Raw genomic sequence first — 283,135 nt, forward strand, 5'->3', positions numbered from 1 at the left:
AATATAAGTGACACGGAGAAGAATTGCATCCCAACAGTGATAAAAGTTCAATGTTAGCTCCAAATTTGCTAACTTATTAGCACATTGATTGTCTTCATATAAATATGGATACCATATACAAGTCATTTGGGAGGAAAGCAGTAACCAATTCGGCCACCTGTTTCTAAGATTCCAATGCAAAAAATTGGTATTCTTGTAATCTAAGATAGCCAACCGAGAATCAACTTCAAAGGCAACTCCAAATTTTTTGTGAGTAATCTCAATTGCTCAAATTTTCGGGTTGTTGTGTGTATAAATGTATCTGGATATACCCTCACCCTCTGAGCCAATTTTTGGGATAATATCTAAACCCATTTAACAAGGGCAATCGTCACATTACAAGTCGGTTTTGTAGTGTTGAGTTAGGTACAACTTCCTAAGATGGTATCAAAGTGTTGAATTTGCCTTTGAATTGGATGTTGAAAAGCATTGAAACAATGATGCAGAAAACAGGAAAAATGGTGCTGCTGCTAGAACTTGTGCACCATGCGCCAGAAACAGGATTATGATGCGCAGGTTTGGGGGCAACCTCTGCCTTCTGCGCCTGATGCGCCATAAAGCTGCGCCCCATGCGCCAGTTGTAGTATATATACTGCTTATATTTTTCTGCAGCCGCCAGGAAGAGAGAGAAAGTGATTGTTAGGGTATTTGAGCCAATTTTGAGTCTTGAGAGCTAGGTTTTGTCTCTTGGGCCACTCAAAGGGTTTGGGGAATAATTGTAAAGCCTTAGAAACACTTATTGTAAATCTCTTGATCACAGGTAGAGATTTGGGAAAAGGGTAGAATTTAGGGAATCACTAAATTCTTGTTAACTCTTGTATTATCTCTTTTATTCAAGTTATTTAATCGATAGTGGAACAGAGAGCTCTCTCTCCCCAAGACTAGGTCATTATTGGACCAAACTGGGTAAACAATTATTCGTGTTTTTATCGTTTTTGACAGTTTAGCTTTTGTTGATTTATTGCTCATTCATTTAGTTTTGGTTGCTTAATCGTTTGCTCCACACACTAAGTATTATTGGTGTGGTTTTCGGTTCGAATTCACAACACAAAGTATGGTTAACGATCCGCTAGGCCGTCTGCTATCAGGTTTTTGATCGGGTCATCCACCATTTATATCTGCATCCCAAGTCTCACATCAGTTGTGAGATAATTGAAGTGGCGAACGATGTACGTGGTAGTGGTACTGTTCACTCAGACTGTTCATGCAGCAAAAAAAGAAATAAAAAAGGCTCGAATATAAGTTTATAAGTGAGAGTAATCCTCACCTTACTAGTCGATTTTAAACACAATCCTCTCAAAATTTATTTATAGTTTGTTGCAGTTATGTATCCATTTTTTTATGTACTAATCATATGAAATTTCTTTGAGAACTATTTCTATTATCAAGATCTTCCTTTTGCTGATTTTATTCTTTGTAGCTCTGAACAAGATATTCTTAACATATTCTAATTTGTATTCATCTTAACTCTTAAGAGACTAAATCAAAGTTCTAAAATTTCTTTCTTACTAGTATAAGTAATGTATAACTTATAGCATGAATAATTCTGATTAACCTGAGAAGGGTTGTGATAGAAAATTATTATATTACTAAAATTACAACAAACAATCTCTTATTGAACCAAATTAAACACAAACAACTATATATGTATTCAAATAAAGTAACATGAATTTTATTTATCACAATACAAATAAGTATTGGCAAGAACCAAATTACTAAACAAATACTACAAATACTAGTTGTTGTCATACCAAGATTGGCCTTGAAGATAATCAATTATGCTTTTATCCACCTGAAAAGCTTTGGCAAGAACCTCGTCAGAAATGGCTGGATTAGATTTAAACAAAGCATTTGCAATAGTGATAGTTCCTGGATTTTGACTGCTAAGTGCAGCAATTGCAACAGCGTTGCCATATCCCACATTTAGTTGAAAATGAATTAGACCAATTGGGAACACAAAAACATCACCCTTATTGAGAACTTTGGTGAAAAGGCGATTCTTGTCTTGATTGGACGTGACAAATCCAACATAAAGAGTTCCTTCGAGGACTATAAGGATCTCTGTGCCTCGAGGGTGAGTGTGTGGTGGGTTTAAACCCTTAGGTGCAAAATCAATGCGAGCCAAAGATATGCCGAGTGTGTTAAGTCCAAACAATTGGTCTACAGCGACTGGAGTTACTTGAGAGCCCAAAGGGTTCGATGCATTCGCAGGTTCAATATGTTTGAAGAAATCTTCAGCCTTAACAAGAGCAGGATCTTTACAGAATTTTCCGTTAACAAATACTGCAAATTATAAAGGTATAGTTATTATTTTCAAAGTTAGTAAAAATTCTTAACATGAGCATACTTATAAACAAGAAAGAAAACACTAAATTTGAGTAAGATTATGAGGAATAAATATATACTTCCTCTGTCCCAAATTATAAGGGAAAATTGGTCAAAGAAAGTTGATGTATTTGGTTAAGAATTTGAACTAAATACATCGATTTTTGTTGACCAATTTTCCCTTATATTTTGGGACGGAGGGAGTATATATATATATATATATATATATATATATATATATATATATATATATATATATGCATACCACCATCTTTAGGGTCTTGGATTGCAACACAAAAGTCTTGGAGAGGGCTGGGGTCATATGCAAAGGCAACAGATGATGCCAAAGCCAAGATACTAACTAGGAAGCAGAGAACCTTCATTTTGAAATTCGCTAATACTCTTTAACTATTCTTCTTATGTAAGTTATTACTTGTGTGAATTATATTTTGTTGCATGTATAGCTTGCTATTTATAATGATGAAACATTGAAGTGGTTAGGATTTGATCTTTTCCATAATTAATTTTCTATTAACAAAGAACCATTCTTTAACAACTACATGCATACTTGATCATCTCCAAACCAAAGTCAACCAAAGTTTTAGGAATTACCGTGTCCACATGACAATGATTTCTTTTTTAAAATTGGATATTATTGGATATTTTTCCGCACATTTGTAAAAACTAATTCTCGTATTTTGTGAGACTTAAATTAATGGCAAATTTTGTTTAATTTTTTTAACGATGTCGCATCTTCAAATCAGAACTCTAAACCTTGGTTAAATGTAAAGAGACACACGTTATCTTATTTAAGTGATTTTGGTTGGGTCACTTGACAATGAATTTAATACTTCATAAAAGTAAAATGAAAAAAGAATCAAGTACTTAGTCTTCTAATGGTAATTATATATTGGAAATTAAGTGCCCGGGCTAAATCAAATTAAGATTAGTTGAGACTTTGTCTTAATTCTATAGGCTTAATTACTATTGTATTCTTTGCAAGTTGGTCTTTTGACGACTGCATATGTTACGATTTAAAGTGTAATTCAAATGCAATTCTATTACAAAATTTTAGGCTTTCTTTAGTAAGTCCTTAAGTTTATAGCTTATAGCTTATAAATTCATATAATCAAAAGGATATGTTCGGTAGATGTTTTTTCTAAAAGAGTTTATAGTTTATTTTACTAGCTTATAGTTTATTTTCAAATGCTATTTCAAATAGCTCATTAGCTTATAGCTTATTATTTTTTCTTTCAATTTTATCCCTATCATCTTATTTAAAAAAAAAAGTAAATATTAATCAAACATACTTTTTTATGTCATTTGATACTTATAAGTTAATTCAACCGTTAATTTTACAAACACTACAAATTCAAACCGCTAATTTATTCGCTATAAGCTCATCCGCTATAAACTAACTTATTAATTAGCTATTCGCTTTATTTACCAAACAGAGCCTAATTAGCATTAGCTTAAATTATAAAGTTTTTTTTTTGGTAGAAAAATTATAAAGTTTAATTGTTGACAGTAGTAGTTGAATGTATATAATATATTTTTTCTGGTACAATGAATGTATATCATTTTTCTTTGCGCAATTAGATCGCAAATACCATCGTGAAGTTAACAATTAAAAGACCATTTCTAATTTACCATGTCAACATCTGTCAAAAAAAAAATTCCCATGTCAACAAATAATTAACTATCACAATCCAAATTATTATTATATCATAATAACTTACAAAATACATGTGTATTCGCACCGGTCAAATGACTTTAAATAAGCGTTGCGTGAAAGGCAACTCATGATATTTTATTTATAATAATTTGTTTTGTAATTGAATAAAGGCGAGTGAGCTGTATTCACCAAAAAAAAAGAAAAAAGACGAGTGAGCTGTAGGAATTGTCTGGAAAAGAAATCTGATTAAGAAGTAAAACGAAAAAATAAAAGTAAAAAACTGAATCTTCCATGGGAGTATATAGTTCCTGATACCGAAAAAATTGGAGGAACCATTGAAAAAAATGAAAAAGAAATAAAAAATAAAAAATAAAAAATATCCATTTGCTCAAGTGAACCTTGTGTTTGGTTGGGGGGTTTTGGAGGGGAGGTGAGGGAATATTTTAAATTTTTTGTGTTTGGTTCAATTTTTAGAAGGGGGAAGGAGGGGAGGGGAGGTGAGCAAAATCCCTCCAAAGACCACTTTTTGCTTCCCCCCAAATTGGGGGATTTGGAGGGGAGGGGAGGGAAGCTTTTTCAAAGTTTATGAAACAGACAAAATTATCCTCAATATATTTTAGAATTCCAATATTATCCTTATTACCATTTTTATTATTAGGTCTTTGTTGTTTGGGTTGCCTATACTCTTTGTCTGTCTCTGCTTGCTCGTGCTGCTTGCTCGTCGTTGCTTGCTCGTGTATCTAGTATGTATCTGTTTGTTTTTTCAGATTACTTGCGTTTATATATGTATATATGTGTATCACATTTTCCTACGCTTATATATGTATATATGTGTATCACGCTTTTTTCTGTGTATATATTGCTTTGCATCACCGTTTTCCTACTTGTCAGTTACCCAAATTTGCGTTTATATATGTGTATTGTTTTGATCTTGTTACACGTGATATATACATATGTCAGTTTGTGTCAATTTGTGTATATGAACTTTTTATGTATGTAGTTTAAATGTTAATTTTTTCATAGGAGTATTGATAGTTTGTTAAACTATATAATATATGTGAAATTTATGTTTTTAAAATATTTTATTGAATTAGATGGATCATCAAGATCGAGAAATTGCTATTAATAGATGGTTTGATTTGCGCCGACGAGCTGTAGCTCAACTTATGTGTGTAATTGTTTATTATTATGTTCGGATGTCTCGTAAGAGAAAATTAAGTTATAGTATGAGCTCTGAGAGAGAAAGGGTGCGTGAAGAAATAATGTATCGAATTAGTAGAAATCTATTAAGAATGAGTCCTCAAACTTTATTTGCATTTTAATATGATTCTTAATATTTGGAACACTTGTTTGAATATTTACGAATATTTTGAAGGTTGTACAATGTACTTTGTTTGAATATTTTCTTCCGTGTTTTATTGAATCAAAGTTTTGGTTTTAGTGTTATGTAGTGAATTTCTTGGTGTGGTAGGTACTGAGTTTCATGTATGTGGTATTCTTTGAAAAGTATGTGTTATTTGTTTTGGTGTAATAATAAAGAGATATTGGTTTTTAAAATAGGAGTGTTATAAGATTTTAAGGGTAAAAATGTAATTTGTTTTTAAAATACCTCCCCTCCCCTTGCGAACCAAACATATATTTAATAAAAATATCTCACCTCCCCTCCTCTCCCCTCTTCTGAACCAAACACATATGTAATTAAAAAATTTCCCTTCCCTCCCCTCTATAAAAATACTTCACCTCCCCTCCCCCTATTTTGAACCAAACAGACCCTAACACAAGTCAAGAGTTCAAAGGTGTGTGGTTTGTATCTTTAAAAGGTTATTTAACGTGCTTCGTGTTGAAAATATAGCAAGTATGAGTTTGTGGAAATAGTCTCACATTGAATAGGAATGTGGTGACTTAAGCATTTATAAGTGGGAGAATCCACTCATCTTATAAGGTTTTGGGTAAATAAGTGATGTGTCTCTCACAAAGGTGTGCTGCTCAAAAGAACAAGTGCCACAAAAGTGAATGCTCCTCGCTCGACCCTTCCCGATTCTTGCGCTAACAGTTCAAATGAAGAAAAAAGAAATTTTTTATACATTCAATCTTTTGGAAAACAATGAATTTCTTATATATCCCACCTTGCATCCTTTAACCCATAGTCCCGTTACAACCTTTATAAAAGTACATTTTTGAATCATGCATATTTTCACAAGAGATGTAGTAGAAATTTTGATTTATAATCAAGTAAGATAAAACAATAACAATGTACCCAAAAAAAAGAAGATAAAACAATAACAACCACATCACCATAAAGATCGAAATAAATTTTACATTGGAGTCAAATAAAAATGTCAATTTTGAAATAAATAAAAATTAACGTACATTTTTGGAGCATTATTTATCTTAATAATCATCCTTCAACCTTTTGTAATATCTACGCTCATAGTATTCCAAATCAGATTCACCATGAGTATGTTCTCCTCCTCTGTTTGGATGGTTTCTGTTGTTGTTAACGTTGTTGTAGGCGTTGTTATTCAACTGAGTAGAAAACGCCGCTATTTGTGCGGTCAGAGCGGTGATGGCCGCGGATAAAGTCGCGTTTCCCCTTCGAACTTTGTCTTCGTCACCGGTTGATCTCCCATATAGCTGATCACGTTAGGAAAAGAACCGGAGAAACTTGCTCTGATACTAACTAAAGCAGTCGAAAACGGTCACGTTAGGAAGAGAACATGAGAAACCTGCTCTGATACCAACGAACGCAACACGGAAGCGTGAAAGAATAGCAAGCGCTAATCCTATTATGTAACACAGGTTTGCAAGCGACAAACCTGTCAGATAAAGTTCTGGAATCCACCAGAAAGAGTAATTTGGAATCCACCAAATTTGAGAAAATCCTCAATAATTTTATTGAATCAAAAGTTTTGCCTTCAAGGCTACAATAGTTTAGCTTAAATAGCAGTGAAAAATAAAAATAACAAATCTTCTAAAAGATTGTGAAAATAAAAATAACAAACCTAGCTAAATAAAAATAACAAATCTACCTAAAATATAAAAATAACTAATCTAGGTAAAATATCAAAATAAGAAATCTACCTAAAATATAATAAAACTAAATATAACTAAAATAATAAAATACTAAAGAAATCTTCTTACATCAGAAGCACGTAACTTATAGCATGAATAATCCCAATTAACATGAGAAGGGGTGGGATAGAAAATTATTCTATTAGAAAAATCTCAACAACAATCTTTTTATTTATTGGTGAACATATCAGCAACAACAATTAATCTATTATTACAATAAACTAAACTTAAAACAACCATGTGTTTAAATAAAACAACATTTATTTTATTTATTACAATAAAAATAAGTAAGTATAGAAGGTTGATTCCACTAGGTGATTGTAACACTAAAGATGAGATGAATCATCTATTCATAATAAAACGATTAATCATGTTCTCGAACTAGTTGTTGTCATACCAAGATTGTCCTTGAAGATAATCAATTATGCTTTTATCCACCTGAAAAGCTTTGGTAAGAACCTCATCAGAAATGGCTGGATTAGATTTAAACAAAGCATTTGCAATTGTGATAACTCCTGCATTTTGACTGCTAAGCCCAGCAATAGCAACCGCATTGCCATATCCCACGTTTAGTTGAAAATGAATTAGACCTATTGGGAACACAAATACATCACCCTTATTGAGGACTTTGGTGAAAAGGCGATTAGTATTGCCTTGATTGGACGTGACAAATCCAACATAAAGAGTTCCTTCGAGGACTATAAGGATCTCTGTGCCTCGGGGGTGAGTGTGGGGTGGGTTTAAACCCTTAGGTGCAAAATCAATGCGAGCCAAAGATATGCCGAGTGTGTTAAGTCCAAATAGTTGGTCTACAGTGACCGGAGTTACTTGAGAGCCCAATGGGTTTGAGGTATTCCCAGCTTCAATATGTTTGAAGAAATCTTCAGCTTTAACAAGAGCAGGATCTTTACAGAATTTTCCGTTCACAAATACTACAAATTATAAAAGTATAGTGGTTATTTGGAAGTTAAAAAAAATTCTTAACATGAGCAAATTCACTGAACAAGAAATAAAACACTAAATTTGAGTAAGATTTACGAGGAATTAATATATATGCATACCACCATCTTTGGGATCTTTGATTGCAACACAAAAGTCTTGGAGAGGGCTGGGGTCATAAGCAAAGGCAACAGATGATGCCAAAGCCAAGATACTAACTAGGAAGCAGAGAACCTTCATTTTGAAACTTGCTAATACTCTTTAATTATTCTTCTTATGAGTTATTACTTGTGTGAATTGAATTTAATTTGTTGCATGTATAGCTTGCTATTTATAATGATGAAACATTGAAGTGGTTTGGATTTGATCTTTTCCATAATTAATTTTCTATTAATAAAAGAACCATTCTTTAACAACTACATGCATACTTGATCATCTCCAAACCAAAGTAAAGAGGAACTCTCTCTCCTCTCAATAAAAACGCATAAACCATTAATCTTGATCGGTTTCAATAACATATCAAACGATTTTAGATTTTTGTAAAATTCAACATGAATGATCTATACGATATAAGTTTTCAATCCAACGGTGGATTTTGTAAAATTTGTATTCGTTAAAACGTTATTAAGCGGTGTAACATTACTCAAATGTTACACCGGTGTAATTTGATCCCTCCCCTATATATATATATATATATATATATATATATATATATATATATATATATATATATATATATATTGGAAATCAAGTGCCCGGGCTAAATCAAATTAAGATTAGGTAAGACTTTGTCACAAACCCTTTTTGAAATTCTTGACTTTGTCATAATTCTATAAGCTTAATTATTATTCATTCCGGTCGCTATTATAAGTAAAAAGATACTCTCTCTAATCGTTTTTTTTTATTTTTTATTTTTGAAATATACTTCCTATGATCTTTAATATAAGAGAAAATTTGCTTCTTAGATTCATTGGATTTTTAATGTATCTGGACTATATTATATGCTAAATACATTAGAATCAATAAATCTAAAAATATAATTTTTTTCTTATATTAAAAACTGAAGATATATATTTGGTCTATATTATTAATCAAATACATTACTTTTTACCAAGGTTGTCAGAACCGGACCGGTCATCGAACCGGCGAGCTCACCGGTTCAAGGTTCAATTGGTCGGACCGGGTTCAATCGGGGTCGGACCGTTTTTAATTAAATATATATTTTAATTAATATATAAATAAATATATATGAATAATTGCTCAATATTTCATAATTTCACACATTAAAAAGATAAAATATCACAAGTCAACATAAAATAAAATTTATAATTCAAACCAAATGAAAAATAGATGAAAAACAAAAACATTTCCTATTCCTACGACGTCGTTGTTTTGTTTCAGATTTTTTTTTAAAAAAAAAATTAAAACGACGTCGCCCTATTTTTTTTATATAAAAAAAAACTGCAAAACCGCTTGAACCGCCCGGCCGGTTCGCCGGTTCGACCCGGTCCGACCGTAGTTCACGCGTTTTTTTGCCGGTCGGTTTCCTATCCGTTTTTTTGCTCAAAACCGAACCGTTTTCATGACCGATTCACGGTCCATACGGTCCAGTCCGGTTTTGATAACCTTGCTTTTTACCAAATAGAGGCTAATTAGAATTTTCTTAAATTATAAAGTTTAATTGTTGACCGTAGTTGTTGAATGTCTATAAATTTTCTTTGAGTAATTAGATTGCAAACACCATCGTCAAGTTAAAAATTGAAAGACCATTTCTGATTTACCATGTCAACAAATAATTAACTAAGGCTATGATTCCAATCAAAATTATTATTATACCATAATAACTAACAAAATACATGTGTATTCGTTAGTTGGTTTACTGGTGATTGGTGCTGAACTTGGTAGGGAGGATCACGGTTCGATATCCCGCAATTGCGATCGGAAGGAGGCTGAAACTACTTGATGCTAGAACTGACTCCCGAACTAGATTAAACTGGTTGTAAAAAAAAATACATGTGTATTCGTACAGGTTAAGCTAATAACTTTAAATAAGCGTTGTGTGAAAGGCAACTCATGATATTTATTTATAACTAGCGGACCAGGCTGCCTGCCTGTGTCTAACTTATGTACAAAAAAAAAATATGTCTTATGTTATGGTGAGTTTTTTAATAAAAGAATTTTGTTGCTACTAAAAAAACAAGAGTATTGTTGATATTATGAAAAGTCTACATCAAAACCCATGTATTCTCTTCATATATAGTATAGATGAAAAAACCATTAAAAAAAGGAAAAGAGAGGTAGTTGGAGGAAATTAAGGGCAATTATGGAATATTGTTTTCATCTTTGTATGCTCGTGAATTTTTTGTTTTAGTCCCTGTATGTTTTTTGTTGCAAATACATCTATGAATGTGCAAATCTTGTTGGTTTTAGTCCCTCCCGAATGTGTTGGTAAAACCAACAAAATTTGCACATTCAGAGATATATTTGCAACAAAAAAACATACAGGACTAAAACAAAAAATTTCACAAGCATACAGGAATGAAAAAACGTGTGAACTAGAAATTGCCAGAAAAATCCGATTAAGATGTAAAGCAAAAAAATAAAAATATAAAGGCTTTGTTTGGTAAAATTAAGCTATAAGCCACTCGTAGCACCGTGCTACGACTAAGGCTTTGTTTGGTAAAATTAAGCTATAAGTTAGCTGATTGAAATTAAACTGATTGGTAAAATTAGCTTTTTAAATGATTGCTAAATATAAAATGACATTTATATGTAGTGGGTAGTTTTTGTTTTAGTGAGTAGTTTTTTATTTTATAAAAAATAATAAAATTAAATTAAAGGTTAAAAATAGAAAAAACTGTAAAAAAAACTATAAGCTATAAGCTCAGACACTACTTGAAATAACATATTAAAAAAGCTATAAGCTCGTGATAAAAACTTTTTACCAAATTTTATTTTTTCCAAACAAGCTAATAAGCTAGTCTAATAAACTATTATAAACTAACTTATTGGACTTATCAAACACACCCTAAATGGTCAGAGATCAAAAGTTCCTAGTCTTGATCCCTGAGCATGCTACGACCACCCCAAATGTTGTTTACTAGATAACACATCTTCTCACAAATGAAAATAAACATCTTACTGGTTGTTTGCTCGAATGATTTGTTGGGTCATCACGAGGGGGCAGCCGGGGGATCATCCACATTGGGCTTAAGAACAACTCTACAAGTGAATTGGACACCACACTCTTACCCAAAACCTTAAGGTGTTAGGTTTATAGGTCCTCTCACTTATAAACCATTCAACATTCACTGTTTCATCCGATGTGGGACTCAACTCACACTTGAAATACCAACATCTCCCCCTCAAGTGTGAGTCCATCCATTACTTTTATGGGCATGCTCCCCCTCGAACGGAAGCTTTCTTCATCCTACACTTGTACCGCCGTAAGCCACACTGCTCCACGGGACTCGCCGCCTGACCACCTTTGTCAGGAAGACTTTCGATACAAGGAGCCAGTTCAACCCTTCGTCGAACCATCGGCTCTGATACCACTGTTGGGTCTTGAGGGGGTCCGGGGGGTCATCACATCGGGCCTTGAACAACTCTACAAGTGAATTGGACACCACACTCTTACCCAAAACCTTAAGGTGTTAGGTTTATAGGTCCTCTCACTTATAAACCATTCAACATTCACTGTTTCATCCGATGTGGGACTCAACTCACACTTGAAATACCAACATGATTTAATGCATCTTTTACACAAATATTACCATGGATGCTGCTAGTTTAACGAATTTGGGACAGCTGCTCCCACTTAGCCTAATGATTTGTTTTGTTTGGCAAAACATGAATATTTGACCTCCTTTTTTTACACAAAATATTTTACATTTTTTTTCCTTTAAGAATTAAGTGTTGCCCCCTTTAAATTAGTAATGCTCAAATAATATTGGTAAAAAATAAAATATATTTTTTTTAAAACGAAAAAAATAAAATATATTGTGTACTATTTTCAAAGTTAACTTTCATTTTTGCATTTTTTGTCTCAATTAAATCTAATCATGCTCACAAAAATGTTTTCCATCTTAAAAATCAATCTTTTCAGTCCCTTAAGTGAATTTTAGTCCAGTCAAAATTTTAGACCCCAAAAAATTAGAATTAAACTTTTGATATGTACCCCACAAGTGATTTTTATTTTTTTTTAATCCGTTCATACATAATACCAATCTATGTTTTAAGTTTTGATCATTTTAATGCACTTTCGTTTCGTTTTATATTGTTTATTTTCACTAGTCTTTTATTGTTTTATCTTACTTGTATTATAAGTTACAAATTGAACATTTAAACCGATCAAATAAGAATCCAAAATGATCTAACTCAAATTATAAATTGATCATTGAATTCATTTGATCAAAGTGATAATATTTACTATCAAGATTCAACACTTAACGGTTAGAAGTGTAACTTATAACATGAATAATTCCAATTAACATGAGAAGAGTGGGATAGAAAATTATTATATTACAAAAACCTCAACAACAATCTTTTTATTTATTGGTGAACATATCAGCAACAACAATCTATTATTGAACCAAATTAAACTAAAATTAAAACAACCATGTGTTTAAATAAAACAACATTTATTTTATTTATTACAATAAAAATAAGTAAGTAGAGAAGGTCGATTCCACTAGGTGATTGTAACACTAAAGATGAGATGAATCATCTATTAATAATAATAAAACGATTAATCATGTTCTCGAACTAGTTGTTGTCATACCAAGATTGTCCTTGAAGATAATCAATTATGCTTTTATCCACCTGGAAAGCTTTGGTAAGAACCTCATCAGAAATGGCTGGATTAGATTTAAACAAAGCATTTGCAATTGTGATAACTCCTGCATTTTGACTGCTAAGCCCAGCAATAGCAACCGCATTGCCATATCCCACGTTTAGTTGAAAATGAATTAGGCCTATTGGGAACACAAATACATCACCCTTATTGAGGACTTTGGTGAAAAGGCGATTAGTATTGCCTTGATTGGACGTGACAAATCCAACATAAAGAGTTCCTTCGAGGACTATAAGGATCTCTGTGCCTCGGGGGTGAGTGTGGGGTGGGTTTAAACCCTTAGGTGCAAAATCAATGCGTGCAAAAGATATACCGAGTGTGTTAAGTCCAAACAGTTGGTCTACAGTAACTGGAGTTACTTGAGAGCCTAATGGATTTGATGTATTCCCAGCTTCAATATGTTTGAAAAAATCTTCAGCTTTAACAAGAGCAGGGTCTTTACAGAATTTTCCGTTCACAAATACTACAAAAATTATAAAGGTATCATTGTTATTTTTAAAGTTAATAAAAAAATCTTAACACATGTGCAAACTAAACAAATTAAGAAACAAAACACTGAATTTGAGCAAGATTTATGAGAAATTAATATATGCATACCACCATCTTTGGGGTCTTTGATTGCAACACAAAAGTCTTGGAGAGGACTGGGGTCATAAGCAAAGGTAACTGATGATGCCAAAGCCAAGATGCTAACTAGGAAGTAGAGAACCTTCATTTTCAAACTCACTAGCTAATACTCTTTAATTATTTATTCTTCTTATGTAAAAGTTATATATTGCTCGTGTGAATTATATTTTGTTGCATGTATACCTTGCTATTTATAATGATGAAACATTGAAGTGGTTTGCATTTGATCTTTTCCGCAACCAATTTTCTATTAATAAGAGAACCATTCTTTTTTTCAAACATAAAAGAACCATTTTTTAACAACTACGTACTACTTGCGTACTGTGTCCACTTGACATTGAATTTAATACTAATTCTTGTAATAGTAATATTTTTTTTCAAGTAATGGTAATTAATTTTATAATGGAAAGCTCTTTGGCTAAATCAAATAAAGATAAGTTTAGACTTTGTCTTAATTCTAAAGACTTAATTACAATTGCATTCTCTTTTGGACCTTTTGATGACTGCATATTTTACGATTTAAAGTATATGCTATCAAAATGCTATGCAAAAAAAAAGAAGTATAAACACCTAATATATGTGGCAATTTTTTTAGTAATTTGGTCACGATCATATACCATCACTAATATATGTTCATAAGGCAAATTTGAAAGACCATTTCTGAATTACTCAGTCCACAAATAATTATTTGAGACTCTCCTCATTTGAATCCAAAGTTTAAAATATAACATGAAACATCTTTATATTAAAAACTAGTGTTTTATACATTTTGGTGAGCGTAACTTAATTAGTATAAACAATACATGTAGTATGCAGGAACCGTTCAAACTCTAATACATTCATTTATTTACATTAAAAAAATGAAATTCTAATCACTGGACTAATTAATGATAAACTGATAAAACGGAAAACTAGTGCCGTATTAATGAAATTTTAAAATAATTGGAGGTGATTAATTATGGTAAAATCAATTGCCAATTGCATATTAGCAGCCTTTATTTGTAGTATTTCATTATGTTAAGATTTTGAGATTACATGTGAAGTAAACTAAATTTGTTGCTCTTCAGATGTTCGATTGTACTCAGCCGGTGTCGAGCCTCATTCTGATTGAGGCTTCCTCTGGAGACTAGGGGTTTCCTTTCTCAGTGTTCTTGATATACAAAAAAAATTTTAAGAAATTATAAGATATATTCAAAGTTAATATTATCATAAGTTTAAATATGATTTTGGTACCTGCAAATATGCCTCATTTTGATTTTGGTCAATCTAAAAAAAATTGATAATAATCCTTGTAAAATCTCAAAACTTTTAAAACGATCCATGGGCTGGATTTTTTGCTGACATATTAAATTTATGATGATTTGGCAGATGCTGGGTAGACTTCATTTGCTTCCCTTCCCAATTTTTTCTTCAAAAACAATAAACCCTAATTTTTTATTTATCTCTTTCTATTTTAAACTGACCAAATTCAATTTTTTTAATTAATTTTGTTTTTATGAAAAAATGAAAATTCAATTTAACAATGAAAATGTTATTAAAATATCCACGCAAGCAAAGGAAGTTTACTCAACATCTCTCAATCCATCAGAAATTTGACATGTCAGCAAAAAATTTAGTTTGGGGACCATTTTAAAAGTTTTGAGATTTTACGGTGAATAACAAAATTACAGAAACCAAAATTAAAACGGGACATATTTGCATGGACCAACAAAATTATATTTAATATTATCAATTATCATATATGAGATCTAGTGGCATCCTCCTTTATTTTTTTGATTAAATAAAACTTAGATGGAGCTGCTCTTCTGTCAATATGCATGCATGTGGTGGTGTGTTCAGACTTTAGAGACTATCAAGCTAATATTTTAGGTTGCTATGTTTCCTTTGCTCTCAATGCTAGATTAATGGTTGTTATTTTGACCATTGAAATTTCTTTTGATAAGGGCTAATATTATCTTTGGCTATAATTGATTCACAAGTTATTACCTTGGCTTTCAAGCAGTCTCACATTATTCCCTGAACTCTTCATAATAGATGGAAGAATTGCATGCATCTTCTTTCTCAAATGCTTTTTAAAGTCACCCACATTTTCAAAGAATGTAATAACCAACATTGATTTATCTACAAATGACTTCACTTGGTTTATCTACAAACTGATGGTAAAAAAAAAAAAAAAAAAAAACTCTTTTTAATTTTCCCAGACTCGTACGAGTTTCCAGACCCTTTACGAATTTGCGTAGACTACGAGTCTGAGAACCCAAACTGATTTAATTCAAATGCTATATTGATCGTTGAATTCGTTTGATCGAAGTGATAATTTTTACTATCAAGATTTAACACTCTAGTAAGTAGTGTAACTTTAACTTATAACATGAATAATTCTAATTAACCTGAGAAGGTGGGATAGAAAATTATTATATTACAAACACCCTCAACGGGAATCATTTTATTTATTGGTGAACATATCAACAACAACAACAATCTATCAATTATTGAACCAAATTAAACTAAAAATAAAACAACCATGCACGTGTTTAAATAAAACAACATTTATTTTATTTATTACAATAAAAATAAGTAAGCAGAGAATGTTTGATTCCACAAGGTGATTGAAGCACTAGCGATGAATCATCCATTCAGAATAAAACGATAAATCATGTTCTTGAACTAGTTGTTGTCATACCAAAACTGATGTTGAAGATTGTCAATTATGCTTTTATCCACCTCGAAAGCTTTGGTAAGAACTTCGTCAAAAGTGGTTGGATTAGATTGGTAATGACATGTACCTAGGAAGCAATATTTTTTAGTAAGAACCACGTCAGAAATGCTTAGAATTAAACAAAGCATTTGCAATAGTGATAACTCCTGGATTTTGACTGCTAAGCCCAACAATGGCAACTGCATTGCCATATCTCACATTTAGTTGAAAATGAATTAGACCAATTGGGAACACAAATACATCACCCTTATTGAGAACTTTGGTGAAAAGGCGATTTTTGTCTTGATTGGACGTGACAAATCCAACATAAAGAGTTCCTTCGATCGAGAACTATAACTCTGTGCCTCGAGGGTGAGTGTGGGATGGGTTTAAACCCTTAGGTGCAAAATCAATGCGAGCCAAAGATATGCCAAGTGTGTTAAGTCCAAACAGTTGGTCTACAATAACTGGAGTTACTTGAGAGCCCAATGGGTTTGAGGTATTCCCAGTTTCGATGTGTTTGAAGAAATCTTCAGCTTTAACGAGAATAGGGTCTTTACAGAATTTTCCGTTCACAAATACTGCAAATTATAAAGGTATTGTTATTATTTTCAAAGTTAAAAGTTAATATTAATTCTTAACATGAGAAAACAAACAAGAAACAAAACATTAAATTTGAGCAACACTATATGAGGAATAATTAATATATACATACCACCATCTTTGGGGTCTTGGATTGCAACACAAAAGTCTTGGAGAGGGCTGGGGTCATATGCAAAGGCAACATATGATGCCAAAGCCAAGATGCTAATTAGGAAGTAGAGAACCTTCATTTTGAAACTCACTGATACTCTTTAACTATTCTTCTTATGTAAATTATTACTTGTTTGAATTGAATTTTGTTGCATGTATAGTTTGCTATTTATAATGATGAAACATTGAAGAGATTTGGATCCTTTCAATCTCGATTTATTTCAATCTCTCTTAACAATTAATCCTAGCCGCTATTCAACGCAGAAATGGAAAAATGGGGATAGAAAAGAAACACGGGGGTGGGGAGAAAAATCTTCTGCAACAATAGCTTCTGGACATCTAGTTGTATTGGTCTCATGAAAGTACATTTTATGAACATTATCTCATGCTTCTTATACAAAAGATGAACGCGATTGTACTTTGTAAGTACGAGTGAATAATGACGAACAGAAGGCTCACATTTGCTCGAATATGAAATCTCTTGTTATTTGGAGATCGTTCTTGAATTAGGCAACATTTGCTCACATATTTTCAAACTCATCCATAAGTCATAACAGCCAAAATGACTTTATTTGAAGGCACATCTGTCATATACAACTCCCACACTTGGATATCAAGTTAAAGACATCATGTTGCATCTCATTGCTCTCACTTCATGATGAAACTATTTGGAGAACTTGCAGAATTGCTTTTTACGTCAACTGGTCGTGAGCTATCTTTTTAGTGCACAATGGCTATTCTAGTACCTATTGGATATGCTTGAGGACCAAGCTACACAAGGTCTTCTGTAAATATATAAATAACAAGGATTGATGCACTAGAAGAGTCAAGATTAACTGAGGTGTATTCATCTTGGATTAGATCATAGAAAAACTGTAATTTGAGATAGATTATAGTGGACAAACTCGCAAGATTTTGGGACCGGACGTACTAAAATGTTTAAGGGTGAGCCAAAATAAGTTATTGTGTGTTGATTCTCTTTTTTCTTACACTTTTTTATGGTATGTGCATACACTTTACACACAACTCACATTTTCTCTACTTTTACTACTAACAAGATTGTTCTCAAAACTTAATGTACTAACAATTTTGTTTTAAATCTTATTTAAGTTCATAACTTGATTTTATTTTAAATTTTAAATTAAAATTTTAAAATACTCTCAATTCAAATCCTCATAGTTACTTCACAAGCAATCAAAACAAAAACTCCAACTCTTTTGATATCATTTTTTTTTGTACTGACTTTCAATATCATCTTTAATAACATTATGAAAAGAAAAAAAAACCTTAATAACTAGCTAATGGGAGGTACAACAAAACTCTTTCAAATTTCAATGAAAAAAAAAAAGCAAATAGATACCTGCCCAAACAAAACAAAAAAATTAAATGCAATACAAATTCAAATTCACTAAAAATAAAAAGAATGTGTCAGCGAACAAACTTACAGTATCTATATTAATAGTATAAAAAAAATTGCATAAGCCTACGAATATGACTATATTGGAGTGTCTGGAATGTTCATGCCTCCAGATCTGTAGCATTGATGACATAAAAGTCGACATTGAATGAATTTGCATGTGAATATTTGATCAGAACTAATCCTTCAATCTGAAACAAATGTACACTACACAAAAACGAAACAACAAAATACACCGTACACCAAATATGTGAAAATTACAATAATTTAGTGACTAAAAATTCCAAGTGTGAAGGTAAGCTTGGGGACAAAAATGAAAATTTCTTCCAAGCTTCCAACATTACTTTGTTGAGAGAGCATCTAATAAACTTGAACACACTCACCATCTCCAACTAAGCAAGTTCACCATAACCACATTACCTTCAATTCAAAATGCTATAATAATATAATTCCAAATCACAACAACTAACTCACTCAACTTGGATCTAAATGGACATCCTCTTTGCTCAGATCCAAGCTGACCTCCGTTCCAACGACGCCCTCCGTCAATCAGGCGCACTCCTCCAAGCTCTCCAACAATCCGCCGCCGGTCGCGACATCGCCGTCATCGCTAAATCCGCCGTCGAAGAGATCGTTGCCGCTCCAGCTTCCGCCGTTTGCAAAAAACTCGCATTCGATCTTATCCGTTCCACTCGCTTAACTCCCGATTTATGGGACACCGTCTGTACTGGTATCCGTAACGACTTTCATTTCCCTGATCCCGATGTAACTGCCGCTGCTGTTTCAATCCTCGCCGCGATTCCTTCTTATCGTTTATCGAAACTCATTTCCGATTGTAATAAAGAGATCTCTGATTGTTTCGATTCACCTAGTGATAATCTTAGATTTTCCATTACTGAAACCCTAGGTTGTGTACTTGCACGTGATGATCTCGTGACACTTTGTGAAAATAATGTTAACTTGCTTGATCGCGTCTCCGCTTGGTGGGGACGCATTGGTGCTAATATGCTTGACCGATCTGATGCGGTTTCGAAAGTTGCTTTTGATTCGGTTGGAAGGCTTTTCCAGGAGTTTAGTACTAAGCGGATGAGTAAACTTGCTGGTGATAAGTTAGTTGATAGCGAAAATTCGCTTGCGATTCGTTCGAATTGGGTTTCGTCTATGGTTGATTTTGTTTGGAAGAAACGTAGGGCGCTTATGGCTCGTTCGTTGATTTTGCCGGTTGAGAATTTTCGGGCTACTGTGTTTCCGGTTGTTTATTCAGTTAAGGCTGTTGCTTCTGGTGGTGTTGAGGTTATTCGGAAGCTGTCGAAGTCTTCTAGTTTAGGTGGTGGTGGTGGTGCTGAGGTTGATTCTAATGCTGAGAAATTGGTTGGTGTTTCGGATGTGGTTACACATTTGGCTCCTTTTTTGGTTTCTTCGTTGGAACCGGCGTTGATTTATGAGGTTGGGATTAATATGTTGTATTTGGCTGATGTGCCTGGAGGGAAAACAGAATGGGCATCACAATCCACTATTGCCATTCTTACATTGTGGGATAGGCAGGAGTTTGCTTCTGCTAGAGAGAGTATTGTTAGAGCTGTTGTTACCAATCTTCATCTCCTTGATCTTAACATGCAGGTGATGATGAATCTATTCTCATTCAAATTAATGAATTGCATATTAGTTTCAAGGTCTCAAATTGCGATCACAAATACTTTTCGACTATCGTGTATGCATTGGAACCACAACTTCGATCACATCCACCATATTTGTGTGCTATTTTTTTTTTGTAATGTCAAGGATTACGGTGCAACCACCTTTGCAGTCTACCACAATTGCGATTCGTACCTTGATTAGTTTATTTAGTTCGCTCACTTGGTTATGCATTTCTGAAAATATAAAAGGTTTATTTTGGCATATGAATCATGAATGGCGTCAAAATTTCACTAGACATATGCAAATATCTATCATGTTAATTGGTTAAGCTTTCAACTCTGTAGATTTTCGGTTTCTCACCTTAATTTAGTAATTATGACATTGATGTTTTTTTGGTATTGCTGTCTTGTGCTTGAAATGTGTTTTATTCCGTATCTTTTGTGATACTGGAACTTCTAAAAGTAGCATTGGATGTTTGGTCATACAAAATTGCCTGTGTGTGATACAATAATGTTTATTATTGTCTATAAATGGCTTCATGTAGGTTTCACTCTTCAAGAGGCTACTTTTGATGGTGAGAAACCTGAGAGCAGAATCTGATCGCATGCATGCTTTAGCTTGTATTTGTAGAACGGCTCTTTGTGTGGATCTGTTTGCTAAGGAAAGTGTCCGAAGAGGGCAGAAACCTCTTGCCGGAACTGATATTGCTTCCCTTTTTGAGGATGCCAGAGTGAATGATGATCTTAATAGCATTACAAGTAAAAGCATATTTAGGGAAGAGTTAGTTGCATCACTAGTGGAAAGTTGCTTTCAGCTATCTCTGCCTTTGCCTGAACAAAAAAACTCTGGTATGGAGGGCAGGGTTATTGGAGCTTTAGCATATGGAACTGGTTATGGTGCATTAAACTGGACCGAACCTTCTTTAGAAGTGGTGGAAGTTTGTCGGCCTTGTGTTAAATGGGATTGTGATGGTCGCACATATGCAATCGACTGCTACTTAAAGTTGCTTGTTCGTCTATGCTGCATATATGATACTAGGGGCGGTGTAAAAAGAGTCAAAGACGGTGCTTCTCAGGACCAAATTTTGAACGAGACTAGATTGCAAAACTTGCAACGTGAACTTGTGAGAGACTTACGTGAGGTACACAAACTATAACACCTAATATTCAGCAATGTTTCCATATAAAGATTTATTTTTCTTTCAATTGCATGTATATGGCCAAAAGCATTCAAAGTGCGCTTATTATAATGATAATTATTGAAGTATTTTTAATTGATAAATTTAGAGTAAGCTGCCTTCAACTTTAACCTACGTCTCAAGATTTTTCCATTGTGGCTATTTAATTACCCACTATTAAAACATCTGTTGTAATGCCAATATAATTGAAAATGAAATTTTGTTGTTGGTGGGTTTGAATTCGCCAGTCATCACTCAGTTACTCACCTCCATGGTGCGCTGAATTATTTTTTACCTTGCTTCACAGAGATGGTGAAATTTAGAATAAAATGTGTGTTAAAATTATAAAATTTTTACATAACTTGAGTTTCCTCAAACACTTGAACTTTTTTTACTCGTACATAATCACATATAGGTGTTTTCTGGACTTCAGTTCTTGCATATTAATGGCTGTAAATGTAACAGGTCAATACACCAAGGATATTGGCCCGCCTTATATGGGCTATTGCAGAGCACATAGATATAGAAGGATTGGATCCCCTCCTAGCAGACGACCCAGACGACCCTCTTAATGTCATTATATCAAATATTCATAAGGTTCTTTTCAATGTTGATTCAACTGCCGATACAACAAATAGAGTTCAAGATGTACAGGCAGTTCTTATATCTGCTCAAAGATTGGGATCACGCCACCCTAGAGCTGGACAGTTGCTTTCTAAAGAGCTTGAAGAGTTCAGGACCAATGCGTTGGCTGATTCTGTCAGCAAGCATCAGTGCCGTTTGATATTGCAAAGAATCAAATATGCTTCAGGTCATCCTGATAGTAGGTGCGAATGTTATGAAAAATAATGTTCATTACTGCCATCATCATTAATCTAGCTACTCACATTGTCACCGATCTTTATTTTATTGGCGTGTTTCCTTGGTCCACTCTTTCTTTTTCCTTTAATGTGATCATTTAATTGAAACTATAGTTTATATTAATGTGAAATTTTAGCTGTAAAGGTGCTGGTTGTAGAAAAGTTTCTTGCCATTTGATTCTTTTCTCGAATTGGTGCTTAATGGACATTTATAATGTTAACAATGTTCTATGATCTTTTTATGTCAAATCATAAATTCAATTCAACAACAACCAAACCTTATTCCACTAAGTGGGGTTGTCTACATGGATCAAACAATGAATTCATAAATTTGATTCATTACATTATAACTTGTTGCAATTATGTTTCTTATCATTATTATTACCTTGTTCTCAGGTGGGCTGGTGTTACAGCAGCCAGAGGGGATTACCCATTTAGCCACCACAAGTTAACAGTTCAGTTTTATGAAGCATCTGCTGCTCAGGATAGAAAGTTGGAAGGGTTGGTTCACAAAGCTATTTTAGAGCTATGGAGGCCTGACCCCACTGAACTAACCCTTTTGCTTACCAAAGGAGTTGATGCTACTTCACTTAAGGTTCCTCCTACTGCAAATACGTTAACTGGAAGCAGTGATCCTTGCTATGTTGAAGGTTATCATTTAGCAGATTCAAGTGATGGGAGGATAACTCTGCATTTAAAGGTCAAGCCCTCCTCAATTATACCTTTTATTCTCAATTTTTAGGGTTCCTTGTGACATTTTCAAACATTTAGGCAGGGTATTTACATATAACTTCCAGTTTATTACTAAGAAAGTTTCATTAGTTCATGGATAGTATTCCGGTCAAAACAAGTTTACAAGTTAATAAAAAATTGGTGTTAATTATCTCATTCAGGCCTGCAATGACTTTTGTTGGAAATTCCGCCTTCATTGCGGCCCGCCCCCATCCACCTAATTGCGGCATTTGGGTTGCCTTCATTGCAGCCTCCAACACCTTCATTGTGTTGGGTGTGAAGGGGTGGATTTAGTCCCACATTGCTCAGAGATATGGCCTGTGTAATTTTTATATAGCTTGGGCAACCCTCACTTTATATCCCGGTTTTGTAGGGTTGAGTTAGGCCCAATATAAAATCTGACAACTTTGAAAGTCATAATTTCTTAGAAGAAATGCTGATGTTAATTACTGGTGCATTGGTATTTTTTTTCTATAATCTGTTGATGAACAAATTAAAATGTATTCTAGAATTGCTCAATAGTTTCATTTTTAAAATTTAAATCACATCGTTAGACAAAAGATATTATTTGTTTTATGCATAAATTTTATCAAATGGCTGTTGCGATGTTTCTCATTTTACCAAAAAAAAAACTGCTTCAGGTCTTAAATTTAACTGAGCTTGAACTAAATCGGGTGGATGTACGTGTTGGATTATCTGGTGCATTATATTATATGGATGGTTCTTCTCAAGCAGTGCGGCAGTTGCGAAATCTTGTTTCACAGGTTTTTCTCCACTTAAATGCATATTCCATTCCAATTTGAGATGGATATTTTGATTTTGCATCTTCTTGGCTATTCTTTCTCTTTATGTTTTACATGTCTAGAAAGTTTGAGGGGCATGTCTGTACTTCTGAGTAATATCATGCTTAGATTGGATTCAAACTGAGGTGTCAGACTGAAAGGCCTTATGAGTTCGGCATATAGACTCTTTCAAATGAATTAAATCCTGCCTGCTTGATTTGCGCCAATCATATTCTCCAGCTGTCCAATTTGATTGGACCTCTGAATACATGGCCTTGCCCAAGTTTCAGGCTAATCATGCGTGAATAGCATGATGGACTTCTGGCACCTCTATCAAGGGGGGAAGACGTACACTCTCTCACACTTGGCAAATATTCAATGCTGTTGAATAGCGGTTATGGCGGCGCTATAGCGTAGCAAAATTTGGACAAACCACTATTGTTCCACGATATGCTTTTTATTACAAAATGTTAAATAGCTGTTATAGTGGTGCTATAGCATTGTTGCGTAGCAGAATTTTATCAATCTGCTATCTGCAGTTGAAAACATTGCAAATAATACACTCACTTTATACTATTATGTTATAGAGTTCCAATCAGATTCACCAGAAATTAACTGCCAACTATTTCTAAGTTTGAAGAGGTCTAACAAAGGAAGGAGTAGATCACAGTTTTAAAAAAACATGATACACAATAACATACAACAAGAACCAACACCTAATGAAAATGACACCCATCCTTGTAGGAGTAGCTCTTAAGTTTTTTTATTTGGAGGATTTCTATCTTTCCTGTATTCATTTTTTCCTTCCTTTTTGTAGCTGTTATACTTTAGTTGATTCTGGCCCCCACCGAACTTGGTTTTGCATGCTGATCATGAACATAAGTTAGAAGTTGCCACTTTGTGATATTCCAATCGTGTTCCTTCTTTTGTTATATCTTTGCAGCCTTTAAGGTATTATTACCTGATAATTTTGAGTGTAGAACCTGACATTAAGTAAATTTTGCTGGACTATTTTAAACTTTGTGCTAATCATTTATTTTAAACATTTACACTTGTCAAGTTTTGCATTGTCTCTGTACAATAGTTTTATACCACTCATCTATTTGCAATAGCTTCTTGATCCATGTTCCTGGTGATTTTGTTACTTTCTCAGGATCCAGTGCTGTGCAGTGTAACAGTTGGTGTTTCCCACTTTGAAAGATGTGCCCTTTGGGTTCAAGTGTTGTATTACCCATTTTATGGTAGTGGTGCTGTTGGAGACTATGAAGGTGACTATGCTGAAGAGGATCCTCAAGTCATGAGACAAAAGAGAAGCTTAAGGCCCGAATTAGGTGAACCTGTGATTTTGAGATGTCAACCTTATAAAATTCCATTGACTGAGCTACTTTTACCACACCAAATATCACCTGTCGAGTTTTTCCGACTGTGGCCCAGTTTGCCAGCCATTATTGAATACACTGGTACATATACATATGAAGGGAGTGGCTTTCAGGCTACTGCAGCCCAGCAGTATGGTGCATCTCCTTTCTTGAGTGGACTGAAATCCCTGTCTTCCAAGCCGTTCCACAAAGTTTGTTCACATATTATCCGCACAGTGGCAGGGTTTCAGGTGCGGATTTGCCATCTTATCTTCTTTTCCTTTTTTATGCCCTTTTCAATCTGAAATAGTTAAAGAATGTTTGTTTTGTTTAGTACCATTCCTAGAATCACCTAGGGTGCATTTGGCTTAATAGTTTAATTAAGTGTTTATTGAGTATGTGCATATGTATAAATTGTTTCTATAATTCAAGGGTGTAGTGTGGTTGAAGTGTTTTCTAAGTTAATACGTTGTTTTAATAAGTTATCATGGAGAGCTTGTTGAAATAAACTGAAAATAGGATATAGTCATGTCTTAACTCTTGCCCTATTTTTATAAGCTCTCTTGAACACTTACACAAGTGTTTATGTCATAGGTAAACCTGTAACTAAGACCTGTAAAATGCAGTCCTCTTAAAAATAGCGGTGTTACTATTCAATCTCTGCTCTCTGTTTTTACTTGTATGTTTATACTTTTTTTCTGAACCAGTTAATATGTGCCCGAAGCTAGAGAAAGTTGACTAACATAAACTAGGATATTAAGCCACGGACAACCTATGGATTATATGCAATGCTTCATGTGAATTTACTGACCCTTTTTCCTTGGTCCTATTCTGGAACAGTTGTGTTATGCGGCTAAAACTTGGCATGGTGGCTTCTTGGGGTTGATGATTTTTGGTGCAAGTGAAGTGAGTAGAAATGTGGATTTGGGTGACGAGACGACAACCATGATGTGCAAGTTTGTGGTTCGTGCATCTGATGCATCTATTACTAAGGAGATTGGATCAGATCTTCAGGGTTGGTTGGATGACCTTACTGATGGTGGGGTGGAGTATATGCCTGAAGATGAAGTGAAATTAGCTGCAGCCGAGAGGCTTCGAATATCAATGGAAAGGATAGCCTTGTTGAAGGCAGCCCAACCACGACCCAAGACTCCAAAATCTGACTCCGAGGAAGATGAAGAAGAGGATACAGACAAAAAGGATGGGAATGAAGATGGCAAAAAGAAGGGACCTTCAACACTATCCAAATTAACTGCTGAGGAAGCTGAGCATCAAGCTCTTCAGGCAGCAGTACTACAAGAGTGGCATATGCTGTGCAAGGATAGGAGCACTGAAGTTAAATAACTTTTTTCCCTTTTCTGTATTGATTTGTTATGTTGTGTAATTTTTATTTTTGCTTTGTTTTGGGGCCTTTGAGAAACGAATGAGTATATTCTTTGTAATCCCTCTTCTCTTATTTTACATATACAAATTAGGTAGAAACCAGAGTTTGCCCTAGTAACTTTTGAGTGTATTCTTTGTATCATTCCCTTTCCCACTTTTTCAGGAAAGCGCTTTGTATATGTACCGGCTTTTGACATGTTATTTATGTATGAGCATTTGTTGGAAATGCTGTTTTCTGTGTGGTTAAATTGCACCTTTTTTTTTTTTTATGAACAAAAGGGACGTTAAAGCCCAACAAAACCAAAACTAAAATTTACACGGGAAGCTGATCAAGGAAAAGAACAAAAAGTAGGAATTACATCAAAGGAATGAAAAATCAAGAAAAGACTAAATCTATGCTTGATGTTTTTAGCCGCGCAGGAATATCTGTGAAGAATTTTATCTATGAAAAATAGGAATTTCAAGCTTCCATTACATTAGAGATGTTATTTTTTGTTTTTAGCCGCGTAGAAATATCTGTGAAGAATTTTATATATTACAATAAATTCATAATTATAACCCAAAAAACAATACATAATATGTGCACGAGTTTGGAAGAAACAATAAATTGATAATTATAACACATGCGTACGAGAAATATTTCATAAACAAATGTTTAACTATAATATCATTTATTTTGTGACCAATATAAACTACAAAGCATGTTAAATTAAAAGAGTAAATGGTGAATGACAAGTCACATAAGAAATATTTTGTCTCAACTTGAAACAAATTAATTACTCATATAAAGGATTTATTCATCTGCTTCCTCTTTCTTCAGCTCAGTTCCACTGATTACATAAAACAAACGAGTAACATTAAAAAGTATTTATGCATGTTGCATTTATACCAAAATCAATATCATCGCCATTATCATTTTCGTTATTTTTTTTATGAACAAAAGTTTTATTAGCTTGAGTAGACATCTTGAGAGATAAAGAAATAGAGAGAATGACGAGTTAAACATTATAGGTTGGAATGTAATAGAAAGTGAAAATAAAAGTTTGAATATGCGTCGAAGAGTGGAAGTGTTCAAACATTATATTTGATTAGAAGAAATGAGTGTTTTGAACCCAAATTTTTATGATGTCTATAATAATTCTATTTTCTTAATGAATGATATTTCCTACTTGTCAAGAAAAATAAATTGAACAAATTCAAACACGTTTAAGATCAATTGGCTAAATTGTACGATTGATTCCCTAACTTTCACAAACTTATAATTTTGGCCCTCCGATCAAGTCAATGCACATGTGGTAAGTGATCTACATGTCACGTCAGCATGTCTTGCCATGTGGACAATGACTCACATGTCAAGCCAACATATGTGACAAGTCATGCTGACATAGCATGTGAGTCATTGTTCATGTGGCAAGACATGTTGACGCGACATGTGAGTCACTTGCCACGTGTGCGTTGATTTGGTCAAAATCAGCGGGGGGCCATCGTTTTGCAATATGGCCTAAAGTTAGGGGGCCATTGTTTTGTGAAAGTTAGGGGGCCAAAAGTGTTATTTTAAAAGTTAAAGGACCAAAATTGCAAGTTTATGAAAGTTAAGGACCAAAAGTACAATTTAGTCTTTAAATATAATTTTATTCCTACAATTATAGTATTTTTTAAGTTTTAGTTATTTTATAAAAAATGTTTGAATTCAATCCTTACAAATTCAAAAAAATGTTACTTTTGCTCTCAAAGCAAACCGGTTTTTGAATATGTAGAAATTGAATCCAAACAAAAAACTAATACAAATACATTAAACTAAAATAAAATAAAATTATATTATTATGACAAAATATTTTGTGTATTTTAAGTAAGATACATTAATAAATTATACCGTTGAGCTCTTATCCACCTTGAGAGCTGATATAGTTGTACTGTCTCATTAGACATATGACATATCATAAGATGTATGTTTCGCGGTTTCACCACCCAAGCAAACCTCATGAATATTCCCGAATAAAGACACATAACTGCACATTTTTATTATTGTTAGAATTAACGATGAATTTTCTAGCTATAGACTAATTGACAAAAAAAAAATTAACGATGGATTAACTCTTTCTAAATCAGGAATTGAACCTAAAACTTTGGTATAATTAAGTACCTGTAGTCATATTGCCAGATATTGCTTCCGGTGGTTTCTGTGTGTCTATTGCTGCCTGCCAACAATAGCAATTTTGCAACTTGATTAAAAGTAAGTCTAAATATAAATGTGCTATGTTTTTTCCTTTTTTTCTTTTTTTTTTTTAAAAAAAAGGCAAACAAAATTTTATACACTAAATTATTACATAGCGATACACTAAATTAAAAGTGTTACCGCAATAGGAAGGCTCCAGTTAAAGGTAGGACCCCAGAAATGAGTTGTTTTGGGACCAATTGGACTGTTCCAAAATGACCGGAGGGCATTCATTTTATCTGTGGAGAAGAGATAAAATGTTAATTATTTTTGTTTTTGAAGCTGTATTAAAAAGGTTCTTAAACTGTTAAAATATAACAGTTAATTTTTTAAATTAATTTCTAACTCATTTAATATGATATCTGAAGGTCGAGTTAAAGATAACAATAATATATAAAATTAGACTCATGTCTCATACCATATGTAAGGATCAGTATTGGAGTAGATTAGGGTAGATATATATTGGAGTCTTACATTGTCGATATTCACGTATTGTTAGATATAACAACAAATATAAGAGCTAGAATTTTAATTTCTTCGAATGATTTTAATACTTATATACTAATCTGAAAATAAAGTTTATATTAGAGAAAAATAAAGTTAAAATGACTTCAACTAGAAATTAAACAGTACCTGGAGATTATAAGCTCAATTCATGCTATCTTCTTTGTTTGATTGATTTGCTTCAACTCCAATATAAAGGGAAAAAGTATCTTATTCTTATCTATCTAAGAAGATTTTTATCTTATCAGTTCATGTTAGTTTACTTTGGGATAAAATTACCAAATTATCCTTGTATATTATTTTATTTTATTGACTAGTCCTTCTATAGAGGCATTCTTACCTGGACACAAAATTATAAGCACAATATTTAGGCAATACTGTCTATGGATCATGGAAAAGAATAGTTATGTGAAGGGAGAAAAATATTGAGAGATGGGGTAGTTGATGCTTATTGCTTAATAGGTAAGAGTTGTTGGGAAAGGACAATAATAAGGGAATAAAAGGAATTATGAAATTGTAACTCAACAATAAATGAAAAATTGATTCTGAGGTTACTGTGAAAATTAATTTTTTTTTAGTTTTTGTTATTTTTTTATTATCTTTTAGCTCGATTTGTTATTTTTATATTTTAGTTAGATTTATTATTTTTTTATTTTTTCATATTATTTAAGTTAAACTATTGTAGTCTCTGGAACACTTTTTTCCTTGAATGGATTCCAGGATTTGATGGATTCCAAATTATTTATTATTTTTGGTGGATTCTAGAGTTTTATCTGATAGATTTGTCGCTTATAAACCTATGTTTTTGTTATAGGATTAGCGTTTGTTGACTAGCGCTTGTTAATCCTTCCGCGTCAAAATTCTATCTCTTTACCGAATTTTTTACTATAGTCGTATTGCTCTTAATTAGTTTTTGTTCCCACTAAAATATATATGTCCTATATATAAATAAAGATTCTTCTTTAGATTCAGCGAATAACTGTATCTGAAAAAGAATCCTTGCTTATTGTTTGTATATGAGATTAGAGGAAGTATATTATAACTTTGGTCCTTTTTATAATAAATACTTTTGAAAAAAATTTGGTCATTTTTATAAGAAATTTTTACCAAATTAAATGTTTAATTTCACTTAAGCTCTTATTTATTATGAAAGATAATATTAAAAATAAGTAAGTTAGTTAAATTAAGAATGATTAAATAATGATATATATGAAGAAAAAAAATTAAATTTATAAGAGTATTAAATGAAAATAACTATACACAATGTACTTCTTTGATCTGTATAATTTTTTAAAAGTGTTTATGGTAAAAAGGACCAGAGGGACTGTAATATTTAGCTTTGCTTATTCATCTCTATTTTCGTGTCTTTCCTTGGATCATAAATCGAAGCCAGCCTTGTGTATCATGAAAATTGAGCTATATAATATATGAACAGCTGAACACAAAGGTTCAATCCATGCGTACTGTATTTTGTTTATATAGAAATTAATTGGTATAAACAATAATAATAATTAACAAGAAATTAAGCAGTACCTGAAGATTATGATATGATTTATGAGCTCAATTGAATTTGAAGCTATCTTCTTGCTTGGATTTCTTCAACTCCAAAATGAAGGGAAAAAGTATCTTATCTAAGTAACAGAAGAAGAATATCCTTTGAATCTAGACATCCATTTATCTAACCTTATATATTATTTTATTTTTTTGATAAGTTCTTCTATATTATTATATGTTGTATTATTACTAGGCTCTGACTAAGCAAAAGAAATGCTAAGGACAAAGACCAAAATATTACACAAAGTAACATTATCCAAAGTTACCCATGTAGTGTACATCAGCAAAACACAAACGCCAAAAATTGTTTTTCAAGAGCATTATAATCTTATTTGACCAATTTTATTGTAACTACCAATTTTGTTCCATGCTACATTAAGACTTTGCCAACTATCTCAAGAAATTATTTCAATAAACAGAAATGCTGCTCAGTGGAATGTCCTAGGTAGAATAATTTCCGTGCATAGAGTTGGCTATTCATTCTTTATGTAGCTCGGCCGTACTGGGCGCATGGAATATGCGTAACTTATGTCACTTGTTTGTGCGGGATATGTGGCATGCGATGAAGCACTTTTCAGGAGACCACAACTTTCACTTGGACAATAATTTGAGGGAGAACTTGGTGTAGTTGATAAAGACAAAGTTCAACGTCACCCGAATGGCCAAGCTTAGTTAGACACCGACACATACCAGACATTGGAACACGTCTAATCCAAGAAATGTTAATGCTTCATAGTTGACAATAGCAAGGAACTCTTAGTCTCTCTCACAACAGCAAAGAATTTTCAAATATTTTCTTGCGACTAATAACAATTTTTAACTCACAGTTTGTCAAATTCTTTATATCTCATGTGTTTAAAACTGAACCTCTCAGTAAACCGGAATCTCTTGCGAGAGGGAAGGAAGCTTTAAGAGCGTTGAGCCTTTGAGAAAGATTTAGACTGAAATCAAATCATATTAACAACAGATGAGAAAGTAATGCAAATGACTCTGTCTCTGAGACTTTCTTTTCATACACATAAATAAAGTGTCAATGTTGATAACCCCCGAGACAAATTCACTAAAATCAAGCGTAACATTCTGTGACATTGGTGGAGGATAGGTCAAATCCTTATTTGAAGGAGATGGAGTGGCCATCAAGTTTATAGGCAAATGCCTAGACTTAGTTGTCTGATGGTGGCCCTGAGTGAGGGAGTTTCGACACTAGCCTATTGTGTATATGGATTGTGCCTTATCGTGGTTGTAAATGGTTAAGGTGTTGGGTAGATTGCCACACTCGATTCACTAAAAAAAAGGGAAGGGATCCTCTCCAGTGAGTTTTTCATTGGAGAGTGGCCAGTGTTGATCATGGCCGTCTCTTTCTATGGGACTCATTGGAGCAATAGTGAATCAGTGGCTGACATTCCACTGCATTTCAATGGAGAGAATCCTCTCCCAGTCTCCCCTAAAAAATATATCAGGTAATGTGACAAAGTATCGTACTTAAAATCATCCAATAAATTTTAAAACCAATTGTAATGTTACACGAGTGCCATCATTTGATGACATGTAATAAATATGAAGAGAAAATGTAGGAGATGATTCTCCTGTAAATTGGAGTTTCTAACTCTGCCATCACTGTACAAAGGAAAACTGTGGAAGAAATCCACACATTTGGCAGGCAAAGTACAAAGTTTTATCAACTTTCTGTTTCTAAAGTACCTATGTCCTCCTATCAACTCTCTATTTCTAAATGACCTCTGACATGTACCTATGTCAGATAAACAAACCATCAGACTCCAAAAGTTTGATCAAATTTGGGGAGTTTCCTAACTTCAATATCACCATAAGCATCCTTTTGTTGCACATCCACATAATTGGTAGTTTTCAAGACCTGAAAATATCAGGCAGCATACAAGGATTAAAATCTCAGCCATGCAGAGAAAATTCTCAAAATTGCTCGAACCTTTTCGTATACATGAACTTCTTAAAACAGAAATAAAAACATACCAGTATTTCATAAAATAGCCTTGCAGATTCTTTTCTGGTTCGCCCTTCTGAAACTTTTGAAAGGTTTACGGAACCCGCCTCCTTTTGGTTGCTCAAGTAGGTTGCAACCTTACTGTACATCATCATAGAAGACAAATATAAGCATGTAATACGAACAATAATAGAAATATCAGATATTCAAATAGCAAACAACTATCTCACCTGGTTTGCTCAGACCACCCAGCTGCCGCGAAAAGAATCAAGAAACCATGCAGTGTTAGGAAGACCATAGAATATTATAATTTAACAAAAAATATTACAATTTAAAAATGAAGATTTTATGGAATTCTTACACTTACACATATTTGAATTCTCAGTTTCACATGAATTTGTTTCCTGCAAAGAATTTATTTCCTGCAAAAAATATAAGCAAAGATCAATCATTTAGTTCATAGTACATGAGTAAACAGAAAACAAAAACAAAAGAGTGTTTTCTTAAAATTAACAGAACTTTCATGAGTTAATTATTCTTTACCTCTTCCTCCATATTATCACTACTTTCGGAAGGTTGCCCCCTCTCTATACTTCTACGGGGACTTGAAGGCCCTAAAGGAGGGGTTTCTGGAGCAGTTGCTTGAGATTCAGCAGCATCAACCTCCCCCAGAATTTCTTCATTAGCAACAGAATCTGAGCGCGTTGGACGGATTTCCGGAGCAATTTCGATATGCTCCGGAATGCCAACAGCTTCAGATTCTTGCACATCTGACCCAATTTTAAGGGAGGTTGATATTTCCAATTTGCTGTTGGAAAGCAAGCGTTGGAGCTTTGGGGAGTGATCTGCAGCAAAACAAGGTTAGTAAAGATGTAAAGTTTATGAACAAAAAAAAACGATAAATTCAAAAAACTTACAAGGAAACAAGGATTCATTGAATCCATTCAGAAGACTAAACATCTGAGTTTTTCTCAGCTTATCAATCAAAGAGATGCGTAATGATTTTCGAACAGAAACTACATCACTTGCATCATGTATGCGCTTTCTGAGTATCCTGGTATGGTTCAAAATGCAACGTGTTCAGTAATAGTTCAAAGTATCACCATCTTGAGTACGCATTTATCAACTATCTTAATTCCAAGTACGCATTTATCAACTATCTTAATTCCATGTACGCATTTATCAACTATAATGACATCAAAGTACTTTAGACATAAGAATTAATAGCAAAAGAGCATGGTTGAAAAGAATGCTGAACATTTTCTATATTTGTTATCACTTACTCATTAGACAAGGTTTGCGTTTCATCAATAACAAATTTTCTTTTCTTTGAAAAGTGAGCACCTTCCGTTGCATCTGGTGTAGGAATAAGCATAAAATCTGATTTCGTAGCACCTGCCAAAATAGAAATTTAAGTAGGAAAATAAATAAGTATAATAATGAACTACATACCAAGAATGAAGAAAAACATTCAGTAGTTGCGTTTTCAAGGATTCTAGAAATAGTGATTTTACAAACCTGGTTTTGGTCTTGCAATTGAACCACCATGAAACTTTTTCCTTTTTTGACTTAAAGCACCATGAAACTTAGATTGAGGAGTTTCATTAATGATTGTAGCCTCCGACGGATTAGTGCTGGATTGTCCATCTTCAAACGACACCTTTTTTTGAAATTCTAATTGTTTTTCAGAAGACCCTTCAATGAGATTATTTCGACTATTTGATTCCGTAGCACCTGCCAAAATAGAAATTTAGGTAGGAAACTAAATAAGCATAATAATGAACTACATACCAAACATGAAGAAAAACATTAAGTAGTTGCGTTTTCAAGGATTCTAAAAATAGTGATTTTACAAACCTGGTTTTGGTTTTGGTCTTGCAGTTGAATCATCATGAAACTTAGATTGAGGAGTTTCATTAATGGTTGTTGACTCTAACGGATTAGCGCTAGATTGTCCATCTTCAAACGGCACCTTTCTTTGAAATTCTAATTGTTTTCCAGAAGACCCTTCAATGAGATTATTTCGACTATTTGATGGAAAAACTTCGAAGTCGAAGTCCATCGGTTGAAATTGAAGAAAACTACTGTAACACATAACAAAATCAATAAGTTTCAATGGAGAAAATATGTAATGATTCCAACATAAATTTAACTGCATGTTATGAAGAAATTCAAAAAATAAAACAATTCAGAAAAATATACTTTTCCGCCATAAGTTGGTCAAGAGAGCAGCTAGTTTCTCCGAAACCAAAACCCTCAAACTGCATATCAAAATCCTCAAACTGCAAATCATAAAAACTAAGACTATGAGGATAGCCAAATCAAAGAAACAAAACAGAAATGTTTCCATATTTTCTAAAGTCACCAAATCTTTTCCAAAACTTTAAAACCATCAAAATCAATAATATGAAATCAATGAGCTTACAACATATTATAACTGCAATTAAGAAAGAATTCAATTTATCTGGGTGGATCCAGTCATCAATTGATGATTCGGATTCGCCTAATATACGCGGCAGATTATTTCAAACAAATCTGACCTATACGAGTTTACCATCTAATATATGTTTCCAATTCTATTGAGTACAAATCTATACCAAATTATATTTTATAGATGTTGTGAAAAAAATGTCATTAAATATTTTCTGCCTTTGTATTTTTATCAAAAGAAAGAAATAAAACACAACTGATAGACATTGAACGTAATGAAAAACTATGAGGTTGTTGTAAAATATGAATGCGAAGTACCAATTAACATAAAGTTTTAAGCTTTTAGCTGGAAACTCGAGCAAAATAGCATCTTGTATGCTGATAGAAACCAACTAGAGAAAATAAGAAAAAACTCAGAATTAGAATATACTATAATCTCATCACCTCCTATTCATTGATCCAAACAGAAACTAACTATATCTCTAATTCCGTAACTAACTATCTAAATAAGACTCTTAACAACAATAGAATAGACCTATCATATGCATATAATATCTGCTTGGACTCGGAAGCAATCAATAAGAGCATTCATTAGACTTTTAGACAGACATTGATAACTGATTCATTTGACATATTTGCAAAGAGCCAAAGATAAACAAAAAACAGTGAAATTGAGCATATAAAATGGAAGAAACGACATTCAGATAATTCTCAAAGGATTGAAAAACTATAATGTAAAACCAAGTAAGAATTATGGAACACATACCCTCTCTTGAGAAAACTGCGCAAATCCTCCAGTATTAGACAAAACTTCTGTTTCATTTCACGACATATTAGTTCAACACTAGGACAAAATTAAACATACTATGATAGCAAAATTTTGAAACGAATTATACCTTTAAGAGTGATTTGTTCTGGGGGAGCAGTATGATACCTGAAATTGACATAAGACATGTTATGAAACGCTTTAAAACCAACAGAAAATTCCCTAACCAATTAAACTTCTGAAATTAATGAAACATTACCCAGAAGTATCTTCGAGTTCACCAAGATCAATAGCATCCAACTCAAATGTGTCAGGCATAATAAAAGCCATACGCACGGCTTTGACAGGTGCGTTGTTCTTTGTATTTATCACAAATTTGTTGATTTCACTGAGCACGTCATTGCAATCATCGAGTAGATACTCAACCTTCTTTGAGTATGTTTTAACAACACCAAGAACAAGATATGCAAGTATTCTATAGGAAACAGCGTCCATTTCATAATGCATAATCTTGTCTGTAGAATGTAAAAGTTGCAAAACATATTAGCTCGATTCCGCAACAATGATTATAATCAGAATTTGAAACATCTTAATAGTTTTTGGAACTAATAGTTCTAAATACTAATCGATCTCACACATAATCCAGATTGAAGTTCTCTTTACCAACTTCAAATTACAATTAGATACAATAAATCAGTTAAGAACAACAAATAGAATAAATTAGTTTACGTTAGAATAGAAATCCTTGCCACCCTTAGATGAGATTGCGCGGATCGCTTCTGGCTTAACCAAGGTCCTGAATTCGATCCCTGACCTGGGTCCGCCCATTTGGGTCCCACAATGCTAGAGGGATTAATCTTTGCAGTTGCACGCAGTGGATTCATGGTTTACGCCAAAAAAAAATTTGAAATCCTTGCCGCTGCTGATGTTTCGAGAGAAATAAAATCCTACTTTGAAAAATTAGGAAACCAAAATGTATCTAAATATATGAAAATCAGATCCAATTAGACAGTAGTAACTAATTATTAACGTATCTAAGTCGTATCAAATCTTTAGTTCTTAAGAATTCTCTAAACCCTAGTATTTGTGTTGTATTGTACTAGTACCGTATCAAATATACGAGTTTCATAGATTTCATCAAATTTTTACCATAAAAGCTACATTCTTTTGCCTAGACCTAAAGGCCAAAACAAAACCATTGTGTTAAACCAATTACCAAAGGGCATTTGAAGATGATTAAAATGATTCAAAACCATATAAAAATTGCCTTCCACCGTCGATTTTTAGTGGCCAATTTGTACAGCTACATCACCAATTTTGCAAAATAACAACATTTGCATATTACCCTTTTGTGATCAACTTCATAAACAGTTTATAAACAACAAATTGAACATAATTAAACACAATCACATGAAGAAAATTGTAAAACACTGTCACTGATCATTATCACCTACCAATTAACAATAAAAAAAAAGCATTTTTACCACAAATTATCTAAATCAATTACAAACATTGAAGATCATAAGTAACACTAAAATGAAAAATGAAACACACACTAAAAACCTAAAAAAATAACAACCATTTTGTTGTGTCTGAGTTAAGACAATAAAAATGTGAACTTTGTGACAGAAAAATAAAATGGTGTTTTTTCAATCAAGTTTAAAGAGAAAGAGAGATGGAACAAGACTAACCTACAGAGGAAGAAATGTCAGCATCCATGATTTGAACTTTCTTGAGCTGTTTGAAGAAAAAAGCTGCAACCCACAAAGGATTTTTACATGAACATAAAGGAGGTTCCTTAGATTTCAACATTTTGTCCTCTAAGTTTGAATTTCAGACTGAGAAAATTGTACTATTTATCAGTCACCACTCTTTTCTGGTTTTTTCTGCTATGTTTAAGCAAAGTTGTATTGTATGACTAATAGACTATATATATGGAAACGGTCGAGTGAAAGTACAAAAATAAAATAACTATATAACATTAATTAATTCATTAATTAATTGTTGGAAAACAAAAACATTTATTCATTAATTAACCTCTATAAAAAAGAAAATACTTCCTCCTCCGATCCATCCTGTATATAGACTACAATATTATCTAGATACATCAACGTTACAATCAATCTAAAAATAATTTTTTTCTTATATATAGGATCAGAGAGAGTATTCATTAATTAACCTCTTCAAAATTCATGAACCAAAATGTATAACCAATCGTTTGTTGATCCAATGGTGATTCACACTGGACTTGGTAGGAAGGATTATGGTTCGATCTCCGTATCTGCGATCGGGAGAGGACTGAAACCACTTGATGTAGGAATTGATTCCCAAATTAAATTAGACGGTCCAATTGACCGAATACTAGTGGTAAAAACAAAAAAAAAATGTATAATAAAAAAATCATTTTAAGTCACTGGGTTTGGTTTAATGGCGAGAAATTTTGATAGTATGCCAGAAGTTCTGAGTTCAAACTTCGATCTTCAGCTCCATTGTAACAAAAAATATATATGTAACTTTTTTGACTAATTTTTTTATTAATAATAATTACAAGGAAGGCATCTAAATCAATTACATGGTCAATAAAATTATTTTATTAATAATGAACATTAATAATGATTTTTTTAATAAAATGATTTTATCTTTGACTAAATTTTTATTAATATTACAAGGAAGGCATCTACATTAATTAAATGGTCAATTAAATTATTTTATTCTAGACCAAAAAAAAATTTATTTTATTAATAATGAATTTTGTTAATAAAATTATTTTATTTTTGACTAACTTTTTACTAATAATTACAAGAAATGCATCTACATTAATAATATGGTCAATTAAATTATTTTATTTTCATTTTCAAAAAATTAAGATAAGTTTAAGTGGCAAAAGATTTTTTCTTAAAAAAAGTCGTAAAGATTTAAACTTTTTAAACATGTGGTAAAAAAATTGATCTACGAGTTTTTTTTTTTTGGAAAAAAAAATCAATTTTGATGGGAGAATCACCTTGTAACAATATGGTAACCAACAAAAAAATCTTAAATTTAATTTTCCTTTTTTTAATTTCATTTATTGTTATGTTATTTAATTATTTAACAAATGATTTATTTCTAAAATTTACATGTCCATTTTGTATTATTATATTATATCATTATTTTAATGCACATAGGGAAGGGATAAGATTGATCTAAAGTAAAGAATTTGGATAGGGATCACAATAGGTAAGGTATGAGTAGGGTACGGTAGGACTCATTCTTGTACTCGTAGTTTAAAAAAAAATTGTATCTCTGGATCCATATTCGTATGAGTAACAACTTTTATTCTTGTACTCTCTAGATAACTAAGTGCTTATACATGCACTCATTGCCCGCAATGTTACTAAAAATTAATAAATCGATCAATTAAAAATATTATATCATTTTTTTCACCACCAGTATCTGGTCCACTGAACCGTCTAATCTGGTTCAGGGATAAATTCTGACATCAAGTGATTTCAGCTCACTCCCGATTGCAAAATATTATATCATTTTAACATAATTGAAATTTTTTTCGAAGATTTTAATGTTGACTAATGAAGATTATAAACAAAATAATTATTAATTATAAAAAAGTTCATATTTTTTTTGATATATTCACATTTTGTTTGCATTATATTATAAATATTTTTTTATTAAAAATGTGTAATAATTTAATAACTAATAATGTTATATTTTTTGCGTAAAAAAAATAGTTTTATATTTTTTAAAATATTGATAATATACATATATTTTTATATATAATAATAAAAAATGTAAACATATATTATGCGGGTATGAGATGGGGTGTGTAAGGTACAAGTACCCGTACCCATATCTCCTTAATTATTTTAGCGGGAAATTATCCATGTCTATGTCCGTATCGACTATCAATCTATAAGGTGGTTTTTTTTTTAATGGCAAATTGTTAGTATATACTAACCATTTTTTGAATCCATATGTTACCTAATTGTTAGTCTACACTTATTGTGGGTATTTTTTTAGATAGTCATTGTATATGGATTTAGTTGTCATTCCTAAATTTGAAGTCTTTAAACAAATGGTCAAGAGCAAAATTTTAGTCGAAATCAGTTTTTTTTTACTAAATCTATCTTTTTTTTTAATAATTTAAAAAATTAATAGTTTTGTATAAAAAAAAAATAATAATTTTTTAATTAAATATAACCGGCAATAACGTCAAATATTGTTGTGACCATGTCATGCATGTTGGTAAACATTTGGATAATATTGAACCTAATTAAGTCATGGATAATATATCTACTTACCATGTCATACTCAGAATAATAATATTGAAAATAATGTCCCGTATGTAGTGCCATAATCTACCATATATATACCATACTCATATTATCGTGTAAATTTATTTAGCTAAGGTAAATCCAATTCATAACTCAATTACTATAGGTATAATAAGGTATGTATATAGTATAATATAAGTATTAACTATCCTCTACAACTTCTGTAAAAAAGAAACTATCCTGTATTCTATAATATGTACTCCATCCGTAATATTATATAAGTAAAATTCACATTTTTTTGATTATTGCTTTATTAATGTATCTGATTTATATTATAGATCAATAATACATTAGTAATACAATGAATTTAGAAAAATGAATTTGCTTATATAATGTTACATGGAGAGAGTATTATATATTGTCATTTGTTTGTACTATTTATTATTCCATTCTCTAATTAATCACACAAATTTATTATATTGACATACTACAAATCTTAACTAAAGTAAGTCATTTCATAATTTATTTCATGTTAAATTTTGTCTAAGGTTCCAATAGTTTGAGTTGGATATCGCATAGATCTATATAGAGAAAGTTATGGACAAATTATGACCGTATGTCAATATATATTGATAAATCAAGGAGAAAAAAAGAAAAACTAAGGCACGACTATAGAGGAACAGATTCCCTTTAAGTCTTTATCAAGAATAATACTAATATAAGCAGAAATTGGATATAGTATAACATGTGCGAAACCAATATCGTGGCCTTTAAACGCAAGAGCATCAACACAAGAGTTTGCCTCACGATAAATATAATTGACATAGATGGTCCAACCTGAAAGGTGGATAAGAGAAATAACATCGTGGAGAAGAGGTTGAAGATAAAATATAGAAGTAAACCGATTGTTAATCATATTGACGACATGAGTTGAATCGGTTTCTAGGATATAACATGAGTCAAGATCATGGATTTTATTGTTGCCGGAGAGAGTATACTTGACATTGTTTGATTCTTATTTTAAAAGCAAAATTGGTCGTGCAAGGATCTTTTAGATTTAGATTCTTAAATTATATTAAACATTTCATTCATCACTCTTCATCACTCTCCTAGCGTTAAAAATTCTTCAAATCAACAAAATCCAATGCATCCCATCCACCATGACCACCATTCTATTTTCATAAGCAACCACCTTCTACCGGTGAAAATTCCCACAACCTACAATATCTAATGTACTCACCACCATCACAATTCTACTCTCAAAATCCAAATCAATTTATGTATCCAAAGACCACCCAATTCTTATATGTCTCAAGTTGGTAGAAGCAATGTTAGAGTTTATTGTATACTAAGATAATCATGTAATTTTATTATTCTAGTTTTTTTTTTTTTTTGACAGTTATTCTAGTTTTTATTGTGTACTAGATGATCATGTAATTTTATTATTCTAGTTTTTTTTTTATTGTGTACTAATAATCATTTAATTTTATTAAACAAGTTGTTTTAAAAACTAGCTGTTGTTTTAGTCATTAGAAAAATCAGAACCTTATTTATTTATACATCTATTGTCTTCCATCAATGTGCTATATATCCTTTCATTCTCGCATCTTACATTCAATTGAAATTACTCCAAATTTACAAGACTTGTAGATTTGACATGCGTTTTTTGGCATTACGGGTTCTAACAATGACATTAATGTTTTAAACCAATCTAATGTGTTTGCCAATGTTTTGAACTGAGAAGCTCTCACAATGCAATACAATGTAAACATAACATTGTACGATATAGAATATTATCGCGGACTACATTTGTCAAGATTATCTCAATGCCGCAAGGACGAAAAGACAATTATTTGCCAAAAGACAAGAAAGAGCAATAAAGGATGTTGAACGGGCATTTGGAGTGCTCCAAACTCAATTTGTGATTGTTCGTGATCATCCTTTACGCAATTGGCATGTGGATAACATGAAGAATATTATGTATGCATGCATCATAATACATAACATGATTGTTGAAGATGAGCGCAATAGATACAAATGGTAATTTTGATTACGAACAGGTAGATAATAATTCAATTGCTCAAGTATTCAACGGCCCTCTTCCCAATTTTTTGATTACGAGTTGATGAGGCATATTTGACAGCAATTTTGGAGATGGGGACATTGAAAGAATTGCCTCTTTTTTTTTTTTTTTGAAAAAATCTATCATCAACTTCTTTTTTTATTTTTATATTTATTTGGTTCAATTTTATTTATAGCATATTCATTTAAATATTAATTATATCATAATGAATTAATATTTTAATTTTAATTAAAATTAGGTGGAAACTAATAATATAAATATATGTGGTATTGTAAGAGTGTAATACCAAATGAATAGTGTTAACTAAATAAGAATATGTGAATGTGGATGAAACAAAATTTGTCTGAGTTTCTTAAGAGTTGTTTAATCCAACGTGACACATTAGGTCGTATGTGAATAGTGTTAAGAATTTCAGTTTACGTACTCAAGGATAAAGATGTTCTTATGCCATAGAATTGAATACTATTTTGCCATTATACCCTAAATTCTAATGGATATTAATCATCGCTATTTAAATTTGGGATATTACACAACTCTCCGCTACAAAAAGTACTATCTCTCGATGCCCTTAGGATCTAACAACCTGCTTGTTGAGTTGAACATTATTACTGTTCTACAGGGTGTCAAATTTTTTGAAAGGCGGAGGGTATCACAATTAACATGACGATCTCGATGTAAATAATTTGTAAGTACTTTTGTTTGTGGTCTATAAAACTTGATGTATAGTGTGACATTGGTGAACCATCGGTTCCAACTTCCAACTAATATTTTTTTGTATAGTTTTTTTTTTTGGTATATAGACGAAATAATAAATGAATATAAATTTACGCACACAAGTGAAGAAGTCAGAGTTCGAACCCCAATCATAACGTCAGTTCTAACAATTTTAATATTTTTTTTGCCACTAATAAAATACTAACTAAATAAAATATCTTTACAAAAAAAATAAAATAAAAAATGGGTTAATTTCAAAGAGTTGAAAACCTCAGCTCAGTATGAATCTGTGAGCATTCATTCATTCCTCCGCGCGTAGACTAAACCATAGTGAACGCCAACTGAGTCAGAGATGGCCTCCTCTGCAAAAGATGATCATCCAAGTAACTAACTTTTCTCCTTTCTCCAAATTTTTTCATAACTATAATCAACAAAATTTGTGTTTTGGTTCATATTTAGTTGAGTAGTGTGTGTGTGTGTGACTGTGAAAAATGTGTGATTTTTTGGCATGTCTATAAAATGACTGAGAAAATGTGTCAATTAAGATGTTTATATCTGATTCCTGATGGAAACAATCCTTTGGTTTACTTGCTTCGCGGCCGAACTCTGAGGCTCAGAAATTAATGCCAAAAAATAATGTTTATATCTGAAATGCCTTGTATTTTTATAACCCTGGTTTGGTACAATTGGGTTTACAGGATCTGTTAAAAGAGTTGCTGTTGTTGGTGCTGGGGTAAGGTAAGATGGCTGGTTGGTTGGTTGGTTTATTTCTTAATATCTTTAATTTGGCTGAAATGATTACTTCCATATATATTCTTTATCAAGTTAATGATGATTTATTTAACTTTTTTGTTGTTAATTTAGTTAGATTGATGGTTAGGAGTTAGGACTATGTTTGGCTTAGATGGATTTAGAATTGAATATCGCGATTATAATGAATTTAAGTATAATTGAGAGAACTGATTGCATTGTGCAACCAATTTTGTATGAAATTTGAAAATTAATTTACAAGGAATTATGTAATGTCATTTCGAGTTGTTTAATGGTTGCTAGCTATATGACTGAAATAAGATGATTGTTTGTGATGAAACCTGATATGGGTTCCTAACATATTGACTCGTAACTGTAACAAGTAAACAGAGTGTATGGAAAGCTAAAATGGAAGTCAAATGGAGCTTTGCTCCTTACAGAATCAAAAGCAGAAAAATGATAAGCTAGAAGATGAAGATAATCCCTAACTGCGGCGAATACAGATCAGCTCTGAACTGTGTGTATCCAATACCACCGAAAACCCAATCAGGAATTGCCAACCCGTCCATACTCTCCCTCCTCTCTATAATATCATTTCCTTCCCTATTCTCAGCATTTTCAACCCAATTCCCTTTTGACAGCTGAACATTTCGGTTAGCTCCCCTAACTTCCTCCGTAACAGAGTTTACATTCTCTAATTTATCATGCACCACTCTTAAGACACTCCTCTTATGCCCAAGACTGGACATCTAGAGCATGACCTGAGTGGTTTGATAATGGTGACCTGATAGCAAGTGGTCTAACGGATCTTGGATAGGCTCTAATATCACATTAGAATTTGAGTTGGACCTAACTCAACCTTACAAAATCGACTTGTAAGGTGAGGACTTCATCTACTTATAAACCCATGTTCAGACAATATCTCATCCAATGTGGAACTCTTAACACACCAATCCTTTTTCTTCTTTCCATTTTATACTTTTATTGGACATCCAATAGACACCCGTCAGCTCATCAGTTTGTATGCTCTATTAGATTCCATGAATGCTTTTTGGCTGAAATAAGATGATTGTTTGTATGCTCTAATCTATATTATACTTCATAAACTTTGGGTGCTTGCGCTCTCCATGAAGCACATTATAACCATTGATGCATTTGAGATTCTAAAAATTCATGACGTTGACACTGTCTAACTTTGTTTTATGGTGTCAAGTGGGCTTGCTGCGGCTTACAAATTGAAATCACATGGTCTAGATGTAACTGTTTTTGAAGCTGAAGGAAGAGCTGGAGGGAGGCTAAGAACTATTTCTCGAGATGGGCTAGTTTGGGATGAGGGGGCTAATACAATGGTAAGTTTACTGGTACAAGTGTACATAGCTCTTTAAATTTACAGTACACATGTAAGTAAATGTTGACTAGAAATTCAGTTCTAAGTGTATATTTGTCACGAGTCCATGGATTTTAGATCATATTATCTAATAGGTTGTACTTGATGAAACTTCAATTCCAATTTTTCATCAATCACGTTCTGCACTCTATTTTCATGAGCATCTTTTGTTGGAGGAGAAGGATTTCTAACAAGTTGCATTTACTTTTGGAAAATTGTGAATGTTACACCCAATGTTTTAGCCATTTTCAAATTTACATCTTGAATACATAACACATATTCTGAAATTTCGGTTAAAATAAATTATATTTGATAGGTTTTGACATCCCATAGGTAGACCAGGACTAGAAATGAGTCAGCCTTCTACATTTGATGGCACATGCTTCCCACATGACTTATGTATGAGATGTGAAACTAACAAATTTTAACATTTTTCAATCTAACCCAAACTTCAGCGGTTTAGTACTGCCAAATGAACTTCATGTATTAAAATTAAAATTGAAAATGAATTATAGGAGTTTATTTGTAATTTAACCTTTATTTGGTACCTGCTTTTAACATACTAATATAATAAGTTCTTACTTTTCATGTTTTGTCCTCTTTGTGCAGACTGAAAGTGAAACAGAGGTTAAAGGTTTGATTGATGCTCTTGGACTTCAAGAAAAACAACAATATGTAAGTTTTTTTGTTTTGGTTAGAACATAGTATCAGAGACCATGTTTTACCAATTATATAAAGCAATTTCCTTTCATTTATTTTCCCCCGATGATTTCTTTCTAATCTTTGGAGCTCCTAGAGCTTTAGCTCTTCAAAATTCAAATTGAATTATAATATGGATTTTGTTGTTTAAATTGTAAGTTTAGGAATATTGGTTATTGATCTATTGGGGTTTGCATATTTGTTCTGTTTATAATATAGATCTTTTGTTTGTTGTTACAGCCACTGTCACAGCATAAGCGCTATATTGTAAAAAATGGGGAACCAGTTCTGGTATGTCTTGCTAGTAACTCTGTCTTTCTAAAATGTATTACTATTTTTTCAATTTTGAATTAATTGGACATTGAAATGGGTTAACTTATTAAATCAGGTACCCACAAACCCTGCTGCACTACTGAAGAGCAAACTGCTTTCTGCACAATCAAAGGTTTCTTCCTCACATCTCTAAGGATTAGGATCTTGCATTCCAGCTTTTTGTGTTTTTGTAGTTTTCTCTTTTATTGTCTTGAAATGCTCTCTATTTGATTAATGTGACTTAAGCATGGGCCCACTATCTTTTCTGTTCAATTTCTTTGGCAACTGTCAGCAGATAGGAGTCAGTATTTCATTAGAGTGAACTAAGGGAAGAATTCCCCTTATTACAATATAGATAATAGAACATTGATGGTTTGTACCTCCCATTGCCGAAAGCCCTAATGCTGTCACTTCAATTGACATCTCATTCTCTCCTCTCTTCAATTATCTATTTACATTGTGGTCCTCCTTAACCTCTCTAACTACACGAGTCATGACGGGTATCTATCTGTCCAAAGAAATTCTGGCATGATTGCTTTCTTTGATTTATCTATTCTTCCATAAATAGTACAGACTCGATAACTTCTATTAATGACACAATAACCCCTATTAACTATATATTGGTTCTAATTTGAATTATAATTATATACACTTCCTTGTGAATACAACCTATTGTTGGAAACTAATAATGGTAGATTCCCTTTTGACATCCCCCTCAAATTATTGTGGCTGGTCAGGAAGCATGAATATGCTAATGAGAAATTGATGATAATGATGAGAAACTTCCTTGATGAATATAATTCATTTATCCTGCTGATTAAAGATAGTTTGCACACTTACCTTTCTAAATTTGCAGATTCGGGTCATTTTTGAACCATTTATGTGGAAAAGAAATAACTCCTCTACTGTGCGTGATGAAAATTCCGAAGAAAGGTTTGATAAACTTCAATAATGGCACCTAGTTCTACAAAACCTTGCTTTCTGTATAATTTATATTTTACAATAGCACAAAAGTGACATCTTTAGCATTTTTTCTGTGTTTTCTTCTCAGTGTTAGCAGATTCTTCGAACGCCATTTTGGGAAAGAGGTATATGTCACATTACCTTGCCATCACTCATTTGGCATTTTTCTGCTTATGGCTAATATGTTCTATGCTTATAGTGCACATTACATACATTTTCCAGCATTTATTTATTGAATGAGGGAAAACAGAGACATAATATTGTGAAATCGTGTGTTTCACCAATATAGGGGAGTCCATTTTATATAGGATCAAGGCAATAAAGACTAATTAAATATAGGAGATAGTATTCCTTTTTGCATGATATGATTCAATAAGATATGTCTATACAACATATACAAAGATCAAAATACATTTTCAACAATAACGAAAAAGTAAAAGTGATCTAGATGCAAGGGAAAAACTATTGCTTCACATTTCCGGAAATACCACCTATTTGTTTATTTGTTCATATACCAGGTTCGGCATGAAATCATAAATAAGCTCTATCAAGGATTGTGAAGCATTGGCTACTGACTTTCCTCCTCTATTTTTAGTAACAAAATGAACCAGAAGTAAGACCAAACTACTGAGACTGAGCAGCATAAACAAAGAGGGATTTGTGAATGAGAAATACAAGTCCACTCAAGCTGGAGCATATAAATCATATGCATGGCACTTGTCACAAATATAATTGAATCGAGGACCTCTTAGTGATATGGTGCTAGTTGGTCATTAGTTGACCAAGCTCATGGTGATGTCTGTTCATGTGATCTTTTCCATGATGAAATGGCAATCTATCTCATATGTGTGATTGTCTCATGGAAAATAAGATTGCCTCAATAATGCTTGATTATCAGTAATCAGCATCATTTGCATAGCCTTACCTCTGAGTAACACACAGATGAATTATGACTGTGTCCAGCTGTAGATGTAGATCCGGAGGACTGACAATAAGCAAACCACTCGGAGGCCTTAGAAAGATCTGTAGTACCAAAGGAAGCCATGATTGGTCTAGTGAATAGAAAAAGAAGTCACGAAACAGTATAAAAAATGACAAATGCAAAGGCTGCACAGTCAAAGGCAGTCTGTTTGGACCTGAAGTTGTAGGACTTGGACTGCCGGAGGACGGAGTTTACTGCGTCGTAAAGTGCGAGAACAGTGGTTGCACAGGCTGTCATGTGAGTTTCCATGCTCAAAAGCTTTGAGACCCTCGTGGGAGCATGTAAGTGAGCACAACGAGGTGGTTTTCTGGGTTTTGGCCGGTCTGTACTGTGCGATTCTGATGGTGTGGTGCTCGGTTGGAAACATTTCCAGAAACAATGGGAGCTGACGGTGGCAGAGCGAAAAAAGTGACTGGAAAAGTGTATAAGTGCTGGGACGAGGTCACCACAAAGAAGAAAGGGCAAACTGAAGTTGGAACCGTTTCTGAAAAGAAATGAAAAATACCAAAACACCCTTACCAAGGACAGATTTAAGGTTACCTCTAGTGGGCTCTAGATAGTAGATACCATGTTGAAGATATATTATTCTACTTATATATGATATAATACAATATTATAAGCCTATACAATATATACAAAAATCATAATATATATACATGTTCGATAGTTTTTTTTATTTTTTTATTTTTTATTTTCATCAAGTATTTATTGCTTCTAATCTGAAAAAATTATTTGAAGGTTGTGGACTATCTCATTGATCCTTTTGTTGGAGGTTCAAGTGCAGCAGATCCTGAATCTCTTTCTGTGAGTTGCTTCTCAAAATTTTAAATATTTCAGTTTAAATTAGATGTAACAATTTTTAAATATGAATTTTTGTCGTAAAAACATTGGATAATCATATAAAATGTTAATGCCTTCTTTCATATGTTTCAAACAGGCGCGCCATTCTTTCCCAGAGCTATGGAATTTGGAGAAAAGGTATTACTTGCAACTTTTTTATAGTACTCCAAATTAATTTAGGTGATGGTATTCAAATATTTTAGTCTTAGTTCTGATGATTATATGATTTTTTTTTTGTGAGGAGCAAATAAATACAGCACCAGTTCACCAAGTAGCTTAAACCTACAAATAAACAACACAAAAGAACTCCACCAAATTAATTAGGAAAACTAATAGCGCCTTGAACTACCTAACCCAAAACACACCTCAGCCATGTATAACAACCTGCATCAGTTATACAAGACAGCCAAGAATTGATCTAAGGCAATTACTTAGAAATCCTTGAAACTACCCCTGCTCCACAACACAAAACCTGATACCACACCAGATTTAAGACCGCAAATCCCCATTATGAGAACAAAACAACTAGACTGACACTCACTTAGTAGACCAAAAATAAATTTGGGCATCTTAGGATCTCGGACCATGTCACTCACGACTAACGGACACTTGAAGAAAATGAGATAGCGCATTCTTCAGTCCAGAGTCAAACGGGCATGGAATTTGAGATGCGACCAAGACACCACAAATATCGATACCGACTGCAAACTCCAGCTACAAACAAAAATAATAAACTGTGCAGATTTATGAAAGCTACTTGGTCTAAGATTGAATTTAGTCATATTAAAGCCAAGATAGACTCTCTAGTCTCTATGTCACCATCAGACATCACATACCAGAGCTGAAAGCCTGCTAGCCAGCTCAGATCAGAGAAAACAACTTGTAATGATACCATATGTGAAGGAATCCGGCTGCAGACTGAAGCACAGCACCTCCATACTATGATAAACCAATATACAATTCTGCAAATGTTTATGTTCATCAGCTCAGCACCCCCGCACTGATAAACCGAGTTACAATTCTGCAAATGTTTCCATGTGTTATGGACCAATCAGAGTCTCCCTAGAAATATAACATATCATTTCTTTTTATAGTTTCTTGGTTACTATATGGTGGATCCTCTACGTTTCAGGTATGGCTCCATTATAGCAGGGGCTCTACAATCCAGCTTATTTGGCAAAAGAGGCAAAACTGTAGAAACTAAAGGTGGACCAAGAAAAAACAAGAACCAGCGTGGTTCATTTTCTTTTCAGGGTGGAATGCAGGTATTGAATCATTGTGCAAATATTTCTCGTTTGAGTAAACCTCGTCCTGTGCTTGATTAGAGCCACCGGCCATTTCAATATTTTTTTCATCTTATTAATACATATCTTCCATCTCATTTGTTTAACTGTGAATCCAGCACAGACACTGACTGATACATTGTGCAAAGAGCTTGGCAAAGATGACCTTAAATTAAATGCAAAGGTTTTGACACTAGCTTACAGTCATGATGGAAGTTCCCCATCGCAAAACTGGTCTATTACTTGTGCTTCTAACAAAAAAACACAAGAGGTTGATGCAGTAATTATAACGGTTAGTATAGTTTTCTTTCTTTTGCAGCTTTGTTTTTTCCCTGAATGCTTGACAAACAATGATTTTCCTCAATTTGGATTGAATAATATAATATTTATACATTTAGAATAGTAGTTTTTAGAGTAGCATTAATTATGAACTTATGTTATTTGTTTCTATTTGAACTTATGTTGAATTGTTTGTGATTTGAATCTAAATATTGAGTTGTTTGTCATGTTTATGCGATCTTGCGATCTAAATCGTGATCTCGATAACCTTGCTCGTAAGAGTTAATTGGAAAATTTAACAAACTTGAATCTCTATTGATGGAGACCTGGATCAAAGTTTTATTGCTGCATTTTGCAATCTGCATAGGCTTCTAACGGTTCCACTGACTTTTATGCAGCATTATTCAAGCACAATAAAAAAACAAAGATTGTATTATTCTGCTACATATTTTTTCACAAGCATATTATGAGCCTTTTGTTGACTTGGTTTCTTAAGTTTTATTTACTATAAGAGAGACATTCTTGTCTCGCATTGTTAATTTCTACTATTGATAACTTTTGACGAGGTTTTTCTTATAACAAATAAGTTTGATTTACTTCTCGTCTCACATAGGCTCCTCTTGATAATGTCAAAGACATCCGGATCACGAAAAGGGGAACCCCCTTTGCACTTAATTTCCTTCCTGAGGTATACAATATTTCAACTTGACCTAGATTTCAATTGATTTACTTCAAAATTCATTTGATTACATTTTTAAGATGGTATCTCATGCTCTTCTTGCACCATTACTGCTTGGTAAGGATCATAAAAAATGCTATAGCCTAGTAAAATCTGTACATGAATTTTGAAAGGTTGAATTTTAGCAACATCCATCTCTAAGGATGATAAAAAAAAAATTATCGCCTAGTTCTTGTTTTAACAACAGCTTCAACACCTAATGCAGGTGACCTATTTACCACTCTCAGTCTTAATTACCACCTTTAAAAAGGAGAATGTAAAGAGACCTCTGGAGGGATTTGGAGTTCTTGTCCCTTCAAAAGAGGAACAAAACGGTTTTAAAACCCTTGGTAATGATTCCATAAGTTTATGGCTCAAGAAAACTAAAATAGGTCAAACTGTTTCTGACACACCTGCTGACTTATTTTACACAACAGGTACACTTTTTTCCTCTATGATGTTTCCAGATCGAGCACCCAGTGATACGTATCTCTATACCACCTTCATAGGGGGAACTCGGAACAGGGAACTCGCTCAAGCTTCAACGTACTTATACTGTTATACCTCTATTTGTAATCATATACTCTCCACAATCATATATGTATCTATTGCATTCTCTATGCCCGTCAATTATCACTCTCATTTGACTAATTTTTATCTAAAAGCTCAAACTAATAGTTTATATAAATTAAACAGAAAATTGATTAAATAGGAATGGCAATAGATACATTGGAGTGACGATAGACACTCCCAAAAACCCATTTATGTTGTCATTCTCTTGTTGGCCTGTCTTTTCGTGATCACCTTTCGTTACTAATTTGCTCATTTACTTACTGTAGTGACGAGCTTAAGAATATTGTCACTTCTGACCTGAGAAAGTTGTTGGGAGCAGAGGGGGAGCCCACATTCGTCAAGTATATCATCAATTTATTTTCAATACTTCATCTACTTTTATTTTCAACTAATACATACGGGTTTGTATTTTGATGTTAAGATAACATTTTTCTAATTATACTCAACTGCAGCCATTTCTTCTGGAGTAAAGGCTTTCCTTTGTATGGTCATAACTACGGGTCAGTTCTTGAAGCAATTGACAAAATGGAAAAAGGTCTTCCTGGATTTTACTATGCAGGTAAGTCCTTATGACATAGCTTCAATTCCAAATTCACGCATGTCCCGTCATTTTGAAAATGGGTCCTACCACATGAATATGATATACATAAATCAGTACGACTCGCATGAATTTTAACCAATAATTGAACGGAGTGTCAATGATGTGTTGCTAGCATTTCTAAGTAGATAAACCATAAATCATTTTATCACAATAAGCTAACCTGTAACAATTACGCAACCTACTCTTTTAAGTTCAACTTTGCTTGCATTCACAAGTGTACCAGTGGCTCGATCTAAGTTAACATGATACTTTGTAAGTGGGTGGAGCGACTAGTCAGATGAAGGCATGAGTCCGCATATGTGAAGTTGTAAATGCTAAGTTTCATCGGAGACCTCTTTTATCTTATTCTACAAGTTAGAATAAGATTTCACAAAATGTGATGTGAGCATATATACTACAAAACATTAAATTATAAATATTTCTAGTACTAATGAATTATAAATATTTCTGCAGGTAACCACAGAGGTGGACTCTCAGTTGGTAGAGCAATTGCCTCAGGTTGCAAAGCAGCTGATCTTGTAATTTCATACCTCAACAATGCTTCAGACAAAACAGTGTCTGACAAATGATCATCTAGATGTACGAACTGCATGCTTTCTGTTTACCAGATTTCCTTGTTTTAGCATCTGTAGACAATGTAATAATTATTACTATTATTATCTTTTAATAATGCTGAGTCCCCAACTTAATTTTGAAATAAAGTCGTTTACTGCTGGATGAAATTTTCTTCTGAAATGCAAACATCAAATAATCATGGACATATTCTCTTGCAAATATTTTTTATGGTACATTTCTCTTGCAAATTAATTTAGTGGTCGGGTGACAATGAATTTGAATGTCCTTTTAGCGGATGACTGATAAACAAACCGGATGTCCTTTCTTAATGTCTGTAAGCCTCAACTATGGTATTTGTGAATCAACGAATTCTAAATAAGAATACGTTTTGCTTTCACCACCAATATCTGGTCCACTGGATAGTCTAATCTGGTTCGGGAGTTAGTTTTGACATCAAGTAGTTTCAGTCTCCTCTCTTGATCACACAGAAGGAAGGAGTAGTAAAAAGGAATCTCACTCCCACACTGAAGGGGTGCGCATGTGCTCCTCAAAACAATACAATAAAGCAAAGGAATGGTGGTCATTGGTCAGTAGCAGCAAATTCAAAGTTTGGCTTTGATGGAATAATAATAATCTTAAGTGCCATACCACATTCTGTGCATTGCAAAAAATGGTCCCTATCTATCCTTCTTCACAAACGAACAAATGCTAGTAGCTATCTACCTTTACATTTTATCACTTCATAATTGTTGACTTATTAACGTAATCAAATGTTTTCATGTCACTAACAAAAAGACATAATAGTAATTTGTCATGATCATCATCATGTATGATTATGAAATTATTAAACTCTTGGTTTTGTTTCTTCTGATTGTGAGCTCAATGTTTTATTTTATTTAGAATAAGATACGAGACATTATATAAGTTAAGATGTGAGAAAGAAACAACAATCACATATAAACATGCTGCCTTAATAAATCATTGAATTTTCTCGATGCACATTTTGATGGTGGTTTAATTTCCAACATTTTGACAAGTTGACTCATGATCAACCAACTTGTGAATGAATAAAATGTGATTGTGAACGGAGTATATTTTTGTCAGTTGAACTATAATTTATGGACGAACCCAACTCAATTTTACAAGTGAATAAGTGAAAAATTCGTTATACTTGTATATATATATTGAAGAAGGATCAACTGATTTTGGAAATAAATACTCGGCATAGGGTACTCCGTTTAATAACTCATTTAAGTATTATGTTTCATTAATTTAACAATAAAAATACATCAACTTTATAAACATTAAATCTAATTAAAATGCTCAATCAATCATGTCAAAATCTTTGGTAATTTGCATCTTATTCACTATACCATAAGTAATAGAGACAAAATATCTGACTCAATTGGTCAGCTAAATGTGTCAATATATAAACCTAACCTCACATACATACATACATAGTTCCAATTAGTATGACTTAATTTGGACTAATTCCAAAATCATCTTATTATGATGGCGACTGCATCCGAAATTCAAAAAGGAACATGTGAATGCAATGGCATTCCTACAATTACCATAAGAATCATGTGACATCAAGTGGAGGGTATCCACTAAATGAGTAAATACAAACAAATGATGAGAATATATTAACTAAGGATGTTGGGCACGAGAACAAGACATCACAATTCCCAAAACAAGATTATGCGGTGCATAAAATGACAATAGAGAGGCACACTCCCACTCATCTTTAAAATCTCATTCTAAATTTGAAAATTGGTTTTTTGTCACTGTCCAAAATGTGAGGTGTGCATGTTAAATTGCTAGGTGTTGAAAAGTTGAATATTTGTGTTTTTTGGCCCCTGCTGAAGGCTTACAAGGCTTAACATAGGGCATAGGATCTAAGAATTAGTTTGTCTAAAATTTTGTTTTTAATTCCCTCCTAAATAGAAGAATGAAGATAATGAATGAAACTTGTTTTCTTAATGACTCTGGATCTGAGAAGGCCAATTGGTTCTGAGAACTAAGAAGCTCTCATTCAAGCTTAATCATAGATGTCTCATTGATGTTTATGAGAGACCTAATAATGCCCAAACCTCCAATTAAACCTTGTCTCAAGTCACATTGACAATTTTCATGCTATTAATACCACATGTCTAGATGAAATTTCTGATCCATTTGTCAATGGTACTTTGGAGACTGATGAACAAAGAATAAATAAGAAAAGAGTAAATCAACATCTCGAGAAAGAAGGGAAGCCTTCCAAACACTCAAGGCGGGACAAGATGAATTGTGCTACAGACATTTTTAGAAACTTTTTTTCTTTTGGACTCAGATAAAAAATAGGACCCAGATCATGTGCAGCCACTGGCTGCATGCAGTCACATAGTCATGGATTTTTGCTCATTCGATCTAATAAAGGTATATTTTAATTTTATAAAATGTGAAATTTCAATTTTTAAATTTTAAACCCTTTGATTGAGATTTGATAATCAATAATGTTGACCGTACACATGAACATGACCCGGACGATTAGATTTCACAGGGCAGGATGATTAGATTATACGTTTTTTTTATAAGAGATATTTTATTTTTCTATATTATAAATAAGACACATTAATTATTTAATGAATTTATAAAAATAAAATATATTTTATAAAAAAGTATAGGAAAGATTAATATGTACATAGGAAGATGATATTGCCTTTTTTAGGTTCAATTTTTGTAACTACAACCTTGAGGACACTTGAAGCTGAAGGACAAATGTTGGTTCTTTTTCAAAGGGTTAGTAGTACTGTCATACGTCCAGAGATAGAGAGAGCCACGTGCAGAGCTGAAGTTGTTCCTAACTTCCATTAAGAAAGAACTAGTAAAATCCTTGCTATCGCACGGGTCGTAATGTTACGACGATATTTTTTTAAGTTGTAGTTTGGTAATTAAAATTGGTTGCAATCATAAATATTTAAATTGAAAGAAACAATTACATAGAACATATTTATATATCAGTTAAAATTTATCTCGTGTAAAATAATTTTTTTGAAATTTTTATTAATAAGAACTTGTCTCACATATGATAATTATTTTGAACTTTTTTTCAGTGATAATTTATCCCGTATATGATAGTTAAAATTTATATATCAATTAGAATTTACCTGTGTAAAATAATTTTTTGAAATTTTTATTAGTTAAAACTTGTCTCACATATACTGGATAAATATAAAAATATGTTTAATTTGAAATTTGAATATCATATTTTGCCTCCAAAAAATAATTCATGACAACTTGCAAAATAAAGAACATTGTTACATGCATTTGCTTTCAAAAGTAACTAAGTGGTTTGTGGCTTGGTTAAAATGCAACTATGTCTTTCAATAAAGTAATATTTGCACTCACAATATTGGATATGGCTTAGATGACTTGGTTACTTGTGTACTTTAAGTTTAGTTACCAAATTACTCTTACTTTGGACACATGGCATCAACGAAAGTAAAGACAATATAGAGTTTACCAGAACCAGCAACTTTCTTATATTATATTATATGGGTTATGTTAACTTGTGCCCTAAGGGCACATGTTAAGCTACCTAAAAATAGAAATATATCATTTAATAATAGAAAAAATTTAATGTTTAGAGAATTGAATATACCACAAGTTCAATAAATTTTTTCCACATTCATCTCCTTAACATGTGCCCTTAAGGGCACAAGTTAACATTCCCCATATTATATAGATATAGATGCATACAAACAATAAAGCATGGGAATGGAATGGGGTGGTCACTAAGCAAATTCAAACTTTGTCTTTGATGGCACGCCATATATCATGTGTATTATATTTCAAAATGGTACCATCTATTTAAGCGAACAAATGGTAGGTAGTTATCTATTTTTTTATTGGCTTAATTGCACTTATGGTCTTTATAATTTGGTCGGATGGTATTTTTGATTTTTTGTTTTTGTTTTTAATTGCATTAGTTTAGTTATAAATTTTGATTAATTAATGATTGTGACCATCTAATTTTATAATGTGGTAATAAATTAGGTGAATTGATAAAAAAAAAAATTAAAATTGGAGATTAAAATTGTAAAATTAAAAGTCGAGAGTTCATATTGTACCACAAAAAAAATGGGGAGTTCAAAATTAAAGTTTGGCAAAAATAGAAGGACTACAATTGTATGTAAGCATTTTCTAGGTATTTTTTGGAAAAAAATAGGAACGGTGCGAGGACAAAACAAAACTATATATTAACTAAATGTGGAGTCGAAACTCCAACATTGATCATCCTAGGATTTGAGATTTGGATGATAAGACTAGTGATAACTCTATTGTGAAGGAGGGGTGATACTTGCACACACTATTTTGAATCAAGTTAGTAGACGTCGAATATGAGAGGTATGTTTAGGGTTAGATATTGCATATCGACCCAGTTTCTATTATTTTCCGGTGCAGTTGCTTTATATCTCCGACACACAAGGAAGGACACAGTGGGAAGGAAGCATCCCTAGCCTCTGTTCAGCCAATCATTCCGCTGGCATTTTGCATTCACGCCTCCGTTTGACCGCCGCTCGAGGATAGATAGCAAAGAATTATGAATGATCTTAATTCAAAATAGTTTATTAACATTAAAATATCACCATGGTGATCTAGAGAGATATTCTCATCATGATTTTCTTTATTCTCCACATCCAAATATAGTGAGTAGTGACAAGCCAAACCCCAAAAAGAATTCCATTTAACATTTTTATCATACTCCAAGCTGCATTAATTAAGATTTATCTCAATTAATCGATTTCTATAGTGTACAATCCATTAACACATGAAGAATGGACACTTACAATAGGGATCGTCCAACTTCATAACGTGCTTCATTTGGTTAGTTAAGAGACTACCATAAGTCCATGACATAGCAGCCAAAATGAAATACCAGACTTTTACATGTACCGCTATGTGCCAAATTTTCTTCCAAATCGGACTCACCGTCTCTTCATTGCCAAATTTAGGAAGAGATGGCGAGTCCGATTGGAGTGTCAACGAAATTTTTTATGATAAACTATACTCCCTCTCTATTCAATTACATACTGACTTGAACATTATACTGACTTGAGCATTATAGTTTCTATTATTACTAGTAAGTAGTAACTATGAAAGGTGTTGTGTTTTTGTTTCAAGAAGGTAGAAGATGTGCATCATGCTTTTTTCAATTGCAGTATCATCTCACAAGTATGGCAAAACATATTCAAATGGTTGGGCATAAACAGCATTCCGTATGAAGGTGTTACACAGCATTTCACTTTATTTGGGAAACTAGCAACAGGAAGAATTAGCAATAGGCTTGTCATATTATTTGGTTGGCGACCACTTGAAGTATTTGGCGAACGCGTAATAATATACTATTTAGAGGAGCTTGCATTGATATTTACTCTTTAACGGAGCAAATTATGTACTTTTCGTGGTATTGGTTTATTGTCCGTATAAAGAACAATGCTAATTTGGTGTTGGTGTAACAATCTTTTAGCCTGTTTACAACGTGTCTAAGGTGATTGTTCCTGAATTGTAAGGGTTGAGTACCCCTTATACTCCTTATAATTCATTTTTTATTTATACAAAAAAACATTTCTTCACCATTCGCTTGTACTCCGACTGCTACCTCAGATCCTACTCGGATCAAGAAGTAAGAGACTTGGTAATTGATTATAGCAGGGTCGACCCTCTGCAAGTGCATCATTACCCTCCGCAAATGCCTAAAAAATAAGGGCCCCTCAAATTTTGAGCTTGTTGAATATTTTAAAAATATTCATTGGACATTTTTATTTAGGTCTAATACTCAATTCTAAGATGGTATCAAAGTCACCTCCACGATTCGTTGGGCCGCCTGCTATCAGGTTTGTGATCGAGTCATCCATTATTTATATTCGCGCCCCAAGCCCAATAATATTTGGCGCGAAGGATGTGTTAATAAGTCTCGGTTGCAAGATGACCTAAATATGAATCTCCACGATCTGTTTAGCCGCCTGCTATCAGTTCCTACCACCAAACCAACATATCAAATATCTATTTATATGAACATTGTATGTCTATAACATTTCAGATATAGTATTACTAGGTCATTGAGTTTTTTTTTTACGAAAGGTCATTGAGTTGTATCCTTCCATCAGCCAACAAGAATTTTTCTACAAAGGATAGTAACTTTTTTAGAAAAAATTGTGTCCCTTTATCTTAGAGGCATAACTTTTAATATTGACCTTTAAATTATTTGGATTTGGATGCATGCCCTGGTGATTAGGCTAAGGCTTGACCTCCATTATTGAATGACATATCTTTTGTCTATAGGGTGTTGTTTGTTGTTTCCCACACGACCAACCATAGGGTCTTCTTAAAGTCTCTTGTACTCTTCTATCACAATTCACAGCAATGGCGGTGTTGTCATTCTCTCATTATTAATAGTAACAATTAGGAGCAAGGATAAGGCCAATTCACATGATGCATTAAATGCCCCTTTTATATTACTCTCTTCACTCTTCATCTCAAAATACAGCATACTACTATGAATGAATTTATTCCATAAATCACAAAATGATTATTTGTTTAATAGCACTAGCTATTAGAATTTTACTCTTAAAATAATAAATGGTGTGTAACCTCGCTTATATGGTATACATGAGTCAGAAATCGAATCTTTAACCACATGTTTAACAGCACCAAAATCCGTACCATTTGGATCAATTTATTGTTGATTATAAATGATTCACTTATCATGAGATAAATGAAGTATTTTATTTTTGGTACCCTAATGTACTACTCCCTCCGGTCCTTATTATAAGAAACACTTTGACAAAATCACACAGACCAAGGAAGGTAAATTTTCTCATTAATGATTCTAACATTTTATGTTATATTCCAAAACTAACCTTTGACTAGCATGGGAAATAGACTTCTCTAATTAATGCACTAGCATTATAATGAATTATTTGATTATATTTAATAAGGGTACAAATGAAATTGTGTCAAAGTGTTTCTTATAAAAAGGACTAAATAAAAATTCCAAAGTGTTTCTTATAAAAAGGACCGGAGAGAGTATTATTTTTGATATGTTACGGTTTTTTCTTTTTTTAGAATTGTCAAGTATCATTGATATTTAATTGACTAATTTATATCATTAGATGTTTTCATTTAAATGTTAAAAAGAAAAACAACATAAGTAAGTCACTAGGTTTGATATAGTATACCGATAAAGGATTTTAGTAGTATGTCCGAGATCTTTGAGTTCAAATTTCATTGGATTCAATGTAATCAAGAAAAAAAAAACATGTTATACTATATATTACCGATAATGAATTGTTCTAAGTAATAAAGATTTTGAGCTTCTTAAATAGGTGGTTAGAAGTTCGATTTCTGCCTCCTATGCGTGAAAATATTCAGTTGAAAGAGACGAACTCATATTATATACCTTATAAATTTTTCAACAGAAATTAATCATTACTAATAGCAGGTAAACTTTGTATACGAAACAATAATGCCTTATATTTAGCTACCAAGGTAGGAGTAGTAGTAGTATTAGTATTTACAATTTTCTGTTGACTGAAAAGTAGCCATAAACATTGCTTTGCAGTTACTATCTTCAACACTGTTAAACATTTAATTTCCAATACTAAACTGTTTTTCCAACTACCACCATTCTCACCCTTCAAGTTTCCTCATTCTTCACTTTTCAACCAATAATTTTCACTGTATCACCATAAATTCTCTCCTTCATTGTTTCTTGTGTCAGCTTCCTTAGTTAGTTGTGGTGGGGATAGTTCATTCTTTGTTTTCCATTTTCCTTACAATCTCTCTCTCTCTCTCTCTCTCTCTCTCTCTCTCTCTCTCTCTTAATCTTATCCTCTTTGCTTAGTACTATAACAAACAACCTCATTATGCATCCTTGAAATTTTAATGATATTGTTTTTTTGTCAAGTCTTTTGTTAAAGATTACTTCAATGACATATTTTTATCTCAATCTTATTGTTCTTTCTTTGTTTTTCTTCATCCATAGTACTCATGAGTTACAATTTGCTCAAACACAAGTTCTGTTACAGTTAAGAAAGTATCTTGAATACCCTACCTCTCTGCAAATTTTTGAAAATTACAATTTAAACCTTTGTACCATTCCTCAATCTGAACATTTCAGCATTAAATGTGAGGGTAATTCAGTAACTGAGCTCAAAATCATAGGAGACAGTCATAAACATGCAAAGATTTCCAAATTCAATGGTTTTGCAGTTCCAAATCAAACACTATCCAAAACTTTCTCTATTGATTCTTTTGTCACAACATTAGCAAGGTTAACAAATTTAAAGGTACTTAGTTTGGTTTCTTTAGGTATATGGGGCCCACTTCCTGATAAGATTCATAGATTATCTTTGCTTCAAGTTTTGGATTTAAGTTCAAATTTCTTATTTGGTTCTATTCCACCAAAGATAGGTGCATTGGTTAATCTTCAAATATTAACATTTGATGGAAATTATTTTAATGCAACAATGCCTAATGTTTTTGAACCTTTGTTTAATTTAACTAGCTTGAGTTTGAAAAATAATCACTTAAAGGGTTCATTTCCTTTTTCATTATGCAAAAGTAAATCTCTTACTGATATTTCATTTTCACATAATGAATTATCTGGTGCATTGCCGAATTTTGTTGAGCTTTCGAGGTTACGTGTGTTGGATTTAAGAGAAAATAGTTTTGATTCTGAGTTACCTTTGATGCCGAAATCATTAGTCACGGTGTTGCTAAGTAAAAACTCGTTCACCGGTGTGATTCCTAGTGAGTTTGGTGAATTGAATCAGCTTCAACATCTTGATCTTTCGTGGAATCGTCTTAGCGGGGTGTGTCCGTCGTCGTTGTTTTCTTTGACAAATATTAGTTACTTGAATTTAGCAAATAATGATCTAAGTGGTTCAATTCCAAAGAAACTAAAATGTGGAACCAAACTTGGATTTGTGGATATTTCTAGTAACATGTTAAGTGGTTTTGTTCCTTCTTGTTTGGAAAGTACTTCTGATAGAAGAGTTGTTAGATTTGGTGGAAATTGCTTATCTGTTAACTCTCAACCTCAGAATCAGAAGAATAGTTCTTATTGTAAAGAATCTAGTTCAAGAAAGATGAAATTTTGGAGATGGGAACTTGATGTTGCAATTGCTATCATTGTTGTGGTTTTGCTTTTGCTTTTAGCTTTTGGAGTTTTCTTTTACAGAAAGTTTCATTCAAGAGAGATATATAGACATGAAATGTTGCCAAAGATTGTTCAAGATAATTCAACAACAGGAGTTTCCTCTGAACTTCTTGCTAGTGCAAGTAAGTACAATAATCCACTTGTGAGAATCTTTGAAAGAGCTTATAGAAACAGCTCATGACAAGTCTATAAGCTGTTTTTTTAGCTTTAGCATATTTGAAACAGTTTGATTTTTTATTATAGAGATAGCTTATACATAAGCACTCGTATGATAAGCGCTAATGCTATAAGCACTTAATTAAGTTGTTCATCCAAACAGTGCCTATGTTATGCTGTCTTGACTCAACAATTAGCTTTTACATTACTGAAAAATAGTAATGTGTTATTTTGTATTTATTTCAGGATATATTTCTCAAACAATGAAGCTAGGGACACAAGCTACTCCAAGTAGTAGACACTTTTCCATTGAAGAATTGAAGGAAATCACAAGAAACTTTGATTTGTCAACTTATATTGGTGAAGGATCCATAGGAAAGGTATCCTTCAATTACTCAAAATATTTTTTGATAGATAATGGATATTTTTTCTTTACAAGTTATACACAAAAGCATTTTTGTCATATTAATTTAGCTTAAATATGTTTTTTGTCTTATTTTGGTCGCATTTCTAAAAATTGTCAATTTCAGTCTCCTTAGCTAACTCTGTCATTCTGTGACGAACGACCAAAAAGTTAGCTACATAGACAAAAGTTGTCACATTTTGAGAAATAAGAGACCAAAATGAATCGCGATTTTTGGAAACCAATAGCGAAGTTGTCACATTTTTTTCAGCTGTACAAAGGTAAACTAGAGAATGGATCTTATGTGATTATAAGATCATTGGCTCTGAGAAAGAAATTCTCAATACAAAATCTCAAAGCTAGGTTGGATTTACTGTCAAAGCTTCACCATCCAAATTTGGTTAGTCTCTTAGGTCATTGTATTGATGGTAGTGGAAAAGATGGTGCTAGTACCAACAAGCTTCATCTTGTGTACGAGTATGTGCAAAATGGCGATTATCGTACACATTTGTCAGGTTAGTGTCACAGCATAATCTTATGTATATGGTTGAATGCATAAATTTCATCATAGTTGGTTGTGTTTTCCATGGTTTTTAGAATATGAATGCACGAAATTATTACATCGCACCCGTGCCTCATAAGTAGGATTGTATTCATTCAGCATTGGTCTGCTTCTGTCAAGAAAATGAAGCTTGTGCTTAAATCTCAATGACGATCGTATTCTTCATAGATCCGGCCCAGCAATGATAGTTCTTGCTATTAAGTACTGTTGTCACTAATGGCGCCACAATGTTTCCTATTGGATGAAGGTAATATGGATTTTGCGTAGGATCAGTTAATGCCGGAATCGGAACACTGCCTCCATTGGAAGCATTAGGTTGACTTGTCACCATTGTAGAGGATGGCATAGCAAAAACGAAGCTCACAACCGTAGCTCAGATACCGTATCACGAAATGAACTTCAATGAATCGGTTACAAATGTATCTGCTCCTATAACTAACTAACTAACAAACAGACTAACTAACATGCAACAACCAATAACTAACTAATTTTTTTATCAGTTTGTGTCATACCGTTCTGTATTAAATGCTCAAAAAACTAATCCTGAATCGGTTAAAACATGCAGAATTTTCGTCAGATAAGGCACTAAAATGGTCTGATAGATTGGCAATTTTAATTGGAGTTGCAAAGGCTGTGCATTTTTTGCATACTGGAATTATACCAGGTTGTTTTAGAAACCAATTAAAGACGAACAATGTTTTACTTCATGAACACCGCTTTCCCAAACTAAGCGACTATGGTATGTCCTTGATCTCCGAAGAGATCGAAAACATTGAGGTATTGTTTTGCTTTCTATTATTTTCATCAGTTTAACCTTGGTTTCTTATGCTTGATTCTAACATAAAGTGACTCGTTACTTTCTATGTGTTTTACAGGTAAAGGGAGTGATTCCAAAATCTTGGTACGTCGGTAGCTAGTTTTTTTACTTTGGTGCAATAACATGAAACTAGATTCTTAACTTTCTTTGTACTTTTCTTTCTCTTGCAGCCAAAGGGAAGAATTAAAGGATGATGTTTACAATTTTGGTTTCATATTGTTTGAATCACTTGCTGGTCCCATAGCAAGTGAGAAAGGAGAAGCATTCTTTCTTAATGAAAAGGTAAAATTCCTTTTGATCAATGAGTAATAATATATACTATACCTCGCGGCCAAACCTAGGTTACCGGGGCCTCCTTTCCCTGGAAATCAAAGGGTTAATACCAAAAAAATAATATATACTATACACATACAATTTTTCTCACATGTATGTTACATTAAAAATCTTTAACTGCTTAAACATTTTGTTTTATTCTCTGTTCTTTATCGATAAAATCCATGACTCGGTTTTATGAACCGTGCGCAGGCATCATTTGATAGTCATGATGGTAGAAAAAGAATAGTAGATCCAATAGTGTTGACAAGTTGCTGTCAAGAGTCTTTATCAATTGTAATATCTATCACAACCAAATGCATATCTCCACAATCATCGTCTCGTCCTTCTTTTGAAGATGTCCTCTGGAATTTACAATATGCAGCTCAAGTTCAAGCCACGGCAGATGCAGATTCTATATCCTAGCTAGCTAACTCCCTTCATTGCAATTATAAATGTATAGTTGTTGTAAATTTTCTCTCTTTTTTCTGTTTATTTCTAGAGTTTTATACAAAAAATCTAGAGGATTGATCCATCCCCGTAGGGGCAGAGAACTCATCGCTGTCTCGGCTGTGAAACCATACCTGAGGCTTTGGGGAAGTCAGAATAGGAGAGCACTCATCTTAGATACTTTTAGCAGTTATCCGCTCCACAAATGTTTACCATTGGCACGATAACTGGCACAATAGAGGTGCGTCCTTCCCGGTCCTCTCGTGCTAGAGGATATATCTTGAAAATATGTAGCCATTAATTTTGTTGACAGGTTTATGCCTTTAAAATAATTACAAAGAGAAAGCATTAAAAATATCAGGAAATGTTGAATATGTGCATGACTTCCTACAAATAAATCTTTCTAGAAAGAAAAAAACAAATTTCTTATTCCAGAAATAAATGATAGAAAATTTACACTTGAAGTGCCAATTCAAAGTCAACCCAAATATGCATTGATTATTGACCTCTTCCAAATAAAATGGCAAATCATGAGTTAATAAGATCAAGAGGCAAATAAATGCCATCTTAATTGTAGATATGCTCCAAAGTTAACCAAAGTAATAATGAATGAATCATTAGAATAAAGAATGGACTGAATCCACTTCCTTAAGTGGCAAGATTATGATTTATGATCATCTGATCTGAGCCATCAAACTCCAAATGTAACCTGAGGTCCTTTTTTAGGTTAATTTCTTTCCTTATACTCAAAGATCTCTGCATTATACAAGATATGCAATAGTTCCTACATCATTGCACATCTGTTTGGTCTTGATGATGTCTCTTCTGCGGGCACATTTTGAGGTGGCAAATTCGTGACCGGAGGAGGAGGTCCATAACTATACACGGGAGGTGGTGGTGGCGGTTGAGGTTGTGACGGTGCCCAAAATGGTCCTGCTGACGGAGGAGGCGGTGGAAATTGGTACGGTACCGGTGGTGGCGGATAAGGTGGTTGAGAAAAATGTGGATAGTAAGGATCATGATAGCCTTGATATGGATGACATGGCATTGGTGGTGGATATGAAGAATATGCCATGCCATCATAGGGATTATATCCATATTCACCATAAGAATTAGGATTTCTTTCAATAACTTCACCTTCAAACTTTACATGCTTAAGTTCTGCATGTTTTCCATATTTTTCAAGCACACTCAATAATGTATTTGGGTTTACTCTCCCAGTAACTTTCACTATCCCTTCTTCTCCATCAATACTTATATTGTAAACCCCTGAAATTAAATGTATGGTAAAAAAATTCAAAATCATATCTATAACCCCAAATTAAAATTCAACATTTTTTTTTAAAAAGTTTAGGTGAGTTGGTTCGCAAGGGCTCACTAGGTCAACATAGACCTCAAGGCTTGAAGAGCACTTACTGATCACCTACCAAAGATTCTACACGCCGGCAGAAGTTGAACTTACGCCCTTGTGAAACCAAACCAACCTTCATTCGCAATTTAAAATTTGACATATAGAATGTATATAACATAATATACATATTTTGGATAGTTTGCTACAATTTCAATAGAAGAACACAAATCATATTTTGAAGGAGTTATTATAAAAATAAATAAATAAATACCACGAATTCTTTGCAAGACCTGCATAACCTTTACTTTACATGCTTCACAGTGTGTATTTACTTTTAGAACACAACTCTGAAAATAAAAGATAAAACATACATTATATAATTGTTGGAAAAATACTAATGATAAAAAAAAAATGATTAATATATAGATATTTATATTGACTTCACCATTTCAGCAGAAGAGTACTCCATTTGCGTTCTTCAGAAATTTGTCTCCTCGTCCCAAGTAATTAGTGTGAGTATTAGTATCATATGTACAATTTGGTTAAATTAAGACTCGAAATTTCAACCTTTATGCTGCATAAAAAAATCAACAAAATTCAGATATGGAAAGAATGAAATGATGAGTTGTAATATATATAATCACACATTTTAATATCATACACGGTTTGCATAAAATTTGATAATTTGGCGTATATTTTGTTGTGAGATATTGCTGCATCAATAGTGAGGAGATAATAATAATATATTATATCGAGTGTATTTTCTCATTGATTATTTTATTTTTTATCAAATCTATGCATTTTTTAAGAGAACAAAAATGGAAATTGTCGCTGCTCCTAAAATATTTTAGGCAACTTCATCGACAATATCTCAATTTGTTTTTTTTTTTGAGATATTATTGGTGACGTGTCTTACCTAAAATATTTTAGGAGGAGCGGCAATTTTCATTTTTGTTCTCTTAAAAAATGCATAGATTTGATAAAAAAAAATGCAAAGATTTCCGTCGCACCTAAAAAATAAATTACAAATTACCTATATAATATATATAAAATAACAAGAACTTCAATTTTTAAGCAACATTTATAAAAAAAATTCAAAGGCAGAAACATCATGCTCAATGTCAATCTTGTGCTCTAATTTGAAAAGGAAATTAAAAACAAAAATGAATTAGAACCAGAAACAATGGATGTAGAATGATAATTAAAAAGGAAGAGAAACTATTAAACCAACAAATTCATGCTCAAAGCTATGAAACACATGTATAAACACGAACACCGGACACAACACAAATACACGAACATCTGTAATAATTTTAAAAAATGACACAATTTATAAGTCTTGGTCACAAATGGCATAAGAGGAAAAGAAGGTGAAGATGACAACAAACCTGAAACCTGAAAGGGAGGTGTCCATGGAGCAAATAAAGTGAAAGGGTTCTCTCTATACAAAACCGTGTGTGTGTGTGTGTGTTTTTTTTTTACTTAAACCTTTATATTATTGCATAGAAAAACCTAAAATCTCTATAATTGCAGAGATGGAAAGAATGCAAGTATGTGTTGTAATAGAATCAGACATTTTAATTTCATACGCATTTTGCAAAAGATTTGATGGTTTTGTGTTTTTTAATTTGTTGTAAGATATTTTATGCAAAAAATAAAATAAAATAAAAAAATTGTTGTAAGATACTCCATCCGGCCTTAATTATAACCAAATTTCAATTTTTTAGATTCATTGGATAACTAATGTATCTGGTCTATAATTAAGGTCAGGTACATTAGTTATCCAATGAATCTGAAAAGTTAAAATTTGCTTATAATTAAGACAGAAGAAGTATTGTTGTATGATTTCATTACAATTACAATTAATTATGATCAATATTGACTTTTTTTTTTTTACAAACCAGACAGATTGCGATATTATTAAGATATTGCTGACTTGACTTGGCATCGGCATAAAATAAAAAAAAATATATATATATATATATATATATATATATATATATATATATATATATATATATATATATATATATAGAGAGAGAGAGAGAGAGAGAGAGTATCTCACAAGAAAACCAATTAATTATCATAAGAAAAGTCAACAAACCATTCATTGTTGACTTTTCTTGTGAGATACTCCATATAATTTTTTTTGGGTACATGAGATACTCTATATCTAACTAGTCTTAAATATAAACAACAAAAATTAAGACATTATTATCTCTTGTAATTTTTATAAGTAATGGTTAATTTCTTAGGTTCATTGAATAACTAATGTATTTGATCTATATTATATATCAGATACATCAGTTATTTAACTAATATAAAAAGGAAGTTATTTCAAAGGATGGGAGGGGGTATAATGTTTAAATTTGGATTTAATATATTAGGGTAAAACATCGGATGAATTTGATCGAATTCAAGTCTAAAATGGCTCACTTGAGAAAAATCGAGAGGATAAAATTACGGTCCATTTCCAATCGTTTCAAAATTTGGTTTTATTGTAACAGAGAGAGTATTGTTGTTGTAACAACTCAGAGTTGGGTAATGACTGTGGTATGTGTGGGTTTATTTCGATTGGTTTTTTAATAAACCACGTTTGTTGTATTTGGACGGTTTGTATACCTAGTTGGGTTGATTATGTGGTTTGCTGACTTAGGTTAATATGTATCCCCAATATTCTTTTATTTTAATCTATCTAGAGTGTTGCAGAGGTTTCCTTTATGCACCGCATTTGCTCAAAAAAAAAAAAAGAAGAATTAAAATTACTGAAGGACTAAAACTATGAATTTAGTAAAATAGGAAGACAAAAATTGCATTTAAACCATAAAATATTTTAGGTTTTCATACAAAATAAAATGAACTCTGAATTATTACAACAATACTCTGGGTTCTTTTTCGAATTCAATCACGAAGGATTAAAACAAATTTAAAAAATATCCTCAAATCCTCTGGCTCTGTGGATGCAAACTAAACTTGAAAATACTAAAACTTGCAAATCTCAACAGATTTGAAAGAGAACCAGGAAACAAATCATGATAACCAAATGTCAATCCAACAAAATCAAAACTATCGACGACGGAGCGACGGTGAAGAAGAGAAATCAAGAGAGATGAGACTAACAAACTACAAGTCTACAATCCAAGAGAATAACGCAAAACACAACCAAGAACGTCTGGTGGACCACCATCGGAAACGGGACAACAGTCAAGAAACTAAACAAGATCCTCGTGTCGGATCACTACCGAATAAAGGTCATATTTGATCTAGGTACGATAATTAATATGTATTTTTTGTCTAGTAGTCTAATGACTAAAAATTTCACCTTAAAGATAAATAAATCGAGTATTCGTAATTTAAACCTCAGCTCCAGCTATCTGATGTCTATACCAAATACGCTAAGCTCATTTGACAATTATATCTTTAAAAAATTCATTTTATATTAAAAACTGTAAGAAGTATTTCTTAAAGTAATTTAGTTAACAAGTCCTACTAGTAGTGTAGTACTATACAGCACATTATTGTTGTTGTCCTCCACCATGTGTGTCGGTGAATAAAAGAGCCAACCAAATCTGAAAGCAACGTATAAGACGTTTGTGATTAGTTACGTGTAGTCACGCGCCTCAGGTAGTATTAGACGATGACTACTAGACAAAAAATATGAGCTTATAAGTTATAAGTTCAAAATCTAGCTCACAACACAAAGCTATTGACTCTGTTTGTTAAGGACATATGCATCAATTATTAAATAAATTTAAAAAATGATTAAAAAAATAATTAAAAATTAAATTGAGAGGAAATGAAAGTGTCTAATAACCTTGTCATTTTTTTTTTGGTAATGAGATATTCTTATAAACAAAAATTAAATTAATTAATAGCAATATTTAATTATAAACAAAAACTAAAGATTTAATTACATTTTTTATCTTCCTATTTTTGTTCATTCACAAAACTAACCATTTATTTTAAAATCACTTAGTTAAGTTAGTTTTGGTCTCTCTATCAAATTTTTATACTTAAAAATGATGATTCAATATATTTATTTTTTTGGTCAATGATGATTTAATATAGATTTATTCTGTAATTAATTATTTAAATTTAACTAATTAAATTATAAACATGAATAATTTCTAAATTTTAAATCGAAATTTTAAATGAATTTTCTTATAATTTCATAATTTTTTTATAATTTAATATAATTGAATTGTATGTCACATTATTTAAAATACATTAAATTACTATCTTTAAATACAAATTTTTTTTTTTTTTTTGGTAGAAAAAATACAAAATTTTAAAAAGGACCAAAATGAAGTGATTTGTAAATGTCTGCATTTTCCGCCGTGGCGTCACTATCACCGTTCAGTAACCAATCGTCATCATGTACTATTATTTTCGGAATGGCGTGCACCAAACTACGTCGTTTCCTCAGTAGCTTGAATTATACTTAGGGGTGGGAAAAAAAAACCCAAAATTATATCAGAGGAGTGCTAACAACACACTCTTTAATAAACATATTCTAACATACTTTCTTTTATTGGTTAAAATTTATATGGGTCCCATAAAAGTTATATGACTCCACATTTTTTTTATGGGACTCATGTGAATTTAAACCAATAAAAAAGAGTGTATTATAGTGTGTTTGTTAAAGAGTGTGTTGCTAGCATTAATCTTTTATACTATATTCTTCCCCAACCACAAGTCCACAAACAACACAAGGGGTTCATTTCATTAACTATTTTTCGTAAATATAATTCACTACAAACAAAATTAACAATGTGTTTATTTTATTTAAATTTTTTACATATAACTATATAAAAGATAATTATACATTGAGCGAATCTACACGAACAACAAGTTACGCCGCTAATTTTTTTTCTTCTTTCCTATAGGTGGTTAAAGACGATGAGTGCTACTTTAGTCTCAAACTACCATAGTTTTTTTTTTATAGTCTCAAACTATCATAATTGGTGGTCTAGTCCTCCATTATGTTTGGACTTGTATAATTGTTTGTATTTCTTTATGTGACTATTTGTAAACACTTTGTAGTCTTTCTTGGCACATAACATCTTGTGTTGATAAGGTTTTTTTGTTAATATATCTCATTTTGATTTGTTCAATTTTTTTATAATAGTAAAATTAATCTTTCAAAAAATTATATTTATAGATTTAGAGGATATAACATTGCTATGCATAATTTTAAACTCTTGTCATAAAGTCAACAACCCCTAATACTGAAAAGCCAAAAATGTTAAATGTAATTACATAAATAATATAAAAACATGTCGTGTCTTAATGTTAATATTTGTTTTAATAACAAATGTTAAGGTAGTATTAAATATGAAACCTTCATCTTATAAAATGTGATCCTTAATATGTCCTCTAAAGACACATTAACGAGACTCATAACATTAATATTTTTCTACCAAAATCATTAAACCAATCTCCTTGTATTTTTTTTCCTCCGCTAAACAATGCCTCCGGGTTTAACAAGTGCAATCGAAAGCACTATTTAGATTTTTTTTTTTTTTTTTGCATAAATGAGAGGAGGCATAGGAGCGAGGCGGGGACGGATTTTGCACTCCTCAAATCCAAAGTCTCAAACCCATAAAGTTCGGATTTCCCCAAATTCATCATAATTTCAAACGGAGATAAAAAATATAACCCTAAACTCATACCCAACAGGAATTGGCTATCCCCGACGGGGTTCGGATATACCCGTTACGCCTATTTTCACATGAATTTTTATTATATTTTAGTATTTTTTTTATTAAAAAAAATTAAAAGCCCAAAACTATTTTATTTCAACAATATTTTTTCAAACAAAAAAAATAGATAAAATAGTTTATTTATTACTCAAATTAAAAATAAAAATTAAACATAATGTAGTTTAAGAGATTATACGAGAGTTTCTAATTTAAAAAATGTAAAATATAATTTTAATATAAGCGGGACGGGTTTGGGTACAAGTTTGGGGTGAATATCAATGTTCTCATTACCTGCATTAACCCTATTTTTTAAAATCGGAAAAAACCCTATTTTCTAAAATCGGAAAAAATCCAAACTTGAACCCAAATCCAATCAACACCGATTTTCCTCATCAAAACGCATAGGGTTTGCACGGATACCGGGGATTTTATTGCCATGCCCCAGCCACCTTTTTTCCACTGAGTTATGATTCTTCTTTATCATGTGCTCAAACATAAAACGTTACACGCACAACACAACGGCAACAACAGCAACAGCAACAGTCCAACAACACAACAAACAATTAAATATTTAACTAAAAAATCTATGGCTCCAAATTTTGTAAATTAATAATAAAAATAATTTATTTTATTTTATTTTTAGTCAAAAAAACCCTGCATTTTTCCTGTTCATATATTATCATTAGTCTTCTTTTTTGTTTTTTTATTAAAATTAAAACATTCTTCTTCATTTTCTTTCACTTGCAAGTTGCAGCTTCTGAGTCACACTCAACAAGTCCATGCTACCTTTCAGATTTCTGATTCTGCCATTACCATCTCTCTACCTGCCACTGCTTTCTTGGTAAGTTTTCATGACTTAAGTTACATTGTTACTTTACTTCTATATCTAATCTTTTTTTTCTTGGTAAAAATTGTTTATTTAATCTGTAATCTTACTCTATAATCTGCATTACCAATTTTGTTCTAGGATTTAGCATCTAGATCTAATCTTTTTTGCCTCAGAAATCAAGAATATTCATTTGCTATAAAGCATAGACACTTCTCGGATTAGGCATATCCTGGTGTGTCAAACAGGTGTCTGTGTGTTGTGTCTGGTGTCCGTGTGTCGGTGTCTGTGCTTCATAGTTCATTTGTGTTTGTATCTTATGGTTGTTTTCACTGTATTTGCACAAAACTTGCTTTAAATAAAGTTATGAAAATATTGTCTTTACATTGTATGTTTATCAAATACTCAATCTCATTTCTTGCAGAGTCTTTTTATTTTAGAAGGTTTGTGAATATTTGTACTACAAATTCAACTGCATTTAAGGAAGTGTAAGTTTTTATCTGGAGGAGTTTCATAATCTTGAAAACCATGAAAGGAAAAAGTCGGAGAAGTGGCGGCACGGTTCAATTGGATTACTTGATTCACATACAGGAGCTTAAGCCTTGGCCTCCGTCGCAATCTCTCAAATCCATTCGATCTGTATTGATACAATGGGAGAATGGCGAACGCTCTTCTGGGTCAACTAAACCTGTTTCCCCTTCAACTGGTGAAGGAAAAATGGAGTTTAATGAGTCATTTAGGCTTTCTGTGACATTGGTTAAGGACATGTCTGTTAAAAGTTCCGATGCTGAAGTTTTCCAAAAGAATACTTTGGAGTTTAACTTGTATGAGCCTAGAAGAGATAAGATTGCTAAGGGTCAGTTGCTTGGGACGGCCATTGTAGACTTGGCGGATTGTGGCATAATTAGAGAGACTTTAAGTATTAGTGTTCCATTGAATTGCAAGAGGAACTACAGAAACACGGATCAGCCACTTTTATTCGTTAAAATCGAGCCTGTTGAAAAGAATCGCAGTAAGTCCACGTTGAAGGACAGTTTGTTGAAGGAGAATTCCAGCAGCGGTGATTCTGTATCGGCATTGATGAACGGTGAATATGCTGAGGAAGCTGAAATTGCCTCTATTACTGATGATGATGTTTCCTCTCATTCATCTGTGGCTGCAGTTATAAATTCACCCGAATCGAGTGCGTACATGCCTCCTGATCGTGAAGAGGTACTCATGTTTTCCCTATTCTATTCTTTTATTCGTAGCAGCAGCATGAATTTCTTTTAATATAACCAACAATAATGTGTCACATAAATTCTATTCCATGAATAACATTACAAGGTTTAGGACCCTTTCACATTCATATCTAAGTTATATAGTAATTGCTATTGAATCGCAGAATGGAACAGCTCAAAAAAATGGTAGAAAGGACAATGAACACCACTTGGTTTCAGAAACAAGTGTTGATAAATTGAATATGAGGCAACAGGATATGCATGTGAAACCCGAGAGGAGTCCAATAAATGGTCATAATTCTATGGAAAATACTCCCAGTCATGGTTTAGAGACAACCCAAAAGCAAGTTGTTTCTCCTAGTGCCGATTACTCTCCCATATCCTTGGAGGAAAAGTCTATGAGCAGCTCCAGAAGCAGTGATCAAGAAAATTTAGATCAGAAGATTCATGAAAAAGCTGCTAATGATATAAACGCAATAACAAATGTTCAAACAAACAATAACGAAGGTTCTTATTCAAGCAACACTGCTTCTCTAGATAGTAATGGCTTCATGAGCAAGAATCCAGGCTCAGTAAACTGTGATGGTTTGGAAATCGAGGACAAATTAAATGAGCAATGTGAGGAATCCGGAAAATATTGTGTGAAGGAAGGAGGAAGCGATGAATATTACTATAATTCCGTTGAGGACAAGCTTGGAAAAAGCGAAAGGTCGAAGTATGTAAAGTCTGTAAGATCATCAGGAGACTTGGCTAGGAGTGGATCACTTGGTAGCAATTATCATGCTGAGGTAAAAGAAAACGGCATTAATGGAGATGCTCAAAACAATGGAGGGAACATCAGAAGCAGTGAAAGAAAAGACAGTAAGATTTATCCAAAGGACGTCAGAAATAGCATTTCAGGCGGCAAGATTGAGCAGTTGGAAAACAAGATAAAGATGCTTGAAGGAGAGTTAAGAGAAGCGGCTTCAATTGAGGCTGCTTTATATTCCGTAGCTGCTGAGCATGGAAGCTCCATGAGTAAGGTTCATGCCCCAGCTCGACGACTTTCCAGGCTGTACCTTCATGCTTGTAAAGAAAATATTCCTGCAAGAAGGTCTGGCGCAGCTAAAAGTGCTGTTTCAGGATTAGTACTTGTTGCAAAGGCATGTGGAAATGATGTACCAAGGTGAGTCATTTGGGTTGCTATTTTTTATGATTAGCTACACTGTTTATTGCATTTTATTCTAACTATTTGGCATCGTCTCATCACTAGCTATGAAGTACTGACATGAACACCAGACACGATACTGATATAGACACAGCCGCTTGTAAGAATTTTTAAAAAATGAAAGCAATTGAGTGTAGCCACATGTGTCAGTATCTGATGGTGTGTGTCAGGCACCAACACCTGTCAGACATTGAACACACCTTCGATCTGACCTGCCTACTGATCAAAATCTTGCATCTGGATACAGGTTGACTTTTTGGTTGTCAAATTCTATTGTTTTGAGAACAATTATAAGCCAAACAAGAAAGGATGGGGCACCATCAAATCCTTCTGGAACTGGTGCAAGAAGGAAGAGTGGAGAAGGGAATGGCAAGATAGTACAACCATTAGTATGGAAGGGGTTCTCTCCTAAGAAAACCGAAAATATTGCAGTGGAATATGGAGGTTTTGTTAACTGGGATGACTCAAACGTGTTCACTTCGGCACTGGAAAAGGTTGAAACTTGGATCTTCTCTCGCATTGTTGAATCTATATGGTGGCAGGTAACTCTTTGATCACGTGCTCCTTTTGACAATGCTGAAATCGCCATACAAGTTGATCATTGATATCATAATATTTGATTGGCATCTAATACAATCCATTCTTTACATGTCCACAGTCTCTGACTCCACATATGCAGCTTGTTGATGCAAAGATTACTCATAAGGATGTTGGTTCTGCCTCAAGTAAAAGCTTTACGAAGACATTGAGCTCATCAAGCTCACATGATCAAGAGATGGGAGATTTATCACTTGATATTTGGAAGAAGGCTTTTAGAGAAGCTTGTGAAAGAATCTGTCCAGTCCGAGCTGGGGGGCATGAGTGTGGCTGTCTGTCTGTGCTGCCTACATTGGTTAGTTCATCAAGTTCCTTTGTCATTTTGTTTACTATGCTAAATGGTACCTTTTTTCATTGAAAAACATGCTTTTTGTTCTTTTTCAATTGTGGTTTCTCAGTAGGTAAGTAGGTTTAGTCACAGCATGGATAGTGTTCTCTTTTGTTTACTCGAAATCATTACAACCGATTCTTTTTTTTTTTTGATAATCATTACAACCGATTCTTTAATCAGTCGTTGAGATTCAAAAAATCAATTACAGTGCAATATTTGTTTAGCACTTCTCTTTACTAAACATTTATTTATTATAAATTGATAATAACTAGTAAATTTGAAATTTGGATTTATTCCAATATTGAAAATATACACGACAGCAGGAGTATTGTTCGCCTGAAAATGACGAGAACAGTTAGGGTAAGAGCTTTGAAATGGATGGTTCTGTAAATAAAGAATAGGTTAAAAGAAATTTATGCATGTCAACGAAACTTCTTGAACCCGTCTCTTCTGGTGTAATGGCTGATAATAAAAATTGTTCTTTTTTGTTCTTAATAAATAAAAATTATGAACAGATTCCATACATTATGCATTTATTATCAAACTGAGATGCGACTCACATATATCGTAAGATACTGTTAACCATGGTATAGTGGCAATACTGGCAGTTATAGAAGTTGTGCCTTTTATATCTAGTATGAACTCTCATGAACCACAGGGTTGACATTGAAAGTAACTTCGACTCGTGATTAAAATCTTCACTAGAGCTTAGTGTCTCCAATTGAATCCCCATGAGAGGAATAAGGGGTTCAAACAGTATGATTTGTTCAAATTTCTCAAGCATGAATATACTAATTAGTTTGTTCAGCTTAGGCGATTAAATTGACATTAGGGTGCATTTTTTTAACTTGTAGATAATGGAGCAGTGCATAGCCAGATTAGATGTTGCTATGTTCAATGCCATTCTTCGCGAATCTGTTGATGACATTCCATCTGATCCTATATCTGATCCAATTAGTGATCCCAAGGTTCTCCCCATTCCACCTGGTAAATCAAGCTTTGGAACCGGTGCTCAGCTCAAAACTGCGGTAACATTCTGATCTCAAATAATTTTGTCCAAGCTATAGAATGTAGTCATCCACTCATGAATTTAATTATAAAACATACAGGACCAATGTTCATTTACTACCTTGTTTCACTGGAATCTCTTTTTATCTTAAATGTGCCTATAAATTTAATCTTTTTTCATTTCTGTTTTGAATTTCTCAGGTTGGTAACTGGTCTAGATGGCTGACTGACCTATTTGATATGGATGATGACGACTCGCTTAAGGATAAAGATAATGATGACATTGATAACAATGATGGAATTGCATCCTTCAAGGCCTTCCATTTTCTTAATGCACTCAGTGATCTCTTGATGCTTCCTAAGGATATGCTGTTAAGTGCATCCATCAGAAACGAGGTTAGCAAAAGAACTTGTGTTTTTCTTCATTCAGTTTTTAAATGTCTTCTCAATCATGGTAAAATGATCCTTGTTTGTGAAGGTTTGCCCAATGTTTGGTGCATCAATAATCAAGAAGATTATAGAAAATTTTGTTCCAGACGAGTTTTGCCCTGATCCAATTCCCACTGATGTGTTTGAAGCTCTGGATTCACAGGTTAACAACCAAATCTGCATTTATCTTTTTGTATTCGTAATTTATTAATAAGATTTTGGTTTTGACACTTCACATAAGTGACATAACTACATGTATACATGATCACATGCATTTTACACACATTTGGGAGAAGCTTAATTATCTGGGAATTGTGAACTGTGTATAATAGATGCTAAATGAAATTGATTAATATACTTTTGATGCAGGATGATGTCGAGGAGTCTGTCAACAACTTTCCATGCATTGCTGCTCCCATTGTATATTCACCTCCACAAGCAACAACGATTGCAAAAATTGTTGGGGAGATTGAAATTGAATCTCAGCACAGTCAGCTGAGAAGAAGCAGATCATCTGTTGTTAGGAAGTCACACACCAGTGATGATGAGCTCGAGGAATTAAACTCCCCATTATCTTCAATTTTATTTAGCAATTCATCCCAGCCAGTATCAACAAAACCCAACTTAAAGTGGAAAGAAAGCCGCAATGAGTCTGCTACCAGATATGCACTTCTTAGGAATGTTTGGATGAACAGCGAGTGACCTCGCAAAAACATGATTTTACCCCTATCCTGTAACAGTTATCAGATGTGGTTGTAAAAAAGAATATATACAATAGCTTTAGCAGAGTAGTAGTAACAACTAATTATTCTTAAAACACGAGACGGTGAAAATGACATGTAAATAATAAAATTGAGCTTGTGCCTGTGCTTGTAATGTATAATAATGTCATGAGATGGTAGATTCTGATATGCCTTTATTTAATGACTTTCATATACTGTTTTTACTTTACCTAAATCTGAAATCCAAAGACAATATCAATCAAGTGTAATTTGCTTCGAAATTGAAAAGAGGAAAAAATTGCAGATTCAAATATCAACAAAGTAGCCATGAACTAGAAATAACAAAAAACAAACAAACTGGGTCTTCATTGATTACAAATTTGCAAAAAATAATTGGCTGTATTAATAAAACAAATCTGAGACAAATCTGAGACAGAAACATGTGATGGTTCTAACTTCTAAAGATTGAACATCACATGCTTTAAACTTGAAAGCTAATGTAACGTGTCCTTTGCTTTTGATTCTGGGACCAGACAAGTTACTAGAAACTATAAAAGAAAAAGAATGGAACACAATTGTAACAAAAATGGGCTCACACGGTCACTACTAGAATTTGTGGTCATACATACTCATACATTGTGTATTTGATTCTTACTTGGACACTACAGAACAAACTTACATTCTCAAAATTTTCAAAATCAAAATCACCAATAATTGGGACACTATCACAAAATTTCCATTAAATTCTACTGGCTCTCATATTCACATATACTATTATAATGCCGAGGATGGATGGATGCGGTGCGACATGGAAGATTGATGCCCTTTCTTCAGGCAGTTAACTTCTGTGAAGAACTAAGAGCATTAATATGCTGGAGATGTAAAGCAGCCAGAAGTCCCTGCCAGGTTTCTCCCGGACCACCTGCTACTTCGAAGTTTAGAAGCTTCTTCTGCTTCCTGTAGTAATCTTCCAACATCTTGGACTATAAAAGAAAGATACGAACAGACACAAAACAAATTACTACAAGTATTAACACATGGCAACTAGTATTCAAGAAGATATTCAAATGAAATATTTGAAACCAGTAGTAGAAAGATTATGTATAGTGAATCACCTCTTCTGCATGTTTGTGGGCATGTTCATCCTGTGATTGCTTGGTTGGGGTCCAAGAACTGGTCTTAAAAATTTGTTCTTGGCACGAAGTAAATTTTCGAAGTCCTAGTTTCTTTTTCATTAAATCCTCTTGCGGGCATTTGAAATTCACCACAAGATCAACACGAGCAATGTGATTGAGAATTTCCTGCAAAAGATTAAATAAGCACTTACTTATCATACAAGAGTTTATGAATAGGATTGAAAACAAAATGAGGGTAAACTCTTCAACTTAGCCAAAAACAGCTTAAAACAATAGTATTAGTAACAAAAACAAAAAATTTATTAACATTGTTTTAATTATTAATATTATGGTGAAATTAATAATGCTAACTTGCATCATTAAGAAATGTGGTGATTGAAACAAACTTACAGCTTGCATTCTTGTTCGAGGAATTCCATCAAGAATGAATCCGGTTTCACCTCTATAGTATCCATCTTCCAGTCGCTTCGATAACAAAGCAAAAATGATTTCTTCAGGTACAATTTTTCCATGATCCAAGGCACTCGCTATCTGAATTAGAACAAAGAATCCCACATTCAAACACTAATAACAGCAAACTTTAATTTTGATACACTATGGTTACAATGTGAACAAATCACGGTCAAATCATACATATATATATATATATATATATATATATATATATATATATATATATATATATATATATATATATATATATATATATATATATATATATATATATATCTGTGCGACTTTCAACATTAACTAATGAAAAACATCACAAAATCACTACCAACTCAAAAGGTAATTTTTTTATTAACCCTCAGGTTTCTAGGGTAAAGAGCTTTGGTAATCTGACTAAGAATTGTTCCCACCAGACCGAACGATTAACTTTGTATTATGATGATTACTAAATAATTACCACAAACAACCTAATTTAATTTAATTCTCACTTTTTTTTTCTTTTTCTTTCACTTTAATAAAAAAAATATATTCTTTTCCTTTACAACAAAATAATAAAGCTATAAACTTTAACCTGAAATTCTAATAGAGGGAACACAAAACGGTCGAATTACAATGATTATGAACAAATTAACAAATAATAAGATGAGTTAAACGTAAAATTAAGATTTTTTTTTCTTAAAATAAATGATTACCTGCTGATAGAGAGAAGAACGAGGGTTAAGTTCTTGATGAAGAAGTGAAGGCATAGAAATGTGAGGAACTTCTAGAAGCTTCGAGAGTTTTTCAGCGAAAACATGTCTCTTAGCTCCAGGTTCACCAATCATAACCCAATGAACACCACGCTCCGGCGAAGAACCTTCGGTGTCAAGCATGCCACGTGGCACACTCAGCTCAAACTCATCTTCTTCGGTGTCATCGTATTGGTATTGTAACGCAGCTGCGGATCCAAATGGACGGTGAGGATTGAAATTGAGAGATTTTAGCGACGGTGCAATCGCTCTTAACCGTGCGATCACGGACATGGTGGCGATGATGAAAAAAAGAGAGTGTGGCTGCGGAACGAAGAAGAGGAACGAACGTTTGGGGTTTTAAGAAGGGTATGGGGTTAGTGAAATGACACTGTTTTTGGTTTGGAATTACGATATTGCCATTCCTTGGTGCGTGGAGGGAGCGAACCCTGTTTTGATGGGTTTGTCAAGTTGACTTGTTGTAATTGGTGGAATCTAGATAGATATGTTGGACGGTTGTAAATCATTCTAGGGTTGTCCAATTTGGTAAATTGTTTGCGAGGAAAAAAAATTACGAAAATTGATGAATGAACTTTTATTAGTTTGCATTTTTTTTCTCCCACTTTATTTCCACCATACTAAACGGACCCTTAAGGTTAATAAATGTATGACCTGATTTTTTTTTTTTTTGACATAAAATGTGTGACCTGGTTATGATGCATAAATAAAATGTTTGAAATTTGAACTATAATTATATTATACGATGTCTTTGTCAATTGAAGAGTACATGGTCAAATTGGACCGAGATTAAAATTAAAGTTAGATGAAAAAAAAATTTACAAGATTATACTTAATTTTGCTCATGTGTCACTTAAATAAATTAAGTTAGTTTAGTAATTTAGGTTTGCATATTACCTCCCATATTTTGAGTGAATCGGAATTTTACCCCTTATTTTAAAATTCAGAATTTTAACTCTCCTATTTTGTAATTCTTTGGATTTTGTCTCCCTTATAATATTTGAGCATTTGATAAACATGTATTCAATACTTAATCTCATTCAAGAAGTTTAAATGCATATTTACCATACAAGTAGTTGAAAGTTACATCATAAATCACATTATGTACTTTATCTCAACACAAGTTTTGATGATTTCACCAAATAGAAATAGTAATTTCACTTGTTAAATGAACTGAAAATTAAAAAGTATATGATTTTGTCACCTGGAAACTCTACTAGTAACACTATCTTAAGCATGTATTTGTCACTAGAGTCTCACATCAGTTACATATAATAAAAAACGAGTTAAATATTATAGGGGCAAAGTCCAAATAATTATAAAATAGGATGGTTAAAATTCCGAATTTTAAAATAAGGGGGTAAAATTTTGATTCAATCAAAATAGAGGGGGTAAAACTGCATTTAAGCCTATATTATTTTAAAAAGTCAAACGTTGGGTCTTTATTTTTTATTTTTTAATAAATAAGTTCTTTTAATTTTTTCAACATCAAATTGGCCGTTTTAGTTTTACTAAGTATCATATTGACCTTTTAATTTCATAACAAATTACACTATTATCCTTTAACGATCAACTGTTACAAAAATGTATTTGTTGTCATAATCCTTCAACAATTGATATTAATTGTTACCGGCATCATTTGATCATTTAGATTACTACCAATATCTCCAAGTATCACACCACCATAATATGCATTTAAAAAACATCCATCAAACTCAATAAATTATATGCATTTTAGAAAACTCCATTCACAACTTTCTAGATGCATAAATTATCATAGTTAACGGTCATGTAACCATTTTTGTAACAATCATGTATGCATAAAATGTCATGTCACTCAATAAACGACAACATGAGCATTTTTGTAATGAATGGTCATTGATCGTGGAAAGAGTAGGTGTGTAATCTGTTACAGAGTTAAAAGATAAGTTTAAAAGACCTAAAAGCTACACCATTCTCTCTCCACGCTGTTCTTAGCGTCATGGCTGCAGGTTCAGAAGGCTCCACACTCGATGAGCTTATTTCCTTCCTCTGATTTGACTCCATCGACCATCTCAACACTTTCTTCTCTCAGCTCCTCTCCGATCTGCTCTCCAACATTGATGCCACCCGCCTGTCTTTTGTCAATGGAATGTGGGCTGATAAATCAGTTTCCCTTTCTCATTCTTTTAAACAACTTGTCACCACACATTACAAGGTGTCTTGTGCTTCAGTTAATTTTCGGACCAAGGTACTATCGCTTTTTCAACATCATCTTATTTTTTTTTTTTTTATTGACTAACAAATAGGTATGTTTGTTGAACACATTGGTGCAGATAAAAAAAAGGAAGGGTAAGTATGTAAGCATTGACCTAATGTCAAAGGACAGGGTAAGTAGTAGAAGTCAGTTTGCATCATTAATATCTGGTTATTAATTGTTATTATTCCAGGATAACTACAAACGAAGAGTACATTTTATTCAATAAATCAGGCATGACCGCAATTATCAAATTCACAACACAAGTAAACAATCAAACTACACTCTGAATGATGTGATACCAATTAATCCAATATATGTAATAGATATATAGATATATAGATACATACAAACATTGCAATAATTGAATAAAGCTCACATGTACCAAAGAATAACCACCAGATGAGTATATGGTTTCAAAGGACTCCCATATTGACGAGCCAACCCAAAATCACAAATTGTTAGCTCACCCCTGTTATTTAAAAGCAGGTTTGAAGTCTTCAAATCCCTATGAAGCACCCAGTTGTCATGAAGTTACTTCACACCTTCTAAAAGCTGGACCATGAAGCACTTCACTTCACTTTGGCTATATGGTTGCTTCATTGACTCCAGTAATCCTTTAAAGACGGGTTTTGTGGCCATCAAAATACTATCAAGGCTACTTCCAATCACTACTTCCTTGACATCAACTATGTTTTGTGGCATGAGATTGGTTTTGTGAAGGAACACATGAATCAAAAACCCAAAAATCTACTCTCAAATAGAATCAAATAAATCAATATATAAAGACGGTTTTTGTGATTCACTTACTAACTATTGAGAATGAGTGATACGACTGCGACTGTGAAGAAGCCCTTGAGCAAGAAAATCGCTGATGATTAGAGATCCGTCGTCAGTACAGTGGCTGATGGCGAGAGATTTGAAAGAAATCAAATAAGATCTAAAACACAGAATGATATAGAGAGAAAACGGAGAGAGGTGCGATCAAATGGTGTGACAATGGTTGTGGTCGATGTAATTGTTTGCAGTTCAGGGTGGTGGCTCTGCTGATTTTAGGGTTTCAGAGAAAGGGTTGGGGAAAAAGAAACCCTTGCTCAAATGAAAAGAAAGAGCTCGTACAGAGAAAGACTTGGAATAGGTGATCCGGTGGTGCAGGAGTGAATCAATTTATGAAAAGAAGGAGTAAACTTCGAATTAAGTGAATGAATGAATGAAGGAAGGAAGCCAAAGAAGATTTGAAAAATATGTGATCGAACGAAAAAAATTATATAATCTATTACCGTTCTCACCAAAAAAATATATAATCTATTAGCGACAGATTTGCCGACTGATTTTTCAGTCACTAAAAATTGGTCTCTAATTCAGTCACTATATTTTGTTAGTGACCGATTTGGTGACTGATTTTTTTTTGCATTTGTAGCTTAATATTTCGGTCTCTAATTCGGTCTCTATAGTGACCAAAATTTTTTTGTCTCTAAATCGGTCTCTAAAAGCAAAATTTCTAGTAGTGAATTGATAGTGAGAATTAAGCATTAGAATTTTATTGATATCCATTAAAAATAATAAAGAATTAACAACTATGTTTTGTTCATGGAACAACTATAGAGTCCTATAGCGGAGATAGAAGAGGGATAGAAATAGAGAGAGTCTCACTGGTGTAAAATGGAAAACGAGGAGTTTTCCCACCCGACTCTTAAAAATACATATTGACTAATTAAAATTTGAATATCGACTGCAAGGGTTGATCCATACATAGATTTTTCATTTGACGTTCACACGTGAAGATTGTTTTGTGGTACAATGATCAAAGTATGTTAATATTTAATTGAAAAATAGTAAGAAATTTACAATTATTTTTTATTGATGGAGTTCCGAGAGATTCCCAGGAGATAGAGACATGTGTGTGTGTGTGTGTGAGAGAGAGAGAGAGAGAGAGAGAGAGAGAGAGAGAGAGAGAGAGAGAGAGAGAGTGAGAGAGAGTATCTCTTAGTTTTGTAGAACATAGAATAAGGAATGAGAGAGTACTTCCCACCCCAGTATACCTCTGTACGTAATATCCTTAAACATATATTGTATTTTCATACTCAAGTAAATTAAATAAAATCAATCTTATAAACAATTGAAAGAAAAATATATACATCGAAATAATATAAAATGAAATAGACAATCTTCAAAAGAAAAAGAAAAAAAGAAAAAAAATATTATTAAAAAATAAAAATTATTCTGTGGGAGAGATATAAAAAATAGAGAGTGGGAGAGATAGATAATCTCTAACTGGTGCAGAATGAAAAATGCAAAACACTTTCTATTCCGGTGTTAAAAATGATCATTGACTAATTAAATTTTCATTTGAGAATCGAGTTTATAATTTTTTTTTGAAGAAACTAAAATGAGATATATTAACAAACAGTCTCCTCAGCACAAGGTGAGCCAAGAAAGACTATTAAAGTTTACAAACAGTGACATAAAGAAAGAAAAAAACTAATCATACAAGGCCCAAACATAACATAGGACTAGACCACCATCTATGGTAGTTTGAGACTAAAGTAATACTGGTCGTCTTCAACCACATATAAGAAAATAGCTCGATCTTGTCCAACATCTAAAGAAGAGTACTAGTCGGCCTATGAACAATCTATGATTTCTTTCCGTCCATACAACCCAAACGCTAGCAAGCCAAATGAGCTGAAAAAATAATCGAGTTTATAATTGTTTTATATTTATAGAGTCACTATAGAGTCTCGCGGATGAATATAAGAAAAATAATCTATCTTCTAATCGTGTAGAACGGGAAGCGAAATAATAATTTTCATCTTGCTCTATCCTTTAACATCGTTAAATTTATATCATGCAAAACTTATTTTAATTTTATTGTAAAATTATATATCAAAATACTCAAATAATATATCAAAATAAACACATAAATAATATTAAAAAAGAAAATTATTACGGACTAACATACTAGTATAGCCCTATTTTAAAAAAATAGTCAAACTCTTTTGTTTCTGCGTGTGCCTTTTTTTGGTTCTTGAGTGGCACCGACAATGTATTGGTGTATAATATTATAAGACCAGCAATCCAACATATCTATTTTGGTTTGGTATTGTACTTTTTTAAAAAATTTATTTTAAATCTAAATATTTAGTTTCGACTTATAATAAAATGGTGTTAAGTGGAAGCATCCGACCCGGCCGGGAATCGGAGGGTTTTAAAACATTAAGTGGAAGGAAGGTGTTTGTCAATTTGATAACAAAATAAGGGAGGTTAGTGTTATGTTAAAAATTAGAGAGAGTGTTTCTGTTATTTAAGAGATCTTGCTGTAATTTTTTCATAATAACAATAATAGACAAAATATTTATTGGATTATGATGAGATCCTTTGTTAGAAATTTGTTTGTTTGTTTGATGAGAATTAATAAAGAGGAATATATCATTCTTTGTGAGATTATGTGAGAAAATATAAAGATATGAATTATTTTTATTTTGGAAATTTAGTTGATAAATATAAGATAGTAAATATTTTTTTTAAAACTCAAGCAACTAAAATCAAGTACAACCAGTATATATATACCAAATCTAAAGCAACTAAAATCAAACAATCTCACTCTCCATCTAGGTTTATACGGTTAGCTCCCTTTGCCTTTTGGTCTTCCATCTACTACTTCATGTTTCTCAATTCAAGTTCTTTCAGTTTCAGTTTAACCTTCAAATTCATTCCACTATATGATTTTTTCTATATATCGCTAAGTTTTTTTATTTGTTTTTTGATCACGTGTTGTTTCTGTTGTTGCCTTGCGTGTGTGTTGTTTAGTGGTGGTGTTGGATTTTTATTTCTTGCATGTTGTATTTCTTGGGTTGTATCGTACCAGGGGTTTGTTTTTGCTTGCAGCTTTTAGCTAGCCTAGAATTGTGTTAACTATTTGTATCTTTCTACAAACATGTTTTATGTTTCTTTGAGTTTGCTAATAAATTTTTTGCTGTTAACGGTTTGATAATAAAATTCTGTTTGGTAATAGCCTAGGCCTAAAAAAATAAGCCTACACAAACCATAGACTAGACTTAATCCTTCAATTTTTTGCCATGCTTAGGCTTGGCAAAGCCTAACTCGGCCTACCTTATTTCCAATCATATATTACATGCTTAGATTAAATTTCATTTACTAGAAGAAGGGCGACATTGATCAAACTCTGGACAACTTAGTTATAGAGACTCTAATACATGTCAAACAACTATTTACTGCTTTTATATTTTATTCTAAATGGTGTAATTTTCTCCTTTCTGATTTATTGCTTATTTTATTAGGATTTTGACCATTGAAGTGAAGTATTGCTCATAGTTAGGGCAAAAATGGACCTCCGAAAATTAATCGCGTGCCAAACAGACGTTGCCCTCAGCATCACAAAGCATTTATTCTCAAAACAAGAATATCATGACAACAACCTCATATTTTCACCCTTCTCTCTCCACGCTGTTCTTAGCGTCATGGCTGCAGGTTCAGAAGGCTCCACACTCGATGAGCTTATTTCCTTCCTCCGATTTGACTCCATCGACCATCTCAACACTTTCTTCTCTCAGCTCCTCTCCGATATGCTCTCCAACATTGATGCCACCCGCCTGTCTTTTGTCAATGGAATGTGGGCTGATAAATCAGTTTCCCTTTCTCATTCTTTTAAACAACTTGTCACCACACATTACAAGGTGTCTTGTGCTTCAGTTAATTTTCGGACCAAGGTACTATCGCTTTTTCAACATCATCTTAATTTATTTTTTTATTGACTAACAAATACTTCTATTAAAATGTTTATGAAAAAAAGATTAATTATAATTGATTTTGATGCGGTTTTAAAGGGTGATAAAGTGCGCCATGAAGTCAATTCATGGGTTGAAGAAGAGACGAATGGCCTTATCACAAAACTTATTCCTCCCAAGGCTGTAGGCAAGTTAACCAGACTTATCTTTGCAAACGCACTGCACTTCAAAGGTGAGTGGAAACACAAGTTTGATCCAGCAGGCTATAATAAGTTTCACCTCCTCAATGGCAAGATAGTCTATGTTATCTTCATGAGAAGCAAGAAGAAGAAGCGGTTTATTAGCACTTTTGATGGTTTCAAAGTCCTACGCCTTTCTTATAAACAAGGTATAGATAAGAAGCGTCGGTTCTCCATGTACATTTTTCTTCCAGACGCAGAAGATGGACTGCCAGCTTTAATTGAAAAGTTGGCTTCAGAATCTGGTTATTTGAAAGACAAGCTTCCTCGGCGAAAAGTACGAGTATCTAATTTCAAGATTCCAAAATTCAAGATTTCTTTTACACTTGAAGCTTCTAATGTGCTACAGGAGGTGGGAGTGATTTCGCCTTTCTCCCAGGAAGCAAGATTTACAAATATGGTGGAGTCTCCCTCAGGTGAAGAACATGTTGAAAGCATGTTTCACAAAGCTTCCATCGAGGTAAATGAAGAAGGCACTGAAGCTACAACGGCCAATTCAACGGTCCTCATAAAGAAAGGAAAGCGTTTTACTCATCGTTCTTCTGGTATAGACTTTGTAGCTGACCACCCTTTCCTCTTCATGATCAGAGAAGATTTTACCGGAACAATCTTGTTTATTGGGAAGGTGCTAGATCCTCGTGATGGAGTAGCCACGCCGGTGAGGCGTAGCAATTTCAAAGATGATGTTAGTGACGATGATGAGTACCTGAACAAGCTTCCATCACTGAGGAATATGTCAAAGCAAGATATGAATTCGGAGAAATTCATTATGCAATTCAGAAAGCGGTTGAGATATTATTTTGGCTCAAGTTTGGATGGGGGGGAATGGTCAGGGTATGGTGATAGATCAGCGAGTTAAAACCTGTGATATGACAGAACAAATATCGTATGCATTATTTATTACTGATGCCCTTAAATTTTTTATGGTTTTGATAAATTGATGTCTTTGTCTTTGACTTATTTTTTCAACTATTTTGAAATTGAGTTTAAGATTGTGCTATGCTAACTTTCATATGCTGTAAAGATCAATACTTCAAATGCCCAACAACCTTAGCTTGTTGGCTTTTTGAGTATCTTACGCCCAACAAGTTATGTAGGGGTGATTAAGGGCCACCAAATATGTCGAATTTACAAGATTAACGGTATTCAACAAAAACGAATAAACCGTTAATTTTGATTGGTTTAAATAAAATTTCAATCTGACGGTTGATTTCAATCATGTAATTATACAAATTATTTCTTCAAAATAACTGAGATTTATTTAAAAAATTAATATATCTCAAACTGTAAATGTTTGTCAATTATTTTATTATTTTTCATAATGAAGACTTTGTAATTCAACATAGGAGCAACATGCTCAACAAAAGTAACAACGAAAGAAGGAGAGAATAAACAACAGCACTGAGCCAACATATGGGCACATTTATTAGTCTCTCTTCGCGAAAAACAAATAGAGCTTGTCCAATCCGTCCGGTGAATATGAGATGATATTTCTTTATGAAAAAATTAATTACTTGTGTCTTGTACAAAAAAAAAAAAAAATTCAACTTAATGGGTGAAATATGAGTTGACTGAGTTTAGGTTCGAGTGATACCCGTTACCACGAGTGTGGGTTTGAGATCACTCAAATCCACACCCGAAACCCGAACACTCACCTAAATATATTGTCATTTGCAAAATACTCCCTCTATGACACTATATAAGCAAAAAACTCATTTTTAGGTTCATTGTTTTATTTTTTTTTTTGAAAACTTGGTATCCGGCCTTAGGACCGACTAATCCAAGGGGACCAATCCCACCGCCCACTTGCGGGGACCGACTAATGTATTTGGTCTATAAATATAGACAAAAAATACATTAATAAAACAATGAACCTAGAAAGATGTTTTTTGCTTATATAGTGTTACGGAGGGTGTTTTTTGCTTATTTTTACTCAAAATCTTATTACTCTATTGACATTACCAAAGACAAACTATGTTACCAAACTATGCTACATTTTACATTTTATCAAACAGAATTCGAGCCGGGTTTAGGCAGGTAATTATTAATTATGTGTGTCTCTTGCTGCGGGTTTGAGTGGAAAATTAATATAACTATCTTTTAGTACTTTGTTTGTTTACTGCATTCATTTTGTGTTAATTTACTTGTTTTAGTTTATGAATCACAAACACTCATCGGAACGAGGAACCGTAACAATTTTTTCTTTTGATTTTTTATTAAAAAAAATATTACAGTAATGCTTTGGACCTAATATCAACCGTCAGATATATTTTATACACATGGCACTAATCCATGTAATCAATGGGGGTAAATGCAGTGTTTTAAAAACCGGACCGGACCGGCCGGTTGAACCGGTCGAACCGGGAACCGGAGTGTTCACCGGTCTGGTTTAATTGCTGGACCGGACATGCTTTTGAACCGGTGAGAACCGGCCAGAACTGTCAAAACCGGTAAAAACCGGAGAACCGGCGGTTTAGGAAAACCGGCGGTTTTAATGCATGAGTTTTTTTTTTTTTACTTATGTTTTTTTAAAAAATAAATAAATAGAAAATAGCAGAAACAAAAATAAAAAGCTGAGACTTGAAGCGTATCAGAAGACTATATTTTCTTTAGCAGATAAAGAAGAAAGGGATGAAATACTTTATAATAATTATATAAAAAATTGTACATATTATCCTATATTTTTTAGTTTTGAACCCGCTGAAATTTTTTTTTTTTGCACCGATAATAAACTCCTCATACACTCGCGAGCTAAAGATGAAGAAGAAGTATGTAGAAGTATCATGTTGTACACCAGTAGAAGAATAGAAAATGAAATAAAGAAAGAAAGAAGCAGGGAGATAAAAGATGCGGCGCAGCAACTATTCTTCAATTGATAAAGCACTAATTTAGGGTTATGTGTATGTATTTGAACCAAAAGAAAAGATTATGTATATTATATATTATGGGCTTGGGCCATGCGTTTGTCACTTCTAATTCCACTTATTATACACACAGTTTTGTACACATAATTTTTTTTTGGTACACAACCTTTTATTTGGACTGATAAATTATTATATACCGTCTCCGTTCTTAATTATAAGATTATGTTTGACCACTGCACGTAGGTTAATGCATAATTTTGATTACTAGTATCTTTAATGTTCTATTAGTAAAAATTATAAAAATTTAATATTTTAAAAATACTCATTAAAATAAATTGAACAAAATCTTATATATTAATATTTACATTTATATATTATTAAAAAAATACGGTCAAAACAAGGTAAATGAATAGTACTTCTTTGCCAAACAAATTCTTATAATTAGGGATAGAGCCAGTAATAATATTCTAGTAACAAAAAAATAAAATACAATGACTTTTTTTTTCCCGACACAGACTTCTTATTTTCTTTATTACTTGCTTTTTGTTTGTTTTGTGTTTCTACTTTCTCGATAAGTTAAAATTGGATTTTATTGTGTGTGATAATTATATTTAGAATTTAAATTTTAAAGAATAAACTTGTGAAATCATGATATTTTTACATTTTTAAGTTGATATGATTTTTTTTAGAGACCGAGTTATCTGATTCGACCGGTTTGATAACTATATAGTTTTATTATAGAGACCGGTTCATTCTACCGGTTTAATCCGGTTTAATTCGATTTATCATGCGGTTTGACCAGTGACCCAGTGGTTCGACCAATGAACCAGTGAACCAATACCCTCACCGGTTCGATGACCGGTCCGGTTTTTAAAACACTGGGTAAATGGACAATTCATCAACTGGAAAACGCAGCCGTCAGTTTCAAAACTTGCGTGTTTGCTATTCTCTCTCCTTCCTACCTCTTCTGGTTTATGTTTCCTCTTCTTATCTTTTCCTTTTTCTTCTTTTTGCTTCATCTAATATATGTATGCATATAAAACACCAAATGGAGGTGAATAATTCAGACAGCAGTCTCTTCGAAGCATCCATGAGAGCCTCTCGTAGTGATATGTATTGAGACAGTTTCAATATATATTATTCTTAAACAAAGATAAGTACTAAAAACCTTCAGATCTATCACTAAAATTCTTCTTAAACTTCTTGATACTAATATTTTTGTTGTTATGTTGCAGGTACGGTGATAAGATTCTATGTACACACAGATCGACCTTGGATCTAAACGTTTTCTTTAAAGTTTTCATTTTTAGATCTAAAGTTTTCTGCAAAGGTGTCAAATCGGACCTTTTGTCAAAGTTTTCTGTAAGTTTTTTCTTAATGGATCCACTTACATCTAGTTATTATTCATACAACCATAGGGTAAATGTGTTAATTTTAATTCCTGCATCATACAAAAATTGATTCTTTGAATGTATCCACTTACATACAAATGTTCCAGTCCAGCTATTCATACAACCACAGTAAAATTGGGTAATTGTGTTAGTTTTGATTCCTGCATCATACAAAAATTGATTCTTTAAATGCATCATACAAAAATTGACCCTTTAAATGGATCCACTTGCATACAAATGTTCTAGTTATTCATACCACCACGGTAAAGTTGGGTATATGTGTTGGTTTTAATTCCTGCATCATACAACTATCACTAGTCCAAGAAATGCCTGGATTTCATCTTGTTTGAACAGTATAAAACTGGCCACTGGTCAGTACCAATGTAATGTTGCTTCATCTTCATGAAAACCTCATTATTTGTCATTTTTTGGGTTTGGCATCTGATTATAGGAGCTAGTATCTTGTGCATGAACTCTCCATCATCAATTTCTTGTCCTTTTTGACATGCACCAAAAACGACAACATTTTCATTTCCATGGCCCCTTCGACTTTTCCCAAAATGGCCCCTTCGACTTTTCCCAAAATGACCCCTTCGACTTTTCCCTGTCCATGCCTTTTCCATAAATGCGCCAGCCGAACACATGTCCATTATGAAAGTTGTAATAACCCCTGAAGGAATCCTCTCCATTAAATTGTCAAAAAATGTTTCTGCAAATTAATAATATAATTTAGTCCTGCATCTTAGTGATAAAATAAAATCACGCAAAATGGTGCATATGCTTAAACAGTTAACCCTCAAGAAAATAAAAAAGTCATTATCAAATCCCTCTTAAGACTTATTTTGATCATATTTTAGCCATTAAACCTGATAGCAGATCATGTTCACAGTTCCTGACTTTTGTTAGTAGCCTTGGTTATGCAAGCTGAAGCATATGGGGAACAATTTTATGCAACTACAGTTTCCAAGTTACATACTACTCAAACCAGTGACTAATTATAGATATAAAATCTGCTGAATAACATATAAACAGTAGGTCAATTAGTTAAATACCAGTTATTCCTTTGCCTTTTTGATGCTTGTCATGTTTGATTGCTTCCAGGGCGGTGTTTCCAAACAACTTCATGGAGTGGCCACTGATATAGACACATTGGATATCACCAGGTATTCCCCCTTCAACAAATCTTTTTAAAACTGTTTTTATTGTATTTTTATCCCCATCTTTTATAGTTGTGGTATTTAGAAAGCCTAGATGTCTTTTTAGTATCCCTTTCCACACCATGATATCAGATTTAACATGTGTTAAATCACTAATTTGGCCTATTAACAATCCTTTTCTATTAGGAGCTGACTCATACAAGGGTGGCAAATATTCTAAAATAGACATTGCTGTGTTGTCTCGATCATTCCCAAGGAATTGTCTAAAAAATATTCTGCTCTTTTCTGCTAAAATATCTCTGTTGTACCTTTGATGTGCTTTCTGTAATTTTAAAATTCCTTTGAGAACTTTTGAGGTATCTCCAATAACTGGATCTAACATGGAACATAATGCCCTCAAACACCCATGGTTAACCAATGTGCTCAATTGCTCTTTGTTTGATCTGTTTACTGCATTTGCTATTGGGAAACTTGCGGCTTGTTTAATGCCAATATCATTAGATCCATTATAGAGTTCCACAATATTTCTTAATAGATTGTGCTGTATAAGTGCCTACAAAACAGTAATAAAAACGTGCTTTTACCAATATCCTTATTAAATTAATAGTACCTACAAGAAATCAATAATTAATGCGAGTTACCTGCAATTGCTTCTTTCTTCCTATTGCTAAGAGACTGATTAGAGCGCAAACATTAATGAGTACTTGCCTTTCTGAATTGATATTTGTCAAAATCCCATGTAACTTTGGAAGGATAGTAACTGCTCTGAACAATTCCTGTATTATGAGGAAATTTATTAGGACGTGATATGAAATTGGACAATTATCAATAAGGAAATTTTAGTAAAAAAAAACATGAAGGGCATATATCACGGCCTAAACATATATGTTCATCACATGCATTTTCATTTTTCATGGTAAGGAAAGTTACATGCATGTTCTATGACAATGTTTATTGCAATTAACTATTTTTTAATCTCTCCAACTCTTGGCATTGAAATCATGTTTTATTGATTAGTCGTGATTTGAATTTGAATCATGAAACTAGACCTAAATGTTTAATTGTTATCGGTGTAAATTAATACAGGTTCTTACAAATGGTATTGAAGTGAAGCTACAAAGGAATGCTCTTAGTGTGCTTGAAGCACCTACTGGTAATGAAGAAGATGATGACCTCGAATTTGATAATGTGCGATGGAATAATGGATCAGATATGGGTGAGTTTACACTTTACTGCCACTGGTTTTGTGTTTTATATTAAATAAATAATGGTTAGTACCAGTGGAAATTTGGAAACTATAGAATGAATGAAAAATAGTTTTTCTTTTGGTTAGTACTTTTTTTTACTTTCATTGCCATATCAATGACATTCCTTGACTACATTTCTTTTCTCTGCAGCAAAGAAGACGAAGAGAAAATATGAAGGGTTGAATTATAAATTCTATTTCTGTTAACTATGATGTTTTCTACATGATTTATAAGGTGCGTCAAAGTTATAAAGGGTTAATTGAATGTTTTACCTAATTGATTAGAATGCTATTTTACTGCTACAAGCTCCTCTCCCTAATCTAGGTTTCAAATTCAAATTTCAAATCCCCCTCAAAATGATTTTTGTGGCCTCTCTATTTGCACACACATATGAGTTTTTTGTGAATATTATAATCTGATTTGAGTAGTATTTAGAAGGTATGTTCATTTATACAAATTAATTGTTCCATTATCATTGAATACATATTTTGATTAAGTAGTATATTTGTTTACATCTGTTATTCCATTAGATTAAATTCAAGCAATGACTTCAAGGTATAACATTAGATTAAATTTGGGATGTTGTTTAATTGGATTTATAGGATTTGTAGGGATTAACATCATCTGATAACTGCTTACTATGTTTTATGATTGTGTTTTAGCAAAGTAGCAGTCCTTTCATGTAATTAGTTGGGTAGAAGGTTAATTATTTGTAGAGGTCAGACATATAACCATTGTTTGGATATGCAATTTCATAAATCAATTGAAGTGTAAATGTTGCTGCAGTTTTTGAATTTATTCTGTACTTAATTGGTGCAATTTCACATCAAACACTTTTGTAGCACAAGCAAAAGCTAGATATGATAACAATTTTAATTTGTTTTATTTGTTATTCGTAAAGGTATGGTTAATTTTTTTGCTATTTCATTCGGTTTTCCATTTTTTTGCTATCTTGATTTCCATTTTATGTCTCTTTTTCCGCAAAATTGGGAATGATGTCATGTATTGAAGAATTAAGGGTGATATTTTTTACTTAGAGGGTGTAAAGGTTATGCCCTTTACTTTTTGTGTCACGTTTCTTTTCTTAATCTTCTACCATGGAATCATCAAGCTTTGCAAAATAAGATTATTCAACAATATTTTCTGAATTTTCATTGTTTAGTTTTCAAATAATACATGATTGAGTCTTTAAGAAGCATCATACCTACAAGTACATGACATTATTAAGTCTCTTAATTATATTTTTAATCTCAATCAAATACCTATAAACATGATTGAGTCTTTAAGAAGCATCAAATACCTATAAGTACATGACATGATTGAGTTTTTTTTTTTTGCTGTCACACAATAATGAAGAGGTTTGGTTTCTTTCCCCTTTTCCTTATGTGCATATACATCAGCTATTAACTAGGAATAATGACTATTAGTTTGATTCAATATATTAAGATATGCCTTATTAGTAGGAAATTTTAGTTAGTGTTTCATTTGCATGAATAAACCTTCCTGATATTTTTAAGCCATAGACACAGAAGTTGATATATAGCACTTTATTGAAAAGGAACTAAATATGCATTAGTTCTGTTTTGGAGGTTGTGGTTTATTTCGTGGCTTAGTTTAATTTTAGGGGCTGCATCATTTAAAATTTGAAGGCTTTGATATTACTACAAGAATGTTATTATTTTTTTGGTTTCAGATTTACTAAAAGAGCTTATCAAAAAGCAAGTTATATATCAGCTTTCTTCCTTATGCTTCTATCATTACAATTTTTTACTTCATTTAAGGAGTCATTCAGATGATGATGTTGAATTAGTTAGCTGAGTAATTCACACCATTATTTTTCCATCCATTTGGTTAATTTTAAGGTTTGCAAATATATTGATTTCAGAGCCACTAGCTACTTCTGTCATTCAACAAGATTAACCAAGTTGGAGGACAAAGAACACAAGCGTGTGATGGATGGAACTAAAGAGGAGAAATACATGGAAAATTCATTCAAGAACTTGACCTTGGTGACTGCAAAATGTTGTTTTCTCCTATATTAAAAAAGGTAAACATTTCCTTTATATTTTTATCATTTAAAAATTTCCTTTATATTTGTATACATCAATTTATTTGACTATGTTTCTTTAAAATAAAACCAGACACTATACAATGTACTATACAATGTAAAAATGCTGTTCGTTATTTTATTTTTTGTCTTTGAAATTTGAAATGTACATTGTTGTTTGGCCTTTTCAAGATAAGTTGTTTTTTATTAGAAGTTTGGTTAGAAGTTTGCGAGGTATGTTCAAAACAAAAATGAATTTGTGACTTTGGATAGAAGTTTTTTTTATTATGATATGTATATATTTTGTTGTATTTTATTATTTATTTAGAAACAAGTTCTTAAAATGAAATGTGGTTTATCTGTGCAGTGTGTGTACTTGATCAACTGTTTGCTAATTTGCTTTGGTATCGTGTGGTGAAGAATAATTAAAGCCATATGTTAATTCTACTAACAACTGAAAGTTGTATGCTTTGTGGGATGATTCTAAGGATTTATGCCTATGTTTCTCTGTTGATTGCAAAAGGCTTTATGCCAGTTTTTAGATTCTAAGGATTATAGAGTATAGTCATTTGATGAGTGATCAACTGGAATTTTTCTTTTCGATTGAAGTTATTTCCTTTTGTTTCTCTAAAGTCAATTAGTGTATTAAGTGAATGATGTAGGAAACTCATACTTATTTGCTATTGGGATGCTCTTGAGTTGACTGGGTGCATGAGTTTGTGGTGACTAGTTTATTACTTTTCAACAGGAGTGTTAGAGATTCAAGAAGTTTGTTGTAGTCCTATATCAATTTGGATTGGTGTGTTCTAGCTTTTTGTTAGTTGATCTGCTAGAAATAAATGCGGCTTTTGAGTTAGTTTCTTTGATGTAGCTTGCAATCTGCAACAATTAGTAGGCAATGGCAGTTGGTTTTAAGATTGGAATAAGGAGTTGTTCTGTGTGAGCAAAGGGTGGGTGTTTTTTTTTGGGTTGACATCTTAATTTATGTCTTGATGCTTTGTTTATTGTTTTATTGTTAGTTATCATGTTTAATTGCAAGTTTCTACTATTTCTTTTGTTAGATAAGAAAAGGTTAAAATGTTTTCGGCACAAAGGAAGTCTGGTGGAGATTGAATCATTAATGAAGATAAACAGAGGTCAGAAAATTAAATGCAATGGGTAACTTTATTTGAGATTCTATTGTGTAATAAATTACATTAACCTAGGAAATTTTTGTAACTTATTTTATTATCATTAACATAAAAGCACATACTTGGGCATGATTGTTCGACATGCAAGCAATCGTCCCAAGCGTATTTATTGCCTGAAATGTAATAAAAAACATTAGTAAGTAAATAAAAGAAAAGAATTTAGAAAATTTGTTCCTTACCTCAACTTGAACATAAGAAGGGTATCCTTCTCCGAGGAAGTCACCTAGTCGTTGAACCACAGTTGTTGCCCTGACCTCCCTAATGTATGGTTCTGGTCCTAAATATCACATTTGGCACTTTCGATTTCAAATACGTCTAATTTAACATATAATAATACATCAATACATTTAAGTTATCATATAATACCCGTCGAAAGTTGTTTTTGCAGTTGTTTTATGCCGTTGATGTTAGAAGTAACATCATCTTTCCACAAATCATCCACTATCTCTGAAACTGCCTTTGACCACCAACCTTTCTTTCGTTTTTTGCCGATCTTTACCTGATAAATTGAAATTAACATAAGTTTTAATCTTAATAATATACCTATAATCACATTTTTGGCTTTTGCCAAATCATCATTATAAAATATTAAAGTTTTTGCCCTTCTGGTTGTTGATTTCTAAAACCCTAATTTTAGATTGTTGGTTCCCTATCTGATCATTTATGTTTATTCAACCCTTTTATTGCAGCTTAAGAAAATCTAACTTCGGTTTTATTTGATTTTCAGGATCCTTTGTGAGTGTATATTTTGCTCTGTATGTTTTCAGGTTGTTGACACCAGTCAAACCAAAGGTATTTTCCTTTTACACTTGAATCATATTATTGATTATGTGTGTAGTCTTTTATCACGATTGTTTCTGATTTTTCATTAAAAATTATTCATTTCTCCTTATTTTTGGAACCATTCATTAGTTTGAGGCTGAATCTTAATTTGTTTGTGTTCTATATATCGAGTTTTATTTGTTTCATTCATGTTTATATTTTTATTATTATAAAAGGAGTAACGCTGTTTTAGGTTAAACAGCTACTTCCCTCCTAATCCCACTCTTAATTACCTCCCAAACTACCTATTAGCTTTTCAATGCAATGCACATTATGAAGTGTTATTCACACTGCTCTATAATAACGATATACAGCCCACTTTCTGTGCCTAGAAAATCGATGGCTTTTTATTGTGCACATCTTTAAAACAGGTATTTTATAGTTTTTTATATTGGAATTATTAACATTGCTGATTTTATAGTTTTTAAATTGGCGTTTGATTTGTGTTTAAAACCAAAATAGAGGTCTATAATCAAGACATGGAAGATGTAATAATAGAAACCTCTATCTTTCTCTGTCTTGCAGATGTATTTTCTTTTCCAATTTTTGAGGTTTTTTGCTTTTCTCATGGCTTCTATACTATATTATATTTATCTGTGTTGTGTTCCTGTTTTCTATTTTGTAGATCCATTGCTTTTTATCCCACTTTAAATTGAATATCAAGTTGCTATATTGTTTTGATTATCACTTGGTGAAACTGCACTATTCATATATAATTTTGCTTATATTTTAGACCGGAGGGAGTATATGTTATTACTTACATTTAGTGTGCTTGGAATAAGTGCTATAATCCATGAGGTATACTAGTTTTTTCCTATTTTATTTTTCAAACTGTTCTGCTGTGGGATAGGAATTTGCTAAAATTGTGTGAAGGATAATTGTAGTTCTGCTTTAAAGATAATTTGACAGTAACATAGTGTTAATGCACTTTGTAATGTGTGTGAAAGATAATTGTAGTTCCGCTTTAAAGATAAATCAAGATATTTGTATAACCATTTATATATATATATATATATATATATATATATATATATATTAACTTCTCTTTGCAAACTTATTTTACTTGGATGCAAGTCAACATGCTAATATGACAGCTAAAAACCTTGAGAGCATGCCTTTCATCCTTTCCTATCATTGGTGTCTCTCACTATTGTGCCTGTCTCGCACTATTGTGCCTTATATTTGGAATGAGTTTTGATGATGCACTGCTTAACCGTAGATTGTATTATAAGAACTATAAGTTTATGTTAAGGAGGCTAGGAACACACTCTTCAAAGAAAATATTGTTGAAAATTAAATGTGCAAAATTTTCAGCTTAGTTTATTTTATCTATATGATGCAGGGCCTCTCTAGCAAGAAATCAGATTGATAACCTTAAGTTTTAAGAGCTTTAGATCACATATCATTTTCACTTTTGTGATCGAGTCTTGGTGTAAGGTATTGCCATTATAGTTCTATTTAACATCACTTTATATGTATACTTTTTGCATTACTTTGAAGATGACAGATGAAAACCTGCCGATGGGAAATCTGTGTTTTTTTATATATAAAAAATATGCCCCTTTCCGTGATAGATCTATTTCTGGTCTGTAAGTGTTTCTATTTGGAATATATGGCAGAGCTGTGTCATGTTTACCGACATCTGTGCCAACAATTTAACATCTTCAGTTTTTCTATTTACTTTGCCACAGTGGTGCTTTAATAACCGTTTTATTAGTTTCTAATGATTCTATTTTGTACGATCCATGAAATGATTTGGTGCAAATTATATAAGCCTTTTTGTTTGATCGTTATTGGTCTTTATATGTGTTTTAATTTTTTTTAGTTTGTAATTTGGTTCTGTAGAGAAACACTTACTAATCCCGATTCCCACCCAATTTGCTGTGGTTAATTGACTTGATATTGGTGATTTGTATTGGTAATGAAAGCAAATATGTAATTAAACCTCATTGTGCATTGAAAACACAAGAAGGAATTAAATGCGCCAATGTCACAGAAGGAAAAAAAGTCACTACTGTTGTCCAATGCCCCTATCTAATACTAACATTTATTAGTTTGCATCTCTCTATAATCTCTCCTATTTCATTATGTTGCGTCTCTCTGTCTGAAATTTCCCCCTCTTTTCTCTCCATTTTCTTCGCTCTTCACTTCTTTCTCCTTTCTCTTTTTTATACAGGAACAAATGGGAGGCTCGCATTGCACACGTGAGGGAGATCCACAGTGAGGTGGTGGCAGAACCTACAAATCTACAGTGATCGAGCTTGAGCTCTTTTCCTCTATTTCCTTTATGCTCTTTATTTAACCGCCTATTTTGCATTTTGAATTAGTTATTAAATAGGGATTTGAATCATTGGAGCAACAAATTAAGTTTCAATTGGAGAAACTTTAGGCAACACAAAAACCAACAATCTAATACAAATATAGTGTGCCACTACACTTATAGGAACTTTTGTGGATTCAAGGACTCATTAGTCTATTGGAAATTTATCCATGTGGTGTTTACACTTTATTTGTAAATCAAACATGTTTCTGTGTCTCTAAATTTTGCTTTATTTGATTTTTTTCAAAGTACAGGAATGTAACTGTACTTTAACATGGAGTGTGTGTAATTGCATGGGTCTTGCAATTGTTAATTGTATGAGTGTAACTCAATTTTGCTGTTAATATTGGGATGTTGTTGCAGTGGACTTTTGCCTATATAAATCTTGCCACTTTTTGCTATTGTCAATTCAAGTAGTTTATATGTTGATCTTCATGATTTTGCTATTTTTTTTACTTCTAGGGTGAGGGCTCAAGGTTAAGTGCTCAACTAAGTACCTCGTCGGTGTATCAGTCATTCTAACCATCAGATTAAGTAATCCCACATGATCTCATTCATTATTCATTAGACACCGGATCTAATCTCTCCTAAATAAGGTGAATGGCAAAGAGACACTCCATCGTCGGAATTCAATCTTCAATTTGTGTGGACAATTTTTTCTTCAAAATTAAAAATGAATTTGGGGAAATTTGTAGGGAGAATGAAATAGGTTTTGAAAGTAAAAAAAAAAGGACTTAACACTTTGTACTTCACTTATTCACTCTCATGGCTAGTAAAAATGCAATCTTCATTCTTACCCTGCTTGCAGGAGTTGCTGCTGGGAGATTTGAGAAACACGCCAACGTCACCTTAGTATCTTAAAATCCATTCTTTACACTCAGTTTAACCAATGAATTGATAAAGTAGAGCCTACAAAAGCCTATTTATCATTTTATCTTAAATCTCTTTCAAACACAAGAAGGAAACAATTTACTACCAAGGAAAAAAGCTAAAATCCAAACAGGTTTTTCCAAGGAAAAAGGCAAAAATTGTCCTTACAAAATTTTGTAGAAAAAATTATCCATACATAATCCAAAGAAAAAGGCAAGATCCAGTTGACATCGAGTAAACCAAAAGTCATATATAATACTTTCTTTAAGGTTGAATTTTGATATGAAGGTTAGATTTAAACAGAGGAGGATGATGGAGACGGTTTTCCAGATGCAAAAGTTGAGAGGAGAGAGAAGTAAAGTGCATGCAAGATCTATTGTGGTAGTGTCTAATGCGATCATGTAGAATTATTTAATCGGATGGTTAGAATGAGTGGTACACCGACGAGCATTACACTCTTATGTGAAATTTACTTGGAGATGATAAGCTCCCCTCAAAGAAAACACACAATCTTTCTATTAGCTAAAATGAGGTGTTTGCATAGCCTCGAGTTAAAATATTTGTGAGAATTGTTATTATACTTGATTATGTTATTAATTTGGAAAGTTTGAAATCGTATTTGAGTTTTGAAACTATTTCAAATTCATGCTTTGATTCTTTGATGATTTTAAGTATAAGTACCTTCATAGTTGATTTGATTTATTTTTAGCTACTTTTTAAATGAAGTTGATTTTTTATTTTTTTTAACTACCAAGAAGACTATCCAAGAATGGTCACTTCAGATTTTCAAGATCTAAGACTCATAATGCATCAATATGCAAATTGCATGAGAAAATAAAACAGATTGCACGAGAATCAAAACACAAGCAACTAAGCAAGCATATAACAGTTCTTATAACTAAGAATTAATATCTTCAAAACACTTCTCAGTAAAGAGAAATTATAATTTGGTTTACCTCCATAATCAGCACTAGTGCAGCTCCCGCCAACCTGCAGCATTTTTTCACAGAATCAGTAAAGCCAAATTACTCATAAACAACAATAAACATTCATAAACACTCATAAGCTTCAAACGATTTCACACTCCTAACCGTCAGATTTCAAACGATTTCACGTACTCCTAACCGTCAGATTTCAAACGATTTCACACTCGTAACCTTCAGATTTCAGATTTCAGATTTCAAACGATTTCACATAACCTTCAGATTTCAGATTTCAAACGATTTCACACTCGTAACCTTCAGATTTCAAACGATTTCACACTCTTCAGATTTCACACGCAATTGGTTTCGAAGAGAAAAAGCGAAGTTACGAGCGAATGTGAATGGAGAAAGAAGAGTGAACCTGAAAACGCTGCGTTGAGTGGGGAATGATTTGGATAGAGAAGCGTGAGTTGCGTGGAGAATGGAAGCGAAGTAGAAAACGAAGCGTGAGTTGAGTGAGTTGAGAATGGAAGAGAAGAAGTTAGGATGTGGAGAAAAACGCGGAGAATGGAGCGAAATTGAAAATGGATGTTTTGGGTATTTGAATGAATATGGGGTGCAGGTTAGGATGGAAAGCTACTTAATTTTCCCATGACGGGAAAAAGCCTAATCTCACCATCCATATTACTGTTTATATATCCAATGGCTTGAAATTATAAGAGAACTTTTGTTTTTACTTCGCTGGGATAAAGCTTTTCCTCTGCAGGGGCCTTGTGCAGTAAACCCCCTACTATTTTACTTAAACACATAATGTTTATTCTGTACTTTTTTTTTTGTTACATGAGATTAAAAAATGACTTGGTTATTGTGTATCAACTTTTATTCCTCGATACTGTTTGGCCTAACTTATTTCCGACTTTTCTACTCAAAAAAAGAAATTTGGGCAACCAAATTTGAAATATCATCAAATTAACATCCAAATACAGATCGCAACCACGTCGCGCGCTAGATCTATCACGCCGCGCGTGGTTGCTCTTCTTAACACTGTGCCGCGCATAATTGCCTTTCACGCCGCGCGTGATCAAGTCAGATGAGGTATTACGCCGTGCGTGGTTGGATCACGCCGCCGGCGTAGTTCACTTTCCTCCTTCACGCCGCGCGTGACTAAGTCAGAGACCAACTTCAATTCTGGCAGGGTATTACGCCGAGCGTGATAGCCATCACGCCGCGCGTAGTGAAAAGCAGGGAAAAACTTCTTTGCACAGGCACCACGCTGCGCGTGAAACAGCCACGCCCCCAGCGTAGTGCAAAACTTTAAACTTCTGCATAATTTCCCTGCTTTTCTTGTAATCCAAGTAATCTCATATCCGAGCTGATTTCTCTTGTTTATTCATAACAAAACTTCTTAAAAAGAGTCTAATGTCCCTCAAATAAGCATGAATTAATAGATGTGACAAGAGGTCATCAGGTATATAAGCTCTTTTAACCATAAAACTAGAAATAATTGTTTGGTAAATCTTACTTTTTTTTTTTATAAAAAAAGTTAAAAGTTGTTTTTTTTATTTATTATAATAGGGTTAAAAAATATGTTTGATAATATATTATAATTTTTACTAAAATATGGAAGCTTTTTTTTTTACTATATCTTTTAAAAATTATTGTTTCGCCTAACTTCTTACTATTAATGAAAAAGAAGAGTAAAAAAAGTTAGGCCAAACGGTACCATAATAAATTATATAAATTCAACAAAATAAAACCAATTTAACCTGATTTGAATTTTAAAAGTTTGCACAATTGAAATAAAATGTGAATGTATTGTTTAAAATTGACGGAGTGTGGTAGGCATCACAAAAAGTTCATAATTTAAATACATCTTTATGTGTCGTTGATTGAAAAATTTCTATCTCAGTCTCTATTATATACATTAGGAGATTCCCACGGAGCTCTTTCATGCATTCTCAATAGAAATTATTTAGGTGACATTCAATTAAAGAGTTTGTTTATGTGCATTCAATTGATTTTTTTTTTTTGTAAAACAATTTAATCTTCTCTAACCCATTATTAAAACCCAAATGATTATGTATCTTCTTTAACCCATTCAATTAAAGGCAACAACATGGTCTGATTTTGAAGATGAAGATGGTGACTCTTCGGATCTACAGAGCCCAATATCAAGTGAAGATGAAAGTGGTGAGAAACATTATCCTAAGTTTAAATTGAATTATTATTTTTTAAAAAAAATAAAAAAGAAAAAAAAGAGGAAAAGTCACGTGAGGTGTGACTATCACCCGTAATAGTAGCAAGATAATCACATATAACCAAAAAAAGAGGAAAATTGAAGACAATCACATATAACCAAAAATAACAAAAGATGTTTTCCTGTGATATTCCATTTTCTCAAATCCAAATCCTATCGACGATTTCGTTCTTTCTTCCTTTGATTTCGCAAATAATTACGTTTTTAAATCCTATATCCAAATCAAAAGTTGTGTTTTGTTCTCTCTTGTTTGATTTCAATTTTGAACCCTAAAGTTCAGCCGTTTGATTTTGTTTTGAAGATGAAGACTGTAATTGGTGCAACACTTGAAGGTTCAAGTAACATGAAGAAGATTCCTGACAAATATGTCTTAAAGTAAGTGTTCTTTTATCTATATACTATGACTTCTTTGGTTTGTGAGTTAAATATGGTGGGTGGAAAAATATTAAAGTGTTGCTAACCATGAATTTCTCTGATACCTTTCTCTGATTCCTTTGATACACCCATTTTCCTTGATACCTTTCTCTGATTCTTTCAATGTATGCTGGTGTGCACTCTTCTGTTAGTCCACAACATTCACATATTGCAAATTCAACTTCATTTTGTGAGACTAGTATGCTTGTTGATGATTGAGTTGTTTTGTTATTTAAATATGTTTTCTTTATTTCTTCATTATATTTGATTTAGGGAAACTAAGGCTCACATGCTAAAGATAAAATTTCACTACAACGGTTACTTTGTTTCTGACCCTGAAACAACATATAAAAAAGGGAAATCTTATGAGTTAAAAAAGGGTTTGGACATAGACCAGATTAACATAATTGATTTGGGGAAACAAGTAAAAGAACTATTAGGTGTGACAGGGGAATTTAAGCTATGGTATGGGAAACCAGAGAATGATTTGAGTGATGGTCTTAGGTTGCTGGGAACTGATAGAGATGTCATTAGGTTCATAAATGAGTTTAAGGGACATCCAATTGCTGATTTATATGTAGAAACCACAAGTGCAAATTTTGTTGACCATAGGTATGACACTGGTGTTGATGAAGAAGAGATAGAAATAGGTTATAATGAAGACAACAGTGATCCTGAGTATGTAGATGAAGAAGGTATTGAAGGAGATGGTGATGGTTCTGACTCTGTGTCACTAGATGATAGTGACTATGATGAGAATTGGGAATGGACTTCTGTTCTGCCTTATGAAACTTTGAATCCCACTGATGCAAGGAACCATGGTGAGAATGTTAATCTGAGTCTTACAGTTGCAGCTGAATCATCAAGGAACCCTAAAGCAACAACATGGTCTGATTTTGAAGATGAAGATGGTGACTCTTCGGATCTATAGAGCCCAATATCAAGTGAAGATGAAAGTGGTGAGAAACATTATCCTAAGTTTAAATTGAATGATAATGATGAGCAAGTTAAATTTGAGGAAGGGCAAATATTTGCATCTGCTCAGTTGTTGTGAAAGAATATGGTATGCAAAGTAGGAAAAATGTATGGCTTAAGAAGAATGAGAGCACAAGACTTGTGGTTAAGTGTATGTCAGGTTGCTCATTCCATATGAGGTTTAGTAAGGCTGCATCAAAGAACTACTTTAAACTTGTTGTACATAAGGCTGTTCATACTTGTCATAGGATTAATAAAAATAGACAGTGTAAAACAAAATGGTTGGCCAAGAAGTTGATCCATGTTTTGAAGCATGCACCCGATATGAAATTGAAGGCTTTACAAGAGGATTGCAAAAATAAGTGGGGTGTCATGTTAAGCAAATTTCAAGTTTATAGAGCAAAGGTCAAGGCATTAGAGATGATACAAGGTGCTATTTCAGAACAATATAAACATCTTAGGAATTATGCAGAGGAATTATGTACAAGTAATCCTGGTAGTACAGTGATAATCAAGACTACACTTGGAGTTGATGGACCTGTTTTTGAAAGGATGTATGTTTGCTTCTATGCTTGCAAAAGAGCATTTGTTACAAGTTGCAGACCTCTAATAGGACTTGATGGTTGCTTCCTTAAAGGAACATATGGAGGTCAATTGTTGACAGCTGTTGGAAAAGATGGTAATAATCAAATGATGCCAATTGCATTTGCTGTCGTAGAAGCTGAAACAAAAGATTCTTGGTCTTGGTTCATTGAACTCTTACTGGAAGATTTAAATTGTTTGCAATATAAGAAATGGTCTTTCATATCTGACCAACAAAAGGTATGAATTTGTTTGATTTGCAATTTTGTTATATTACGTTTGAATCATTTTATTAGTTACAATTTGTTTGATTTTTTCAGGGGTTGGTTCCTACTATAGCTAGCACTTCAGATTATGTTGAACATAGGCTGTGTGAAACACTTGTATGGTAATTGGATGAAGAAATATCCAGGAGATGAATTGAAGGAAGCACTTTGGGCTGCAGCCAAATCCACTACTATGCCAGAGTTTACTAGAGCTATGAATAATTTGAAAAAACTCAATGAGGCTGCATGGAAAGATATGAATGATTTACCACCTAGTATGTGGACTAGGGCAGCATTTAGTACACACACATGTTGTGACCTGCAAGTCAACATGTGTGAGGCTTTTAATAGTGCAATTTTAGAGTATAGGGATAAACCCATAATTTCATTGGTGGAGGGTTTGAAATTTTACATGACTAATAGGATTGTGAAACTTAGGGATTACATGCTTAGGTATGAGGGTGATATATGTCCTATGATTCAGAAGAGGTTAGAGAAGTTTAAAAAAGATGCTGATTCTTGGTCCCCAAACTGGTGCGGAGACAGTGAATATTCCATGTTTTCTGCTTCTAATGGAACTGATACTTATGTAGTTAACCTTAAAGAAAGGAATTGTTCATGTAGAAAATGGGACCTATCTGGTATACCTTGTTGTCATGGGATTGCATGTATTTGGTTTAACAATCAAAACCCAAATGATTATGTATCTCATTGGTACAAGTTAGTCTATATAATTAACTACCTCATCAATTGTTTAGGTTGCATCTATATGAGATTTTAAATTTTAAATTATTGTTGCACAATTTCAGGAAAACAACATTCCTTGATACTTATAACAATATCATCCGTCCTTCTAATGGACCTAAAGGATGGCCAAATGTGGATGCTACACCAATTTCTCCTCCATATGTTAGAAGAGCACCGGGAAGACCGAAAAAGCTTAGAAGGAAAGCAAATGATGAGCCTAGGGGTTCTAAAAAGAGGAATCAGAACACTGTTACATGCACCAGATGTAAAACTTTAGGCCATAATAAAAGGTCTTGCAAGGGAAAGACAACTGCTGATAGGATGATTCCAAAGGGTGGAAACAAGGTAACAAATTAGAATTTTAGAGTAACTCTAAAATGAATCAATACACCAGCTTGTATTTTATTATAGTTGATCTAATGTCATAAATATTATGTGAATTTCAGAGTAACTGTAACATGAATCAACCTGGACCAAGTGCAACTTGTAAAGAGTCTGCAACAACAAGTAAAGGGACTGCAACAACTGGTACTAAAGGGCCTGCAGCAACAAGAAAAAGGACTGCAACAATTGGTACTAAAAGGAAGAATGACAATACAACTCCTAATGTGATTACACCAAGTGCAACAACTAGACCAAGTGGACCAAGAAAGAGTGCTAAGATTGCTACTAATGCTACTGGGACTCAACAATCTGTCAACAAGCCTTAGATTGATATTTTAGTGACATTTTGATAATGGACATGTTATGTTATTTTGTGTTACGCAAGTGTCTTGAACCTCCATTTTGGATGTAATGAATTGACTTGTTATGTCATTTTGATTATTCTATATGTAATGACTTTACCTATTATGCTTAGTTTGGATTTTAAGTCAAATTTTAATGACCAAATTGTCTTGAACTCCCAATTTGGATTTATAGCATTGATGCACTTATTGACAGATTGGTATTGGAAATGTGTGGTATTGGAACTTCCAGTTTTGACTTATTTCCACTACACTTAAGTTATGGAGAATTTTCTGTACGTTCATCTTTTAGTATATGCAAGTTATTTTTCAAACCATGAATTATTGGAAGTGTATTCAACAATTATGTTTACCGGTGATGTAATTAAGAAAATTTTAAAAATAAAGTGAAATGAAATATGATAAGAATTGAGGACTTAATGTAGAAATGAAATGTAAGTGCATGATTTGTGAAATTAAGCTGCAAATATTTAATAACTCTGATTAATAACCTCACGTGACTTTTCCTCTTTTTTTTTTTCTTTTTTTTTTAAAAAAAATAATAAGTGACAAAAAGCTGATGTGGCATCTGAGTCACTTAAGTGACTTGCCACATCAGCGTTGACTTGGTCAAAATTGACCTTTTGCAAAAGGGGGTAAACATAAGGGGCTAAAACTGCTATTTTGAAACATAAGGGGCCAAAATTGCAAGTTTCTGAAACATAGGGGGCCAAAAGTGCAATTTAGCCTAAAAAAAATTAAAAAAATATTCTCTAACTCACTTCGTTGGCATTCAATTAGAGAGCATGCTTATGGGACATTCAATTTAATCTCATCTAACCCATCATTAAAAAAAACAAACTTGTCTAACTCACTTAGCTTCCCACTTATATTTTGGATGGTTGGATATATACAACTAAATTAATCGGATATATGTAAGTTATGTAATATGTTATATTAACAACTATAAGCTTATACAAAGCTATATGTTCTACGTAAGTACATTTTATTTTAGTTTAAATAAAAAATTATGTTCATTAGGGAAACGAGCCCGGCCCCATTGTTAAATACATGTTCTATGTTCTACGAAAAGTGATCCCCAAGATGAAAAGTGTTTGCAGTTGATAGTGAGAATTAAGCATTAGAATTTTATTGATATCCATTAAAAATAATAAAGAATTAACAACTATGTTTTGTTCATGGAACAACTATAGAGTCCTATAGCGGAGATAGAAGAGGGATAGACACTAGTACAAATATGACATATTACACATCATGTTTACATCTGACGAGCATATGTCAGATGTAAAACGTTATATGGAGTAGTCTTTTCATCTGGCTTCAATGTCCACAAATGTGAAAAATAAATAGACAAGACTTTTTACATCTGGCTTTAATGTACCTGAAGCATAACTAAACACGGTGGCAATCTTGTAATTATGGTGAAAATTATCTAAAATAACGGGCACGTTCCGTGCCCGTTTGTGTGATCCGTATTTTTTATTCTGCTAACGTGTATATATTTAACTATTATTTTGGAAAAAATCATTTGAAAAATGCACACATTGTCGTAGAAATAAGATAAAAAAAATTCAGCACCATAAGTAATACAAAAAACTTAAAAAACAAACATGTTAGCAATAAAAACCAAAGAAGAAGCTATTAAACCACTTGAAAAATATAAACATTGTAGCATAAATTGAAAGAGAAAAGAAAACAAAAATTCTATTCTTTTTCCCAAATACTCCAATAGAAAGCACTTGCTCCACGTGTATGTTTGTTGATCTCATGATCATACATTAATTTGTGAAGACAAACATTCACATTATCCATACTTGAATGAAACTTTGGATAGAAAATTGCATCCTACAAAAATAAACGTTCACATTTACTCCTTTTTTTTGTCATCGACAATGCTGCTTAACATGAAGGTTTAACATAAATTCAATCAAGAGTTAACAAAACATCACTAAAATGTAAGGACTTGATATTCTTATATACAACTTTAATCATGAGGTAATTCAAGAGATGAATAATCTTATATTTTTCATCCAACCATGACATAAAGGAATGATTTAACACGCCATAAAGGCAAAAAAAATTACAAATAATATACTACTAAGAAAATGCACTTGTTTGACCCTATAAAAAAATGCACATGTTAATTTAAAATATGCTCACAGCTAATCATAACATTTGTTTGTTCACGCCATTATTTTTCTTCACCATCTTCATTGTGAGTGATTTGAGACTGCAATTTCCTATTGAACTTATATTTAAAGAAAACAACAACCTATGGTATTGATTTGATAAATTATTTCAAAGTGGATTGTTAAAATATTTAAAAGGAAAAGGGCTAACATTATACTTTTTGAACATTAGATTTACTCAACAAAAAAAGAATCAAAAAAAAAATTATTGAATAGGAAAAGTAACTAAAAATTGAGTAGTACTAAAAGAAAGACAAACAATAAGATAACATAAGAAACTCATTAAACCAATCGAAAAATACAAAGAAAAACATGTACATCTTTCACATCATTATAGAAGACTACTTTTTTATCTCTCACTCTCGCTCTTTGTCTATATCTTTGTATTTGTTGCCTCCACCCGTCGTCTTCATTCCAATCCTTCAATTGTCTCTCCTGAGTCATCTCTTTTATGGTAGTTAATTATTACTTTTCTCTTTAATAATTACCTTTGTTTTTCATGCACCAGTCTCAAAATTCCTTTTATAATATCAAAAGAAATTAACGTTCTGTCAGGTTTAACTAAAGAAAAAAATATACACATGTCAATCAATTCAACATGAAAATTAAAAATGAAAACTTAACCAATAGTAATCTAATATAAATTTCAATGTTTGATACCACATACTCAACTCTCAAACTTTAAATTCGGGAGAAAAAAATTTGTTCACACCAAAACATTTAAAGTAAAATAAAAAGGTCATCCCAAATACGGTTTTCATCAAGATTCAAATTAAAATTCAATGAAAAAAATTTGAATAAAAAGAACACTACTGATTTTTATATTTTGCAAAAGAAAGAAAAGTTATGGTAAGAAAAACAAAATAACAACGTTGAGAAAAACAAATGAATAGTTCAATATAATGAGTTCTTTATAATTAAAAGTAAAAAAATGAATGAAATGATTGCATTATAATTGAAATATCTAATTATATTTTAATATAATTTTCAATTTCTCTTCCCACCATTCCAATGTATACCCGATATAAATATAAACATCACTCATAGATATATATAAATATGAAAGTTTAGAAATAGTATGGTGGAAGATTTAAATTTGAAATTTACTCTAATGAAGAAAATGATTGAATTAGAACAACAATATCACAAAGAAAAAGAAATAATGTCATACATCTTTTCTGTCTACAATTATGACATTTTTCTATGTCCTTGTGGAAGTAAATATTTCTTTTGTTAGCCATTTAAAGGAATTGAATTAACAAAAAATAAATAAATGAAATGAGAGACAAATATGGAGAAACCAAAGATAGAAGAAGACACAGAGAGAAAAAATGAGAGAGTGAGGAAAAAAATAATAGTAAAGTCCTTGCAATTAGTCATGATGAGAGTTGGAAGTCATACATTTCTTCTATCATTGTGAGATTTCTCTCATAAATATGACAGCATTACAAAATAACCAATTCCTCTTCCCCTTTATCTTTTTGAATAACCGAATGTGAGTGTGGTGGTTATACTTCATGTAATTTTTTTTAATAATCAAGTTTACACAATTTACAATTGTCGTTGCCATACATATATACATATAGATATGATAAACATTTCACCATTCTTTGCATTAACTTTCATGTGCATATATGTCTTTCATCATTTGCCAAAATCGCCCTAACCTCTCCGAATAGTGGACACGTAGACATATCATTTTTAATAATCTTGAAGAAAAATAGGAAGAATGAAGATCTGTAAATAAAATGAATGGAATAAATGGATGGTTTGGAAGTTAAAAAGAGTTGGTTTTGGAAGTTAAAAAAGTTTAAAAAATAAAAAGTTGGTTTTGGAAGTTATGGTGTGAAAAAAAAATACTAAGGGAAGGGTATTTATGATATTTTAAAAAAAGGCTACACTAAAAGAAGTGTTTTCCCTTTATTAATGTTATAGATATCTGGTCATATTTAGCCACAGATGTAAAACGTCAAGTTTAATAAAAAAAATAAAATAATATTTTTGGACCAATGGTAATAGCTAGCGCTGACAAAAGAACACCCAGAACGCAACCCTCGCAGCAACCTTAACCCCTCACCTTCGCAAGAACCGGCGATGCAAACCCTTAGCGCCGTCCTCTACCGGCGACAAGATTAAACCCTCCGCAAAATTTAATCAACTCACCACCAGCGCCGTCCTCTCTCTCACTCGCAGTCGTCCTCTCTCTCACGAACCCTAACTCCAAATCGAAGCTTAACTCCAAATCGAAGCTTCTCTTTCTTTCTCCGGCCTCTACTCTCACGAATCGAAGCTTGTCTTTCTCTCTCACATCGATTCAGGTACTCTTCTTTCTTTTTTAATCCTTTTTAAATATTTTCTTTTTCGTGATTTCTTTGTGTTTGTGGTTTGTTACTTGGTTTTAGCTCTTAGAACTGTTTCTACTGCAATTGATTTAGGTTTTTTTTCATCTGCTTGTATTATTTTTTGTTACTGTTATTTTCACATTTTTTAAATTTCATTTAAAGTTTCAATGATTTTTTGTCTGGTATATATGGTGGATTAGTACATTGAATTTTATAGGAAGGTTTAGGATTGATGAAATGGTTTTTAGTTGGAGATGTTTTCCCTTTTTGAATCAGTTTTAAAGCCCTTGAACTAAACTTTTGTCAAAATGCTTTCTTATATTCTGTTCATTGCTTAATATTGTTAGGTCCCTGAACACTCTTATTCCCTTGATGAAGAGGGTATTTGCAAGCATGCCTTTGAGCTGATTTTTGTGTTTGATGAAGTAATCTCTCTTGGGCACAAGGAAAATGTTACCGTTTCACTAGTTAAGCAATACTGTGAGATGGAAAGTCAGGAAGAGAAGCTGCACAAGCTGGTTAAGCAATACTGCTTGTTAAAGTTTAGTGGTAAAGTTTAAGTGATTGGTTTCCCATCGGGTACGAAACCCTCTATGACCCGAATGGCTCAAAAACTTCAAAGGCGGTTTCTTGTGATGACGATTATTACACTTCCACATATGATGGTCCAATTTCTGGATGCAAACAAGACATGTCCTGCCCTTACAGCATAACTTATGGAGATGGAAGTACAACCGCTGGATCCTTTGTGAATGATTCTCTTACATTCAACCAAGTAAATGGTAATCTCCATAATAATGCAGCAGAAAATAGCAGTGTGGTTTTTGGGTGAGTAGATGCCCGACTCAATGAATGATTGAACATTTTAAACCATCTTCATATCCTAGCCTTCGTTTTATCGTTTCTTTTTCTTGGTAGCAGCCTTAATTTTATGTCTTTTTGAACTTTCACTTGATCACAGGTGCGGCGCTAAACAATCTGGGACATTGGGTTCATCTTCCGATGAAGCCCTTGATGGAATCATTGGTTTTGGACAATCAAATTCTTCTGTGCTTTCACAGCTTGCTGCATCTGGAAAGGTGAAAAGAATATTTTCGCACTGCCTTGATAGTATCAATGGAGGAGGAACATTTTCCATAGGGGAAGTGGTGGAGCCAAAATTTAACACTACTCCATTGGTACCAAATATGTATGTGCAGAATCTTAGTTTTTTATTCCCTTTCTATGTTATCTGTAGCCAGTGTATTCAATTTGTTCTGTTGTTTGACGAATCAGTTTGATATGCATTTGATGATAATACTACTGCCATTTACCCCCAGACATTCCAAGTATGTTAGGTTTTCATGGTTTTCGTCACTTATTTTATCAAGGACTTATATTGACTCTGAAATTTCAGCTCTTTTTTCAAGTATTTGTATGTATGATAGATCTTTTTTTATCTGTTGTCCACTTGAACGGCCAACGAATCACATACACGGCTCAATATAGTCATCCTTTGTATCTTTTGTTCTTTTAAGGCTTTCATCTTTTATGATAGTAGATTCTTTCTGCAATCTCAAATATATAAACTATAAATTTTTTCAATATAACCTCTCTGGTATGTTCTCTTTCAAATGTTCTTTCAGATTTGTGTACTGTATTTTACATCCAGTTCCTCAGATGGAGATGAAGTTGGGAGTTATATCACTGCCCCCAATAATTTGCAAATAAAGACAAATGAGAAACAAAAGCACATTTTTGGTATAAACGACATCCTTTTGTTATGGAAGATAACAGCATTTTTTGATAATGGGGTGGAGTGTCGGGAGGCTTTAGATGGTATTATTGATAGATGTTCTGCACTTCAAAACATTCGCCAAGCTGTTCTAGAATATAGAAAAGTATTCAATCAGCAACATGTTGAGCCAAGGGTAAGGAGGGTGGCATTAAATCGTGGTGCTGAGTACTTGGAACGGTATTTCCGTCTTATTGCTTTTGCAGCATATCTTGGAAGTGAAGCGTTCGATGGGTTTTGTGGAGAAGGAGAATCCAAAGTGTCATTTAAGAATTGGTTGCATCAGAGACCGGAGGTGCAGGCTATGAAATGGAGCATAAGACTGAGACCGGGGCGATTTTTCACTGTCCCTGTAAATGTCTTTTTTACTTAAAGTTATTTGCCCCCATCCCCATCGCTTAACATAATATTAAACTCAAGCTAACTGTCAACTTTAATTGTAGGAAGAGTTGAGAGCACCGCAAGAGTCTCAACATGGAGATGCAGTGATGGAAGCATTTGTTAAGGGCCGGAGTGGTTCAGTTCTGGGAAAAGGCTCCATACTAAAAATGTATTTCTTTCCTTGTCGCTTCCTGCATTCTATTTGTCTGGATTATTGCATTTTTTTAGATGATGTAGTATGAATAACTTGATCATATGTATTGTAGGTGTTCGATGAACCCACGTCATTAACCGAGGAGGAGCTGTATGAATTGCGAAACAGCTGGGCTACTTGTTTTCTTGACCTGTACAATCCCGAGGTAGATTATGATGTTGCCGATGACGAGGCTTAGGAGCTAGCTAGGTTAATTTGTGTGATGTTACGATGGATTCACATTAATTAGGATGTTTTGAATTTTAATGACTTGTATTTTGCTTGTTATAACATTTTGGATTGTTGTATTTTGCTTGAATTGTAAGACTTGGTATTTTATTTGAATTGTAATGATTTGGTTGAATGTAATTGTATTTTGGTTGAATGTTGAATTGTAATGCTATTTTGGTTTTTTTTAATTACAAAATAGGATTTAAAATATATATATATATAAAAAAAACGCAGGATTTTGAAAAGAAAAAAAAATTAAATAAAGTTACTATTTCACATATGGTGACTTGGTCAGATGTAAAAGGACCAATTTAATTAAAAAAAAAAAAAATTGGTCAGCTGAAACACGAGAACAGAGGTAAAAGGGGATAATTTTACATCTGGCGAATGTCAGATGTAAAAAGCGTAAACTTACTACTTCTTGTACGTCTACCTCTGAATGGGGTCAGATGTAAAATGGGGTTTTGGCCAGATGTAAAAAGTGTTTTCTGTACTAGTGAGAAATAGAGAGAGTCTCAGTGGTGTAAAATGGAAAACGAGGAGTTTTCCCACCCGACTCTTAAAAATACACATTGACTAATTAAAATTTGAATATCGACTGCAAGGGTTGATCCATACATAGATTTTTCATTTGACGTTCACACGTGAAGATTGTTTTGTGGTACAATGATCAAAGTATGTTAATATTTAATTGAAAAATAGTAAGAAATTTACAATTATTTTTTATTGATGGAGTTCCGAGAGATTCCCAGGAGATAGAGACATGTGTGTGTGTGTGTGTGAGAGAGAGAGAGAGAGAGAGAGAGAGAGAAGAGAGAGAGAGAGAGAGAGAGAGAGAGAGAGAGTGAGAGAGAGAGAGTGAGAGAGAGAGTATCTCTTAGTTTTGTTGAACATAGAATAAGGAATGAGAGAGTACTTCCCACCCCAGTATACCTCTGTAAGTAATATCCTTAAACATATATTGTATTTTCATACTCAAGTAAATTAAATAAAATCAATCTTATAAACAATTGAAAGAAAAATATATACATCGAAATAATATAAAATGAAATAGACAATCTTCAAAAGAAAAAGAAAAAAAGAAAATAAATATTATTAAAAAATAAAAATTATTCTGTGGGAGAGATATAAAAAATAGAGAGTGGGAGAGATAGATAATCTCTAACCGGTGCAGAATGAAAAATGCAAAACACTTTCTATTCCGGTGTTAAAAATGATCATTGACTAATTAAATTTTCATTTGAGAATCGAGTTTATAATTTTTTTTTGAAGAAACTAAAATGAGATATATTAACAAACAGTCTCCTCAGCACAAGGTGAGCCAATAAAGACTATTAAAGTTTACAAACAGTGACATAAAGAAAGAAAAAAACCAATCATACAAGGCCCAAACATAACATAGGACTAGACCACCATCTATGGTAGTTTGAGACTAAAGTAATACTCGTCGTCTTCAACCACATATAAGAAAATAGCTCGATCTTGTCCAACATCTAAAGAAGAGTACTAGTCGGCCTATGAACAATCGATGATTTCTTTCCGTCCATACAACCCAAACGCTAGCAAGCCAAATGAGCTGAAAAAATAATCGAGTTTATAATTGTTTTATATTTATAGAGTCACTATAGAGTCTCGCGGATGAATATAAGAAAAATAATCTATCTTCTAATCGTGCAGAACGGGAAGCGAAATAATAATTTTCATCTTGCTCTATCCTTTAACATCGTTAAATTTATATCATGCAAAACTTATTTTAATTTTATTGTAAAATTATATATCAAAATACTCAAATAATATATCAAAATAAATTCCTGACCAAAAAAAAAAAAAAAAAATATCAAAATAAACACATAAATAATATTAAAAAAGAAAATTATTACGGACTAACATACTAGTATAGCCCTATTTTAAAAAAATAGTCAAACTCTTTTGTTTCTGCGTGTGCCTTTTTTTGGTTCTTGAGTGGCACCGACAATGTATTGGTGTATAATATTATAAGACCAGCAATCCAACATAGGCTATATAATATTATACACCAATACATTGTCGGTGCCACTCAAGAACCAAAATAGCTATGTTACATAGCTATTTTGGTTTGGTATTGTACTTTTTTAAAATTTTTATTTTAAATCTAAATATTTAGTTTCGACTTATAATAAAATGGTGTTAAGTGGAAGCATCCGACCCGGCCGGGAATCGGAGGGTTTTAAAACATTAAGTGGAAGGAAGGTGTTTGTCAATTTGATAACAAAATAAGTTTGATAACAAAATAAGCGAGGTTAGTGTTATGTTAAAAATTAGAGAGAGTGTTTCTGTTATTTAAGAGATCTTGCTGTAATTTTTTCATAATAACAATAATAGACAAAATATTTATTGGATTATGATGAGATCCTTTGTTAGAAATTTGTTTGTTTGTTTGATGAGAATTAATAAAGAGGAATATATTATTCTTTGTGAGATTATGTGAGAAAATATAAAGATATGAATTATTTTTATTTTGGAAATTTAGTTGATAAATATAAGATAGTAAATATTTTTTTTTAAAACTCAAGCAACTAAAATCAAGTACAACGGGTATATATATACCAAATCTAAAGCAACTAAAATCAAACAATCTCACTCTCCATCTAGGTTTATACGGTTAGCTCCCTTTGCCTTTTGGTCTTCCATCTACTACTTCATGTTTCTCAATTCAAGTTCTTTCAGTTTCAGTTTAACCTTCAAATTCATTCCACTATATGATTTTTTCTATATATCGCTAAGTTTTTTTATTTGTTTTTTGATCACGTGTTGTTTCTGTTGTTGCCTTGCGTGTGTGTTGTTTAGTGGTGGTGTTGGATTTTTATTTCTTGCATGTTGTATTTCTTGGGTTGTATCGTACCAGGGGTTTGTTTTTGCTTGCAGCTTTTAGCTAGCCTAGAATTGTGTTAACTATTTGTATCTTTCTACAAACATGTTTTATGTTTCTTTGAGTTTGCTAATAAATTTTTTGCTGTTAACGGTTTGATAATAAAATTCTGTTTGGTAATAGCCTAGGCCTAAAAAAATAAGCCTACACAAACCATAGACTAGACTTAATCCTTCAATTTTTTGCCATGCTTAGGCTTGGCAAAGCCTAACTCGGCCTACCTTATTTCCAATCATATATTACATGCTTAGATTAAATTTCATTTACTAGAAGAAGGGCGACATTGATCAAACTCTGGACAACTTAGTTATAGAGACTCTAATACATGTCAAACAACTATTTACTGCTTTTATATTTTATTCTAAATGGTGTAATTTTCTCCTTTCTGATTTATTGCTTATTTTATTAGGATTTTGACCATTGAAGTGAAGTATTGCTCATAGTTAGGGCAAAAATGGACCTCCGAAAATCAATCGCGTGCCAAACAGACGTTGCCCTCAGCATCACAAAGCATTTATTCTCAAAACAAGAATATCATGACAACAACCTCATATTTTCACCCTTCTCTCTCCACGCTGTTCTTAGCGTCATGGCTGCAGGTTCAGAAGGCTCCACACTCGATGAGCTTATTTCCTTCCTCCGATTTGACTCCATCGACCATCTCAACACTTTCTTCTCTCAGCTCCTCTCCGATATGCTCTCCAACATTGATGCCACCCGCCTGTCTTTTGTCAATGGAATGTGGGCTGATAAATCAGTTTCCCTTTCTCATTCTTTTAAACAACTTGTCACCACACATTACAAGGTGTCTTGTGCTTCAGTTAATTTTCGGACCAAGGTACTATCGCTTTTTCAACATCATCTTAATTTATTTTTTTATTGACTAACAAATACTTCTATTAAAATGTTTATGAAAAAAAGATTAATTATAATTGATTTTGATGCGGTTTTAAAGGGTGATAAAGTGCGCCATGAAGTCAATTCATGGGTTGAAGAAGAGACGAATGGCCTTATCACAAAACTTATTCCTCCCAAGGCTGTAGGCAAGTTAACCAGACTTATCTTTGCAAACGCACTGCACTTCAAAGGTGAGTGGAAACACAAGTTTGATCCAGCAGGCTATAATAAGTTTCACCTCCTCAATGGCAAGATAGTCTATGTTATCTTCATGAGAAGCAAGAAGAAGAAGCGGTTTATTAGCACTTTTGATGGTTTCAAAGTCCTACGCCTTTCTTATAAACAAGGTATAGATAAGAAGCGTCGGTTCTCCATGTACATTTTTCTTCCAGACGCAGAAGATGGACTGCCAGCTTTAATTGAAAAGTTGGCTTCAGAATCTGGTTATTTGAAAGACAAGCTTCCTCGGCGAAAAGTACGAGTATCTAATTTCAAGATTCCAAAATTCAAGATTTCTTTTACACTTGAAGCTTCTAATGTGCTACAGGAGGTGGGAGTGATTTCGCCTTTCTCCCAGGAAGCAAGATTTACAAATATGGTGGAGTCTCCCTCAGGTGAAGAACATGTTGAAAGCATGTTTCACAAAGCTTCCATCGAGGTAAATGAAGAAGGCACTGAAGCTACAACGGCCAATTCAACGGTCCTCATAAAGAAAGGAAAGCGTTTTACTCATCGTTCTTCTGGTATAGACTTTGTAGCTGACCACCCTTTCCTCTTCATGATCAGAGAAGATTTTACCGGAACAATCTTGTTTATTGGGAAGGTGCTAGATCCTCGTGATGGAGTAGCCACGCCGGTGAGGCGTAGCAATTTCAAAGATGATGTTAGTGACGATGATGAGTACCTGAACAAGCTTCCATCACTGAGGAATATGTCAAAGCAAGATATGAATTCGGAGAAATTCATTATGCAATTCAGAAAGCGGTTGAGATATTATTTTGGCTCAAGTTTGGATGGGGGGGAATGGTCAGGGTATGGTGATAGATCAGCGAGTTAAAACCTGTGATATGACAGAACAAATATCGTATGCATTATTTATTACTGATGCCCTTAAATTTTTTATGGTTTTGATAAATTGATGTCTTTGTCTTTGACTTATTTTTTCAACTATTTTGAAATTGAGTTTAAGATTGTGCTATGCTAACTTTCATATGCTGTAAAGATCAATACTTCAAATGCCCAACAACCTTAGCTTGTTGGCTTTTTGAGTATCTTACGCCCAACAAGTTATGTAGGGGTGATTAAGGGCCACCAAATATGTCGAATTTACAAGATTAACGGTATTCAACAAAAACGAATAAACCGTTAATTTTGATTGGTTTAAATAAAATTTCAATCTGACGGTTGATTTCAATCATGTAATTATACAAATTATTTCTTCAAAATAACTGAGATTTATTTAAAAAATTAATATATCTCAAACTGTAAATGTTTGTCAATTATTTTATTATTTTTCATAATGAAGACTTTGTAATTCAACATAGGAGCAACATGCTCAACAAAAGTAACAACGAAAGAAGGAGAGAATAAACAACAGCACTGAGCCAACATATGGGCACATTTATTAGTCTCTCTTCGCGAAAAACAAATAGAGCTTGTCCAATCCGTCCGGTGAATATGAGATGATATTTCTTTATGAAAAAATTAATTACTTGTGTCTTGTACAAAAAAAAAAAAAAATTCAACTTAATGGGTGAAATCTGAGTTGACTGAGTTTAGGTTCGAGTGATACCCGTTACCACGAGTGTGGGTTTGAGATCACTCAAATCCACACCCGAAACCCGAACACTCACCTAAATATATTGTCATTTGCAAAATACTCCCTCTATGACACTATATAAGCAAAAAACTCATTTTTAGGTTCATTGTTTTATTTTTTTTTTTGAAAACTTGGTATCCGGCCTTAGGACCGACTAATTCAAGGGGACCAATCCCACCGCCCACTTGCGGGGACCGACTAATGTATTTGGTCTATAAATATAGACAAAAAATACATTAATAAAACAATGAACCTAGAAAGATGTTTTTTGCTTATATAGTGTTACGGAGGGTGTTTTTTGCTTATTTTTACTCAAAATCTTATTACTCTATTGACATTACCAAAGACAAACTATGTTACCAAACTATGCTACATTTTACATTTTATCAAACAGAATTCGAGCCGGGTTTAGGCAGGTAATTATTAATTATGTGTGTCTCTTGCTGCGGGTTTGAGTGGAAAATTAATATAACTATCTTTTAGTACTTTGTTTGTTTACTGCATTCATTTTGTGTTAATTTACTTGTTTTAGTTTATGAATCACAAACACTCATCGGAACGAGGAACCGTAACAATTTTTTCTTTTGATTTTTTATTAAAAAAAATATTACAGTAATGCTTTGGACCTAATATCAACCGTCAGATATATTTTATACACATGGCACTAATCCATGTAATCAATGGGGGTAAATGGACAATTCATCAACTGGAAAACGCAGCCGTCAGTTTCAAAACTTGCGTGTTTGCTATTCTCTCTCCTTCCTACCTCTTCTGGTTTATGTTTCCTCTTCTTATCTTTTCCTTTTTCTTCTTTTTGCTTCATCTAATATATGTATGCATATAAAACACCAAATGGAGGTGAATAATTCAGACAGCAGTCTCTTCGAAGCATCCATGAGAGCCTCTCGTAGTGATATGTATTGAGACAGTTTCAATATATATTATTCTTAAACAAAGATAAGTACTAAAAACCTTCAGATCTATCACTAAAATTCTTCTTAAACTTCTTGATACTAATATTTTTGTTGTTATGTTGCAGGTACGGTGATAAGATTCTATGTACACACAGATCGACCTTGGATCTAAACGTTTTCTTTAAAGTTTTCATTTTTAGATCTAAAGTTTTCTGCAAAGGTGTCAAATCGGACCTTTTGTCAAAGTTTTCTGTAAGTTTTTTCTTAATGGATCCACTTACATCTAGTTATTATTCATACAACCATAGGGTAAATGTGTTAATTTTAATTCCTGCATCATACAAAAATTGATTCTTTGAATGTATCCACTTACATACAAATGTTCCAGTCCAGCTATTCATACAACCACAGTAAAATTGGGTAATTGTGTTAGTTTTGATTCCTGCATCATACAAAAATTGATTCTTTAAATGCATCATACAAAAATTGACCCTTTAAATGGATCCACTTGCATACAAATGTTCTAGTTATTCATACCACCACGGTAAAGTTGGGTATATGTGTTGGTTTTAATTCCTGCATCATACAACTATCACTAGTCCAAGAAATGCCTGGATTTCATCTTGTTTGAACAGTATAAAACTGGCCACTGGTCAGTACCAATGTAATGTTGCTTCATCTTCATGAAAACCTCATTATTTGTCATTTTTTGGGTTTGGCATCTGATTATAGGAGCTAGTATCTTGTGCATGAACTCTCCATCATCAATTTCTTGTCCTTTTTGACATGCACCAAAAACGACAACATTTTCATTTCCATGGCCCCTTCGACTTTTCCCAAAATGGCCCCTTCGACTTTTCCCAAAATGACCCCTTCGACTTTTCCCTGTCCATGCCTTTTCCATAAATGCGCCAGCCGAACACATGTCCATTATGAAAGTTGTAATAACCCCTGAAGGAATCCTCTCCATTAAATTGTCAAAAAATGTTTCTGCAAATTAATAATATAATTTAGTCCTGCATCTTAGTGATAAAATAAAATCACGCAAAATGGTGCATATGCTTAAACAGTTAACCCTCAAGAAAATAAAAAAGTCATTATCAAATCCCTCTTAAGACTTATTTTGATCATATTTTAGCCATTAAACCTGATAGCAGATCATGTTCACAGTTCCTGACTTTTGTTAGTAGCCTTGGTTATGCAAGCTGAAGCATATGGGGAACAATTTTATGCAACTACAGTTTCCAAGTTACATACTACTCAAACCAGTGACTAATTATAGATATAAAATCTGCTGAATAACATATAAACAGTAGGTCAATTAGTTAAATACCAGTTATTCCTTTGCCTTTTTGATGCTTGTCATGTTTGATTGCTTCCAGGGCGGTGTTTCCAAACAACTTCATGGAGTGGCCACTGATATAGACACATTGGATATCACCAGGTATTCCCCCTTCAACAAATCTTTTTAAAACTGTTTTTATTGTATTTTTATCCCCATCTTTTATAGTTGTGGTATTTAGAAAGCCTAGATGTCTTTTTAGTATCCCTTTCCACACCATGATATCAGATTTAACATGTGTTAAATCACTAATTTGGCCTATTAACAATCCTTTTCTATTAGGAGCTGACTCATACAAGGGTGGCAAATATTCTAAAATAGACATTGCTGTGTTGTCTCGATCATTCCCAAGGAATTGTCTAAAAAATATTCTGCTCTTTTCTGCTAAAATATCTCTGTTGTACCTTTGATGTGCTTTCTGTAATTTTAAAATTCCTTTGAGAACTTTTGAGGTATCTCCAATAACTGGATCTAACATGGAACATAATGCCCTCAAACACCCATGGTTAACCAATGTGCTCAATTGCTCTTTGTTTGATCTGTTTACTGCATTTGCTATTGGGAAACTTGCGGCTTGTTTAATGCCAATATCATTAGATCCATTATAGAGTTCCACAATATTTCTTAATAGATTGTGCTGTATAAGTGCCTACAAAACAGTAATAAAAACGTGCTTTTACCAATATCCTTATTAAATTAATAGTACCTACAAGAAATCAATAATTAATGCGAGTTACCTGCAATTGCTTCTTTCTTCCTATTGCTAAGAGACTGATTAGAGCGCAAACATTAATGAGTACTTGCCTTTCTGAATTGATATTTGTCAAAATCCCATGTAACTTTGGAAGGATAGTAACTGCTCTGAACAATTCCTGTATTATGAGGAAATTTATTAGGACGTGATATGAAATTGGACAATTATCAATAAGGAAATTTTAGTAAAAAAAAACATGAAGGGCATATATCACGGCCTAAACATATATGTTCATCACATGCATTTTCATTTTTCATGGTAAGGAAAGTTACATGCATGTTCTATGACAATGTTTATTGCAATTAACTATTTTTTAATCTCTCCAACTCTTGGCATTGAAATCATGTTTTATTGATTAGTCGTGATTTGAATTTGAATCATGAAACTAGACCTAAATGTTTAATTGTTATCGGTGTAAATTAATACAGGTTCTTACAAATGGTATTGAAGTGAAGCTACAAAGGAATGCTCTTAGTGTGCTTGAAGCACCTACTGGTAATGAAGAAGATGATGACCTCGAATTTGATAATGTGCGATGGAATAATGGATCAGATATGGGTGAGTTTACACTTTACTGCCACTGGTTTTGTGTTTTATATTAAATAAATAATGGTTAGTACCAGTGGAAATTTGGAAACTATAGAATGAATGAAAAATAGTTTTTCTTTTGGTTAGTACTTTTTTTTACTTTCATTGCCATATCAATGACATTCCTTGACTACATTTCTTTTCTCTGCAGCAAAGAAGACGAAGAGAAAATATGAAGGGTTGAATTATAAATTCTATTTCTGTTAACTATGATGTTTTCTACATGATTTATAAGGTGCGTCAAAGTTATAAAGGGTTAATTGAATGTTTTACCTAATTGATTAGAATGCTATTTTACTGCTACAAGCTCCTCTCCCTAATCTAGGTTTCAAATTCAAATTTCAAATCCCCCTCAAAATGATTTTTGTGGCCTCTCTATTTGCACACACATATGAGTTTTTTGTGAATATTATAATCTGATTTGAGTAGTATTTAGAAGGTATGTTCATTTATACAAATTAATTGTTCCATTATCATTGAATACATATTTTGATTAAGTAGTATATTTGTTTACATCTGTTATTCCATTAGATTAAATTCAAGCAATGACTTCAAGGTATAACATTAGATTAAATTTGGGATGTTGTTTAATTGGATTTATAGGATTTGTAGGGATTAACATCATCTGATAACTGCTTACTATGTTTTATGATTGTGTTTTAGCAAAGTAGCAGTCCTTTCATGTAATTAGTTGGGTAGAAGGTTAATTATTTGTAGAGGTCAGACATATAACCATTGTTTGGATATGCAATTTCATAAATCAATTGAAGTGTAAATGTTGCTGCAGTTTTTGAATTTATTCTGTACTTAATTGGTGCAATTTCACATCAAACACTTTTGTAGCACAAGCAAAAGCTAGATATGATAACAATTTTAATTTGTTTTATTTGTTATTCGTAAAGGTATGGTTAATTTTTTTGCTATTTCATTCGGTTTTCCATTTTTTTGCTATCTTGATTTCCATTTTATGTCTCTTTTTCCGCAAAATTGGGAATGATGTCATGTATTGAAGAATTAAGGGTGATATTTTTTACTTAGAGGGTGTAAAGGTTATGCCCTTTACTTTTTGTGTCACGTTTCTTTTCTTAATCTTCTACCATGGAATCATCAAGCTTTGCAAAATAAGATTATTCAACAATATTTTCTGAATTTTCATTGTTTAGTTTTCAAATAATACATGATTGAGTCTTTAAGAAGCATCATACCTACAAGTACATGACATTATTAAGTCTCTTAATTATATTTTTAATCTCAATCAAATACCTATAAACATGATTGAGTCTTTAAGAAGCATCAAATACCTATAAGTACATGACATGATTGAGTTTTTTTTTTTTGCTGTCACACAATAATGAAGAGGTTTGGTTTCTTTCCCCTTTTCCTTATGTGCATATACATCAGCTATTAACTAGGAATAATGACTATTAGTTTGATTCAATATATTAAGATATGCCTTATTAGTAGGAAATTTTAGTTAGTGTTTCATTTGCATGAATAAACCTTCCTGATATTTTTAAGCCATAGACACAGAAGTTGATATATAGCACTTTATTGAAAAGGAACTAAATATGCATTAGTTCTGTTTTGGAGGTTGTGGTTTATTTCGTGGCTTAGTTTAATTTTAGGGGCTGCATCATTTAAAATTTGAAGGCTTTGATATTACTACAAGAATGTTATTATTTTTTTGGTTTCAGATTTACTAAAAGAGCTTATCAAAAAGCAAGTTATATATCAGCTTTCTTCCTTATGCTTCTATCATTACAATTTTTTACTTCATTTAAGGAGTCATTCAGATGATGATGTTGAATTAGTTAGCTGAGTAATTCACACCATTATTTTTCCATCCATTTGGTTAATTTTAAGGTTTGCAAATATATTGATTTCAGAGCCACTAGCTACTTCTGTCATTCAACAAGATTAACCAAGTTGGAGGACAAAGAACACAAGCGTGTGATGGATGGAACTAAAGAGGAGAAATACATGGAAAATTCATTCAAGAACTTGACCTTGGTGACTGCAAAATGTTGTTTTCTCCTATATTAAAAAAGGTAAACATTTCCTTTATATTTTTATCATTTAAAAATTTCCTTTATATTTGTATACATCAATTTATTTGACTATGTTTCTTTAAAATAAAACCAGACACTATACAATGTACTATACAATGTAAAAATGCTGTTCGTTATTTTATTTTTTGTCTTTGAAATTTGAAATGTACATTGTTGTTTGGCCTTTTCAAGATAAGTTGTTTTTTATTAGAAGTTTGGTTAGAAGTTTGCGAGGTATGTTCAAAACAAAAATGAATTTGTGACTTTGGATAGAAGTTTTTTTTATTATGATATGTATATATTTTGTTGTATTTTATTATTTATTTAGAAACAAGTTCTTAAAATGAAATGTGGTTTATCTGTGCAGTGTGTGTACTTGATCAACTGTTTGCTAATTTGCTTTGGTATCGTGTGGTGAAGAATAATTAAAGCCATATGTTAATTCTACTAACAACTGAAAGTTGTATGCTTTGTGGGATGATTCTAAGGATTTATGCCTATGTTTCTCTGTTGATTGCAAAAGGCTTTATGCCAGTTTTTAGATTCTAAGGATTATAGAGTATAGTCATTTGATGAGTGATCAACTGGAATTTTTCTTTTCGATTGAAGTTATTTCCTTTTGTTTCTCTAAAGTCAATTAGTGTATTAAGTGAATGATGTAGGAAACTCATACTTATTTGCTATTGGGATGCTCTTGAGTTGACTGGGTGCATGAGTTTGTGGTGACTAGTTTATTACTTTTCAACAGGAGTGTTAGAGATTCAAGAAGTTTGTTGTAGTCCTATATCAATTTGGATTGGTGTGTTCTAGCTTTTTGTTAGTTGATCTGCTAGAAATAAATGCGGCTTTTGAGTTAGTTTCTTTGATGTAGCTTGCAATCTGCAACAATTAGTAGGCAATGGCAGTTGGTTTTAAGATTGGAATAAGGAGTTGTTCTGTGTGAGCAAAGGGTGGGTGTTTTTTTTTGGGTTGACATCTTAATTTATGTCTTGATGCTTTGTTTATTGTTTTATTGTTAGTTATCATGTTTAATTGCAAGTTTCTACTATTTCTTTTGTTAGATAAGAAAAGGTTAAAATGTTTTCGGCACAAAGGAAGTCTGGTGGAGATTGAATCATTAATGAAGATAAACAGAGGTCAGAAAATTAAATGCAATGGGTAACTTTATTTGAGATTCTATTGTGTAATAAATTACATTAACCTAGGAAATTTTTGTAACTTATTTTATTATCATTAACATAAAAGCACATACTTGGGCATGATTGTTCGACATGCAAGCAATCGTCCCAAGCGTATTTATTGCCTGAAATGTAATAAAAAACATTAGTAAGTAAATAAAAGAAAAGAATTTAGAAAATTTGTTCCTTACCTCAACTTGAACATAAGAAGGGTATCCTTCTCCGAGGAAGTCACCTAGTCGTTGAACCACAGTTGTTGCCCTGACCTCCCTAATGTATGGTTCTGGTCCTAAATATCACATTTGGCACTTTCGATTTCAAATACGTCTAATTTAACATATAATAATACATCAATACATTTAAGTTATCATATAATACCCGTCGAAAGTTGTTTTTGCAGTTGTTTTATGCCGTTGATGTTAGAAGTAACATCATCTTTCCACAAATCATCCACTATCTCTGAAACTGCCTTTGACCACCAACCTTTCTTTCGTTTTTTGCCGATCTTTACCTGATAAATTGAAATTAACATAAGTTTTAATCTTAATAATATACCTATAATCACATTTTTGGCTTTTGCCAAATCATCATTATAAAATATTAAAGTTTTTGCCCTTCTGGTTGTTGATTTCTAAAACCCTAATTTTAGATTGTTGGTTCCCTATCTGATCATTTATGTTTATTCAACCCTTTTATTGCAGCTTAAGAAAATCTAACTTCGGTTTTATTTGATTTTCAGGATCCTTTGTGAGTGTATATTTTGCTCTGTATGTTTTCAGGTTGTTGACACCAGTCAAACCAAAGGTATTTTCCTTTTACACTTGAATCATATTATTGATTATGTGTGTAGTCTTTTATCACGATTGTTTCTGATTTTTCATTAAAAATTATTCATTTCTCCTTATTTTTGGAACCATTCATTAGTTTGAGGCTGAATCTTAATTTGTTTGTGTTCTATATATCGAGTTTTATTTGTTTCATTCATGTTTATATTTTTATTATTATAAAAGGAGTAACGCTGTTTTAGGTTAAACAGCTACTTCCCTCCTAATCCCACTCTTAATTACCTCCCAAACTACCTATTAGCTTTTCAATGCAATGCACATTATGAAGTGTTATTCACACTGCTCTATAATAACGATATACAGCCCACTTTCTGTGCCTAGAAAATCGATGGCTTTTTATTGTGCACATCTTTAAAACAGGTATTTTATAGTTTTTTATATTGGAATTATTAACATTGCTGATTTTATAGTTTTTAAATTGGCGTTTGATTTGTGTTTAAAACCAAAATAGAGGTCTATAATCAAGACATGGAAGATGTAATAATAGAAACCTCTATCTTTCTCTGTCTTGCAGATGTATTTTCTTTTCCAATTTTTGAGGTTTTTTGCTTTTCTCATGGCTTCTATACTATATTATATTTATCTGTGTTGTGTTCCTGTTTTCTATTTTGTAGATCCATTGCTTTTTATCCCACTTTAAATTGAATATCAAGTTGCTATATTGTTTTGATTATCACTTGGTGAAACTGCACTATTCATATATAATTTTGCTTATATTTTAGACCGGAGGGAGTATATGTTATTACTTACATTTAGTGTGCTTGGAATAAGTGCTATAATCCATGAGGTATACTAGTTTTTTCCTATTTTATTTTTCAAACTGTTCTGCTGTGGGATAGGAATTTGCTAAAATTGTGTGAAGGATAATTGTAGTTCTGCTTTAAAGATAATTTGACAGTAACATAGTGTTAATGCACTTTGTAATGTGTGTGAAAGATAATTGTAGTTCCGCTTTAAAGATAAATCAAGATATTTGTATAACCATTTATATATATATATATATATATATATATATATATATATATATATATATATATATATATATATATATATATATATATATTAACTTCTCTTTGCAAACTTATTTTACTTGGATGCAAGTCAACATGCTAATATGACAGCTAAAAACCTTGAGAGCATGCCTTTCATCCTTTCCTATCATTGGTGTCTCTCACTATTGTGCCTGTCTCGCACTATTGTGCCTTATATTTGGAATGAGTTTTGATGATGCACTGCTTAACCGTAGATTGTATTATAAGAACTATAAGTTTATGTTAAGGAGGCTAGGAACACACTCTTCAAAGAAAATATTGTTGAAAATTAAATGTGCAAAATTTTCAGCTTAGTTTATTTTATCTATATGATGCAGGGCCTCTCTAGCAAGAAATCAGATTGATAACCTTAAGTTTTAAGAGCTTTAGATCACATATCATTTTCACTTTTGTGATCGAGTCTTGGTGTAAGGTATTGCCATTATAGTTCTATTTAACATCACTTTATATGTATACTTTTTGCATTACTTTGAAGATGACAGATGAAAACCTGCCGATGGGAAATCTGTGTTTTTTTATATATAAAAAATATGCCCCTTTCCGTGATAGATCTATTTCTGGTCTGTAAGTGTTTCTATTTGGAATATATGGCAGAGCTGTGTCATGTTTACCGACATCTGTGCCAACAATTTAACATCTTCAGTTTTTCTATTTACTTTGCCACAGTGGTGCTTTAATAACCGTTTTATTAGTTTCTAATGATTCTATTTTGTACGATCCATGAAATGATTTGGTGCAAATTATATAAGCCTTTTTGTTTGATCGTTATTGGTCTTTATATGTGTTTTAATTTTTTTTAGTTTGTAATTTGGTTCTGTAGAGAAACACTTACTAATCCCGATTCCCACCCAATTTGCTGTGGTTAATTGACTTGATATTGGTGATTTGTATTGGTAATGAAAGCAAATATGTAATTAAACCTCATTGTGCATTGAAAACACAAGAAGGAATTAAATGCGCCAATGTCACAGAAGGAAAAAAAGTCACTACTGTTGTCCAATGCCCCTATCTAATACTAACATTTATTAGTTTGCATCTCTCTATAATCTCTCCTATTTCATTATGTTGCGTCTCTCTGTCTGAAATTTCCCCCTCTTTTCTCTCCATTTTCTTCGCTCTTCACTTCTTTCTCCTTTCTCTTTTTTATACAGGAACAAATGGGAGGCTCGCATTGCACACGTGAGGGAGATCCACAGTGAGGTGGTGGCAGAACCTACAAATCTACAGTGATCGAGCTTGAGCTCTTTTCCTCTATTTCCTTTATGCTCTTTATTTAACCGCCTATTTTGCATTTTGAATTAGTTATTAAATAGGGATTTGAATCATTGGAGCAACAAATTAAGTTTCAATTGGAGAAACTTTAGGCAACACAAAAACCAACAATCTAATACAAATATAGTGTGCCACTACACTTATAGGAACTTTTGTGGATTCAAGGACTCATTAGTCTATTGGAAATTTATCCATGTGGTGTTTACACTTTATTTGTAAATCAAACATGTTTCTGTGTCTCTAAATTTTGCTTTATTTGATTTTTTTCAAAGTACAGGAATGTAACTGTACTTTAACATGGAGTGTGTGTAATTGCATGGGTCTTGCAATTGTTAATTGTATGAGTGTAACTCAATTTTGCTGTTAATATTGGGATGTTGTTGCAGTGGACTTTTGCCTATATAAATCTTGCCACTTTTTGCTATTGTCAATTCAAGTAGTTTATATGTTGATCTTCATGATTTTGCTATTTTTTTTACTTCTAGGGTGAGGGCTCAAGGTTAAGTGCTCAACTAAGTACCTCGTCGGTGTATCAGTCATTCTAACCATCAGATTAAGTAATCCCACATGATCTCATTCATTATTCATTAGACACCGGATCTAATCTCTCCTAAATAAGGTGAATGGCAAAGAGACACTCCATCGTCGGAATTCAATCTTCAATTTGTGTGGACAATTTTTTCTTCAAAATTAAAAATGAATTTGGGGAAATTTGTAGGGAGAATGAAATAGGTTTTGAAAGTAAAAAAAAAAGGACTTAACACTTTGTACTTCACTTATTCACTCTCATGGCTAGTAAAAATGCAATCTTCATTCTTACCCTGCTTGCAGGAGTTGCTGCTGGGAGATTTGAGAAACACGCCAACGTCACCTTAGTATCTTAAAATCCATTCTTTACACTCAGTTTAACCAATGAATTGATAAAGTAGAGCCTACAAAAGCCTATTTATCATTTTATCTTAAATCTCTTTCAAACACAAGAAGGAAACAATTTACTACCAAGGAAAAAAGCTAAAATCCAAACAGGTTTTTCCAAGGAAAAAGGCAAAAATTGTCCTTACAAAATTTTGTAGAAAAAATTATCCATACATAATCCAAAGAAAAAGGCAAGATCCAGTTGACATCGAGTAAACCAAAAGTCATATATAATACTTTCTTTAAGGTTGAATTTTGATATGAAGGTTAGATTTAAACAGAGGAGGATGATGGAGACGGTTTTCCAGATGCAAAAGTTGAGAGGAGAGAGAAGTAAAGTGCATGCAAGATCTATTGTGGTAGTGTCTAATGCGATCATGTAGAATTATTTAATCGGATGGTTAGAATGAGTGGTACACCGACGAGCATTACACTCTTATGTGAAATTTACTTGGAGATGATAAGCTCCCCTCAAAGAAAACACACAATCTTTCTATTAGCTAAAATGAGGTGTTTGCATAGCCTCGAGTTAAAATATTTGTGAGAATTGTTATTATACTTGATTATGTTATTAATTTGGAAAGTTTGAAATCGTATTTGAGTTTTGAAACTATTTCAAATTCATGCTTTGATTCTTTGATGATTTTAAGTATAAGTACCTTCATAGTTGATTTGATTTATTTTTAGCTACTTTTTAAATGAAGTTGATTTTTTATTTTTTTTAACTACCAAGAAGACTATCCAAGAATGGTCACTTCAGATTTTCAAGATCTAAGACTCATAATGCATCAATATGCAAATTGCATGAGAAAATAAAACAGATTGCACGAGAATCAAAACACAAGCAACTAAGCAAGCATATAACAGTTCTTATAACTAAGAATTAATATCTTCAAAACACTTCTCAGTAAAGAGAAATTATAATTTGGTTTACCTCCATAATCAGCACTAGTGCAGCTCCCGCCAACCTGCAGCATTTTTTCACAGAATCAGTAAAGCCAAATTACTCATAAACAACAATAAACATTCATAAACACTCATAAGCTTCAAACGATTTCACACTCCTAACCGTCAGATTTCAAACGATTTCACGTACTCCTAACCGTCAGATTTCAAACGATTTCACACTCGTAACCTTCAGATTTCAGATTTCAGATTTCAAACGATTTCACATAACCTTCAGATTTCAGATTTCAAACGATTTCACACTCGTAACCTTCAGATTTCAAACGATTTCACACTCTTCAGATTTCACACGCAATTGGTTTCGAAGAGAAAAAGCGAAGTTACGAGCGAATGTGAATGGAGAAAGAAGAGTGAACCTGAAAACGCTGCGTTGAGTGGGGAATGATTTGGATAGAGAAGCGTGAGTTGCGTGGAGAATGGAAGCGAAGTAGAAAACGAAGCGTGAGTTGAGTGAGTTGAGAATGGAAGAGAAGAAGTTAGGATGTGGAGAAAAACGCGGAGAATGGAGCGAAATTGAAAATGGATGTTTTGGGTATTTGAATGAATATGGGGTGCAGGTTAGGATGGAAAGCTACTTAATTTTCCCATGACGGGAAAAAGCCTAATCTCACCATCCATATTACTGTTTATATATCCAATGGCTTGAAATTATAAGAGAACTTTTGTTTTTACTTCGCTGGGATAAAGCTTTTCCTCTGCAGGGGCCTTGTGCAGTAAACCCCCTACTATTTTACTTAAACACATAATGTTTATTCTGTACTTTTTTTTTTGTTACATGAGATTAAAAAATGACTTGGTTATTGTGTATCAACTTTTATTCCTCGATACTGTTTGGCCTAACTTATTTCCGACTTTTCTACTCAAAAAAAGAAATTTGGGCAACCAAATTTGAAATATCATCAAATTAACATCCAAATACAGATCGCAACCACGTCGCGCGCTAGATCTATCACGCCGCGCGTGGTTGCTCTTCTTAACACTGTGCCGCGCATAATTGCCTTTCACGCCGCGCGTGATCAAGTCAGATGAGGTATTACGCCGTGCGTGGTTGGATCACGCCGCCGGCGTAGTTCACTTTCCTCCTTCACGCCGCGCGTGACTAAGTCAGAGACCAACTTCAATTCTGGCAGGGTATTACGCCGAGCGTGATAGCCATCACGCCGCGCGTAGTGAAAAGCAGGGAAAAACTTCTTTGCACAGGCACCACGCTGCGCGTGAAACAGCCACGCCCCCAGCGTAGTGCAAAACTTTAAACTTCTGCATAATTTCCCTGCTTTTCTTGTAATCCAAGTAATCTCATATCCGAGCTGATTTCTCTTGTTTATTCATAACAAAACTTCTTAAAAAGAGTCTAATGTCCCTCAAATAAGCATGAATTAATAGATGTGACAAGAGGTCATCAGGTATATAAGCTCTTTTAACCATAAAACTAGAAATAATTGTTTGGTAAATCTTACTTTTTTTTTTTATAAAAAAAGTTAAAAGTTGTTTTTTTTATTTATTATAATAGGGTTAAAAAATATGTTTGATAATATATTATAATTTTTACTAAAATATGGAAGCTTTTTTTTTTACTATATCTTTTAAAAATTATTGTTTCGCCTAACTTCTTACTATTAATGAAAAAGAAGAGTAAAAAAAGTTAGGCCAAACGGTACCATAATAAATTATATAAATTCAACAAAATAAAACCAATTTAACCTGATTTGAATTTTAAAAGTTTGCACAATTGAAATAAAATGTGAATGTATTGTTTAAAATTGACGGAGTGTGGTAGGCATCACAAAAAGTTCATAATTTAAATACATCTTTATGTGTCGTTGATTGAAAAATTTCTATCTCAGTCTCTATTATATACATTAGGAGATTCCCACGGAGCTCTTTCATGCATTCTCAATAGAAATTATTTAGGTGACATTCAATTAAAGAGTTTGTTTATGTGCATTCAATTGATTTTTTTTTTTTGTAAAACAATTTAATCTTCTCTAACCCATTATTAAAACCCAAATGATTATGTATCTTCTTTAACCCATTCAATTAAAGGCAACAACATGGTCTGATTTTGAAGATGAAGATGGTGACTCTTCGGATCTACAGAGCCCAATATCAAGTGAAGATGAAAGTGGTGAGAAACATTATCCTAAGTTTAAATTGAATTATTATTTTTTAAAAAAAATAAAAAAGAAAAAAAAGAGGAAAAGTCACGTGAGGTGTGACTATCACCCGTAATAGTAGCAAGATAATCACATATAACCAAAAAAAGAGGAAAATTGAAGACAATCACATATAACCAAAAATAACAAAAGATGTTTTCCTGTGATATTCCATTTTCTCAAATCCAAATCCTATCGACGATTTCGTTCTTTCTTCCTTTGATTTCGCAAATAATTACGTTTTTAAATCCTATATCCAAATCAAAAGTTGTGTTTTGTTCTCTCTTGTTTGATTTCAATTTTGAACCCTAAAGTTCAGCCGTTTGATTTTGTTTTGAAGATGAAGACTGTAATTGGTGCAACACTTGAAGGTTCAAGTAACATGAAGAAGATTCCTGACAAATATGTCTTAAAGTAAGTGTTCTTTTATCTATATACTATGACTTCTTTGGTTTGTGAGTTAAATATGGTGGGTGGAAAAATATTAAAGTGTTGCTAACCATGAATTTCTCTGATACCTTTCTCTGATTCCTTTGATACACCCATTTTCCTTGATACCTTTCTCTGATTCTTTCAATGTATGCTGGTGTGCACTCTTCTGTTAGTCCACAACATTCACATATTGCAAATTCAACTTCATTTTGTGAGACTAGTATGCTTGTTGATGATTGAGTTGTTTTGTTATTTAAATATGTTTTCTTTATTTCTTCATTATATTTGATTTAGGGAAACTAAGGCTCACATGCTAAAGATAAAATTTCACTACAACGGTTACTTTGTTTCTGACCCTGAAACAACATATAAAAAAGGGAAATCTTATGAGTTAAAAAAGGGTTTGGACATAGACCAGATTAACATAATTGATTTGGGGAAACAAGTAAAAGAACTATTAGGTGTGACAGGGGAATTTAAGCTATGGTATGGGAAACCAGAGAATGATTTGAGTGATGGTCTTAGGTTGCTGGGAACTGATAGAGATGTCATTAGGTTCATAAATGAGTTTAAGGGACATCCAATTGCTGATTTATATGTAGAAACCACAAGTGCAAATTTTGTTGACCATAGGTATGACACTGGTGTTGATGAAGAAGAGATAGAAATAGGTTATAATGAAGACAACAGTGATCCTGAGTATGTAGATGAAGAAGGTATTGAAGGAGATGGTGATGGTTCTGACTCTGTGTCACTAGATGATAGTGACTATGATGAGAATTGGGAATGGACTTCTGTTCTGCCTTATGAAACTTTGAATCCCACTGATGCAAGGAACCATGGTGAGAATGTTAATCTGAGTCTTACAGTTGCAGCTGAATCATCAAGGAACCCTAAAGCAACAACATGGTCTGATTTTGAAGATGAAGATGGTGACTCTTCGGATCTATAGAGCCCAATATCAAGTGAAGATGAAAGTGGTGAGAAACATTATCCTAAGTTTAAATTGAATGATAATGATGAGCAAGTTAAATTTGAGGAAGGGCAAATATTTGCATCTGCTCAGTTGTTGTGAAAGAATATGGTATGCAAAGTAGGAAAAATGTATGGCTTAAGAAGAATGAGAGCACAAGACTTGTGGTTAAGTGTATGTCAGGTTGCTCATTCCATATGAGGTTTAGTAAGGCTGCATCAAAGAACTACTTTAAACTTGTTGTACATAAGGCTGTTCATACTTGTCATAGGATTAATAAAAATAGACAGTGTAAAACAAAATGGTTGGCCAAGAAGTTGATCCATGTTTTGAAGCATGCACCCGATATGAAATTGAAGGCTTTACAAGAGGATTGCAAAAATAAGTGGGGTGTCATGTTAAGCAAATTTCAAGTTTATAGAGCAAAGGTCAAGGCATTAGAGATGATACAAGGTGCTATTTCAGAACAATATAAACATCTTAGGAATTATGCAGAGGAATTATGTACAAGTAATCCTGGTAGTACAGTGATAATCAAGACTACACTTGGAGTTGATGGACCTGTTTTTGAAAGGATGTATGTTTGCTTCTATGCTTGCAAAAGAGCATTTGTTACAAGTTGCAGACCTCTAATAGGACTTGATGGTTGCTTCCTTAAAGGAACATATGGAGGTCAATTGTTGACAGCTGTTGGAAAAGATGGTAATAATCAAATGATGCCAATTGCATTTGCTGTCGTAGAAGCTGAAACAAAAGATTCTTGGTCTTGGTTCATTGAACTCTTACTGGAAGATTTAAATTGTTTGCAATATAAGAAATGGTCTTTCATATCTGACCAACAAAAGGTATGAATTTGTTTGATTTGCAATTTTGTTATATTACGTTTGAATCATTTTATTAGTTACAATTTGTTTGATTTTTTCAGGGGTTGGTTCCTACTATAGCTAGCACTTCAGATTATGTTGAACATAGGCTGTGTGAAACACTTGTATGGTAATTGGATGAAGAAATATCCAGGAGATGAATTGAAGGAAGCACTTTGGGCTGCAGCCAAATCCACTACTATGCCAGAGTTTACTAGAGCTATGAATAATTTGAAAAAACTCAATGAGGCTGCATGGAAAGATATGAATGATTTACCACCTAGTATGTGGACTAGGGCAGCATTTAGTACACACACATGTTGTGACCTGCAAGTCAACATGTGTGAGGCTTTTAATAGTGCAATTTTAGAGTATAGGGATAAACCCATAATTTCATTGGTGGAGGGTTTGAAATTTTACATGACTAATAGGATTGTGAAACTTAGGGATTACATGCTTAGGTATGAGGGTGATATATGTCCTATGATTCAGAAGAGGTTAGAGAAGTTTAAAAAAGATGCTGATTCTTGGTCCCCAAACTGGTGCGGAGACAGTGAATATTCCATGTTTTCTGCTTCTAATGGAACTGATACTTATGTAGTTAACCTTAAAGAAAGGAATTGTTCATGTAGAAAATGGGACCTATCTGGTATACCTTGTTGTCATGGGATTGCATGTATTTGGTTTAACAATCAAAACCCAAATGATTATGTATCTCATTGGTACAAGTTAGTCTATATAATTAACTACCTCATCAATTGTTTAGGTTGCATCTATATGAGATTTTAAATTTTAAATTATTGTTGCACAATTTCAGGAAAACAACATTCCTTGATACTTATAACAATATCATCCGTCCTTCTAATGGACCTAAAGGATGGCCAAATGTGGATGCTACACCAATTTCTCCTCCATATGTTAGAAGAGCACCGGGAAGACCGAAAAAGCTTAGAAGGAAAGCAAATGATGAGCCTAGGGGTTCTAAAAAGAGGAATCAGAACACTGTTACATGCACCAGATGTAAAACTTTAGGCCATAATAAAAGGTCTTGCAAGGGAAAGACAACTGCTGATAGGATGATTCCAAAGGGTGGAAACAAGGTAACAAATTAGAATTTTAGAGTAACTCTAAAATGAATCAATACACCAGCTTGTATTTTATTATAGTTGATCTAATGTCATAAATATTATGTGAATTTCAGAGTAACTGTAACATGAATCAACCTGGACCAAGTGCAACTTGTAAAGAGTCTGCAACAACAAGTAAAGGGACTGCAACAACTGGTACTAAAGGGCCTGCAGCAACAAGAAAAAGGACTGCAACAATTGGTACTAAAAGGAAGAATGACAATACAACTCCTAATGTGATTACACCAAGTGCAACAACTAGACCAAGTGGACCAAGAAAGAGTGCTAAGATTGCTACTAATGCTACTGGGACTCAACAATCTGTCAACAAGCCTTAGATTGATATTTTAGTGACATTTTGATAATGGACATGTTATGTTATTTTGTGTTACGCAAGTGTCTTGAACCTCCATTTTGGATGTAATGAATTGACTTGTTATGTCATTTTGATTATTCTATATGTAATGACTTTACCTATTATGCTTAGTTTGGATTTTAAGTCAAATTTTAATGACCAAATTGTCTTGAACTCCCAATTTGGATTTATAGCATTGATGCACTTATTGACAGATTGGTATTGGAAATGTGTGGTATTGGAACTTCCAGTTTTGACTTATTTCCACTACACTTAAGTTATGGAGAATTTTCTGTACGTTCATCTTTTAGTATATGCAAGTTATTTTTCAAACCATGAATTATTGGAAGTGTATTCAACAATTATGTTTACCGGTGATGTAATTAAGAAAATTTTAAAAATAAAGTGAAATGAAATATGATAAGAATTGAGGACTTAATGTAGAAATGAAATGTAAGTGCATGATTTGTGAAATTAAGCTGCAAATATTTAATAACTCTGATTAATAACCTCACGTGACTTTTCCTCTTTTTTTTTTTCTTTTTTTTTTAAAAAAAATAATAAGTGACAAAAAGCTGATGTGGCATCTGAGTCACTTAAGTGACTTGCCACATCAGCGTTGACTTGGTCAAAATTGACCTTTTGCAAAAGGGGGTAAACATAAGGGGCTAAAACTGCTATTTTGAAACATAAGGGGCCAAAATTGCAAGTTTCTGAAACATAGGGGGCCAAAAGTGCAATTTAGCCTAAAAAAAATTAAAAAAATATTCTCTAACTCACTTCGTTGGCATTCAATTAGAGAGCATGCTTATGGGACATTCAATTTAATCTCATCTAACCCATCATTAAAAAAAACAAACTTGTCTAACTCACTTAGCTTCCCACTTATATTTTGGATGGTTGGATATATACAACTAAATTAATCGGATATATGTAAGTTATGTAATATGTTATATTAACAACTATAAGCTTATACAAAGCTATATGTTCTACGTAAGTACATTTTATTTTAGTTTAAATAAAAAATTATGTTCATTAGGGAAACGAGCCCGGCCCCATTGTTAAATACATGTTCTATGTTCTACGAAAAGTGATCCCCAAGATGAAAAGTGTTTGCAGTTGATAGTGAGAATTAAGCATTAGAATTTTATTGATATCCATTAAAAATAATAAAGAATTAACAACTATGTTTTGTTCATGGAACAACTATAGAGTCCTATAGCGGAGATAGAAGAGGGATAGAAATAGAGAGAGTCTCAGTGGTGTAAAATGGAAAACGAGGAGTTTTCCCACCCGACTCTTAAAAATACACATTGACTAATTAAAATTTGAATATCGACTGCAAGGGTTGATCCATACATAGATTTTTCATTTGACGTTCACACGTGAAGATTGTTTTGTGGTACAATGATCAAAGTATGTTAATATTTAATTGAAAAATAGTAAGAAATTTACAATTATTTTTTATTGATGGAGTTCCGAGAGATTCCCAGGAGATAGAGACATGTGTGTGTGTGTGTGTGTGAGAGAGAGAGAGAGAGAGAGAGAGAGAGAAGAGAGAGAGAGAGAGAGAGAGAGAGAGAGAGAGAGAGAGAGTGAGAGAGAGAGAGTGAGAGAGAGAGTATCTCTTAGTTTTGTTGAACATAGAATAAGGAATGAGAGAGTACTTCCCACCCCAGTATACCTCTGTAAGTAATATCCTTAAACATATATTGTATTTTCATACTCAAGTAAATTAAATAAAATCAATCTTATAAACAATTGAAAGAAAAATATATACATCGAAATAATATAAAATGAAATAGACAATCTTCAAAAGAAAAAGAAAAAAAGAAAATAAATATTATTAAAAAATAAAAATTATTCTGTGGGAGAGATATAAAAAATAGAGAGTGGGAGAGATAGATAATCTCTAACCGGTGCAGAATGAAAAATGCAAAACACTTTCTATTCCGGTGTTAAAAATGATCATTGACTAATTAAATTTTCATTTGAGAATCGAGTTTATAATTTTTTTTTGAAGAAACTAAAATGAGATATATTAACAAACAGTCTCCTCAGCACAAGGTGAGCCAATAAAGACTATTAAAGTTTACAAACAGTGACATAAAGAAAGAAAAAAACCAATCATACAAGGCCCAAACATAACATAGGACTAGACCACCATCTATGGTAGTTTGAGACTAAAGTAATACTCGTCGTCTTCAACCACATATAAGAAAATAGCTCGATCTTGTCCAACATCTAAAGAAGAGTACTAGTCGGCCTATGAACAATCGATGATTTCTTTCCGTCCATACAACCCAAACGCTAGCAAGCCAAATGAGCTGAAAAAATAATCGAGTTTATAATTGTTTTATATTTATAGAGTCACTATAGAGTCTCGCGGATGAATATAAGAAAAATAATCTATCTTCTAATCGTGCAGAACGGGAAGCGAAATAATAATTTTCATCTTGCTCTATCCTTTAACATCGTTAAATTTATATCATGCAAAACTTATTTTAATTTTATTGTAAAATTATATATCAAAATACTCAAATAATATATCAAAATAAATTCCTGACCAAAAAAAAAAAAAAAAAAATATCAAAATAAACACATAAATAATATTAAAAAAGAAAATTATTACGGACTAACATACTAGTATAGCCCTATTTTAAAAAAATAGTCAAACTCTTTTGTTTCTGCGTGTGCCTTTTTTTGGTTCTTGAGTGGCACCGACAATGTATTGGTGTATAATATTATAAGACCAGCAATCCAACATAGGCTATATAATATTATACACCAATACATTGTCGGTGCCACTCAAGAACCAAAATAGCTATGTTACATAGCTATTTTGGTTTGGTATTGTACTTTTTTAAAATTTTTATTTTAAATCTAAATATTTAGTTTCGACTTATAATAAAATGGTGTTAAGTGGAAGCATCCGACCCGGCCGGGAATCGGAGGGTTTTAAAACATTAAGTGGAAGGAAGGTGTTTGTCAATTTGATAACAAAATAAGTTTGATAACAAAATAAGCGAGGTTAGTGTTATGTTAAAAATTAGAGAGAGTGTTTCTGTTATTTAAGAGATCTTGCTGTAATTTTTTCATAATAACAATAATAGACAAAATATTTATTGGATTATGATGAGATCCTTTGTTAGAAATTTGTTTGTTTGTTTGATGAGAATTAATAAAGAGGAATATATTATTCTTTGTGAGATTATGTGAGAAAATATAAAGATATGAATTATTTTTATTTTGGAAATTTAGTTGATAAATATAAGATAGTAAATATTTTTTTTTAAAACTCAAGCAACTAAAATCAAGTACAACGGGTATATATATACCAAATCTAAAGCAACTAAAATCAAACAATCTCACTCTCCATCTAGGTTTATACGGTTAGCTCCCTTTGCCTTTTGGTCTTCCATCTACTACTTCATGTTTCTCAATTCAAGTTCTTTCAGTTTCAGTTTAACCTTCAAATTCATTCCACTATATGATTTTTTCTATATATCGCTAAGTTTTTTTATTTGTTTTTTGATCACGTGTTGTTTCTGTTGTTGCCTTGCGTGTGTGTTGTTTAGTGGTGGTGTTGGATTTTTATTTCTTGCATGTTGTATTTCTTGGGTTGTATCGTACCAGGGGTTTGTTTTTGCTTTTTGCTTTTGGCTAGCCTAGAATTGGGTTAACTATTTGTATCTTTCTACAAACATGTTTTATGTTTCTTTGAGTTTGCTAATAAATTTTTTGCTGTTAACGGTTTGATAATAAAATTCTGTTTGGTAATAGCCTAGGCCTAAAAAAATAAGCCTACACAAACCATAGGCCAGACTTAATCCTTCAATTTTTTGCCATGCTTAGGCTTGGCAAAGCCTAACTCGGCCTAGCTTATTCCCAATCATATATTACATGCTTAGATTAAATTTCATTTACTAGATGAAGGGCGACATTGATCAAACTCTGGACAACTTAGTTATAGAGACTCTAATACATGTCAAACAACTATTTACTGCTTTTATATTTTATTCTAAATGGTGTAATTTTCTCCTTTCTGATTTATTGCTTATTTTATTAGGATTTTGACCATTGAAGTGAAGTATTGCTCATAGTTAGGGCAAAAATGGACCTCCGAAAATCAATCGCGTGCCAAACAGACGTTGCCCTCAGCATCACAAAGCATTTATTCTCAAAACAAGAATATCATGACAACAACCTCATATTTTCACCCTTCTCTCTCCACGCTGTTCTTAGCGTCATGGCTGCAGGTTCAGAAGGCTCCACACTCGATGAGCTTATTTCCTTCCTCCGATTTGACTCCATCGACCATCTCAACACTTTCTTCTCTCAGCTCCTCTCCGATCTGCTCTCCAACATTGATGCCACCCGCCTGTCTTTTGTCAATGGAATGTGGGCTGATAAATCAGTTTCCCTTTCTCATTCTTTTAAACAACTTGTCACCACACATTACAAGGTGTCTTGTGCTTCAGTTAATTTTCGGACCAAGGTACTATCGCTTTTTCAACATCATCTTAATTTATTTTTTTTATTGACTAACAAATACTTCTATTAAAATGTTTATGAAAAAAAGATTAATTATAATTGATTTTGATGCGGTTTTAAAGGGTGATAAAGTGCGCCATGAAGTCAATTCATGGGTTGAAGAAGAGACGAATGGCCTTATCACAAAACTTATTCCTCCCAAGGCTGTAGGCAAGTTAACCAGACTTATCTTTGCAAACGCACTGCACTTCAAAGGTGAGTGGAAACACAAGTTTGATCCAGCAGGCTATAATAAGTTTCACCTCCTCAATGGCAAGATAGTCTATGTTATCTTCATGAGAAGCAAGAAGAAGAAGCGGTTTATTAGCACTTTTGATGGTTTCAAAGTCCTACGCCTTTCTTATAAACAAGGTATAGATAAGAAGCGTCGGTTCTCCATGTACATTTTTCTTCCAGACGCAGAAGATGGACTGTCAGCTTTAATTGAAAAGTTGGCTTCAGAATCTGGTTACTTGAAAGACAAGCTTCCTCGGCGAAAAGTACGAGTATCTAATTTCAAGATTCCAAAATTCAAGATTTCTTTTACACTTGAAGCTTCTAATGTGCTACAGGAGGTGGGAGTGATTTCGCCTTTCTCCCAGGAAGCAAGATTTACAAATATGGTGGAGTCTCCCTCAGGTGAAGAACATGTTGAAAGCATGTTTCACAAAGCTTCCATCGAGGTAAATGAAGAAGGCACTGAAGCTACAACGGCCAATTCAACGGTCCTCATAAAGAAAGGAAAGCGTTTTACTCACCGTTCTTCTGGTATAGACTTTGTAGCTGACCACCCTTTCCTCTTCATGATCAGAGAAGATTTTACCGGAACAATCTTGTTTATTGGGAAGGTGCTAGATCCTCGTGATGGAGTAGCCACGCCGGTGAGGCGTAGCAATTTCAAAGATGATGTTAGTGACGATGATGAGTACTTGAACAAGCTTCCATCACTGAGGAATATGTCAAAGCAAGATATGAATTCAGAGAAATTCATTATGCAATTCAGAAAGCGGTTGAGATATTATGATTTTGGCTCAAGTTTGGATGGGGGGGAATGGTCAGGGTATGGTGATAGATCAGCGAGTTAAAACCTGTGATATGACAGAACAAATATCGTATGCATTATTTATTACTGATGCCCTTAAATTTTTTATGGTTTTGATAAATTGATGATTATTACAATCTGGCTCATTTGTCTTTGACTTATTTTTTCAACTATTTTGAAATTGAGTTTAAGATTGTGCTATGCTAACTTTCATCTGCTGTAAAGATCAATACTTCAAATGCCCAACAACCTTAGCTTGTTGGCTTTTTGAGTATCTTACGCCCAACAAGTTATGAAGGGGTGATTAAGGGCCACAAAAATATCGAATTTACAAGATTAACAAAAACGAATAAACTGAGATTTAAAACCTGTGCGAAAAGAGATGTCTCAGTTTATAAAAATTTGTAGAGTAGATCTACTCAATGAGATATTTGAATTCAACGGTTGGATTGAGAAAATATAATGCCGATATCGAGTTATTAAGCAGAGTAAGTCAATAGAGACTTACTCCTGGAGTCAACGAATCCCTTCACATTGTTTAAAGTAAGTTATTTTACACATGCGTCCAATGATATATCAACAAATTATGTATGATGTTTAAAAACACATGATGTGTCACATTCCTTAAATGATGTGGCAACACATCATTAAATATGTGTGTAAAATAATTTTACACCAATATTACATACAAATTAAACTCATATTATTATTTGTTAATCAATCATGTATAATATTTACTACTTTCTCAATTTAGAAAGGGCAAACTATAAAATAAATCTTAATGATGTGCCTCGAGAACACTTAAAAAAATAAGGATATCACACTATATGCAGGAGCTCGAGTTCAAACTCAGGGACACTCCACTTATTCATGTTTAAGGTGAATTTTTTAGCTTTTAGACTACGTGACAATTTTTTTTTTTAGTTTAATCGGATGTTCTGAATTTGAATTTAGTCATAAAATTACAATGCCATTAAATTTTTCAAAAATTTTCATTTTCTATTATAGTTTATCACTCTCAATTTGATTAATCTACAGAGCATAGAAATTAAGTAATGAATATTTGATGGAAATGTTTACTAACTATTTGAGTTTTTTCCTTCCTACTTGAATGATGTGAGAGTAAAAGTCAAATCAATGAAAGTGTGGATCCACACACTCTCTCAAATAAGACATATATAAAATCTTCTTTTTCTAGAGTAAAAGACCAATTTGCCAAGCTTTCATTTTCAGTGAAATTTCATCACAGGATTATAAGAAAAAAGAAAGGAAAAAAAGAGGTTGCTTCCTTTGCTGGGTCTGTTTCAAATCTGCAATTTCCAAACATACCATATTGTAAGATACCCAAAATCTATTTTAATCTTTTTCTTTATGGATCTAAAATGTATTTCATTTTACTACTAAATCAATGTAAAGGGTCATTCTGTTTAATTTAAAGTTAATTCATTTTCTCTTATTTTTTGTTGTTTTTGTTTTTGCTTATGTTTATGTTGTTGTTCAAAATAAATAATCATTGCTTTTTGTTTTTAATTATGTATGTGTTTTTTAATTTGTTAAATTTGGTTCCTTTTGGTGAATTTGATTCTGTTTCATCCTAGCCATGTTGATTTGGTGTTCAATATTTGCTCAATCTGAAGTTTTGATGTGTGGTTCTGCATTGATTTTACTAATTATCCAAATTGAATCAAGCTTTGTTTTTCCTATTTGAACCCTAATTTTGGTCTTTCCTGAGAAAAAAAATGTTTCTTTGTGTTGGTTTCCATACAATTTCTTGAACCTAATTAGGGTTTACTAATTTGTACTATTTCAGAATTACTGTTTCTGCTGTTGTTGAATTTATCTTGAAGGTATGTTTCTTTGTTGGTTACTTCTAAACTAAACTACAAGTTATTTTCAATCATAACTTGATACATAAACAAAACTACATATTAGTTTTGTAAGAAATTTATTACTTTATATTTCGAAACATTGAGTGTTGGGTATGACTCATAGTTTACTCATAAGTGAGCAACTCACTCGAGCTGGCGAGTGTTTAAACACAACAAGTTGTAATCTGTAAACTCTAAGCTTGAATACTAGAAAGATATTGCAGACACTCTGCAGTCGGAGACGTAGGCACAATTGGCCAAACTCTGACATATCTCGTGTGTTCTTTGTTTGTGTTTTTCGTATCTGTTTACTTTTGAACTAGGGTTGTTATTCTAACTAAGTGACTCTAATGTGGAACAGATAACCTGAATAAATCTGCAAGGAATACCTATCGCAAACACTAGCTTAAATGCATTTTTTATCCTCATATTTTAATATTTTTAAACTTTTGGTCTCCCATTTTTTAAATAAACTTTTTGGTCCATCTACAATAATATTTTTTCCATGTCAGCAATTAAAGTGTCACATCATTAAAATTGGCGGGAGACTAAAAAATAAGTTGACTTTCTTAATAGAGGACCAAAAAGGTGGTTTTAGAAATTTGGGGACTAAAAGTTCAAAAATATCAAAATAGGGATAAAAAAGTGCATTTAAGCCAAAACTAAAAATTTCAATTTATTATAATCGTCAAACTTAAACGACTCCTAAATACATTAATTTGATCTATTTTAAACTATTATATTTTCTCGGTTGCTTTTGGTTATATGTATATAAGATTATTATGGTTTGTGTTATACTTAATATTTATTAAAATTTATATATATTTGAAATAATAAAGAAAATATGGCTTACTCTTATAACCCACAATTTATCAAATGAACTATTAGTATCTATATAAAGTATTAAATAAATTTTAATTGTTGAATGTTAAATAGAAATGTAAAGTATATATGTTAGAATGAATAGAATCAACGCATCTAAGCATATAAAGCATTTCATCACAAATATATAAAATTGATTAAAATAAATAATTTGAAAATAACAAAATATTGTATGTATATCCGCAGACAAAAATCACAATAAGCACTTGGCAAATAGTTTAACAAATACACACGAATAAAATGTTATATTAAGTACCTGTAAATTAATGAATAAAGAGGAGGATGTGATGGTACTTGTACTTGCATATATTTGTACTTCTTAGTAAATTAAAAAATTACTCAAATATCATATTACTTATATGATTATTCAATTATCCAAAAAGTAAAATAATAGTCTTAAAAATTAACATATAAGACAATGTAAATAATATTCATTGATGCTTTATTTCATTTCAAAAGAATAATCTTAGAGTACAAAACCATAATACAAGATTTGTGAAATTAAAAAAAAAACTAAAATATAATCAAATCATTAAGTGGCATCACAATAATTAAATGACAACTTATAAAACATGCATTTGTGTAGCATCTTGGGTCTGACACTCATATAATCCATGACAACTGGTTAAAATGAGCCACCCTAACAATAACAATAACTCATACTTGAATAGGACTTTAATCACAATAACAATAACCATGTGTTTTTTCACACTTCACAAAATAAGGATATAGACACAACTTCGGTGGACATTCACGCTTATGCTTACATGGAATAGCCGCTGGAATGAACTAAGAGAAAAAAAGGTTAATAAAATGGGATAAAATATTTTGCAAAAAGTAAAGAAGAGAATTTAAAAATGATATAAAAGTGACTTACGCGGACTTTTCGTTGCAACAATAAATAGGGGCAAAAAGATAATCATAACATAAACAAACTTGAAAATTTTAGTCATATTTTCTACCATTTTCATGTATTAATAGGTAGAATATGGTTTTACCACTTAATGATTTATAAATATGATGTTCTCCTTACATCAATTAAATAGTTTTAAGCATTTATATAGAGTTGTACAAAAATGTTCAAATTTTTTTTAATAATTATTTAATGTCTCTTAAGTACATCAATATGTTAATTTGTCCCTTTAGCACGTAAGAAGGTCACATAAAAAACTCACAAATTATAAGAATTTTTTTTACCAAATTTTCATTATTTTATAACCTTTCATGATAAGAAAGAAAAATCACATAACAAGAATAATATTCTATATGACACCCTAAATGATGAGATCATGAGTGCTCTAATCATGTCGAAGGAAAGTTATAAAAAAAATACACTAAAGTATTGTCACGGTTAGAGTCAAGTTTCATACCTGTTTCAAGACGATCCTAGTAGTCTCTTATCAAGGAAATCACATAAAAAAGTCACTTATTATAAAAATTCATTCTTCTTGTTTTTTTTTAGGCTTAAATATCACATTGGTCCTGTATGTTCCCGTTTTTTTTGTTTTAGTCCCTGTATATTTTTTTTTTTTAAAACAGTCTCTGCATGTCCAATTCCTTTTGGTTTTCGTCCCTCCCCTCTCAAAAATGCTGATGTGGCTAACGGCATGACATATGGCATGCTGACATGGCAAATGAAGGACCAAAACAAAATAAAAAATTAATGAAGGACCAAAACCAAAAAAACAAAATCCCGAAAATAAGTTTTTTTTTTTAAAAAAAGAAAACAATTTTTTACTTTTAAAAAAACCAATTTTTTTTTCAAATAGAAAACAAAATTTAATATATATATATATATATATATATATATATATATATATATATATATATATATATATATATATATATATATATATATATATATATATATATGAGTGCTAAAATTTAAAAACCATAAACCTATAGTGTAAAAACTTGTTCACAGTGTGCTAAAATTGGTTTAAGACATCCTAAAAAATCTGGCTATAATGACAGTCACTACTAGAAAACTCGCTTTTAGAGACCGATTTAGCGACTGAAAAAAGTTGGTCTCTATAGAGACCGATTCAGAGACCGAAATTTCGAAATTCAAAGCTAAAAATAAATCGGTCGCTAAATCGGTCGCTACGTAATTATAGAGACCGAATTAGATACCGATAATTAGCGACTATTATTTCGGTCACTATTAGAGACCGAATTAGAGACCAAAATTTTGAGCTCAAAGTCAAAAATTTAATCGGTCGCCAATTCGGTCGCTAAGAGACTATAGAGACCGATTTGGAGACTGATTATTAGGTGCGACAGCAGATCCGACGCAAATGTGTTATTTTCTTTACAAATCACAAAAAATAAAATTAATCAAATATATAAGAACATAAGAATATTCTTTTCCTTTTATTAATATTCCTTTCATTTCATATCTATCAATTAATCTTGCTGATCATGCAAAGACCAATCACATAAGATTCAAAGTGGTAGACATGGATGATGAAGTTGATTCGGAATTTGCACAAAACCCATTTATCCCACTTGCAATACGCTATCTATCCACAATTATGTACCTGAACTGGTTGTATAGTTTTTTCCTTCAAAGTACTTCTTGTGCATCAAATCAAATGCTTGGATGTATATGTTCAACTTTATTTTTCTATTGATTATGTAATTTTGTTAGATTTGTTGGTTCCAACAATAAGGATTGGTGCATCACGTTTTTTCCCAGAACCATGAATAATAATTCTCTAGGTGCATTGATGACCACATATTTCAATAAGAATGATGCAATGTTTATCAAAGTAGAAGTTTATTTTCTCCATTATTATTAATTTTAATCTGTCAGTACTATTTACTATTGCAATACCTATTTGGCAGTAGTTTTTTTTTTTCAAAGCTCAAAATATTAGTGGCTGACTATATCGAACAAACAAATGTTGCTATTTCCATCTAAAAAGGTTGAATCAAAGATAACTCGAACCTATCGATAATTCATTTATATTTCCTGCATCGCGTAAAAAAGAATGAAGCCAAAGTAAAAGTAGACAAAAAATAAGCCAAAACATGGAAGCTTCTTTACACGATAAATTACACCTAATTCAAAAAACTGAAAAATATGTAAAGCAATGTTGAGGCTTTTCATAATGCGTTTTGTGGCATCTTCTTGTTTCCTAATACTTCCGTGACCTTCTTCATTGTCATCTTGTTCTTGTATCTTTTCAAATGAGTCTTCAACTATTTGTTCCATCAGCAGTTCCAATGAGTCTTCTACTCTTTCTTCCTTTTGAATATTAATGGATACCTTTGATGAAACTTCTTCTTCATTGTCATCTTGTTCGCGTATCTTGTCAAACGAGTCTTCAACTATTTCTCCCTCTTCACCTCCCATTAGCAGTTCCAACGAGTCTTCAACTCTTTCTTCCTTTTGAACGTTCATGGAGTCTTATATTTTTTTTCTTTCTCTCAGATATGTTCTTTTACTTTGCCCTGCAAATTTTTAACAATTACTACTCATCTTATTTATAGACTTGTAACTCTTCATGGAATTATTATTATATGTAAAAAATAACAAACTTTTGTTTTTTAAATATACAACATTAATTATTTTATGAAAAAAGATAAAAGATTTTTTTTTGTCAAGTAGCCTATTAGCTAGAAAATTCACCTTATATGTGTGAATAAGTAGAGTGTCCGGATTCGAACCCGGGCTCCTGCACACATAGTGCAATGTTTCTACCAACTGAGTTAAGCTCACGGAGACAAAAGATAAAAGTTTTATTTTAAAAGAATTTGAAAAAAAAAAACAAACTTTAGTTTTTTTAAATATATAATATTAATTAGTTTTATTAAAAAGGATAAAGTTTTTTTTTTAAAGAAAAAAAAAATTGACTAAGAGTATAATTGATAGAAAACACTTAATTGAATTATTTATAGTTTGTTGACAAATGCAAAATCGAAAAAAAAAAAAAAAAGAAGAAAGATAAACATATGATAACAAGAAATAAAACTAACAAAACTTAGTTGAGATATTTAAGCCAAATTAAATTATCTTTTAAAAAATAGATAAAAATTAATCATATATTATTAGTTAACAAGGTTTCACTTTGTTTAAGAACACGTTTCACGTTTCAGCAGCCTTTCTTTCTCTTCTCCGCGAGACCTTCAAACTTGCTAAACTCTTCACTTCTCTGCGAGAACCTTCAAGCGTTCCAGCCCTTCTTTTCCACCACTTCACCTCTCTCGCGTGACCTTCTCTTCTTCTCCGCTGCACAACGATTCTCTCTATCTCTCTCGGTTCCAAATCAGCCTCTTCTCTCGTGGATTCTCCGCCGGCCCATTAAAGGTAATTATATTTCTCATTGCTATTGTTTATGAACAGTTATAATAGATAGGTAAAACTGAATTGATTTGTTAATGGTTATCCCAGACTGAACTAATATAAAGGTTTGGTTTTTGTGGTTCCAACCCAAAACTACCTTTATAGAAAACCTAATTGTATTTATTCAAATTAAACTTCTTCTTTGTGAATTGATTGAATTGAACCACACAAAAAAAGAATTGAATTGCGACGGATAGTTCACAAACTTAACCAAACCGAATCGCTTCAGTTCGCTTCAATTTGTGAACTGTCAGTCACAATTCAATTTATATGTTTTTAAACAGTATTGAGTCAGTAAATTAAACTTAACTTGATCTATCAATTTATATTAATCGTATAGAGTAATAATAATAATAATAATATCATTGTGTTAGATGCTTTGTGCAATATTTGGAAGAAAGTCATCCAAATATAAGTCGAACTGTCGTGGACGGTCGGATTGCATCTGAATTTCCAAGTTGGTTTCGAGCATATGTAAGTGTCATACAATTTCAAAAGCGATTTCAACTATAATACATGACTTATGTTGTAGTTGTGAAATATAATGAGTTTTATGTTGCTTGTTGATAGGTACATGACAAAAATAATATGGTGCAAAATTTATATTTGCACCAATTAGCATATGGCCCTAAGAGGAAGGTTCATACTTGGCCTATTTATTTTGTCAATGGTTTTAAGTTTCATACAGCAGAATGGAGTGTCGGTAAGAAAACTCTTAATTGTGGAGTTTGTGTCAAGGGTGACGATGAAGGAGTTGAAGAAAATTATTATTATGGGAATATTAAAGAGATTATGCAAGTTGAATACTTAGGAGAACCAACCAAACAATTAGTTTTATTTAATTGTGAATGGTTTGATGTTGTTGCTAATCGTGGCATGAAGGTACAACACCAATATGGCATTGTGGAGGTTCATCATCGTAGAAGATATTCAATTTATGATCCTTTCATATTTGCAACAAATGCTATTCAAGTTTATTACGTACCTTACCCAGGAAGATTAAAAGAAAAGATTGATTGGTGGGTTGCCATTAAAACCAAACCTAGAGGCAGAGTCGATGATCGATATACATTAGAGGTTGCATATCAAGATTCCACAACAACTACAACAAGGGTGGAATTTATAGAAAATGATGAGCTACTTGGTCATTTAAGAGATGAAGGGGAATATGAGGAAATAGAAATGAGTATTGAGGAACTAGAAAAAGAACATGATGAGAGTGACGAGGAGAGCGAGGACGACGAATTTGATTTAGAAAACTCCGAGTATCATAATGATGACACTGACAATCATATTGATGATGATGATGATGATGATGATAGAAATAGTGATTAGTAAATATTGTAATATTATTATTATTATTAATAGAGGCAAATTCGCTGTTTCAGCAGCAATCAGTCCTGCATACTCATTATTATTATTATTATTATTATTATTATTATTATTATTATTATTATTATTATTATTATTATTACAAACTTCTTTATTTGCACTTTCCATCCTTCTATTTGTTTGTTTGTCCCTTTACATTCATCTGTTATATTTTTTGGCTTATAGTTTATTAATTTATTCTATAAACAATTCTAATATTTTTTCTTACTAATTGCAGATGGCAGATTAAGATAAAGTTAAAGAAAAAGTAAAAGATTCCAAGACTCATAAATCCACACATCCCAAACATTCAACTCCACAAATGACATCTCCTCATATGACATCTCAAGATGCACCTGCTCGTATGACACCTCATAGGACATTGAATGTTAGAAATCCTGCTCATAGTGCACCCTCTTCAAACACGTCTAGTGGTGCACCTCTTCGTAGGTCATCTAATGTCCATCCTGCTCAAGTCGCATCTGCTGGGACATCTAATGTCCCAGGTCCTCATGATGTTTCTCATGGTGCATCTGCTAGGACATCTAATGTCCCTCCTCCTCATGTAGCTCATGATGTTCCTCGTGCTGCATCTGCTAGGACATCTAATGTCCCTCCTCCTCATGTAGCTCATGATGTTCCTCGTGCTGCATCTGCTAGGACATCTAATGTCCCTCTTCCTCATGTAGCATCACCATCTAATTCACAACCTTATGATTCTGATGGAGCAGAAACCCCAATATTAAGTGAAAATGTCGACCCATCTGAGACACAAAATAGTGATGGAAAACAAACTTTAACCCTCGAGTTACAAGGGTATATATATATTTATATATATTTTTTTTCAGTTCTTTTCATATACTATATAAATTTCTTAACTAATTACCATTAATTATTATGTATTGTTTGTAGATTTTTGCCTTCATATGCTGCAGCTAGTGCAATTGGAGATATCATGAGGAGTAATTATAGTAAGCCATGGAACTCATGGAAAAAGATACCACGTAAAACAAGGAAATTGTGGTTTCAAGACTTTAAGGTATTTTTCTAATTTTGAAATGATGAATAAAAATGATATATAAAATAAGTGTTTGAGAATCAATCACTTGTACCAATGGATTTACATTCTATTGTATCATTTATATGAGCCTGTGACTTGTCTTAATTCATAAAACTTGTATGTCACCTTACTTTCATTCACTCTGTTGTGTCTAGAGGTATGTGTGTGTGTGTCCTGTGATCCAAAAAAATAAGTGGTCGGTTCTTGTGTCAGTCATTCTGTTTGTTTAGGCTTGCTTTTTGTCTAACCCTCTGATTATATATATACACACACAGGCAAGGTTCAATTTTTGTCCACCGGATGATGCATTGGCTAGAAAGAACTTTGAAAGGCGAGGTGCGGTAATAATGAAAAATAACTTAAACAAAGCTCGTGTCGCAAAGAAAAGACCAGATTGGATTGACCAGAATGCGTGGGATCCATTATGTGAGCATTGGAGAACTTCAGGATTTAAAAAGAAGAGTATACAGGCGAAAACAAATCGAGAATCTGACTGTGGAGGTTTTTCAAAGCCAGTTCACACTTGTGGCTCTATCACCACATCGCAACATAGAGCTAATTTGGTAAAGTTAATTTATTTTGTTTATATAAATATGGTGTGTTAAATTTTTGTGATTATGTGTTTCTGCTGGAAATTCTATTTTAAATTAGTTTATTATGTTGTTAATGAGAATGGATATTCTAAGATCATGATGTTGTTTTAAGCGTGAAGCATGAAAGCAATGATTCCAAAGAAGTAGTCAGAAACACTTAATGATGAAAGAAGCCAATAGGACTGCACAATTAGTTTATTTTTCAGTACTGTTTAGAAGTTACAGAACTAACTGAGATTTTTTATTTTTTGCTAAGAAAGAAAGAAACTAGTAGGAATTTTCTTAATAGCCACATAAATTTCTGAATTTGATTTTTCTTTTATTACTACTATTTTTTTTTGTTATAGCAGACTTTATCTTCTTTGAAAAGAATGAAGTCTAGGTGTATAAGGAGGAGGTCCCATATTATTTTGTCCAAGAATCAGTCAGATTTATGATATGATAAAGTATTATTTAGATCAAATTTCATTAGTAAATTAATTAAATGTGTCTAACAACGAGGAGTTCTGTTTTAAATTTTAATATACTCCCACTGGTATAATCTTATAAAGTAAAAATAACTATAACTAATTGTATATATATATTATTCTGAGAAATGTGCAATGACAACCATGAGAATTTGGGTAGAAGATACTGATCATAACTAATTTTTAGGAGTTGAAAAGTTTGGCTGATAGTTCTAATTCATATTCTTTGTTTTGTTATAGACGGAACTGAATGGCACTACCCCCGCTCCTGTAGATTTGTTTGTTTACACACACCAACATCGCAAGAATAAGGCTTGGGTTGATCGAAGATCGGAACATGTCTATGTAACGAGTTCTCAACTTTAAATAGTATTTTTTTTTTCATGTTGATTTCATTGTATTTTACTTAATTTTAAAATATTAAGTAGCTTCATATTTGTTTCAATAGGAAAAGTATAAATGTAGATTGGAAGAATTAACCCAACAAGCATCTTTGCAAGGAACTCCGCCACCAAAGGAATTAGATGTGTGGATTGAGGTTGCAGGAACAAGGAAAGGACACATATATGGTCTTGGGAGTGAATCTTCTGTATTTGCAGGCAGGCGAAATTACCGTGGTTCAGGTTCCGCGTCAACTGAATGGGTGCAAAGACATGAAATTGAAGAACTGAAAATTGAAAGGGAAGAAATGAGAAGGGAAAATGATGAACTTCGTGATATGGTAAAACAATTGATGGAAAGCTTAAACTTTCGGCCGAAGCCATATACTAGAGATGAAGTTCATGAAGATATTGCGGCTAATAGTAACGATGATGTGACTGATGATAATGATGATGACATGTCTGATGATGGTGAAGAATGATGATAATTATGATGTGTTTGATGATGGTGAAGAATTATGATCAAGAACAAAGTATGACAAGTGTGATTTATTATATATTGTTTTCTTAGTTAGGATATTGACTTTTTTTTATGCAAGAATTGAACGGGATTTATTCCCCTTTTTGTATGTGAAGATCAATTCACTTATATACTTGCAAGTGTAGGTAGTAGTGATAACTTGGTCTTGGTTAGGTTATGCTTTGGATTTATTACTTATTTTTGGATAAGTAGTTGGTAATACTTAAATATAAATATATTGTGTTCATGTTGTGTTCATGTTTAATTGTTTGAGATTTTAAATTAATAATAATAATAATAATAATAATAATAATAATAATAATAATAATAATAATAATAATAATAATAATTAAAAATAAAATAAAATTTAGAGACCGAAATAGAGACTGAATTTCCTACATAGCGTCTTACAATCGGTCGCAACATTGGTCGCAATGGGCAGAGCAAATAATTTCAAATCGGTCACTAAATCAGTCGCTAAAATCAGTCTCTAACACAGTCTCCGAGGTTGGTTGCTATTTCGGTCTCTAAATTCAGTCGCTACTTCGGTCGCAACGAACAAAGAAATTATTAAAAAATCAGTCACAAATCAGTCGCTATAGCGTCGGATAATTCGTCGAATCCATCGTCGCAAAATCAGTCTCTAAGCCAGTCTCTGATTTCGGTCGCTAATTTCGGTCGCTATTCAGTCGCTACAAAATCGGTCGCTGGGGTGGTCACCACTGATCAGCGACCAGGGTCATTGATGCCGATTTTTTTCGGTCGCTATTTCGGTCGCTAATGGATTTAGAGACCGATTTTCATCAAAATCGGTCTCTAAATCGGTCGCTAAAGCTGAGTTTTCTAGTAGTGAGTGTACTTAAAATTGCACACATCAACTTAGGCCCCGTTTGAATTAGCTTATTTTTGAGTTTATGCAAACAGCTTATACAACTTTTATGTATTACTCCTTCCGTTTCAAATTACTTGACATTTTAGAGAAAAAAAAATAATATTAAGAAAGTGTATTTTTGCACCTTATTTTTCCTATTATATCTTTATTTTAATTCACCAATAGGGAGTATTATAAGTTTGTCAAGGTAGTTTATGATAAAATAACTTAAAAAATACAATTTTCACTAGTGTAAACTTATAAAATAGCATAAAACCTCACTCTTTGAGCTAACTTTTGGGGTTGAGATCCAAACATATTTAACATGGTATCAGAGACAGGTTAAGGTCTGCAATGTGAGCATTTGACCCAGGACCACGCTAGGCTGAGGGTGGGTGTTGAATATGTTGTTGTGTTGTTGGAGTTTGTTTGAAGTCCCACATTGCTTAAGTTCCCGGGCGGTTAAGTGTATATATATGTGAGAGCAATCTCACCTTTTGAGCTAGGGTGAGATCCGAGCATATTTAACAATATTGTCAAAAAAAAAAAAGATAAATCAGAATTTTCTTAATCTCATGCAAAAAATGAATTTCATTCACTAAATTTCTTTTCATGAATCATCAAACTAATTAACCTCTATGAAAAACTTCAAAATTCATGAAATTTGTTTTAGATCATAATACGTACTATCTGCTTTTTAATTGAATATTCAGCATCTTATTATAATATTACAAATTTTGAAGGCACCAAATTGCAAGTATTCTTAAAAAACCAAATATTTATCGTTGTTTATCGTTGTTCATCGATGCATTTTTTTTGTCCTAAAAATTGCAAGTATTCTTAAAAAACCAAATAGCTAGGAAAAAAGAATGAAAGTGAAAATAGCACTTTGGATCACTTTTTTTTTTTTTCCTTTTAGTTTTTCTAAGTATCATATACAGTATATTGACCCTTTAACATTCGAAACATTACATTGTTACTCTTTAAATGACCGTCTATTACAAATGATGTTTTCTCATCCCCTCTCCATGAATCTTTTATACCCCCAATATTTCAATTTTGCCCTTGTAGAAAAATTCGGTTCGCAGAAACCGAATTTTTTCTAGTGCAAATTCAGATTAATTTCGGTTTTTAGAAATCGAAATTTGTTTTCAAGGCAAAAAAAAAACTTCGGTTTCTACGAACCGAAGTTTTTTCAAGGGTAAAATTGAAAATTCAAGGGGGATAAAAGATTCATGGGGGGTGGGAAGAGAAAACATCATTACAAAAATGTTGTTGTTGTTACCCTTCAACAACTCCCTCCCCGTCATATCCACTGCATTTTCTTCAATTTCATCACTAAGATCTTGGATCAAGTGGCCTTCAGATTAAACATCATCATCACTATCACTAGTGATCAACGCATCATATAAATTGAAACAGTAATTTTGCCATCATATAAAATAAACACACATTATTAAAGATTAAAATACAGTCAAAATCACAATTTTTTCAAAAAGTTGTATTTCAAAAATGTTTTTTATATGAAAATGTATTTGAAATAGCTTCAAAATTAAATGATTTTTCGAAATTTTGATATAAAAAAAAATTCAATAAAATGATCAAATACTTAAAACAACATTTTAAGAATAACTATTCAAATCAAATTTTCATTTGAAACTTTTTTTACACAAAATTATTTAAAATTATTTAACACTATGAGAATCTATTTTAAAATAATCTATAACAAACAGACCCTATATTTCTATCTATAATTTTAGTTTCAACGAAGATGGTGTATCCAATATTTGGTAATAACACACACACACCATGGCTTGCTAAAACTTTATTTCCTTCCTATTTTCGTTTTATATATGTTTTAAAAGTACCATTAATGTTCATACTTTTCTCTTTTTATATATTTAAAATGTTGTATTGCAACTCTACTTTGGAGCAAATGTTTTTAACATGGTTAATAGAAGAACGGACTTAAGAGTAATATTGTTTAAATCGGTTATGTTAGCGTCCATCTTAAAAGGTAGTGTGATATTTCAATTTTTCATCTTAGTTATTATAAAATTGTCATATATCGCATCACATTCGAAGAGTTATAATCTGTTTATTTAAATGATTCGAAATTTTAATGATGAATGTCTGAAGTAGATTAATTAATGACTTTTTTTTACGGTAATTAATGATGATTTTTGTTGTCAAGTAGTTTAGTAATTAAAATATCAGTCATAAGGTGAATAAGTTGAATGTTTGGGGTTTGAACCGTATCCCTTACCTATAATAATGTTCATGTCAAACTGAGTTAAATTTATAGTGACTAATATGATCAAATAAAGCAATCATTTATTAATATATTAAACATGTTTCATTTTAAAATGAAAAAATATATTAAACACATGTTAATCTATAGCGCAAAGAAAACTATTCTAATACAATTCTCTCTTTTTTTTCACAATTATTCTAATACAATTATTCGAATATAATTCTTATAATTTTATATTGACATTTTTCATTTCTTTTAAGGTAAGACAAATATAAATAGATCTGTGAGAAAAACGAAAAATGTATCGATATTATATGACATAAATTGAATGTAGAATTATAGAATAGAAGTTGTATAAAAGGTTAAAATGCACTTTTAGTTTCTTAAATTTTACAAACTTATAATTTTGGCTCTTGACTTTTAAAAATAGCAATTTTAGCCCTTTTATAAACACACATGACGTCTCCTCAAAAGAAATGCATTAACTATTAAAGATTTGAGGTGTTTGCTATTCTTAAATTTAAAAGGTCAAAATCGCAAGTTTATAAAAATTAAAAAATCAAAGGTGCATTAACTATTAAAGGTTTTGGTAAAACAAAAGAAACAAATTACTGTAAAACTGTATTTTGTATGTGGTAGTAATAGAAATGTGAGTTTAGTTCAGTTGGTAGGGACATCGCACCATATGTGCAGGAGTCTGGGTTCGGACCCGAGACACTCCACTTATTCACCTTTAAGGTGGATTTTCTAGCCACTAGACTACTTAACAAAAAAAAAAATAAATGTAATTAATATGGCTGAATTTAAACCATGTTGATATCTCAAAATTAAAATAGAAGACAAGGTTATTGAGTTATGGAAGCAAGTTTTTTTATGGATGGGTGTCGAAGCATCCCTTCAGGTAGGAGGTAGACAACATTTTATGTTATTTGGGTCTCTTGTCAAATCCAAGAAAGGTATGAAAGTGAAACATCTAATTTGGTTGGCAACAACTTGGTGTTTATGGCGATTGAGAAATAACATTGTTTTTAGAGGTGCTTTTGCTGATTTTTCTGGTTTACTTGATCAAATCAAATTTATCTCTTGGCTTTGGTTTAGTGGTAGAGCAGGGCGTAAGTCAGGATATTTGTATCACAATTGGTGTATGAATCCTCTTTGCTGTTTACAAAGCATTTGAGGTTTTCAATCATTGCGTTGTATTGTAAGGATTGAGTACTCCTTGTACTCCTTATTAATACAATTTTTGCTTATCAAAAAAAAAAATAGAAGACAATATAAATAATGAGAAATTAGTACTAGCAAAAGTTACCTTTTTAGATTAACTAGAAAAATAATTTAGTTTAAATTATAGACAAGATACATCTCTTTTTGAATAAATCTAAAAAAATGATTTTTGCTTATATATGAGGCCGGAGGGAATAAAAATAAAAGATAAAATTAATGTTGATAAGATAATTTTTTACACTTTTAATGTATTAAATGAACAATTTCTAAGATAAAATTTTTTCTTATTAATATATTTAACTAGTATTCCATTACACTGTTTAGCATTTTCCTAATAACAATAACAACCCAATTTTTTATCACACCTCACAAGATAAGGATATTGGCACAATGTCGGTGGACAATCAGCAGCTTTCTTACATTCAGGAATAACCGCTGTAATGAACAAAGAGAAAAACAAATGTTATTAAAATGAGATAAAATATTTTGCACAAAGTACATAAGGGAATTGAAAATGACATAAAAATGGCTTACGCTTAGCGTCCGGTTCAACATCCGTCGCTTCAACAATAAATAGGGACAAGAAAATAATCATAACATAAACAAACCTGACAATATTAACCATATTTCCTGCCATTTTCATATTTTAGATAGAATCGGTTTTATCACTTTGTGATTTATAAATCTGATGCTCTCCTTACATCAATTATATATAGTTTTTAGCACTTATATAGAGTTATACAAAAATGTTCTAAATTTTTTATAATTATTTAATGTCTATTAAGTACATCAATATGTTAATTTGTCCCTTTAGCATAGTAAGGAGGTCACATAAAAAAAAAATCACCAATTATAAGAATTAATTCTTCTTTTTATTATTTATAAAAAAATTTTTTTTATTTTTTTTACTTAAATGTACTTTTGATCTCTTTATTTTTAAAATAATGAAATTTTGGCCCCTTATTTTTAAAATAAACTTTTAAGTTCCCCAACTTCATAAAAATGTATAAATTGAATTAATGCTTTAAAAATTGAAATTTTAATTTTTTAAATAAAGAATTTATTTAAATAGAATCTGAAAGTAGCTAGCAAGATTCAATCTAAATAATAAATAGGCCTGATGAGTTTATTCGTGTTGCTTGCTTCAGCTATTTTTTAGAATGTTCTTCCAAAGTCGGTCATCAACTTTTCCAATACTCCGTCTATGTTCTCACTTCTCACAAGTCACAACATTTATTAATTAAAGGAAAATATCAATACCTCGTGTTGCACAAATCTTTGGCGGTTGTTAGTTTACCACGCAAATTAATATTCTTTTCGTAATAAAATATAAGTAAATTGTTGCGTGAACTTGGTTGACGCGAACATCGGATTATATATGTATGGGTTGGTGTTCGAACTCATGTTATCCCAGTAATCCCATTTTACGATTGAAATTTTAGTTTTTAGGCTACTTGACAAAAGAAAAATATAAGGAAAATTTTGTCCCGTGAACTTCAATTGGTAAGAACATTGCACTGTATGTGTAGGAGTTAGAGTTCGAACTCTGGACACTCTATTTAATCATATGTGTAGAAGTTGATGTTCGAACTCTGAACTCTATTTATTAATTTTTAAGGTGAAATTTCTAGTCACTAGACTACCAAGAAAAAAAAACTTAAATAAAATATTATTTTTTTTAAGTTTATTATATAACTGATGTATTTGGTGTATAATATAACCAAACCTGAAAGAGATCAGTAAACCAACGCTTCTCCCTCTTGTTATCTCGAATTTTTGACCAGATGAATTTGATGCTAATTTGGTGCGTCATTTTAAATACGCAACTAAATTAAATGAATGGAAATAATAAATTGAATGTATCCATGACGGTCTAAAATGAACGTATTAAATAAGTTAATAAAAGATATGAAAAGGTGATTAAATTTCCTAATTAAGCTTATTTAAAGTCTTAATTTCATAAAATGTTTTATTAGAGTAATCAGTTAATTTAGTCCCTAAACTATCACTCTCTCACCAACTTAGTCCCTAAACTATTAAAAACAACTAAAAGATCCCTAATCTATTTTTCATCCGTCAATTTAGTCCCTAAACTATCACTCTCTCACCAACTTAGTCCCCAAACTATTAAAAACAACTAAAAGGTCCCTAAACTATATTCACATCCTTCAATTTAGTCCCTCATAAACATCATTTTATGATTCCTAACAAATCTGTTATAATATCTCCAAGGCACTTCTTAACACACTGGCATGGATGAAAAAAGCTAGCTCCTACTAGTATTACCAATAATACAACCGGCCTGCAAAGATAATTCACCATAAAAATGCTTGGAATTTAATAAGTGAGAACAAAAAACAGACCTGATTTTAGCGTAGTCTCTAACAAGAAAAGTAAATGCTTGAGCTTGAGAAGCTTCCGGTCCAGTGAGACCATAAAACTCACTAGGATAAGCAGTATTGTTAAACCAGACAAAACAACAAGCTATAAAACCAAAAATGGTTGAATCATATCATTTTTTTTTTGTAATCTTTCAGTCAAAAAGTTGAATAAAAAAAATATTCTGTGTTAAAAAAAAAACCAACAATTGCCACTTTTTTCATACTAAAGATCTCTTTCGTTCTAAATGATTATTCTGAAAGAATGAATTGAGTTCGGCGACTAGAGGTTGTTTTCGTCGAAGCACGTGGAAGAAGAAAGGGTGATAATATTTTAGGGTTTTATAGACAAGTTAACCGAGGATTAAATTGACAGATGGAAAATAGATTAGGGACCTTTTAGTTGTTTTTAATAGTTTAGGGATTAAGTTGGTGAGAGAGTGATAGTTTAGGGACTAAATTGACGGATGAAAAATAGATTAGGACCTTTTAGTTGTTTTTAATAGTTTAGGGACTAAGTTGGTGAGAGATTGATAGTTTAGGGACTAAATTGACGGATGAAAAATAGATTAGGGACCTTTTAGTTATTTTTAATAGTTTAGGGACTAAGTTGGTGAGAGAGTGATAGTTTAGGGACTAAATTGACTGATTACTCTGTTTTATTAACAAAAAGGCAAAATTGCCTTCGAATCGAATGAGGATTTTCGAATCTTAGTATTTGAAGGTGTTATGGACTTAGAATTATTTTCATTATTTTTAGCAGGAAATAGCAAGAGGTTCGAAGGCTAGATTCGAGCGACAGTTGAAGCTAAGGAAGCAGTTACTCTTTTCAAGCGTGATCAAGAGATCGTGGGTTTATGCGTTCAGAGAGCTGGCGAAGCACGTTTGCATAAGCAGTTGTTCATTCTTTTACCTATAAATATTAGTTCATTTAGTTGGAATAAGGGTCGCAATTCATATACAAAATTCACAAACTTAAATATCCATGCGTTCGAGAGAAAATGGTGAAGTGAAGAAAATGTATGAATTCGCGAACCATTTCTTTTCTTTGTAAAACTTTTACATTTTTTATGCAATTTTAATCCTTCTTTTGCAATTTATCTTTTCAAATTCTCTCATTCGAGTGAATCTTGTTTAATTTACATCATCTTTTGTAAGTTGTTCTTTCACACTAGTTTACCAAATGTTTATTTCAATGATGAACATTAAAATCTATACACAAAACATGTTCTAGGATTTACTAGTTGATCCTGCAAGTAATTAAACTAAACTAGCGGTTGTTTACGAAAAACCAGCGTAAACACCTTTCCAGACTCAAGCCATGTCAGATACATCAATTATACGATGAACTTAGAAAATGAAATTTTATTTACACTTTATCACGAAATGAAGAATAATTAACATCATGCTTATTCACTTATGCACTTTTATGGTAGAATTTCAAGTCATTAGGCTACTTGATAAAAAATAAACAAATAAATAAAATTTTGTCCCGTAAACTTAACTTAGTTGATAAGAAAATCACAATCTATGTGTAGAAGTTTGAGTTCGAACTCCGAACACTCTATTTATTCAATTTTAAGAAGGAATTTTAGCCAGTAACTATTTGAAAAAAATAAATAATAAAATCTTTTTTTTTTTCTAAATTTATTATATAACTTATGTATTTAGTCTATAATATAAACAAATACATCAATTATAGAAAAACTTAGAAATAAAATTGTATTTACATTTTATAACGGAAGGAATGCTAAATTAACATCATGCTGTTATGATCTTTGTTGTTGAACTTGATGAACATTTAGTTTTTGCTTTTTCACTTGGCACTTGGTTTTGGTAGTATGTTGCCAATTGATTTTTTTGTAAGGCAGTATGTTGTCAATTGATGTTATGGTGCTATTTTGTGTTATTGAACTTAGTTTATTATATAATTTATAATTTGGTTTGAATTATAAATTTTATTTTATTTTGACATTTGATATTTTATCTTTTTAATGTGTGAAATTATGAAATATTGAATAATTATTCATATATTTTTATTTATATATTAATTAAATTATATATTTAATTAAAAACGGTTCGACCCCGGTTGAACCCGGTCCTACCAATTAAACCTTGAACCGATGAGCTTGCCGGTTCGATGACCGGTCCGGTTCTGACAACCTTGGTTTTTCTACATATAAATCCACATCATATATTTATTAAGAAAGAAACTTTCCAGAATTTTCCAAAGTGGGTACTAGTCGTACATCTTAATTAATTGGTCAACTCACGCCACGCGTATTTCTTCTTTATATATACTTTCTCCAAATTTGCATCCTCCATTTTTAGCATCTTTATGATTTTTATTCTATATCATACAAAAGAAAAATTTCTTAGCTTTTCTGTTTTTGATTTGATTTGATTTGATTCGATTGCTACAATAATATCTATATATACATATATGTATGTGCATGTCTTATAATTCTTTTTAATTGAGTCTTATAAATATTTTGTAGATCATAAAAAGAGTGTTATATTATTAGTTGTGATATGGTTTGTTATGGACAAGCTAAGTCAATATGAACGTGTATTCAAACGGTTTGATGAAAATGGAGATGGCAAGATATCGCCGGATGAGCTACGGCAATGCGTTGAGGCTATCGGTGATGAGAAGTTATCGGCGAAGGATGTAGAGGCGGCGGTAACAACTTTGGATTCGGACGGAGATGGATTGTTGGGGTTTGATGATTTTGTGAAGTTTGTGGAAGGAGTAAAAGAGGAAGATAAAGTGAATGACTTGAAAGAGGCTTTTAAGTTGTATGATATGGATGGAAGTGGTTGCATCACACCAAGGAGTCTTAAGAGAATGCTTAGTAAGTTAGGTGATTCAAGAAGTATAGATGATTGTCAACTTATGATCTCTAAGTTTGATCTTGATGGGGATGGGAAAATCAGTTTTGATGAATTTAAGGTAATGATGTTGTAATGTATTGTATTGAGTTTGTTCATATTCTTTGAATTATTGATTTTTTTGTTTAATTGTGGTTTTTGTTCCACTATTTTGACTATTTTGTAGAATTGGTTTTCATATTTTATATTTTGACAGATTTGGTCCCTTTATAAAAAAAATTGTCTAAAATATGAGAATACGACATGTTTTAAATTAAATTTATAAAAGAATTTTCTTACAATTTCATTGATGTTGATATTTTTTTATCATCATATCATACATCACGTCGCTTAAATAATATGTGTATGAACTTTGGCTCGAAGTTTGCGTTGTTCATCCCATAACTTTTGTTAATATATTCTTAAAAAAACTCCAAAAACTCCCTCTAGACTTAAAATTATCCATTGAAATTGGGTTGGTGGTGATTTTGTCAAAGATTAGGTAAAAAATAACATAACGGGTTAGCGGCACAACTTGTTGTTCGTCCTTTACTTCATGGTTGCAACTAGCAATGAATTAAATTATATAGGGCGATTACATTTGGTGTATGACATGGGAGTACGCATTCTGTCTTACCAAACCTAGCCTCACCACCACCATGAGAGCCTTCTTCAGGCCACCATGGACATGCATCAAAAAAATAGGGACAAATTTTGAACCTAAGAAATTTAACAAGAACATCGTCAACCTCTACTTTTGTTTTTGAAACGGTAGATTTTTTTTCCTTTTTAGTCCGGATTTGAACCTAGAACTTTTAACTCCTTTAACCTTAGCTCATATCAATTGAGTTTGTTGTAATTTATTTAAATTTTATTTAAACCTCATCAACCAGAACCTCATCAACCAGAAGCCTACTATAACTCATCTCACTTAAACATGCTTACACTTTGCCTTTGACATAAAATGTCTTTGGCGGTATCCTCCCCCCATTTTGAACCATTGATCTCTAAATGGTTTTGTTATCTTGACAAAAAGAAAAAAGAACACAATTCTATCTATCTTATAATATTTGAGACAGGGTAACAACAGGATAAACTACATGCCAAGACACAAGGACAAGAGAAATTTTAAGGTAGATTTAGGCATTCAAATCAACAAGACAAAGACTTAAAAATAAGAGACTTTGACCACTTTATGTATTCTATTCACTTGATGGATTTTTCACATATTGCTTCCTAGTCCTTCCACAAGAGGTTTGCAAGAGCTTTCACTCATCAAAATTTGATGTTCCTCATTTGGTAATTCCTCCACCAATCTTGAAATCTTCTCAACAATCTCTCTTGCATTAGGCCTCAAAGAACAATCTTCCTCAACACAAGCTCTTGCAATATTAGCCACTTCTAAAGCTGCATCAAATGAGTAATTATCCCCTAATGCACTATCAATCCATTCCCTTAACAATTCATTCACATTATTTTCTGACATAAAAGTAGTTTTTATTTTATCACTAAGCCAAACACTTCCTTCACCTCTATCACTTGATCCACTTATTGGTGTTTGACCAGATAAAATTTCTAACAAAATAACACCATAAGCAAATATATCAATGCTTGTTGAAACTATACCTTGATGAACATATTCAGGTGCTAAATAACCAATACTCCAAGAAGCATAATTAGTTGAATAAAATCGAGAATCCTCGGTTTCATTCTCAACAAAACTTGCCATACCAAAATTACCTATCTTAGCACCAAATTCTTCATCTAAAAAGATGTTCCTACTCTTCACATTTCTATGCACATAACTTGGATTCATAACATTGTGCATGTAATCCAAAGCACTAGCCACATCAAGACAAATCCGAAGCCGTTGATCCCAATTCAAGAAACAATAGCAAGAAGCTATGAATTGATTCTTGATGGCCAAGCCACCATGAAGCCAATCTTTCAATGAACCATTTTTAGCATACTCAAAAACCAAAAAGGATTCTGAATCTGATGACCCTTCTGAAATACTTGTTCCAAGGAGGTTGATTATGTTTGGATGATGATGATTTGCATCATGAAAAAGGCCAAGATTTAATTTCGACACCATTTCGGTTTTTATTCTTTTGATTGCCAAATTTTTTCCATTTAAACAACCGTGAAAAACTGATCCATCAATGTGACAATTTGAACTGAAATCCTCAGTTGCTTTTCTCAAATCTTCAATTGTGTATGTCTCAAGCAACATCTTACGCGGAGTCGTTGCATCGATGATTTTACTCTCAAGTGTATCTTGTGACCCTTCAAATGAAACTTTCTTATCACTTGTAGTTCTCACACTTAGATTTAGATGTTGTAGCTCCAAATCTCTTTCTTTGCATGAATTTTCTTCCACCTTCTTTTGCTTCAACCACATAAAGAAAAAAGCAACAACTAAAGCAAAGAAAACACCGATTGCAACACCAATTAGGCCAATATAAACCTCACTCTTTCTCATTCTTGATTTCTTGTGTGGACTATTTATTGAAATATTGTTTGTTCTTGGAAAATCTGAATTGGGTTGTCTTGGCTTAGCTAAGGGATCAAGAAAAAGAAAAGGTTTCTCATTCAATGGAATTAGAATAGAGGTAAATGGTTCTAAGCTTCTTGTTCTAAGAATTTCCTCTTCTGATGATGATGATGATGATGAAAAGTTATTGGCACTAACAATAGCTTCCTTTGAAATATTGAACTTTAAGGCCAAATTTGAAATTGTATCATTTTGACTTAGAGGATAAGAAAGAAGAAATTTTGGTTTTGGTATAACAAAAGAAGAAAAAGGGCAAGCACATTTCAAAGGAACAATCAATTTGAGTTTAGAATCAAGGTTCCAAGGTGAGACACCAATGTTGCTATCTTTGATACCTTTGCAAGTTGTTAAGCCTTCAAGTGATTGAGAAATATCATAAAAGTTTTCACCTTTGATAGTAGTTTTTGTTAACTCAGCTTGAAAAAAACCACTTTTTTTGCATTTGCAATCAATAGGTACAAGAAGAGGGTGATTATATGGAAGAAACTCAGTTTCTGCAGAGAAACCATTTGTTTCTGCTATGATAAACTTGTTGAGTCCTAAGTATAAGGTAAGGTTTGAGAGAGAGGAATAGTGAGAGTTTGTGAAAAAGAGTGCAAATGTTTCACAATGATGATTTTGTGACTCATTTTCATTGCAATGGTAGATAGAATCATGTGGTGATGTTGTCTCACAAGTTAACAAGTTTTCACCAAATGAAGAGAGAAAGAGGCAAAGAAAAAAGACCAAAGTTTTCATGTGGAATGTAATCATCATTTCTACTGTGCCCATAACCAGTTAGCTAGCTCTAACATGGGAGTGTCCTATTAAAATAGAGCTCTTTTTCTCTCTTTCTATATCTTGGAGACTGAATATATTTTGGATCAATACAAAAATCTATGTGAATGATAAAAGATTTTTGAAATTTTTGAGATAGGACTATTGGGAATCACAAAGTTTATTTTGCATATTTTTGAGTCTCATTACAGCTGGTTAGGTAACACTTTTAGACTGGCCATGTGTATATAACAACCTCCTCTGTACTTATACTTGTGAAAAAGGTAACTGTCTTAACCAAAATGCTATGGGGACCTAGGTTTTAAATTGCGGACCGCATTATGTGATGCAACTACAAGAAATCTATATCTCCTTATTATATTAAAAAAAAAAAGGAAGAAAAAAATACACAAAACTGAGCAGACATAACCCTAGCACAGTGAGTCCATACAAAAGTGCGTAGGACAACTTAGTATAATTTTTTATACTGTGTACTTAGTTAGTTAGCCTTTTCCTTATTGAAATAAGATCATTCTCATTATATATGATGATATGATGGTTATGGGATGCTATGAGATCATAGGATTTGGTTTAAAACCATGCATAGCCTTTTAAAGCAGCCTTATTGAGCAACAGAGTTAATCAAAAATATCAAATAGTCAAGTAAAAAAAAAAGTTAATCAAATAGTATTTTGAGGACCTACGGAAAATAGTAGAATATATAGTACTTCAGATTTAATTGTCAAATATGACTCATTTGGGCATGTTGAATAATTACTGAATTGACTCATTTTAAATTTTGTTAATATAATATTTGCAAAAATTCCAATACATTATTGAAGGATGTTTTGTGTGAAATCATGTACTATGCGCTATATAATTTAGGTAGAATCATTTTTAAAAAGGCAAAGCAGACAATTTTTTTTTAAAGAGGCAAAGCAGACAAATTGCAATTGAGTTACTGAATTTTTGGAGACTGGATGAAGAACAACTATCTACACTTTAACAAGGCTTGATTAGCTCGACTTTGTCGGTTATAGGTCATGTTGAACGCCATCCTGATCAATGATCAGGATGGTGATCAATAACACCAAGCTTTCTCTTAGCTCAACTATGCAAAGTCAGTTTGGCACCAAGTTATTGTCCAAGTGAACGTTGTAATCCCCCTATACGATCCATGGTCTACGACATGTCTTGCACAGATGAGTGATGTGAACTACATGTGCTCCAGCTACAGATGACCTCCATAGAGAAGGGGGTAGTCAGCTCCATGCGTGTAGTATTTGTACGGGTGAGATGTGAGGATCGAAGAGGTGTAATATAATGGCTGGATATCTAAGGAGAGGCCCATTAGGTCGAGAAACGAGGACTATAAGAGGCGAAAATGGATCATTAGTTTTAGTTCTAAAAGTGTATTTATCGTATTCGTACTTATTTTTTGGGAGTACTCTTCTCGGAGTTTCTTCTAAGACACATCCTAGAATAACTAACTTCATGTATCTTCATCCATACGTGAAAAGGGACTATACTTGCAAATGATATTTTGTCTAGCTTCTACTCTTAACCACTCAAATACTCAGAACACTGGTGGAAAATGGCTTAATTGAAAATTTGAATTTTGGAAGTTTTATAGAAAAAAAAAATCTTAATTACTTTTATTTGTTTATTTGCTCTTTCATTCTTTTGATCTAGACTTTTCACGATGTGACAAATTAAAGTTCGAATCTCATCTTAAAGAAATATTTATATTTAGTGTCTTACACGCCTTGAGGTTATATGATTACCTCCGACGAAAGCAATATATAAAAAATCAAAAGAAAATCGCAACAATACTGCAGCTATGACCTTGAACACAATTTAAAGTCATGCCTCCAATCAAGATTAAAAATCGTGAAAAAGAAACAGCAAATACATCAATTTCAACAAGGATTGTCTCCCATGAATGCAAAAGAATCATACATGGATAGCACTCTGCATCCCAAGTACACATCCAACATTTTACATAAAAAATGCAAAGACTTTTCTGGAATTTCCAAAGGATATAATTAAGATGAGAATTCAGCATTCATATTACAAAGAATATATAAAATCTATGAAGTAGTGTGGATAGAAATGATGCAAGTAATGGCAAGCATAGACTTATGAAGAAGAGACAAAAGAATATTAACTATGATGCATGGTAAAGTTAAGGCACAAAAGAAAGCTACCATTTAGGCCATTCATATCCTAAGTTGACCAATACCATTAACATGGAAAAATATCACTCACCACCCATGCCAAGCCATATTGCACCCAATTAACATTCCTTACCCGTACTCCTTTTGTCCCAAAATAAATGACATGGTTGATCAATTCACATTTATTAATGTACAACTTTAATCATTACTAACAAAATGTAGTTTGATGCTTACATTTTATGCTTACTCCCTCCGTGACATATTATTAGCAAAATTCACTTTTTAGGTTCATACAGTGGATGGCTGGCTTGGCTTAGATTCTCAGAACCATCATTTTCTATACCAACTTTTAGCTAAACTTGGATTCAGTGTAGTCAATAGTACCATGAGTATTCGAGATATATAAGGGAAACTGGGAAACTATAATTTGCTTTCTTTTTTGCATGATTTACCCTTTTTACTATTTTAAGCTTTTGATAATAGTATATCTTACTGTTTTGAGCCCTTCTAAAAAAAGTTCTTAATCTTAAAATTATCATACGGATCTTAAGTTAAACTATAAACAAAGGATCTCCATACCAATGTCTCTTTTTCTCTATTCATTTTTCTATATATATGCAACTTCAACTTCCAGTGACTCTAATTAGGCCACATGTTTAGAGACCAAAAAATTGCGCATTGGATAATGCATATTCTTTGAAAACTCGATAATGTCATGGTTTTAAGTTGCGTTGACGTTATAAGTTTATACCGTGAATTTTTATATTGCAACAAAATGATGTGGTAGAAGATATTTAAGTTGATTTTGGGGGAAGTAGTAGGAAAAAAAAAAATCCACTTTTGAAGATATTTCCTTTTTTTTTAGAAACCAATATTGGCGTGTATAACTTTTATCGAAAAATTTAACTTACCACTTTTAGTAAGATTTCCTCTTTCAACCACATTTTTTATCTATAAAACTTGTTTCTGAGACTTTATTTAAGAGATCTGAAACAAATTTCACTCAGACTAATATAATGTCAGTTTCGTGAGCATATTTCTAGTTTACAGTGTAGAGAATATAAAGTCCCAACAATGAAAATACTGCGATATAGAAGAGTATAAAACTGGGAACTTAAAATGTAGTTGGGAAAAGAACAAATCAGGAGATGGAGATTTGTTTCAACTTCTTCTAACCACCCAAAGTATTCGAATGCGTCAAAGGTGGGAATATTGTCATCAAAGATATGCACATGCACCTCTATCTCTCAAAAAAATAAAGACATGAATTACAATGAAAAATTAATAAACTTTTTTCAAAAGAAAAGAAAACAAACGTACTTTTTATTGTTATTCTGCTAGCTCCAACAAGCGTACTTTTTAATTTTCTCTAACACGGCTTGCAGTGTGTGTTATAATGCCAAGATCCTCTATTAGTTGCGGTGCCAGACCTTGTTGGTAACTAAAGAAAACGTGTAAAATTTCAGTTACTACTACTAATGTGTCACACTGTTATGTCTTCAAAACGAGGTAAAAGTACCAAAGAGTGGATCAAAATTAAAATTTAATCTTCAATGGTCAACAAAGGATTCAGGTGACAGCGGTATGTGTCATCCGTTTTATGCCTTTACAGTTTCTGTTAATTGCACAATAAATATAGAGACATGTAAAGTGACATTATTATTATTATAACAGCTGATCTCTTATTTGACTTGAAAATGTTACTGGCACATCGAGCATATTACATGTAGTTGTGACGTGTACCGTAACATAAATGACGGGTCTTTACTATGTTTACTGTGATTTCTCGACAGAATGCCTCAGTAATGATATTACTTGATCTGGCTCAGGGGCTCCAAATACCGAACTTCCAGCAACAATGCAATTTGCTCCCGCTGATGCAGCTGCGTCTATGGTTGAAGGTCCTAAACCACCATCAACCTGTAATTAAAATTAGGCATGTTTTAGTTCATACAAAATATATTATCACTAGTGGTGCAAATGACCATGCTAACACAAGCATATCATGTGCTTACAACCATGAAGAAAATATGCATCTAATCTGATAGAAATGAAGTTACAAACAAAAAAAATAGGCATAGATACCTCTATGTCAAGTGACGGATACTTCTGCCTCAGTTTCCGTACCTGGTTTCAAAAAGGGGAAAATTAACAAAAATATAAGCCAAGATGCGTCATACGCAAGAGTTGTCGGGAAGTGTTGTCAAATAGCAGCGCTAGAGTGCTATTGTGCTATAGTGCTGAAGCGTAGCAGAATTTTAACAAACTGGTATTGCGATGCGCGGCTTAGTAGAAAGTGTCATCAAATAGTGGTTATGGAATGGACGTATATCATCTAAACCACTACTCCTTCCGTCTCACAAAGATTGTCTTTTAAGGTTTATTCACACATATTAAGAAATGTAATGATGTTGTTAAAAGAAATAACATTTTTACTAAATTACCAGGGGGTATTTATAGGTTTGTTTCCTTGAGAATAATGCATATAGTAATTATTAGGGGGTACAATTGGAAAGTATTACATTAAAAAGTGAGAATGACAATTATTTTGAGACAAAATTTTATTCCTAAAGTGACAATTATTTTGGGACGGAGGGAGTATAGTGCAGCGGAATTCGAACAGAGCGCTATTTTCTGCAATCCGCAATTGACAACACTATTGCCAGCCAAAAGATATAAAAGTTAAGAGTAATAATACCTTGTCCATCATCTCTGGCATAAATTTTTGTCCTCCAAATCCAGGTTCTACAGTCATGACAAGAACCATTTGCACAGGATTTTCAGATTCAACCTGTGAAAAGAACTAAGATTATAACAACACATGCAGAGGAGGAGAGAGATTGTGTGTGAGAGAGAGACCCTCTAAACACTGAGATCTCCTAGTCAAAGTTTCTGTTCTCAAGTTTATGCAAAAAATACTTGAGAAACTCGGTCACAAGATTTATTTTATTTTTTACAGCAAGTCAAAAAAGATTAATGATGGTAAAAAAATGCTGCTATGATGAATTATTTTCTGGAGCAGAAGGAATATGTAGGTGTTGTGCGACAGTGAGATCTTGGATGCTAATGGTATATCGGTTCTTATCATATCTGCAGGCGTGAATCACATTGGGTGTCTTATGATGTTATTAATTAGTGGGACGGATGTGTATATTTAAGCCTCATTACAGTTTGTATTGATTTGCTGTAAGAAATTTATATCAGTGATTAATATTGGTTTAGCATTAGAGCAATGTTTTGGTTCTGGTGTTTTGCTGCATTTTTGCAATTTATTGTAACAAACTGGTTAACGTTCCTTCCACATCTTGTGGTTGATTTATGTTTATAAATAAATTGTTTTGCCTATTCAGAAAGAAAAAAGAATGCAGCTATGCAGAAATGACCAGACGAGAACAGGGGTTGGTAAAAACACATACCAGAGGATAAACCTCTTCAACTGATGTCCCAGGCTTAATCGCTACACCAGGCTTCATGCCGTGTGACTTAATATTTTGGATAAGTTCTTTCCAGTTGTCTGCCAACAAGAACCACTTTTAAGAAAGCAGAAAAGGAAATAACCTCTAGAAGGCGGGCAGAAGAAAACAGCATATGAGAAAATGGACAACAGCAACGAAAAGTATTAAGACCAACCTTTTGATGTCTCTATATGAAATGTAAAACCGGAAGCACCAGCTTTTCCCAAAGGTTCAACATAGTCAAGAGGATTTGTAACCATCAGGTGACAGTCCAGATATGCCCTGCAAGGGTTAATCATTCATTATTGACTCAAATTCACCATATATGATGCCAAAAGCAAGAAGAACGAAAATTTATACACAAAAGCATCTAAATCGGTGAAGAAGGAAGATCGTTACTTTGTGTGCTTTCTCAAACTTTCAATGATTGGAGCGCCCATAGTTAAATTAGGGACAAAATGCCTGCAATAAAAAGATGAAAAAAGGGCAAGAAAAGGAAACATGTTCAATAACTATAGCAACAACCTCATGTTTATGGACAGAATTTCCTTCCCATTGCATTTTTCTACTGATCCATATCACTTTCAAAAATATATGATTTATTTATGACAGTGCACTATTAACAAAAGCTATGAAGATAAAAATCAAGGTAACTGAAAGCAATAACTGCACCACATCGCTGATTAGAAATGAATAGCAAGTTATTGACCTGGTGTCCAATACATACTCAAATGAACACACACACACACTGGAGGGGCAAATGTGATGACCCGGGTTCGAACCCAGGATTTCACATAAAATGTCCTCACAGCCAAACCAACTAGGCTGTAATAATGGGGTCGGGGACTTCTACTTTTAACTATTGAACAAGACTGAAGATAGACTACTTATTTCTTCAGATAGAACAGCCTAACTGACAAACATGATTTAGAATGCAATATTCAGCTTAAATGAGAAAAAAATAAATTGTTCTTGTTAGGAACCAGGGAAACGGAGAAAGGCAAACACATAATAAAGAAGCGCGTAATGTGTGTATTATTGAATGTAAGTGAGGAATTACAGATATTTCCTAATGCCCAGAGCTAGGTTCCTAAAATCAATTTGTGTCGCCGCATAATGAAACCTGCACTAAGTTTCCTACCTCAATACACCTCTCCAACATTCAATGTAACAAACTACACTAACCACATGTTACATAACTTACACTGTATGCAACTGTTGTTATAGATAAGGATTAGAGTATAACAAAGAAACTTGAATAAGAGTGAGAGTAAGTTGAATTCATTATTCAATTCAATGTTAAGTTTACACAGTACAGTGACTATATATGCAAAATACAACTCATGTAGGATAAGCACTAACTAATCCTAACAGAATCTAGGAGTATATCTGTACAGCTGTTAACTTGCAGTTACTAAGTAATACCAATTAGTTACAATATAGAGGTAAATTCAATCTAATTCTTCAACAAAGTACTCATCCGACATGCTAAATTGCTCATATAGATGTTAATGTCTCTTTAAACAACTTTATGAGCTACCTCAAAGTTTCAAAAGAACTAATTATGGCTATCTCAAAATATAATAAGCCTTTATCTTCCCTTCCTAATCAGACAACAATGTAACAGTAACAGCTATGTATAGGCACATAAAAGAACTATGATCAATTACAATAGGATATTAAATTAAATCAACAATCAGAAGGTATATCATATCATTAACAATAACATGAAAAATAAAGAAAAACAAAGTAAAAAACAGAAATTGAAGCTTAAACCAAGTTAATTTTGGTGGTAATATAGGGATTGAGATTAGCAATCTCAAGACAATAGATGACACCTTACCCATCCTGAAAATGAACCAAAAATGCGAAAAAATCAGTAACCATAAAATAAGTTGTTAATTGATATTAGTAATAGTAAGTAGTAAGTACCATGATGTCCATGTGAAGCCAATCAGCGCCGTAGTTGATCATACGATGCGCTTCGGAAGCCAAATTAGCGAAATCCGATGATAGCATCGAAGGAGCAATTTTAGGTGTCACTCCCATCTTCCTCCTCTTCTTTGGCGTTGGTTGGTTGATTGGTTGGTGACAGAGAGAGAAATGAAAAACACACAACACAAGCTTCTTCTTATTAGCGTAGTAGTAGGTGTGTAGTGACGCTAGTTTGACTTTTGTGGCTTTGACTAAAAAAGTTAAGGTGGATGATGGAATCGGGTTGGCGGGTGGGTGTGAAAAACTGTTACGTCCGGCGGAGATAAGTATCGCAAAATGAGAAATGCCGAAGAATGACTTTCTCCGTAGAAAAAAGCACGAACGAACAAACCTGCAAGGCTGGCTGGCTGCAAAGTATTGGGCCACACTTTATTGGGCTTAACCAGAACTTAACGATACCTAGGTGCAATCCAAATTTAAAGAACTTCAATTTTTTTTACGAAAATAACGTAAAATCTTTTATATTATAAGCTTGTATACACAAGCAAACTCTAAACCCTAATTTGTTTTTCCTATTTTCCCTCCATTTTATCTTGCAATTTTTATTAAAAAATAATACAATTTTGTCTTGACTAGGATTTGAACCCGCAACCATTCAATGCAAGGCAATATTTCCAACCATTATGGCAAGTATACCAATTGTGATTAAAATTATGTGCAATAATTGATAAGCACCATCAATTTTAAAAGTATATCATATCAAAATTATTGTTGACTATATTATTCATCACGAAATATTTTTATGTCTTTCCTGATCAATGATTTTTTTTCTACCGGATCATAAATTTAGAGAATAATTATCATGTGAGATTTGGAAAGTTATTATCACGTGTAATTTGAAAAGTTATTATCAAACTCAATTCTACTAAATCAATTTTTTTGCAATACAACCAAACACAACCATAGTCATGTCACTAATCACATTCATTATTTTGTTTTTAATGTTGCAGATTTAATATTAACCGATGATCAATTGATATAATATGCACTAGCAGACCAATTGTGATTTAAATTATGTCCACAAAGTGTTAAGCTCCATCAACTTTCATAGGAAATATTTCATACGACAATTAAGCACCATCAATTTTCATTGCACAATTTAAACAATTAAAAACCGATAATCTCTTATATTATAACTTATAAGCTTGCTAACATAAGCTAACCCTAAACCAAATTTTTTTCACCTCATTTTCTCTTTCTTTTTATTGCAGCTTTATATTAAAAATATACAGATTTGTCATCGAACCTGCATCTCTTACTTATAATAAAACCTTTCAACCGCTAAAACATGTGCTTCAATTATGAAAGAATTTATGAATCCTAATATGTTAACCCTGTTTTCAATAAATTTGAACGGCGGAATTAATCATAATTTTTATTTATTTATGGATATCTACTTAAGTTTATGTTCTTGATTACGTCTTTAATTTTTTTTTTTTTAACCTTTAATTATCATCAATTTTTTAACCTTTAGTTATCAGCAATTTTTTTTTAATAAGTAAACAAAACGATGGGGTTCAAAAATTATTTAAAAAATATATAAAATATAAAATAAGCACATAAACAAATATAGAATAATTAGTCCATGAAATTCTCTATACTACTCTTATTGAAAATGCTCTTAGAATTTTTGTATTTTATTTTTTATTGTTACATATTACACCTAATTAGACCCATGCACCGCATGGGTCAAAGTTCTAGTTATTAAATAATAGTATAACAATAATAATAATTATATAAAATAGTTATGTATAGTGTCAATGAATTTTAACTTATAGATGAGATCAGTGTTTTAAAAACCGGATCGGCCGTCGGACCGGTCGGATCGGACCGGTCGGACCGTGAACCGGAGAGGTCACCGAGTTGGTTCGTTAACTAGACCGGACATGTAATCAAACCGGTGTGAACCGGACAAAATCGGAAAAGCCGGTGACTCGGCGATTTTCAAACCCGGCCGATTTAAATGCATATTAAAAAAAAAAGAAAAAAAGTATAACCCAAACATTTTTACTGTCAAAACATGGAGAAGAAATTAAATAGAAACTGAACAAAGGAAGTGAAGATTTAGAAGAATTTTTCAGTTTTCTAAAAAAAAACAATATATGAAACTGAACAGATTTATTAGAAATTAAATAGAAACAAAGGAAGTGAAGATTAGAAGTGTAACATAGATTTAATCTTGCAACTTTATAGTCAAAATTCTCTTTGTTTCATGATGATCTTAGTACTTCTCATAAGTATTAATGATGTATGTCATATGAAAATAGAAGAAGTAGAAACAAAGAAGGGAGAAGTGAAATTTGATGGAGGAAGAAGAAGAAGTGGCTGGCGGCTAGAAGAAAACAAGAAGATTAGGGTTGTCTTATTTTAAAAGATAGGCATTGGGTTTTTTTAGGCCCATATATTATTTTTGAAACAAAACCCGTATATAATAATATGTTAAGAGATGAATACTTTTATTCAAAAATTAAAGGAAAACATATTAAGAGATGGACACTTTATTTTTTATTTTTTTAAGTGGGGGGAATATAATAGGAAAAAAAATTAAAAACTTGTTTACCTTTCTTACACCATCTATATTTTTATTAAATTATATTAGAAAATATAAATAGACTTTATTAAAAATTTATTTGAATATCAACCAAAAAAAATTATTTGAATTTGTATTTTGTACTATTTTGTTATATGTGTGATGATTATATTTAGAATTTGAATTTAAAGAATGAACTTGCGAAATTATGATATTTTAAAATTTTCATATTTTTTAGGTGTCATGATTTTTTAGAGACCAAGTCATCCGGTTTAATACCTATATAGTTTGGTTATAGAGACCGGTTTATTTAACCGAGTTATCCGGTTTTATTCGATTTAGTCATGCGGTTCGACCAGTGACCCAATGGTTCGACCAATGAACCAGTGACCCAGCACCCTCACCGGTTCAATGACCGGTCCGATTTTTAAAACACTGGATGAGATTTAATAAACATTATTTTTGTCCTATAATGAATTGGTTCAAGTGGTAGGGGTGTTAGTTCATTTAAGTATGTGTTTGGTTTAGCGTTGGATATAATTGATTTTGACAAAATTGAGTTTGGTAGAATTGAGTTTGGTTAGAAGTGAGTTGAACATGATTGATTTATACTTGGATACATTAATGTATAAGTGGTTATCAAAATTTGATGTTCTTTGGATAATTTGAATCAAAATTGTTTTTGTATGTATAATTACCAAAAGAGGTTTTATTATATATGTATTTTAAAACTAAATTTTATTTATAATAAATTGGATAGATATTGATAAACTAAATTTATGCGATCAGAATCAAACAAAAAAAAATAATTTATGTGATCGGGCATTCGGGCCATTCATCCCTCCTTTTAACATGGCTCGTCTGTTCATCAAAATAAAAAATCAAAATCCACCTTGTGTGTCTACAAGTTTTCTGACGGAGATTAATCATGGCTAACAATGTTGGAAACTTGTACCAATAAATGGTAACTAAAAAAACATTATTTTAGTGGTGATCCTAACTACTTCCTATACCCAACATGGCTCTTAAACTTCATATTTTGCTCTTCAATCAATTCACTAAATTGATCATTATTTCAACAGTAACTAAATAGTGACTATATCATCATCATCCAATAAATAAAACAAATCAAATAATGTACCAAAAAAAAAATCAAATAAAATGTACAAAAAAAAAAAATCAAATAACCCCACACTCTTTTGTTTTATGTAAACAAAGTCCTATGATAATGCAACATGCATGAAACAAGAAATTAATTGCAAATATCCAAAGTTCACATAATCAACAACAAAACTAACAATTAATTTATAGAAGAGGAAGCATGATCCACGCCACATGATGAAGACAAAATGAAATAGAGAGGTCGGTTTGAACAAAAGGCATAGCCACTTTTTTTTTGGCCCACACACTATAGCAATAATCCCTAATGCCACTAGATAATTATCTTAACCTTTTCTTTTGAATAATGATACTTTTTATTCTTCTTGATTTGGCATTAAGCATTAGGATTTCATGGTGTTTGAGTAGGCATCTACAATGACTTAAGGTGGGATCACATCACTCATTTTTGTTTTATCTCTATAGATAGGGCAACGGACCATCTATTTCCAGCCCACGTGTTTCGAATTAATTCTTATACAGTGCTTTATGTTCTCCTAAATTAAAGGTAGAAGAACTACTTCACATATTATGCTTAAATGATTAATGAGTTCTCCTTAAAACGAGTTGTTTGAAAGAATTTGAGTTTGATTTATGCTAAAAACAATTTTTTATCAAATTTTATTTACCTCGCAGTCGAACTTCTAGATTACTGAACCTCCTTTCCTTAAGAATGATTAATTAATATAAAAAAAAAAAAATCCTAGTTTGGCCTCTGTGGATTGGTTGACTGCCTAAAGCTTTTGAATGTGTATAGTAATGGGATTCTTTGCTCTGGATGTTAATTTCTCTTTATATATATATATATATATATATATATATATATAGTAGTTGCTCAAAAGTTTTGTTTTATGAGCCTTCTCTTGCATGCTCAAATTCATGGGAGATGGGAGTTCTTAGGAATATTTAGGGTAATGATTGAGCATGATGTGGCAGTGTCACATGAGACGTTGTATGGGAGTCAAACCGACCTCATCATATTCGGATTAGTCTCTTAGTTAAGCCATCTCTGGCAAACCGACCTCTCCATATTCGGATTCATCCGAGGCCCAAAAAAATGAAGCTTAGTTGCTTAAAAAATTGTGAATGTTTCCCCAAAAAGTTACTTTTTGTCTTGATATTCAAATTTCATGCAATAAATCATAATTTTTTAGGGCCAAAAAAATCGATATTTTTGGAAGCCAAAAAGTGATTTGGGATCACAGTTGCAACACAAGTGATAATTGTGGGAGCAAAACATTTGATTTAAAAAAGAGAATTATTTTCGTGAACGTGATAAAATAGAAAGAAAAAAAAAATTGTAAATAGGCTTATGATATGTGCCCCTGCAACTAAATTGTAAATAGTCTTTTCTCTTGTATGCTTCCTTCATTTGCCATTGTCACTACTAGAAAAAAAATAACATTTAGCGTTGGCCTAAAGTCCAAAAAACAGATGACACTTAGCATCGGAGTCGGGTTGAGGCTAAAATGCTCGAAGCTAAAACATTGCATCGGCTCTGTACCATGCGAGCATTCTTTCGATGCTAAATTAGTTTACTGTCAGTCAACTATAAAAATAACATATTGTTGCCACTGTGACTCCGAATCACTTCTAACCCTAATTCGTATGCCACCACCTCTCTTCTGCACTGAGACTTTGCTCCGTCAATGCTCCGCTCCGCCGCAAAGTATATACATTCCTTAATCTACATTTCTAATTCTAAATTCGGAACCAATTAACTACCCATCATCAATTTTCATGTGACTGTGGGACCATTCCCTACGTATCCGCATACATACAATACAATACAATGTACAATAAGGTATACTACGATGATTTTGTAACTATAATAACTATATACACACATCACAGGTAGCATTCATGAGTTAATGACTCATGAGACACCCCATGCCACACGCATTGTCCTGTCTTTGATATAACATTTGCCCTCTATAATGCAAACAATCAACACATTGCATTATTCCATTCACGCATTATTCTTCTCATCATAAATCATCACTCTAGAATAAACAATTAGTATACAGTCTCGTGAGAAATTGGTAAACACATTGTATTATATATATTTATTTTATTAACTTTGTCTAAATAAAAATAAAAACTTATCTAATTTAATAAATACGTAGATAAATTAATTAATAATTAAATATAATGAGAAATACAAAACAATAAATCAAAAACAGTGAAAAATACATAAATATGACAGAAAATATATAATAAAAAATAAAATAATTAATTTTGATTATTCTCTTGTCCGAAATGCTCCCAAATGAAAAATATGATTTGAGAACAAAACAAATAGAAATTGTGTAATATATTGAATAATAATATGAAATATGATCAAATGTATAGTAAAAAAAAATCAAATGGTCATTTAATTATCAAACGTTAATGTTTTTTATATATAGAAGCTATTCAATTTGATTTAATAAAAAAAACTAATATTAAATTGATGATACGGTACCTTATTTAAAGTATTGTATCATCAATTTTGATACTCTTAATCTCACGCCATGAAACTCTAATGATAAAAAAAAAAGTTACTGTATTATTAGCCTATGAAACCTTTTATGATACTCTTATTGGAAATGCTTTTAGAGAGGACACATGAAACCCCGATGCTCCAAAAACGGCGAAGTATCGTGTTCGATACCGATATATGTCCCGATACTCGTATCAAAGAAGTATCGGGAAATTAATATTATTTTTTAATAAAAAATTACCGATAAGTGTCAGATACTTCTTCGATACGCGTATCAGAGGAGTATATATCGAACAATTAATGTTCTTTGATGATAGAAATTAAGGAGAAGAGACTGATACAATTTGTGTTTCTTCTTAAATAGTTAGAGTATGATATTTTTTTTGGATTACCAATTATGTCTTTTTTGGGTGGTACCGATTATGTTGTTTTTGGGATAGTATTAGTTATGTTCTTTTTGGGTAGTACTTACTTAATTTAACATATATAATTGTCATCACTTGTTTATTTAGTTTGAGTAATTTGAATGTTAATTTATTATCATCGTCAATTTTAGTTATGTTTATATATTGTACATCTGTATATTTAATTTTTAAATAACGTATCAATATCACAATCGTATGGTATCAGGAATTTTAAAAAATTTCACGTATCGTCATATCGATATCGTATGATATCGGGGCTTCATAGGAGGACAACAATGCTAATCCTAGGCCATGACAACCGTGATCTAAATTAGTGGGATTTAATAAATAAATATACAATCAAACTAATCAAACAAATAAGGGAAAGTAAATATATACACGGTAAATTAACGCGGAAGATATTTCCTAATATAGGGTGGAAAAAAATCTCATTATTTAGAATCTCCGTTTCATTTCACTTTCCTTTGAAGTCCAATCGCCCCTTAACTTATTCCACTTTCATTGCACATTTTACTTTTCATTCTAACTAACGCATTTCTTTTGCCACAACTTTGTAATAACGCCAAATCATCTTCCTTCTTTCTATTCACACCCTTTTGCTCATTCTTCACCCCTCTTCCTCTTTCACTTTCACTCCACTCTCTCTTTTCTATCTATCACCATTTTTCTGCAGTGTAACTCTTTTTATGTGTTACAAGGTTCTTGAAATTGAGTTTGTGTCATAAAAAAGTGATTTTGTGAAATGGGTTCTTGTAATTCTGTTCATAGAAACTCTATATGTTCTAAAACTGTTGATAAGCTTGTGATTCTTCCATCACCCATTAAAGACAAACCCAAAAATGATAACTTTATGATCCATGATGTTGCTGTTAAGTCTCAGTTATCACCTTCTCAATCAACCAACACCTTCAATGGTATGTTCCTTCTGGGTTTGTTTCTTTCTTCACAACTTTTCATTCTCATGCATCATCATCATCATCATCATATAAAGATACTGTTTTTATTGAAGTATTTTTCATGAGAACTTTGACTTAGTACTTTTATGAACATTTTTGGGGGGTTTCTTACTCTGGAGACTGTGGTCTTATGTGTTGTAGGGTCTCACATGATTTGTTGTTTATCTTTTATTAGTCTTCGATTCATGCTTGAGGTTTTCTTGTTTATTTTTTATGTTGAAATTGTTCTTTTTGGTGCTTTTTAATTACTTTGTTTATAATGGTTATCTTAATTTTTTTACTTGTTAGATTTATCTCACATGATTTACTATTTTTAAATATTTGTTGTTCTAGCTAGCATATGATCTTATTATTAATATTGATATGATAAAATAAACTAATTGTTGGTAGAAAAATATGCTGGTTTTTTCATCTTCGTTCCTTATTATAAGAGACAAAACACTCGTTACATTCATTGAATAATTGATGTATCTGATTATAATAAGATGTATATGATATATCAATTATTCAATGAATCTACAAGATGTATTGTCTATTATAATAAGAAACGAAGCTAGTACTTCGGTAGAACAACTTCAAGATATAACTCAGAAGAAAACTAGTGTTTTCTAGTACAGAGAATACATGTATTCTCTGTGTCAAATAGAAAGAATTCATGTAGTTGTTGGCCTACCTTTGATTTTGAATTAATTCATGAATGAAAGAGTATAGCCGACCCTACTTATTCAAAAAAGGCTTGATTTGATATATGTGGTTGTTTTAGGTAGAAATTTAAGGGGTAGTATGGACACTAGCAATTTATTTGGGTAGATATTAAGAATTATTGATTGTTAGTTTGGTCAATTATAGATAAATTTTGACTACTATTTAGTGGAGACATTACTTTGTTGTCTAGTTGTTTCTTAATTTTATTTAAACCAAGGTATTCCACATGTACAACTGCAAATATTATCTCATGTAATTGAGATTTATTTAAGGAGTTGATCTATTTCAATACGGTAAATGTTTTCCCATGTACTCCAATAAGGAATTGAACCTCGCCCAAATGGTTCAGAAACTCAATTATCTATCATTTCAATACAGTATATTTGGAATATATCTTGTAGAGTTATGAATCATTAGTAAAGAAACATTTGTATTGATTAGGCATAATTAGTTTCCTATTATTAGTTTCCTATTATGTAAGTTGTAATTCCTTTTATATAATAGGAAACTAATTATGCCTAATCAATCCAAATATTTCCTTACTGATGATTCATAACTATACAAGATTTGTTCCAAATATATATATGTTCTGTCATGTTTCCTATTTTTTTTTACTTATTGGTGATTTTTATCGATATGAATTTTTTGTTAGAGTAACTTATAAGCAAGGAATACATTATTATACAAATGATTTGTTTCATAATATAACAAAATAAAACATCTGAGTGTTCTTAAAGTTTTTTGTTTTACAATTTGAGCCCATTCTCTCTTTGTGCTTATTTGTGGTTAGATAAAAGAGGTTCAAATATACTATGTATTGTTGAGTTTAACATGAAGAAACAATATAATCAGACCAGAACTTTATGTATAGGACACAGATAGTAGAATATCATGCATGCAGCATGGTTATTTTCTTGACAATGTAATGACTATATTTCATGATATCTGTGATTGCTACCTGTGATTTTGAGTTTCATATGTTGAAGGTTTTTGTGAATATGGACCCTATTCTCTTGGAGCTTTTTTTTTTTCCAGCTTTGGGACCAGTAGTTTACATTAGAACCATTCTGATGGCTCTTTCTCTAACTTTGAATAAAAACTCTCATTTCATACCTAAAATTATTCATATTTGAAGTCTACTTCAACTTATGGACCACTACAGGATTGTCACGTGAGAGTAATTACTAAGGAATTGTGAATTGTTGTATAGCTTTCAATATCTTAGAAATTAGGTGAAACTAACTTTGCTATTTAATATAACATAAATTAAGATATAGTTGTGTTTTTATGCTTTTCTATACAAAAACAAGAGAAATGTCCAAATGCTTTAATCTTTTTTAGTTTGTTTTAACTTTTCGACATGTTCCAGTAATTCGGAGTTCAATCTCTGGCCAATAATTGCTCCAGACAAAAATTGAACTCAAATGCTCTCGATCGATTTGAACTTAACTGAAGCTCATTACCACTTAAGTTCAACGACTATGTATTTTGTTTTTTCTTGCCTATGCTAACATTCATTGCTTCTTAGTTACTTATAGGATGTTTTATTTTGGAGGTTGGGGAGGGGGCTTCACCATAACAGAAAATAGTCTCCTCTATTGTTTCTGCAATAAATGATTGTAACTGTAGCCTTAAATTGGTTCAACTTCATTTTTACACAAAGTCTTTGTGTTGTTGTGTGTTGTCATGGAAATAAAGTCACATGGCAAGTTCTATTGACTGCAACTTGTTACAGTTAAACTTATAACAAGTACTCTGTTAAATATCAATAGAAAAGGAATTAGAGGAACTTGTTAAATACAAGTTGTCTAATACATTTGTAATGGTCTAAGGATATGTAGCACCGACACTTTAAATTAAAGATATATTTGGTGTCTGACACTAATGCATAAGGTTACAAACATTCTATTTTCTCAAATTATTACTGGCGTCTATGCGTCAATAACAGTGTTGTGCCCAATTTCCATGTTTGTGTAAGTATTTCATAGAGGTGACTACTATGTCAGTATGAATTACTTGTCAATAGATACAGTGATCACTAAAAACTGTATGTGGCTTTCCCATGTGGTTCCACAATCTCGAAGCCTGCTTATTATTTTTCACTGGTTGCAGAAGTAGTTTTTTTATCCAGTCTATTCCTTCACATGTTTAATTTTGGTAATATGTTCTCAGGTTTTCTGACATACTATTTTCAAATTTATGATACAGTTAGCAAAGAGGAAGCATTTTTTGATTCCAAGGGCTGGTTAGACTCTGATTGTGAAGACGATTTCTATAGTGTCAATGGTGGTAAGGATGCATTTCATTCCCCGATTGAACTCTTACCAGAACCTGTAGATATTTGTTTTGTACTGTAGATTCTCTTGTTCAATGTTTTTCATGACTCTTCTCCTTTTAATCAACAAATAAATTTCTGTTTCTATCCAGAGTTTACTCCATCTCGTGGCAACACTCCAGTGCATCACACTTTCGCGACCCCTGCAATCAACAAAACGCCTTCTGGGCATGTAGTTCCTGAACCATCTCCAAGAAAAAAGAATTTGTTGGAACTTTTTAAAGAAAGTGTCAGAGAAAACCAAAATGGCGAAGTTGGAAAAACTTATAGCGATCAAGAGAAACAAGTTAAACCAATTACTATACACGATCTTACTAAATCTGCACAAAGTACTCCTTATATCTCAGGTGGTAACTCTGCATGTAGTAGTATTGAAAGAACCATGAAGGATGAAAACGAATCGGTTAAACTTAAACCTGTGCAATGTTGCCTTCCAAGCTTGGCTTCATATCGTAGCTTTAGTGAGAGGAGGAGGAACACAAGTCGTGCTATAGCAGCTAATGGAAAAGTTTGAGTTTTAGTGCTATCTATCTATGTATTTGTAAAAGATGTTGGAAGATAAAGCTTTCCATGAATTGAATATGATAATGTACATCTTTATCATGTCCTTGTAAAGAGCTAAATAGCTATATGAATTTGAAAGCATGTACACATAAAAGGAAGGGATGTTTTTATGTCAATAAGCAAAGAGATTTTTGTTTTCATGCATAAATTTGATTTATTGAGTTAGGTGCATCAATGGGTTAATACTTGTCATCGTAGTTAATTAACAATTGGGTATCATAATTCATTGTCAATTGTATATCCAACTAGGGTTAAATGATATGTGAAAAAATCTTTACCAATAATGTGAAAATGATTTATACCTGTTGAATCATGTATTGTTGAATTATTAAAGAAGTTCATTTGTCATTATTGAGGAAATTTGGCAAAACTGTGAAAAAAGAAAACATTGTTATGAATAATATGTAATGAATGTCCATTATTGTGTAGGTTTTTTTGTCCCCTAATTGTGTCCTATAAATAGGACCTCTTTGTTACAATGTAATACACACTTGTGAATAGAATAATAACAATGGTCTATTCCTTTCTCTTCTCTCTTTCTCTTCTCCTTCTATATTCTTGCTATTCTTTAGAAATAGTTCATAACACGTTATCAGCACGATAGTCTCTCCCCTTTCAAGAAAGGTATAGCAACAAAGGGAAGTGACAATTTTATTTTATGTATGATTTTTTTTATTCTATTCTTTCAGATAATTTTTTGTCTTCTTGTTTTTTTATATTGATTCACAAACCTTCGATCCAGAAGTATCGTGGTGAAATTTTTGAAATATGAATCCTGAAGATTCATAGTGTGATAAAATTTTAAAATATGAATCCTGAAGATTCATATTATGATGAAATTTTAAAATATGAATCCTGAAGATTCATGGTGTGATAAATTTTAAAATATGAATCCTGAAGATTCATAGTATGATGAAATTTTAAAATATGAATCCTGAAGATTCATAGATATAAGTAAAATGAACATCAATCCCTGAAGGATTGGATAAATAACTGATTGAATATATATTTGATCCGTTATACATGTTCTTAAACAATTTTAAAATCAATTTGTATTACCCACGAATTCCCGAAGAATTCATTACGGATACATCTTTGAAGGATTGTACAATTAGATATATTATAATATAACGAAGAATATGGATTATTCTTATGAGGATTGCATAAAAGATTATTCTTACATTATAACAATATTATATAGTTCCTGAAGAACTTAAAAGAAAAATCAAATTATTTCTTAAGAATTCCAGAAGAATTCAATATACATATGCATCCCTAAAGGATAGTTTTACCAATTTTTATAAAATTTTGGCAATTTACAATTTTCAATGGATTTATTTATTTATTTCTATATTGTACAAAACATAAAAAATGTATATCATATGCCAATTTTCTTATCAATACGTTATATGCCAATTTATTTTTATTTTTTCAATAAGTTACTAATTAATCTTATTCATAACATAGGTTACATTATAATTATTATTAAGTTACTATTTAATTTGCATTATAAATTTTCAGTATGTTACATTACATTAGTATTAATAAAAAATAATTGGAATTAATTTTTTTTATTTGACTATGTTTATTATGCTTATCTAAGTATTTGCTTAATTTTATTATTTGATGATAGTATATATCAATAATAAATAAATGAAAAATCATTCCCAGAAGTGAATGAAGTCCAACCCATTGATGTTACTCCATTCCCAGAAGTGAATGTAGCAACACACGATTACCATGGACAAAAATTGTGGCCATCGTTGAGGTAATAGCCATGGCCGTGTTAATTTTAAAAGCTCGGCTTCTCGCTAGAATTGAAAGAAAAAAAAGGAAAAGTAGACAAATTAGCAAAACTAATGAAAATATATGTGATATTAGCTAGTTCCCGAAGAACTAATTAAAGAGTAAAAAGGGAAAACCTTGATATTGAAGCATCTTTGAATGATTGCTCAAAGAATAAAATTTTCTTGAAGAAATTATGAAGATTATTATGATCATTATATGAAGATCACTTGTGATATAGTTCTTGAAAAGCTAAAGCTTTAATTTGGCGCATCTTTGATGGATTGCTCAAAGAATATGGATTTTCTTAACCAATATTATGAAAGATTGTAAAATTGTGTTTTTCTCTAGCCATTCTGAATAGAGATTTGTTGTTGAGTTCCTGAAGAACTAATTTTTGTTTACAATATGATTAAAGTTCATATGATCTATTTGATCTTAGTATAAATTGGACCAAAATTAAAAGAACAATTATGTATGTCTCTTGAATATGCTCCTGAAGTAGCAAACTTATGAAAAAAAATTCAAAAAATATTTGATTAATCATATTTTAGATTGGTACAATTTCAATAATTATCAATTGAAATGTGAAAGTTTTTACATGATAATTCGACTTTATTTCTCGATGTACAACTTAGTAAGATCTCTATCTATCTATTTTATATTTTACTATGAGGTAGACGATTATTATTCCCTATGAAATATATGCATAAGAAAAAAGTTACATTTAGCTTTTTATACATTAAACTTTGAATTTATTTTATGGTGATTATGTTTTCTTAAGCTTTGAATACAATTATTTTCTTAATTACTTATAATTATAATTCGGTTACAGTTTGTAAATATAAACTGATTTTAATTATTCCGGTTACATATTTAAATCAATTGATTGATTTTAATTTTAAAATCTTTTAATTGTTACTATATTTTAATTTCTAATTCTACTGAAATCCACATAAAAAAAAAAAAAAAATTATACTTTATTTTTACTCTTTTAATTCTCATACAAATAAATTATTACTATTTTTTTTTATTGTGTTCCACCGAAAAGATTTTTTTGTAGAAACATATTTGTTTAGCTTGAAAATATTCATCGATACTACTATTCATGAAAAATTAAATTTTATATTTGGTAGTACGAAAATTATTGAAGACTCCAGAAGAGTCAATGCATTGTTATATCGAGAAACAAAGTTGCACTTTGCTAATGTATTTTATATTTTAAGTCTTAAAGAAATTTGTTACTGAAGGATATTCACATAAATGAATATCATATTGAAACAAGAAACGACGGAGATATTTTATCTCTATATTACGAGACATATTATCAACTTTTATCTCTAGTTTGTGGTGTACTTATGATATTAGTGCAACTTAAGCACATGTTTAAGTAAATCAGAAGTTTACAATTTAAAATATATTAAGTTTGTAATTGGCAAGATCGGATGGGTCATCCCGAATCTATTATGATGTGAAATATAAAATAATTTTATATGAATTGAAGGGCCTGAAGTTTCTTCAATTTAATAATTTTTATGTGTTACTAGTTCCCGAAGGAAGTTGATAAATTAAGTAAATGAGCATATTTTCTTTTTTAGAATATATATAAGGTGATATTTGTAAATCAATACACCGATCATGTGGACCGATTAGATTCCTAAAATTTTAATTGATGCATCAACTAAATGGTCACATGTATGTTTGTTATAAACTCACAACCAGAAGTTTGTGAGATTATTTTTAAGAGATCGTTTTATATATATTATTCTAGAAAATATTTGATAAATATCATATGTTAATTGAAATTTATACCAAATATCTTGTGAAATATGTTCATACAAACAAAAAATAATGGACCTGAAGATTCATTCTAAGTTATAGTTGGGAACACTCAAACATGTATGTTGAGATATTGAATAGCATCATGCCAACAAATTATTATATACATAAGCTCTCCCCTAATTTATTTGAATTTTAGTTTATAAACCTATTTTCCCATATAAACATTTTTGAATGTGTTGGGTACGTCTCAATTGCTCCAATATAATGCATTTAAATGGGTAGTAAAAGAATATTGGGAAAATAATTTTTATATGAATCTCCAAAGTGAGCCAATAATTGGAGATTTTTTTACAGCTTTATGGGCTGATTATCAATTGGTGAATTAGTTTTCCCAATATTAGGGGGAGATAATAAGCAGCTAAAAATATGAACTAGAAGTTCAATTGAAATGTTTTGAAATAAATTAATAATTGTTATTTTGATCCTCTTAGAAATCAATATGAACCAGAAGTTCAAAAGATAACTCATTTGCAAAGTTTATGAAATCAATCAACAGCTGCTAATGCTCCAATAAAAATGAATGTCCCTGTTGGACAATCTAATATTGCAAATGATTCCTAACCACGCGTGAAGCATGGTAAGCAAATCGGTTTCAAAGATAAAAATCCTCCTAATATTGAAAAGGAGCTAAAAACAAAGATGACCCGAGTGAGGATATGAAAATAGTATTTGACATAATTAATTTTCCAGTTCCAGAAGAACTTATCAGGTACCTGTAATTTACGAAAATATAGAAATCTCGACAAACTATGTCATGAATGGAATACGATGGAACCGAGATGAAGTCAACGTTGACAATATTTTTGCACATAATAAAGCGCTATATATATGTGATAAATGACAATGAGGATCATAAATCAAAGTCTATTAAGGATTATAGACAATGAAATGATTGACTAAATAAGATAGACGCAATTGATACAAAATTAAACTAGCTTTGCAAAGCGAAATGTTTTTGGACCAGTAGTCCATTTCATCTGCAGATGGAGATAAATCGATATGAATAAGTTTTCAAGAGAAAAATAATAAAAACAAAACGTTTAGAATTTGAATTGTTATTCAAGTATATTGATAAATGTCAATCATTGATTTTCGAGAAGCATATTCACCTGAAGTGAATTCAAAAATTAATTAAGTTGAGTAGCATCTGAAATACTCAATTCATGTGAAATATGTGTTTTAACATATTTTACTGGCTCACTTGATAATGATGATCCCTGAAGGATTTAGTTATATTTGACAATGAATTATTTATATCCGAGGCTTATATTAATGATAAAATATCATCTAGACTCCCGAAGAGCTTATGAGATATTCTCATTTAAATTTATAATTTAAATAAGATTATATAGCAAAAGTGTTAAAACAGTTTGACATTGACAAATCTAATTTGTTGTATACTAAAAATGGTTGCAATGTCATTTGATGTGTCATGCCTCAAGAAAATGATGAACAATTTGAATTGGTCCTGAAGTACCATATCTTAATTCAATTAAGCTCACTAATATATTTGCTATAATTTCGTAGTATTTTATTTTTGCCTATTCATCCAACCCAAATATTGAAGTAAAGCAAAACATAGAATTATTTATACTTTAAAGAAACAACAATATCATCCAATCATGTGAAGATTTTAGCACTACATCAAGCAAGCTGAGAAGATATTTTTGTTGAGAATTGTAATTCAACACATACAAGAAATTCGTTGTTTTATTACAAAATGATGGTTCCTGCAACAACTCAACATGAAGATAATATCAGACGCAGTGCTAATTTAGAGAAGAGTATAATAAAGAAGATATGACAGATTTTTCTACAGAGTCAACTTTTAGTAAAACCTTGGAGCAGCTAGTACAGAAGATTATTTGATTTTTCATCTCATGTATAATAATTGTCTTTATGAGGGGGAGATATAAATATGTTCTGCACTCTTTTTCCCTTCACCGTGGTTTTGTCCCACTGGGTTTTCCTGGTAAGGTTTTTAATGAGGCAGTTCACACACAAATGATGATGTACTCTTTTTCCTTCACTAGGGTTTTTTTTAGAGAAAGAATATCCTTCATGGACATTCAAGGGGGAGTGTTATGAATAATATGTAATGAATGTCCATTATTGTGTAGGTTTTTTTGTCCCCTAATTGTGTCCTATAAATAGGACCCCTTTGTTACAATGTAATACACACTTGTGAATAGAATAATAACAATGGTCTATTCCTTTCTCTTCTCTCTTTCTCTTCTCCTTCTATATTCTTGCTATTCTTTAGAAATAGTTCATAACAAACATGAAATACAACAAAAACTATGGTTTGAACAATTATGTTCACAGGCAATTTGACAAAAAATTCTTAGTACTTTGTGACAGGTGACATACAAGGAGAATTGACCAAAGATATAATGAGTAAAATTCTAACTCCAAAGATTATCATTTACAGTGTATTGCTAAGAGAGTATTAAAACAAGCTTATCGTTACCATTCTTCTGTTTTCGCTCTAACGCTTGTACTCTGTAGTGACTTGAGAGAATGAGAATCATGCAGGATTATCATGATCATGAACCAGCCTCTGCTCAGTTACCATCACTTCACTGAATCATATCCACAATGACTCAACACTCATTGAACTTGTTTCCTTGGAGACACATGAAAGAAACTCAACATTTGTTGTTCAAGAATCCATATCACTGCTCCCACAATGATGAGAAAAAGAGCATATACATACACGGATACACCCCACATAGAACTTATATAGTCTCTCTACAAGAATTGTTTTGTATGATTTTGAAATGGCATTTTTATAGCAAAGCAGCAAACTGATTTGCCACTTTATAATTACATAATTTCTGAATTTCACTTGTATCCTTCCCATTCATCATTCAACAGGTCATACCTAACCAACTGTTGGTCGAGCTTCTGAGTCTTCTGATCAAGCTTCTTTGTTTTAGGGGCAAATTTAACCATAAAAAAACATCATGTCTTTCTTCTCACTATTCTATCCATTCAGGAGTTATTTCTCTTCTCACTATTCATACCTAACCAACTGTTGGAGAGGATTTTAATGTGGGAGATAACAAGGTTCTCGAATACTTGGAATGTGATTGAGTGTTCTATTATACTCAGAACCAACCAGTACGTATCAAAGAGACTCAAGCATTTAAAGTTTCTTCATAAGAATTTCAATTTTCTCAGCAGCTTCATACATATTTATCCTATTGACTTCATCCAAGAGCAAACGGCAGGTTCGGTATCTAGGCACGATATCTTGATCAACCATCTCCTCGAACAGAACGAACGCCCACTTACATCTATCTGCTCTACAAAGCCCATGAATTAGTAGTGTATAGGTTGAAAGATCAAGACCAATATGATATTTCTTTACCATGTCATTTAATATATCATTCAACAAACAATCTATTTTTCGCATTTTAAAGCATAATTTTATCAATGGGTGATAAGTCTGAATATCAGGCTTACATAGACCTGAATCTTCCATCTCCTTCAGTATGCCAAAAGCTCTCTCTTCTTGTGCATAGAAACAAAACATTGAAATCATAGAATTATATGTAGACGTATTTGGGGCCACACCGGCCTTTGGCATCGCAACCTTGAAAACATGCATAGCATTGTCTATTCTGCCTGCTCTCCCCAACGCATAAATGAACGAATTGTAAAAAAGTGTATCAGGTTTACATCCGGTAGAGTTCATTCTCTCAACGAGTTGAAAAGCTTCGTCGATTTTTTTTGCTTTTGCCAGCGCACACATGATAATAGTATAAGTGATCACATTGGGGGAGCAATTTTGAGCTTGCATTTCATCGAGAAGTTCGTAAACCCTGTCGAAATTCTGTTCTTGACAATAACATTGGATGATGTTGGAATAACTTATAACACAAGGGCGACAACCATATCCTTTCATCTCTTGGATTGTCCAATGTGCCTCCTCAACACGTCGGATTTTGCACCATCCATGAATAAATATGTTAAACGTGTGAGCGTTTGGAGCAATGTAATGCTTCAGCTCCACATAAATTTCACGAGCTTGCTCAACAAATTTCTCTTTGCATAGAGTATCAAGCAACACATTCATGGATTCCGTATTCTTCTCCAAGTCGAAAATCTGTAAGTCATCAAATATCCTCACAGCATCTTTCCACTGTCTTGTCCCGGCAAACCTTCTCATTACCTTGGCTATAGTATCGAGAGTGACGAGACTCTCCTCACGCATTTCTTCTAAGATCTCTCCCATCTTTTCCATTACCTTCATTCTGCCCAATATATCTACCATCATATCATACGATTCTTGCGAATGTTTAAAGTTTGAATGAAAACTGGCCCATTTGAATATCCCCAATGCAGACTTCCAATCATTCTTATATCGACAAAGTAACCTGTTAATAAGGTTTTGAGATGGATGAATACCATTTACAGCTTCATCGCTGATTAGAGACCGGAGAATATCTTCCTCGCTGTTTCCTTTGCCAATTTTTGCAGTAAGAATGTCCACAGATCTTGTCAGGTCTTGAGATTGTTCTCGATGCGGAAATTCTCTACCTTCTGCATCGTGACAAGTTGCTAAGGAAGAAAACAAAGTTCTAGATGCAAGAGGCAGACAACATATGCAAGAAGGATCATGAACAACAGCACGATAAATTGACTGCATGGAGGTTACTTTAGGAAGTTTCAGACCCATGGTCATGAAAATGGTCGGAGCTGATAATGAGGAGCCAGATTCTACATCAGAATAAAATCATGTGGAAAATAAGCATAGAGTCTTTCAGCAATTTTCAGTGAGAACTGACATCTTACACTAAGTGTTGTCAATTGCAAATTGCAGAAAATAACAGTTTATTAAAATTCCGCTACACAAAGGGCTCATTTAGATTGGCTTATTTTTGAGCTTATGTGAAACAACTTATGCAAATAAATAAGCTTTTTATGTATTATTATAAGCTTTTCAAGGTAGTTTATGAAAAAACAGCTTATAAAGATGCAATTTTTGTTAGTGAAAACTTATGAATTAACATAATTATTTATTTATTTATTTTCATAAGCTCAAAAATAAGTCAAATTCAAACGGGCCCAAAGTAGTATATCACCTCAATTTGATAACATGATACATCAAATAATGCTTTGAAGAGCAATGGCAATTTGTTCAAGTTATGTTACAATATGGTGCTATAGCTTATGTTTAACAACACTGCTTAAACTACCTACTACTTTTTAGAACAAAATAAGGAGAATATGATTATGATTACACATTGAATTGATTGATTATTAGTAGCAGATGAATGTATTATGTATGTATGTATGTATGTAATTTTTCTACCTGGTTTTCTGGCAATTGATTGATGATGCTATGTTGTCAATTCGCCGGCGCGTTGCCTTTTGTAAGGGCTGCTATCGCGGCGACCGCAAATCGGAATCGCGGCCGAATTTCTCACTTTTCTGTCGGCCGATGACCAACTCCGCCTGTGATTTGCTGCTAGTTCAGTTCGACTCCCATTTTGTTGTTCAAATGCAAGTATGTGTATTGAGTTCGGATTATATATGTCAAATGTTTCAATATTTTTAAAAATTGCACGTTTGCCCCTAATTTTCACAATAATAATACTTTTGGCACTTAACTTTTATTTCTTCTGCAAAATTAGTGGGGTCAAGTGGTCAACCTTTTTGACTAATGGTGGTTGGGGACCAAAAGTATTACAGTATTATGAAAGTTAAAGGGCTAAAAATGTAAGTTTGTAAAAATTAGGGGTTACAAGTACAATTTAGTTTATTTTACCTAATGTTAATCTTTGTCGGATAACATATGGAGAAGGTGAATTCTCCTCTCTCAGTCAATTTCTTTTCCCGAGTCAAAGATCGAACTTTAACCACTTCCAACAACTTGTACCAATTTATTTTTGGTTGTTTCAATATGTTTTTAATCCGAGAAATTTATCGCTTTTTACTTATAATTTCTATAAAAACATTTAAGCAATATTTTGACAAATATACATATTTTTTTAAATTTGACGGGGTACACCTAAAAAGGAGTACTAATTACCAATCGTTAGTTGGTTCAGTGGTGATTGGCGCTTAACTTGGTAGGGAGGACCGCGGTTCGATCCCCCGCAACTGCGATCGGGAGGGGGCTGGAACCACTTGATGCCAGAACTGACCCCCGAACCAGATTAAACTGGTGGTGAAAGCCAAAAAAAAAAAAAGGAGTACTAATTCATACGCAACACACATTCCTTGATCCAACGAGACACCGAAAAAATGAATATGTTGATCTATATAACATGTAAAATGCTAGCATTTGATTTTATTCCCTTTTTATTTTAAAATGAATTTTACACATAATTTAACATGAACAAATTTTATAGGCACAATTCACTTAGGATCCACATTCCAATTAAGAGAGCCTCAGTGTGTTCAACAACATACCAGATCAAAGCATGTATCCTACGATAACACTCGAGTGATCTTGATCTGTAAATTAAGACGGATTGATTGCAATCGAATAATCGTTTGAGACTTACCACATCGCCCATAAAAGGATATTTTATAACTTTTAATGAAAGGTAGATTCTCAACTTTGTTTAAAACCTCTAGGCTCTCCTATAAGTCCTTCAATGACCTGAACATTGAGTTGTTGCAGGTATACCACCTCCTCCAAGGAGCAGCGGCTTTCCTCCACCGAATCAAATGAATTCTCATTGTCATCTTCGGCTCCACTTTGAATCATTGACACCATTTGTGAGAATCAATTTCAAAGATTATCATCATTCAGAACATTTTCTATTGTTGGAATTTGGAAATATGAAAGCAATTTGTTCCTAAGACACAAGCTATGGCTTCAAACTTCACATACTGAATAGGAAACGTTGCACCAAATCATCGGTAACAATGATGGCAACCAGCTCAATGAGCTCTTCTCCTAGATTCAACATCAATCAAAGATGCTTGAAGAACAAAACCATCATCTAGATCATAATAGACTCCTTGCATTGCTACATGATTCAAAGAATTCAGACTTCCAGCTTGTCACATTCATGTGGACTACACATAATGTATTGTCTATGATATGCAAGGAGTCACCAACACAATTGCAAGGGATCCAAACATGATCCTCCCTACCAAGTTCAGCATCAATCACCACCGAACAAACTAACCATCAATTAATTCAATAGATTTTAGATTCATAATTAAATTAGGATAAGGTGGTACCCAGTTTTCAGATCTCCCGATTCAAAGTTGATTGAAAAATTTGCAGATAATAAACTAAACATCCATGTTCAACATCAATACAAATTAAACACCAATAAAGAAATTAACATAAATCAGAATCATAATTCACCAATAAACAGCTTTTCATTTAATTTCAATCTTGATGAAACTTACAAAGAAAAAACTAAAACAATTATAAGGAACAATAAAAAGTTCCAATTACAAAAATACTACATCTTCTTCAACCACCAAAACCATAGAGAGTTCTTCCTTGTCTCTTAAGAGCATAAACAACATCCATAGCAGTAACCGTCTTTCTCCTCGCGTGCTCAGTATACGTAACCGCATCACGAATCACATTCTCCAAGAAGATCTTCAACACTCCTCGAGTTTCCTCATAGATCAAACCACTGATTCTCTTCACACCACCTCTTCTCGCCAATCTTCTAATTGCTGGCTTTGTGATTCCTTGAATGTTATCACGAAGAACTTTCCTGTGCCTCTTTGCACCTCCCTTTCCAAGTCCCTTACCTCCCTTACCACGACCAGACATTTTCTAGGGAAAATTTGGGGAAATTTGAGAAAGAAATTGATTTAGGAATTTAGGGTTTGTAGATTGAATTTCGAATGTGATAGTGATGAATGAGATTGGGGTATTTATGTATCAGAGATACGGAGCGGGAAGTAAAGGGGGAAACTGAGGTTTGATGTCCGTCGTTGGATTTTTAAGTAATCGACGGTTTATAATCACGATCCGTGCGTAGTTACGTCAGTAGTTAGTGACCGTGGATAGAAATATTTCAACGGTTAGATTCTGTTTCTTAGACCATGTGCGGATCAGTGTCATATACTTGTGTTATGCTTTATACTTTACTACTTTATTTTTTATTTTTGGTACGTTGCTTTTACTTTGTTTATTTATTTATTTATTTATTTATTATTTACTAATATATTTTCTGAAAATTTTATATACGACACTGAAAGTACTGTGCTGGTTCCTTTTAGGGGCAGGTTAATAAGCTTGACTTTATTTTTTAAATTGGTCATCAGCAAAATACTCGTGAGACATAATAAATGAGGTTGATATTACACTATATAAGATCGATACATAAAAATGATAAAATTATTTGTTAAATTTTAAAATAATTTTTTGATTAAAATAATTTAAAATAATTTTTATTCAATTATAATATATAGGCTCAAATGCAGTTTTACCCCTCTGTTTTGAATAAATCGAAATTTTACCCTCCCTATTTTATAATTTGTTGGATTTTGCCCCCCACTAAAATTCTGCACAAAATCTGCTTCTGAGCCCCAAGTTCAAAGTTTCGCACAGAACTCAATTTAGATTAATAATTCACCAAACTGATACCGAAATGACCGCAATCGAGTTAATTTTCCACATAATCAAACTCCATTAAATTTGAAGTTACATATAGAAATTAATTACCATTTTAATGAAGGTCTGTCCAAATTAATTATCGTATGGAACTAAGAACACAAAATTTATCGATTTTCGTCTCTTCGGCTCATATTTTACCGAAGTGCACAAAATTGATGATACTTTAGTAAGAACATTCACATTCATACCACTCAATTTTGTTGTTTAAATGGACCCCAACTAATTTTTTTTATATTTTTCAACTCTTTAAACTTTAAAGAGTAAAAGATACATGGATCAATTATATTTTGATGGAATGACCATTTCTTCAGCAGTTGGATTTCCAGATCTGTTCATAACTTTCACATGTAATCCAACTTGGCCTGAAATTACTAGAGAATTGTCCAAAAATAATCTAAAACCTCAAGATAGTCCTGATATTATTGCTAAGGTTTTCAAGATGAAATTTGATCTATTAATGAAGGATTTGACAAAGAGACATGTGCTCGGCAAGGTGCTGGCATGTAAGTTTTCATATTTCAATCTTTTTTTTTTCGGCTTAATTAATAAAATAGTCCCTTAAAGATATTTTTGGTTTCACATAGATCCCTTAAAGAAAAAAAGGTCCGAATAGGTCCCTTAAAGAAAAAAAAGTCTGAATAGGTCCCTTAAAGACATCTTCGTTAATCAGTTTGGTCATTCCCGTCCATTTTTTTATGACCAAACTGATTAACGGAGATGTCTTTAAGGGACCAAACTGATTAACGGAGATATCTTTAAGGGACCAATTCGGACATTTTTTTCTTTAAGGGACCTATTTGGTCCTTTTTTTCTTTAAGGGACCAATGTGAAACCAAAAATGTCTTTAAGGGACCATTTTACTAATTAAGCCTTTTTTTTCTTTTCCATATTAACTAATTCAGTCATATCATATTCATTTATGCAGTATTACTCAACTTCACTTCAACTTATATATGCTACCTTACTTTAGTTCACAACGTTTTTATTTTTATAGATATGTACACCATTGAATTTCAAAAAAGAGGACTACCTCATGCTCATATCATCATATTCTTACATCCTTCAAGCAAATATCCGACACCAAAGGATATTGATAACATCATTTCTGCTGAGATTCCTAATCCTGAAACTGATACAGAACTCTACAATCTGGTGAAAAAACACATGCTTCATGGCCCATGTGGACAAGATAAAACTTCCTCACCATGCATGAAAAACAATAGGTGTTCTAAGTTTTTCCCAAAAAGTTTTAATGAGGAAACTATAGTTGATAAAGATGGTTATCCAGGCTATAAAAGGAGCTCAAATTCATACACTGTGGAAAAAAATGGTGTTACTATGAACAATAGGAATGTTGTTCCATATAACAGAAGATTGTTATTTAAATACCAAGCTCATATGAACATGGAATGGTGTAATCAAAATACTTCAATCAAATATTTATTCAAGTACATACATAAAGTTTATGACCGCATCACTGCTTCTGTTGTGCCATATGAGCAGCAACCAATAGATGAAATCAAACAGTATCTTGATTGCAGGTATATTTCACCATGTGAGGCATGTTGGAGAATTTTTTTTCCTACAAAATTCATGGCAGAAAACCATCGGTAGAAAGAATGTTTTTTCACTTGGTTGGAGAGAATGCTATCTACTTCACTGATCACGATCGGATGGAAAACATTCTTGAAAAGCCAAGTGTCATCGAATCAATGTTCACATCATGGTTACAAGCAAATCAAGATTATCCAGCTGCAAGAAAACTGACCTATGGTCAATTTGTTACAAAGTTTACTTACAGTAAGAAAAATAAGGTCTGGACACCAAGGAAAAGAGGTTTCAAAATTGGTCGTTTAATTTGGGTTCCACCAACAACTGGAGAACTATTCTATTTGAGAATGATGTTAACAGTTGTCAAAGGACCAACTTCATATGAAGAAATTCGCAAGGTCAGACATACTCAATATTTGACATTTAGAGAAGCATGCTTTGCTATGGGATTTCTTGGTGATGATAAAGAATACATAGGTGCAATTAGAGAAGCACATGGATGGGGACCAGGTTACTTTTTAAGAAAATTGTTTGTCATTCTACTATTGTGTGGTACTATGGACAGACCATATCATGTTTTCAGAAAAACCATACATGTTTTCAGAAGAACTGCGCACTCCAAGTTCAAAATCCCTGTACCAACTTTGGATAATTCTGTGTGCAAAACTGAACATGATTCTGACCTTGCTAATTTATTGAGAGCAACAAAGTTGATTATTTGGGATGAAGCTCCAATGGCACATAAATATACTTTTGAAGCTTTGGATAGGAGTCTCAAGGATATTATGAGCGAAGGAAGTAACTCTGATAAAATTTTTGGTGGAAAAGTTGTTGTCTTCGGAGGTGATTTCCGACAGATTTTACCGGTCATCCCAAGAGGTACCCGATCTGACATTGTCCATTCCTCAATTAATGCATCTCACATATGGGATCATTGTAAGGTTTTGACATTGACAAAAAAGTATGAGACTTACACAAGGTTCTACAAGTGACAAAAATAAAGAGATTGAAGCATTCTCAAAATGGCTACTTCTGGTTGGAGAAGGAAAAATATCAGAACCTAATGATGGAACAGCTGAAATTGAAATTCCTAAAGAAATTTTGATTACAGAGTTTAAGGACCCTATTCAAGGAATTGTGGAAAGCACATACCCAGATTTTTCACAAAATTACACAAACTATGAATATTTGTTAAGTAGAGCAATATTAGCATCAACCATTGAGGTTGTTGATTCAATCAATGATTATGTTCTTGGTTTAATGCCAGGTATGGTTATTAAAATCTGCCTTCCACAATATATTTTACAATTCAACTTCAATTTTTTCTTTTAACAATTATTATGTTATTATTATCAGGTGAAGAGACTGAATTTTTCAGTTGTAATTCAGTTGATAGATCTGACATTCATAATGAAAATATGCTTCATATTTATACACCTGAATTTTTGAATTCTCTCCGTACTTCTGGACTTCCAAATCATTGTATTAAGTTGAAGGTTGGAACACCTATTATGTTAATGAGAAATATAGACCAAGCCAAGGCTTGTGTAATGGAACAAGATTGATTGTCACAAAATTAGCTGTTCATGTTATCGAAGCAAAAATCATTGGTGGAAAATATCATGGTAATGTTATTTACATTCCAAGAGTACCGATCTCTCCATCCCAATCTCCATGGCCTTTCAAGTTGACAAGAAGACAATTCCCTATAATTGTTTCATATGCAATGACTATTAACAAATCACAGGGACAATCATTGGATTATGTTGGTCTTTACTTGCCAAAAGATGTTTTCAGTCATGGACAGATTTATGTCGCAGTTTCCAGAGTCAAAAGCAAAAAAGGAATCAAAATCTTGATTCATGATGAAACCAAACAAGCAAAAACTTCAACAACTAATGTTGTCTACAAAGAGGTTTTCCATAATATTTGATCAGTAAGTCACGTGTAGCCTCCTCATTTTTATACTTTTGATTATAAGTTTATTATATGTACAAACAACTTTTAATCATGTATTTTCTTTCCTATACTTTCATGTTGGAGATTCAACTTTTTTCATATATTTTAGTTCAATTTGTTGATTGATAATATATGTCAATGTTTACAAGTTTCAATTTGTTCTTTAAACTCTTTTTGATAGTAACTATTTTTTTTAGTCATATACTATGTTCTATTTAATTGTTTGTTTGCATTTCAAAATTTATAACTGGTATCAATTTTGATTACCAAACGTTAACTTACAAAAATATCGTCGTAACGTTACGACCCGTGCGATAGCACGGGTCTCTTACTAGTTAAATATAAAAATATGTGGCTTTAAATAAATATGTTCATGTAACAAAAAAAAAAGGTTCAGTTCATTGTATATACGTGAATGAACAAAGAGTGATGTTATTATTTTTCTTTATTCTAACTCAAACTGACAATGAAAATAGGAAAAAATATAAAATTAAATATTAGTTGATAGAAATAAACAATTAATTTATAGTATTATTAACATTTAATCTGTCAAAAAAGAATTATTTACAATTAAGTTAATCTTTTTACAATGGAATGTAAAACATGCAAATTAATATATAGTTTCAATATATATTTAATTTATTCTGTTTATAAAAAAATTATTTGGAAATAAGCTTTATTTTAATTATTAGCCATACCATTTTATTTGAACTTGGTATTTTATAAAAAAGTTAATTTTTTTGGATAATTTTATATATCTAGAAATTGCTTAAAAATATATACCATAAAATAAAAGAAACTAAAAAATGAACTACCAAAAAGTTACTTTTTAAATATTTTGTTTATAATTATTGAGTGAGTTCCCATAAAAAAAAAAGGTTATTGAGTCAATTAAAGTAACGATTAAATTTATCGCCAATGATTTGGTTTAACTGATAAGGTTAATCCTCTTAAGTAAATGGTAAGAGTTTGATCTCTAACTCTTACATATAAAAAAAATAGCAATAAAGAGAGAATCCACTTTACATGTTCTATAAATTATCCGACAAAAATTAATCACCGATAAATGACGGTAAAACCTCCGTACTTATAATATAGTAAAAAAAAAAAGAAGTAAGAATGAAATTCTACAACTTGATTCAATAAGAAGGCCATCAAGAAACTTTTTTCCTAGACACTAAGTAAACTATCGATAATCATTAAAATGTAATTTTATTTAGAACTAAAAATTATCATAAATATTCTAGGCTATAATATCTGAAAATTCTAAAATATAAATTTATTAACTTGATTTGTTGCATATATTATTTAGAGGAAAACCACCACATTGTCATTTTGGAAAGAAAAGAAGAAAGTAAAGGGTATCCAACCCGTTATTTTAATATCTTTTATATTTTAAAGTTTAGTATAATTGTTTTTTGGTTTAAATAACCTAGTGGTTTTTTTTTTTTTGACTAAAAATAACCTAGTGGTTAAACTTCTATTTTCAAGATAAATAAGTATAATGTTTGAGGTTTAAATTTCAACTTCTATATATAAAATTTAATGTTTCTATCAACTAAATTATATTTACGAGACGATAATTTTTTAACTCAATGTAAAAATTACTTCGGCTATCGTCAAACATAAAATATGGAGCTAAAATCAGTTTTATCTAATAAACTAAGTTGAGATGGCTGCAGTATAAGATGCACCTACACACCAATTTTTTTGTTTAAAATTTAAATGAAACTACATGGGTAGTGGTCAATAATTGTGTATTCATATGATGGTTCAAATGGAGAAATTTGGTTGATCAAGTGGTTTATTTCAAATGATTAATAAGTTTTACCGAAAAACTGATAGTTTAAGATAACTTAAGTTCTGTTATAGAGTGGAGTGGTCAATATTGTATATCTCAAATAATTTGATTTTAGCTAAGTTTGAAGTTCAAATAACTTTGAACTATGAATTTCACCGCAGGACAAATAATTTGAGATAACCTAGAGTTCTATTTTTGAGTGAAACAATTCTTGATCAAACTAATTACCTCTCGATTGAATTACCAATATCTTCTTCTACGAACTAGAAGATTAACATAAAAAAAGGATGTGAAATATGACTTTTCTTAAGATAGATCACTTTGGGCTCAACTCGAATTTTGTGGGAAAATATTTTAACCCTAATATAACTCCGCTTTGGATACCGAGAATTGAGAATATAGAGATTAAGAAATAAAAGACCTCAAATAAATTCAAATATTCTAAGCATGAATAAGTACCAAGTAATTAATTCGCAAGCACAAAATTATTCATTATATTTCATAATGAACTTAACAAAAACAACATAGAGAACCTCGTAAAAAATAAGAGAGAAACCGAGGGCTACAATGATATCAATTTAGTTGTGAAAAACAAAAAAGGTGACAAATTGAAGTAAAAGAACATTAGATTTTCATCATTTAAAGGTGAAGTGTGAGATCCAAATTCTCCTCATTGTCATTTGCATCATAAGTTCCAACATTTGAGCTGGTAGGCATTGCATTCTTCTCATCCTTGAAAAGAAGCAACTCTTTCTTTTGAGACGACACTCCTTCATGATAACCATCAAGAAGAGTAAAATCGATCCCTGGCCTTGTCCAAGCATCGGTTTCCCGTATGTCAACCGCATGACGCTCTATTTCTCTCTCTTGAGTTACATGAGAGCGAAATTGAACGTTATTCGTATTGACACTAGGATGAGGATTGCAATTACCGATTATTGAAGAGTTATTCATACGATTCAATCTCTCTCTATAAGGACGATATCGAAGGGACCTTCGATTAGGAAAAACGCGTCTTGACGAATTTGGGAAGTCATTTGCATAACCCTGCAAATCGACACCACTAGATATTGAATTTTGACTTAAGCTGACATTTGATGGAAAATTCCGCGGAACACTGCGCGAGTCCATTCGTGATCTTGTTCCCATAATCAGTTCTCGACCGTTCAAGAGATACTGAGGCATCTTCCGACCATATCGAGCTGCTGCTATGAAGGATGTAGTGTTGTTGTAGGAGGCAAATGGTACCATTGATTTAGTTCTAGCAGCAACAATATTCTCATGATATCTCCCTGCATTTGACATGTGAAATAAAAAAATAAATAATAATAATAATAATAATAATAATAATAATAATAATAATAATAATAATAATAATAATAATAGCTATTGAAAATTTGTTTTTTACTTTCACCAGGACGGATACGTCCATTGTTTTGAGATGTTTCTCCGTGGTAAGCCCAATAACGATTCACCATAGATGTTAAATGATAAAACTCCAGGAGAAACTCAAGAAAAAAACAGAAGGGACTATTTGGCTATGAGATAAAATTTCATAATCCTAACATATATTTATAATGAAAAAAAGCCTTCAAATTATAATACACAAGGAAAATAATTGAGAATGGGATACAGTTCAACAGGGGTTGGACAAAAAAGTGTAAAAAAAATATTAATAGGAGTATGAGGGGTTGTACGCAGGTTGGGTTGGGTCGATTTTAGCCAAGTCCATTACTCGACCCTGTCAAAGTTAAGTGAGTTGGATGTAAAGTCCGTAATTTTTTATGTTAAATTCGAACCGATCCAATCTAGTGGTGAGCATATTGAGTTGGGTTGGGTCAATGAGTCATTACAATAAATTTTTTAAACAATTCTAAAAAAATATATAGTTATATGACATTTTATTTCATGAAAATTTTAAAATTTTGACTAAATTTTACAATTTAAAATTTAGACGCTTGAAATTACATGAAATCCTTTAAATATAGCATCAAAATTTAAGATTTTAAAAGATAAAAATATTAAACTATATTATAAAAATTACTAAATGTAACAATTTTTTTTAAAACGGGTTCGCAGGTTTAGAATTATAAACCTGCTACCCGAACCAAATCACTTTGGATTTGAACGGACCGGTTAGAATTAGACCCACACTTGAACGAGTTTAAGTAAAATGCAGGTTGAGTTCGGTCACCCTGAATATAAGAGGTACTCAAACTCTTACAACCGCAAAAATCTAAATCCAACATCTAGAGGGTGAAATTATCAAAAGTCCAAGGTCCCCCCTTATGACTGCTTCCACCTCTAGAGGGTGAAAAAATTTGAAAAGATATAGTCCATGTGTTGCCTTTGTCACTGCCATACTCTTAACCTGCCTCCATACATCATCCAATCGGGTTTTCATACTGTTAAAATTGATTGGCCTATCATGAACAAAATGACCCACCAAATCGACAGAGATAAAATAGAACCAAATAGCAGGAATTCCTTCAAGAAAAGAAACAGAATAAAGGAGAACAGAACAATTCGAACAACACTTAACAGAGTCAAATCGCAAGGAAAAAGAGCAGTCCCGAACAAATCGAACAACTGAGGATTAAGAGCTGACACTAGACAAAGAAGAAGAAATTTGATACATTGATGATGAAAGTAAAAAGTCTTTGAGAGTTCAAAAAAGTCTCAAGGCTTTTGGTGAGATTGTTGAAAAAGTTTGTCAAGTGTATTTTCAGCTAAAAAGTCTTTCAAAATCCATTCCAAATAAGAATCCATCAAAATCGGTAGACTTTTGAATACCAATAGACATTTTAAAAGTATGAACAAATCTCAATTGAATACCAACGAATTTTGTTGCCCTGAAAAAAATCTTATTTGTCTTGATTGAATACCACAAGATTTATTTAACTTTTTTTAAAAATCTTGATTGAATACCTCAAGATTTTTTTGTCATAAAAAAGTCTTTTAAAATCCCATGAAATCTCAATCCAATACACCCTCTAAATTTATAGACTTTTGAATACCAATAAATATTTTAAAAGTAGTAAGAAATCTCAATTGAATACCAACAAATTTTATTGCCCCGAAAAAGAAATCTTTATTATCTTAACTGAATACCACAAGATTTATTGAACTTTTATAAAAGTCTTGATTGAATACCACAAGACTTTTTTATCATAAAAAAGTCTTTATCTTGATCCAATACACCCCTTAAATAACTTTTCTATTGAAAGTGGAGCTTTGTTAAATGGGTAAATAATAATTTCCTTTCTTCTAGAAAGAAAAGAATTGTACTAATGAATTGGTGTGTGAGAAGGAGTCAAGAGAGTGACCAGCACGCTAGTTGTCGCACAACTAGCATTATATCAATTCATAAGATCTCAAAAAAAAAAAAAAAATGAACTTGACAAAATAAAGCTTTATTTAATGTATGTTAGAACATTATATCCAATTCATTAGATCTCAAAAAAATGAAGTTGACAAAATATTTAGTTTCTAAATTTGTTGATCCAAAAATGTGGATGCTTATTGTTCTTATCTTTGGTTTGATAGTGGGGACTCAATCATCCACAATGACACCCTCACTTCAAACAGAAGCAAGTGCTATATTGAATAGTGGATGGTGGCACACATCTAATGAACGTTTCAGCATCTCTATTTATTGTAATTGGTCTGATATAAGTTGCAACAAGGATGGAAGCATAAAAGCAATCCATATAGATCCTCAGTTTACAGAAACGGTGTCGGGCTATCCACAATTTGCAACTCTCAACTTGTCTTCTTTCCATAATTTAGAAAGCCTTGTTATCAAGTCAATGGGGATACAAGGGACTATCCCAAAAGAAATTGGTCTTCTCTCCAACCTCACTTACCTTGATTTGTCTCATAATTCTCTTTCAGGTGAGATACCTCTTTCACTAAAAAATCTCACAAAACTCACTTATCTTGATCTTGGTCATAATTATTTTTTCAGTGAAATACCTCTTTCACTAGGAAACCTTGGAAGATTAGAACACCTAGACATCTCTTCCAACGACTTTTATGGTTTCATTCCTCATGAGTTGGGATTCCTTAAACTTCTTATTGTATTAAATCTATCAAACAATTATGGAATTGAAGGTGAGATTCCTCCTTCAATAGGAAATCTCACCAAACTCACTCATCTTAATATGTCTGCCAATTCTCTTGTAGGTAAGATACCTCATTCACTAGGAAATCTTAGACAATTAGAGTACCTAGACATCTCTGGTAACAATATTAATGGTTCCATTCCTCCCGAGTTGTGGTTCCTAAAAAATCTCAGTGTATTAAGCCTATCTAACAATAACTTAAAAGATGAGATACCTCATTCAATAGAAAATCTCAAACAATTAGAGTACCTTGACATCTCTAATAACTACATTGATGGTGAGATACCTCCTTCACTAGGAAACCTTAGACAATTAGAGTACCTAGACATCTCTTTTAACAATATTCATGGTTCCATCCCTCGCGAGTTGGGGTTCCTGCAAAATCTCACTAAACTAAGTCTATCTAACAATAGATTCAAAGGTGGGATACCTTCTTCAATAAGAAATCTCAGCCTATTAGAGGAGCTAGACATTTCTCACAACAACATTCAAAGATTCATTCCTCTCGAGTTAGGGTTCCTTAAAAATCTGATTATATTAGATCTATCTTACAATAGCTTCAAAGGTGAGATACCTTCTTCAATAGGAAATCTCAGCCTATTAGAGGTGCTATGCATTTCTAACAACAACATTCAAGGATTCATTCCTCTTGAGTTGGGGTTCTTGAAAAATCTCACTAGATTAGATCTATCTAACAATAGACTCAAAGGTGGGATTCCTTCTTCACTAGGAAATCTCAACCAATTAGAAGAGCTAAACATTTCTAACAGCAACATTCAAGAATTCATTCCTCTTGAGTTGGGGCTCCTGAAAAATCTCACTAGATTAGATCTATCTAAAAATAGACTCAAAGGTATGATACCTTCTTCACTAGGAAATCTCAACCAATTAGAAGAGCTAAACATTTCTAACAATAACATTCAAGGATTCATTCCTCTTGAGTTGGGGTTCCTTAAAAGTCTGATTATATTAGATCTATCTTACAATAGACTAAATAGAAACTTGCCCATTTCCCTTTCAAATCTCACACAATTAGATTACATTGACATCTCTAACAATTACCTCACTGGTTCCCTTCCATCTAACTTTGACCAATTAAATAAATTGCGAGTTTTGTGGTTAAGCAATAATATTCTCACAGGAACGGTTCCCCAATCTCTCTGTCATGTCACTTATGTGGACATTTCCTACAATTATTTGAAGGGTCCTATTCCAAATTGTAATGATTCTCACAGGATAATAGGGAACAAGGATCTATGTACTGCCAGTGCCATTTTATATGAACAAATCAACTTCAAATTCCAACCTTGCAAGAAAAGTAAAAAAGCAAATCACAATGTCGTCGTTGTTGTTGTTACTATCCTTATGATTTTTATATTAGGATTCTCACTTCTCATATGCTTGAAACTTCGTCATAATTCTATTAAGAGCAAGCATGCAAACACAACCACCACAACAAAAAATGGGGATTTGTTTTGCGTATGGAATTATGATGGAAAAATAGCATATGATGACATTATCAAAGCAACAGAAGACTTTGACATGAGATATTGCATTGGAAGAGGAGCATATGGAAGTGTTTACAAGGCACAATTACCATGCGGAAAAATTGTTGCCCTAAAAAAACTTAACAACTACGAAGCCGAGGTTCCTTCTTTCGATGAAAGTTTTAGAAATGAAGTGAGAATACTATCAGAAATAAAGCACAAGAATATTGTGAGGCTTCATGGATTCTGCTTGCACAAAAGAATAATGTTTTTGATTTATCAGTATATGGAGAAAGGAAGCTTGTTTTCTGTCTTGTATGATGATGTAGAAGCCATGGAATTCAATTGGAGAAAAAGGCTTAACATTGTTAAAGGAGTTGCATTTGCTCTATCTTATCTTCATCATGATTGCAACCCTTCGATAGTGCATAGAGATGTATCGAGTAACAATATCTTGTTAAACTCTGAGTGGCAGCCTACTGTTTCTGACTTTGGCACAGCTCGACTCCTTCAACATGATTCATCCAATCGAACAATAGTTGCTGGAACAATTGGATATATAGCTCCTGGTAAATTAATCACTACTCTGTTTTTTCTTCCCTTTCTTTTAGCTTTTTGTATGATGCATAACAATTATATTGATAATCATAATTAAAAGAAAATGTATTATGCCAAAGCGTAATCTAGCAATCAACATGTTTTTATACCATTTTCCTATAACACTTTTGGTTTCCTAGCACCAGAAGTCGTAGATTTCTAAAGAGGTTAAATAGTCATGCATAGCAATTAGTTGTTAGTGATAGTACTTTTCACTTTCGCCAAGACATGAACCATGAACTTTTAACTCTTTAACTTCTTTAACCCGTAACTCAAATCAATAGTTAAGCTACCCACCCTACCCGAAATATTCATATAAGTTAGTAAAGAAGCTTATAATAAATAAATTTAGTAATATTAAAATATTTGTCTTTTGCATTTTTAACTATCTCATTGTGATTTGTCATGCAGAGCTTGCTTATACCATGGTTGTGAGTGAAAAGTGTGATATATACAGTTTTGGAGTGGTGGCACTAGAATGTTTAATGGGAAGACACCCTGGAGAAATATTGCAATCACTTCAATTAGCATCAACCGAAAGTATGAAATTATGTGAAGTATTAGACCAACGTCTCCCATTTCCAAATAATGCGATGGTTTTACTTGACATAATTCGTGTAGCCGTAATAGCATTTGCATGCTTAAATTTCAATCCTAGCTCTCGTCCAACAATGAAATGTGTGTCACAGAGTTTTCTCTCTGAGCTTACACCATCAACCATTCCTTTAAGTGAAATTTCAATGCAGCAACTTATGAGTCAAGAACTCAAAACATTATTTCATATTATCCCATGAAAGGAAAACTTATGTGTTTAAATGCAGCTACTGTGTTGCGAGGCCTATGTTGCTGTGAGTGACTTGTGGTTCTGATAAATTTAGGAGTATGATGTGGGGAGTGTTGTGTGGTGTAACAGGGTTTTTGGATAGGATTTAAATAATGGTTGCGGTCAAGGTTACGTTAAGGATTTTGCAATTTTGGCTGCTATGTCTAATGTCTGTCATGTTATAGATTATTGTTGCTGCGGTGTGAATTATTCATAAACGTGCACAAATATTTTTAAAATTATTTGTACTATCATATAATGTATAATAATAACATGATTTATCATTCCTTCAAAAAAAAAAAACATGATTTATCATTGTTTCTTCATAATTTCACGATTCTACTTCTTTTCGGAATTTTTCGATGAATTTGAATCTTCTAAAAAATAAATTAAGCACATTAATAAATTCAGGTCATGTTTGTAACAGAGTTCGTTTAGGAATTATTCGATAAATTTGTATCTTCTAAAAAATAAATTAAGCATTAGCAAATTTTAATTTTGACTTAGTACATTACCAAATTAATTAACTAACAACTAGTATATATATTTTCACACTAATCTAATTTTCCTCATTGTTGCGTTAAGAGAATATGTATCTAATTTTTCAGAAATTTTGAAAATATCAAAATTTTGTTTTCATATTTTTTAAAAATATATTCTCCCTAATATTATTCATTATACAAAAGTCTTCTATTTCCTTCTTAGCAATTTAAAATCAACATAGATTTTAAAAACAAAAACTAAAAATATTTTCAATGCAAAAAAAAAAACTAAAAATATTTAGAACACCAAATAAATAACCTAAGATAGTTCATTGTCGTAATTGCTATTCCATTAATTAATCTTAACTAGATAAATAATAACATATATTAATCCCATGACAACCTGTACATGGAATTTAATTTTTTCCATACAACTTGCTATTCTTTGTAAGATATCAAGTATTGATTTGACCATTGAAAAATGAAAGAACAGAATTATAAACTATGTCCTTAGCATTAAACCCCATAATATAATCAGCATGAGCATAGTCTTTCACAAATTGAATACTTCTCTTATCCACATCATGAAACTTAAGTTTATCAAGTAAATTCTCAACATCACGAACATCTGAAAGTGCATCTTGTCCTCCATAGCTAATGAAGAGAGGTAAATCATGTGGAATATTTGATAGGTTATATATTGGTGGAAATATTTCTCCATAATGCATAATGTTATAATCTGGTCTTACATAATTGAATTTTGCTAGAACTCCATGTCTAACAACTGCATAGTTCAAATAATACCACAATTAAAACTTCATTAGTTAGTTGAAGATAATGGTATATAGAAATTAAACTCTTTTTTAAAAAAATAAAATTGTGCAAATGAGGACTAAAGAGGTGGATGAGAAAATCTTACTTTGAGCCAAGTGCACCATATTCTTTGTTGATGTTGATTGAGGTTCATTCATTAAGAATCGATCAACAGTTGAAGAATTGAGACAACAATTTTTACCTGAATTAGAAATTTCAATTGCATATAAAGTCAGAAAACATATTTATGTGTATATTGGTCAAAATGAAATTATTAAGAAATCATAGAGTTTGGACAAAGAGTTATACCAGTTAATTCAGTCAACAAATCAAAGCAGTCAACTCCAGGGTTAGCACATAGAGACTTGAGAAAACCATCAACCGGTAAACTATTCAAGAATATGATCAACATTAAATAATACTATATTATATATAAGATATTAATTTTTGAGTTTTTTGTTCTTACCTTTTGGGATTAAATTCAGCTAGACCAAGTATTGTAGTTATCTGTTTTGCAAAGAGTAGAAAAAAATTATATGAAAAACTTTATATTAAAAGCATGTCTGAATGTCGAACACATGTCGGTGTCATAGAAAGTAGTGTTGTTATGTACCTCGCCAATAAAGGACTTAGCTGCAATAACACCAAGTGCGGTGTTCATGTGGCTCAGATAGGCAATGGGACTCAATAACGCCGCTGATTTAAGCTGGTTAACCAATTTTCCTTCGGAGAAAGAAGCTAAAGCAATCAAAGTCCCCTGCCAAACACGATCTATCCGTTTAGACATTGTAGAATAGTACAGAAATGATGTGTTTGATTTGAAGAAAAATAAAGGACTTCATAGCTAATAATGTAACAAAATAACAAGAAGTTATAGTAGTCCCTTGTTTTGGCTTATGATAAAAATGTAACAAAAAAGGTAAATAATGTAGTACCAGAGAATGACCAACGTAATTAATCTTCTGCCCTGTTTGGCTGTACACATAATCAAACACAGCAGGTAGATCATATGTAACAAGTTCGTCCCAAGACCATTTCCAAAAGGCCTGTCATATTTACATAGAAACAAAGTGTTAATTAATAAAGGTTCTTTTTGTTATGGAATAATCAAATAAAATTAAGTGACTGACCGAGTTAGAGGGGTACATCTGTTGAGGTGAACAATATAATAAGTTCACATATAATGTTTATTAATTTTTCTATTTAAATACTATTTGTGAACTTATCAGAATGATCAACATCAGCAATTTACCGATACATGTAAAAACATAAAATAAGTGACTGACCGGGTTAGAGGGGTCCAATGAGACATGTCGGCGACTATGTCTGGTTCCTCTTGTGTTAGCAATCCAAACATCATAGCCATTATCTGCAAGAATTAGAGGCAAGTCTTGTTCTGGAGAGTTCATAAGCCATGTCATACCATCCTGCATGCAACCACTTTCCACGTTATATTATTATGTTCAGAAAATAGTAATACTAATACTATTGCATTCACTGCACCACAATACATATTAATGTTGCATAAATCAACGATTCAAATTGACTACTACGTATAATTGCATGCAGATGTTACAGCAGTCAATTCAGAACCGTAATATTATTCCTCTGTTTTTGTAAGAAACAACAAAACTTGCCTACTTTTGTGGCAGGGCTGCATAATCTAGGCATGCAGAATGTGACACTATGAATACTCCATGCTTTACCACGTAATAATGAGACAATAAGTGGCCGTTGTTTGGTTTAATTTCACAAAATGTTTTCCTTTTTTTATTTTCTTTATAGCTTGGTTATCTCGGAGCGATTATGATAATCAAGAGTTTGACCCAAACGTGTAAATAAATCTATCTAAAATTATTTCTTTCAAGTATTATGTTTGAATTTTCTCCTTCAACACATAAAATTATTTCTTTCAAGTATTACGTTGCAAAATGTTTGATTTGAATTGTTTTCTTAGAAAGTAAGTTACACGCTTATTCATTTCAACATTAGTGCAACCAACTACCAGCACATTGATTTCACCCAAAAGAGGATTTTTCTCATCATGAATTTGACACCATGATTCATGTCTACAGAAAAGTAACACAAAATATGAAAGTTGCTTTGAAAGTCATAATTACTGAACGGTAAAAAATTGGGTGAAAAGAATTGTTAAGCAACATTTATTGACTATTTGTTGGACAAAATTCAGGTAGTGTAACACATTAACCATGTATCTAAAATATATTTTAAATTTAAATTAAAAAATTAATCCAAACAAAAATGAGTCATGAAGATTAGATTAGTCCACCACGTGTCTCTTTTCTCTTAGATATTATTATCTTTTCTCCTTTTTTCTTTTTATGTTTTAATATTAATATTTCTTTCACCCCATTTTATGAGACATGATGAAAAACTTTCTTGACTAAAAAACAAATATTTTTGTGCCATAGTGTAACAGACGCGGAACTCTCCCACTTTTTGTCAACCTGTCAAAATATGGAGTTTGGTTCACACTTCACTCTCAAATTCTCAATCATCACAGATAAACATCTTACATACTTTGAAGCTTATCCTTTTTAATTTTTATAATGAGTACATTACCTTAATATTTTGTGTATAGTAACATGAATAACTTTATCTAATAGTCTTCTTGTGTTAGTAGAAATATCATATTTTATATGTAGGTTATCAGAAGTAAGATTTAGAATTAAATTACTTCAAATAGAGATCCTAGTGCTAGTTCTCGGGGTTCTGTCTTTCGTGATCGATAGGAAGAGCCGGATGCTAGTGATCTATAATTTTATGTTTGGAATCGAAAGATTCCGATGTTCGTAAGCGAGACTCGACCTGAAAGCTGACCTTAACAGTCTAGAAACTCGGATGTCTTTGTGCCTTATTCTATTTCTATCTATCAAAGTCCTTCTTTGTCTACAATTCGGGTTGGAGTTTGAAGAGACTTCCAGTTCCCTGGACTTAGTTGGCCGGAGGGGGCCACGGATTAGACTCTTCGAGTCAAACTTCGAACACTCCGGTAATTATTGATCATATTTAAAGATGCAATTTTTAGTCACTAAACTACTTGACAGAAACAAAAACTTATCCATTAAAAAATATATAGGATGTTTCTACTTTTCTAGGTAGGTAGATATATTTCATCTTCAAATTAATGCTAAAGGTAAAGGCTACCAAATAAAAGAGAGGAGAAAAGAACAATGAAAATAGTAACTTTTTTGACGCAAAGAAAATAGTAACTGAACTGAAACAGAGGAATGTGTGCATGTAATTTTTAGCTACCAACTTACCACTAATACTCCATGTTGTAAAAGCACCGGTTGTTTCCTAGTCCCACCATTACTACCTTTACCTCTACCTTCTGGGATCCTTTGCAAGCTTAGAATGTACCCATCTTGAGTTGTAACCTAAAAAGAATTAAGATTGTGAATACACATTTGAATAAATCCTTCACAAGTTAAATTTTGATCTCAAGAAATGTCCGGTCAAATCTTAGTCATCGAATAGAAGGCAAATTCAATAAATAAGATTTGGACCGAGTCTAAAGGTTGTCTAGTCAGCTAAATTTTAGTCATTGAATAGAGTGACAATTATATTCAATAAATAAGATTTGGTCGGATCAATTCTAGAGATTGTCTAGTCAGCGAAATCTTAGTTTTTTAGGATTTAAAGGGATCAATTAAACAGCCATAAAAGTTTTTTTTAATCAAGTTTATAATTTTTTTCAAAAAGTAAGATTTGGCTGAACCATCTGGATGGCCGCGGAGGTCATCCAGTTTGTTGATTCAAATCTCATTCATTGGATTGAGATTACAACTCTATTCAACGACTAAGATTTGGCTCGACCAATTGGAGAGTGAGGATTCAAATTTTCAAATACATGTTAATTATTACCTGAAGTTCTTGGCATTTGTATCCATGAACAATGACAGAAGTAGCACATATTCCATCATCCAAAGAAGGGTAAGCACCATTTGGTTTTCTTCCAAAGATGCCACGGCTTGAAACTTGATAAGGAAAAGTTGTTAAGACTAAGAAACAGAGTGACAAAACAGAGAACTGCATTAAACCTAGAAGAACCATGTTGGTCTCTCTATCATCTATGAACTAGCTAAGTAGTTTTGTTTCTCCTTTTATATGCGTATTGTTTACATTAAGGAAAGAAAGTGAGATGAAAAGGAGTTGAAAAAGGCTAAAAAATAGGGACACGCAGAATGGGAAAAGGAGTTGGAATTTGATTCCTTATTTAACTTGTGTTTGTAAAAAAAAAGTGTAACTCGTTGTCATTTTTGTCTATTAATATATCCAAATTGCATCGTCTGTGCTTATCGAAAATGTTGTGCATCGTCTGAAGAAGATGTGTTTGAATCCCGATTAGTTGTTATTATCTTTAAGTTTGTTTTTGTTTTAAGTTTTTTGTTTTTGTTGACAAAAGTTTGTTTTAATTATTTTTTTATTTAAAGTTTGTTATTATTATCAATCGTTAGTTGGTTTAGTGGTGATTGACACTAAACTTGATAGGGAGAGTCACAGTTTGATGCCCCGCAACTGCGATCAGAAGGGGGATATAATCACTTGATGCCAAAACTGACCCCCAAACCAGATTAAGCTGGTGGTGAAAACAAAGAAACAAAAATTTGTTATTTTTAGGATAATTATCTTTTAAATTTAAAAGACAATAAATTTAGAATAAGTTAGTTTTTATTTTTGTAAAGTTTGTTTCTATTTAAAGACATATATATTTGACATAAAAAAAAAATTATCGTTTATCATACAAATATAGAAAAAAATTAAAACAAACTTAAAACCATAATAATAACTAATTGGAATTCAAGTTCATCTTCTTCTAACGATGCACACTTTTTTGGATAAGCACAATCAGCTATCCTACATCATTCATTGTCTCATTAAAAATTTTACCTAAAAAATTCAATAGGATAAACCATTGATGAAGCAAAAAAAATGCGGAGATCAAACAATGATTCAAACATAAATAAGAAAATTCTAAATAAAGGTAAACTTAATCTATTGTAGTTAAAATCATTCCAAATAGAGATAGGCAAGCTATTATATCAAGTGAAGTTATTAGTGGATAAACCAATGTTGACTATTTTATCAATACAACGATTTCGATAAGATTATATTAACAACATCATACACATTTTAACATTTAGGAACTATTTCTGATATATTTATTTATTTATTTATTTATTTATTTTTGGTCAAGTAGTCTGATAACTAAAATTTTATCTTTAAAATAAGTAAGTGAAATTTTTAAAATTCAAACTTCAGCTACGATAAGTATTAACTTAATTAAACTCACGGAGATTTGTTTGATTTTTTTTGTTTTTTATTTCTTGGTGTGAAAGTATGAAGGTATTTTTCTCGTTTTGTGGGGTCCACGTTTGGATCTTTATGATTATGGGTAAGCAAAATGGGAATGGAAATGGGTTTTTCAAATTTCAATCAATTGAACAGAGAGAAGAGTCTCTGAAAACTAATATATCAGTATATCACTGTTTACTTGTGTTGATAACGTTGTGGTGCCAGCAGCTAGAGGTGGGAACAGGTCAGGCCGGCCTACATGGCCTTAAGGCCTAGCCTACATAGGCTCAGGCCAGGCCAGCCTATTTGTTTAAATAGAGCAGACCAATGCTTTTTTATAAGCCTATTTAGCTAAAAAGGCCAGGCCGCAGGCCATTAAAAAAGCCTTTGAGGCCTACTAGGCCGGCCTATTTAAGTTAACATGAATAATATTTTTATTACGATTATTATTTATATATTAAAATTTATACTTTGATTAAATTATAAATCTATTAACTTTTTAAGTAATTTAAGTTTATTAATCTACATTAGTTTTTAACATATATAAATGTATTATTATAAACTAGAATTGAAATATGATGACATATATAGTCAAATTCTCTAAAATATCAAATGAAACATGATTTTATTAGTTCATAAGTCTATTTCAAAATAAATATAATTATTTATTTAAATATGTTCATATGAAATAGGCTTTTAAACAGGCTAACAGGCCACATCAGACTTTCAAAAGGCCAGGCTCAGGCCTTGAATTTAAGCCTATGATAGGCCACAGGCCAGGCTCAGACCTTCGATTTTTTGACAGGCCAGGCTCAGGCTTGGCAAAGCCTAGCTCGGCCTAGCCTATTCCCACCTCTACCAGCAGCTGAGTTAAATTGGTGTTGTCGTATTGCATATCAAGTGTGTAATTCACTAGATTTGTCATTTTATTGAAAATACATCTGTCCCATATTGAGTTTTATTTTAGATTATTTGTTAAAAAGTAAGATGACCTGACTATGTATTTTAAAATTTTATTAAATAATTAATGTATTTTTTTTTGAAGAAGCTAAATTAGCCCACCCAAATTGGCGCCAGAGAGAATCGAACCTCAGACCTCAAGAGGAGCACACTCCCGGGTCCCAAGCCAATACCAATGCACCAACTCAAGTGGGTTTTAAATAATTAATGTATTAAAATTTTAATATAAACCAAATACATAAGTTATTTAACAAATATAAAAAGTGAATATTTATTTATAATTAAGGTCGGATGAAATAATTCATTATATCTTGTTGACTCATTAAACACCAAATTAAGACAACATATAATTTGTTTGGTTTTTTCTAATTTACCCCTTGATAATTTGGGAGTGTTTACCTATCAACTAATATGCATGTGAAATAAAAAGGTAGTTACAAGTTAGTTGTGGGTACCACAAACAAATTAACTGATGATCGTTTATCTTATTTATTTGTAACATATTCGTTCTTTATATTTTTTTTTTCTTCACATAAGCCCTTTATTGATAAATGGGCATAAACATTTATCATATTTATTTGTAACATATTCTTCCTTTATTTTTATTTTTTTATGAAGATTATTTATCTTTATAAACGTTCGCTCATTGATTATTTATCTTATTTATTTATAACCTAACAAAAGATTTGAAAATGGAGAAATCCATTCATTTTGTCACATAGTTGTTTCCTAAATATTTGATATGGAAAAGTCCTTTCATTTTGTCACCCTAAAATTAGATTGTATCCCAAATGAAGAACTCCATGGACTTATGAATATCTCAGATTTTTTATGCTACTTGTTTTCCATTAATGCTATTAACTTATGAGTGACAAAGAACCATAAAAAAGGGGAAAAGTTTGATTGAAAATGAATGTGTTATAAAGAAAAGGAATTTGTACAAAGAAAAAAGAGATAAAGAAAAGGATAAGTGGTCAGTTGGTGGTGGTGAGCACATAATTGCTTCCTTCACTCTTAAAAAAATGGCTTTTGCTTTTGAGTTTTGAGTGTGAAAAGAAGAAATTTTATTTTGGTGTTGAATCTGAAAAGAACAAAAGGTTTGCAACAGAATTACCTCTTACATCATAAAATTATGGTTCTTGATATAAAAGGTTCCAATCGGTATGGATGCATTCATGAAAGTGGGGGTATGAAATCAATTACTTAAAGCAATCAATTAATAAAAGTGTGTTCTTTTTGTTAAACAATCAGTGCATGAGTTATTATTTTGACTAAGTGCATGAGTTATCATGTTATCACAACATTGAGTTGAATTTGCTTTGAAAATGCTAAGTAGCAATAAGAAGTCACTAGTTAAAAAAACTAATATAGTAAATGGTTGTTAGGATTTAAGCACACGAGAAAAACTCAACTCAAAAGACTAGTTTAATAAGTGGAAGAGTCTCCTGACTTAAGTACCACATTGAGTATTTTTTATATACTCGATATGAGACTCCTAACATTGTCACGCCCTTTAAGAGCCTACGTCCACGGTGGCTTTCACTCTATCAGCATCAGCACTTACTCGAAGGTATCCCTTTCCTTTTCGGCGACTTCACTCACCTGTCGGTATTCAGTGGAGTACCTTAATTCAGCCTAGGTAGCCTTTCCGTACCCCGACTCTCAATGAAGTCACCAGTTAGGACTTAAGCATACGAGGAGAGTCTAACCCAAAAAACCGGTCCAATAGATGGGATAACCTCATGGCTTGAGTACCACATTGACTACTTAGATATACCCAGATGTGGGACTCCTAGCAACGGTTTTGAAATCACTACTGAAGTAGGAATCAAACACGCGACACTAAATTCACTACTAATATATGCAACCGTTAGAGCAAATGAAACATTATGCCATTTTTATTTCATTAATAGTACTTAATCATTATACTGAATTATGAGCTAGATAAAATTATGAAATTTTGAGACCCTCAAAATTTGAAGACCTTGTGTTGTAGCCCAGTTTGCACGAACTATGGGTTGGACCTGGTCTTCATAGTGGTGAAGTTTGGAGGAATTTGTTGGAGTGGAGTTGTGCTCTATTATATAATATTGTTTTATAGAATAATGTTTTTGACATGTGGTTTTGGAGGACCGCTCACTCGGAGTCTTTTTCTGTCAAGGATGTCTATTTGACGTTGAATAGAAAAAAGGAGGAGGTTGGCATGGAGGTGGGTCATAATGCTTTGATTTAGAGTAAAAATGTATCATTTGAAAGTATCAATATTTGCTTGATGTTTTTTGGCGAATCATATGTCAGCTAAATATAATCTTTATAAGAGGTGCATTCTGAATGTTGACGCCCAAAAATTGTAGTCTTGTTTGCGGTTTTACTGGATTCTTATCACATATTTTCTTAGAGTGTGGACTTTCTCTTAATAGTGCACTCTGATCAATTTTAGTGGTTTACAAGATCAGTTTTCGATGATTAAAGATGTTCTTTTTACAGTTGATTAATTAAAGAAAAGATAATTTTAAAGCTATTTGGTCGGTGATAATTTAGAAACTAGATATGAATATGTGTTTTTAACTAGAAAGCTTTTGAAGTTGATAATGTGGTGATCATATTAAAATTTAGGTTTGGTGATAGTTCAAAGTGAGGTTCAGACAAACTCGTTGCTTTGTTTGAGGATTATATGATTTGTAATTGTTGAGTTTTAACGATGAGTGGTTAAATCTTACACTGATTATGAATGAGACAAATGTTTGATATATAAAAGATATGATCCATATAAATATCTTAAGATTTCGGGTAAAGTTGTGGTGTCCAAATAACTTTTTAGCCCAATATTGGTGATCCCCCAAGCTCCCCTCATTGATCTAACATGGATATGAGAGCCGATTGTTCGACAGAGGTTGGACTGACTTCTTGTATCAAAAGTCTTCCTAGCAAAGGCGGTCAGACAGCGTGTTTCATTGAGTGCAATGACAACGGTGATACAAGTGTATGGATAGAAAAAAAAAAGCTTCAACTTGAGCGAGAGCATAATAAATTGAATGACTAACACTCGAGGGAGTGATTATTGTGACAAGTGTGATGTGAGAAATCCTACATTGAATTGAATAGCGAAGATGAAATACTTTATAAGCGAGAGAACTCATAAACATAATAACATAAGATTTTGGGTCAAAACATGACATTAAACTAACCTATGTACTTGTTATTGACCAAATGCTCGAGCTGTTGTCAATTATTGACGCAATTTCACGCTGTAGTTAATTCTAATCATTAATTTGAGCTCACACGATTCAAATTTAAAATAAAATTTTATAAAATAAAATAATGTAAGCCGCTAATCAGAAATCGAACGACCGAGATCAGTTCCACGCAGGATATCCGATTCGATGCCCGAGCCCTCTAGAGTAATTTCTAGTTTTCGTTAGTACTTTGTTATCCATTCCCGCCTCCAAACTCCAAACCGGAAAATGACTCTCCGACTCATAACATCTCCGCCCTCCTTCCCTCGCTTCACCTGTCACGCCAACGCCCTTCCTCCCTCTCCTCAAATCTCCACACCAACCTCTATTTCTTCAACTTCACAGCTCCAGTCACTAACATGCGCACTTCACTGTCCCCATTTTCAATCGTACGCTTCACCCTCTCTACTTCAAACTAATTATTATCCTCTTTTTGCTCCTGAATTGAATTTTCACGTTTTTTTTATCATTGATTTCAGGTGTTCGGGGTGTACGCACGAGCATAATCTCCATCATCCTGTAATATTGGAAGATGCTAAGAATTTCTTTCGGAAATATGGTGTTACTGACTTCACATTTGATACTTGCAATTTGGTATCTTCATTTAATCCCCTTTTAAATTCACTAATTTTATTTGATTTCGCCTTTTTAACCGTTTTTCTATGAACTTCTAACACAAGCACACTGACACTCAACACGACACCGACACATAGACATCGATTATAATTGCAAAGTCGGAGACTAAGAATCAAACCCAGGACCTCTAGTATACTATTCAAACCCCTCATCACTAGACCAAACCTAGTGGCTTTCAATATGACGTGTTTGACTACATAAGCTGCTTTTTTTATAAGAAAAATTATGTTTTGACCCAAAAATCGGACAACAATTTTTTTGTTAACGATTTGTATAGTTATTAAAGTTCTAATATGTGGTTAATTACATTTAGTGAATGATTAATGAATATGACAAAGTGTTGCAACTTGCAACTCATTAACCATGGTTTTGAAGTGTTCAAATTTACATGAAATTTTCATTAATAATCTAAATTGTGTTCAAATATACACAATTTTCAGATGTTCAAATATATATTGTATCCATTAACCACACTATGTGTTCGAATACACTTCGAATACACACCCAAGAAATTGTTGTTAATTACGTTTAAAATCGTAGTCGTGATTAATTATGTTTAGTGAATGATTAATGAGTTATGACACCTTGTTATATTCATTAACTCTCCACTGAATGTAATTAACAACACGTTTGAATTGTGTTAACTATCCAAATTGTTGTCGAAATTTATAGTCAAATTTGTGTATTAGAATAACACAACCCCTTTTTTTTTATAACAGAAAAAACTTACTTGCTTTTGGTTATCTGAGGTTCTTTTTGCAGTGGGGTTGGAGGTGTCGTGCGAAATTGGCAGTGCGTGGCTCTTCAACCAACCCTCTCATTGGGCTTTATGAGGAGGGAACACATAACGTAATTGACATTCCAGAGTGCAAAGGTCTGGAATTCGTTATATATCTTTTTAGAATACTACTTATGTTATAGTGTTTAATCACAGTGATGATATACTAATACCTGAAACACGAGGTTAAAAAAAAATACATGCGGAGTATTTTGTAACTCACATGGGTGGAATTCAGTTGCATTTTATCTTGTTTAATTTGTTGCAAACACTATTGATTTTTCTATCATTGTGCCGTGTGTTTGTTTTCATTTATGTTCTCCTTGGCTGAAATGAAACTTTAAGTATGGTGTCTGTTGTCTTCTATGTGCAGCTCATCATCCTAATATTAATGCTGCCGTGGAGCTTCTTAGACAAGGTTTTTTCTTTTTCATTATTACCTCTATTTTTATTATACTTCTATCTTCAATTTTTTTCTATTTATTTAGCATCTCCTCAACATTTTCCAGGTATTACTGAATTAGATATCGAACCATTTCTTGAAGATGAAGGCACTGGCAATTTGCGATATGTTCAGGTGAACCGTTTATAAGAAATTGAATGCTCTATATGATGCATACAGTTAACAACTGAGTTTTGAAATTGGGATAATTAACTGACGGTGGGTGGGTGTTTGCAGATGGCTGTGACAACACACAACACCTCTCTTCCTGCTGCAAAAAGATATATGAGTGGTCAGTTCTTGGGTCTTACTATTGAATTATGTGAAAAAAATAAATTGGACATTTTCTTTTAGTTAATGGAATTAAACTAACCAATATATGGTTTAAAATTATATGTTTCAGGTAAGGTTCAGGTTACATTGGTTTGGAATTCAAGAAACGAAACTTCTGCTGGTTCAGAGAAACTGAATGCATTGGCAAATGTAAGCTTGTTGCTTCCTTTTTTTCTACCATATTTGTTTTAACCTTATTAGATTCTCTTGCCTCTTCCCTTTTTATCCTAAAAAGTGATGGTTCATTTGATTGATTGCAGTTCCTATGGAAAAAGGGTGGGCCACGGAGCAGGCTTCATTTAATACACTCTGTGTGGGCCAACTTCCAGACTTCTGAGAAAAATGTGAGTTTAAACTGTTCGGGTGAAAAAAATGAATGAATAGTATTTGATTAAAATGGAAAACGAGATGGCTAATGTTAGTTATAGTTAGGACTTAGGAGGGAGGGCTCTTGGCTGATGTACTTCTTTTGAATACAAATCATATTGATGCTGTAAATTTAAGTCATGGATATTGTTGATTTATAGTTCTTAGAATTTGGGTTGGGCCTAACTCGACCCTACAAAATCGGCTTGTAGAGTGAGGGATGTATTCTAGTTATTAAGTCATTTTCAGACCTTATCTCATCCAACGTTGGACTCTTAACACACACTGAACATCTGGAGCATGATCCCAGTGGCCCGATAGTGGTTGTTCCAATGGATCTTGGATAGGCTTTGATACCATCTTAGCATTTGGGTTGATCCTAACTCAACCCTACAAATCCAGCTTGTAAATTTAGCGATGCCGCCCACTGATAAAGTTATTTTTAGGCCTTTTCTCTTCCAATGTAAGACTCTTAACAATAGTGATCATTTTGTTTTTCTTTTTGGGGAAACATTCTATGGTTGGTGGGGAAAAGGTTACAAGAGAGCAAGTAGTCGTAATTAAGTGTTATAGATGTGATTGTATATCACGTTGGACTTTGCAATTTGGATTGATTTTGCAAATGATATCTTATGAACCGGGGATTGACAGGAATGCGGTTGGTAATACATGTGTGCAGTGAAATCTTTGAATGCTGAGACCCTGAAACTTGATATCCATTTTAATTTTAATAATAATTTAAAATTAGCTACTCTTATCTAAGATTTATTTTATGCATATCCTCCTAACTTTTCCAGACAATCTATGGTTACTTCACCATACTTGTTAATTGTTTCTATTAAAAGATTCACGCCTTTGAAAATGCTTACTTGATGTCTCAGATAATATTTGGGAATAGATGGAGACATCTTCTTGGAGAAAGAGATTTTTGGGAACATGTTGGTGGAATTGATGTGTCATTGGCCCCTTCTAGTTTTGGCCAGGCAAATACACGGGTAAAGATTCTAACTCAGTGGATCTTTACATTTTATATGTAAATTTGGATATGCATTTGATAAATCTTCAGAAATAGTTCCTATCAATGGATGGACACCATGCTATGAAAACTCACACATACATATCATGTAAATTATTTAAATTTTGATTTGTTTACACTTTACACACACACACACACACACACACAGTCCAGCTACAATCAAGTATATGAAAATATATATAAAATATTCTTAGTGTGTGATGTCTTACTAGTGTTCACTTATAACTTAAATGCTTATTTTGTTTCTAAGAGTATTTTGTAATAGTCTCACAATATCAATATGACACGAGTGTCATAAAATTCTCTGTGATGGAACCAAATACACATCAGGAAATATTTTATTATTACTGACTAGTAGCTGAAAAGAAAATGATTGCACTGGATGGAATCCTCCAGTTACCCCGGAGTCTATGACTCCAAACTCCAAAGAGAATAATTCTCTTCCCAAGCTTACAGCCGACCAACAAACCACAATTATCATAATAATAATTTCTCTTCCCCCGGCCTAATAACCATCTCCTATACATGAGTATCCATTCCAACAAAACTAAGTTTCTAAGTCCGCAAGTTATTTCTGGCCTTCACCATTGTGCCTCCTTCTAGTCCTCTGGTATAAACCTTCCCTGGCACGAACCTTTGGTCTGGATCCTTGAAATTTCGGCCTTGAAATTGACCTTCATATATGGGCCTGACAGTCTGTCATGCATGGGACACAGTAATCTCTGTTTTTACTCTTTAGCTGCTTGTGAGAATTATATAACAAAAAAGGAAATCACATTAATGAGATGCAGGGAGGAAAACACGTGTGCACGCATGTGTGTATCAAGTGACAATTGTTCTCATATCACTGAGGGTCACTATGTCATTACCACGAAAGGACTAATACATCTTTCTTGCTTTCTTTTATCAGGCTTTTGATGCCTTGCTTCAGAAGTTACAGAAATATGTTCCATATGAATCATCTGTTACTGATTTGTATGCTGGAGCTGGGGTCATCGGGTTATCATTAGCCGCCGCAAGAAAGTGCAGGCAAGGCCTAATGGTTCTAAATCTCTAGAATTTTATGTTTTATATTTCTGCTACCTATTTTATTTGGAAGGTTTATGTTTCTAGTTGTCTTACAGATCTATTAAATGCATTGAGATTAACAAAGAGTCAAAAGTATCTTTTGAGAAGACTATTGAACGTTTGCCTGCCACCGTTGACAGCAACATCACTTGGCATCATGCAGATGCTTCAAAAGTAAGTACTGAATATCTGAAGCCTCGTTATTTATTTCATTCATTAATTTAATATGAAAATATTTTTTCTGATTCATGTAACTATCATTAGTACAACTTAAACTTTTGTATGTGTATTTCTTTCATCAATATATGCAAAGATTGTTTACGGAAAGGATGAATTATTTAGGTCCAAGATAGAAAGCATAGTGGTTCTTAGCTTTTTTTTTCTTGTCGTGTCTTATTTGAAACTCATTGTATGAATCATTTGCAAGTAACAGGATCCTTTTTCGTGGCTTATGGGCTCAGATGTTGTAGTCATTGATCCTCCTAGAAAAGGACTAGATTCATCTCTTATTGATGCACTGAAGAATATATCATCAGTGGCGCGTAAAGTTTTGTCATCATATGAACGGTTGTTTATTTTGTGAATTTATCAAGTTTGGTCCATTGAAAATATTTCCCTCAGTTAGTGTCTAATTTAGTGCATGTTTACTGTAGCTCAAACAACACACAAGAAGAGAAAAGACCATGGATTTTACGTGCTCATGAAGCTTCAGTCCATATCAAAAGCAAATCACCTGAGGCAAACATTCCTTTGGTGCCACAAACCCTTATTTATATAAGTTGTGGATGGGAAAGTTTTAAAGAGGTATTTCTGTACTCACTTATTTGGATGTACTTTATTTTTTATCAAAATTGAATTCTCCATGTTAACTCTAAAATTTTCTGTCTGACAGGACTGCAAGTCATTGTTGTCAAATAATGTATGGCATTTGGAAAAAGCTCACGGTTTTAATTTCTTTCCTGGTACTCAAAGGTATTTTCCTTTTAAGACTTACAGTACTTATTAATTCTTACAATCTTTATTCTTGCAAAAAAATCTCTGGAGTTAATCTTCCTTTTAACGTTTTTCTCAAAATTTCATTCTATTTGCAAAGAAATTTCATTCTATATATTTTTAGGCTAAAATACAACTTAGGTCCTTTATCTTATTTTTTAGATTCAGTTTGGTCTCTCAACTATTAGAAGTTTCAATTGGGTCCCTTAACTTATTTATTAGTTTCAGTTTGGTCCCCTGACTTTTAAAATTTCAATTGAGTTTCTTAACTTTTATTTTGAAATGGTCTCTTTATATTTTACATAAGATATACTAATGTGGTTACAGGACCAACATTATATTATAGCCTAGTTTTTATAGAACGCATATTTTTATTGTTTTATACTTATTGGTTACTCTGAAGGTACACTGTACTGTGTCATCATGCTCATAGCTATTCCTTTATTTTTTGGTCTACAATCACAAGTGTAGCTGTGTTTTAGTGTGCGTGGGAAAGAATGGGGGAGAACTTTTAACCTAGTGTAGAGTCTGCAATGGAGAGAGCATATTCAGGTAGTCATTCCTGTTAAACAATATTACTGTTCAGATCCTATTATTCCACCAGAATTAGTCCACACTTCCAGTGTCAAATTTTGTGCATGAGTGGGTGCGTTGAGAGTCCCATATCACCTAAACTAACTAGTTTCTTTTAAGGCTTGGACTGTCCTCACCTTACAAGCCGGTGTTGTGTGGGGTTGGTTTGGACTCGAATTAAATTTTAAGGTGAAATCGGAGTTTATCATAGATTTGTAATTGGACCAAAATCTATATTATTCCACCCGGATGCTCCAGATGTCTAGTCCTGGATGTGACGGTGTGCTGAGATCCCTGTTATCCCACCCACATTTGTCCATGCTGCTTAACATGTGAATCTTGTGTGTGAAGGGTTGTATTGAGAGTTCACATTGTCTAGAGATATGGCCTTGGTAGCTGATTTTTGCTAAAACTCACTAAATCAAGAATACAAATAATGGGGACACCTGGGAAACATAAAATTGCATTTGGAGGGTATATTTGAACTTAACTTGTTTGTAACCATCCTAATGAGTGATCACCCACCACTCTTTCTAAGGATAACACTACTATATCCTACTATTATTATGCCTGGGAAGTGTCAAACATCTCATGTTTAGATCATATTTGAACCATCAAACATAGTAATGGACTTATTTGAAAGGCATGCTTGTGCAATTAAAAGAGTATTAATTATAATTTGCCACTTGCCAATTGTTTGCAGCATTGAAGTTCTGGCAGTGTTCAAGAGGGCACCTCAGAAAAAGAAACCGGGAAAGAAAAAGAAAAAACACTCACAAGGAGCTGCTAGACCAAAATGAGCACGTGATTCAGTACTGTCCAATTTTGCGCAGAAGAAAGAAACGGGTAGATTTAGTAGCAGTCTCATGTTTTGTACTAATTGGAAAAGGGAATTTATTTCATTGTTTGATAAATTGTGTACAAATAATTTAATATAATTTTTCGTCGCATCTTTATGATATCCATCTCCAATGCTTTTGATTCAAGAATACAAAACTGAGGAATAACTTTTATGGTTTTAAAAAACCAACTTGTCTCAAGAAAGCAGCTGGCCATTCAATGACTACGAATGCTTCAATTTCTCTTCTGCCTGCTCTTAGATTTTGCCAGGTGAGGAAAGACTGTCAGAATGTTGTGGGCCAATAGATCCTGTCTGGTTAAAATCCCAATTACAGGGCATACCTGTGAGATCACATTCTTAGGTTAGTCGCTGTTCATTTTGAATAATTAAATATTAGCCAAGAGATTTATATTGCTTGTGATATGCTACTGGAAAATATATTAACTAGTATCTAATACATGTGTTTGAATGGTATTGATATTTACTAGTATGTTAAATATACTTACCCCTGATGCTTGATATTTCGGAACTACAAGCAGATGACGAAGTCCAACTTGCCTGAAGAGGATCATTGCTTTTGCTACTGATATGCTCTCTAGCACAGTAAATGGAGTTGTATTGGTGAGGGGATGTAGATCAACAAACATCTCCATTTCTTCCATCGTTATAGCCACCTCTTCAATATTCCCTTCTCTCTCGGCCAGTTCTACCCAGGTAAATTTCTCTCTCACTTCCCATTCCTCCATTCTTCTTCTCTCGTTCAAGAAGAACTTCTTCTTTAATGCTTGAATAAGGTGTGCTCTTAGAATTAGTCCATGCAGTTCTGTTGCCCCGTTGGCCTGTCCTACGGGCGGTACTATCCCATCATCCATCACTGGGAAACCATTATGAGTAGTGTTTTTCAAGACATCTACTATCTTGGATACCTTTTCTACTCCTTGGAGGGAAATCACTGCCGGCTTTACATCTACAAGTTCACCAACAGTGAGGTTTCTCATCCATGACTCAGGATTTGCGTCCATGAAAGGAAGGCCTTTCAAATGCAGTATAATCTCATAGATGCTAGGGTTGAAGCAATCTCCTACAGTTTTGGCTATTAGGAGAACAATCATTGTTATTGGTAGTAGGAGAAGATTGCTGGTAAGTTCAAGGAAAATCACGCAAAGGGATACAGTCATCCTCATGGAACCAGCCATGAGGGAGGCTGCACCAAGTACAGCAAACAATCCTTGGTCAATTTTTGTATGAGGTCCCATGATCATACCAAGAAGACGGCCATAAGCCGAGCCCATAAGGATGATTGGGAGGAAGAGTCCAGTCGGCACAGCAATTCCGAAAGTAATTAGTCCTAATATGCAATATAGTGCAAAGAAAATTATGAGGGAGGAGGGCTGATATTCATAAGGCGTGTTTGTTGAGAATATGTTTCGAACAGCATCGTCATTAGTGGTAAGTAGAAGAGTAGCAAGATCATTGTAGTGGCCAGGTGGGCAATTGAATTGTTTGAAATTTCCAGACCTTCCATTGCTGGGGCAGACGGATTCTGAGTCTGCAAGTGATGAATCACAAGGGGTGCATTTTGCTAGATATGGGAGACCATATTGACACACTGATGTAAACAGGACTACTGCAAGACTGAGGAGGAGTTTATGTATTTTTCCTTTCCTGCAATAATAAAAGGTAGAAATTCCCTCAGTAATCATATTATTCAAATATTAACAAATTTGGCTGTGTTGACAATTCTACATGTTTATTTCATTAGATTCCATAATTGTTTTACTTTGTTGTTTTCTTCATTTTTATGGTCTGATCCGTGTAGCACTTACATGTTTATAACATCATTGACTGGGACTGACACAATAATCGACTCTAAGTCGGGTAATGCATGTGTGGTCAGTATAGAAAATGAAGTTGTGTGATTTTTTTTTTCTTCCAGTAATCACGCGACCTTAAAAGTTCATGATATGCAATATGTTCTGAGACTAAGGTAATGGTTACTTACTGATTGATGAGATTGTAGACTCTAAGGACCTTGTGTAGAAGATGATTATAAAGGCTTCCCAATAAACCGCCTATGATTCCAATGACAGCAACAGGGAGAATATCCATCACATGGTAGCTAACAGTGACATTGCTGACGTCAAACATGATCAACCCGCCTGCACCGAAAAGTCCACATTTCCCGGAGTTGCAGATTTCAATGAAGGCCCTAAGCACTACCACCACCACAGCAGTGGAAAAAAATGTTCTCCACAGAAGAGCACTTCTCCACCAGGTTGCCACCTCTTCAAGGGCGAACAGAACTCCACCAACAGGGGACCTGAAAGCTGCACAAACTCCTGAAGATGCACCACAAGTAATAAGATCCCGACGGTCGCGATCGTTGTTGAAATAGCGTAGCCAGCGCCATTTGATTTTGTAATTGTCAGTACCTCCCTGGCCTAGTAATGAAGCAATGCAGCTTCCTATATGTACCAAAGGTCCTTCTTTCCCAAGATCTAGGCCTGCAGAGACAGCTCCAATGCTTCCAAATATCTACAAGGAACAAATGTATGAGATATGACTTGTGGAGCGATAGGTAATTTGCTTCTAAAAAGATATTAATGATCAAGTAGAGATGTGATGTGAAGAGAAATTGCTGTCATGTCACTAATTTGAACCCCATTTGCATGGGAGCAAAGTGCTAATTATTTTTACATTATCGAGATCTCTCTAAACTTGATCAATCATATATGTAACATAAAACTTCCTATTTTGGATTTCATGCAGTAACTTCATGTTGGAAGTTATTGATTACATTGCAGCACTGATTTATGCAATGATGCATATTATGTTAGTCGTTAGATAATGCTATTGAGTATTGACCCTCATGTTTTTTGTCACCCAATAGACAAATTAGATGCATTAAATGATTGAAGCCAACAACACTTGCATCATGATCCATACATGTACTGACTTGCCTTTTTTGCATATTACAAATCTTTGCTGATCACCATGATTGCAGGATTATTAATGCATTATTGCAAAAATCAGTGCTGCAATAAATAAAACTGTCTGCAAGTTGAACGTAACCAAAAAAAAAAAAAAACAAATTAAGTTGAACATAATTTATATGTGAAAATATCAATTTTTTGGAATCCAAGTAAATAAATTTTGAAAGCAATATCCTTCTAGACAGGGACGGATCCAGAAACTTATCACACCGGGGGCCGTAAAATAGTAAAATAATAAAAATAAATGTAGATTTTTCTGTTACACTGTCCATGTAATATTTTTTTATGTTATTGTGTTATATTTACGAAGTTCTTGTTTAATAGTGACTGATGACTAATTGCCTCCAGGAAATATGTGGGGCACAAAAAATGAGTTATTCCCCTCAAACGAATTTTGTTAACACACAAGAGTCAAATATCAAACTTTTGACCACTTACTTAACAGACCCAAAACTTTTATCACTTAAAACAACTAATTTTTTGTCAATTAAAAGGCTATATTTTTACTAATTCAACATTTATAATTGTCTGACAATATAAATATTTTTACACCATAAATACATATCAATTAAATTCTTATTTATATAATGTAAATAATAAATAATAGATATAATATTCTATTCGTATATGATATATTATGTATATGTATGTAAATGAGGGGGAGAGGGGGGGCATTGACCACTGCTAGCCCCCCTCCCCTTCTAGATAATTGGAAGTGATGAATCTGTTTCTGGAGGCTTAGATCTTAAAAGTAAAGATCCCAAGGAACTCTTTTTCCACCTTCCAAAGCTCCTATTTTAATGCAATTAAAAATCAATGCAGTCGGAACATTGGTGGTCATTGGATCAAGATTGTATGGCGTAAGATTTTGATTTTTTTCAAAAATCTAAAAGATCAAACTTGAAATCTTCATCATGTGATCTTGATCCAGTGACCACCGATGAGTCAATTGCGTGACTACACATTAGTTTTGATTGCATTACAAATTAATTTTGTTCTGAATTAATCAGAAGCAAAATTGGAGTGCAAGAAACAAGACAACCAAAGTTTGTTACCTACCTTAACTATCAATGTTGTAGCACCATACATGTTTGGTGTATCAACACCATTAAGATAAGCTTTGATTTCAGGTATTCCAGGACCAGCTGCTGTGGGTGCAAAACACACACAGAGAATAGAAGCAGCAAATGTTAAAATGAAATTTATTCCCGTGAAATATAAGAAACCTGTCAAGTACCTGTACCATGCATTTAACAATGCAAATCAAAACACACACTAAATTCTCACATTTTTTGAAGTCAAATTTTTCTTAAAATTAACAAAAGGGTTGTTCTGTATCTAACCTTTCTGTATTGATGTATTTAAGAACAACCAGAAACTTGTATCCAGCAATGTTCTCAACAGCAAGATTTATAAGAGTAGCTATAATACCAGTGAGAAATCCAACAAGAAATGCAAGTAACCATTTCAAGAATATGTATTGCAATGCTTCAACTCTTGATCTACTTCTCCATCCATGTTTGAATAGATCATTCTCATTTATCCTGCATAATCCAACAAAGTCAAAAAAGTGATCTTTTATATATAACTATATTAATAATAGCTACTTTTTTGTGTTCTTACTCATAGTCTAAACTTTCTATGTAGGAAACTTTTTCACCAACAAGTGCAAGTGGATTTGAAGATAGTGTTCTATTCCTCTTGAGAAGTGTTTGATTTAGTGGATTGTTACTTTCTGGATCTATTTCTTCTAATCTTTCAACTTCTTCCATTTTGTTGTTTGTTGTTGTACTTTCTACAAGGTTCATAGAACTCTCTCCCATTAGAACTAATAACAAAGAAGTTGTTGAGACAGATAGCCTATAAAGTTATAAGGCTATATAGATTTGGTGAATTTTATGTTTGTTTTGGATTAGAACAAAGTGAGACACCTAAGCTTATATGAAGAAAGTGGATACCATACCATATATGTTGCTTTCATTTTTCAAATCTATATAGTTGTATGTTGTTTGCATTGCTAATTGTTTATTGTTCAAATCATGTCAAGAAAAAAAAAAGGTTTATTACTTTATTATTCAAATGAAAACTTGACAACTGTTTTTGTGTACATTATTCCATTCCTTTTTGGAAGTATTCACATGGTAAAGCCACTTGTTGAGTAATTTATGGCAGAGTGTATATAGTTTGGACTTTGGAAACAAGTGATCGAGTACAAGCGGCTAATGAATTTCAGTTCATGATGAATCATTCAGAAAGCTCAAATTTAAATCTTAATTGAAATAATTTTTAATAGACTTTATTTACTTTCCGGCCAAAGTTCATATTACCCGGCCCATCGATGATTAAGAGTAACAAAAAAATAATTTGGCCTTTGGAGATAAAAATTTATTGACCAAATAAATTTGTATCTCCAAGTTGGTTAACTAAGAAGAGTAACTCCTAAGTCCTTGGATAAGTACCAACTAAAATAAGGTTCAAAAGATAAAAGATATAATGATGTTACATTAGAAATGGGTGGATATGGATGATATTTCTCTGCTCAAATCATCGAGTGATTACTTTTCTTTTGCATATTTTATCAAAAGTATTAAGTGATTATAATTATAACTACTGTAATTATTATTCTAGTATTATTATTATTATTATTATTATTATTATTTATATTAACTTTTGGTTGATTATGTCTTAAACACTGTTTTCATATAAAATTGTTTGTTGATGATGTGTTAGTAATTAGTAATATATTGCCGATGAAATTGTTTGCTTGATATTTTTGTTTGTTAGTGTTGTACTTTTGTGGTTTGTTTACACTTTACATATCATAATTACATGCGTGATATATTCATCATCATCTTCATTTAACTTTTCTTTTGTGAAAAGAAGATATACATATCTATAATAACACATTTTGTTGATGAAGTCATGAAACCTTCTACGTACCTCCCGTAAAAATAGAACACTCAAAAGTGTTTTTTACACGGTTTATACACCTTCATCGGGGAACCTATGAGACATTAAGGTGAGTTCTTCCCTCTCAATTGAATTTTCTACATACACATGAGTTAAAAATCAAACCCTAACCACATACTTAAGTGGACTAAAACAAATATCACTTGGACCAATTTATTGTTGGTACTGTTTATACATATTTATTCATTTTATTATCTAATTATACTTTGGTCTTAATTATTTTTTACAAATCTTTTCCTTTTGCATGCCACCTTAACTCTAACACATTCATTTGATATACTATACAATCATATCATAATAACATAATTGTAAAAAAAAGGAAAAAGACGTAACATATATCATTGGAAAATTGTGGTTTAATCATCATAGTAATAATCATTAATAATATTTGTTTGACAAACACATGATTGATAAATCTGAAATCTGATTCACATCTTCTCATACACAACTTCCATGCATGTTAGTTAGGTATGTTAATGTCAGATAAGGATCCCTATATTCCAGCCACTTGTTTCATGCCACGTTCCTCCTTTCAATCAACTGTCTAATATCAAGTGCCTCTTCACTACCTCCAAAGGCCACCTTATCTATGTGATACTATTACTATTTTATTTTGGGTTATGTCCACGTGAATTAGTTAATTATTGTTCATTATATTAAATCTTAAGATTTCAGTTTATGAAGACTCTTGATGTATATTTGGTTACCTTATTGGATGAGCTAATTAAAGTAATTTTGAGGTGTAAAAGTGATTTTATATGTCAATTAGTGGTTGGGTTGGTCGTTTTAGAGAGTATTTATATATAGGTGATATGAGCAAACACACCAACAACAATTTTTTTCTGAAGATAGATACAATTAAAGACTAGCTAGGAATCTAGTATTATTTTTCTTGATCATTGAGCATATGAACGAAATTAATGAGTTTTTTTTTACAAAGCTAAAAAGAAAAGGACAAAAGGCGTTGTCAAAAAATAAATTTTTTAATAATAGCTTATGTTCTTAAGAAAAAGACACCACGATCGTCGGCTGAAAATAAATTTTTTAATAATAGCTTATGTTCTTAAGAAAAAGACACCACGATCGTCGGCTGAGAGAAGATCCCAAAGCACCGAAGGAGAAGAGAAATGAACAAAATTAATGAGTTTGATCGTTAGTATTAATTATGCTTTTGGTTTATTAATAATGTCATAACTCATGTAGTAGGAGTATGACATTAAGAAAAACAAAATTATAAGAAAAAATCAAATCAAATCACACTTGTTAAAAAAAAACAGCACATAATAATAGAGAATAATCTTTTGTCTTCTTCTTGAAATAAATTTCACAGAAAATATAGAAAATAGTTTTTATTAATTATGGGTTACGAAGAAAATGAAAGAGGGTAAAAAACTATATTTGCATTCAATTTTATGACCATAACTTAAACAATTATCAATGACAATAACTTTAAAACAATTATAAAAAATGATAAAATTTTGGAACAATAAATAGAATAAAAATTAGTATTTTTTGTTTTTATTTTTTTGGTACAAAAAGGGTAAAGCCCAAGAAAAAAAAAACTATGAAATTAAATGAAGTCTCCTAAGCATGGAAGCTCCGAAAATGTCACCAAAGAGGAGACTTTGAAGCTCTGAAGGGAAGTCTTTATAACATGAACATCAAAAGAATTTATGGTTAGACTAAAACTAGCCAACCAATCAGCACATTTTCTTCGCGCCAAAAATATTGTATTTTTTTTTTGAAGCACCAAGAAGTGTTGTATTTGAACTTGCCAATTCAAATTCATGGAGTCATTAATGCACTTAATCAAAACGAGTGTTTTTCCCGTTGCTTTTGCAAGTCCCTGATACCTTGTATATAACGTTGTTTCGGTTGTGTTCTCACTGTTGTTTCGGTTGAAGCTTTCATGAGGATTGGGTGTTCACCATTCTTCCTCCCCCACTTACGTTTTTCACCAAATTGCAAATCTAAGGAGAAAGTATTCCAGAGAGTTAAAAAAATTGAAGCTATAGGAGAAGAAAAATTGGAGCTTGAGTTGAAGCATGGGTAATTAGGTAAAATAACAAAAGCCAAATTTCCAAATTGCTTTTAGTTGACGCAGAAGCTACGTTTTGTGGCTTCAAGTGAACGCACGTTTCGACAGCAAAAGTACGTTTTCAGAATTGATTTTGCCTGTGCCCAAACATCACAAAAAGTGACAGAATCACTTTTGGAAGCAGAAACGCACGTTTGGAGAGCCAAAACGCTCAACCAAACAGACGCTATAACGAATACGAAATTTACAAAATCCACCGTTGGATTGAAAGTTTATATCATATAAATCATCCATAGAAAAATTTAGAAAAATTGAAATCATTTGATATGTTATTGAGACAAATCAAGATTAACGGTTTATTTCCGTTTCAAAAAACGGTTTATTAAATAATGTAAATCTTGATGGGTCCCAATAACATATCAAATAATTTTAAAAAAAAATTAAAAAATTTATGGATGATCTATACGATATAAACTTTCAATCCAACAGTGAATTTCGTAAAATTCATAATCGGTAGATTACTTGTCCACCACTTGTAAAGGTGGTCCACCGTAGCATTAGCCAAATAAAGTATACTACTTAACTCTTATAATTTGAAAGAACACTCCTTAGATGCGGTATAGCCATATAGGCAATTGAAAGAACACTCTTATAAGTTGGCAAGAGAGTCTTTAAACAAGATATTATTTCTCAATCTTCAAATGCACCATGCAGTGGACAACTAAATTAAGTGACTGGTTTTTGCTCGTTTTTTGCCTTTCACCATCAAACTGAAAAAAATTAAAATAGTTCCACCCTTCTTCAAGAGGCTGAAAATCAACACCTATCCACCCACAAATTCTTCGTCAAACTTGTAAGAAAAAATCACACTTGAAAAACACATGATTAATATCTTCAAACTCTAAAAATGAAAAATAAAAAATTAAAAAAACATAAACACATTTCATGTGGATTATCAATGATCCGTTTATAAGTGATGACTTCATGTCATTTATACAAATTCTAAGCAAATGCATAGCAAACTAGTGTGTTTTTATCATGTTTTCAGCACAATAATGACAAACACTCCTCAACCAGGCCATCTCTGCTAGTTCTTTGACACACAAAGTTGTTGATTGTTTTGCATAGGAAAATGATCTACAATGGTAGTTTTTGTGCTCTAAAAGTGTTAAGCACATGGAAGCAATTGGTTGCATCTATAGTTGCTTTATTGATAAACCTAAGACTTAGTTCAGACTTCAGAGGTAATGAATCAGGTGTCAAGCTTATGCTACTGTCATGCATCAGAATATTCTAGCTTGACTTATGGAAAAAACTGGATTGTTGTTTATAGTCATCATGATTGGAAGCTTCAAACAACAATTATTTATGTCATTTCCTACCCCTTAACTAAAGGATCTCTAATGTTCCTTCATCATGTGGTACTAGTGGTTGTTTTGCACATGAAGATGATCTATAAGGGTAGTTTTCATGTTCCTAAAGTCTTAACTAAGTTGAAGGATTGGCCTCTCCAAAGCTTGGATCTCAAAAGTTTGCTGCTAATGTTGATCTTGTTGTGGCTATTCTACACAGGAAAATGATTGAAAGGGGGAAGTGTCACGTTCCTTTACTTATGCTCAAATGGAAGATTTTACCTCCTAAGCATGGTACTTAGAAATTTTCATCCTCGAGGACAAAGATGTTTGAAGGGGAGGGTATTGTTATAGGAATTAAGTAGGTTATTTTAAATAATAGTTTATCTTGTGTCATTTTACTATTTTAGCCCTAAGGATTGTATTTAAAAGCATGGTGCCTCATTTTGACAATTAGGGATGGCAATGGGCGCCCACGGGTGCGGGTTTGAGTGATACCAAACCCACACCCGAAATCAACACCCAAACCCAAACCCAAACTCAAATCTGTTCGGGTGGCAAAACTACACCCACGCCCACACCCATTGGGTTCGGGTTTTTTACACCCAAACCCAAACCCACAACACATTTTGTACTACTTTGCAAATTTAAGCAAAACAAGGTAAATTTAAGCAAAAACAATGGAATTTAAACATATTGTCAATCACTTAGCAAAAACATAGGTTTAAAATTACAAGGGAATTTAAAATTATAAAATAGTCTTTCAAGAAATTAAATTACAACTAAACCAAAATTAAGTTCTTCCAACTTTCAAGCAAAATTCAAACACAATTTTGGTTTGTGGTTTGTGAAAAACCTAATTTTACTTTTACACTTATATATATATGTGGGGGTATTTAGGTAATTTTAACATGTTTCGGGTGGGTGTATGGGTTTCGGGTGTGGGTTTGAGTGATACCAAACCCACACCCATATTTTCGGGTGTCACCCAAACCCAAACCCAAACCCAGTCAATTCGGGTTTCGCCCGTTGACTTGGGTTTGGGTTCGGGTGGGTCTCACGGGTTTGGGTTTTTCTGCCATCCCTATTGACAATCAATCAATATTCAACAATTATGTTCTTCTATAAAAAACTCTTTCATTCAATATCATGTTTTGTATAATCTCTTTTTGGTACCGGAATCCATTCTAGATTATTGGAATCTCTACTTTGAGAACTTGATTCTACTTGTTTGTCCCGAGAGAGAGAGAGAGAAAGGAAAAAAAATGGATTTTGCAATTCAGTTTCACGTGAACATGACAGACGTGATCAGATTTTTTTTTTTAAATAGTATATAACTTATTGGACGTCCAGGCCGCCGGTAAGTCATATATTTGCGTGTCAGACTTGTCCCTTTAGTTTCCGGCCAACTAAGTCGCCGGTAAGTGTTACCAGCGACCATTTTTCCGGCCAATCATGGCTGCCGGTAAATTGGCCAGATTTTCAATTTTGTGGCCCTTTTCACACTTTATGGGGGCCAAAAGCGCCACTAAATAACCATTTTCTTGTAGTGAATTTGGAGAACTTGACAGCTGAAGAAGTGTTAGGGCAACATGGTCTTTTAAACAACATATATGTTATTTTATATAATATTAGTATAGAAGTATAAGTTGAATGCACCGCAAAAATACACGAGGTTGTGGGAGTCCACCATCTCCTATCTTAATTCCCTATGTTTGAGACATTCCCTCGGTCCCAAGCTGCTGCCACACCCAGCCGCTGCCCTCCCAGTAACCCATATATGATATATCAGCAATAACCGCAAATTGCTGCGGCGAGAGTAATAAAACGAAGAAAAAAGTGTCACCAAAAGATCCATAGCGATGTTTAAATAATTCGAACCAAGGTGTAATAGGTTCATTTAAACATCTCCACTTCCATTTTAAATAATAACACAAGATTAAACACCTCTAATGTTAACTTTCATCATGGTAGATATTTTGATGAAAAAAACACATCTAGAAGGTTAAGAGTACAAAAAGTTAGATTTTTTTTTTTGACAAATTAAAAACTTTTTTTTTTTATTAACAAGTTAGAAACTTAAAAAATCTATTTGTTACCTAAAAATCTTAAAAGGATCTCACTCTTATAAACATTTTAATCTCAATTTACCCAATAACATACTCCATCCGTCCCAAATTATAAGGGAAAAAAGCCCATTTTTTTGTCACAAATTATAAGAGAAAAAATCATTTTCAAAAATGTTTTTTCCTTATTTTCATAAAATTACATGCAAATTGCATTTAATTTATTCTCTCTCATTTTCTCAATAAACAACAACCAATAAAAATTATTTTTACCTCTTCCTATGCAACTTATTCCAAAGAAAACCCACAAAAACATACTTCAAATTTCCATGTTTTACTTTTTCTTAATAAGTGTGATTTTTTTTATTTTCCCTTATAATTTGGGACGGATGGAGTATTTATTTTGAAAATCTTCTTGAATATTGGTAGAAACATTACATGTAATATACAGAAAACATGTTTTGAATTCTAGTACGTCCATTTATTTACCTTAAAAATTAAATTTCTAACCATTAGACCAGTTATAAAAAATATATATCTATTTTGAAATATGAAACAACCCGTAGTCACATAGATGTATTTTCCTCTAAAATAACAGTATTTTAAAAGGTTTTAATCAAGGACTAATTAGTGGTGCAGTGGTGTTGTTTAAAAAAAAAGTGGTGCTGTGATGTGAGTTTAGTCGAATACTTAATTAGTAGTGTGTGACTATAGTTGGTTAAATATCTTTTTGTCATCATGCCTTTTTTTAAAAAAAGAATTAAATTTAGTTTTTACAGGAAAAAAAAAAGTTTTTTCTTGTTCTAATTTTCATTTTTATCTAATGAAATTGATAATTTTCTAAAGTTTATATTTTATTAAAATAAAATTTATTTTTAGGCGATGCTATTATGTTAAGCCAGCATTATTATTAACCTTTTTATGTCATTTCCTGAATTTGTTAGAAACGGTTTCCATTTCCATTATTCCTATTTAATTGAGTCAATCTTTGAACATAAATATACAATTTTTTTTTTTTGGTTTATAAACCTCTTGCTCCTAGGGGAAAAAGACCCTATTAGTCCAGAGTTCGGCCGCGAGATAAGTAAAGTCTGGCAAATAAATTGTTTCACTCAGGAATCGAACCTGAATTCTCCCGAAATCCGTCTTTTTTGGTGAAATTCATTAACCACTTAAGCCCAATGACTTGGGTTGAACATAAATATACAATTTGTTGCTACAAGAAAAGAAAAAATAGAAAAATATACCATTTGTATATTTCTACTTTTGCATGATCTTTCATTGAATCACCTTTAATGTAAAGGACTAATTTTTTCTCAACACTTTGACCTCTTTTTCAATAGTAGTTAAACACAAGACTCAACTTTTCAATAAGGCCTAAAGTAAATTAAAGGCCCCGAATTATTATTTGCAATGAGAAGAATGAGAATTTTGGGATTGAGAAACTTTATCTATGTTCTTCCTTTCACAGCTTTCTTGATGGTGTTGATGTGCTTCCTTCGGTTGCAAAACCATGGACAAATTAAATGGGGTGAAATGAAGGTAATTCTAAGCCTAGATTAATTTTATGCAAAATTTTATGGATTTCTTTTCATTTGATTTTTGTTTATTTGAATCAATCATGTATGCATACATGTATCATAGTTATTGTTTTTATCATATGAAATTTGAATGTCATGTGCTGGTTTCAAAGGAATTGGATTGAAATATTTTAAATAAGGTTATAAATTTGGATTTTTTGGATGGGAAAAAAATTATACAAAGATTATCTGATAGGTTATTTGACAAAAATTAATAATTAATTGAGTCGGTGTTACTCAGACATTGTATAACACCAAATGGTTAGGTTTTTGACAATTAGAGTGGTTGGCTTTTAGAGTGCTATTTTTAATAATTAAGAAAATTGGTAAAATAAACATGATTGTTTACTAAATTATTTTTTATTGCTCCTTCCGTTTTAAAATAAGTGTTATTTTCTTTAAAAAATATTTTAAAATAAATGTCATGTACATGTTTCAGAATTATTTAGTCAAAATACAAGCCTCTAACCAAAAAAAGTCAAAGAGCAGGGCTAGGATTCTGACTTAAGGGGGCCAAAATTATATTATATGCACAAAAGTGCATAGATGAGATGTCTTTGTTTTTAATCATATTACATGCACAATGTATCATTACAACAATTTAACAACATTAATTTTTTCTGGAGAATTAGTTGGGCATAAAAAGATGAGTTATTTCCTCCTAATCAAGTTTTATCTGCATACAAGAATCAGGTTCAAACACCTAACTTAATGTTTAAGGTATCCAAATCACTTTTCACTCAGGCAAATCACATGTTAGATAAGATGTATGTTTCAAGTTCCTAGCATGAAGTTGTAGTTAAACCATTTCTATTAGACATTGATTTGTTGCATGATGAATGAGAGTATGCATTACTAATTTTTTTTAGGTACACCCAAGTTGACTTTTTCCTTTACTGTCAGTATCCTTCAGAACAACAAGAATTGATTCAAGTGTTGAAGAGAGCAACAATGCCAGACAGAACAGTTATCTTAACCATGGTAGATGAATCACATGCAAAACCAGGATCTATGCTTGAGGTTTTACTACAAAGCTTCAAATCTGGCCAAGGTACTCAAAGATTGTTGAATCACTTAGTTATCATAACTATGGACTCCAGAGCTTTCGAGTACTGCAGGTCCTTGCATCCTCATTGCATTCATCCTTCCACTTTTGAACATTATTTTGCCACCAAAAGACAGTCCCTCGAAATCATAGATCACAGTGTATTCAGTTGGAGAAGAAACAATGTTTTGATAGAAGTTATTGAATTGGGGTACAACATCATTTTCACGGTATGGATTCTTTCAGAGAGGAACTTTTCCTCTCCAGTCTTTTCCAAATTATATATCCAAAAAAACACGGTTCTTATATGCCGTTCAGAAGTATATTTCTAGAAAGAAAAAAAAATTGTCATTCAGAAGTATACTTCTAGACAAAAACACCGTTTTTTCCATCTGGATTCTGACAAGTCATTTTGATAGTACACATTTGAAAATAAATAAATTTTTATGCTGTTAAGAACTATACTTCCATACAAAAACACAAATTTTCGCGCCTTGAAGTGTACTCTGGTTTTTTAGAAATGTCGGGAAGGTGAATAAAGTTGTTTTCTTCTAATAAGCTTGAATAAGAAGATAAAGGTTTGTTCATCAAATATAACTGCATGTGACTTTTGTTTTTCTGCAGGATACAGATTTACTGTGGCTTAAAAGTCCATTGGAGAATTTCCATCCTACTCAGGAACTCAGTATTTCATGCAATTTCTCAAGTGATGGAGAAAGAGCATATTCAATGCATGAAGGAGGAATCTTCTTCATGAAAGCAAATGCCATAACCTTAGAATTCTTAAAGCACTGGAAATTGAGCAAGATTTTGTATCCAACCACCAATGTTGAAGAATCCTGGTGTGAAACTATAATGCATAATGAAGACTTAGTTGAGATGTATGGCTTCCGCGTTCATCATGTAGATACAGACCATTTTGGTGGATTTTGTCAGCTAAATAATGATATGTTGGAAAAGGCTCATACCATCCATGCTAACTGTTGTAATGATCACACAAGCAAAGTTCATGACCTGAAGATTGTTCTGGATGATTGGTTCCAGTTTAGAAAACATGTAAAAAACAACAATTCAACAGAAAAAATGGCTTTGAAGTGGCCACAGAAGTGCACAGGATGAAAATATACATAGAAGAACATACAGTTCTTAAGTTTTCACAAAGAATTCATAGAAAAACATCTTCCAGTTTAACTGGGATATTTGTTATCAGTTTAACTTAAATGTTCATATCTTGGTGAAATGCTAAGCATCTGCTTTGGTACTTAGTAATAGATTAGTTTGGAAAAGGAAATATTACATTTGGTAAACTATTTTTTGATATTTTTATAGTTTGGAACATTATTCTTTGCATTTAGAGTTTAGAAGTAATGATATGACCTAATCAATCTACTCTCCAGAGTCTAGGCTTGAGGATGTTTCAGAAGAAACTGATGATGAGCCTACTTCTTCCAACCATGAACAAAACAATTTGCTTTCTATCCAAGTAAAAGGTATAATATTTCATCTACTAAAACCGCAGTTTCATATCATCTGCCAACCAATTGCAGTCGATGTGTTATACATAAATTCCTTTGTAAATCCTCAATGTGGTTGGTGGTTCTCCCTAACCTTATACAGTAGTGTCTCTCCTAACCTAAAATTTTCATCGTTCAAAAAAAAAAATAAATTCCGGTCACAGATAAGATAACCTACATGCTAATAGGTAATAACAACCAGTGTTGTCTATAGCGAATGGCTAGAATGAGGTGGAAGGCAAAAAATCCGCCATAGAAACAAACCATTGCAGTCTCAGGTGCCAGCCAGCATGGTGAGCATTCCTTCACAAATTGCCTTTGGCGGTTTTCAAAAAATCCACAACACCATTCTGCTATTTAACAATACCATTAACAACACACTTAATCCTAGCTTGAATGGCGTCGACCATCTTTCACTTATATCATTCAGTCTAGTTCCAAATTCCAATCTAATGAGGTCAAGGATTTCAGTAACTACAAAGGTGAAGAAACATAAATGTTCCCAATATTTAGTGTTGAATGATAGTATGATCAATTGAGACAGTTCTATGAACTTAAATGCATCTTCAGCTGAAAAGGTTGAAAAAGTAGTAACTAGTAACTAAAAGACGGCTGAGAAGTTAATCACTACAGCAATAAACAGAATTTACACTTTTTGGTGTCGCCTTATGGGAAATACTCGAAAGTCCAAACAAAAAAAGCAATAAAAACTCGTTTTCCTATTTTCCATCATCTTTGAGATTGCAGATGATATAAAGAAGATATCAACTCTCATTTTGGGGATCCTCTACACTGAGGATGTTTCATTTTACAATGAAGACTAATTTTCTCGCACCCGCAATTGCGGCTACAAAATAAGGATTTTGAGGCCACGTTTTCTAGCATTTGCCTGCAATATAAAGGTTCACAGTGTAACAATAGACGCAATTTATACCTATGATCCTTGATTTATAACTCTTACATGATTGCAAAATTCACTATCATAGGGGAGGGGAAAAAGTACTGCAATAAGATTTTAGAGAATCAAGGGGAGATCAAAGTTTCAATGCACAAATGAACATATTGTATTAATATACATATCATAATCAAAGTAAATGTATATTGAACAATACAATAATTGGGTCCAAGGAACTGATTTAAGTTTCACATAATAGAATCTACATGCAGACAAAGCCTCTCACAGTAAAATGCGAAGAATCATACAGATATGGGGAATTAATTCTGATGTCAAAATTGTTGCACATCCTCTTCAGGTAGATCCCAGGTATCATCATCATCCTCCTCTTCCTTCTCAGGTTTTGGATCATCCTGCCAGTAGTTGTTGTTGAACGGTCCTCTCTGAGAGTTCCCATCCATAGGGCGCCTGAAAATCATGCAAGACAGACATGTATAAATTATCTTAGTCAGAAGAAAGGAAGAGTGGGGGGAGCATGGCCATGTCATAACATTCCAATAACGGTTTTAAATAAAGGTCCACGACCACAATCTGAGCTGCAACAAAACGGTTTTTGGTGTTGCCGAAACCGCAACACAGCTGCAGTTGATGCCACATTTCACTGTGATTCTCTACAATATCAAGGATCACGACGCAACCACTATTCAAAACTCTGACCCTCAACTGCATAATTTATGTACAATTTAATCTTCTTGATAACCCCAATATTCTAAACTCTGACCCCCTCCTAAATCTACACTCCCTAGTCATAAATTAAAACACTAGAACATTAGGCTTTGTTTACTTTGTGAGAACATTTTCTATTTTCATTTCTTAAAATTTGTGTTAACTTTACTTGCTTAACAAGGAGATACTAGACTCTCGAAGTAAGCAATTGTTTGCATTTTTTTGGAAACAATGAAAATGTCAAAAGATTGTTTTCATTATTTTCAAAAATGCATCATGTCTAACTATAGCATATCATCTTCTCTCCATCACAGTAGCTCATTTTTAAAATCACACATCTTATTACAGCAAGTCAAAATAAACACATTTTAAAAAAGGAAAACAGAATATGTTTTTGCAAAGTAAACGAGGCCTAAGTCTCCGCAGTTGCGTGCAAGAAATACATTAGTTTGCCAAAATAAAAAAACAGAAATGTTATTTGAACTTCAATTTAGAACCCCTATGAAGTTCAACAACTTCATAAATGATTAACTCAATTAACACATGGTTTCTGAAGTGATGAATTTGGTTAATAAATATATCAATTATCACAACTTATTAATCATTTATCTATGAAGCACGGATAAATGGTTAATTAACCACGATAAGTTTGAGCCTAATTAACCACGATATTCAGGTGTCCAAATTTGTAGTTATCTACGAAGCACATACACTACTCATATTCGATGTGTGATGTCTAGCACCGACACATATGATTACATTGAATTATATCATTTTCTCAAATTATTATCAGTGTCAACATGCCAATGTCTGTGTGTGTCCGGTGTTTGTTTCCATGCTTAATAGCTAGTAATTAAAGTTCAATATTCACTATTTAATTTTGGTTGTATCATATTAACCTAGTAATAAAATCAAAAACTTAATGTCCCCATGAGCTTATCTCAGTTGGTATCCGCCTTTAAGGGAGAATTTCTAGCTGCTGGACTACTTACCAAAAAAATAAAACTTAATTCACTATTTAATTTCTTGAGTTTGATTTTTGAGTGGAATAATTTATTGGTCAGACTTTACTTAGCTAGCGGCCGAACTCCGAATTACTAAAACTCACTTCCCCTAGAAATTTGAGGGTTAACAGAAAAAGATGAAATTTGCACAACATACATACATACATACCTAGGGAATCTAGCTCTACGATTACGCTTAGCAGCATCTTGAATCCTACGTTTCTTCTCTTCTTGTTTATCCTCAAAATATCTTCTTCTCTTAAACTCTTGAATAACACCAGCTCTAAGAACATCTCTTCTAAACCTACCAACAACTCTCTCATCAACCTCATCATCTTCAATAACAACTTGAACATTGTAAGGAGATGCATAGAACATGGAGTCTGTACCTGAAAGTGAATCGAAACTAAGATCCAGGTTATCTTGTTCTCGTTGTTGTGATGAAGAAGATGTAACAGAAGAAGAGGTTTCACTTCGGCTTAGAACAAGTGGTATGAATTTGTTGCGGTGGTTGTTGTGGTGGTGGAGAAGAGGGAGTTGAGGTGGTTGTGGTGACTTTGATGGTGGTGAGAGGAAAGGGAAGAGGTTGGAGAAGGAAGTTGAGAGAGCCATCATTGATGATGATGAATCAAAATGATAAGATTGATTGTAGAATTTTTTTAGATTTTATTTTATCATATAGTAATAATATTAATAATTTACAAAAATAAATAAAAATAATAATTTGAAAGTTGAACTTTATTTTTGGGCTGTATAAATTGCTGAGTTTGTGGGTTTATATTTTGGGCTGTCTAAACTCTGAAAAGAAAATTTCTATTCCGACCGTCCATGTTTCTTTTATACCACCCTAACTGACTTTTTGCTACTGCAAGTTATTTCGGTTTTTACGAACCAATTTTTTTCCATCGTTTAAAAATTTTGGTTAATAGAAACCGATTTTTTTTTTTGTTTAAATTGGTCCCACTTTTTGCTGCATCTATGAGTTTAGCAGTCTCCCTCTTTCTCTTACTTGTTTCTTTCACGTTTTTCATGAGATTCATCCCATTTGGTTTTCTTTTGTTCTTCCGGTTTCTTCATATGCAACAATTGCATGGTTAAAAATCTCAAATTTTGTCTCAAATTTCCTACATTGCAACCTTTCAATTCCATGGCAGTAGCAACAACCAACGAGAAATCGATGCAGGTCTCAACAAATAGAAAACTTAATTGGAAATTTTTAGTGACAAAACTCTTATAAGAGATGGATTGGAAGAATGGAGAAAGGAAACTAGGGAGAGTGTGGTGAGAGAACAACAAATACGTGTAAAGATAATAATGAAGAGACTTAATGCAACAATAATGAAGATAATAATTTCGGTTAACATAAACCGAAAACTTTTGTGTTCCAATTTTTTCGGTTCGTAAAAACCAAAATTTTGTGTTCCAATTTTTTCGAATTTTGAAGGGCAAAATGAGATTTTATGAGGTATAAAAGAATCGTGGGGGGTCGGAAGAGAAATTTTCATCTGAAAATACCCATTTACGAGAATTTCTTTTGATACCCCTAAAATTTCAGTTACTTTTTTTTTGAATTTTCACTTATCTATTTAAGATTTTAAAATTTGGGGGTGTGAAGTGCACTTTTTAGGACGATAAGCATATGAATATTTTACATATCTGAATTTTAAAATCGAACGTGTAAAATGCCCTTCTCAAAACTTTTACACATGTTTGAATTTTAAAATTTAGATGTTTAAAAATTCTGAAATTTTATTTTGTCACGAGGGATTCAGACCTCGTATATTTTTTTGAGGTAACAGACCTCCTATATGGGATGCTTGGATTTTAAAATTCCAATGCATAAAATTAATTTGTTGCAATTTTAATTGTTTCTAAATTTTAGAAGCGGTAAATGTTGCAAAATAAATAAATTTGAGAGCAGGTGGGTGTAGAAATTCACTAATGATCCCTTAATGGTCCAACTATTTTTTAAGTCTTAATTGTAGCTGGATTTTGTTTTAGGTGGATGATTCTCGGTTCTCCGTAAACAAAAAAACATATATAGAATTGAGTTTTTACGTTAATTCATTTTGTCTAGAGAAATCGAAAAGTAAAATCGACTTCTAAACTTGTAGAGTTTATCTTTTTTATATATTATAGAATAACTGTGTTTTTAGTTATTATATTTTCTAAAAGTAATATATTTTGATTTTAATACATATATAATTGAGAAATATTTAAGATTCTTACAAACAAAAAAACTTTAGTTTATTTTATATTTTAAAAATATAACTTTTTATTATTATTTCTTACATTTTATAATTAGATAAAAGTATTTTTTTTATTATGCCTCATTTTAATATTCTCTTTATGCCTCACTTTTTTGTTATTATCTTTCTTACATTTCCAACGTGTATATAATGCAAACAAAGTCTTAAAAGACTATGAATTTATTGAGGACACCTTAGGCAAACACCCATTCTAAGTGTAGTAAACCTTAGTCACTAACCTAGTTCATGGTCCTTCTTGATCATCCATTTTATTACAATGAATGAATTCTAAGATGAGTAAATATCACGGATAGAAAAGATATATGAAGAAAATAAAAGAAAAATAAATTCTTAAATATTATGAATCTACCTATCGTTATTTTCTTTTTCCATGTTAAAGTGGTGTAACACAAGAGCTTTTCCATGAGACCACTCATTCTAGTACTACTCCCACGCCAATCACTCTTAACTGCGAAATTCTGATGAAATTTTGTGCATTAGTACTGACATGAATACACTTATATATTATCATTTTAATTAATATTATTATTTTTTGTGAGGACACCCTTAGCGGGAAACATCCAAAGTGTAATTGAAATCACCAATCTAAGTCTAAACCTTCTTGATGATACATTTGACCCCAAAAAGCAATTTAAGCCATGGACCTTCTTGATGATCCATTTGACCCGATGGCGTATGCATTAAATTGTTTGCCTTTGCTTGCAAGTAACTCCAAATACTCGAGCGATAGAAAAGAAAGTCTTATATAAATAGCTTATGAACCAACCGTTCAATATCACCGAATCAAACCATTTTAAATCACATATTGAACAATCACTCAAAATAATGACAATTTTAAGCATTGGAGAAATCCTTTTAGGAGTTCTTATTTTCATTGTAATCTACTATTGGAGGATCAATAGAAACACACCCATGACAAAATGGCCGGTGCTTGGAATGTTACCTGCTCTTATGCATAACATGTCTAATAACTATGAGTATATAAACTCAATTTTGAAACAAAACAATGGAACTTTCATTTTTGAAGGACCATGGTTAACAAACTTGAAGATTGTTTATACAAGCGATCCGATGAACGTGCAACACATTACAATCACAAAATTTGAAAACTATGGGAAAGGAGACAAATTCAGAGAGATTTTTGAATTTCTTGGAGAAGGAATTTTTAGGTCTGATTTCCACAAATGGAAGTACAATAGAACACTACTTCATTCAATCTTTAAGCAAGAAAATTTTAAGGTATTTATTTACAAAACTGTTGCGAAAAAAGTTGATAGTTCTCTTCTTGTTTTTCTTGATCATGCTTGTAAACAAGGTTTACAAATTGATTTGCAAGATGTTTTTCATCGGTTAACCTTCGACAACATATGTTCTATAGTATTAGGATTTGATCCGAATTGTCTTTCTATTGAACTCCCTGAAGTTGAATATGAGAGAGCCTTTTCTCAATATGAGGAGGCAATATTTTATAGAATTTTCAAGCCTAAATTCTTATGGAAGCTACAAAAATGGCTTAAAATTGGTGTAGAGAAAAATATTACAAAGAATGAAAAAATTCTTGAACAAATGTTGTATGCATCAATAAAATCTAAAAGAAAAATACAATACCAACAACAATTTAACTTGCTAAGTGCCCTTATGAAAGAAACTGGAGACGGAAAAAATTCGATAGATGATATGTTTCTGAGAGACACGACAATTAATTTACTTGGAGCGGGGAGAGACACTATTAGTTCGTGCCTCACTTGGTTTTTCTGGTTGGTGGCAACCCACCCTTTTATCGAAGCTAAGATTCTTGAAGAGATTAAAGAAAATTTACCATCAAGAGATGGTAATTGGAAAGATTTAGGAATGGAAGGTCTTACAAAGTTGATTTATCTACATGGAGCTTTATGTGAAGCCTTAAGGCTTTATCCACCAGTGCCTTATGAGCTTCAATCTTCATTGAAACCTGATGTACTTCCTAGTGGACATAAGATTAAGTCAAATACAATGATAATATATTCTTTGTATTCAGTTGGAAGAGTGGAAGAAATTTGGGGAGAAGATTGCTTGGAATTCAAGCCAGAGAGGTGGATTTCAAAGAAAGGAGGGATAATTCATGTACCATCTTATAAGTTCATTGCTTTTAATGCCGGACCAAGGACTTGTTTGGGTAAGGAATTAAGCTTCATTGAGATGAAAATTATTGCTGCAATAATATTGTTGAATTATCATATTAAGGTGGTGGAATGTCATCCCATAATTCCTTGTGTTTCTGAAGTCTTACACATGAAACATGGCTTGAAAGTTATGGTGAATAAAAGAAGCATTTGATGATTAAGGGAGATCTTATAAAAATAACTGAACTATGTTCAGAAGCTACTTGTAGTGTAGTGTTTATTTAAATTTGACTTTTGACTTGTAATTTGTATTTTTCATGGTAATAACTCCTCTACTTAATTAAGAGATATAAGATACGGTCGTTTTCGTGATTCATGGTTAATTGTTTTCCATACTTAATTGTAAATTTTGATGACAAAAATATATTGGATTTCTTTTTTCTCATTGTTAAATTTCATGGTTACGACATGAAAGAAAGATTAGTTCCAACCACATTAGTTTATACAATCCAATGTAAAGTTATGAATTCTTTTAGGTCTAATTTCCTTAACACAAGATGCGTCGACAAATCCAGGTCATCTTGTTCTCGTTGTTGTGATGAAGAAGATGTAACAAAAGAGGTTTCACTGCGTCTTAGAACAAGTGGTATAAATTTGTTGCGGTGGTTGTTGTGGTGGTGGAGAAGAGGGAGTTGAGGTGGTGGTGGTGACTTTGATGGTGGTGAGAGGAATGGGAAGAAGTTGGAGAAGGTTGATGAGAGAGCCATTGATGATGAATCAAAATGATAAGATTGATTGTCGAATATTTTTAGATTTTATTTTATCATATAGTTATATAAAGATAATTTACATTAATAAATAAAAATAATAATGTTAAATTTGCACTTTATTTTTGGGCCGTCTAAAATCTGAATAGAATTTCTTTTGGTGCCCCTGAGCCCTTGAAATTATCAAAATATTTCTTCCATTACTTGAGTAGCGGACATGTAAAGTTTTGAAAATTTCATATTAGGGATTTTTTTCCCTCAAATTTTTCATTTTTATAGTGCCAGCTACTTAAGTAGCAGACTCAATCAACTACTTAAATAACGGATGTGTAAAATCTTGAAAATTTCATGTTATGAGGTGTTTTTCTTCTTCTCATTTTTATAACATCCACTAATAAATAACGGAAAGTTAAAATTAGAAATGAGAAGGACGTGTGAAAAGTATAAGGGTACCAAGAGAAGCTCTCAAATCTAAAAATATATATCTATTTACTGAACGTTTGATTTTAAAATTTGGATATTTTTTCTTCTTCTTCTTGGATTATAGTCTTTGGAATTTTATATTGACAAGCACGTTATTTAAAAAGGAAATTTTTTTAAATGTACTTTTAGGACGATTAAGCATATGAATTTTTTATATATTTGAACTTTAAAACTTAACTTATAAAATGCCCTTCTCAACTTTTTACACATGTTTGAATTTTAAAATCTGGATATTTAAAAATTCTGGAAATTTATTTTGCCACAAGGGATTCAAACCATTCTAAAATCCAAATGTATAGAATTAATTTGTTGCAATTTGGTCTCTAAAATTTAGAAGGGGTAAATTTTACAAAATAAATTGAGAGAAGGTGGGGGTAGAAATTTACTAATGGTCCCTTAATGCCCAACCATTTTTTAAGTAGGTGGGGATAGAAATTCACTAATGGTCCCTTAATGGCCCAACCATATTTTAAGTCTTAGATTTAAACTTTTCGCATCCCCTGAATATACTCGGTCACCCCCTAAAATTACCAAATCAACCCTCTCGCTTTCTAGGATGCGAGCACTTTTTTGCACTCTAAGTAGCGAGTGTCAAATTTTTAGCTCAAATCCACCCCGTAGAATGAAAAAAATCATGAAAAAAAGGAGTTCGCATTCAAGAAAGCGAACTCAGCTGCAGTTTGCTATCTAGAAAGCGAACTCAGCTGTAGTTCGCATTCTAGAAAGCGAACTGACTGCAGATTGCTATCTAGAAAGCGAACTCAGCTGCAGTTTGCTATCTAGGAAGCGAACTCAGCTGCAGTTCGCATTCTAGAAAAGGAACTCTCCCCCCCCCCCCCCCCCCCATTTTTGCTATTTACACACTTGCTTTCTAAGTAGCGAGAGGGGTAAAATGGGATTTTCAGGGGGTGACAATGACTTCCGGGGCACCAGAAGTAACTTTCCCCAGTCTTAATTGTAGCTAGATTTTATTTGATCAATTTGGTTTGAACTTTTTTGTTTGTTTTTGTCAACCATGTGGTTTTAAGGGAAGGATTCTAGTAATCAGGAATTCAGTTGAAAGGTAACTAAATTTTTAATAATAATTGTTCCACTCACCTTAAATATGGATATGGATTTCTTATTGGTATAAAAATACGGGGAGGTTTTAAATTCCGCTTGCCGTGTGAAGATCTCTTTGCAGTGTTGTTAGAGTCAAGTTTTTACGTCAATTGATTATGTGTAGGAGATATCGAAAAGTAAAATCGACTCATAAACTTGTAGAGTTTATCTTTTTAATATATTATAGTATAATAGTGTTTTTAGTTATTATATTTTCTAAAAGTACTATATTTTGATTTTAATACATATATAATTGAGAAATATTCAGGTTTCTGACCAAAAAGCATTAGTTTTTTTATTTTTATAAAATATAACTTTTTGTTATTTTTTCTTACATTTTATTATTAAGAAATTATTTTTATTTTTTTTTTATAGAGAAAAAATTATTAGGCCTGAATTATAAATTTTTTGGCATATCTGAACTCCATAAAAAGACTGAATTTATTGAGGACACCTTAGGCGAACACCCATGAGCTTAGATTAATTAGTAGGGACATTGAGGGTGCCGGAGTTTGAACCTTGGTCATCTCACTTATCCACTTTAAGAGTAGAATTTCTAGCCACTAGATTACTTTACCAAAAAAAAAAACCAAAATAATTTCTTAAATATTATGATTCTATCATTTTTTTTGTCAAGTTAAAGAGGTGTAACACAAGAATTTTTTCTGGAGGCCACCCATTCTATTACTATTCTCGTCCAAACATGTTTAATCGCAGAGTTCTGATGAAATTTCGTGCATTAGTGTTGATAACAATACAACTTTCTATTATCATTTTAATTAATAACTATTTTTTGCGAGGACATCTTTAGCGGAAAACATCCAATTCCAATGTGTAATTGAAATCACCAATCTAAGTGTAGACATTCTTTTTCTTTTTTTGAATAATAAGTGTAGACATTCTTGATGATACATTTTACCCCAAAAAGCAATCTAAGTCATGAACCTTCTTAATGATCCATTTGAACTTATAGCATATGCATTAAATTGCATGCCTTTGCTTGCAAGGAACTCTAAATACTCGAGCGATAGAAAAAAAAAGAGTCTTATAAATAGTGTATGAATCAACCGTTCAATATCACCTAACCAAACCATTTTAAATCACATATTGAACAATCACTCAAAATAATGGCTCTTTTTTGCATTGGAGAAATCCTTTTAGGAGTTCTTATTTTCATTGTAATCTACTATTGGAGGATCAATAGAAACACACCCATGACAAAATGGCCAGTGATTGGAATGTTACCTGCTCTTATGCATAACATGTCTAATAACTATGAGTATATATAAACTCAATTTTGAAACAAAACAATGGAACTTTCATTTTTGAAGGACCATGGTTAACAAACTTGAAGATTGTTTATACAAGCGATCCGATGAACGTGCAACACATCACAAGCACAAAATTTGAAAACTATGGAAAAGGAGACAAATACAGAGAGATTTTTGAAATTCTAGGAGAAGGGATTTTTAGGTCTGATTCCCACAAATGGAAGTACAATAGAACACTACTTCATTCAATCTTTAAGCAAGAAAATTTTAAGGTATTTATTTACAAAACTGTTGCGAAAAAAGTTGATAGTTATCTTCTTGTTTTTCTTGAACATGCTTGTAAACAAGGTTTACAAATTGATTTGCAAGATGTTTTTCATCGGTTAACCTTCGACAACATATGTTCTATAGTATTAGGATTTGATCCGAATTGTCTTTCTATTGAACTCCCTGAAGTTGTATGCGAGAAAGCCTTTTCTCAAGCAGAGGAGGCAATATTTTATAGACGTTTCAAACCTAAATTCTTATGGAAGCTACAAAAATGGCTTAAAATTGGTGTAGAGAAAAAATTTATGGAGAATGAAAAAAATCTTGATCAAATGTTGTATGGAGAAATAAAATCTAAAAGAAAAATACAAGGCCAACAACAACAATTTAACTTGCTAAGTGCCCTTATGAATGAAACCGGAGACGGAAAAATTTCAATAGATGATAAGTTTATGAGAGACACAACAGTTAATTTACTTGCAGCCGGGAGAGACACTATTAGTTCGTGCCTCACTTGGTTTTTCTGGTTGGTGGCAACACACCCTTTTATCGAAGCTAAGATTCTCGAAGAAATTAAAGAAAATTTACCATCTAGCGAAGGTAATTGGAAAGATTTGGGAATGGAAGGTCTTAAAAATTTGGTTTATCTACATGGAGCTTTATGTGAAGCCTTAAGACTTTATCCACCAGTTCCTTTTGATCTTAAATCTTCATTGAAATCTGATGTACTTCCTAGTGGACATAAGATTAAGTCAAATACAATGATAATATATTCTTTGTATTCAGTTGGAAGAGTGGAAGAAATTTGGGGAGAAGATTGCTTGGAATTCAAGCCAGAGAGGTGGATTTCAAAGAAAGGAGGGATAATTCATGTACCATCTTATAAGTTCATTGCTTTTAATGCCGGACCAAGGACTTGTTTGGGTAAGGATTTAAGCTTCATTGAGATGAAAATTATTGTTGCATCAATATTGTTGAATTATCATATTAAGGTTGTGGACTGTAATCCCATAATCCCATGTGTTTCTGTAGTCCTACACATGAAACATGGCTTGAAAGTTATGGTGAAAAAAAGAAGCATTTGATGATTAAGGGAGATCTTATAAAAATAATTGAACTATGTTCAAAAGCTACATGTAGTGTAGTGTTTATTTAAATTTGAATTTTGACTTGTACTTTGTGTTTTTCATGGTAAAAATATTAAGATACAATCGTTTTTATGATTCACTTCTATGAACGGTTGAATTTAATCTTGGATGACAAAAATATAATCTTTTCAAACTAAATTTAATTTTGAATGGCAAAAATATTCGGTGATGCTTTATTCCTCAATGTTAACCTTCATGGTTATGACATGAAAGAAGTATCAGTTCCAATCACATTAGTTTATAAAATTCAATGTAAAGTTATGAATTCTTTTAGGTCTAATTTCCTTAACAAAAGATGCGATAAATCACGAGAAACAATTCTTTTTTTACAAATGAAGCTAAAGCTAATGTATAGTACAAAAAACCATTTAGTGGATCGAATGATATAACTCTCCGTGAGAAATGGGCATTAGAAAGGGGAACACAAACCCTGCCATTAATTACTCTAAACTTTCATGATATAATCCAGCATCAAACGAAAAAGGTAGAATTAGTCTTAGAAGAAATTCCTTTTATATTTCTTGAACAAATAAATCTAGTCTAATCTAATCTAATCTAATAACTTAACAATTGAAGACTTTAGAACAATAACAGTGTTTAGAAGATATTTTTCCATTCCTAGGTTTTATTCCTCAAAATGAACAATCTATATGATATATATTTTTAGAGCTATTTGGGTGACTTATATTTTATTAAACAAACGTAGCCTTAATTCGTAAAATAATCCCTTAAAGACATATTTAATTTTAGATTGGTCCCTTAAAGAAAAAAAGGTCTGAATAAGTCCCTTAAAGAAAAAAATGTCCGAATAGATATCTCCGTTAATCAGTTTGGTCCTATTCAACGTAGCCTTAATTCGTAAAATAATCCCTTAAAGACATTTTTAATTTTAGATTGGTCCCTTAAAGAAAAAAAGGTTTGAATAGGTCCCTTAAAGAAAAAAATGTCCGAATAGATATCTCCGTTAATCAGTTTGGTCCCTAAAAAAATGTCTGAATAGGACCAAACTGATTAACGGAGATGTCTTTAAAGGACCTATATATTCGGACCTTTTTTTCTTTAAGGAACCTATTCAGACATTTTTTTCTTTAAGGGACCGATGTAAAACCAAAAATATTTTTAAGAAATTATTTTACTAATTAAGCCAACAAACATATCATGAATCCAATCATTTGCGCATTCAATTATGTCTGCGTGCGTTTCTTTAACAACTTCTTTTCTTCTTCTTTTCATATAAGTCTTTAGAACTTTGTTTATTTTTTAGCTGCCAAAATTTTATTACAATATTCTTACAAACTAAATTATTTTTGTTGGGATTAATTGCAATGTAAGTCCCACATTGCTAATGAAGAAAAGAAAAGGTCAAGAAAATAATATTAGAGAAGTCTCGCATTGCTTAGAGAAAGTCAATGTTATATATCAAGACCTTAAGTTCCTTGTTTCAACATACAAATAGTAGCAGCTGAAAACATTTTAAGTTTATATTTGTGTTTTTTTCTCTTTTGATCTTGTTTTATAGTATTTGAGTTGTAGTTCAAATATTTACTTTGGAGAGTGTGAGTATATTGAGATCATGACTCATCAGATGGTTGAAAGTGAAGTCTATGTGTCGTAACAATTTTCACATAGTGTTTATTCTCTGGTTGTCGGTTTTGACAACGGCCGTTGTTTTTTCTTCAGTTTTGAAGTTTCTACGTTATATTCTTGTGTTGTGATTGTGTTCTTTTATTTTCTATATACCTATTTTTCCCAACAACTGGTATCAGATTCTGGTTAATGAGTCACCTCTCTTATAAATTCAACATTATTTTCATACATAGTCGATGTGGTACTTAACCACTCACATTTAAAATCTAACAAATATTCAAAAAAAAATTGTTTAATATTTATTTACATTAATAAATATTACATATATGTAGTTAAAACAGTCATTCTAAAATATAAGTGAGGAATTTGAGTAGTATGCAAGAGGTCTTATGTTCGATCATCTCTTACTACATTGTAAAAATATATAAGTGGATGTAAGCAACTTCTATAAACGATTACTAAAATACATTCACTCAATTTTATTTTATTTTTAAATTTGTTAGCAAGTGTCATAAGTCATAACTAAAAATTTCTTAAATACTCCTACATCTTATTAAAATGCATGCATCTTGCTAGATTACTCTTTCACAGTTCTATTCTAACAAATCCCTATATTATAGATATTCACACTACTATTGCTGACTCCATATCCCAAAGGAAAAGCACAATTGAAACAATTATTTTTTTAATGAAACACCAGTTTATTGGGTTTTCTTCTTTGAAATTGTATTCCACTTTAGAGAAGAAAAAAAAATTAATCTTAAATCAATGAATTAATGGGGCACCGTACTTTCTTGAACCTTTTTAATTTAATAATACTACTAATATAAGATTGCACCAAACTATAAGACTATTGGTTAATAAAATGGTATGGTCAGATTCCAAAATTCATCAAACAAATATATTATATTTCATGTAGCTACCCTTGTGCAATTTGTAAACTAGAGAATCCTTTGTTTTCTACTTTTCTTTTTTAATTTACTAATTTAATAATCACTTAAGTGCCTTAAAACTCAAATTATAGGTTGTTTCTTTTTGAAGGCTGGTTTTAGTATAAGCTATTGGCTAAATGAGAGATTGATTGCACTGTTCAATTATTAATCGTTCTACCTACTAGTACCCCCTCGATTCTTTCCCGTTCTGGGAATTTAAGACAAAGTTCTATATTCTGATTTTGCATTATTTTAAACTTTTTTTTATAGTGGTTTTATTGTTTTATACTGTCTTATTTATATTTTTTTTTTTATATATTTCCGCCTCTAATTATATATATATATATATATATATATATATATATATATATATATATATATTTGAAATTAATTTATAAGTAGGGAGGGATCAAATTAATTGATTTTAAAGGATGAAAGAACAAAAAAATGTTCATGTCTATTAAAATTGATGATGGGAAAGCTCTATGATAGAATGAACTGATACTTTGTTGAATAGTGTTTGGCGGAGTGTAAGTTTCCTCCAAAGTTCATAAACATCGTACATAAATATTGCATTTTGGCTCATACTTTTATAATTTTGTGGAATGAATACAAAATTAATACTTTCTCTCCTCGAGAGGCATTAATCCTCAGGGTAACCCTTTGTCTCCTTATTTATTTGTTATTTGTATGGAGCGTCCGTCTCATATTATTGTAGACTAGGTGGAAGCTAGCTATTGATCACCTATGTCTGCAGGTAGATCTGACCCTCATATTACTCATCTTTTTATTGTTGATGGTCTTCTTCTTTTTGCAGGGGCCTCAATTGAGCAAGCTCCTTGTATTATGCGTTGTTTAGTCAATTTTGCCAAGCATCCGGTCAAAAGATCAATAATTAGAAGACTCAAGTCTATTTCTCCAAGAATGTGGATTAGTGAACTAAAGAGGATATCTTACAACATATACTGGTTTCAATTATGTTGATAGTCCTGGAAAGTACTTGCGGGAGAATATTGCGCCCGAAAGAACAATGAGAGAAAAATTCCAACATATAATTGTAATGTAGGACAAACTTAGTGGATGGAAGCACCAATGCCTGAGTTTAGCTGGCAGACTTACGCTTACAAAATCAATGCGCTTAGCACAATTCCTTATTATCATATTCAATATGTCAAGATTTCGAAGAATTTGTGTGACGAGATGGAAAGAATTCAACGTGATTTTTTTGGGCTGACACAGAGTAGATTCAAAAACCTCATATAATTAATTAAGTGCGATGTGTATTGTTTGCCTAAAAATGATGGGGTCTGGGGATCATAAAACCTCACCAACATCACTTTCTTGATGAAGATGCTTTGGAATATGATTAGCATGCTTAATGATTTGTGGTGTAAATTCCTTTACAGTAAATATGGTCGTAACAAAGATTTACGATTTGTTATAACATCTCAACCTTTTGATTCCCCTTTATGGAAGGCTCTTGCGGACATTTGGGATCAATTTCATCAACATATTGTATGCAAGTATGGGATGGTCATCACACAAACTTATGGATGGACAGATGGGTGGTCGATGGTTCTCTTCTCATGCCGACAACTACCAATCAATTTCAACTCCAAGTTTAGTAGGATGAAGAGGCACAAATACTTGTCATTTTACAATTCGAAGCCTCTATGATTTGCAACAGGGCAATGTTAATCGAATAAAGGGGATTGGTCTAGTATATGGAATTGGAAGGGTCCACATAAAATTCAAACATTTATGTGGTTAGCGGTGCATGGGTCTCTCCTTACTAACTATTGTAGGAACATATGGTGGGTGTGGATTTCACCGGTTTGTCACAATTGTGGAAGTCGAGAGGAAACAATCATCCATATCACAAGGGATTGCATCTATGCGATCCAAATATGGATCACGTTATTAGCTTCCGATCATATTACTAATTTCTTTTCCTTAAATTGCAGGGATTGGTTCTTCAAGAATCTTAGTAACAAGGAGTACATAGTGCAAAACAGAAGGGTGGAAGACCATTTTCATGGTGGTTTGTTGGTACTTGTGTAAGTGACGAAATAAGGCGTTGGATAAGGATAAAATATGATAGTAATAGAATAAACACTCCGTCCCAAAATATAAGCAAAAAGTGGTCAACCAAAATGAATGTATTTGGACTAAATTTTTAACTAAATACATCCACTTTGGTTGACCACTTTTTGCTTATATTTTGGGACGGAGGGTGTATGTGTCATCATTTAATTGAAACATGATATGATAGATATATCTACCACATCTCTTATCATGTCCATCAAACAAGCCTTAAATAAGCCGGACTATCCTATCTGCAAAAGATAACAATTTTGATACGTTCACTTGAGTCCGCATCATATTAATCCACTTTGTGTTACCATTAAATTTGACAAAAATCAATAACTTCATACCTATAACACATTATAAAACAAAATGTAAGATATAATATTTCTTACCCTTCAATTTTTTTTAATTATTTCCTTTTTTTTTTTGAACCATTATAATTATTTCCTTTCTAATCTTTTGCAATAACAGTTTTCCAAGATGAGGGAGAACTACTACTAAAAAAAAAAAAAAAAACACATCATGGAGAACTTAAACAATAAAGTAAAAAAGAAGAAAGAGAAGAACCTAACCAATGTGTGTCACTTTCTCCTTCCTTATGCTATTTATTTAACATTCTTTTTTCTTTCATATTGGACTGCTGTTGCATCATGAGCATCTCACTCACTGTGTGAATCAACAGTTGTCCTTCTTTGCCTTTATTTTCCCCTCAAATGGACAATTAAATAATACAATGGTGCGGTTTGATAAGCATACCAATTAAATTATTCATTTTTTTTGAGTTGTGTATATTTTAATATTAATAATGTACAAAAAACTTAGCATATAGTACTAAATTAATTAATTAACCATATGTTTTCCAGCAAATTGTAGTTGTCTCCAATGTTGGATCTCTTTCTCTACTTCACTCACTCATTCTTTCTCTGCAACTAATTCACATTTTTCCTATGATGTTTCTATTTATTTTTTTCAACTAAGAAGAAAAAACACTAACCTTAATTATCATAATTCATATTCAACTTTGGTCAACAAAAAAAAATAGTTTTGATATTCAACACCAACGTCTCTTTTGTATATGTTTTGATTATTACATATTTTGTAACGCTTATTACACTATTTACTACCATCTTTGACTTGGCTTCTTCTTTTGCAAAATTTCCTTTTCTCTTTCTTTTTGATTTTTTTAATTATTATATATATTATGTGAAAGCTTTGCCTTATGTGCGTTTCTCTTCTATATTTTTCTTTGCAACCTTTTTCTTTGTTCTTATGATGAATATAACATAATATAAGAACACAAAACCCTTGTCTTGAAATCTTGTTTTTTTCATCAAAATTAATTTCTATGATTTTTGAATGGTGATCAAGTCTCAGGATGTGATGGCTTTTGGTTTCTTTGCTTGGAGTTCTTTCATCCGGTTAAGCAGCATAGCATATTTTTCTCAGATAGGTATAATGAATCATTTCTTGTTGAATATATATTGATAGATAAAAATAAATTGAATAAAAAATTTATTGTATTTTTTTTTATTGATAAATCAGTGTCTTATATATCTTATTATTCATGTTAGAAAATTTATTTGAGTCTGGTTGTTGACTTATTTCATAGAATTTTCATCATGCAGGAATAAAAAAACAGAACTCTCTGATTCTGTTTTGAATATATATAATTTTTATTTTATTTTGCAGTTTAATTTTATTGAAATTGTATTGATTACAACTTATTAACCTATTCAAATCAATGATACAGCCTTATCCCCGCAAAGGGATAAGACTGTGTACATCTATCCTACCTAGAGCCAGCTGCCCATCAAATGGGCGACTCTGGCTCAGTAACTTGTGGGAAAGGATCCTCTCCGATGAGTTTTACACCGGAGAGTGTCCAGTGATGATTCTCACCTTCAACTATGTTTGGCCAATTAGGAGTAGTATGAATGAAGGGCTAAGATTCCACTGGAGAAAATTTACACGGGAGAGGATCTGTTCCCCGTAACTTGTTAACCTATAAAAATATTTTAGGTTTTAATTCTTGTTTGTGAGATTTCTATGTCTATATCCATGTGTTTGTTCATCAGCTTAGTGATAAGAGTTTAGTTTTGTAATCTGAACAGACAAAGTTCAATTCTTTTCGAGGACATTGACGTCGCTTTAATTGATGATAGTATTTTTATGCATCTACTTTTGTCTGAATTTTGTTTATGATGTTACAGGGAATTGATTGTGAAGTGTTAAGAGGATTTTGGAGTTGAGTCAAAAACAAAAAAGAAAGAGGATTTTGGAGAACATAGAAAAAGTCTTATTTGTGAATGACCTATTATGACTAAAAAAGCATTGCCAGTTCCAAATTTTGGTAGTGACTTTTGCATTAGTTACCATAACTCTTCATCACAAAAGATGAGAATTATTGAATTGTTACCACCCTCCAACGGCAACGGTTCTTCAAAAGAAGAAGAAGAACCTTTACCTCAGGATGCAGATTATGTATTAAGTCTCAGCGACGAGCTAGAGACTTCGATCTTGGCAAGATTTCCAAGATCATTACACTGGAAACTATGTTTTCTAAACAAGAGATTCTTGTCTCTAATGAAAAGCGGCGAAATCTACAAAATAAGGAAGGAGTTAGGACTCAAAGAACCGTCGGTTTTCATGTTAGCTAGCGGGGAAAGCAATTGGTGGGGTATGGATTGGCCTTTCAAATCAAGCAGGAAGCTTCCGAGGATTCAATCAGATTACAGCTTTGAATTTGGTGATAAAGAGTCATTCTCTGCAGGGTCACAGTTATTGGTTTCAGGCAAAGAAATCGAAGGAGCAGTTATTTGGAGGTACGATTCGGAAACTAATGAATGGTTTAAAGGGCCATTCATGATCAATCCAAGGTGTCTATTTGCTTCGGCTAGTTCTGGTAATTTCGCTTTTGTTGCCGGTGGATTAGAAACAAACACTTATAGCGAAGTATTGGATACTGCTGAGAAATATGACTCGAAAAGCAAAACTTGGAAACCGTTACCAAAGATGAATCTAAAGAGAAAATTTTGTTCTGGTTGTTACATGGATAAGAGATTCTATGTTATTGGTGGACAAGACGAGAATAAAAAGGATTTAACTTGCGGAGAGTTTTTCGACGAAAAGACAAATACATGGAACTTGATTCCTGATATGTTGAAAGATATTCCGCTTTCGGTTTCACTTTCGATTTCACAGTCTCCGCCTCTAATAGCTGTTGTTAATAATGAGCTTTACACACTCGACGCGTCTTCTAACGAGTTGAAAGTTTACATTAAAGGGATGAATAAGTGGAAGAAGTTAGGTGTTGTTCCGGTTAGAGCCGATGAACAAGGTGGTTGGGGTGTGGCATTTAAATCACTCGGTGATCAGTTACTTGTTATTGGTGCGCCTTCGGTTTCGCATAAAGAGCGTGCTTTGGCAATTTATACTTGTTCTCCTGATCCTGAAGGTGAGAGATTGAAATGGAAGCAAATTGATTGTGGAAGTGTTCAGCTTAATCATTTCATTAGGAACTGTGCTGTTATGATGGGAAGTTCTTGAAAGGTAAAATGTAAAGCACTGACACTTCAGATCGAAGGCGTGTCTGTGTCAGAGTTTCGTGATGAAGCCAATCTTTAAAATAAAACTTGGAAGGTTTATTTAGTTTAATGTGGAGGTGTATTTAGATGAATCTTATGTGCTTCTTGTTATTTGATCTTTATTTCTAATGTTATATGTTTTGATGTGTAATTTGTTCCTTTGCATCTATGAATATGGCAAGGGAGTGAAATTGGTAACTAAGTTACTTCTGTTGTTGGTGAAGAAAATTCAGATTATGAGCTTTAATTGGCCTCTCAAATGCTAATTTTTCATAAATTATTCTGATACCTTTGATTTTGTTATTTATGTTATCATTTAAAATTATGTTTTATGGAATAATACCAAATTTGATCATTTGATTAAATTTCCTTATGCCAAAATGATTTTAGGTTCTTGGTTATCATTTGTTTATCAAAATGTTTTTAGGTTCTTTGTTATCATTTGTTTTTAGGTTGCTTTTGAAAATGAACTAGTTGCTCGAGCTAGCTCATGGATCACTCGATTAACTTGCCGCCTAATGAAACATTGAGAGCTATGCAAGTATGCAACCATTTTAAGGTCTCTCATGACTTCTTTAATGTATGGCCTACCATTTTAAGTTGTGGTGAATGCTGATCCGACCGCCATTTTCATCTCAGATTATCATCATAAAAACAGGCTGCATCTATATTGCATTTTACAGCTCCTCGCGCTCCTCGCTGTTAGACCATCTCTGGGTCTGGGATGTGTTCTGTAAGCCTCTTTCGCTTGACGGGTGACATCAAACACGGATGGTAATGAGTGACATCAAACGCAGTTGGTAATGTATCCTCCCAACACTTCATAATCCGTCTCTGGCAGATCATCCAAAGTAACATTGTCAATTGAGCCATGCTCTTCCAATAGTTTGAACATTGCTATCACAAACCCCTCTTCAGGCTCTTCATTATGCATAATGGGTTCCATCACCTGCCACAACTTATTCTAACTAACTATTCTGATTAACTAACTAACTAACAATCTAATTAACAAACTAACTACCTACAACAAATTATAACTAACTATTCTATTTGTAAAACTATCTTACCAACTCAGATTTCTGCCAAACAGATCACATTTGTATGCTGTCAGTCACAATATTTTTGTATTCACAAGATTTCTGTCATCGATATCGGATGAGTATTATAAAATCTAAAATTAAAATTGAAGTCTACCTTTTTAAACCATTTGATCAATATCGGATTACCATGCTAATCTCTCTGACTGCATGAGTATTTGTACATATGCTTTTAAAAGGAATAATTTCTTTTCTTTTATTTTATTTTTGTAGAAAAAGAGGGCTAAAGTCCAAAAAAAGGAATAACTTCTTATGCTCCTACTCCTACTCCTACTCCTACGTATAAAAAAGATCATCTGAGGGAGAAGAATTAACTTTGTTTACTCATAGATTTCGGACGAAAATTAATCACGGGTTGGTCCAGGGACCCAGTGAAAACCAGCGAAAACCGATAGTATATACGGGTTGGTCCAGGGACCTAGTGAAAACCAGCGAAACCGGCCGGCTCTCTGGTTGAACCGGAAACCGGAATAATCCATGGTGAACCGGACAGTTTGAACTTGAATAAATATATCAAAATATCAAACTTACCGTGTTGCCAATTGAGCTAATGTGCTAATATTAAATTTCTGATCGAGTAATATATAATATATAGTCAATATTATTTAAGGAACATATGAGCTTGCTAATTTATTTATTTTAAATTCACGCCCTCATGTTGATTACTATTGTTGGCTTTAGCACCTATGTTATTTATTTATTTTTTCGCAATACCTATGTTATTTTTTTTTGAATACCTAAGTTATTTATTTTATGACTATACCTACCTATTAAAAAAAAACTGTTAATTTTTTTCATACTTTTTTTTTGACTAAATAAAAGATATTCATTCATTCAAATTGATAAGAGTACATCGATGCAATACAAATCAAAATCGCTAAAAACAAAAAGGATGAATCTGCGAACAAACTCACAGCATCCGTGTTAATAGCATCAAACGGCATATTGCAAAAGCCTACATATTTGACTATATTGAAGTTTCCGGAACATTCATGTCGCCGGATCTGTAGCGTTGATGGTACAAAAGTCATTGATTGGATCTGCACTGGATCAACCTTAATCTTCAAACCTGAAACAAATGAACACCGCACAAAGACGGGACAACAATACTCCGCACTAAGACGGGACAACAATACTCCGCACTAAGACGGAACAACAATACTGAAAATCAAAACAAATGATAAAATCGCAAAGATGAAAACAAAACTATAAGACTTAAACTATGTGAAAATCACTTATTTGTATTAAAAAGAAAGAAGAAAAAAATGTAAAGGGGTGATTTTAGGCCAAAAATTGACCTAAAACCACCCCTCTATGGGTGAGAGAAGAAGAAGAAGAAAATCAAAAAGAGTTTTAGGGCCGGCGGTGTTGTTTACTCTTGGTTGAAAGTTGAAACAACTTATAGAGATGATGAATTTGCTTTTTCATACTTATTGTATATTTTATTTTGATATATAGTTTAATTCAGAACTATATATATATATATATATATATGGTTTAATTAGTTTTTTGGTCCCTTAAAGACATTTTTGGTTTCACATTGGTCCTTTAAAGAATAAAAGTTTCGCTTTGGTCCTTTAAAGACATCACCGTTAGCCATTCTGATCCCTTCCGTTAATTTTTGAGAAAAAAACTGTTAACTTGACTTTAAAAAAAAAATCCAGAATTTTTTTTAAAAAAAAAAAAACATCTTTATCACCATCTTCATAACATTCATCATCTCTATAAAAAAAATCCAGAAATTTTAAAATCATTCCTACAAGAACAACATCCAAATTTTCCTCCCTTTCTGCAAAATCATTGCAGCAAACCCCAAATTTTCTAGGTTTAATTAATTTCCAGTTCTTCATAAACTTCATGAAAATGTCCAAATCTTCAACCAACATTCAAACCCAAATGTCCAAATGTTGCTGAGATTACAAGAGGATAACCCCATTTGAGGATGATTACTAAATCTTAGAATCAAACATCCATTAATTTCTGATCAAACACAAACAAAATCCAAAACTCCGCAACAAAAATGTTACAGTATCACATAATCACAAACCAACATTCCCATCATCATTTAAACATTACCATAAACCCCTAATAAACAAGATTCAATCTTTATACAAATATGAACAAGATTCACGTTCCATATGTTTGGCAGCTTTGGAAAATTGGCAGCATGAAAAACCTTTCTTTCAATTTAACAATTTGGGGATTTTTTTTTCTGGGTTGGTTGAAGACCTACGATTATTTCATTGATTTTGTAGATGGTAATTTTTTGGATTTTGAAGAAAAAATTCTGAATTTTTAATGAATATTATGAAGATGGTGATGAAGATGAAGATGAAGAGGAAGAAGATGAAAAAAAGTAAAAGTGTTGGTAGTTCATTATTAGATATTGTAAACTAGCAAGATCCAAAGGTATAAGTTTTAAGAAAAATATCAGATGGTTATAATTAAAAGTTTTAGTGAGATCTATGGTGGACCATCTAAAGTATTGGTCCACCTTATTCATTTAGAGTTAAAATTTAACGGAAGGGACTTTTTTGGTTAACGGAGATATCTTTAAGAGACCAAAGCGGACCTTTTATTCTTTAAGGGACCGATGTGAAACCAAAAATATCTTTAAGAGACCAAAGAAGTAATTAAGCCTATATATATATATATATATAGGGGTTTTCTAAGTTAGCAAGGTGCACCTTTTCAATTGGACTAAAATACCCATTCTTTTTAATTAATTAACCAAAATACCCATTAATAGACGCGGATCCAGTGTCGCGCGCGTACCGAAGGACCATGGTTACAGACCGTTGATTTCCATCAGACAGCCAAGATCTGATCTCATCAAGACTGTCTGATCAATCCGACAGCCCAGATCATCCTGGTCCATCAGATTCCAGTGCGTGCGCCACACTGGATTACATCCTGGAGAGAGAAAAATTTGCTTTTTAAAAGTAGGACACGTGTCACACAATGGTTGGCTGGACGTGATTTTTGTTCATTTAATACTTTGAACTCAATTATTTCGTTGTAAATTAATTTTTTATTATTTTTTTTATACCAAAATTCATAATTTTTTTTTCTACAAATAGAGACTTGGTTCGTTTAATTTGGACACCGAAAAAAAAATGCAATTTTTCACTACCTTAATCTCATTTTTTGTCTACTAAATACGTTACTTGTGTGTTGTAATTCAACACGCACCACTCAACCAACTCACTGAAACCATTATACCAGGAAAATAGTAGATAATATTCTGGAACTTTTGGTATATTTTATGAAATTTTTGGAGACCTGAAACTATTTTTAGTTAATTAAATGAGATAAAACGGTAATTAAAAACTAATGTTTGCTTCTTAAACCATTTTACTGGTAGAATAATTGCACATAGTTGTATTCTGAAACCATTTTACTGGTAGAATGGTTTCAATGAGTAATTTATTAATTGTGTTTGCTTCTGAAACCATTTATCTGGTACAATGGTTTCAGAGAGTTGTAATCTGAAACCATTTTGCTGGTAGAATGGTTTCAGTAAGTTGATTATTAGTTATTTGCTTCTGAAACCATTTAGCTTGTAGAATGGTTGCACATAGTTGTACTCTGAAACTATTTTACTGGTAGAATGGTTTCAGTGAGTAATTTATTAATTGTGTTTGCTTCTGAAACCATTTATCTGGTAGAATGGTTTCAGAGAGTTGTAATATGAAACCATTTTGCTGGTAGAATGGTTTCAGTAAGTTGATTATTAGTTATTTGCTTCTGAAACCATTTAGCTTGTAGAATGGTTGCACATAGTTGTACTCTGAAACTATTTTACTGGTAGAATGGTTTCAGTGAGTAATTTATTAATTGTGTTTGCTTCTGAAACCATTTAGCTGGTAGAATGGTTTCAGAGATTTGTACTCTGAAACCATTTTCCTGGTAGAATGGTTTCAGTGAGTTGATGTATGGTAGTGAAAAATGAGATTAAGGTAGTGAAAAATTAGGTTTTTTTTTCTGTGTCCAAATCAAACGAACCAAGTCTCTATTTGTAGAGAAAAAAAAATTATGAATTTTGGTATAAAAAAAAAATAAAAAATTAATTTACAACAAAATAATTGAGTTCAAAGTATTAAATGGAAAAAAATCACGCCCAGCCAATCAGACAGCGACACGTGTCCTGCTTTTAAAAAGTAGATTCTTCTCTCTCCAGGGTGTAATCCAGTGTGGTGCACGCGCTGGAATCTGATGGATTCGGATGATCTGGGCTGTCTGATTGATCAGACAGTCTTGATGAGATCAGATCTTGGCTGTCTGATGGAATTCAACGGCCTGTAACCATGGTCCTGCGGTACGTGCGCGACACTGGATCCGCGTCCATTGATGGTAATTTGGTTAATTAATTAAAAAGAATGGGTATTTTGGTCCAACTGAAAAGGTGCACTTTGCTAATTTAGACCCAACTGGGTCTAAATTAGCAGCCCCATATATATATATATATATATATATATATATATAGTTTAATGATGTAATATATATGTTAGTTAAAATCAAAATAATGATGGAATGAGAAATTTTTTAGTTTTATTTTGAGTATATGAATTTTCATTAAAAAATATTGAAGGAAATATTTATATCAAATTTTATATTTTATCAATATTTTAGCATATATATATAAAGTCCGGGTCAATAGTCATGCGGTCCGACCAGTGACCCACTGACCTAGAGCTTCGACCGGGTTGATCACCGGTCCGGTTTTTAAAACTATGAATGAACTTAAAAAAGTGATTTTTGCTTATATATTATTACGGAGGGTGTAAGTTTTTGTGAAATATTTATGGAATTGTGTAAAGTCAACACATTGGAACTTGAAATATTTCACATTTTGAATAAATTATGGAAAATGCTTGATATAGCGACAAAGAAATTCACGAATTATCACGAACATGTAGCTCGTCTTGTTTTCCTTTTTTTTTCTTCTTTCCCTTCGTCTCTCCAAGCGCTCTCACTCATGTTATCTTTCTCATTATCTCCCCCAACAACTTCTTCTGATACAAAATTCCATCCACTTCAATTCATAACTTCATAAGTGTTTCCTTTCAATGTTCTCTATTCTAAAACTTGTATGTTCCAACTTTTCTCAACTTGTATAATGCATGTGGAAAAAATTATTGACAGAAAACATAAAAGATGATTTGAACAAATATGAATTACGGATGAAAGTATAGAAAAATTGTGCAAATAAATTAAATAGAATTTACAGGATAATTTATGTTGGTGTTTATAAGTTTTATTTTATCGTTTTTTTGTTTGACCAATATATATATATATATAATCATTTGCTTACCATATACCTTTGTTTTCCTTTTTATTAAAAATTACATAGTATACATACTATATGGTAAAACTGGCATTCGTGATAATTCGTGGAAATTCTTTCGCGATATATAGCATTGCTCATAAATTATTTCTTTAAATTGAATGTTTAATGAGTGTCCCATGAGCATGTGTCAAGTTCCAATCCGTTGACTTCACACATTTTCATTAATATTTCACAAAAACATACTTTTTAATATAGTATCCCGGAGGAACTCGTTCGCAAGACCCATAAATAAATTCACAAATTTTATTATATTTTACTATTTTTCGACTTTTAGTGTGATGAATTTTTGGATCCGTCCAAGATAAAAGTTGTAGGAAATTGAATTAGTCTACGAAGTTTATAAGAATCATATAAATTGGATAAGTATATATGAAGGGGATTCAACAAGAAAGGGGATTGGCTTCATCTTAATCGTGCCTTCCAATTTTATTACTGATTTTTTTTCTTTTAATTGTAGAGGTTGGTTTTTCAATAACCTCAATAAGAAAGGGGATTCAACATCAACAATCATCGATCATATGACAAACCAATTTTATGATGACATGCTGGTACTTATGGAAATGGAGGAATAAAACAATATTTGAAACTGACTTCAAAAGACCGAGAAACACAACCTTGGTAATTATATTCAAAAAGTCATTAGAGATATTGAAGACTGTAATTTGGAAGAAACTATTTACATTGAATGGAAGCAACCACAAGAGGGATGAATCAAGCTCAACAGTGATTGTGCTTACAAAGATATAGGGGCAAAGTTACGGGTTGTGGCGGACTTATTCGAGATTCTGATGGAAGATGGATTAAAGGTTTCCCTAAAAAGATTGGAGGTTGTGATGTTTTACATGCTGAAATGTGGGGCTTATACCTAGGGTTAGAGATGGCTTTGTGGGAAAATGTATCTCATCTCATTCTGGAAAGCGACTCTAAGATTTTTATAGGCATTATCTCCAATAATTACAAGTTTAACAGAAATATCTCAAATTTGGTTCACCGCATTCGTAATTTCCTTAGTTTGACATAGCAAGTCCAAATCAATCATACTTGACGCGAAGGAAAATAGGTGTGTTGACTGGCCGGCTAGCGAACTTTAGCATTTTTTTAGATGATTTAGAAGCTCTAGTTTTGGAAAGCCCTCCTAGTGAGCTTAAAAAGTTTCATTTTGATAATATGTTTGGAATTTTACATGCCTAAAAATATCCATTTGATTTCTTAGTTTTTGGTTCCTCTTTGGGCTATGCCCTCTATTGTTCCAAAAAAATGGTTAAGTTTATTAAGCGGCAAGCGGACAATGTTGTCCATACTCTTGCTAGAACGGTCTTGTCATGGCCTCGTCACCGTACTTTTGAGACATTATCTCTTTGTATTATTCTCATTTTGAATAATGAAATGATATATTATACTAAAAGAAAAATGCTAAAGTGTGCGAAAACTTTTTCGTTGAAACCGACGAATTAATGAATTATACTCTCTTAAAATATACGTTTAATGCACCTGGTCCTGGCTTGCTTTTTCAACATAATATGATCTCTTTTTCAACTTAAATACTTTTTTTTTCAATGGCTCAATTTAATTTTTAATCAAAATAAAATTTAAATTAGTCTCTTACATTTTCATATTGGAGTAAATTAGTCTCCAAGACTCTAACTCATTATAATAGAGGGGCTAACCTATACTTGAGGTTGGTCGGTCACATCTCTCACGACATAAGATTGAAAGATCCAAACCTTCCTCTTCGGAGCGGAAGCGGACGTACGTGGCCATTGACTTGAGACTTTGGAATGTGCCCCTCTCAAGGTTTAGGTTCGATTATCTCTGATGTTAATTTTGGTTGGCTAGTCCATATAGAGCAAAACTCTAACTTTAAATGGAATCACTGCAAGTGAACGATGAGATTAGTCCCCTTCAATTTGTCGGTTCTTGACCAGATACCGAACTTTTTTAAAAGAAAATAAAGGGACTAATTTATCCCAATATGAAAAAGAAAAAAAACTAAAGATGTTTACAATATTTCAAATATATATTTAAGTTTAGATTTTAATTATAAGTATCAAAAATATATTTATTTGTCTTATTTATTTTATTTTAATTTTAAAAACTCATAAGCATTGCTGCACAATGCACTAATTAATAAACACGTAAGTAAATATAATGGGTATCGTGCAATTTCGTCGAATGGCCTGTCGCACCATTTAGCATCTCTCATACTAAAATTAGGCTAGAGTGACAACCATATGTCCGTATCTTTCAAATACCGATTGATAACACAAATTTATTAATAAATGCTATAAACAATTTTTCGAAAAAAAGATAAACCTTCGCCTATTATCATGCACTACCCATTCATGGTTTTCATAAAGCCATATAGTAGTACTACAGAAAATTAAATGAATGGTTTAATGAAATGAATCAAGTCGCATATTATACAAGTATACGCAACAAAGCACATTTTGGTGGAACTGATTTGTCCCCCTATAATAATAATGAACATGTACAATAATATCTAATGGTTTGGCCGCTGAACATGTGTTTAAAGCAAAACTTCCATTATAGGAATTGTTTACAACTAATCATTGTCTAATACATGCACTAACTATTTACTACTACAACAAATACATGCACTAATATGAAGAAAGAAAAAGAAAGAAAGAAACAAATGCATGCGCTAACTATTTCCCTTTATCATTTGGTCTCCTCCAAAATGTAAAAAGAAGAAGAAAGATCATATAAAATGCGAGCTTATAAATCATGGGTCCGTTTGATCAACAAGTATTGAATAGAATAGTACAGATAATACAAGATAGAATAGAACAGTACATGACAAACTTTTAAGATATTGAACAAATTTTTTGTTGTACAATGTTTTGTGAATAAAAAGTTATTTTGGTATTTTAGACAACTTGTGCAGAGAATAAAAAGTTGTCTTGTGGTCCAGTAGAGGACAAAAATTTCAATTTTTATCGTGTCCATTGGCCCCCATTTTGTCGAGTACCAAGAACAGATTTAAAATCAAACACGGTACAACTGACATTGTCATGTCCAGTTCTTATTTTTTAGCAGATCAAACGCACCTCGTATGCATTAACATAAAAAAAATAGGGTTGATTCCGACTATTTGGAGACCCGACTTGAATATTAAAAATGAGTCTAAAATAAAATATAAAAAAAGGCCCAAATTTTGATTTAGAATCGTTCTAGTTTTAACTTAATTTTGAAATGACTGGAATTAAAATTATGCATAAAAAAAAGGTATTGTTTGACCAATTTTTTTAGGTGTAGAAACTATTTTAATCATAAACCTAGAAATAATAGTTTTAAAACTAAAATTAAAGTTGTTCGGTAAATCTTACTTTTTTTAAATAAAAAAATGTTAAAAAGTTTTTTTTATTATTATAATAGGGTTAAAAGATATGTTTCATAATATATTATAATTTTTTTTTAAAGTATATAGAAGCTATTTTTTTCTTTCTTAATAGAGCTTTTAAAAATTGTGTTTGGCTAATTTCTTACCTCTAAAGAAAAAGGAAAAAAAAAAAGCAAACAGTACCTAATGATGTTGAAGTTTGAACCAAATACCTTACACATACAGGATTATAATCTACCACTAATATATTCATGTATGATATTTAATCAAGATTGACAATATATAAAGAGAAAAAGGAACATGCACCGTGAATTTTACACGGTCAACCAATAATAACCATGTATTCCGTTATGTCACCCAAATTTATCCCACTTTTTTCACAGGATATGAAAGATTGGTAATTTCTTATTGAATGACTGTGTAAAATTATTTTACATCGTCGATGCATCTCCATTAAACTCATATATAAATATTAAACAATTTAATTTATATACACTGTCAGTGTAAAGTTATTTTACACATGCGTCAAATAATATACAAATACATGATGTATTGTGTTTAAGAACACATGATGTGTCACTTTCATTGAATGATGTGACAACATATTATTGGATGTATGTGATAAAATATAAGAGTTACTCCCTCCGTCCCATATTATAATAAAAAAAAAATCACTTTTTCTTGTCCCGAATTATAAGCAAAAAAAATCAACTTTTACTATATTCAATGTTTACTTTTACTTCCTTCAAAAAAAAAATGTTTACTTTTACTTATTCTCACAAAATTAAATGTATATTGCATTTAATTTACTTTCTCCCTTCTTTTTCGCATAATCAATAATCAATAAAAAAAAATTTTACATCTTCCAATAAAACTTATTTCAAGGAAAACACAAAAAATCATATTTTAAATTACTATTATCACATTATACTTTTCTTAATAAGTGTAAAATATTTTTCTTCTTATATTATGGAACGAAGAGAGTATATATAGATTATTTTAATAATAAAGTATCATGCATACACTTGAGATATCGAGATTCAATAAATAAATAAAAATCTGACTTTTTATAAATAATAATATTTTTTCATACACACACAAGTATAACTTCTTAGATCAAATTTCTAACCACGTACGTAACCATATCGATAATATAAAGAATATTTGTTAATCAAAATGGGTTAATAAAGTTTCACACTCTCTTAGAAATCAATACTTTTAATCCACCGGCCATGTGAGCCGTAAGAAGTGGCACAAATATAGGCTTCTTAGGACCAACTACTTTAATATTAAATCTCCTAAGTATAGTAGCCACTACATATTTCATTTGTATAAAAGCCATTTCTTTTCCAAGGCATACCCTTGGACCAGCCTGAAAAACAGGAAACTTAAAAGGACAAATTTCCTTCAATATTGTTCCTATTTGGTTGCTTTCTGGTTCAATCGGTTTAACTGGTTCAACCGTTTCAACGAGCCATCGGTTCGGTTTAAATTCAAACCAATCTTTTCCCCATATATTTTCCATTCTTCCCATTCCATAAGGAAAGTAAGTTACTCTATCTCCACTTTTTACCGGAGTGCCATCTGGCAATACATCATCACACGTGGCATGTTTTGAATCCCATGCCACTGGTGGATATAATCTCATTGATTCACATAAACATGCTTTTAAGAAATTCATATTCTTCAATGATTCATAATCTAATGAGTCACAATTTGCTTCTTTCAATATTTTGTGTTCAATATTAGGATAATGTGATAGTAACCAAAAGAACCATGTCATTGCTGATGATGTTGTGTCCCTCCCTGCCATAATGAAACTTATCATCATGTCCCTAATTACTTCCTCATCATGACCTACAAGAAAACAATATTTCACTTATAAATATAGTCATTAATATTATTAATTTAAAAATATTTCACTTAGAATCAACGTACTAGTGTGACACAAGTAATAGATATTTGAAACCTTTAACCATTTGGTTCTGGTTCTATCCTCGACCGGTGCTTATAAAAAGGTGGTCAATCCATTAAATAAATCTCGGTTACTTGATGAGATTAATTTTCACAGTTGCACGCGGAGATATCTTAGTTTACAAAAAAATCACTTAGAAAAGAATTTATGTGTTCTCTCAAAAGAATTTACGCATGGACAAGTAGTTAAGTGGTCAGATTCTTATTATTAAAATAAATAAGTGAAAATTTTAAATTTGAATCTTAGCTCTGTGTATTAGAATGTTTTACCAATTAAGTTATACTCACGAAATGAATATATTCTTTTATAGCAAAATAATATACACATGTTTATCCTTATATTCATAAGCCATTAAAAATAATTTAGTTATAGAAAGATGTAGGATGTGGTTTTAAATTTTATAGGCAATTTGGTAAGTGGTTAGGCCTCTGTTTTCACTCCACATTTCCACCTTTTATGGCAACTATGGCTGATATATATTGGACTAATTCATAGACGGCTGTTTGCGGCTTGCAACAACTTATTAAATTTGAGGTCAAAGGATTTAAAGATTAACTTTTATAGTAGATTAATCTTTTAAATATTTTAAACATTAAATTGATGTTTTAAGTTTATCAAAAAAAAAAATTGATGTTTTAAGTTCTGTGTAATGTTATTTTGGAGGAGTCGGAATTGGAACTCCGATCATAGCGTTTGGAACGGTTGAGATAGAACTTGACTTAAAAGAATAACATTATTTAAGTTCAATTATGGCCAAATTAACGACTGATTTAGAATGCAGACAAATGATATGAACTTGCATTTTATTTTATTGTGAGTTTGGCACATGATTTTATACTGCAGCATATACAACTTAATATTGCAGTTAAATACGTACCAATATTGCTAAAAGATATAAAATACTTAATCCCGTAAAAAATAAAAAATAGAATAAAAGATATGTATGAACAAATAACAATTAGAAAAATTTACTTACCTGAAGAAATAAGACGTGACAAGAGATCTTGATCACCATCAAGCTCCTCTCCCTTTACATTCATCTTCTTCTTCCTCTCCAAAATAATTTCCATGACGCGTGTCTTAACTTCGTTAACCGCCTCTCTAAGCTTCTTTTCCGATCCAACTCCGAGCCACTTCTTCACTCTCCACACCAAAAACAAAGGCGCCGCTCCACGCCTAGCTGAAACCTCGGCCGCCACATCGAAAGCCCTCGCCAACGGCGAAATTGGAAAACAAGGATCCAAACAACACCTATTGCTATCATTGTCACCATTAATCCCTAAGGTGAATTTGCAAATCACATTGAAAGAGAATCTTCCCAACAACTCTTGAAAGTCAACCACTTTGTTCTCTATTGATAGTGAATCCATGAATGGCAATAGCTTATCATTCACTTCTTCATCCAATGTGTTCACGATAAACTCGTTTATGGATCTCAGCGAAAACTCATGACTTGCCAGTTTTCGCTGTTTTATCCATAAATCACCATCCACGTTGAATATACCTTTACCAAGGAAATCACCAAGAATTTCCATGAAAGGCTTCCCTTTGGGGAAGTTCTTAAAATTGGTCTTGAGTATGTACTCGACGTTGTGTTGATTTGCAGTTATAATAGTTTTACGTGCACCTAATCGCTGAACCAATATAGTATTGGTGGGCGATTGGGCTAGAAGCTCTGTATACCAATTTAGCAACCGAAAACGGTTCTTGTAGAAGGATATTAAACAACCTATTACGGGATAGGTTGTTGGACCGGTTCCAATGGATTTTTTAACTCGTCGGAATTTGATGAGTGTTATGTAGAAGAGGAGGAAGAAGATGACCGGGAGAGGTTGAAAAGATAGAAGGAAAGTGATGAATGCACCCATGTTACTCATGAATATGAATAATATGATAAGAAGAATTCTAATAATGCACTGTCACAATGATAGTAATGGTATGGCCTCTTTTGAGTTGACTCTTACATATGGTCTTTAAATATGTATCGTGAAACTTTATTATATACAAATGTACTATATACTACGTATGGTTAGATGTATGGTGAAGTTTTTCGAGGGTTAGATTAGATGTGTTGAGCCTTTATAATAATAATTGAAAGTTAGATGATTATACTTAAAGTATTTTTTTTCTTTTTGACACAAAATACTTAAAGATTAGTAATTATTAAATCTTGTTTTGGACTGATTCAAACTTCCCAATTGCGACCTTTTTATTCTTCATCAATTTCATTCAATTATATACGCTGGTCTGTTGCGTTTTGTTAAAATTGGTTTTTTTTCTTATAGAAAGAGTCAGATGTAGATTGTATCTGAGTCGTGACCTTAACTCAGTTTGCAGAGATATCGTATATATTATGTAGGAGTTGGGGTTCGAATTCTAGACATTTCATTTATTCACCTTTACGGTAAATTTTCTAGTCACTAAACTACTAGATAAAACAAAAACAAAAATCAGATGTAGATTCACCAATTTTTTTTTTAATAGTTGATTCACCATATTAAAGATTGGAGTCCAAATTTTATGAATATCAATAGGTGAAAACTGAAAAGTCTATGTTTCTTTAAAAAAATATGTGGGTAATTTACATGTGATACTCTACCTATAAATGTTTTGTTGGATGTTGGATAAATTACCAACAATATTTTAAAGACAATCTAGAAAGAAAAACGAAAATTATTAGAAACTAAAATAAGTTTTAACAAAAAACTATAAAAGAACAAATAATTTTTTTTTAATTTTTATTACTCATAATAGCGAATATTGAATTTAAGAATGATTACCCTAGCTATGTCCCTTCAAGAGAACTTAGAATATTTTTTCGTTAGGATTTTTTAGTTTTCAAAAATGAATTTCTATGTGCGTCAAAAAAAAAAATGAATTTCTATGAATACAACGGAAATGAAAATGGGAATTATGGATAATCTCCCGCCATTAATCTTGTTTGAAGATGTTGATACACTTCCAAACCTTTTAGAGTCTCACTTTGATAATGTAAGACTTTATGTTTAGGGAATAAAATTAAAAATGATATTGCACTTCTATTTGTAACTTTTGCCCATCAAAAAATTATCGTACGTGCATCAACTATCAAATGCCGCACTATATTCTTTTAATGAGTAGTTACTATAATTGGGCAAAAAAAGAAAGACAATTTTATGCTTAATGTGAAATTACCACAATTTATAGGATGATATGATTATCACTTATATTTATGTAAATAAATAGGAAAAATACAACATTTTTCAAAACTCTTGTTCATTTTATATAGTTTTGGCACCAACCTTCATCTTTTGGTTCGTCGGTGGATATCTCGGATTTTGTATCATAAGGTTATGGTGCATAAGCGAATTTCTTATGCACCATGCATAAATAATACACAAAATCATTCCACGGCAAAATGGTTTTGGATTACAACCCTCTGAAACCATTCCACAGGAAAAATGGTTTTGACATGATTAAGTACATCTAATGTGAAACCATTCCACAGCAAAAATAATTTTGATATGATTTTAGTTTAAAACTAACTACGAAGCAATCTGATGACTAATCCAATGAGACCAATCTCACCTCTCACTTGCGGGTTGCTGTTGTTGATTTGGAGGTGGGAAATGGTGCGTTTGTAGATTTGTTTATGCACTATGCATAAGTTTATTCGTTATGCATAATAAGTTAATAACTCATGCCGCTTATATTCACTCAATTCTATTTGTCAATGTCAACTTTCCCTTTCGGTTCATCGTTGATATTTAGAATTGACTAATTATAAACATATAGTAACAATTTAAATGTTGTTTGGGCACAATAAGATTGAATTAGAATTGTTTTGAAAACATAAAATATATATATATATATATATATATATATATATATATATATATATATATATATTGTTTTGAAAACAAAAATAAGGACTTAGAATGATGGAAAGTCTATCATTGGACTATTTTCATTCATGTTCATGCATGGTGAGCAAAACAGAAATAAAATAAAAACTGTAAATTAGAAAACTTAACTTTATTGAAATTGCAAGAATAAGAACAAGAGTACAGTGTTTTCCTAAGTGAATGATGATTGGTAACTAAAGCTTTGTTTTTGTGCATTCAGTAACCACTAGCGATTCATTATAGATAAATACATAAAACTCATGAATTACAGAAACTATAACCGACGAAAACTAATCAAACGTTTGGCCACAAGCCTACAACCGTAGGCCAACACTACAGGTGGTCGTAGGCTCGTAGCCAACTCAGAACTTCAAAGATGAATTTTCCATTCCTAGAATAGCACCATGGTCATAACTGCATGTGGTCGTAGTACACTCAATTTTATGTGCTTATGAGTTTCCTCTTTTTTGACTTATGGCTTCGGTTTCTGACCTTTTGGCTACGAACATAGGTCAAAAAACAAACCAACATACAATAATTTTCATTGGTGCAAATGTCTCATTAAATCGATCAAATTCTTTAATACCATGTTAACAAAAGAGAAAAAAACTTTAGCTTTTGTTTTTATATACTAAAAAACACGAGAAAATAGGCTAGAGTTTTTTTAGAATGATAAACGATGAGTATACAAAATGCTATTCGATGAATATAAAATATTCGTGGAATTTTGAATGGAGAGAATGAGTGGAATATTTTCTTTTTAAGGTAAAAAGTGTAAAAACATCAAGCGATAATTTGTGAATATGTGTTCACGCAATGCTGAAAACTCAATTTTTGTTACTTTTCACAGTCGCGAGTCCTTGATTTTACACGTACCAAGTCACTTTACATAAGATTTTGAGACACATAAGTTTTATGTAAACGCATATCAAAACACAGAACTTTCATGCGCACGCAATTAGGTCAAAAAATGTTCGAACCCTGCATATATAATGTAATGTCCTGTCAATTGAGTTAAACTTATGGACAAGATTAAAGCCCTTTAAAAACATATTAATCTTCTAATTATTAATTCTAAGACTCTCAAATGTGACTCCACACAGTTAGCTAGGATCTACACATCCTTCACAAAATTATGAAAACTCTAATGGATAAATTTTGAGATGCTATCGAGTATCAGATACGGTATGGGTATGACATGAATTTTGGTGTACCCATGATGGAATTACAGTTCCAACACATGTACATGGACATGGACATGATTAAGGAAAAAAATAAAATTGAACAGATGTGATTTTGGTCACAAAATTTAGAATATTTATATAAAAAAATACATAATATTATTTTTTGTTTTTTTCTTTCACCACAAGTTGAATCTGGTTTGGGGGTGAGTTTTGGCATCAAGTGTTTCAGTCCCCTCCCGATCGCAGTTGCAGGGAATCGAACCGTAATTTATTTATTTTTAATCAATATCGAACTGTAATCCTTCCTACCAAATTTAGTGTCAATCACCACCGAAGCACCATGATCCTC

At 32.3% G+C, this 283,135-nt stretch overlaps 35 protein-coding genes, 4 long non-coding RNA genes and 2 pseudogenes across 70 annotated transcripts; 23 read left to right on the forward strand and 18 right to left on the reverse strand.

Moving 5' to 3' along the window:
- Positions 1–1,629: 1,629 nt before the first annotated feature.
- On the reverse strand, positions 1,630–2,820 carry LOC123891349 (germin-like protein subfamily 1 member 7). Its single transcript, XM_045941202.1, has 2 exons — positions 2,630–2,820; positions 1,630–2,322 (listed from the first exon to the last, which is right to left on the reverse strand). The coding sequence occupies exons 1-2, from the start codon at positions 2,745–2,747 to the stop codon at positions 1,775–1,777; spliced, it is 666 nt and encodes a 221-aa protein (XP_045797158.1). The 5' UTR covers positions 2,748–2,820; the 3' UTR covers positions 1,630–1,774.
- A 4,433-nt stretch (positions 2,821–7,253) lies between these two features.
- Positions 7,254–8,467, reverse strand: LOC123891347 (germin-like protein subfamily 1 member 17). The gene is made up of 2 exons (XM_045941200.1): positions 8,173–8,467; positions 7,254–8,043 (listed from the first exon to the last, which is right to left on the reverse strand). Exons 1-2 carry the CDS (start codon positions 8,288–8,290, stop codon positions 7,493–7,495), a joined length of 669 nt encoding a protein of 222 aa, XP_045797156.1. The 5' UTR covers positions 8,291–8,467; the 3' UTR covers positions 7,254–7,492.
- A 4,084-nt stretch (positions 8,468–12,551) lies between these two features.
- LOC123891348 (germin-like protein subfamily 1 member 17) lies at positions 12,552–13,694 on the reverse strand. Its single transcript, XM_045941201.1, has 2 exons — positions 13,500–13,694; positions 12,552–13,365 (listed from the first exon to the last, which is right to left on the reverse strand). The coding sequence occupies exons 1-2, from the start codon at positions 13,615–13,617 to the stop codon at positions 12,815–12,817; spliced, it is 669 nt and encodes a 222-aa protein (XP_045797157.1). The 5' UTR covers positions 13,618–13,694; the 3' UTR covers positions 12,552–12,814.
- A 2,502-nt stretch (positions 13,695–16,196) lies between these two features.
- On the reverse strand, positions 16,197–17,107 carry LOC123891350 (annotated as a pseudogene).
- A 1,542-nt stretch (positions 17,108–18,649) lies between these two features.
- LOC123891351 (protein TPLATE) lies at positions 18,650–26,553 on the forward strand. The gene is made up of 7 exons (XM_045941203.1): positions 18,650–20,017; positions 20,580–21,176; positions 21,678–22,039; positions 22,469–22,772; positions 23,446–23,568; positions 24,740–25,195; positions 25,785–26,553. The coding sequence occupies exons 1-7, from the start codon at positions 18,887–18,889 to the stop codon at positions 26,286–26,288; spliced, it is 3,477 nt and encodes a 1,158-aa protein (XP_045797159.1). The 5' UTR covers positions 18,650–18,886; the 3' UTR covers positions 26,289–26,553.
- Positions 26,554–26,966: 413 nt separating this feature from the next.
- Positions 26,967–30,713, reverse strand: LOC123891353 (mitochondrial pyruvate carrier 1-like). Of its 2 annotated transcripts, XM_045941204.1 has the most exons (6): positions 30,580–30,712; positions 29,176–29,270; positions 28,684–28,781; positions 28,471–28,525; positions 28,201–28,336; positions 26,967–27,157 (listed from the first exon to the last, which is right to left on the reverse strand). In XM_045941204.1, exons 3-6 carry the CDS (start codon positions 28,774–28,776, stop codon positions 27,121–27,123), a joined length of 321 nt encoding a protein of 106 aa, XP_045797160.1. In that variant the 5' UTR covers positions 28,777–28,781; positions 29,176–29,270; positions 30,580–30,712; the 3' UTR covers positions 26,967–27,120. The 2 variants fall into 2 exon arrangements, with proteins under 2 accessions (XP_045797160.1, XP_045797161.1); XM_045941205.1 differs by lacking the exon at positions 29,176–29,270 and having other exon boundaries at positions 30,580–30,713.
- A 1,366-nt stretch (positions 30,714–32,079) lies between these two features.
- Positions 32,080–37,698, reverse strand: LOC123891354 (sister chromatid cohesion 1 protein 2-like). 5 transcript variants are annotated; one of them, XM_045941209.1, is made up of 14 exons: positions 37,448–37,698; positions 36,016–36,271; positions 35,887–35,924; positions 35,757–35,803; positions 34,763–34,842; positions 34,418–34,644; positions 34,079–34,294; positions 33,844–33,955; positions 33,478–33,614; positions 33,104–33,405; positions 32,928–32,982; positions 32,791–32,812; positions 32,590–32,701; positions 32,080–32,473 (listed from the first exon to the last, which is right to left on the reverse strand). In XM_045941209.1, exons 1-14 carry the CDS (start codon positions 37,566–37,568, stop codon positions 32,372–32,374), a joined length of 1,827 nt encoding a protein of 608 aa, XP_045797165.1. In that variant the 5' UTR covers positions 37,569–37,698; the 3' UTR covers positions 32,080–32,371. The 5 variants fall into 5 exon arrangements, with proteins under 5 accessions (XP_045797165.1, XP_045797166.1, XP_045797167.1 ...); XM_045941210.1 differs by having other exon boundaries at positions 32,922–32,982; positions 34,079–34,297; positions 34,427–34,644; positions 37,448–37,667; XM_045941211.1 differs by having other exon boundaries at positions 34,418–34,641; positions 37,448–37,665.
- Positions 37,699–43,043: 5,345 nt separating this feature from the next.
- On the forward strand, positions 43,044–52,930 carry LOC123891355 (protoporphyrinogen oxidase 2). The gene is made up of 18 exons (XM_045941212.1): positions 43,044–43,204; positions 43,520–43,559; positions 44,785–44,920; positions 45,568–45,633; positions 45,898–45,948; positions 46,046–46,102; positions 46,826–46,902; positions 47,021–47,057; positions 48,653–48,718; positions 48,852–48,892; positions 49,887–50,019; positions 50,162–50,329; positions 50,930–51,004; positions 51,261–51,384; positions 51,472–51,580; positions 51,874–51,948; positions 52,060–52,166; positions 52,662–52,930. Exons 1-18 carry the CDS (start codon positions 43,174–43,176, stop codon positions 52,775–52,777), a joined length of 1,509 nt encoding a protein of 502 aa, XP_045797168.1. The 5' UTR covers positions 43,044–43,173; the 3' UTR covers positions 52,778–52,930.
- Positions 52,931–60,347: 7,417 nt separating this feature from the next.
- LOC123891356 (probable inactive leucine-rich repeat receptor-like protein kinase At3g03770) lies at positions 60,348–65,025 on the forward strand. Its single transcript, XM_045941214.1, has 7 exons — positions 60,348–62,090; positions 62,371–62,504; positions 62,799–63,042; positions 63,655–63,866; positions 63,965–63,990; positions 64,077–64,188; positions 64,432–65,025. Exons 1-7 carry the CDS (start codon positions 60,737–60,739, stop codon positions 64,642–64,644), a joined length of 2,295 nt encoding a protein of 764 aa, XP_045797170.1. The 5' UTR covers positions 60,348–60,736; the 3' UTR covers positions 64,645–65,025.
- A 105-nt stretch (positions 65,026–65,130) lies between these two features.
- On the reverse strand, positions 65,131–66,585 carry LOC123891357 (heavy metal-associated isoprenylated plant protein 28-like). The gene is made up of 3 exons (XM_045941215.1): positions 66,465–66,585; positions 66,291–66,366; positions 65,131–65,937 (listed from the first exon to the last, which is right to left on the reverse strand). Exons 1-3 carry the CDS (start codon positions 66,486–66,488, stop codon positions 65,453–65,455), a joined length of 585 nt encoding a protein of 194 aa, XP_045797171.1. The 5' UTR covers positions 66,489–66,585; the 3' UTR covers positions 65,131–65,452.
- Positions 66,586–72,182: 5,597 nt separating this feature from the next.
- Positions 72,183–78,263, forward strand: LOC123891358. The gene is made up of 9 exons (XM_045941216.1): positions 72,183–72,562; positions 72,972–73,759; positions 73,932–74,932; positions 75,222–75,516; positions 75,633–75,866; positions 76,757–76,930; positions 77,112–77,306; positions 77,389–77,502; positions 77,709–78,263. Exons 2-9 carry the CDS (start codon positions 73,076–73,078, stop codon positions 78,039–78,041), a joined length of 3,030 nt encoding a protein of 1,009 aa, XP_045797172.1. The 5' UTR covers positions 72,183–72,562; positions 72,972–73,075; the 3' UTR covers positions 78,042–78,263.
- Positions 78,264–78,640: 377 nt separating this feature from the next.
- Positions 78,641–80,798, reverse strand: LOC123891360 (probable adenylate kinase 7, mitochondrial). Its single transcript, XM_045941217.1, has 4 exons — positions 80,340–80,798; positions 79,588–79,728; positions 79,177–79,362; positions 78,641–79,044 (listed from the first exon to the last, which is right to left on the reverse strand). Exons 1-4 carry the CDS (start codon positions 80,667–80,669, stop codon positions 78,892–78,894), a joined length of 810 nt encoding a protein of 269 aa, XP_045797173.1. The 5' UTR covers positions 80,670–80,798; the 3' UTR covers positions 78,641–78,891.
- Positions 80,799–86,975: 6,177 nt separating this feature from the next.
- On the forward strand, positions 86,976–88,500 carry LOC123891361 (serpin-ZX-like). The gene is made up of 2 exons (XM_045941218.1): positions 86,976–87,359; positions 87,477–88,500. The coding sequence occupies exons 1-2, from the start codon at positions 86,976–86,978 to the stop codon at positions 88,473–88,475; spliced, it is 1,383 nt and encodes a 460-aa protein (XP_045797174.1). The 3' UTR covers positions 88,476–88,500.
- Positions 88,501–91,377: 2,877 nt separating this feature from the next.
- Positions 91,378–101,031, forward strand: LOC123891362. 10 transcript variants are annotated; one of them, XR_006803075.1, is made up of 12 exons: positions 91,398–91,842; positions 92,973–93,034; positions 94,115–94,244; positions 94,426–94,509; positions 96,161–96,322; positions 97,071–97,121; positions 97,194–97,272; positions 97,384–97,458; positions 98,240–98,304; positions 99,068–99,132; positions 99,677–99,771; positions 100,511–101,031. It is a non-coding gene; the product is annotated as an uncharacterized LOC123891362 (long non-coding RNA). The 10 variants fall into 10 exon arrangements; XR_006803076.1 differs by having other exon boundaries at positions 91,392–91,842; positions 96,690–97,272; XR_006803071.1 differs by lacking the exon at positions 99,068–99,132 and having other exon boundaries at positions 91,394–91,842; positions 96,690–97,121.
- A 3,782-nt stretch (positions 101,032–104,813) lies between these two features.
- On the forward strand, positions 104,814–108,658 carry LOC123891363. 2 transcript variants are annotated; one of them, XM_045941220.1, is made up of 5 exons: positions 104,814–105,079; positions 105,392–106,915; positions 106,996–107,661; positions 107,751–108,033; positions 108,135–108,656. In XM_045941220.1, the coding sequence occupies exons 3-5, from the start codon at positions 107,030–107,032 to the stop codon at positions 108,396–108,398; spliced, it is 1,179 nt and encodes a 392-aa protein (XP_045797176.1). In that variant the 5' UTR covers positions 104,814–105,079; positions 105,392–106,915; positions 106,996–107,029; the 3' UTR covers positions 108,399–108,656. The 2 variants fall into 2 exon arrangements, with proteins under 2 accessions (XP_045797176.1, XP_045797177.1); XM_045941221.1 differs by lacking the exon at positions 104,814–105,079 and having other exon boundaries at positions 105,295–106,915; positions 106,996–107,655; positions 108,135–108,658.
- LOC123892076 lies at positions 106,184–106,921 on the forward strand. The gene has a single exon (XM_045941923.1). The coding sequence runs from the start codon at positions 106,184–106,186 to the stop codon at positions 106,919–106,921; it is 738 nt and encodes a 245-aa protein (XP_045797879.1).
- A 3,956-nt stretch (positions 108,659–112,614) lies between the features above and the next one.
- Positions 112,615–115,732, forward strand: LOC123891364. The gene is made up of 6 exons (XM_045941222.1): positions 112,615–112,941; positions 113,313–113,793; positions 113,927–114,044; positions 114,591–115,091; positions 115,183–115,289; positions 115,387–115,732. The coding sequence occupies exons 2-6, from the start codon at positions 113,657–113,659 to the stop codon at positions 115,409–115,411; spliced, it is 888 nt and encodes a 295-aa protein (XP_045797178.1). The 5' UTR covers positions 112,615–112,941; positions 113,313–113,656; the 3' UTR covers positions 115,412–115,732.
- A 3,096-nt stretch (positions 115,733–118,828) lies between these two features.
- On the forward strand, positions 118,829–120,459 carry LOC123891365 (serpin-ZX-like). Its single transcript, XM_045941223.1, has 2 exons — positions 118,829–119,290; positions 119,408–120,459. The coding sequence occupies exons 1-2, from the start codon at positions 118,907–118,909 to the stop codon at positions 120,404–120,406; spliced, it is 1,383 nt and encodes a 460-aa protein (XP_045797179.1). The 5' UTR covers positions 118,829–118,906; the 3' UTR covers positions 120,407–120,459.
- Positions 120,460–121,848: 1,389 nt separating this feature from the next.
- LOC123891366 lies at positions 121,849–131,561 on the forward strand. Of its 10 annotated transcripts, XR_006803085.1 has the most exons (12): positions 121,890–122,334; positions 123,465–123,526; positions 124,607–124,736; positions 124,918–125,001; positions 126,653–126,814; positions 127,563–127,613; positions 127,686–127,764; positions 127,876–127,950; positions 128,732–128,796; positions 129,560–129,624; positions 130,207–130,301; positions 131,041–131,561. It is a non-coding gene; the product is annotated as an uncharacterized LOC123891366 (long non-coding RNA). The 10 variants fall into 10 exon arrangements; XR_006803083.1 differs by lacking the exon at positions 127,563–127,613 and having other exon boundaries at positions 121,882–122,334; XR_006803086.1 differs by having other exon boundaries at positions 121,884–122,334; positions 127,182–127,764.
- A 3,782-nt stretch (positions 131,562–135,343) lies between these two features.
- LOC123891368 lies at positions 135,344–139,188 on the forward strand. 3 transcript variants are annotated; one of them, XM_045941226.1, is made up of 5 exons: positions 135,344–135,609; positions 135,922–137,445; positions 137,526–138,191; positions 138,281–138,563; positions 138,665–139,186. In XM_045941226.1, the coding sequence occupies exons 3-5, from the start codon at positions 137,560–137,562 to the stop codon at positions 138,926–138,928; spliced, it is 1,179 nt and encodes a 392-aa protein (XP_045797182.1). In that variant the 5' UTR covers positions 135,344–135,609; positions 135,922–137,445; positions 137,526–137,559; the 3' UTR covers positions 138,929–139,186. The 3 variants fall into 3 exon arrangements, with proteins under 3 accessions (XP_045797182.1, XP_045797183.1, XP_045797181.1); XM_045941227.1 differs by lacking the exon at positions 135,344–135,609 and having other exon boundaries at positions 135,660–137,445; positions 137,526–138,185; positions 138,665–139,188; XM_045941225.1 differs by lacking the exon at positions 135,344–135,609 and having other exon boundaries at positions 135,664–137,445.
- Positions 136,714–137,451, forward strand: LOC123892077. Its single transcript, XM_045941924.1, has one exon. It carries the CDS (start codon positions 136,714–136,716, stop codon positions 137,449–137,451), a length of 738 nt encoding a protein of 245 aa, XP_045797880.1.
- A 3,793-nt stretch (positions 139,189–142,981) lies between the features above and the next one.
- Positions 142,982–144,806, forward strand: LOC123891369 (serpin-ZX-like). Its single transcript, XM_045941228.1, has 2 exons — positions 142,982–143,443; positions 143,562–144,806. The coding sequence occupies exons 1-2, from the start codon at positions 143,060–143,062 to the stop codon at positions 144,561–144,563; spliced, it is 1,386 nt and encodes a 461-aa protein (XP_045797184.1). The 5' UTR covers positions 142,982–143,059; the 3' UTR covers positions 144,564–144,806.
- A 2,885-nt stretch (positions 144,807–147,691) lies between these two features.
- On the reverse strand, positions 147,692–148,314 carry LOC123891370. The gene is made up of 2 exons (XR_006803087.1): positions 148,148–148,314; positions 147,692–148,049 (listed from the first exon to the last, which is right to left on the reverse strand). It is a non-coding gene; the product is annotated as an uncharacterized LOC123891370 (long non-coding RNA).
- A 3,031-nt stretch (positions 148,315–151,345) lies between these two features.
- LOC123891371 lies at positions 151,346–156,256 on the forward strand. 2 transcript variants are annotated; one of them, XM_045941229.1, is made up of 7 exons: positions 151,346–151,582; positions 151,993–152,092; positions 153,228–153,805; positions 153,902–154,028; positions 154,325–154,612; positions 155,350–155,454; positions 155,558–156,256. In XM_045941229.1, exons 3-7 carry the CDS (start codon positions 153,312–153,314, stop codon positions 155,969–155,971), a joined length of 1,428 nt encoding a protein of 475 aa, XP_045797185.1. In that variant the 5' UTR covers positions 151,346–151,582; positions 151,993–152,092; positions 153,228–153,311; the 3' UTR covers positions 155,972–156,256. The 2 variants fall into 2 exon arrangements, with proteins under 2 accessions (XP_045797185.1, XP_045797186.1); XM_045941230.1 differs by lacking the exons at positions 151,346–151,582; positions 151,993–152,092 and having other exon boundaries at positions 153,228–153,592; positions 153,653–153,805.
- Positions 156,257–160,551: 4,295 nt separating this feature from the next.
- On the reverse strand, positions 160,552–161,111 carry LOC123891372. Its single transcript, XR_006803088.1, has 2 exons — positions 160,893–161,111; positions 160,552–160,793 (listed from the first exon to the last, which is right to left on the reverse strand). It is a non-coding gene; the product is annotated as an uncharacterized LOC123891372 (long non-coding RNA).
- A 3,927-nt stretch (positions 161,112–165,038) lies between these two features.
- On the forward strand, positions 165,039–165,774 carry LOC123891374 (putative calcium-binding protein CML19). The gene has a single exon (XM_045941232.1). It carries the CDS (start codon positions 165,279–165,281, stop codon positions 165,702–165,704), a length of 426 nt encoding a protein of 141 aa, XP_045797188.1. The 5' UTR covers positions 165,039–165,278; the 3' UTR covers positions 165,705–165,774.
- A 76-nt stretch (positions 165,775–165,850) lies between these two features.
- Positions 165,851–169,357, reverse strand: LOC123891373 (protein LYK2). Its single transcript, XM_045941231.1, has one exon. It carries the CDS (start codon positions 168,930–168,932, stop codon positions 166,830–166,832), a length of 2,103 nt encoding a protein of 700 aa, XP_045797187.1. The 5' UTR covers positions 168,933–169,357; the 3' UTR covers positions 165,851–166,829.
- A 3,263-nt stretch (positions 169,358–172,620) lies between these two features.
- Positions 172,621–176,716, reverse strand: LOC123891375 (ribulose-phosphate 3-epimerase, cytoplasmic isoform). The gene is made up of 9 exons (XM_045941233.1): positions 176,677–176,716; positions 176,482–176,613; positions 176,393–176,397; positions 174,949–175,011; positions 174,725–174,831; positions 174,511–174,608; positions 173,793–173,885; positions 173,180–173,221; positions 172,621–173,014 (listed from the first exon to the last, which is right to left on the reverse strand). Exons 2-9 carry the CDS (start codon positions 176,596–176,598, stop codon positions 172,868–172,870), a joined length of 672 nt encoding a protein of 223 aa, XP_045797189.1. The 5' UTR covers positions 176,599–176,613; positions 176,677–176,716; the 3' UTR covers positions 172,621–172,867.
- Positions 176,717–183,581: 6,865 nt separating this feature from the next.
- On the forward strand, positions 183,582–188,009 carry LOC123891376 (uncharacterized protein At3g27210). The gene is made up of 3 exons (XM_045941234.1): positions 183,582–184,053; positions 187,009–187,089; positions 187,228–188,009. The coding sequence occupies exons 1-3, from the start codon at positions 183,882–183,884 to the stop codon at positions 187,647–187,649; spliced, it is 675 nt and encodes a 224-aa protein (XP_045797190.1). The 5' UTR covers positions 183,582–183,881; the 3' UTR covers positions 187,650–188,009.
- A 5,502-nt stretch (positions 188,010–193,511) lies between these two features.
- On the reverse strand, positions 193,512–196,843 carry LOC123891377 (pentatricopeptide repeat-containing protein At3g04130, mitochondrial). 3 transcript variants are annotated; one of them, XM_045941237.1, is made up of 3 exons: positions 196,647–196,843; positions 194,795–196,051; positions 193,614–194,629 (listed from the first exon to the last, which is right to left on the reverse strand). In XM_045941237.1, the coding sequence occupies exons 2-3, from the start codon at positions 196,014–196,016 to the stop codon at positions 194,475–194,477; spliced, it is 1,377 nt and encodes a 458-aa protein (XP_045797193.1). In that variant the 5' UTR covers positions 196,017–196,051; positions 196,647–196,843; the 3' UTR covers positions 193,614–194,474. The 3 variants fall into 3 exon arrangements, with proteins under 3 accessions (XP_045797192.1, XP_045797191.1, XP_045797193.1); XM_045941236.1 differs by having other exon boundaries at positions 193,512–196,030; XM_045941235.1 differs by having other exon boundaries at positions 193,593–196,051.
- A 1,814-nt stretch (positions 196,844–198,657) lies between these two features.
- LOC123891378 (histone H4) lies at positions 198,658–199,175 on the reverse strand. Its single transcript, XM_045941238.1, has one exon. It carries the CDS (start codon positions 199,083–199,085, stop codon positions 198,774–198,776), a length of 312 nt encoding a protein of 103 aa, XP_045797194.1. The 5' UTR covers positions 199,086–199,175; the 3' UTR covers positions 198,658–198,773.
- Positions 199,176–208,686: 9,511 nt separating this feature from the next.
- LOC123891379 (MDIS1-interacting receptor like kinase 2-like) lies at positions 208,687–212,605 on the forward strand. The gene is made up of 2 exons (XM_045941239.1): positions 208,687–211,425; positions 211,865–212,605. Exons 1-2 carry the CDS (start codon positions 208,710–208,712, stop codon positions 212,245–212,247), a joined length of 3,099 nt encoding a protein of 1,032 aa, XP_045797195.1. The 5' UTR covers positions 208,687–208,709; the 3' UTR covers positions 212,248–212,605.
- Positions 212,606–213,073: 468 nt separating this feature from the next.
- On the reverse strand, positions 213,074–217,776 carry LOC123891380 (triacylglycerol lipase 2). The gene is made up of 9 exons (XM_045941240.1): positions 217,460–217,776; positions 216,856–216,972; positions 214,858–214,998; positions 214,507–214,617; positions 214,185–214,328; positions 214,038–214,078; positions 213,881–213,960; positions 213,678–213,773; positions 213,074–213,542 (listed from the first exon to the last, which is right to left on the reverse strand). The coding sequence occupies exons 1-9, from the start codon at positions 217,646–217,648 to the stop codon at positions 213,214–213,216; spliced, it is 1,248 nt and encodes a 415-aa protein (XP_045797196.1). The 5' UTR covers positions 217,649–217,776; the 3' UTR covers positions 213,074–213,213.
- A 5,487-nt stretch (positions 217,777–223,263) lies between these two features.
- LOC123891382 (uncharacterized RNA methyltransferase pc1998) lies at positions 223,264–230,272 on the forward strand. Of its 2 annotated transcripts, XM_045941243.1 has the most exons (16): positions 223,264–223,475; positions 223,566–223,680; positions 224,485–224,596; positions 224,874–224,918; positions 225,010–225,077; positions 225,180–225,234; positions 225,346–225,425; positions 225,536–225,619; positions 226,523–226,636; positions 227,588–227,706; positions 227,802–227,919; positions 228,179–228,312; positions 228,399–228,549; positions 228,638–228,717; positions 229,210–229,290; positions 230,015–230,272. In XM_045941243.1, the coding sequence occupies exons 1-15, from the start codon at positions 223,315–223,317 to the stop codon at positions 229,256–229,258; spliced, it is 1,485 nt and encodes a 494-aa protein (XP_045797199.1). In that variant the 5' UTR covers positions 223,264–223,314; the 3' UTR covers positions 229,259–229,290; positions 230,015–230,272. The 2 variants fall into 2 exon arrangements, with proteins under 2 accessions (XP_045797199.1, XP_045797198.1); XM_045941242.1 differs by lacking the exon at positions 229,210–229,290 and having other exon boundaries at positions 223,266–223,475.
- Positions 230,181–235,215, reverse strand: LOC123891381 (chloride channel protein CLC-b). Its single transcript, XM_045941241.1, has 6 exons — positions 234,769–235,215; positions 234,489–234,689; positions 234,205–234,382; positions 232,155–232,687; positions 230,659–231,817; positions 230,181–230,493 (listed from the first exon to the last, which is right to left on the reverse strand). The coding sequence occupies exons 1-6, from the start codon at positions 234,966–234,968 to the stop codon at positions 230,386–230,388; spliced, it is 2,379 nt and encodes a 792-aa protein (XP_045797197.1). The 5' UTR covers positions 234,969–235,215; the 3' UTR covers positions 230,181–230,385.
- A 7,661-nt stretch (positions 235,216–242,876) lies between these two features.
- Positions 242,877–245,574, forward strand: LOC123891383 (uncharacterized protein At4g15970-like). 2 transcript variants are annotated; one of them, XM_045941245.1, is made up of 3 exons: positions 242,877–243,113; positions 244,021–244,426; positions 244,821–245,574. In XM_045941245.1, the coding sequence occupies exons 2-3, from the start codon at positions 244,103–244,105 to the stop codon at positions 245,313–245,315; spliced, it is 819 nt and encodes a 272-aa protein (XP_045797201.1). In that variant the 5' UTR covers positions 242,877–243,113; positions 244,021–244,102; the 3' UTR covers positions 245,316–245,574. The 2 variants fall into 2 exon arrangements, with proteins under 2 accessions (XP_045797201.1, XP_045797200.1); XM_045941244.1 differs by having other exon boundaries at positions 244,055–244,426.
- A 1,176-nt stretch (positions 245,575–246,750) lies between these two features.
- Positions 246,751–248,999, reverse strand: LOC123891384 (30S ribosomal protein S21, chloroplastic). Its single transcript, XM_045941246.1, has 2 exons — positions 248,505–248,999; positions 246,751–247,073 (listed from the first exon to the last, which is right to left on the reverse strand). The coding sequence occupies exons 1-2, from the start codon at positions 248,948–248,950 to the stop codon at positions 246,938–246,940; spliced, it is 582 nt and encodes a 193-aa protein (XP_045797202.1). The 5' UTR covers positions 248,951–248,999; the 3' UTR covers positions 246,751–246,937.
- A 2,399-nt stretch (positions 249,000–251,398) lies between these two features.
- LOC123891385 (alkane hydroxylase MAH1-like) lies at positions 251,399–253,077 on the forward strand. The gene has a single exon (XM_045941247.1). The coding sequence runs from the start codon at positions 251,431–251,433 to the stop codon at positions 252,919–252,921; it is 1,491 nt and encodes a 496-aa protein (XP_045797203.1). The 5' UTR covers positions 251,399–251,430; the 3' UTR covers positions 252,922–253,077.
- Positions 253,078–256,153: 3,076 nt separating this feature from the next.
- LOC123891386 lies at positions 256,154–257,681 on the forward strand (annotated as a pseudogene).
- A 5,304-nt stretch (positions 257,682–262,985) lies between these two features.
- On the forward strand, positions 262,986–266,223 carry LOC123891387 (F-box/kelch-repeat protein At3g27150). The gene is made up of 2 exons (XM_045941248.1): positions 262,986–263,801; positions 264,562–266,223. Exon 2 carries the CDS (start codon positions 264,668–264,670, stop codon positions 265,895–265,897), a length of 1,230 nt encoding a protein of 409 aa, XP_045797204.1. The 5' UTR covers positions 262,986–263,801; positions 264,562–264,667; the 3' UTR covers positions 265,898–266,223.
- A 10,669-nt stretch (positions 266,224–276,892) lies between these two features.
- Positions 276,893–279,706, reverse strand: LOC123891388 (cytochrome P450 94B3-like). Its single transcript, XM_045941249.1, has 2 exons — positions 278,695–279,706; positions 276,893–277,600 (listed from the first exon to the last, which is right to left on the reverse strand). The coding sequence occupies exons 1-2, from the start codon at positions 279,593–279,595 to the stop codon at positions 276,936–276,938; spliced, it is 1,566 nt and encodes a 521-aa protein (XP_045797205.1). The 5' UTR covers positions 279,596–279,706; the 3' UTR covers positions 276,893–276,935.
- Positions 279,707–283,135: the final 3,429 nt, after the last annotated feature.

This window comes from Trifolium pratense, linkage group LG6 (genome assembly GCF_020283565.1).
Source record: "Trifolium pratense cultivar HEN17-A07 linkage group LG6, ARS_RC_1.1, whole genome shotgun sequence".
Lineage (NCBI taxonomy): Eukaryota > Viridiplantae > Streptophyta > Magnoliopsida > Fabales > Fabaceae > Trifolium > Trifolium pratense.

What these genes read in the sequence shown, in the direction of transcription:
- LOC123891349 (XM_045941202.1), bottom strand. Translation starts at nt 2,747, where the DNA reads ATGAAGGTTCTCTGCTTCCTAGTTAGTATCTTGGCTTTGGCATCATCT. An exon ending in CCAAGACCCTAAAGATGGTG is followed by an intron (nt 2,323 to 2,629) that starts GTATGCATATAT and finishes TATAATTTGCAG; the next exon opens with TATTTGTTAACGGAAAATTC.
- LOC123891347 (XM_045941200.1), bottom strand. Translation starts at nt 8,290, where the DNA reads ATGAAGGTTCTCTGCTTCCTAGTTAGTATCTTGGCTTTGGCATCATCT. An exon ending in CAAAGATCCCAAAGATGGTG is followed by an intron (nt 8,044 to 8,172) that starts GTATGCATATAT and finishes TATAATTTGTAG; the next exon opens with TATTTGTGAACGGAAAATTC.
- LOC123891348 (XM_045941201.1), bottom strand. Translation starts at nt 13,617, where the DNA reads ATGAAGGTTCTCTACTTCCTAGTTAGCATCTTGGCTTTGGCATCATCA. An exon ending in CAAAGACCCCAAAGATGGTG is followed by an intron (nt 13,366 to 13,499) that starts GTATGCATATAT and finishes TAATTTTTGTAG; the next exon opens with TATTTGTGAACGGAAAATTC.
- LOC123891351 (XM_045941203.1), top strand. Translation starts at nt 18,887, where the DNA reads ATGGACATCCTCTTTGCTCAGATCCAAGCTGACCTCCGTTCCAACGAC. An exon ending in TCCTTGATCTTAACATGCAG is followed by an intron (nt 20,018 to 20,579) that starts GTGATGATGAAT and finishes GGCTTCATGTAG; the next exon opens with GTTTCACTCTTCAAGAGGCT. An exon ending in TGCGAAATCTTGTTTCACAG is followed by an intron (nt 23,569 to 24,739) that starts GTTTTTCTCCAC and finishes TTACTTTCTCAG; the next exon opens with GATCCAGTGCTGTGCAGTGT.
- LOC123891353 (XM_045941205.1), bottom strand. Translation starts at nt 28,776, where the DNA reads ATGAATGCCCTCCGGTCATTTTGGAACAGTCCAATTGGTCCCAAAACA. An exon ending in ATCTGGCAATATGACTACAG is followed by an intron (nt 28,337 to 28,470) that starts GTACTTAATTAT and finishes AAAAATGTGCAG; the next exon opens with TTATGTGTCTTTATTCGGGA. An exon ending in AGGTGGATAAGAGCTCAACG is followed by an intron (nt 27,158 to 28,200) that starts GTATAATTTATT and finishes TTATGTAATCAG; the next exon opens with TGGAACTGAGCTGAAGAAAG.
- LOC123891354 (XM_045941206.1), bottom strand. Translation starts at nt 37,568, where the DNA reads ATGTTGAAATCTAAGGAACCTCCTTTATGTTCATGTAAAAATCCTTTG. An exon ending in TGACATTTCTTCCTCTGTAG is followed by an intron (nt 36,272 to 37,447) that starts GTTAGTCTTGTT and finishes TACATTCTACAG; the next exon opens with ACAAGATTATGCATTATGAA. An exon ending in AGAACAAATCACTCTTAAAG is followed by an intron (nt 35,804 to 35,886) that starts GTATAATTCGTT and finishes GAAATGAAACAG; the next exon opens with AAGTTTTGTCTAATACTGGA.
- LOC123891355 (XM_045941212.1), top strand. Translation starts at nt 43,174, where the DNA reads ATGGCCTCCTCTGCAAAAGATGATCATCCAA. An exon ending in AAACGGTTTTAAAACCCTTG is followed by an intron (nt 51,385 to 51,471) that starts GTAATGATTCCA and finishes TTTACACAACAG; the next exon opens with GTACACTTTTTTCCTCTATG. An exon ending in GAACTCGCTCAAGCTTCAAC is followed by an intron (nt 51,581 to 51,873) that starts GTACTTATACTG and finishes TACTTACTGTAG; the next exon opens with TGACGAGCTTAAGAATATTG.
- LOC123891356 (XM_045941214.1), top strand. Translation starts at nt 60,737, where the DNA reads ATGACATATTTTTATCTCAATCTTATTGTTCTTTCTTTGTTTTTCTTC. An exon ending in TGAACTTCTTGCTAGTGCAA is followed by an intron (nt 62,091 to 62,370) that starts GTAAGTACAATA and finishes TATTTATTTCAG; the next exon opens with GATATATTTCTCAAACAATG. An exon ending in GTGAAGGATCCATAGGAAAG is followed by an intron (nt 62,505 to 62,798) that starts GTATCCTTCAAT and finishes CATTTTTTTCAG; the next exon opens with CTGTACAAAGGTAAACTAGA.
- LOC123891357 (XM_045941215.1), bottom strand. Translation starts at nt 66,488, where the DNA reads ATGGAGTACTCTTCTGCTGAAATG. An exon ending in AGTACTCTTCTGCTGAAATG is followed by an intron (nt 66,367 to 66,464) that starts GTGAAGTCAATA and finishes TTTTATTTTCAG; the next exon opens with AGTTGTGTTCTAAAAGTAAA. An exon ending in GGTCTTGCAAAGAATTCGTG is followed by an intron (nt 65,938 to 66,290) that starts GTATTTATTTAT and finishes ATTTAATTTCAG; the next exon opens with GGGTTTACAATATAAGTATT.
- LOC123891358 (XM_045941216.1), top strand. Translation starts at nt 73,076, where the DNA reads ATGAAAGGAAAAAGTCGGAGAAGTGGCGGCACGGTTCAATTGGATTAC. An exon ending in TGCCTCCTGATCGTGAAGAG is followed by an intron (nt 73,760 to 73,931) that starts GTACTCATGTTT and finishes ATTGAATCGCAG; the next exon opens with AATGGAACAGCTCAAAAAAA. An exon ending in GTGCATCCATCAGAAACGAG is followed by an intron (nt 77,307 to 77,388) that starts GTTAGCAAAAGA and finishes TTGTTTGTGAAG; the next exon opens with GTTTGCCCAATGTTTGGTGC.
- LOC123891360 (XM_045941217.1), bottom strand. Translation starts at nt 80,669, where the DNA reads ATGTCCGTGATCGCACGGTTAAGAGCGATTGCACCGTCGCTAAAATCT. An exon ending in CTCGAACAAGAATGCAAGCT is followed by an intron (nt 79,363 to 79,587) that starts GTAAGTTTGTTT and finishes AATCTTTTGCAG; the next exon opens with GAAATTCTCAATCACATTGC. An exon ending in CCCACAAACATGCAGAAGAG is followed by an intron (nt 79,045 to 79,176) that starts GTGATTCACTAT and finishes TTTCTTTTATAG; the next exon opens with TCCAAGATGTTGGAAGATTA.
- LOC123891361 (XM_045941218.1), top strand. Translation starts at nt 86,976, where the DNA reads ATGGACCTCCGAAAATTAATCGCGTGCCAAACAGACGTTGCCCTCAGC. An exon ending in CAGTTAATTTTCGGACCAAG is followed by an intron (nt 87,360 to 87,476) that starts GTACTATCGCTT and finishes GCGGTTTTAAAG; the next exon opens with GGTGATAAAGTGCGCCATGA.
- LOC123892076 (XM_045941923.1), top strand. Translation starts at nt 106,184, where the DNA reads ATGCAAAGTAGGAAAAATGTATGGCTTAAGAAGAATGAGAGCACAAGA.
- LOC123891363 (XM_045941220.1), top strand. Translation starts at nt 107,030, where the DNA reads ATGTTGAACATAGGCTGTGTGAAACACTTGTATGGTAATTGGATGAAG. An exon ending in TATGTATCTCATTGGTACAA is followed by an intron (nt 107,662 to 107,750) that starts GTTAGTCTATAT and finishes GCACAATTTCAG; the next exon opens with GAAAACAACATTCCTTGATA. An exon ending in TTCCAAAGGGTGGAAACAAG is followed by an intron (nt 108,034 to 108,134) that starts GTAACAAATTAG and finishes TGTGAATTTCAG; the next exon opens with AGTAACTGTAACATGAATCA.
- LOC123891364 (XM_045941222.1), top strand. Translation starts at nt 113,657, where the DNA reads ATGTCCTGCCCTTACAGCATAACTTATGGAGATGGAAGTACAACCGCT. An exon ending in GGCGATTTTTCACTGTCCCT is followed by an intron (nt 115,092 to 115,182) that starts GTAAATGTCTTT and finishes CTTTAATTGTAG; the next exon opens with GAAGAGTTGAGAGCACCGCA. An exon ending in AAAGGCTCCATACTAAAAAT is followed by an intron (nt 115,290 to 115,386) that starts GTATTTCTTTCC and finishes TATGTATTGTAG; the next exon opens with GTGTTCGATGAACCCACGTC.
- LOC123891365 (XM_045941223.1), top strand. Translation starts at nt 118,907, where the DNA reads ATGGACCTCCGAAAATCAATCGCGTGCCAAACAGACGTTGCCCTCAGC. An exon ending in CAGTTAATTTTCGGACCAAG is followed by an intron (nt 119,291 to 119,407) that starts GTACTATCGCTT and finishes GCGGTTTTAAAG; the next exon opens with GGTGATAAAGTGCGCCATGA.
- LOC123892077 (XM_045941924.1), top strand. Translation starts at nt 136,714, where the DNA reads ATGCAAAGTAGGAAAAATGTATGGCTTAAGAAGAATGAGAGCACAAGA.
- LOC123891368 (XM_045941226.1), top strand. Translation starts at nt 137,560, where the DNA reads ATGTTGAACATAGGCTGTGTGAAACACTTGTATGGTAATTGGATGAAG. An exon ending in TATGTATCTCATTGGTACAA is followed by an intron (nt 138,192 to 138,280) that starts GTTAGTCTATAT and finishes GCACAATTTCAG; the next exon opens with GAAAACAACATTCCTTGATA. An exon ending in TTCCAAAGGGTGGAAACAAG is followed by an intron (nt 138,564 to 138,664) that starts GTAACAAATTAG and finishes TGTGAATTTCAG; the next exon opens with AGTAACTGTAACATGAATCA.
- LOC123891369 (XM_045941228.1), top strand. Translation starts at nt 143,060, where the DNA reads ATGGACCTCCGAAAATCAATCGCGTGCCAAACAGACGTTGCCCTCAGC. An exon ending in CAGTTAATTTTCGGACCAAG is followed by an intron (nt 143,444 to 143,561) that starts GTACTATCGCTT and finishes GCGGTTTTAAAG; the next exon opens with GGTGATAAAGTGCGCCATGA.
- LOC123891371 (XM_045941229.1), top strand. Translation starts at nt 153,312, where the DNA reads ATGACATCTCCTCATATGACATCTCAAGATGCACCTGCTCGTATGACA. An exon ending in TGTGGTTTCAAGACTTTAAG is followed by an intron (nt 154,029 to 154,324) that starts GTATTTTTCTAA and finishes ATACACACACAG; the next exon opens with GCAAGGTTCAATTTTTGTCC. An exon ending in CGCAACATAGAGCTAATTTG is followed by an intron (nt 154,613 to 155,349) that starts GTAAAGTTAATT and finishes GTTTTGTTATAG; the next exon opens with ACGGAACTGAATGGCACTAC.
- LOC123891374 (XM_045941232.1), top strand. Translation starts at nt 165,279, where the DNA reads ATGGACAAGCTAAGTCAATATGAACGTGTATTCAAACGGTTTGATGAA.
- LOC123891373 (XM_045941231.1), bottom strand. Translation starts at nt 168,932, where the DNA reads ATGGGCACAGTAGAAATGATGATTACATTCCACATGAAAACTTTGGTC.
- LOC123891375 (XM_045941233.1), bottom strand. Translation starts at nt 176,598, where the DNA reads ATGGGAGTGACACCTAAAATTGCTCCTTCGATGCTATCATCGGATTTC. An exon ending in TCATATAGAGACATCAAAAG is followed by an intron (nt 174,609 to 174,724) that starts GTTGGTCTTAAT and finishes TCTTGTTGGCAG; the next exon opens with ACAACTGGAAAGAACTTATC. An exon ending in TTGAAGAGGTTTATCCTCTG is followed by an intron (nt 173,886 to 174,510) that starts GTATGTGTTTTT and finishes TTCTTTTCACAG; the next exon opens with GTTGAATCTGAAAATCCTGT.
- LOC123891376 (XM_045941234.1), top strand. Translation starts at nt 183,882, where the DNA reads ATGGGTTCTTGTAATTCTGTTCATAGAAACTCTATATGTTCTAAAACT. An exon ending in ATCAACCAACACCTTCAATG is followed by an intron (nt 184,054 to 187,008) that starts GTATGTTCCTTC and finishes TTTATGATACAG; the next exon opens with TTAGCAAAGAGGAAGCATTT. An exon ending in TTTCTATAGTGTCAATGGTG is followed by an intron (nt 187,090 to 187,227) that starts GTAAGGATGCAT and finishes GTTTCTATCCAG; the next exon opens with AGTTTACTCCATCTCGTGGC.
- LOC123891377 (XM_045941236.1), bottom strand. Translation starts at nt 196,016, where the DNA reads ATGACCATGGGTCTGAAACTTCCTAAAGTAACCTCCATGCAGTCAATT.
- LOC123891378 (XM_045941238.1), bottom strand. Translation starts at nt 199,085, where the DNA reads ATGTCTGGTCGTGGTAAGGGAGGTAAGGGACTTGGAAAGGGAGGTGCA.
- LOC123891379 (XM_045941239.1), top strand. Translation starts at nt 208,710, where the DNA reads ATGAAGTTGACAAAATATTTAGTTTCTAAATTTGTTGATCCAAAAATG. An exon ending in AATTGGATATATAGCTCCTG is followed by an intron (nt 211,426 to 211,864) that starts GTAAATTAATCA and finishes TTTGTCATGCAG; the next exon opens with AGCTTGCTTATACCATGGTT.
- LOC123891380 (XM_045941240.1), bottom strand. Translation starts at nt 217,648, where the DNA reads ATGGTTCTTCTAGGTTTAATGCAGTTCTCTGTTTTGTCACTCTGTTTC. An exon ending in ATTACGTTGGTCATTCTCTG is followed by an intron (nt 214,329 to 214,506) that starts GTACTACATTAT and finishes CGTGTTTGGCAG; the next exon opens with GGGACTTTGATTGCTTTAGC. An exon ending in TATGGTGCACTTGGCTCAAA is followed by an intron (nt 213,543 to 213,677) that starts GTAAGATTTTCT and finishes TGAACTATGCAG; the next exon opens with TTGTTAGACATGGAGTTCTA.
- LOC123891382 (XM_045941242.1), top strand. Translation starts at nt 223,315, where the DNA reads ATGACTCTCCGACTCATAACATCTCCGCCCTCCTTCCCTCGCTTCACC. An exon ending in GCAATTTGCGATATGTTCAG is followed by an intron (nt 225,078 to 225,179) that starts GTGAACCGTTTA and finishes GGGTGTTTGCAG; the next exon opens with ATGGCTGTGACAACACACAA. An exon ending in ATCATGCAGATGCTTCAAAA is followed by an intron (nt 227,920 to 228,178) that starts GTAAGTACTGAA and finishes TGCAAGTAACAG; the next exon opens with GATCCTTTTTCGTGGCTTAT.
- LOC123891381 (XM_045941241.1), bottom strand. Translation starts at nt 234,968, where the DNA reads ATGGGAGAGAGTTCTATGAACCTTGTAGAAAGTACAACAACAAACAAC. An exon ending in ATAGAAAGTTTAGACTATGA is followed by an intron (nt 234,690 to 234,768) that starts GTAAGAACACAA and finishes TGGATTATGCAG; the next exon opens with GATAAATGAGAATGATCTAT. An exon ending in CGAAATATCAAGCATCAGGG is followed by an intron (nt 230,494 to 230,658) that starts GTAAGTATATTT and finishes GTGATCTCACAG; the next exon opens with GTATGCCCTGTAATTGGGAT.
- LOC123891383 (XM_045941244.1), top strand. Translation starts at nt 242,985, where the DNA reads ATGAGAAGAATGAGAATTTTGGGATTGAGAAACTTTATCTATGTTCTT. An exon ending in TTAAATGGGGTGAAATGAAG is followed by an intron (nt 243,114 to 244,054) that starts GTAATTCTAAGC and finishes CTTTACTGTCAG; the next exon opens with TATCCTTCAGAACAACAAGA. An exon ending in GGTACAACATCATTTTCACG is followed by an intron (nt 244,427 to 244,820) that starts GTATGGATTCTT and finishes GTTTTTCTGCAG; the next exon opens with GATACAGATTTACTGTGGCT.
- LOC123891384 (XM_045941246.1), bottom strand. Translation starts at nt 248,950, where the DNA reads ATGATGGCTCTCTCAACTTCCTTCTCCAACCTCTTCCCTTTCCTCTCA. An exon ending in CGTAGAGCTAGATTCCCTAG is followed by an intron (nt 247,074 to 248,504) that starts GTATGTATGTAT and finishes CATGATTTTCAG; the next exon opens with GCGCCCTATGGATGGGAACT.
- LOC123891385 (XM_045941247.1), top strand. Translation starts at nt 251,431, where the DNA reads ATGACAATTTTAAGCATTGGAGAAATCCTTTTAGGAGTTCTTATTTTC.
- LOC123891387 (XM_045941248.1), top strand. Translation starts at nt 264,668, where the DNA reads ATGACTAAAAAAGCATTGCCAGTTCCAAATTTTGGTAGTGACTTTTGC.
- LOC123891388 (XM_045941249.1), bottom strand. Translation starts at nt 279,595, where the DNA reads ATGAGTAACATGGGTGCATTCATCACTTTCCTTCTATCTTTTCAACCT. An exon ending in GTCACGTCTTATTTCTTCAG is followed by an intron (nt 277,601 to 278,694) that starts GTAAGTAAATTT and finishes GTTTTCTTGTAG; the next exon opens with GTCATGATGAGGAAGTAATT.